Genomic DNA, 285327 nt, shown 5'->3' on the forward strand with positions numbered 1-285327 from the left:
CCAGTTGGCGTGGCTCAGAGGTTGAGCATTGACCTATGAACCAGGAGGTCATGGTTCGATTCCTGATCAGGGCACACGGCCAGGTTGCCAGCTAGATCCCCAGTGTGGGGCATGCAGGAGGCAGCAGATCAATGATTCTCTCTCATCGTTGATGTTTCTGTCTCTCCCTCTTCCTTCCTCTCTGAAATATATATATATATATATATATATATATATATATATATATATATATATATATATATATATACTGGAGCTGATTTATCCTGTCTTGGGCACCTGGAAGAAACAATCATTAGCTCTTACTGCCTAGATTTTCCAGCTGTCCCTGTGGTTCTGTCTTTCCTTTGATTTCGTGAGCTACCTCATAAGCTTCCAGCAAAGTCCTTAAATTAAAGTTGGTTTCAGGGCTTGCATCCACAAAATCCCAACCCATACTCGGGAATACAGTGTGTAGCGATCCTTTATGCAGACTCGACTGCTCACCTAAGTGCACCGGGATCCCTGACAGTTCAGGCTGTGCTCAGAGAGTTGTGCGTGTAGGCTTTCCGTTCAGCGTTTACTGACGCATAGAATGGGCTTCTAGTCTTCTCTCGGGTCCTCTTCACCCCACTCTGTAAGTTTACTCCACAGGCCAGGCTTTGATGTAGACATTCCGGTTTAAGGAGAACTTGTCGGGCACTCTGTACTTCAGGGGATGGAACCAGTGTGCTGAGCTAAAGCACTTGGTATGCAAGGGTGGACTCCCTGTGGGCCCTGCCCTCTAGGAAGCTAGAGCCAGATAAAGCCTGTGTCTCCTTCTAGAGTAGAGGCTCAGCCAGGGCTCGCGGCTCTCACTGGAGGGTGAGGCAGCCGGCGTCCATGAACAAGTTCTACTTCTTTCCCTCACCACCATCTCTGTCTGTCCCTTTGGATCTGTTACCTCACACCTGGTGGATGTGGCTGCCCATGCAGAGGAGTGGAAACATCGGAGACTCACCCTGACCGGTTTGGCTCAGTGGATAGAGCGTTAGCCTGCAGACTGAAGGGCCCCAGGTTCGATTCCGGTCATAGAGCATGTACCTTGGTTGTGGGCACATCCCCAGTAGGAGGTGTGCAGGAGGCAGCTGATCGATGTTTCTCTCTCATTGATGTTTCTAACTCTCTCTCCCTCTCCCTTCCTCTCTGTAGAAAATCGACAAAATATATTTTAAAAAGAAAAGAAAACATCGGAGACTCAAGTCAGGCTTCTGGTAGAAAAACACGAAGTAAGCCTTGGGCCCACTCAGGGTTGAGGCTGTTCAGATGTGACTTGAGGACTTTGCTAGAAGATGGGACCAGCGCGCCAAGCAGTGATCAGGTGCCTTGCTCTATCTTATGAATCTCATGACTAAGTATAGGATTGGGGTATTACTGGCTTTCTAGCCAGATATCATTGTTACTATCACCACCTTCAGCTCCGTCAAAACACACTCTTGTGCCTGTTAAGCTGTCATCTAGGTGGGTGGTGTCTGTGCCATACTGGCTGTACTTTTGATATTTTGAATATCATCTCTTGTGTCCTTAATACCATACCAGTGCCTCTTAAACACAATGTTTATATATGACTAGTGCACATTAAAAGGGAATTAATTAGAGGAAAGATTTTAATATTGCTATTTGCCCTTTCTCTGTAATAGAAGTGCAAGAGATGAAATAAATTTAGTAAAATGTATATGAAAATCTTCTTCCGGTCAGGGGCACGCCATGGGACCCAAAGTCAAGTCCCGGCCCACCCACATGCACCTTGAAATCACATGAGACCCAGACCTAACTGTCCTCACCCCCATTGGGTGAGATCTATACCCAGGTGGCCCACCCCATCAAGCCCTGCCAGGTGGGAGTCAGAGCCTGAGGTTCCCCCATCAAGCCCTGCTGGGTGGGCAGGGGAAGCAGCCTCAGGTCCCCCGATATGGGCTGGCAGCACGCAGCTTCATGTCCCTGCTGATCACTCGTTATGGCTCATTACTGGAGCTCCACCTCTGCTGAGGGCCCAGCATCTTGTGTTGCAGGAACCCAGCCTCCGCTGTGTGTGCAGCCATCTTGTGATGGTGTAAGGGTCAATTTGCATTTTCCCTCTTTATTATATAGGATAGGTGGCAAAACATGGTTACAATTGTTCATATTTCCCAGTTCTGCACTCTTTTTAAAAAAATATATTTTTTAAATTGATTTCAGAAAGGGAAAGAGAGAGACAGAAACATCAATGATGAGAGAGAATCATTGATTGCCTGCCTCCTGCACACCCACACTGGGGACCAAGCCCATAACCAGGATACGTGCCCTGACCAGAAGTTGAATTGTGACTTCTTTTTGGTTCATAGGTCAACGCTCAACCACTGAGCCACACTGGCTGGACTCCACACTCCACAGTGTGTCTTCCTCCCTGCAGAAGTGAAGACCACTTTCCCACTCTCTGAATCTAGGCCTGGCTGCTGATTTTGCTTTGGCAATATGATGCGGCAGAAGTGATGGTGAGACAATTCCAGCCGTAGGCTTTAGGAGGCCTGCTGTGCTTCTACCCTGCTGGGACTCCTGCTGTTGCCATGCGGACGAGTCCAGGCTAGCCTGCGGGAGCACGTGGGGCTCTGTGGCCCAGAGCTGAGCCAGCCCGGTGGTCCCAGCTGAGGCCCTGGGCATGTGAACGCCCAGCCAGGAGGGACCAAGCTGATCGGTAGCCGCAGACTCACGAAGGCCATAGTAGAACTGCAAACAGAGTCTGAACTGCTTGCTCTGGAATCATGAGCTATAGAAATGGTTGTGCTAAACCACATTTTTTAAAAGATAATATGTATTTTTATTTATTTATTATGATCATTATTTTTGTTAATCCTCACTAGATGATTATTCCGATTGATTTTAGAGAGTGGAATGGAGGGAGGAATAGGGGTAAGGAAAGAGAGAGAGAGAGAGAGAGAGAGAGAGAGAGAGAGAGAGAGAGAGAGAGAGACATTGATGGAGAGAGCTACATCAATTACCCCCTAAGGGTGAGGAGCTGCAATCCAAGTACATGCCTTTGGCTGGAATCGAACCCTTGGGCTAACGCTCTAACCACTGAGGTAGTGGGCCAGGGCCATGATTTTGAAGTAGTTTGTTATGAAATAACAGTAATTGCTAACTGGTGCAATATATAACTTATTATTCACAATAAAAGTAGACTTAGCAAGCAATGAAGATGCTGTGAAAAGCATCAACATCCTTAACACTGGGATCTCTAAGCAGAGGCCTGTGGGTCCTGAGCTGTGCCTGTGAAATGATCCTGGGGAGCATTTTCCATTTCACCCTCTGCAGATGCTGCGTTGTGATAGTTGTATTCCTCTGTCGTTCCAAATGCAGAGAAACACAATTAAAGACGTGTGTTCTGTCCTTCCCTCTTGCAGCCACCGTATAAGCACCGGCCGTCAAAATCAAGTTCAATCCCTTTGTGACTTCTGACCGGAGCAAGAACCATAAAGGGCATTTCCGTGCACCTTCCCATATTCAAAGGAAGATTATGTCTTCTCTTTCCAAAGAGCTGAGACAGAAGTACAGTGTTCAGTCCACTCGCATCCGAAAGGATGATGACGCTCAGGTTGTCCAAGGGCATTACAAAGGGCATCAAATGGGCAAGGTAGCCCCTGTGTACAGAAGACATGCCAGGCACACTGAGCGAGCGCAGCAGGAGAAAGCTAACAGAACCACTGTTCATGCGGGCATTCGCCCCAGCATGGCGGTGGTCACTAGGCTAAAGCAGGACAAAGACCACAAAAGATCCTCGGACGTAAAGCCAAGTCTCGCCAAGTAGGAGAGGAAAATACGAGGAAGACACAAGTGAGAAGATGCAGGAATAAAGTAATCTTATACACAACTTCCATTACAAACTTAAATGAAAAAAAAAAAAGACACGTTCTTTCCCCATAAATAAAACTTTTGTGCATTAGCATTACAATATCCCAGTTTAATCAGGTTATCTGTTGAGTATAGACTCAACAAAGCCAACAGGTCATGTGTTGAGAGTAGATTCTGAAACATGAGCATCAACTTCTAAGTCATGGCCATGGCTTTATATGGTCCCACTTTTGCTGCTAGAGTGGGATGATATAAAGAAAATTCCTTAAGCTTTTGACTGGCACAATATTCCTTGTCCATTGGAGACTTGGTATAAGCTAATCACAAATCCCTTCTAAAGAGCTGAGAACACGGGGTAGATTAAAGGTACCCACAAAGGACTGTCCCATAAGGAGAATGGCTTAGTAAACATATCACCTAAGACATAAATATCCCCCAATGAGTATTGTTGAAGAAATAATCAGTTGAAAGCGCAAATGATCACACTGAATCAATGGTAATATATTAACTATGGTGAAAAATGTAAACTTTACACAGAAGCTTGAAGAGAAATATTGAGAGCTACTTCATATATAAGAGAGAGGCACTGACGGGGTACCCAGCCTGGCTAAGCTTTGAGTCAGGCTTCTAGACAGACTTATTTAGTCACCCATTGGATAGCAACTTTTTTCCCCCCTGAAATAAAATAATGATTTGCCCATGCCACCAAACTTCATGATGTCTATTTCATGACATATGTGTACTTCATGTAAATAAATATTTATATTCTGATATTCAAAACACATTTAATTATGAAAACCACAAACTAAGACTTATTCTTAGTTTGAAGTGCGCAGTTCAGAGGTAGTGAGCATATTCCCAGGCCATTCTGGTGATTTTTAAGGATTAAATGACATGAAGTTTTACAAAAGCAGGAGCATTGGGAAAAACACCGTGAAGCCTCTGAGGGGAGGCTCATGGGTTGCTGGGGCAACATGTGGCCAGCCTGTGACTCTTATTTTGCAGGAGGGCTCTCCCTGGGAATGTTTACCCACAGGCGGTGTGACTCCTGAGTTGGATGAGATAATGATTTTTCCAGTTCAGAAGTCCCAGGGCTGCCGCTTTGAATCCTGCTCATGCGTTCCATATTTACTGATTCAGCTCCCAGTCCGGCCAGCACCCTGCAGGGACCACGAGTGTGGTGTCCAACGGGACCAGGAGGCCTCAGAATTTCTTACCGTCAGGGGCTCCCTCTGACAGCCTGGCTCCGTTCTGCCAGACAGAACCCTGAGGCTGGGGAGGGCTCTCTTTGTTCTCTCCCCGTGGACTTTGGTATCCGACAGCCTGGGTCCCATCCCAGCTGTCACTTCCTTTCCCCCTGTTTCCTCCTCGGGGACAATAACGCTGCCTGAGTCACAGGGCTGCTGTGAGGATCAGAGAACGATGCGAGAAAATGTTCAGACTCCCCATCGAGAGTGTGCTTTGATGTTCCCATTCTCACTGCTCTATGGAGTGTCCCAGGCGCAGACCTCTCCTTCATCCTTCTACCTGTCACCGATGGCCAGAAAAAAGTACATGCCTGGCTAAAACCGGTTTGGCTCAGTGGATAGCACGTCGGCCTGCGGACTGCAAGGTCCCAGGTTTGATTCCGGTCAAGGGCAAGTACCTTGGTTGCGGGCATATCCCATTAGGGGGTGGGCAAGAGGCAGCTGATAGATGTCTCTCTCTTGTCGATGTTTCTAAGTCTCTATCCCTCTCCCCTTCTCTGTAGAAAAAAAAAATCAATAATATATATATATATATATATATATATCAATATTTTTTTTAAAAGTACAGGCCTGGCCCTCTCTTCTGCCCGGGCTCCTCCCGGTGAGACAGTTTTCCAGATCTAGAGGATCGTGTGAACAAGTCTAACTCCACCTTCCTTGTCTCAAGGAATGCCCTTCATAGGAGCTTGCTTCCTTGAAAGGACCCTCAGCACCACCACCACCACTGGCAATTGAGACTTATATAACTAATCAATATTTTAATCTCACTTATTATTAGGAGACATTAAGGAGAAAGAAGGCAGTGGAAAGGTGAGGGAGAAAAAAAGGGGACAGAGATGGAAGAAGGCTAGAGGGGAGGAAGGATGCTAACTGGGGGAAGGAAGGCAGGCAGAGGACAAGGAGGAGGAAGAGGAGCAGAAACGGCTCTGGAGAGATGCATTAACAGAGACTGGCGTGAGAGGCTAAGGTGGAGACAGGGAGACAGTGAGAGGAAGTTGGGGAGAGGATTGCCTGTATCCTCTGATGTCACGGAGGCCGGGAGTGCTCGCTATGGAAGCGAAATGAGAGTGTGGAGAGACAGCAGGAGACTCGGCCTGTCCCACCTGGTGTGCCTTGGCCATCTCTTCTAACGACTTTCCTTCCAAAGGCTAAGCTGCTTTTAAACCGTGGCTCATTGTGTGGGGGGCTGTTTCTCTGTTTCCTGAGTGGAGGAGCTGGGGATTAAGAAATTAAAGAGAGAGAGAGAAAAAAAGAGAGATCAAGAAGCAAAAATAGATTCAAGCTGGGATCCGGGTGGGAGGCTGTCACTCTGATGGAGAGACAGTCACACCCACCACAATCAACACAACGCATTTATTGATTTCCAGAGGGGGGTTAAGGTCAAAGGAGTTTTGGGTGTGCCCAGGTCCTATTCATTCCCTCATTCCTGGGATTTAGCATATAAAGACCTGGGTAAGTCAAGGTCCTATTCCTTCCTCATTCCCAGCAGATGGATAAAGATAAGAAATCAGTACTGAAAACAGTCTCAGACATTTTGGGGAAACATGTTCCCAGGGCGTGGCTCTGCCTACGCCTTGAGTTCTGCTGATGATAATTAAGGTCCATGGGCATTCCCAGGGGGCCATCTACAGCTCATAGCACTACAGCTTATTACTTAACCTTCAGGGGTTCCTCTGAATGAGATCCTATGGCAGTCAACGAAGGAAGAAGCATTATCTGCATTTTAACTCCAGGGCTCAGAGCACAAAGTGTCCATGCACCCATGGTGGGGTCTGAAATATGGTAGCACTCATACTTGGGTAAAAACTGCTGTTTGAATTTTAACCTTGCTATCTGACTTCTACCTTCGATTGCTTGCTTAAACAATAGGGTAGTTACAGGAGATTGACTCCCACTGACTCAGTAGCTTCAGGGGTAGAAACTGTAGATAATCTTTAGTTCTGCTTTTGTATTATGGGCAAGATAGGGCCACATCTAATGTCAAGCAGATGTGACTGGGAACCAACCCTGCAGGCCGTCCCCAGTCTTTAGAATTTAGTCCTGAGGGGCCAATCAGGGTTAGCCGAGGCAGTGACATCACCGACCTGAATAAAACTCCTGGACTGGGCGATATTCGCTCTCTTCCGCCATGCTGCCGGCATGAGTGGGATAGCCTATGCTAGCATGGAGATGGCTCTTTTGTTTATTGCATCGGACTCGGCTCCCTGGTGGTCCTTGGGGATCATGACTGGAATCCCCAGCCAGGACCATGAGGGACCCCCGATCCGGAGAGCCTGACTGGCCGCGGTAGGTGTGTGTTTGTCTGTGTTTTTGTGTGAGCGCTCTGGAGGGACTGCCCCTCCATCGGGGCTCTTACCTGGGTGTTTACTGGCTGCTGCGTCAGCCATGGTTTGAGTCCAGATTCGAATCTGTAATAAATTCTAGCATGCTTAATCAAATTGGCTCCGGTGGTCCATCTCTTGGGGACTCGCTTCGTAACAGGGTCCAGCCAAGCTTTAGACTGTATCCAGCCTGTGAAAGACGCCCCCAACTTGACCTTAACCCAAGCAATGATCCTACTGTTGAAGGTGTTAGGCATCCAGGTAGGGCGGCGAGGGAGGCGGCTTAGGCAGTGGCATCAGGCCGTGGCTGTCTTAGTCCTAACCAGATGCCGGCTGCGATGATCCTCAGACTCCTCTCCATAGAGGCCCTGAGCGGGGCCAGCCTGGCTGTGCTTGTACCCTAACAGCTCTGACCACTGGGTACCAAGATCTTGAAACAGGCCCTTGTTTCTACACCCGGGGTCTCGTGGCCCCCAAGAAGCATTTAGCTTCCGGACCCCATGGGGGGCATCTACCTGCCCCCTAATCCACCTGCTCCGCTGAGATGCCAGGCTTCCCATGTCGGTTTGGGTTTCTGTTCCAATTCCCCGCTGACGCCGGAGTTCCTCCTTTGCTGGCTGAGAGCTGGAGCCTTTCACAGGTCCTGCCTATGCATCCTCTTCCCACATCCTCTGGGAACCAGAGCCACCCGAACCTAGAAGGTCCGTCAGCTATACTCCGGGCACCCACCGGGCACCTATCACTGCCTCCTCCCAGCAGTGGCTCCGCCCACCCCGGTCCTCGGGGAATTGGGGAATTCGCCACTTGAGCGTGAGTCGCCTTCTCAGAGTCTCTTAGTCATTTGCTTGGATTTGCTTGTCTGTGACTCTGTCCCTTCCCAGAGGCGCCTGGTGTGTCTGGCCTGGCTGCCTTCTCCCACAGCACTGATGTGATCCTTTTGGCTTCTCCTTGTTTGGAGAAATTCTCTCGGTCTGCTCTGTTCTGTGAGGAATCCCAAGTTTACCAAAAGGTACACCCTGACTCAGCTTTTCGGGGGAATTTCTCTGCTTTGTCTCCTCCTGCCAGCCAGCCTCCCTCTTCCAATTAAAAGGACATTAATATTGGTTTTAATAGCTGGTTTGGCTCAGTAGATAGAGCGTTGGCCTGCAGACTGAAAAGTCTCAGGTTCGATTCCGGTCAAGGGCACATGCCTAGGTTGTGGGTTTGATCCCCATTGCAGGAGGAGGGGCATACAGGAGGCAGCCAATCAATGATTCTCTCATATCATTGATGTTTCTATCTCCCTCTTCCTTCCTCTCTGAAATCAATAAAATATAAAAACAGAACAAAACAAAAACAAAAAACTCACAACTGCTCTGACTGGTTTGGCTCAGTGGCGAGAGCTTCGGCCTGCGGACTGAAGGGTCCCAGGTTTGGTCCGGTCAAGGGCATGTATCTTCGTTGCGGGCACATCCCCAGGGATGTGTGTGCAGGAGGCGGCCGATCGAAGTTTCTCTCTCATCCATGTTTCTGACTCTCTATTCCTCTTCCTTCCCCTCTCTATAAAAAATCAATAAAATATATTTTAAAAACCCACACAAAAAACCCACAACCAATATTGTAATACCATTGCTTACAATTCGTAAATATATCTTTGGGGATTAATACAATGAAAGTCGAACATCATCCACTTACACTTTTTAAGCTGTTTCTGATAAGACTGTGGGCTTGCTTAATGACTATTGAGTGAATGAATGAATGAAAACAAGTTATTGATATCAATAGTAATGGTTTAAAAATTAGGGATGGTTGCTAGTACTTGTGAATGGTCAGCTAATACTTTTGTGAGCTGGTTAACCCTACTTTCAGTACAAAGTATTAGTAAGGACGAAGTGGTAGGTTTATCACAGCCCAGACAATTCATTTTTAAGAGAACGTAGTTTTGCAGTCATCCCTGGTACCTTGCCCTGTAGTTAGTCATTAAATAGTCATGCCCTCGCTGAAACCGGTTTGGCTCAGTGGATAGAGCGTCGGCCGGTGGACTGAAAGGTCCCAGGTTCAATTCCGGTCAAGGGCATGTACCTTGGTTGCGGGCATATCCCAGTGGGGAGTGTGCAGGAGGCAGCTGAATCGATGTTTCTCTCTCATCGATGTTTCTAACTCTCTATCCCTCTCTCTTCCTCTCTATAAAAAATCAATAAAATATATTTTTAAAAAAATTAAAAAATTAAAAAATAAATAGTCATGCCCTTCTCATAAGGCAGGGGGAGCAAAGGACATGGTAGTTCTCAGAATACAGCGCCATTGCTGTGAAAACAGTCACTAGCGGTCAATTGATCATCTAGCCCAGTGGTCAGCAAACTCAGTCAGCAGAGCCAAACACCAACAGTACAACTGAAATTTCTTTTGAGAGCCACATTTTTAAAACTTAAACTTCTTCTAATGCCGCCGCTTCTTCAAAATGCACTCGCCCGGGCTGTGGTATTTTGTGGAAGAACCACACTCAAGGGGCCAAAGAGCCGCATGTGGCTTGCGAGCCGCAATTTGCAGACCACAGATATAGGGTACCATGTTATAATTAGGAGAAACAAGGGTTCAAAGAACACGCGTGTCTAATGTGACAGAAAAGAAAAAGTGCTTAGTTTGTCTCTTCTAACATCATTCCAAAATATCACTCTGGCTTTTTTTTTTTTTTTTTTTTTGAAATATATATTTTATTGATTTTTTAAGAGAGGAAGGGAGAAGGACAAAGAGTTAGAAACATCAATGAGAGAGAAACATCAATCAGCTGCCTCCTGCACACCCCCTACTGGGTATGTGCCCGCAACCAAGGCACATGCCCTTGACTGTAATCAAACCTGGGATCCTTCAGTCCGCAGGCCGATGCTCTATCCACTGAGCCAAACCGGTTTCGGCTACTCTTTGGCTTTTTATCCTGACCTGTGCCATGCTAGCATGTGAAGAGGTGGTTGGAACGAGTCCGGAGTTTTAGTACTTACAGCTTTTATGTGGTTTCCTCTGCATGACTTTTTGCTTGTATTTTATAATGTTGGGGCCTTTCTTATTTGAGGGAAGCCCTTCTGATAGCTCAGATTTAGTTTCCCTGAATTTTCATTTCCCTTATTATCATGAACGCCTGGGGTGCTCCAGGAGCCATCCTACCGGAGGATTTATGTCTTGATACTTTTTATTGCCATTATTATTGTTGTTTTTTTACGGTGAGGAACACTGCTGACAGTGTCTTATTTCATCGGGCCTCTTCGTGCTGATGCTGCTGTCCTCTGGGTCAGCAAGAGGTCACAGTCTGTTCGCAAACATAATCGCTGGCTCTGCCATCTGACCGTGGTTTAATTACCACCCCGCACTGGTGTGGAAGCGCTGCCTCATGCTGCTGAGAGGCATCTGTTCTAGTCCCCTCACCTTCTGGCACGTGGATGCCAAGCTATTCAGGAGAGCTGGCTGTTGAACTTGAATTGAAAGGATCGTTTTTAAGATCCAAAGAGGTTAAAACTACACAACATCGCTTACTGTCTGGTTTACCAACCTGATCGTTAAGACTTCCTCTTCTTGTCTACATGAAACAAATCCCACTTTAATAAAACAGTTCTCTCTGGTTTTGCTCTTTATCTGGGAAACAATTGACTAAAAACTCCTGTCTTCTATGTTTAAAGGTTGTAATGAGTCATTGTAGTTTTCCCTTCTTTTGGTCCAATGGTTGGCAAACTTATTAGTCAACAGAGCCAAATATCAACAGTACGATGATTGAAATTTCTTTGGAGAGCCACATTTTAAAACTTAAACTTCTTCTGCCGAAACCGGTTTAGCTCAGTGGTAGAGCATCAGTCTGTGGACTGAAAGGTCCTAGGGTCGATTCCGGTCAGAGGCATGTTGCGGGCACATCCCCGGTGGGGGGTGTGCAAGAGGCAGCTGGTCGATGTTTCTCTCTCATTGACATTTCTAGCTCTCTATCTCTCTCCCTTCCTCTCTGTAAAAAATCAATCAATAAAATATATGTTAAAAAAAAAACAACTTAAACTTCTTCTAATGCCACTTCTTCAAAATAAACTCGCCCAGGCCATGGTATTTTGTGAAAGAGCCACACTCAAGGGGCCAAAGAGCCGCATGTGGCTCTCGGGCCACAGTTTGCCGACCATGGTGTTGGACAATAGGGCTTAATCTAATTATTAGCCAGTTACATGACCTTGGTTTCTCCTAGTTTGCTATGAGGTAGGTTAGCAAAGGATTTCAGCATGTAGCCTTCAGAAGGCATCTCACCTGGGTTGACATATCAGCTTCATAATCTTGGTGAAGATACTTTATCTCTCTGCTCCTCAGTTTTTCTACATGAAAATGTTACAAACCAAGTGTTTGTGTCCTCCCAAAATTCATATGGTGACTTTCTAAACCCCAATGTGATGGTGTTAGGAGGTGGGACTTGTGAGAGGTGATTGCATTGTGAGGGTGGGGCCCTCACCAATGGGATTAGTGCCCTTGTGAGAAGAGATAAGAGGCTTGCTTCCTCTCCCTCTGCTTTCTGCCTTGTGAAGACACTATGAGAGGAAAGGCCATCAGCAAACCAGGAAGGGAGTCCTGACTGGGAACCAGATCAGCCAGCACCTTAATCTAGACCTCCCCAACCTTCATAACTGTGAGAAGTAAATGTTTGCTGTGTAAGCCACCAAGTACGTCTGTGGTAATTGACTATAGCAGCAGAGCTGAGGAAGACAGAAAATAATTCTAGTCTCCTCTTTGTAGGGTTGTTAAGAAGATTCAGTGACTCCTCTAAGTACTTAGTTTGGTGCTTGACTTAAAAGTTCGCTCAGTTAATGTTAGCTGTTGTCTGCTACTTGATGGCCATTGAGTAACAAAGGACATTGCTATCCTGCCCCATTTTCCCAAACCAAATAATTTATCTAAAGGTTCTTGCCAGGACCGGTTTGGCTCAATGGATAGAGCGTCGACTTGGGGACTGAAGGGCCCCAGGTTCGATTCTGGTCAAGGGCATGTACCTTGGTTGCGGGCACATCCCCAGTAGGGGGTGTGCAAGAGGCAGCTGATCGATGACTCTCTTTCATTGATGTTTTGAACCCTCTATCTCTCTCCCTTCCACTCTGTACAAAAATCAATAAAATATATTTTTAAAAAAATAAAATAAAAAAATAAAGGTTCTCTCATGTTTACCTTTGGCAGACAAACCACCCACCTTTCTTGGAGAAAAAATGTCTGTTACTTTATGCTTTAGGATTGGTGGGGTTGTTCTGTTAGGATAATAGGATTCTGGAGACCACCTTCTTGGGGACACCTGATGTAACTGTCATCAAGGAGCTCCTGGAGAGCGGGTAGCATTACCATCTCCTTAGGAACAAAGATCTTATTAGGCAGCTCAACAGGAAAACGCCCCTGTTCCTCTCTTGGATCGGGGGAGAGGCAGTGCCTGCTCCTAGTTCTCGGAGAAAATGTCCGTGATGGAGACAAATTCCCAGAGCAAATAGAGCCCAGTCTCTTAATAAACGCTGCCATGTGAACGCTACAGCGTCTCTGCTTTCATGGAGCTTCCATTTCAGCGGAGAGATCCAAGCAATAAACAAACACTCAAGGGAACATAAAGCCTAAAGCCATACAGTCCACGCCATGCAAAAGCAGGATAAATGGACAGAGAATGGCAGGATGGAGGGCTGCCGTTTATAACAGCTTGTCCAGGAAATGCCTCTCTGATGAAGTGACTCTCTGATGCGGAGACGTGAATGGGGTGGGGGATGTGCTCTGTGGCTATAGGGTGGCAGAATGTTCCAGACAGAGGGAATGGCAAAGACTGAGCAGGAGTGTGTAGTGTTTGAAAAGGGGCACCGGGGAGAGTGTGGGTAGGGAATGGAATCAAAAGGTAGGTAGTCAAGGGCCAGTTTATGGAAGGCCTTTAGGCTATTGGAGGATTTTTTAAATTATTATTATTATTACAAGAATAATGGGAAGCGATTGGAGGGTTCTGAACCGGGGTGTGAAGGCAGCAGTGGGTGATGAGAAGTGGTCACCACCCACTTTGATTGGTTGGAACCCCTGTCATTATAGTTATTAACTAGTTGGAATGTTACCCCTGCTTTTAAGATAGTGTGGGCAGTGCTTGCTAGTAAAGAAAGGGCAGAGTTTGGGTTAATGCCCAGGAGGTAGAAAAATGAAGGTGCAGGTGTCTGGGGAGGAGAACTCTGGACCAGGCTCGTGGATTCCCTTGTTTTGTCTTGGAGGGTCGGGCCAAAGACTTCTATTTTGAACACATTGCCTTTCACCAAGTAGACAGAAAGATAAGTCTGGAATTTGGGGGAAAGGTTCAGATAACATAAATGTGGAAGTTGTTAACATTTATAGATTATTCTAGCTACTGCTTCTGCACAATCTAGCAGCTTAATGCAATTCCGTTATTAGGTGCACGGATGCCGTGCACCAAGAGTTTGGAGAAGGTGTTGGGACGAGAGCTTGCCTGCTCCGTGTGGCTGGGGCCTCGCTGAGAGGCCTTGTCGGCTGGTGACTTGCCCGCTGGGCTGGAAGCATCTGGGGCATCTTCAGTCACCTGTCTGTGGCGGGTGCTGACTGTCTACATGTGGCTCCTGTGTGCCCGGGCTCCCTCCTCGTAGGGCAGCCTAAGACCATTGGCTTTTTACAACAGCAACTTCCTTCCTGGCAGTACAGGGTTCTAGGGATGGTTTTCCAGTGAACCAGGTGAGGCTGCATGGCCTTCATAGCCTAGCCAGGGAAGCTCAGCAGTCACTTTTGCTGCATTTTATCTGTTAGCAGGGAGTCCCTAAGACTGGCCTGTGTCCCTGGTGAGAGAAGAAAGACCCGCTTCTCAATGAGCGGCGTGGTGTAGGACTCATGACATGTTTTCCAAGTCATCATATATGGCCCATGAATCCTTAAGACTAATGGAAATCAGCGACAAGAGGTCTGGACCCTGGGGGACTCCCATTTGTGGAGATCTGTGGGAAAGGAGGCCTAGCGAAGGAGCCTGCGGAGCGGCCGGTGACAGCGAGGAGTGCGCAGAAGCCACGTGAAGAAGAGTGTTTTGGTGTGCAGAGGCCGATCGGGCCCTCACACCGCTCAAAGGTCACACGAGGTGTGGGCTGAGCATGCCGCTGGCTATGGCCATGCGGAAGTCTCTGGTAACCTTGGCCGCAGAGGTGTCCAGAGTGTGGTAACTGGACACTCTCGCTCTCAGCTTGGCCGCCAGCCCCTCCTCGGTCCTGGCCGTGACACCTCCAGCCCCACACCAGGGCTGAGCGGAACGATTGGCTTACCCAGCTTGGTTTTTGTCACCACACGCGGCCAAGGAGTCTTCTGCCAAATGTTTCCACGCTGATGGAATGAATCAGAGAAGGCCACCTCTCTTTTTATTGTTCAAGTTTACTAACTGGATGGAACAGAGGACAATATCTTTATTATAATATTTGACCCCAAACATGTATGTGAAAATTTCACATGTAGGAGAGCTTGTGTATGTAGAGCTTTTAATGAAAATTTTATTCATTTATTTTAAATATTTTATTGATTTTTTTTTTTTTTTTTTTTTTTTACAGAGAAGAAGGGAGAGGGAGAGAGAGTTAGAAAGATTGATGAGAAAGAAACATCAATCAGCTGCCTCCTGCACACCCCCCATTGGGGATGTGCCCAAAACCAAGGCACTTGCCCTTGACCGGAATTGAACCTGGGACCCTTCAGTCCACAGGCTGACGTTCTATCCACTGAGCCTAACCAACCAGTTAGGGCTTTAATGAGAATTTTAAATGAGAGGTTTAAAGACAGGACAAGTGGGGCAAGATCTACTGATAAGCAAGTGACACACCTGAGTCTGTGAATCTGTTTGTCTAAGTAAACATGCCCTAGGCGAAAAGGGCTTGTTTGGATGGTTTCTTTAACCTTAGCGAGGGGTTAAAGCAAAAAGCAAAATAAAAAATATGAAGAGGGAAGAGTGAAAGTCTCTCCTGTGTTAAAACCCTGCCCCTTCCAAGTCCATGCGTTCAGAGAGAAACCGTGTGTTTTATTGATCTATCTTCTCTGAGTAAAATGGGACCTGGGTGGATCCTATGAATGCCAATCCTTGGCCCATCTGCCTTGGCAGCCACTCCTCCTGCATTGCCTGCTTTGCGGTGGACCTCGGGGGACAGTGCGGGTCTCACAAGCTGGGCGACAGGCACGTGGGGGGAGAGTGGAGGCCAGAGGACTCTCCTCCCCGCTCAGGCCTGAGCCAGCTCCCTCAGAGCCCTCGTGTCTCTGTGGCTCCAGTTCCCACCAGCTGTCAGGGGCTGGAGGTGGCGGCTGCTGCTGACCCCCTCCTCTCCCTTGGTTGATCACCTGTGTAGCCATTTTCCAGAGTTAGGGTTCCTCTGATGGAAATACACAGGTGATTTCTGTTTTTCTGACTGGATCCTGACACTTCAGCTGTGGGTTTTCCTCTCCTACCCCAATAGCAATTTCTAAAGCCCAAATACGTGCATTAACAGGTACATGCTCCCAAGTCACACCAGGAGGGAGAGGTGGGTACCACAGACCTTTCAGACCCCGCACAGTGGCTAAGACTTCCCACCGTGCCTGGGCAGCGTGGTGTGGCCACTTGCTATGTTTGTGGTCATTCCCAAGTCCCTGAGCCTCCTAACTCTCAGTTTCCTCATCTATGACATGGAGACGATAATGTTTCTATTCACATGGCTCTGACAGTTGAATAGAATACAGTGTTTAAAGTACTCTGGACAGCCAAGACCAGTATGGCTCAGTGGATAGAGCATCGGTCTGCAGACTGAAAGGTCCCAGGTTCAATTCCGGTCAAGGGCATGTACCTTGGTTGCGGGCACATCCCGGTGGAGGTGGTGCAAGAGGCAGCTGATCGATGATTCTCTCTCATCGATGTTTCTAACTCTATCCCTCTCTCTTCCTCTCTGTAAAAAAATAAATAAATAAAAATAATAATAAAATATATTTAATAAATAAATAAAGTACTCTGGACAGTCTGCACTCACTGTAAGTGTTCTGCGAGGAAAGCCATTATTAATTACAAAGCCGCCTTTCTCCATAAATAAACCTTCGCTGTTGCTATTACTCATGTCAGAAGCCAGACTTAAAAGTGAGGACATGCCCTAAGGGTGTTTCATCCTCAGAGGGCACTAAACGAAGTCATTCATTCATAGCTTCGGGGGCATTAGACCAAGCCATTCATTCATAGCTTCGGGGGCATTAGACCAAGCCATTCATTCATAGCTTCGGGGGCACTAGACCAAGCCATTCATTCATAGCTTTGGGGGTACTAAACCAAACCATACATTCATAGCTTCGGAGGCACTAGACCAAGTCATTCATTCAGAGCTTTAGGGGTACTAAGCCAAGTCAGGCATTCATAGCTTCGGGTGTGTTAGTGGCTGGAAGGGGCTGTGCTAAACCATCCTCAGCACCACACAGGAAGCCCTGCGTGCGTTCACCCTGCCTTTGGCCTTGCTCCCCATCATCGAACCTATAGCTGTTCTGTACTAAGACACCCCAAGGTGAGAATGGAGCTGGTTATAAATACTAACCGAGGGGCCCATCCTCCTGTTAGGTCAGAGTGGGGGGTGAGATGAAGAGAGCTGCATTGGAATCACCTACAGGAAGCCTGGTCAGTCTGATCCTTTCTATTCTCCATCTCTACGTCCTCTCCTGCCCTTTCTTTCCTGGAAGGTCAGACTCCTTCCCAGCGCCCTCATAGGACTTTCCTCTGATTGTTCAAACTGTGTTTGCAGGGGTACAATCTATGCCCCCGGTCCCCGAGCAGAATGTCCCAAAGAGGCCCTCCTCCCGCTCTCTTCCCGAAGACACCCCGCCACGCAGCCCTGGGGGCGACGGGCTGCGCCTTTCTCTGGCTTCACACCAGTTTCATTAACACGCATGTTCACACTTCAGCCGAACATTAAAAGTGACACCGGCACAATGTGTTTCATGTCTAGTTAATTATTAAGTCTCTGGGCTTGAATTATTCAAGCAAAATTGATTGGGTTCAACCTTATTCTTTCTCTTTGTGTTTTTGTTTTTCAAATATGTTCTCCTCTGTACTCGCTAAACAACGTGGTAAAGGGTATTATGCAAATATAAATACTCTGGCCTGTGGGTGGTACCCAAGTGCTAACAGAATAGGCAGAGAAAGGACTGGCAGCTTGATTCTTTTATGAAGAAATATATTGTTAGCTCATATTCTGTACTTCCATTTATGGAGACTGAACATGTTTTCTCTTTTAAATTCTTTTCTAAAGTTACTTACAAGTTAGATGTGTAGGTAGCAAAAGAAATTGCTTCTTTCTTTGCTACCCTAACTCATGGTCAAATGAAAGTGTTAAAATGTTTTGGCTTCACTATAGAAATCATGTTATTGAAGAATATTTGTTGACTTGAGAAGATGTTTACAATATATTGCTAAGTGAAAACAGGAAGCTATAACACTGTCTTTTATTATGTATCATTTTGTTAAAATGCATAAAAAAGATGAATAATGAACACCAAAATATTAATGATTATCTGTGTTAGGATTTTTGCTTTTTTCCCCCCTTTTACTTTTCACTGATAAAGATGTCATGGCCAGAAACGACTGATCTTTTGTCTGAGCCTATCAATCATGTGTCAGGGGCACTTTGGAAATAGTGCTGTCCAACGTTCACACAAGATTCACACTATTCTGTGAATCACAGCAACCTGAATCATTTGTTAGTCTTCATTTTTAGACTTCCTTTCTAGACCTTCATTGCTCATTTTCCCTCCGCTTTCATATCCTTCGGATGTAAAATGATGCAATTGTGCATATTCACACAGAAAACATAACTGCCCCATGGGTGTTGGAAAGGACTAGAAAATAATTGTATTTTGCAGATAGACTGAAACATACTTTTATTGATTTCAGAGAGGAAGGCAGAGGGAGAGAGAGAAACATCAATGATGAGAAAAAATCATGGATTGGCTGTCTCCTGCACGGCCCCTATTGGGGATCGTGCCCACAACCCTGTATTTTGCAGGAAGGTTTGAAAGGCGATGACTATGTTGAGGGTAAAAGGCAGAAACGCGATGACCCCATTGGGTAGTATATTTAAGTGCGGGGCCTTCCAGGAGAACTGACCCCGCCTGGAACCACCTGGAACCACCTGGAAGGCCACAGCTGCAGTTTCCGCGGTGCCATTGGGTGTGTGTGTGTGTGTGTGTGTGTGTGTGTGTGTGTGTGTGGTCTGGCTCCTGGAGGAGAGCCGAACCCGCAGCGGGACCCGGGGGGGGGGGGGGGGGGGCACCCGGCCGGGACCCGCCGGCGGCTGGCAGCCCCGGGGGAGGAGCACGGCTCCGCCGGGACCCGTGGGCTGGACGCGGGCCTGTCCTCCTCTCTCACACTTGGGAGCCCGCGGACCAGCCGGCCCGGTGTCCGCCAGGGACTGACACAGAGAGGCTGTCACCACCCGGCTGTGGCTGCGGCGAGGCCCGGGACCGAATGTGGGGGCCGGGGCGGCACCCTCTGTGCAGACCGGTCGGGACCTAAGGCCGCGGGCCCTTAGCAAACGTGCGGGCAGGGGGCCTCCGAGGCCCCGGAGGAAGCCCGCTCCGCCGCCCGCACCAGAAGCTCCGGGACAGGGAGGGCGCGAGGCGGCGGCGCAGCTCCCAGCCTGCCCACTCCTCCCGGCGCCCGTTCCTCCCGAATCTCGGTCCTCCCGGCGCCCGTTCCTCCCGAATCCCGGTCCTCCCGGCGCCCGTTCCTCCCGAATCCCGGTCCTCCCGGCGCCCGGTCCTTCCGAATCCCGGTCCTCCTGCCGCCCGGTCCTCTCGCCGTCCGGTCCTCCCGAATCCCGGTCCTCCCAGCCAGTTCCTCCCGAATCCCGGTCCTGCCGCCGCCCGCATCTCGGTCCTCCCGAATTTCGGTCCTCCCGAATCCCGGTCCTCCCGAATCCCGGTCCTCCCAGCCAGTTCCTCCCAAATCTCAGTCCTCCCGCCGCCCGCCTGGTCCTCCCGAATCCCGGTCCTGCCGCCGCCCGCATCTCGGTCCTCCCGAATCCCGGTCCTCCCGCATCTCTGCGTTCCGCGGTGCGGCCGCAGACGGACGCGGCGCGGTCCGCAGGCTCGCGGGGCGGGGGCGGGGCGTGCGGGGCGCAGGGGGCGGGGCGCGCGCGCGCGCGGGAGGGGGGCGCGGCCGCCATATTGGATAATGCGCGCGGCCGCGCCGGGGACGGGCGCCTCGCGGAGCCCAGGGCGCGGGCGCGAGGCCGGGCGGCGGGGGCGGGGGCGGCGGAGGAAGGGAGTGGCCGCGAGCCGGGCTGCGGCAGCCTCCGCTCTCCGCGCCGCCGCCGCTCCAGTCCCTCCCCCGGCGCCTCGCCGCTCCCTCCGCCGCCGCGGGAAGATGCCCTTCACCCGGGGGCGCGAGCCGGGGGAAGAAGCGGCCGCCGGAGCCGCCCGCGCCGCCGCCTCAGCCGCCTCCTCAGCCGCCACCCGCGCCCTCTGAAGCCCGAGCGGCACCCCCTCTGCGGGGCGCGGAGCCCCGGCGCGGCGCGGGGAGATCGGCGCCCTGCCCGGCGCGGCCCAGCGGCGACCCCGCCATGGAGCGGGCGCGGGCGGCCGAGTAGCCTCCGCTCCGGCCCGGCGCCCAGGGCCGTCCGCAGCCCGCGTTCGCGCCCGCCCGCCCGCCCCCCCGCCCGGCCCCGGGGGGACGCCGGGAGAGAATGAAGTTTCCTCCGAATCCGCCGCGAACGGGACCCTCCGCGGAGCCTTGAGCCGGCGGAGCGCGGGCCGGAACGCCGCCCGGGGGGACGCGGCGGCCGCGGGGCCGCAGGGCGCCCCCTCCTCCTCCCGCCCCGAGCGCGCGCCGCGGAGCCCGGCCCAGCGGCGGCGGCGCGGAGCTGCAGCCGGGTTTGCGGTCTCCCTCCTCCCCCTGCACCGTCCCGGCGGCCTCCCGCCCTCCTCCCTCCCGGCCCCGCGCCTCCGGGAGCGGCCGCCGGTGCGCGTCGGGCTAATGAATGATGCAGCGGCGCCCGCACCGGGATTGTGTTGCACGAGCTGAATTTTGAATGAAGGAGAAGAGCTGTTGATTCCCCCCCGCCCTCCAAGAAGTGTGGACTCTCTGGCTCGTTGTACTCTTTAATTATTATTTTATTTAAGTATACGGCTTAATTGTATTATTGAAAGATGTATCAGATATATATTTTATGGTAAAACCCCCCCTCCCACCCCCCGGAATACATGCATGCGCGCGGGACCGAAGACGCTCCAGGCCAGTGAGAGCGCCGCGCGTTGGATGTGGCATTTGGCACCGGCCCTGCACGGCGGTGGTCGGAATAACAAGTGGTTTGCTTTTGGAACCGCACCTTTGGCAGTTCGGGTTCGGAGGGTCCGAGGGGACGCGAACCGTCGGGAGGGGAGCCGGCGGGACCCGAGGCCACCATGTCCGGAGAGGTGCGCCTGCGGCAGCTGGAGCAGTTCATCCTGGACGGGCCGGCGCGCACCCACGGGCAGTGCTTCAGCGTGGAGACCCTGCTGGACATCCTCATCTGCCTCTACGACGAGTGCAATAACTCCCCGCTGAGGAGAGAGAAGAACATTCTGGAATACCTAGAATGGGGTAAGTGTGTATTTAAAACACACACACACACACACAAACCACAACTCTTTAGCTTGTGGTTGTCATTTAATTGTTAACAGTTGCTATGAGTAAACTCTTGAGTATATAAACATACGTGTAATATGCGGTATGAAGTATGTCATATAGCATATGTAACATACATCACCAGAATGCATAGTATGTAGTATATAAATCATATTTAAGGATAGATGCAATAAGAGAATAGGCACAGATCATTCCAGAAGTGTTTCGAGTTTTTGGTGAATATCCTCCCAGGGGTACAACCGGGCTGCTCAGTTGTTGCCCCGAATTAATGTGGAATTTACGAGAAAGAACCCATGTTCTGAGGTCAGCAGTCAGAGCTTTTGAGTAACCCCGTGATGGGCAGACCTGGATGAGCCCCGGTGGTGTAACACATCCAAGGCAAAGGTATTTATTGGTGGAAACATTCCTTCCCAGACTTTGGAAATGGCTCTGGAAAATGGGAGGAGATATTAAAACAGCTGACGTCAACAGGAACTGGAAGGTGGTGATCAGGAGGTCCTGTTTCATCCCCATTTAGGACGAGCAGAGGAACGCCTAAACATGGGCTTTCCATAAATTGCCATGTTTGGAAGATCAGTGACACACATGTTTAGACATTTCGTGGTGGTAGTTGGGAGAGAATGTGGGGAGCAGCTTCTGCCCGGAAGTTTGATGGACTCTGCATGTAATTCATATCTCAAATGGTTCGTGTTTTGTCTTCGTTCTCCGGAGTGTAGATGTGATTTAAGAGACCCACTGTGTGCAGAAGGGCAGCGGCGAGGGCAGGCGCTCCCAGTGACCTTCAGGCTGTGTCCAGTGTCACGTTCAAGGCCGTTCACACGCCCAGCTTTCGCATGGCCCGCACCTGTACTGGGCACTTCAGCCACGGGAGGACCGGTTACCTCTGTAGCTAGTGATTCTCGTTTGTTCGAAAGTTTTGATATAGAATGTCTTTGTTCCCAAGCATGCTTTATTTTCCTGAAGTAAAAGTCAACGAGTGATTATTTCGTTTTGTCCTTTAATTTGAAATTTATGAAACGTTAGCTTGGCAGGTAAATCACTCATTTGAGATTGCTCACAGGAAGTGAATAGGCTGGTTTTTTAAAACAGAATACCAGGCTTTTACTGGGAATGGAAGAGTTCTAAACCGTCTTTCAAGTGACTTCTCTGGGAAGAGGGAGACAGTTTTGACTTTGGTACTGGTTTTGTATGTTCTGGTACTGGTACTGCTTTTTTTTTTTTATGTGCAGAGTAAAATATTTTATTACATGTCGTTTTACATCCCATGTTTTAGAAATTTTAGAACTATTTTAGAGTATTTTTATTTGAGATTTAAAGAAAAGTTTTTGGTACTTTGAGAGTTTTAGTTCTTGAATTTTAGTTTGAGAACTCATCCTAGTTCTTTCTCATCTTCAGAATAGTGGAATAACTCTTTTTATGTACCAATAGTATTTATAATTTTAAAATTATCACAAGAAGAGAAAACCATATGTTCAGTTGCGTTTTGTATTAAGAGTTTATGTAGTAGTTTTATGTTCTGAGACATTTTGCTGTACAGTATTATCAGAATAATTCATGTATGTTTTCCATTAAATATGTTTCCTTGGGTTTTGTTTTATATATATATATATATATATATATATATATATATATATATATATTTTTTTTTTTTTTTTTAATTTTTTTTTTAACTCGTTATACATATTAATTTAAATGAAACAAGCCAAAAGTCAAATAAGCATTTGGCCAAATACACTCTATTTTTATTAATATATTTTAAAAGTATATTAAACCAGGGACTTGTCACAATTTAAAACAAATTCAGTGTTAGTAATACGTTTCATGTTTTGTGGAAATCTGATACGACATAACAAAAATGTACAGTCTTTTAGGTAAACATCTGTTGTGTTTATCAGTGATGGAGAACCAGAGAATTTTTAAGGACTTTTTGCACCTTTGGGCCAGGTAGTGTCTGCTAGGTCTCAATCATTTTTAAGTTGGGAGTATGAGTTCTTGAAAGAGGGAATTATCAACCTCAGAAGTTTGGGTAAGGAGTAAGAAAAGGAACCGAAGAGTGGAGAAGCTGTTGAGATGTGCCTTCAGTATAGGACTTATCATCTTCACGTTATTTGAGAATTTAGGTTATTTGTCTCTTCAAGCAATTTAAGTATTAAAATAGGTCAGTTGTTCTCCATGTATGAATTGATTACTACATCTCGAGAAAATGTCTTTTTTTTTCTTCTCCTTGCCTAACATTATATAAAAACAATTAGATTAAGAAAGTTTCTAGGTAGTGACTGGACCTCAGTTTAATTTTTTAAACTCTTTTTGAGGGTCTATAATGGAAATTTACAGGGAATATTTGTTGGGGTTAAATTTGTCAGTTTAGATTTGCCTTTTTAGTTTGAGTTTTAAAAGATCCAATATTTGCAACAGGAGAGCAGTAATAGTTAAGTTCTTTGTAATATATGCTGTATACTTGTGTTTGGCTATTTATGTTAATCAAAGTGTCATCTAGATATTCTTTATTTTTATGCGTATGACAGGCTACTTTTACAGAAAAGTCAGCCAAGATTCTACCTTGCTTTATTTCCATCATTTTCACTTTATTTCTAATTATGGCCCATGTATATTAGTACAGTTAGTGTTTTATTCATTACAGTATCATGACAATAAGAAAATGATGGTTCAAAGTGAGATGTATGTATTTGGCAGCATTCCTTGCTCTCAGTGCTGATGGCTGGAGGGAGAGAAGAGGTAGCGCTCCAGAGAGGAAGAGGGGATTAAGCCAGAAGCAATAGAGCCAGGGGCTGAGACCTCCTTAAGGCCAGAGGTCACTTCCACGGTTAATAATATACATTTCCCAGTTATTCCATAAGACTTGAAAGACTATGTTTTGTCTCCTCTGTTTTTTAAGTTGTTGAAAAAATTATGATTTCTATGTTCATAAAATTAGAGTTTTGATGTCAGTAGTATAACTTTAGAATAAGTTACAGTAGAGTTGTAGAAGTAAAAATAACTCCCTACTAATGACTAAATTTATTCATTGAATTGGCTACCCTCTACTTTGAAATGGGAAATTGGAGTTTTAGGTAATTCTTTACTGATTTACTTTAAAAAATATATGTTAGATGGTGTTACTCAATACAAAAGAAACATCCTCTCTATTTATATATGGATATCTGGTTTTTGATACTGAATCTTGGACTTTGTAACATTTCACTTAAATTAACCTTAAATAACAGTAATTTTACAGCTTGTTCAGTGATACACAAACACACTAACCTGAACAGTGAATAAACTTGTTACTAGAGTACATCAGCAGGTACTGTAGTTTTAACTTTTCCTTTCACTAGCGTTGTCTTAAAGATTATTCACATTTTTTTCATGCGTGAGGTGATGATGACTTGATTAGAAGGATCTAAATCTTTTTGAGAGTATTTTGTCCTTCACCTGAGCTGTTCCTCATCATTAGCTTTTCCCGAGTAGCTTATTAATCATACCAAATTGTCAACATGTTCATTTAATACAGAGGATTAAAATTATTTTTATTTAAATCATCAGTTAGAATCTTTATAAATGTCTCAGAAATATAGGTTGGGCATTTATTTCCTTTATACTAACTACCTAATAGTCTATTCCAGTGTTTCCCAAACTTTTGACATATGTGTACCCCTTCTATAATTTTCGTAACGCTGAGTACCCCTTGTACTCATGAGAACGTAGAATTAGGCGCAGCTAAGCACGGTGCAGTGCATATCCCCACCAAACTCCAGTGCAACGCGTACCCCGACCAAACTCTTCCCGCACCCCTGGGGGTACGCGTACCACACTTTGGGAAACACTGGTCTATTCTAAGAAGAATAGTGAATAAGTACAGTGATAATGCTGGCACATGGAAGAAGCATGTTCTCTAAGAGGTGGCTATTATATTTCCATTTCTTTCTGTTTTTAAGGATCTATTGCTTTATGAGTGAAAACAGGGATGCTAGAATTAGCACTTTGAGAATTTTAAGAATTTCATGTGGAATTACAAGGCATACATTAACATAGCAGTGTAAAAAACAAAAACAGATAGCATAATGTGTTGTAAATTTTATGAAATTTCCCAGAATCTCTAGGATTTGATTAATATTACATAGTAAGCCCAGGTTATTTTATGATATAATAACTGAACTTGGTATAGATTAATATTTTATTGTACTATTCTGTGGCAGTCTAAAAATTTCTTCCAAAACCTTTTTTCTGTTGGGACACTTACTAACAGTACATTGACTGTGTAGTTCATGGTTTTTCACCCTCTTGGTTTTGATTAGTTTGAAAGTCCAGCCAACATTGAAAACATTAAATAGACTAGAATAGAAAATACCCAGTACATCAGTGTTTTTCAACCTTTTTTGGGCAAAGGCACACTTGTTTCATGAAAAAAATCACGAGGCACACCACCATTAGAAAATGTTAAAAAATTTAATTCTGTGCCTATATTGACTATATATAAAGTAATTCTCTTGAATAGGAATCAAATAAACACAAAGAAAGTATTTTATAATTACTTTATTATGAAATATTAAGTAAACAAAATAGTGAAAAATTATAAAATTCTTGTCTTGTCTGCACCTACGGCACACCAGGCAACATCTCGTGGCACACTAGTGTGCCGCGGAACAGTGGTTGAAAAACGCTGCAGTACATCATGTGTAGAAAAAGTATTTCTGTGCACAAACTCTGTATTTTCTTGTATTTCTTGCTCTAAATTGGGATAAAAAGAGTTTGAAACTCATTAGTGTAGATCAGTGGTTCTCAACCTTTCTAATGCCTCGACCCTTTAATTCAGTTCCTCCTGTGGTGGTGACCCCCAGCCATAACATTATTTTCATTGCTACTTCATAACTGTAATTTTGCTACTATTAATGAATCGTAATGTTAATATCCGTTTTCCGATGGTCTTAGGCAACCCTGCTAACATTTCTTAACCATTGCTATAGAGCCTAAGACCATCGGAAAACACAGATATTGACATTACGATTCATAACAGAAGCAAAATTACAGTTATGAAGAAGCAATGAAAATAATTGTATGGTTGGGGGCCACCACAACATGAGGAACTGTATTAAAGGATGGCGGCATTAGAAAGGTTGAGAACCACTGGTGTAGATGAAGCTAAAATATGTTGACTGTTTAACAGCGAAGAGATGGCAGACATGGGTCCTTTTCTTAATGAATTAATGAAAAGAAGAAGGTCAGGGAGGGACAAGGTCCCTGGAGAGAGAGAGGGAGTATGGGAGAGGGAGAACAGGAACATGAGCGTGCTGCTTCTTTCTTGGCTTGCTTTTTTGGTCTGGCCTGGGAATGGTTGGGTATTTTTAATTAGAACTTAATGGAGAGAGAAATTAACTTCACTCCTTTGTATTTGGTGGTTCATTTCCTGTTCCTTTGTCATTTCCCTTTCCTGCCTTTGGGCTCTCGATGTTGATTTCTATTGATTGTCAGAGTTTTGTAAACTTGAACGTGAGGAATAACCATAGGTCTCCATAGGTTTATACAAGTTGGTCATGTTTTGGTTCAATCTTCTAGTTACTCCACATGAACGCTGGAGAAGATAATAGGTGGGAACTATTTGCTAATTCAATAGGCTTTCTCATCTCTTGTCATTAATGAAACTGCCAGTGAGAGTTTGGTCTCTAGGACCAAGAATTGCGCAGCTGTTTTTACTATCTCTTAATGAGCCGAGAAGTTCTTTCCCTAATGGTTTTTGTTTTGGAATGACTCCACTATTAGGATAGGATCCCCGACTTTCCAATGGCTGTCTTTTGTTGTCACTGTTTTCCAGATCTAGGGGATTTCCTTTTCTTCTTTCCGAGAGCTTAGGATTGCTCTTCCCAGCTGTGTCACTTCTTTTCCCAGTTAACAGCCCTCTGTTGTCTGACGCCCACCCCATTCTGGTGCTGCTTTCTCTGCGGCTAGAAAGGAGCCCCCGTTGTGCTTTCATGTAACAGGAGGCAGAAAGACCTGGCTCCCCCACTTCCTAGTCTCAATACATACCCCTTAATCCTCCCTCCCATGAACTGTTTGCTTCTATTTTGGAATCGAGTCTTCTTCACTCTAGACCCCCTCCTTAGTTTCAAAATGTGTTCTGGAAATCCATGAGATACTAATTCATGAGATATCCTGCTTTAGGGAGGTTGGTGGGGAGGAGAAGGTTTACATAAATAAATTTGGAAAACTTAAAACAAAATTAAGCATTAAAAATATTGCAGGTTATCCTAGAATTATAATTTCATATGATTATGGAATCATTTTTTTTGCAGAGTATCTGGAAGGTGGATGGCAAGTGTTCCATGGAACACCCTTTGAGAAATGTTCTTTCAGTATGAGGTCCTGCTGTTCTTTGTATCAGGGTTCTAAGAGAAAATCTTGAGGGCAACTGGGATACTGTGTGGTTTGTAGAGAGAATCCAAATCTCAGTTAAGTCATATTTTACTTAGTGGTTGTAGACTTTTAGTTTCATTTTTAAAATATATATTTTTATTGATTTCGGAGAGGAGGGGAGAGGGAAAGAGAATCATTTATCAGCTGCCTCCTTCATGCCCGCTACCAGAGATCAAGCCTGCAACCTAGGCATGTGCCTGACCGGGAATCGAATTGCGACCTCCTGCTTCATAGGTCAATGCTCAATCACTGAGCTACACTGGATGGGCGGTTGTAGACTTTTGTCTTCTGTGTGATAGTCATGTGAATTGAAAAATAAACCATCATGGTAGCACAAGAGTGATGCTGGTGAAAATTATATTTAGGAAAAGCATCCTGTAGAACGGAGTGAAATTAGATATAACAATGAACCAGTGCTGTTAACCTGTGAAATCCTTGGAATTACTGAGAAGTTTCTGTTTATGACCTCCTCTTGCTCTAATTAAACTTGCTTTACAAGTGTAGGCATTCCCAATAAGTACAGGAATTCTCACTTTATAGCTTTAGTTACTATAATTGTAACATGTTGCAAAACTGTTATTTATCTGAAACAATTTTATTCATTACTTTGTGATATTTGAGAGGAGAGATCATAGACTTATGCAACTTTAGAATTCATTATAGTGTTCAGTGTTATTTTGTCTAAGAGATTACAACTTTTAGCTACGTAGTCTGTTATTTTCAGATGTTTGGACTAATGTGGAACTTGGCTATTATTGTAACATTGTAGCTGTGAAGATACGGGTTTCAAGTGCCAGCAGTTAATATTTGTTGCATACAGGAACCAGAAGATCCAATCCTTTTATTAAAGAGAAAAACCAGATGTAATTGGTGCTACTTCAGCACTATGGAACAGGTAGGACTGTGTGACACTGCCAACTTCTGGGTATTAGGGTAGCAGACAATAATAATAGAGGGAATTCAGTTTGATTGTTTAAAGACAAATAACTTATAGCGGGGTAAGTTAGTCCTTTTTTCTCTCTTCTGATACACATTTATTTTTCTCATTAATTCTTCCCCATTATCACCATTTCTCTTACCCAGTCTAACTGGGCTAAAAGTACTGCTGCTTATGTGATACATGTGGCCGCCCTGGCTGGTTTGGCTCAGTGGATAGAGCATCAGCCTGAGGACTGAAGGGTCCCAGGTTGATTCCAGTCATGGGCACATGCCCGAGTGAGTTGTGGGCTTGACCCCAGTAGGGGGTGGGCAAGAAACAGCTGGCCAATGATTCTCTCTCATCATTGATATTTCTATCTCTCTCTCCCTCTCTCTTCCTCTCTGAAATCAGTAAAAATATATTAAAAAACAAAACAAACATTTGGCCTGGCTGAGGTAGCTCAGTGGTTGAGTGTCAACCTATGAACCAGGAGGTCACGGTTCGATTCCCAGTCAAGGGCACATGCCCAGGTTGCAGGCTCTATCGCCAGTGCGGCTCCTGCAGGAAGCAGCTGATCGATGATTCTCTCTCAGCATTGATGTTTCTATCTCTCCCTCTCCCTTCCTCTCTGAAAAAAAAAATAAAAAATACATGTGAATTAGTTCAGTCTGTGTAATCATTTAACTTTTTGTTTTCTTTCCAATTGCTTACACAACACTCTAGACTTGTCAATGAAACACACACACACACACACACACACACACACACATATACACACACACACTTCTATTCAGTTTGCTCTATTCATAGTGATAAAATATTCAAATTACAGAATTTTCATAAATAGAATACCTCAACTTGAAATATTCCTGCTTTAAACCAATAATACTGATAAAGAACAGAGTCTTTGGATTCAGACTGATTTTGGTTATTAACTGGGTGACTTAAGCAAGTTATTTAACCTCTCTCTTATTATTTATAAAAAATGGGCATACTAGTAAGTAGCTTATTTTGCCAAAAGGTTGAAAGTTGATTTAGTATTTTTTCTTTCCTGGTGATTTATTGTTGTATTTTGTCAGCCTCTCCCTCCCATTCTGGTTTTTAAGTTCCTGTCTAGTCTTTGATGAAGGAAGAACTAAAATGCTATTTTTTTGGTAAAGTTTAATTGAAATGTACTAATTCAAAGGTATAAGTAACTGCATTTAAGCATTAAACATTCACATCTTACTGATATTTTATTGGCATTGGTGAAGGCTTTCCCTGTGACTATGCAAAACAGTATCTCATTCCTTCTCCTAGGATAAGGTATTTGCATTGGAACATTTTGTTGTTCTTAGCTGAACGATTTTTCAGTAAATATTAAGTCAATACCCATTCTTTCTTTTTTTTTTCTTTTTTTTAAAATATATTTTATTGATATTTCACAGAGAGGAGGAAGGGAGAGAGACAGAGAGCCAGAAACATCGATGAGAGAGAAACATCAACCAGCTAGCTGCCTCTTGCACACCCCCCACCGGGGATGCGCCTGCAATCAATGCACATGCCCTTGACCGGAATTGAACCTGGGACCCTTCAGTCCGCAGACCGACACTCTACCACCGAGCCAAACCGGCTTCAGCAATACCCATTCCTTCTATCCCAACAGCAAATATTATCAAGTGGCTATTTGATTATTTTTAGATTTAAGTGACTCCAATATGCAACTCAGTGGTAGCCTTCTGGCCTCAACTCAGAATAAACTTAAATTAATAATGAAAAATTAGTGATGTGTCTGACTTTGGACTTTATGGACTAAAGATTATACAGCATCCGTAAATGCATGTTGTGTGTTTTGACAATAAGTATGAAGAAAATAATTATTGTATACTGGTGTTTCCAAAACTATATTTCTACAGATAAAAGTGAATATTGTGAAAATTAAGAGTTCACTGGATAAGTAAGATCGAGAAATAGGGTTCATTGCATCCCTCTGGATGTTACAGAGCACGTTACCATGGTAAAAGTTTTTAAGTTCTGCACTATAGAAGCTCTTTAACTTTGTTTTACCTATAATTTGCCTAAGCCATTTGACTTTGGAACCCTTTTAAAGAGGAACAGCTGGTTTGCAAAGATGCTCCTGCTAACCTAGTGATTTCCCACTCCCACCCCTTCCGTAGGGCTTGATCATTTTTTAATCCAGTTACCTCTCTTACAGAATTAGTACAGAATTTGAGAGAGAGGCTGTCATGGCTGTGAAATAGAACACAGCTAATTAGATTTTCTCAGGGTTTTGGAAAAGCTGTGTAGTTGTCCTGCTACAACAAGAGTCCCATCCTTAGTGTAGTGCCCCAATTTGACTCATATTATTAAAAGCCATCAAGCATTTACTTAGATTCCTGTCCTAAGGTTTAAAAAAAAAAATTAAAAAATACTTGCTTGGAAAGAGATTAAAGCCCACATGGCTGAAATCCCATTTTGGGATTGTGTTGCCAGCTATGGCCTTGCCCGGACCAAAAATCATAAATAAGAAACATTTTAAATCAGACTAAAAGCTCAGGTATGTGATAAAGCTACACTATAGATATGATTATCATAAGGCTCTTCCCAATTCCATACTTACAAATATTTTCCTCGCTTTTATGGTTAAAAATGCAGTAATATTTGCAGGGGTAGTGCGCTTCCTGTTTCTGCCGTTTAGCTGCATGCCTTTGTAAGGTGTCATCCCACGTCGGACTGGTTCATGCTAAGCTGACTTCTCTCTCCGGGAGTCCATTGCTGTGTTCCATGGCTGAGGTTGGGATTAAGTGATCATCTTTGCTTTTTTGCTTGCCCTCCTGTGGTAATCCCAATTAAGTATTTCAGCTCCTGGGCGATCCTGCTTTTATTCAGCCTCTTGGTGCATCTGGCTCAATTGATTTGTCTGTATTAAACGTTTCTAAATGGATTACACTCCTGATCTTATTAATCATGTTTTCTCCCCTCAATGCTAAGGAATCTGCAGCCTCATTAGTGCATGTGCCCCTCAACTGAAAATACTGTGATTCCTTCACATCCAGGACCTTTGCTCAGTAGAAGGGCTTTTAAAATATACAACCTGAGCTGGTGTGGCTCAGTGATTGAGTGGTTTGATTCCCGATCAGGGCACATGCTTGGGTTTCTGGCTCAGTCCCCAGTGGCAGCTGAACGGTGTTTCTCACCAATGTTTCAATCTCTCTCTCTCTCTCCATCCCCTCTCCCTTCTACTCTCTAAAAATCATTGGGGGGGAAAATCCTCTGGTGAGGATCAACAACAAAAACACACAGCATGATCCTTGATTATTTCAGCATCCTGCTTGATAATCTACGGCAACTACTGATAGCTTTCAGAATGACATTCAAACTCCATAGCATGGCATATAGAATTTTTAAATACATATATTTTATTGATTTTGTACAGAGAGGAAGAGAGAGGGATAGAGAGTTAGAAACATTGATGAGAGAGAGTCATCGATCAGCTGCCTCTTGCACACACCCTACTGGGGATATGCCCGCAACCAAGTACATGCCCTTGACCGGAATCGAACCCGGGACCTTTCAGTCCCCAAGCCAACGCTTTATCCATTGAGCCAAACCGGTTTCAGCGCATATAGAATTTTTAATGATATGGTCCTTGTCTATTTCCCTACTCTTTTTTTTTTTTTTTTTTACTCTTAAGAAGTAATTTTTAGAAGCTTTGAAGTCATCTAAAACATACAGAAAAATTGCAAATACAGTACATGTCTTCCCCTCTGAACCACTTAACAGTAAAGTGCCAGCTCGATGCTCTATATGTTTGAATGTATTTTCTACATTCTTTTGATCACCACATGCAACTATTAAAATCAAGAAATTAATACTGATGTATTACTATCTTCTAGTCTTTAGAACTCATTCAAGTTTGTCAGCTGTCCTGATAATATCTTTATAGCAAAAGGATTCAAAAGGATTCAGTTCAGAGTCACATGTTGCATTGGATGGCATGCCTTTTTTAGTGTCATTCATTCTGGACTAGTGTTCAGATTTTTCTCAACTTTCATGACTTTGAAACCTTTTAATTTATTGATTGATTTTTTTTTTATTGACTTTAGGGAGAGAGAGACATCGATATTGATGTGAGAAACATGATCCCCTAGTGGGGATCGAACCCACCACCTTTTGGTGTTCTGAACAAAGCTCCCACCAGCTGAGCAACGCCTCCCAGGGCATGGCGCTGACCCTTGGGAAGATTGCAGGCTAGTTATTTTGCAGCATCGGTAGTGACCCTCCTTTCAGGGCTTGTTTCCTTCTGATGATACATCTCTGGCAAGAATCTCCTAGAAGTGATGCTGTGTTCCACTCAGTGCATCCGATCAGTGCTGCATGATTTTTTAAAAATACGTTTTTATTGTTGATTTTAGAGAGAGAGAAAGGGAGAAGGGGTGTGAGAGAGAGACAGAGAGACACAGAGTGAGGGAGAAAGAGAGAAACCTGTATGAGAGGGTGACATTGATTGGCTGCCTCCTGCATGCCCCCAGTTGGGGATTGAGCCCAAAACTAGTCATGTGCCCTGACCAGGAATTGAAGCGACACCCCTGATGCCTGGGACGATGCTCAGCCAGCTGAGCCACACTGAGCAAATGCATGGCTTTATGTTGCTCCAGCTGCTCTCAGTGTTCATCTTACTCACTCCCCCCTTGTCTCACTGAGGTATAATAGGCAAATATCAGTGTTCATTTTATTTATTTTATTTGGGTGGTCTCTATCAGGCTTATCCACTGTAAAGTTACCTTTTTTCCCTTGGTAATTAGTAAGTATTTTGTGAGGAAGTACTTTGAAATTATTTACATATCTGTTTCTCACTAATCTCTTATATCAGTTTGAGTTCACAATTGCTTAGTTTATTTGTAGAGTATAATCCTTTTCTGCCATTACTTATTTTGAGGCTCAGATTGACCCGGATGTGGCCAGTAGGAGCCCTTTCAAGTTGGCTTCTGGGTTTGACATGGTTCCTTGCTTCCTGGCACAAGACAGCGGTTTAAGCTCATCTTGTCGTTTCCCTGCTCCAGCCCCGAACCAGCCATTTCTCTGAGGAGTCCCGGCTCCTCTCAGGAAGGGTGATAGAGAAGCCACGATCCGGGCTCTGTGTGTGCTTCTCGCTGTTTGGTGTTGCTGTTTTTTTTTTTTAACTCCATTAGTGGATAGAACCACCAATCCTATCTAGCTGCCCACTTAAACTCATACACACATATGTTTATTTCCACATATACTATATATATTTTCTGTATATTAAAAAAATTTTTTTTTTATTGATTTAAGAAATGAGGGGAGAGAGAGAGAGAGAAACATCAGTGATGAGAGAGAATCATTGATCGGCTACCCCTGGTACTCCCTACACTGGGTATGGAACCAGCAACCTGGGCATGTGCCCTCACTGGGAATTGAACTGTGATCTCCACATTCATAGCTCAGTGTTCAACCAGTGAGCTATGCCAGTCTGGACCCAAATTATTATTATTTTTTAAATATGTTTTTATTGATTTTAGATAGAGGAAGGGTGAGGGAGAGAGAGACAGAAACATCAATGATGAGAGAGAATCATCAATGGGCTGCCTCATGCATGGTCCTTACTGGGGATCGAGCCCGAAACCCGGGCATATGGCCTGACCAGGAATTGAATGGTGACCGCCTGGTTCAAGTGTGGATGCTCAACCATAGAACCACACCGGCTGGGCCAAATGAAGTTTTAAAAAGAGTTTTGATTTTAGAATTCAGTGGAAAGTAATAAGATTCTGGCCAAATTATCTTACATTAACCTATTGAATTTTACTATTACTTCCAAGTAATAGAAAAAGAGGATTTAAAAATATATATATTTTATTGATTTTTTTTACAGAGAGGAAGGGAGAAAGATAGTTAGAAACATTGATGAGAAACATCTATCAGCTGCCTCCAGCATACCTTCTATTGGGGATGTGCCTGCAACCATGGCTACATGCCCTTGATGGGAATCCAGGACCCTTCAGTCTGCAGGCCGATGCTCTATCCACTGACCCGAACCGGTCAGGGTGAGAAAGAGGATTTTAATTCAAAGAACTTTATTGATGACATTTAGTAATGAATTTATTTTCAAAAATGCTTGTTTTATTTCTATTTTCTTTGGAAATAATTAGAACAGGATCTTTTTCATAATAATTATGACATCTATTATTTCTCTTAGGATAAAAAGTATGGAAATGCTGTGTTTCTAGATATATACAGGGTAGGGCAAAAGTAAGCTTTCAGTTGTGAGTACCTGGGACAGAGTTTATTCTTGTGTTAGTTATTGCATTATTTTCCATATGAACAACTTAAACAAACTTTTGCCCCACGCTAAAGTTAGTGAAGTGTAGTTTTTATCTGAAATGTAAAAAATTATCCTAGACTTTATATTTCTTCTTTTCAGTAATGATACTTTAAAAGTTATTATAATAGGTCTGTTAATAGACTTCAGGCCTTTTTGTTAAGTTTTTTTGAGTTTTTCTTTAAAATGAACTTGAAAGGAATTTTGTGAACATTTATATTTTATTTCTTGAATTTATGATTCTGTGGCAGAAACAGGTCAGATTTCTGATTGTCTAAGTTCTGACTTCAATGGTTGAGGAAAAAGAAACAATTTACATGATAGTGGGTAATAAGAAATGGTTGCTGATTAATAATAAAAATGGAGGGTTGATAGCAGGCTCGTGGCTCTGATTGAAAATCCGATGCAAATTGGTTTAAATAACGAGAGTTTTACTGGCTGACCTGTAAGAGCAAAGGTAGGGTAAACTTATAGGTTTGATGGCTCAACAGTGTTGCCAAACATCCAGATTCTTTCAGTCTCACTGCTGCTGTAGCCCAGGTTTTTCTTAACACCCCCCCCCCCCCGCCCACCCCCCAGGTCATCGGATGGCACTGGAAGAGCAGGGTTCTTTTCCCTGTGGGGAGAGAAGGGTGCTTCCTACAGCCCTCTAAGAGGAGTGAGGAGAGGAAGCACTCAGAATATCTCTTCTCTGGTCTTCATTTCCACAGCTAGGCCTCAGGTCTGTTCCTGAACCAGTCATCGCACCGGTACATGAGCTGTGTAGGAAAGAGTAGATAACTTAATGTTAGGGTTTTAAGAAGAGGGAATGGATTCTGGGTAAACTACAAATGGTCACCACTACAGTTGGCATTGAGTTTTACAATTTATAGCCTTTTTTTTTTTTTTTTTAAGGAATTATTAGTGCTAGAGTAAAGTGTGATGGTGTTCTTTTCTTTTCCCTAACATCTTTAACAGGGGTCCTCAAACTTTTTAAAGTGGGGGCCAGATCACGGTCCCTCAGAGAGCTGGAGGGCCGGACTATATGAACTACTAATTCCTACCCACACTGCACATACCTTATTTCGCAAAAAGGTAACAAATACAATATAAATAAAATGAAGAACATTTATAAATAAACAGATCACTTACCAGTATTTCAATGGGAACTGTGGGCCTGCTTTTGGCTGGGGTGGCATGCTGTCACTCTCAATTCTTCCACAAAGAGACTAGGTCCAAGACCTCCCCCCCTCCCCCCACCTGGCAGAATTTTGATTTCTCATATCAGCACCGAACACCTTCCCCCCAAAACTGGCAGAATTTTCCATATGGGCAATTCAGCACCGAACCCCTAACCTCCCCCCACCTCCCACCTGGCAGAATTTTGATTTCACATATCAGCACCGAACACCTTCCCCCCAAAACTGGCAGAATTTTCCATATGGGCAATTCAGCACCGAAGCCCTGACCTCCCAACCACCCCCCACCGCCCACCCCCCCAACTGGCAGAATTTTGATTTCAGCACCGAACGCCCCCCCACCGCCCCCCAAAGGGGAATTTTCATATGAGTCACCAACCCCCCACCCCCCTATAGGGCAGAAACCCCCCATCTGGCAAAAATTTCTTTCTATGGTACTTTCGACCGACCTTTGGTCTAGGCAGTGGAGGGAGAGGAGGAGAACCTCACTGACAGGCAGGCACAGCACACAGACACCACGTTGCCTGGGGGTGAAGCGGGCGCCTTTTTACATCATTGCCGCGCAGCACAGCACAGACGTGCCTGTGCGGCAGCACGTCGCACGCTCTGAGCCCCAGCAGGCACTGTGCTCTTAAAGAGGCAGAGGGGTCAGAGCCGCCGTGCAGTGACAGTGTATATGCAGGTCCTGGCGGCCGAACTGTAACACCTCGGCTACGCTCACTGCCCAAAAAACCTGGCGGGCCGGATCAGACTCCTCTGCGGGCCGCATGTGGCCCGCGGGCCGTAGTTTGAAGACCCCTGATCTTTAATATCTTCTCGTGGAAATATATATATATATATATATATATATATATATATATATTTTTTTTTTTTTTTTTTTTTTTTTTTTTTAACTAGAGGTCTCGAGCATGAGCAGGCCTAAGCCGGCGGGCGGACATCCCCAGAGCGGTCCTTAGCACCGCTGCAGAGATGGGAGGAGAGGCTCCCGCTGCCAACGCTGCACTTGCCAGCCGTGAGCCTGGTTCCTGGCTGAGCAGCGCTCCCCCTGTGGAAGGGCTCTGACCACCGGGGCAGCTCCTGTGTTGAGCGTCTTCACCCTGATGGTCAGTGCACATCAAAACGACCCGTTGTTCCTCTGTTCTCTCTATTTGCATATTAGAGTTTCATTATATAGGAGGATTGGCTTTAGAGAGGAAGGGAGAGGGAGAGAGAGATAGAAACATTAGTGATGAGAGAGAATCATTGATCGGCTGCCTTCTGCAGACCCCCTACTGGGGATTGAGACTGCAACCTGGGTATATGCCTTTGACTGGAATCGAACCCGGGACCCTTCCATCTGCAGGCCGTTGCTCTAGCCACTGAGCCAAACCCAGCGGAGGGCTCATGTGGTTTTGATTTAAGGATTCTTGAGCCAGCGTTATTGTGTGGAAAAGAGAAAAGGATGCATTATAGATGTCACTAATTAAATTTTAATTTTAAAATTGCACATGGTCATTAAAATAATGCTTTTCTCATCCATGCCATCTTTTGTTGGTTTATCCCTCTCTGAATGCCTATAAAACTTGTTCATGGTGTTCACTTGACAACCAATTGGCTTATTTTGGATTATTAATTGTCTTTTTAAATGTCACATCAAGGATCACCTCTCATGCTATGTCTAATGCAAATCCTAGTGTAACTTTATTGTTAGTGATGTCTGCAGAGGTGTGGTTAGGAGAAGGTCTGTTTAATAAATATTTAGTGTGCATGATAAATCTGTGTATAATGGAGGTGCAGGAATTACTGTGGCACAGTGGAGTGTGGGAACTATAAAGACTAACAACATGTGGTTCCTGCCCTCGAGAAATTAAGCGGATCGTCAGTGTGTGAAAAGAGGCCCAGGAGAGAGATCGCTATTGACAGGGAGGGGGGATGGACGAGTTAATCCTGGAGACATCTGAGCTCATCCTGACACGAGCATTTTTGTGCATTTAGAGGAAGGAAACAGTGGGAGGCAGAGCGTGGAGGCAGCAAGCTCAAAGGCAGCAGGGAAGGGAGGAGCGGGACACGGGGTTGGAATGGAGAGTTGGAACGGTCAGTTGGCTTATTACATAATTTGAAATTGATTCTCTAGGCATTGGGAGCCACTGAGTATGTATTTGTTTTTAAAGCAAGACTTGGAAACTGCTTTCTCTTACATTATAAGTACTCTTAAGATTTGTAGTCTGTTGTTATCATAGAATGTTTGGTTAGTATATTCACTGATTCATTTGAACAGATATTTATTTCATCCTTTCTCTGTGGTAGGTACCAGTTTCTGGAGCTACAGCAGTGAATGAGACAGTCAGGGTGTCTGCTGTCATGGAGCTTACCTCATAATTTGGGAGAGTCAGAAAATAAACAAGCAGATAAATAGGATCATTTCAGATACTGGTAACAGTTATAAGGAAAATAAACATATGACAGTGTTTGGGATGATAATTTAGAATGGTTGGTCACAGGATGAAGTCCATGTTTTTGGCCTAAGAAACCAGATGAATAACAACAGCTCATATTTATTATTATTTTTTCTTCTTTTAAAATATATATATTTTTTTATTTCAGAGAGGAAAGGAGAGGGAGAGAGATAGAAACATCAATGATGAGCGAATCATTGATTGGCTGCTTTCTACACGCCCACTAGTGGGGATTGAGCCTGCAATCTGGGCATGTGCCCTTGACTGGAATCAAACCTGGAACCTTTCAGTCTGCAGGCTGACGCTCTGTCCACTGAGCCAAACCAGCTGGGCTCATATTTATTATTTACTGTGTGTCAGGGACTATTGGAGTAGTTTTCATGGATTGTCTCATTTAATCATCATCTAAAGAAGGGAGCATTATCCCTATTTCACAGATGAGGAAACTGAGGCACAGGTCTGTAGTCTTACCTATCTATCATCTATCTATCTATCTAAAAGTCGAATAGCAAAGTGTCCCCTCTGGAGTTGGACCAGGAGAACAGGAGTTCGATTGCTTGTTATGATGTGCACTGACCAGGGGGTCAGGTGGAACAGGGCGGTGACCAGTGGCAGTGGCGGGGCACTGAGGGACCGAGGGAAGGAGGAGGTGAGGAGGTGATGGTGTGCCTGGTTGGTGAGGGAAGGATGGAGGCGGGGAGACGGAGAACCTGACTGGCCCTGATTGCCAGCCAGGCCTAGGGACTCTTCCCATGCATGAATTTCATGCACCGGGCCTCCAGTAGCTAATAAATGGTGATGGCAAGATTCAAATCATTTGCTTTTCTAACACACACTCTTAGCTGCAATTACTCATTTGTGCTGCCACACTGAGATAGCGTATATGATGGGGAGGGCTATGGATGGGGCGAGAACTCAGAATTCTCTTTGGCCATGTTGGGTTTGGGACAGTAGCCAGTATATTAGTCATTGGGAAGGGTAGGACTGGAGATACAAATTTTAGATTCACCAGCTTATAGGTAAAGCCATGGGCTAGAGATTTCTTAAAGAAAATATGTCAATAGAAAGATATCAGGGCCAAGAATTGACTCTTGAGGCATGCAAAATCTATAGAGCTTGAACAGTGGAGGAGCCAGAAATGGAGAGTGGTCAGTGATGTGGAAGAAAATTAAAGAAGATTGTCGGAGTAAAATCCGTTTCAGAGGAAAGGAATGTCACATGTTGTGAATGCGGCTCACATGCAGGCAGGCGTCCAAGTGGAGTCCGATTAGGAGCCGGTGGCAGTGAAGTGGGAGTCACACAGGTGGCTCTGTAAGGGTGTCAGTGGGGAGGGCCAAGCAGTGGGTGTAGTTAGAGGGGACATAGGGGAAAGGATGGTGATACAATGGTCCCACAGGGGATAGAAACGGAGGGAATGTGAATACAGGGGTTGGGTTCCCATTGGAGCAGGGCGCTTGCTTTCATTGGTTTTGTTGGTTTCATAGTCACAGGACAAGGTTTAGATGCAGGTAAGCTGGTAGATTTTGTGGTGGGAAAATAAAGCAGTTCACTTCTAATTGCTTCTATGATTTCAGTAATGTTTAAGACAAAGTAATCAGCAGAGAGTACTGGGAGGCACTGAGATTATAGAAATTTAATGAGAGGAGCTTAATGAGAAATTTAGTGTCAGCATCCCCAAAACCACCCCCAGTTTAGGTGCTTCACTGGGAGGCCGAGTGGCTTTTACCCAGAACCAGTGAGTTCCCCCTTCCCTTTTTGTGTGTGAGGGTGTCTCACCCAGGGTTATGTTGGCAGGGTGAGAGCCAAGTTCAGGTCTCCTGAGTCTGGACTGTGTTCTGTCCCATTCCTCTTATCTGCCCGGCTTTGTTTCCGAACTCTCAGATGTGGCATTGGAGCACTGGGCAGCCAGAGCTCTGACTCTGGCAGAGGAGGGCGCTCACACAGTGGCTGCCTGGTGCCCAGGGCAGGGCATGGAGGCTCACCAGCTGGAGGTGGACAAGCCCGGGAGCTCGGCTGCTCCTGGGGTCCTGGGCCGGCTGGTTTTGGGGTCCGGACAGGAGCCTTGTCTGAATCACAAGGCTGGAGCGAGGCTGTGGCCTTGGCTGCGGACTGTCTCTGTTCCCAGGGTGCGGAGCTGCCTGGCCTGGCGCGCCTCAGAGCTGTGTCTGAGATGTCCCTGGAGTTCCGGGTGTGTCGGGATGGGAATGTGGACAAAAAGGGGGGCTGAGGTGCTGGGGCTGAACCTACTGACCTCCCCCGGCTTTGGTAAAAACCAAAGCAGCCAGTTTGGAAAAAGAGTTTTGTTTTTGTTTGTTTTTTTTTAATATATATTTTATTGATTTTGTACAGAGAGAAAGGGAGAGAGATAGAGAGTTAGAAACATCGATGAGAGAGAGTCATCAATCAGCTGCCTCTTGCACACCCCCTACTGGGGATATGCCCGCAACCAAGGTACATGCCCTTGACCGGAATCGAACCTGGGACCCTTCAGTCCCCAAGCCGACACTCTATTCATTGAGCCAAACTGGTTTCGGCATGGAAAAAGAGTTTTAACGATTACAAGGATTTCTGAAAATAAATAAATAGTTTTAATGTTTAAAAGGATTTCTGGGGGGGAAAAAAAATATTTTTTTTCTGCAGCATTAAAGGGGTTTTGATAGGGTACCAGATTGGTTTTTCTAGTTTGGCTTGGTCTGGATTCTCCATGCTCACAGGGGTACAAAGTTCTAGAATTTGGGAGGATGTCCTTAGGGGCAGGCAGCAGGCCTGGCGCTGTATCAGGACTATGGCACAGGCATGGACAGCTACTGACCGAACCTTGGCCTCCAGGAGCAGCAAATCTGTCCCGGGGAATGGCAGAGGCAGCCAGCTCTCACCTCCTGAATTGCTGTGCTGACAGTCACCACCAGCAACCTTCGTTCAGAGAGAGGAGCAGTGAGGGAGGGCCAAGGCAGGATCCCCAGCCTGGAGTTGTCCTCACATAATGCACATGATCTCTGTTTTAAAGCAGCTGCCAGGCCCTGGCTGGTTTGGCTCAGTGGATAGAGTGTCGGCCTGCAGACTGAAGGGTCCTGGGTTCGATTCCAGCCAAGGACACATGCTCAGTTACGGGCTTGATCCCCAGTGGGTGTGCAAAAGGCAGCCAATCAATGATTCTCTTTCACCATTGATGTTTCTCTCTCTCTCTCCCTCTCCCTCTCTCTCTGAAATCAATGGAAAAAAAGAAAAAGAAAAAGCTTTCAGAATGGAGTCCATTTAAAAAATAAAATTTATTGATTGTTTTAGAGACAGGGAGAGAGAGAAAGAGAAACATCTATGGCTGCCTCCTGTATACCTGCTACAGGGATGGGGAATGGGGGGTGAGGAGGGTGGGGATGGGGTGGGCAGGACATGTGCCCTGACCAGAATCATACCAGCAACCTTTAGGTTCATGGGTGACCCCCAAGCCAGGGCAAGATGGGATCCATTTTTAAGGTATCATGCCTGAGAGTCAGTTAACTAGAATCAGATGAAACATTTTTTTGTTAAAATATAAATTGTCAATTTCCCTTTTTTAAATGTCTGCTAAAGCTCAGGATTATGATAATCTAGTGTAGCAGTCTTCAGATTTAGTTATCTGTACAGTGCATGGAGACTTCTGTCAGTTTTATGGGAATCGAATTCCAGATTCTCAACTTCACTGAGGATTCTTTTCTGAACCACCTGTTTGAGAACACTCTGAAACTTCTGGCTTCACTTCTCCTCTCCCATTCCACAGGTGCCCACCTCCCACTTTGGAAAGGAAAGACTTACTTCTTCTCTGGTGCATTGCTCTGGGCTGTGAAAATCTCCTGAGCTCAAAACAAAAGGGACTATTTGAGAATGCATCTCCCCAGGGGAGGGAAGAACAAAAAGAGCTTCTATAAAAAGTATTGAAGCAGGTGTTATATTCCACTAGCTTACAAACTGGTGGCAAAGCTCTATCTCCTATCTTTCTGAAAACTGAAGCAAAACAGTTGATACTGGGCTATGTAATAACACATTTATTTGAATTAAAAATTAAAGTCAGACTTTTTCTTTTAAATAATTTTTTATTTTTGAAAGTAGTACATATGTCCTCCTTTTCCCCCATTGTACCCCTCCTCCCCCGTGCCCCTAAAGTCAGACTTTTTCTAACAAAACAAGTCTTACTTTTGCTTAATGGCTTGCCAGTGAGGACTGGCTTTGCCATTAGATTATATGGAGGACATTTTCCATAAATTTTTATAAATTTCAGGTTTTGATGGGAGTTCTATTTAAAGTACATGTGCAAAATGAAACATGTTGGAAATTACATCATTTACAACCATTAAACCTATACTTAAATATTTGAGTTATAATTTAAAACTGTTTAAGGGTGTATGCTGTTTTTCCAAAATCTTTGTAGAGACAGTATGTGAACAGAAATATTTCATGACCACTGCTAGTGTTTGTAGAAAAAGCCTGGGTTATAAACTCAATCTGAGTGGCCCAGCTTTGAATCTTGTCCCTGGCAATATTGACTTTAGAAGTTAACTTGGTTCAATGGTTGCACCAAGAGGTCATGGTTCGATTCCTGGTCAGGACACATGTCTGGATTTCTGGCTCTGTCCCCAGTTGGGGGGTAGGAGAGGCGTGCAGGAGGCAGCCTGTCGACGATGTTTCTCTCACATTGATGTTTCTATATCTCCCTCTCCCTCTCTAAAAATCAATCTATGTATATAAAAGCCTAAGTGACTCCAACCATTTGACCGGAAACTATGACATGCATTGACCACCAGGGGGCAGAGCTGCCAAGCGAGAACAACTTTGCAGAGTGCCCTTTCACACACCGGGACCCCTCGAGGGATGTTGGACTGCCAGTTTTGGTCTGATTCCCGCAGGCCAGGCATAGGGACCCTGTCTGCCGGCGGGATCCTGCTCACTCGGCAGATGCTCTTGGAACCCTGGCACTGCCCAGGTGCGGCCAGCCGGGAAGGCACCTCGGGATGGTGGCTCTAGGCGCAGGCGTCCTCAAACTTTTTAAAGTGGGGGCCAGATCACGGTCCCTCAGAGAGCTGGAGGGCCGGACTATATGAACTACTAATTCCTACTGTGTAACACCTCGGCTGCGCTCACTGCCCAAAAAACCTGGTGGGCCGGATCAGACTCCTCTGCGGGCCGCATGTGGCCCGCGGGCCGTAGTTTGAAGATGCCTGCTCTAGGGTGTGTCCAGCCCAGCTCGCCCAGTCCTGCCCTGGTGGCCACCTTCTACTTAATTAATTTCCTTTCAATGTGCGTGAATCTATAGCACAGACCTCTAGTAAAAATATATTAATCTACAGGAAGTTCTTTAAATACCGTATTTTTCGGACCATAAGACGCACTTTTCCCCCCCCAGAAGTGGGGGGGAAAAGTCCCTGCGTCTTATGGTCCAAATATAGCCTACACATATACTTTAAAAAAAAAAGTTTTTTTACTTGCCCGGCTCTGTGTGGTCTCTGTGTGCTTGCCCAGCTCTAAAATGGTTCTAAATGCTGCTGTTTACTTTACAGGGTTGATTACATGTGTTTATGACTGTGATGTTGGGTTTGAATGCACATAAAATATTTAGGACACTACTTGTTTCAGAATCTTTTTTTCTTCATTTCCCTTCTCTAAAAACTGGTGCGTCTTATGGTCCGGAGCGTCTTATGGTCCGAAAAATACGCTAGTTACTGTAAAAACCACTTAACAGTTTTTACCACTATTTCTCCATTCCTAGTTTTCTAAGAGGTTTTAAGTTTTTTGTTATTTTTAAAAATATATATTTTGTTGATTTTTTACAGAGAAGAAGGGAGAGGGATAGAGGTAGAAACAGCGATGAGAGAGAAACATCGACCAGCTGCCTCCACAGTCCGGTTTTGGCAGTTTTTTGTTATTTTATTATAAGTGAATATTTAATTTTATCATTTATTTGCATTGTTGAGATAAACGTGATTTTGCATCTTTATTCCATTAATCTAGTGATTAACAATGAAATTTGAATGTTGGCCGGGACCGGTTTGGCTCAGTGGATAAAAAGCGTCTGCCTGAGGACTGAAAGGTCCCGGGTTCGATTCCAGGCAGGGGCATGTACCTTGGTTGCGGGCACATCCCCAGTGGGGGGTGTGCAAGAGGCAGCTGATCGATGATTCTCTCTCATCAATGTTTCTAACTCTCCCTCTCTCTTTCTCTCTTCCTCTCTGTGAAAAATCAATAAAATAAAATAAAATAAAGAAATTTGAATGTTGAATGCATCTTGCATTTTTGAATTAAATCCACATTAGTTGTAATGTAACATATTCCTGCATTTGATTTACTAGTTCTTTATGATCTTTTGCTTTGTGTGTACAAGAAAGATTAGCCTATAGTTATATTGTCTGTGGAAGGATTTGGTATCAAGTGTATGCTGGCCTCATAAAACAGGTTGGAAAGTATCCTCTCATATAATGCTGGTATCATTTCTACCTTAGATATTTGAAAGTTTGAAGAATCCAACAACAAATCTATCATTCTGCAGTTTTCTTCCTGGAAAAATTTTAAAGTAGAGATTTAATTTTTTAATTAAATATAGAATTTTTAAGTTTTATATTAATCTTTGTTTCATTTGACAAGTTAGTCTTTATAGGAATTTGCTCACTTAATTTTACAATTTATTGGCATAAATTTGTCAAAATAATCCTGTTTAATCTCTGACCATCAGTAATTGCATACATTTTTTACAATAATACTGCTTATTTATGTCTTTTCTTGATGTTTTTACAGATGTGTCAGTCTTGTGAAAATCAAATTTTTTGTATTGCTTTTTTTCTATTTTTATTTTACCATTTTTAAAAAAATGCTTTCTAATTTCCTATTTCTATTTGATTTTTGAACTGCAAATTGTTACAGGTATGTTTTAATTTTTTTTTGTAGTTTTATTTTTTTACTTTTAAAAAAAATTTAATAAGTCTATTGCTCAGATTATTACAATTATTTCTGCTTTTCCCCCCCATAGCTCCCTTCCACCCAGTTCCCACCCCCACTGCCCTTACCTCCCCTCCCCATTGTCCTCATCCATAGGTGTACGATTTTAGTCCAGTCTCTTCCTGCACCCCTCACACCGCTTTCCCCCTGATAATTATCAATCCACCCCCTTTCTTTGCCCCTGATTCTATTATATTCACCAGTATATTCTGTTCCTCAGATTTTTATTTCACTTAATTTTTAGATTCAGTTGTTAATATATGTGTATTTGTTGATAATTTTAATCTTTTTTCTTCTTCCTCTTCTTAAAGAATACCTTTCAACATTTCATATAATTCTGGTTTGGTGGCTCCTTTAGGTTTTTCTTATCTGTGAAGCTCTTTATCTGCCCTTCAATTCTGAATGATAACATTGCTGGGTAGAGTAGTCTTGGTTGTAGGTTCTTGCTGTTCATAACTTTGAATATTTCTTGCCACTCCCATCTGGCCTGCATAGTTTTTGTTGAAAAATCAGTTGATAATCGTGTGGGTGCTCCCTAACTGTTTTTCTCTTGCTGCTTTTAAGAGTCTCTCTTTGTCTTTTGCCCTTGGCATTTTAATTATGATGTGTCTTGGTGTGGTCCTCTTTGGATTCCTTTTGTTTGGGGTTCTCTGTGTTTCCTGTACTTGTAAGTCTATTTCTTTCACCAGGTGGGGGAAGTTTTCTGTCATTATTTCTTCAAATAGGTTTTCAGTATCTTGCACTCTTTCTTCTTCTGGCACCCCCATAATTCTGATGTTGGTACACTTGAAGTTGTCCCAGAGGCTCCTTTCACTATCTTCAACTTTCTGGATTCTCTTCTCTTCTTGCTTCTCCAGAAGAGTATCCTTTGCCTCTTTGTATTCAAATCTTTGACTTGATTCTTGCGTTCCTCTAGTCTGCTGTTGGGTCTCTGTATAATATTTTTTATTTCAGTCAGTGTATGTTTAATTTCTAGTTGATTCTTTTCATAACCTCGAGGGTCTCGTTAAATTTTTCGGCCTTTTCTAGGAAATTCTTGAAAAACCTTATTACCGTGGTTTTGAACTCTATATCCAGTCTTTTGTTCTCCATTTTTTTTAAATAAAAAAATATATTTTATTGATTTTGTACAGAGAGGAAGGGAGAGAGATAGAAAGCTAGAAACATCGATGAGAGAGAGTCATCGGCCAGCTGCCTCTTGCACACCCCCCACTGGGGATAAGCCCGCAACCAAGGTACATGCCCTTGACCAGAATCAAACCCAGGTCCCTTCAGTCCCCAAGCCGACGCTCTATCCATTGAGCCAAACCGGTCTCGGCCATTTTTTTTGCTGTTTGTTTGTTTGTTTGTTTGAGATCTGTATCCTTGACTCCTCATTTTCACTGCTTCCATGAGTTGGTAGGGTGGCTGTGTGTGTTTGGTGTCCTGAATGTCCCAGTGGGTCAGCCTCCCCAGTTACCTGAGGTGGACACTCTTGGTGCTCCCCTTTGTGGACTGCGTGTATAGCCTTGTTGTAGTTAAGTCTTGATTGTTGTTGGTATCACTGGGAGGAATTGACCTCCAGGCCCATTGGATGTGAGTATCAGCTGTGTCTACTCTGGGATACCTTCTGTATTGGAGACAGTCTTATAGGATCAGACTTGCAAAATTGCAAAAACCTCTGTGCTCAGCTTGGATGGGGCGGAGTTTCAGAGCTGAGCTGACAATCTTGGCTTCCAGTCAGTCCTGCCCTTGTGCACGCGCCTCAGACCTCTGCCTTCCACGCCTCTCCTGAGTTTCCTCCTGACCATCCAGATTCCCCCTGCAAGAGCGTGGGTACCCCAAGAGCTAGCCCAGAATTGGGTTGGGTCTCTGTATAATATTTTTAATCCTAGTGCAGTCAGGAGCTTCCGACTCCTTCCGCTGTGGAGAGGCTGCATGGCAACCTCTGCAGTCAGACCTCCCTGCGCGCACTCACTCCTGCACAGGCGCCTCTAGCCCCCGCCCACTGCGGCTCCCGGCTCCCCGGTCTCCCAGTCTCAAGTCTCTGGGTGCTTTTCTCTACAGTCCAGACTCCTCCCGTACAAGCCTGGGTCCGTGGGTTTCGGCCGGGGTTGGGTTCAGTGCAGTCAGAACCGGGGTTCAGTGCGGTCGAGGGCTTCCTTTCCCCCCACTCCCGCCAGCCAGGCACTCGGCCGCCCTTCCTCTCCACACGCACGTCTCCCTACCTCAGCGCTTTGCTGCTCCCCTGATCCGGGAGCCTCTCTCCTTCTTTCTAGTTGTAGGTTTCCCACTCCGCCAGCGTTCCCATGTGTTTGGATGATGTCCATTCTGATTTTAGTTGTTTTGAAATTGTTGTGCGAGGCGGCAGCTAGGTGCTTACCTAGGCTGCCATCTTGGTTTCTCCTCTGTTTTAATTTCTAATGTTTCTTTTACAGTTGTATCTGTGACTAGACTAAGCTTGTTGTTTATATTGTTCAGATTTTTATCTGCTTCACCTATCAATTACTCAGAATGTGTATTAAAGTTACCTGTCTTGATGGGCTATTTGCCAATTTTTCTATGTAATAGTATCAGTTTTTGCCAATTACATACTTTGAGGCTAGATTAATTAAGTATATAGAGTGTAGAATTACTGTATTTTCCTGATGAATTGCCCCTTATATGTAACCACAATCATTATTTCTAGTGAGGATTTTTACCTTAGAGTTCCCTCCTTTTTCTCTTAACATAAAAAATATAGCTTTATTTTAGTTATTTGTCTGGTATTTTTTTATTTTCATTCTTTCTAAATTTTTGTGTTTGAATGTTGTTTTTTGGTTTGTTGTCTATTTTTTGGTGTTTTTTTTTTTTTGGAAAGCACATAACTGAATTTTTCTCCTCTCATTGTGAAATCTTTATATCTTAACTATAGTGTGCCAGCTGTTTACGTTTATTGTAAGTAGTAATTTATTTGGATTTACTTCTACCATTAAAAAATATTTTTTATTGATTTCAGAGAGGGAGATTTAGAAACATCAATGATGAGAGAGAATCATTGATTGGCTGCCTCCTTCATGCCCCCTACTGGGGATCAAGCCCACAACCCGGACATGTGCCCTTGGCTGAAATCAAATCCAGGACCTTTCAGTCGAAAGCTGATGCTCTATCCAGAGCCAAACCAGCTAGGGCTCTTTTAATTTTACTTACTTACTTATTTATTTATTTATTTATTCTTTCTCTTAAAATATTTATTTTTCCATATGTTTTCACTATCTTTTGGGTTATTTCAATGTATTTTTCTGAACCAGTTTTCCCCCTGTACTTGTTGGGATGACATATACTCTGTTTCTCTTCCTTTGGAGACTATCTGATTGCACCTTCTGCATGTAAGTTACCAAAGTGTAAAGTCGTTTATGCTTCTCCTCAGGATCCTCTCTTGTGGTCCCTAGTGTCTATTTCTTTTAATTGGGAGGAGAGAATCTGTTTGGGAGAGCTTGGATCAGATATCTCCTTTTGAATCATAGCTATTGTAAGGTGAGGGGAGCGGGAGAATTCATTCATTTATTTATTATTATTATTTGGAGGGGAGGAGAATTTTAGTAGATATTTGGCCATTGGGTTCCTCTAACTCTTTATATCCTTTCTGTACTTATATATAAAAAAGTCTATATTATGGACTTTTATCACTATAAATGACTCATCAGAAAAAACAGAATTGTTACAAACTCAAGTATATCTAATTCCATAGACTTTCTATAACACTTTTTGTCACAAATTCACATCTGAAATCTTTTCCTTCTCTTCCTCTGCCTTCACCTCCTTACTCTCTTCCTTCCCCTGGCTTTTGTGTAGGTGTGTATTTGAAACCTGTCTAACAAGTTCCCCATCCAAGCTGGTCATCTCCCAGTGGCCATGTGGTTTCCAAAGGGTTGGGTCATTTGTGCTCCTCTCGTGGCTCTCCATGTGCTCATCTTCTTGAGAACTTGGCAGCGGTGTCTTTTCAGTGATCCGTAGTGAGTGAACTGTGCCCTAAGCATTAATGGAGGTTCAGGACCACGGACAGATGTTTGTGTGCCCCCTGTTTGTCTCACACCCAAACACTTCAGCCGGCCAAGACATTCTTCTGAAACCTCCAGTGCTTATTGTCTTTTCATTTTAAGTTCAACTCCTCCTCATTTTTTTCAGTTGTCTTAATAGCCAGGTCTTGCCTTTAGGAAGTTTTCATCTCATCTTCTTTTTAAGTTCGTATCTTACCAGTACTTTTGAGTTAATTAATAGTTTTGACTCCTTAAAGAAATTGAGAATTAGATAGGCTAAGAAACTTATCCTACACTTAGAGGCCTGGTGCATGCACTGGGCGGGGGTGGGAGGCTCAGCCCGGCCTGCCCCCTCTCACAGTCTGGGAAGCCCTCAGGGGCAGGAGGCAACCCTGCGATCTGGGGAAGGCAGCACCCCCATCACACCTCTGCTGCTGCCACTGCCAGCAGTGCAAGCCTCAGCCAGCCCTGGTTACCTGAGCCTTGGGTGGCCCTGGGCGGCTGGGCAGCTGACATCCTAGACTTGCCTGTGCCTTGGGCTGGCCCTGGGGGGTTAGGGAACTTAGCAGACTGGGGGACTCTGGAGGCTGAGGGGACTGGGCGCCCCCATTTTGTGGCTGTGGTCGCTGCCATCTTTGAGGGCGTGGCAGACAATTAGCATGTTCCTTCCTTCTTAGAACAGGATTACACAGCTATTCAGTTATAGTAAGGTTTGGAACTCGGATTTTTCTGACTATGAAGACAAAGCTCTTAATTCCTTGATATTCTTTATTTAGAACTTCTAAATGTGTATTAAATCAATTTATATTTAAAAAGTGCTCCCTTTTTCTTAATACATTGCAAGAACTCGTTGAATTTTATGGATTGCAACCCTTTGGCCATCATAGTTTACAAATATTTTCCCTGTTTGTAACTTATTTTTATTTTAAACTTTAATACAGTATTTTAAAAATATAACTTTCAAATTTTGTTAAATCGTTCTGTCTTTTTCTTTTGGGCTTTTGCTTTTGGCATCCTGTTAGGAAAGTTTTTCCTCATCCCAAGAACATAAAAATGTTGCATTCTATTACACTTATGGTATACGTAGTTTGTTTTTTAGATAATCTACCTATATTTGAACTGATACTTTAAAAAACTATAGGTATATTTTTATTGATTTTAGAGAGGAAGGGAGAGGGAGAAAGAGAGAGAATCATTGATCGGCTGCCTCCTGCACGCCTCCTACTGGGGATTGAGCCCACAACCCAGGCATGTGCCCTTGGCCTGAATCAAACCTGAGACACTTCAGTCCTCAGGCTGACGCTTTAGCCACTGAGCCAAACTGGCTAGGGCTGAACTGATACTTTTAAAACACATCTACCAACTTGTAAGGCAAGACACTTTATATTTCATCTTAAATAGTTTCTTGCCCATTCTTCTACATTTATTCTTGCAGATGACCTTAGAATCATTTTGTTAAATTTTCTTTTCCTTCCCAAATTGAGGAGAAGTGCTTCCTTTAAAAAACATAAGCTAATATTATATCTAGACTAAGTGGCTGGACTATTTTTTCACTTTTTTATGTTTTAAACATGGAATAGTTTATAAATACCATTTTATAATCGTGTTCTCACCAGCTGCTGAGTGGAAATAAATTTATATAGTGTCTATATATATTTTCTCTTTCTTTGAGGTTTATTTTCCATAAAACTGTTAGGTAAAAATTCCTATGTAGTAGTATTAATAGTGGTGACAACAAAATATTTGAATGAAGGTATGTGATGAGATTAAATTGTTGCTATGGGAATACTGACTAGTTAGCTACCCAGTCTATTTCCCATTTCTTGCACAGTGGCTGGTACTGAATAGGTACTCAATAAATAATTAAATGTAGTGTTAAATAATTAATGAAGACATTATCTTTGTGAATTTATAAGTCTCAGCCTTATAGAATTGATCAAATTGGGAATGCTAATATATTCATTAATTTCATTTATGAGAGACAAGGTAGATAAACTGGAATGTAAATTTAGCAATTTGCAATAAAGAATATATCTATTAAGCATTGGAGTCATTGTGTCAGTCCCACCAGTGCTTTGTTAAATTTCTCCCTGCAGGAAAAACTTTGTTGGAAGTTTGGGATTTGAGAATGACGTTGGAGTAAGGGTAGTCACTCTAATGGACTTGAAGTTCTTATCGTCCCTGACAGGAATGACATGTCACATGGATTGACATTGTGCTCATTTGTCAGCACCCCAGTCTGTTGTGCATGAAGACTAATGCCTGGGTTTCTCACTCACAAACATGCTCAGTGTCTTCCTTCCGGACACATATCTTTAGCTGTATGATGATTTTACCATCAAATCTTCTCTTTGTTAGAATTATTTTTTTAATCAGTTAACTGCCACACGTCCAAAACAGAAACCATCCCCATGGTATTATGAATTTGCAATGAATATTATAAAAATAAATATATTACTCACAGTTGGGGTATTCGTGAATATTTTCAGCTGAAAATTCTGACAGAAAATGATTTTAAAGTTGGTCAGGGCTGCCACTTAGGGAAAACATGTTTTTTTTGTGTGTGTTTTTTTAATAGACATGCATGGCATATGGGGAAGGTCCACCACTTGCATCTACAGATGCTTATGGCGTACAATTTACATGTTGTATGTGAACACGTTTACTTAAAGCATTAAACAATACAGAAATACAGCTAACATTTTGAGCCTTTATGCTAGATTTCATATTATTTTTTTCTTACCTTATATAATAAAGAACTACTCTGTTTTCCCCCAAATAAGACAGTGTCTTATATTAATTTTTACCCCCAAAGATGCGCTAGGTCTTATTTTCAGGGGATGTCTTATTTTTCCATGAAGAAGAATATGGTACACATTTATTGTTTAATGAAAATAAAGGAAATTTATTACCTGTATACGGTATGGTAGTACAGTAGTTGTCAACACAAACAAAACAAACTGTGAATCCTACAGTATCAAGAAGTTACTCATTTATTCAATGACAATCATGTCATCATCTTCTGGAACATCATCATAACAATCCAATTCCTGAATTTCCTGGTGAACTTCTTGTGACTCCATTTCTTTCAGAATCAGTGGACCAAATCTCTCATGTTTAGCAATAGCATTCTGAGACAGAGCCTAGGGGGGCCTTATTTTCGGGGGGATGCCTTATATTTCACTCAGAAGGAAACCTGTAAGTAGGTCTTATTTTCAGAGGATGTCTTATTTTGGGGGAAACACTATGCTAATTATACTGAACAGCAGAACAACCATCTGGAAGCCAGGGCTGCGAGGGCTGAGGCAGCTGGGACTATGAAGGCCGAGCACTTTGCACAAATTTCATGCATCGGGCCTCTGGTTTAACTATAAAACAGCCTATTGAAGGACTCAAACAGATACTTATACACCTCGTTTAAGTAAATGAGGCATGTGGCCTACCAGCCGCAAGTTTGACTTGCTTGTTGTACACCAATGTTCGTAGCAGCTTTATTAACAACTAGAGGCCTGGTGCACGAATTCATGCATGGGTGGGGTCCCTCGGCGTGGCCTGTGGGGATTGGGCCAAAACCAGCAGTCCAGCACCACCAGCCGCTCCTGCCTGATGCTCCTGCCCTTCCTGGCCCCGCTGCTCCTGCTGCAGGCTCACACCCAGTCAGTCCTGATCGGGAGAGGTTCGCACCGTCATAGTGGCGCTTGCCAGTCGTGAGCCCTATGTCTGGCACTCATTCTGAGGGGCATAAAGGGGGTCAGGATGTGATCAGCCCTCCAGGTGGGCGGTGGGAGGCCCTGGCCGGCCCAGGATCTGGATCCGTCCCACTGACGTTCTTGCTGGTTGTTGGGAGCCACCTGGCAGCCACTTTTACATCATTTCTTCCTTGTGGAGCATCTAGAGAGGGGTGGTCAGAAGACACTGGTGGTCAGTGTGCGTCATGCGACTGGTCAACTGGTCATTTGGTTGCTTAGGTTTTCATATATAGAGAGTTAGCTAAAAAGTAGAAACAACCCAAGTGTTCATTAATTAGTGAATGAGTAAAAAGAATGATTTATATATATATATATATAGAGAGAGAGAGAGAGAGAGAGGGAGGGAGAGGGAGGGAGAGGGAGGGAGAGGGAGGGAGAGGGAGGGAGAGTGTAACTTATATATAATATATCTAACATGTTCTGTGTTTGTGGCTGTTACATTTGCTTATGAAGTTACCAAAACCATATATACATATAGACTACTTTGAAACTTTTCTATAATAACTCAGTTATTAAAAATATAAAAATACCTACTCTGTCAAAAGACACAATTTTAGGTGTTTAAAAGTGAATAAGTCCTAGTAGGTTTGGGTCAGTGGACAGCATCAGCCTCGAACTGAAGGGTCCCGGGCACGTTCCTTGGTTGCACCCTGGCCCTGTCCGGGTGCATGCAGGAGGCAACCAATCGATGTGTCTCTCACATCCATGTTTCTGTTTTTCCCTCTCCCTTCCATACTCTCTAGAAATCAATGGGAAAATATCCTCTGGTGAGGTTTAACAACAACAACAACAAAAAAAGTGAATAAGACAGTTTTACACTCCTGCTCAAGTATACGTTGTCACCATAAATCTCAGAAACATACCAATTGTAATTTTATTCTTTGTACATTACAAGTGATTAGTGTATAGTCACAGTATATTTCATAATTCCTTATTACATACTAATTTAAAAGTGCACAGTATATTTTATTTGAAAACATAAACAGAACCTGATCTGACTAATGAAAGCTGTAATGTGATTTTAGCTATTCCTCTTGTCAATGCTCCCTTAAACCCCTATCCCCGCCCCCTCTGCCTTAGCAATGGTCTTATTCTCACGCTGCTCTACTGAAGGTGAGCATCAGCATCTGTAGGAGAAGGACACGCCGTGGAAAGGCTGAGGGGCAGCAAAGCTGGAAGAAGGCACACCTCCTGGAGGCATTTGAGAGACAGGGAGGAGCAGAACCAAGAGGGAAGGAAGGTTACCATCTCTGGCCGCAGTGCTCTCTCTTCTCTGCCGGCCTCGCTGTGCCTTGAGGCTTATTCCCCAGATTCTCACAGTGTCTCCTTCATCCACATTCGTTTCCTGTTGGAATCTCCAACGAGGCCCTTTCTCAAGCCATCAACCAGAAATGGCTTGCAACCAGAAGTCTATATTCCTACTGGACCTGGGCAATAGTTGTGAGAGTCGGAGTAGATTGAAGGAGACTCCATGTTTAGATCTTGGGTTACATACAGCAGGGAAAAGGGTATACTTTGCAAGGTATTCCTGGCCTTTCATATTGGAACTCAGAATTCTTTTCTTTTTAGAACTAGAGACCCGTTGCAGAAAGATTCCTGCAGTAGGGCTTCCTGCTGAGGTCTCCACCACCCTGTCCGCTTCCCTTCCTTTTCCACCGCCCTGCTTGCTTGCTTGCTTGCTTGCTTCTCCACAGCTTCGCTCCCTTATGCAGCGATTGGCTGATTGGCTTCTTTCTACGCTGTCTTCACTCTGTGCCTGAATATGCAAATTAACTGCTATATTGGTTGGGTTATTTTGCATACTCACCCTAATTGGCTTGTGGGCGTGGCTTGTGGGTATAGCGAAGGTGTGGTCAATTTGCATGTTTCTCTTTTATTAGGATCATTCATTCACTTAACCATTCATTTGATAGTGTGTAGTGAACCAGGGGCTCAGATGGAAACTTGCTTTCTTTCAAGTTTCAAAGAGATCGTTTTTTAAAACTTAGAGTTCTTTCATATTTAATTCTGTTAAGTTTAGTATCTGTTTTTTAGTTTATTTCTCCCAAAAAACTTTTGGGGAGAAAGAGGCAGCATATTACTATATTGGAAAGGCTTTGGAGCCTGACAGATTAGAGTTTAACTACATCCTATTTGTGCCACTTGTTGGCAATGTAATCTTCCATTTATTTTACCGTTCTGAACCTGTTTTTTCTTCTTTTGAAATAGGAATAATAATAATAATAATGTAGTTGCTGAAACTGGTTTGGCTCAGTGGATAGAGTGTCAGCCTGTGGACTGAAAGGCCTCGGGTTCGATTCTGGTCAAGGGCATGTTACCTTGGTTGCGGGCACATCCCCAGTAGGGGGTGTGCAAGAGGCAGCTGATCGATGATTCTCTCTCATCGATGTTTCTAACTCTCTATCTCTTCCTCTCTGTAAAAAATCAATAAAAATATATTTTTAAAAGATAATAATAGTGTAGTGAATGTGAGAGTGAGAGAAATTGGGACAGGTTGTCAGAATTTACATAAAATTATGACTTCTTGATTGGCGAGCCAGCTGTGTCATAGTGGTATTGTTACTTATTGCAGAGACTAACTTTTCTGAGTCCAGTATTATATTCTTTTTTCCCATAGCTTTGGTTAGTTTTCCACACTAGTTCACTTTATTCTGGCTAGTGAGGTGAGGCCCCACAATTACACTTCACCTTCAGTTGGAGGGAGGTTTTCAGATAAACTGAGGGAAATGGTGTGGCAGATCCCTCAGAAAGTGCGTGCCCCGTGAACACTGAGCTGTCAGCACTAAAGAAGGCAAGGTGTTGTTCATTAAATAGTATGTACAATACCTTGTGAAAAGTCCCCAGGTATAGCAGTTGCCTGGCAGTACAATAGGCCCAGTTGGTCCCTTACATGATTTTGATTTTTGTCAGGGGCAGTAGTATAGTGATAATTAAGTCTTTTTCAGTTATTGTAACGAGTATGAAGTTTTTCTGCAATTTGTCTCATACATCCAAAATTATTTCAGTCACACCAAGTGACTGACATGGCCTTTTGGTGTATAGAATTTATGACTTTTCTCTTACATATCTTTGTATGAAGCATTTTTGTTAAATATTGCCAATGAACTTGGCGGTAATGCATAATCAGTTTTTCTCTATCCTACCCTTCTGAGATTCTAATTACTCTTTGATGTTGTCGCATAATTGCCTGAGGCTGTCCATCCTTAAGTTCTTTTTACTTTAGGTTGTTCATTTCTTTGGATATATTTTCAAGTTCATGGGCTCTTTCCTCATTATTTTCATTTTATTTTGAAGCACATCCAATTTTATAATTTCCATTTGGTTCTTTTTTAAAAAGACAGATAATTGATTGATTCTTTTTCTTTGAGCTTATCCTATATACGGTAATAAAAGTCTAATATGCTAAGTTCAACCAGTCGCTATAATGTGCACTGTCCACCAGAGGACAAATGCTCTGACTGGTTGGTTAGCTTGCTGCTAGGGTTTGGCCAATCAGGACTGGGTGGGACAGGACTGGGTGGGACAGGCTGGACATGCCCTGGAGCCCTCCTGCAATCCCTCCCTGGCCCCGCCCTGATCATGCACTGGTGGGGTCCCTCAGCCTAGTCTGTGCCCTCTCACAACCCGGGACCCCTCGGGGGATGTTGGACAACTGATTTCGGCCCAATCCCTACAGGGCAGGCCAAGGGCCCCACTGGTGCACAGGCCTCTAGTCTGTAATAGTTGTTTTAAGATTTTTGCCTGCTCACTTCTGCTAATTTCAATATCTCAGTAATCTTTGAGCAGATAATGAGTAACTAATCCAAGGAATCAGACACATTTTGTGGTTGGTTGTCTTGAAGATAAGGGAGGCAAAGATCAAGTTAAGTTGATAGAGACACTTAATGAGATCTGCTTCAGTTACCTCCTTTGGCCCATTTTAGACTCTTCATTAGAGCTGGTGGGTAGCTCTGAGTTTATTGTGATGTTAGATTAGATTAGTTGCAATCAGAAGTAAGACCAAGAGGCACCAGGTATGTCCTGTTGAAGCAGAGGACAAGTAGAGTAGTGAAAAACTCTTGAGCAGTGCTTCTTAAAAATGTGAATGGAAAATGGTTATGAACTATCCTATAAAATAAAAGGATATTATGCAAATAGACTGAAGGCAAAACCACTGGTCACTATGACGCATACTGACCACCAGGGGCCGGATGCTCACTGCAGGAGCTGCCTCCTGGTGATCAGTGCGCTCTCATAGAGGGAGCACTGCTCAGCCAGAAGCCCTGAGCGGGGCTCGCGGCTGGTGAATGTAACAGCGGTGGCGGGAGCATCTCCCACCTCTGCAGCAGTTGGACATCCCTCAAGGGCTCCCGGACTGAGAGAGGATGCAGGCTTGGCTGAGGGACCCGCAGTACATAAATTTCATGCACCAGGCCTCTAATGTAGTTATAAAATTATCATCTTACTTGAAGGATCAAGTTACTTGTTTCATGTAATAGGCTAAAGGAACTATAATCAACCAGTCATTTATTATTTACTAGAGGCCTGGTGCATGAAATTCATGCATGGGTCCCAGCCTGGCCTGCACCCTCTCTTATAATTCGGGATCCCTCAGGGGATGTTCAACTGCCAGTTTAGGCTCGATTCCTGCAGATCCCCACGGGATCAGGCCTCAACTGGCAGTTGGACATCCCTCTTGCAATCCAGGATTACTGGTTCCTAACCACTCACCTGCCTGCCTGCCTCATCAGCCCTAACAAACTCTGCCTGCCTGCATCATTGCCCCTAACTTCCTGCCTGCCTGCCTGATCGCCCCTAACCATTTGCCGGCCTGCCTGATCACCCCTAGCTACTCACCCACCTGCCTGATCACCCCCTAACCACCTCTCGCTGCCTGCCTGTTCACCCCTAACTGCCTCTGCCTTGGTCCCTGCCGCCTTGGCTTAGTCTGGAAGGACGTCTGAAATAACATCCAGAAGGTCGTTCAGCTGTCTGGTCTAATTAGCATATTACACTTTTATTATAGATTTTCTTAGGACCATGCCGTCAAAGAACTTTTGTGTGTGTGAATAATAATATTGGTAATGGTTTCTCATATTCCTGTAGTTGTTCACAGTTCATTTTTTACACAGTCGTTTTTATTTTACTTGATCACTGAAATTAAAGTTATATTGTTAGGCTTAATAAAAACATTAAGAATATCCAGTTTCTCAGACTTGAAAGAATATTAAGTAAACTGTAAAAAGATTCTGGCCAATAAGCAAAAATTTGAACTAACCATTTTCATTAAGTTGAACATAGATTTATTCACATATACACATTTAAAAAATTTCCTTGAGAATTTAAATGTATAAAAGAGTGCATAAAACTTTCGTACAGTTCAAAAGATGATAATAAAATTAACATTCCTGTACCATTGATCCAGCTTAAGAATTTTAACAGGATTTTAGAAAATCCTGTGTGTCTCTTTTCCCTCAAGAATAAATCATCACCATGAAATTTGCTTTTTAGTTTTATAAGTATTCCTATAGAATGTTTAGTTTTGCTTGTTTTTAAACTATGTGTAAATGAAATCACTATATTTCTGTGACTTTTTTCCCAAGTGCTTTTTGAAATTTATTCATGTTGATTAAAAAAGCTGTGGGTGCTCCAGCCCAGTGACAAACTCATTAGTCAACAGAGCGGCAAACTGTGGCTACTCTACTTGTCCACTGCTCTAGCTGGTTTGCTCAGTGGATGGAGTGTTGGCCCACAGGCTAAGGGGTCCCTGGTTCAATTCTGGTCAAGGGCACATACCGGTTGCAGGCTCATAGCCAGTCGATTTGTGTTTCTCACATTGATGTTTCTCTCTCCCTCCCCCTTTCACTCTCTCTAAAAATCAGTGGGAAAAAATATCCTCAGGTGAGGATTAACAACAAAAACAAATGTCAATTTATTTCTTATAATTAATAGAATAATGTCTAAATTCCTCACACAGTATTCAAAGTCTGCCCTGCAAACCAACCAAAGTAGCAAAATTTACTTAGTCTTCAAGTTCCAGTTCTTACATTACTTCTGTGAAGTATTAAGATGCACATAATATAATAAGTGCTTCACTTTCACTGGCCCTGTATTAGAAACTTAATCACATTGGTACTGTGCGTGTAGTATACTGTCTGTCTTTCCCGAAGACAGAACTTCTGAAGGAAGGTACTATGCTTCTTTTAAATTCCGGTGCTTGCCACCATGCTTTATATAGTTTGGATTCTTGCTAAAGGAATGTTAAAGGGATAAATGAATATGAAATAATTATTAATTTATTTGGTAGGAATTGCTGAATTCTCTCTGGTGACATGAAATTTGCTTTTGCTTCTTGGACCTTTGTGTTAAGATATGTATCTAGCATTGAGAGTTAGAGTACATAGAATGTTTATTAACATGAGAATAAACTGGCCTCTTTTGTTATTTTGCATTATTTCATACGTTATTTGGTGTTTAAAGATAATTGTCTTCACCAAAATGTAATTCATAAGAAATAAAGGAAATATATAATTTTCTCATGGAAATTAAATCTATTATCAATATAGTTTGATGAAATTATTAAATATTTTGGCTTAATTCTTAATCATAACTTGAATTCTTATTGTTTAAGAAATACCATTATTTGTATTAATTACATCACATTTCATTAAGAAAGTAATTGATGTTGCTTTTTATTTCAGCTAAACCATTTACTTCTAAAGTGAAACAGATGCGATTACATAGAGAAGACTTTGAAATATTAAAAGTGATCGGTCGAGGAGCTTTTGGAGAGGTAAGAATTTATAGAAGGCCTGCTAATTGTTTCGGAAGCTATTTTATACAGTCTGAAAAACTGTAACTGGAATATTTCTTACTCTGTTGTGATACGATTGAACAGAAAACATATTAAAGTTTTGAGTGAAAATACTTACACATGGAATTTCCCCCTAGATATTTTCTGTTCTTCACGTGTCTTTGTGAGATTGAGTATGTTTCTGGACTCTGTTCTGCTGATCTGTTTGTATCCCCTTGTGCCAATATGACACTGTCTTAAGTTCTACTTTGTCTTGATATCTGGTAGTGTATATACTCTGACTTCTTTCTTCCCTCTACTCCTCTGTTCTTGGCTCTTTATGTTTTTATTAGAGGCCCAGTGCACAAAATTTGTGCAAGGGTAGGGTCCTTAGGCCTGGCTGGCAATCAGGGTGAATCAGGGCCTCTCGGCTGCAGGCCAGGGCCTTCTTTCCAACTTCCAGCGACCTTTCTTCATTCTGCACTGGCTCCTGGTGGTCAGCACATATCATAGCAAGCGATTGGTCTCTTGGTCAAATTCCAGTGGGGGCAATTTACATAATAGGCTTTTATATATAGACTAAAGGCCCGGTGCATGAAATTTCTACACTAAGGGCGGGGGGGGGGGGAGGGGTGTCCTTTAGCCCAGACTGCACCTCTTGCAGACTGGGAGCCCTCAGAGGATGTCTGACTGATGGTTTAGTGCTGCCGTGGAGACAGGAAAGGCTCACCACCACTGCTGCACTAGCCAGCCATAAGCCTGGCTTCTGGCTGAGTGGCGCTCCCCCTGTGGGAGCACACTGACCACCAGTACACTGTGCTCCCACAGGGAGCGCACTGCATTGAGCATCTGCCCCCTGGTGGTCAGTGCGTGTCATAGCAACCAATAGTTCTGCTATTTGGTTCATTTGCATATTAACCTTTTATTATATAGAATAGATCATTTTAGACCCAGTGTTTCAGTTTCTACTTATTCTTTAAAATATATATATATAGGTAGGTAGGTAGATAGATAGATAGATAGATTTTTTAGAGAGAGAAGAAGAGAGGAAGAGGAAAAGAGAGAGGGAGAAGCATTGATTTGTTGCCTCCCGTATGCACCCTGACTTGGGATGAAACCCACAAATTGGGTATGTGCTCTGATCGCAAATTGAAATGGTGACTTTTTGGTGCATGGGATTATACTCAACCAACTGAGCCACACTGGCCAGGGCTCTGCTCTTTAAAATTTTTTGTTAAGATATATTTTTATTGATTTCAGAGAGGAAAGGAGAGGGAGAGAGAGTTAGAAACATCAATGAGAGAGAATCATCGATTGGCTGCCTCCTGCACGCCCCCTTCTGGGGATTAAGCCCCAACTCGGGCAGATGCCCTTGACCAGAATCGAACCTGTGAGCCTTCAGTCCAGAGGCCAGCACTATCCACTGAAACATCTGCGAGGGCTACTGTGAACATTCTTATATGCATTTTATGGAGATAGATTTTCATTTTCCTTGGTTAAATGGTTGGTCATGTTTAAATTTAAAAGAAACTGGCACTCCTACAATGGGGTTATACCATTTTACATTTTTCCCAGTTCCAACAATATATTCTGTTGTTCATCTTTGTAATTTTAGCCATTCTAATGGGTATATAATAGAGTTTCATAGTCTTTAAGTTGCATTATTATTTGAATTTATATTATATATCAACATAATTACTCACCATTCTTATAGCTTCCTTTGTGAAGTATGTATTCAAGTATTTTGCTTATTTAAAAAAAATGGGTTATTTGCTTTTTTATTATTTTGTTGTAGGAGTGTTTTCAGTTTTGATGGTACAATTTTTTCCCTTAGGTTTATTATTTTCTGGGGGTATTTTTTAGGTGGGAGGAGGGGTTCCCCCTAAGAAATTCTTATTTATATTTAGGTCCTAGACATATTGACCTATTTTAAAAATATATTTTATTGATTTCAGAGAGGAAGGGAGAGGGAGAGAGAGATAGAGAAAATCAATGAGAGAGAATATCATTGATCAGCTGCCTCTTGCATCCATGCCCCAGCAGGGATCAAGCTTACAACCCAGGCATGTGCCCTGACTGGGAATCGAACCGTGACTTCCTGGTTCATAGGTCAATGCTCAACCACTGAGCCATGCTGGCCTGGTGACCTAATTTTTTTTTTTTTTTTTTTAAAGCTCTGTAGTTTTAGCTCTTATGTTTAGGTTGGTTGTCTACTTTAAATTAATCCATGTATGGTGTTGGATGTCTAGTTGTCTCAGCAACATTTGTTGAAAAGACTGTATTTCCTCTATTAAATTACTTCAGCATCTTTGTAAAAAACAGTTTACTACATTTTTATCTATTTCCGCTCTTTCTATTCTGTTTCATTGATCTCTTTGTCTCTAATGCCAATACCACATTATCTTGAGTCCTGTAGCTTTCTACTATAAACTTGAAAGTATGTAATGAAGTGTGAGTGTAAATTCTCCTACTTTGTTCTTTTTCAGATTGTTTTAGGTTCTGGGACTTTTGCACTATTGTATACATTTTAGAATCAGGGTGTCAGTTTCTGTCAGTCTACTGGTATTGAAAGTGAGTTTGCATTAAATTTATAGGTCAGTTTTGGGCAATCTGGCATTTTAATGTTGAATCTACTTATCAGTACATGAACAAGGTATTTCTTTGTTTTTTGAGGTCTGTTTTAAATTTTCTTAAGAATATTTTGTTTTAGTGCACAGGTCTTATTCACATTTTGTTAAATTTAGTTCTAAGTATTTTATGCTTTATGCTATGGTAAGTGATATTTAAAACAACTTTATATTCAAATAGTATATTGCTAATATGTAGATACAACACTGATTTATGTATCTGACTTTATTTTCTAAACTTATTTTAAAATAGTTTTGTGTTGTTTTGGTTGCTACTTTCTTGGTTGTTTTTTTTTTTTAAGTAAACAATCACTGAGAATAGGGATAGTTTAGGGTCCTTTTCACTTCCAGATTTTGTACCTTTTATTTTTTAATCTTAACTTATTGCATTGGTTTCCACCTCTGTAGCACAGTGTTGAATGGGTATCACAAGAGTAGACATCCTTACTTTATTCTTGAACTTAAGAAGAAAGGATTCAATGTTTCACTATTGTTCTGTTAATTGTAGGTGTTTGCATCAGTGTCCTTTATTTGATGAGGAAATTTGTCTTCTGTAACCAGTTTGCTGAGAATTAACAAAAGTATTAATGGGTGCTGAATTTTTGTCAAATGCTTTTTTTGCATCTCTTAACATCATATACATTTGTTCTTACATATATGGTGGGTTACTTGGATTGATTTTTTTTTTCAATAAACTATTTTTAAAGCAGTTGTAGGTTCATAGCAAAATGGATTAGAAAGTACAGAGTTCCCTTAGGATCCCTGCCCCTGCACATGGAGGCCTCCCTGGCTCTCAGCGTGCCCCCCAGATGACACATTTGTTGCAATAGGTGAATCTACGTCGACACATCACCATCACCCCAAATCTGTAGTTTACGCTAAGATTCACTCTTTTTGTTGTACATTGTATTGGTTAGGACAAATGTATAATGACACATATATACCGTGTTTCCCCGAAAATAAGACATCCTCCGAAAATAAGACCTAGCGCATAGAAAAATAAGACATCCTCTGAAAATAAGACCTAGCGCATCTTTGGGAGCAAAAATTAATATAAGACACTGTCTTATTTTCGGGGAAACGAGGTACCATTATAGATAGTACTAGAGGCCCGGTGCACAGATTCATGCACATTGAAAGGAAATTAATTAGAAGGTGTCCTATGGGGTGGGACTGGGCAAGATGGGCCGGATACGCCCTGAGCCAACCTTCCGAGGTCCCTTCCTGGCTAGCCACACCTGGGGAGGTGCTGGGGCTTGAAGGGCATCTGCAGAGTGAGCAGGGTCCCTCGGCCTGGCCTGCGGGGATTGGGCCAAACTGGCAGTCCGACATCCCCTGAGGGATCCTGGAGTGTGAGAGGGCATTCTGCAAAGTTGCTATTGCTCGGCAGTTCCTGCGTTGAGAATCTGCCCCCTCGTGGTCATCGCGCATCATATCTACTTTGAATGGTCGGATGGTTTTGCTTAGACTTTTACTAGGTGTAGTGGTTCATGCGGATTTTTTTTCAATAGATGGAAGTTACACATGTTGATATATATGCGATTTGATATGTATGTTATTTTGTTGTATTGACAACAAGCTTAAAAACTTCATATGTCAAATTTTCTGAAGGTGTTAACATCATAGACATTTTTACACTTAAAAATATAGAATTTCATGCCAAAAAAGAAGAGCATTTGTGGGAAGTTTTAATTTATTATTTTGAAGAAAAGTACTGCTGAATACTTCAGGAAGCTTACTGTGAACATGCTCCATCTCAAGATACTTGTGAAGGCTGGCTTAAACGTTTTAAAAGTGATTATTTTGATGTGAAAGACAAAGAATGTCCAAGTCAACCAAAAAGTTTGAAGATCAACAATTATAAGCATTATTGGATGAAGATGCGTGTCAAACTCAAAAACAACTTGCAGGAAGATTAAACATTGCTCAGCAAACAATTTCTGATTGTTTATAAGCAATGGGAAAGATTTTAAAGGAAGGAAAATGAGTACCACATCAACTGAATGAAAGACAAATGGAAAACCGAAAAGTCATCAGTAAAATGTTGCTTCATTGGCACAAAAGAAAGTCTTTTTGCATCTAATTGTGACTGGCGATGAAAAGTGGATTTATTTTGAGAATCCCAAATGTACAAAATCATGGGTTGATCGAAGTTAACCATCAACATCTATTGCAAGGCCAAATTGCTTCGGAAAGAAGACAATGCTTTGCATTTGGTGGATCAGGAAGGTGTGGTGTATTATGGGCTTCTAAAAACAGGTGAAACCATTAATACTGATCTCTACCGACAACAGATAATCAATTGGAACCACGCTTTGATTGTGAAACTACCAGAATCTGTCAGAGGACACAGCAAAGTAATTTTGCTTCATGATAATGTACCATCACACACTTCAAAACCAGTTAAAGACACGTGAAAAGATCTTGTCTGGGAAGCATTATCCTACCCGCTATATTCACCAGATCTTGCTCTTTTAGATGACCACTTGTTCTGATTGATGGCCCATGCACTTTCTGAGCAGCACTTCAAAACATACGAGGAAGTGGAAAATTTGGTCTCTAAATGGTCTGCCTCAAAACAAGAAAAGTTCTATTGGGACAGTATGCACAAATTACTTGAAGATGGGGGAAATGTGGAGTTAGCGATGGACATTACTTTAAATAAAGCACTTTTGATGTTTCTCTTGAAATTATCTTATTTTCTTTGATTACAAAACCCTCATTATTAACCCATACACGTGGTATATATATATATAGATGATGCATAATAGTTGCTGTAAACATTGTCTGTGCTCTTGCCTATTCATTCCTCCCTCCCCCCTCCCTTTCCACAGTTTTGCCTTTCCCAGTATGCCATACAGTTGGACTCAGATAGTATGCAGGCTTCTCAGATTGGCTGCTTTCATGTCTCCTCATGGCTTGATAGGTCATTGCTTTTTGGCATTGAATCATATTCCCTTGTCCAAATGGGCCACCGTTTATCCGTTCACCTACTGAAGGATATCTTGATTGCCTCCAAGTTTTGGCGATTATGAATAAAGCTGTGTATAAACATCCATGTACAGGTTGTGGTGTGGATATAAATTCTCAGTTCACTTGGGTAAATACCAAGGAGTCAGGACTGCTGGGTCATATGCTGAGTGTTGAGTTTTATAAGATTGCCAATATGTCCTCCAAAGGGGCTTACCATTGTGCACTCCCACCAGCAATGAGTGAGAGTGCTGTTGCTCCGTATCCTCATCAGAATTAGCAGTTGTCAGTGTTTTAAAATTTGGCCATTCTAACAGGTGTGTAGTGGTATTTCATGGATGTTTTAACTATCGTTTTCTAATGATAGGTGATATTGAGCGTCTTTTCAGTTGTTTATTTGCCATCTGTATATATTCTATGATATCTGTTGAGATCTTTGGTTCATTTTTTTAAAAGAGGCTTTCTGATTGTTCAGTTTTAAGAGTTCTTGGTTTATTTTGGATAATAATCCTTTATCAGATGTGTCTTTAGTTGATAAGCTTGAATTGATAAAAATTCTAGCTTATTAGACATCATACTCTAATTTTTCAATACTTTTAGGGTTTATTAAAGTTTGTCGTATGCTCATAATATGGCCTGTTACATGAACACTCCATTTTTATATAATTTTGAAAGTAGTTTTTATTGCATATTTGTTATTTGTAGTCTTTTGAGAGGAGTATTAAAGTCTTCAAATATAATGTATGTCTATCCCTTCTATAATTTTGTCTAATATGTATACTAATTATTAGACAAACTGATTTAAAAAGTTTATTTATGAAAGTAATTAAGAATCACCAGAAAAACTCTTAAAAACTGGAACAATAACAAACTCATTATATTTTACTTTTATTTTTTATCTCAGGATACTTTAAAATATGTCATAAAGCCTCAATAGATAGCACATAAATAAGAAATTCAGAAATGGTGGGAAGCACACATAGGAATTTAATATTTGCCAATGGCAGCATCTCTAGTGCAAAAGAAAAATTTTAATGAATGGTCTTGAGACAACTGGATAACAAATTGGAAACATCATTTTGTGGATCCCGTTAAAATGATTGATATTGAGTAAAGCAGTGGCTTTTTAAAATAGTAAAAACTGGTTTCTCCCAAAGTAGTGGGTGCTTTTTTTAAATTACATTTATTGGGGTGACATTGATTAATAGGATCATACAGGTTCCACACTAGTTTCAGATGCTAAACTAGTTTTACCAAGGGATCAGAGGTCACTCAGATCGTTATCTAGTAGGGACCGCCTGGCTTTGTCTTAGATCTCTGCATTAGGATCTATACTCTGCAGCTAGCACGGCAATTCCAGCCCGGGTGAGAATTGCATATGTACATGCTACCCTGTTTCCCCGAAAATAAGACAGTGTCTTATATTAATTTTTGCTCCCAAAGATGCGCTAGGTCTTATTTTCAGGGGATGTCTTCATGTTAAATGAAAATAAAGGAAATTTATTACCTGTATACGGTACGGTAGTACGGTAGTTGTCAACACAAACCAGACAAACTGTGAATCCTATAGTATCAAGAATGTACTCATTTATTCAGTGACAATCATGTCATCATCTTCTGGAACATCATCATAACAATCCAATTCCTGAAATTCCTGGTGAATTTCTTGTGACTCCATTTCTTTCAGAATCAGTGGACCAAAATCTCTCACGTTTAGCCTAGGGGGGCCTTATTTTCGGGGGGATGCCTTATATTTCACTCAGAAGGAAACCTGTAAGTAGGTCTTATTTTCGGAGGATGTCTTATTTTCGGGGAAACACGGTGGGTCCATGCTCATTCAGACAACGTGCCTTAAAAAGAAGATCCATAGGTGCAGCTGAAAGGGTCAGCAGATGGAGGGTCTCGGCAAAGTGGCTCTCTCTTCTTAAAGGATTTTTAACTCTCCTCCTTTCCTAACCTGGAAAACAGCTACTTGGAAAGAGGTGCCAGATATATGTGAGAATTTAAATCCTCTTAGGAATTACTACTCTTTTTCATTCCTTCGGAAACCTGGTCAGCCCTCCAGGGTCCCCCTCAGTTTGCTCTCTGGAGACGCTCCAGTGGGGAGGGCTGGTGGGACAGGATCTGGAGCAGCAGGCACTGGGTGGAACTGGTCTCTGTGAAAGTCCTTATTAGGAGATGGAAAGAGCTCCCTGCCTGTGAGCAGAGGGATCAGCTCCCTGAGGAGGCCCAGTGTAGCCAGGGTTTGGAATTATTTCCTGTGTAAGGAGCGCTGTTTAACCCAGAAAAGATAAACTCAAAGAGTAACACTGGTTGGCCTAGTCTAGTCTTTCAGGTCCTAAAAGCACACTAGCCATTGATTGTCTAAACTCTTCAATCTTTTGAATTTAAAAAGTACAAGGAATTCTCACTCCCATCTCAGGCTTACTCAAACTTGCCACGTTAAAAACACACACACACTTAAGCAGGGATGGCTGGACAGGTTACAGCTAAGGTTCAGTTGTGTCTCCCTTCCAGCCTTCTCAAACAGCTTCATGATGAAGCTCTGACCTCCAGGACCTCAGAGTGTGACCCTGTGTGGAAATAGTTCTTTACAGAGGAATGAAGTCAGAAGGAGGTCGCAGGTGGGCCCTGGTCTAATGTAATTGGTGTCCTTCTGAGAAGGGAGCATTTGGACAAGGGCCTGGACAGTGGGAAGAAGAAACGAAGGCACGGGGGAGGATGGCCGTCTCTTCTGTAGGACTGTAAGCTAAACACGGAGCCTGAGTTTTTATTCATTCTGCTCAGTGCTTAGCAAAGTGCTGGTAAACATAATACATTTCCTAACCAGAGTCTAAAGACAGAAAAACAAAGGTCCTTTTTCTTTCCTGCTTCACTCCTTTTACTAATGCAAATCATATTATTAATCATGCACTATAGTTCAAACATGTCCCGTGCCCTGGCTTAGGGTCACAGTCTAATCAGCAGGAGGGAAAGGGACACAGCATGTGATCTATAAGTTTGAGGGATTTCTCTCCAATAATATTTCTATTCATAGGTAATAAAATTGGGATAATTTAATAAACTTTAAATTATCTAACTAGCTTTTTTAAAAAAAATTAAATATTTTGTCTTCCCCCCACATATTAAAATGTTTCTTTATAAACCTGACTTTTAATGGCTTCATAAAAGCTCACATGTAGATGTTTCTGTAATTTACTTAATAACATTAAGTTAGAATGTATACTTTGAATGTCAGGATTTCCCCCTGTCTGTCCACTGAAATTTCCCAGCACCTGCAGTAGAATCTAGTACGTAGTAGGTTCTCTAACCTATGTTAGAATGAAGGAATGGAATATTTAGGTGGTTCTGTCTCTTCTGTATTATACATGACTAGAGGCCCAGCCCGCCTCCTGCTGTGCGAGGAGGCACCCCGAGGGCTGCCACGGGAGTCGGGCCAGACCACCGCCGTGGTCGGCCCAGAACCCATGCCTGACTGGTGCGGCGGGTGGCTGGCACCTGCACCTGACTCCTGCCCCAGGCCCCCCTGACCCTCTGCCTGTGTCTGCTCCAGGGCTGCCTGAGCTGGCACTGTGGCTCAGCCAGCCTCAGCCCCCCGCCCCCCCGTTCCCGCAGCTTCCCTGCCTGTGTCCACTCTGGGGCTGTGGGGACCTGCTCCTGACTCACAGCTCTCCTGCCTGTGTCTACTCGGGGGCCACCCAAGCCGCCATGCCGGCTCAGGCAGGCCCCCCCTGCCTCTGTCTCCTCTCCAGGCCTTCTGTGTGTGCAACCTCCTCTGTCTGGTCACCATCCGTTACGGAGTCCTGGCCTGATTTGCATATTACCCCTTTGTATATTAAGATACATAAATAATGCTGTACAAAGCATTTTTATACATAATGCTTTCACTACATTTCAGATGATTTTCTAAATCCTTTGTTCTAGAATAAGTTTCTAGAAGACGACCTTGGTGGTTGAAAGGATATAGACAAAGTAATCGGGTTTTTTTTTATTAGTTTTCTTTTCTCTATTAAATAACTATGGTTCTCTATTTTTACACTTTAATGTTACACATTTTATATAATAATTATGTTCTACAACCACCAAAAGGTTGTTTTTTAGATTTTGTTTTTGCAGCACCTTTCTTTTTACTCAGGGAGCAGTCAGTGGTCTTGTGACGGGAATATAGGGTGTTGCTGTTGGTGAAAGATGAGATTGGAAGGTCATTTGGGCAAAGCAGCTGAGTGACTGGGTGTGCAGAGGAACTGAGGACCGGGAGTCCTCTCACATGGGGATGAATAGTGAATAGTGATATAGTCTGAATTCTTTTAGAGACGCAGTGCTGGGGGCAGTGGTGGGGGGCGGGGATGGTGGTAGCATAGAGGAAGAAGGAGACAGGGAAGAGACCCAAGGCAGGGAGTCCTGGATTTCTCACTTTCAGGCCTCCACATCGAGTCAATGAACTTTTATGTCCTAAACATCCTAAGTACCCCTCAGATGTCACCCTCCCTCCCCTCCCCTCACTAGATCCTCGGTCTCTTAGAGCTCAGCTCCTACTGCAGCCTTCTCGTTTCACTCCCTGCCTCAGAACCACTCTCCAGAGACCTGATCTGGCTAAAGCCAACTGAAGATGGTTCTGTTCCCTGCAGTTTAAGGTTCTGGTTGACTAACATGGCATGCGAGCTCCTCCACTGATGGATCTTCAGCTTCATTTCCTGCTCCTCCGTGCTAGGAGGAAGGACTTTCCTAGGGAGGAAAAACACTTCCTGTCCCTCAGCATCGTTACACCTCTCTCCCACACGCATGCCTTGCTCAAGCATCCCCACTCTCCCACCAAACCTGCTTGGTCCCTCTTTCCTGGGGTTCCTTCAAGTGTCAGTCACTTCTTCCAAGAAACTTGAACACATATTCACACATCATACATCTCCCATCCCAACTCTTTCTTTTGGGTGAGGGATCTCTCTTCTTTGCTTTTTATTTTTTTTTAAAATATATTTTATTGATTTTTCGCAGAGAGGAAGGGAGAGAGATAGAGAGCTAGAAACGTCTATGAGAGAACATCGACCAGCTGCCTCTTGCACACCCCCCACTGGGGATGTGCCCGCAACCTACGTACATGCCCTTGACCGGAATCGAACCTGGGACCTTTCAGTCCGCAGACCGACGCTCTACCGCTGAGCCAAACCGGTTTCGGCTCTTATTTGCTTTTTACAGGCCCTTGTTTTTTACCTTTTTGTCCGTGCACTGTAATTGTTGTTAGGTATGTTTCCCATCCTGGACTGAGAGATTTTGGATGTGTAAGGACTCTTGTGTTAATCTTTTATTCTCAGTAGTTAGCATAGCATCTGCCTTATAGTAAGGTGGCAAAAAATAACCTTATTATCATTTTTGCAGATGAAATAGTGATGGCTTGAACTAGGTCAATGGAAGTGAGAAAGAAGGTGAGTGGGAGGGACAGTTTGGGAAGAAGTTGCTTGGGGTGTCAGTGATGAGTTAAAGGTAGCACTCATAGGTGATTGAGGTATGCAGTTAGTAGATGAGTTTCGTATATAGGTTTTTGACTTGTTAAATTTGAGATATTTTCTGAATATTCTAGAGATGACTAATAGGCATTTCGATATATGGGTCTAGATATTAGGAAATAGATTTAGGAGTCATTAGTATTTGACAGACATGAGCAGAGCAAGGACGATTGGCCAGGCATGGATGCCTAGCAAGGGCAAATGGGAGAACAAGAACCTCCCCCCAGGGTAACCACTCCTCCCCTAGCACATCACTAGTCATTCGCTTTGGGCCCCTGATCTTTCATATCGTTGGTCAGGTTTAGACCCCCTGACCTTTGCCTCCCTACAGATGACATCTAGCCTCAGTTGTACTTCAGCTCTAGGCTTAGAAAAGCAGCAAAACTAGACAAATGACCCTATGGCTGCCTCAGGGCATTGACTAATGGCCCCCTGTTCTGGCACTGACCAATCAGTAGAGTCCCCACCCTAAAAGAGTGCACCTGGAAAGCTGATGAATATTCTATTGAGTCACTCCCTTGAGAACTCCCTTAAGATTTTCTCCTGTGAGAGAGAGAGAGAGAAATATGCTCAGGACAAAGGACCCAGTGCGCTCTGCCTCCAAGGAGCATGCCGTTCCCTTCCCCTCTCCTGCCCCCACAGATATGTATCTCCCCACCTCTAAGACCCCATGAGACTTGCAACCAGGGGAGCAATGGGCAGAAGCAGCTCATCCGGGCTCGCTGGCTGAACCTGCCTCCAGTCCCCCTTTTCTCTGACTTGTCAGTGAGCCAGAGGCCAGTCTAGGCTCTCCTGTTGCTTCTTCTATGCCTGTCCTTGTTTCACTGTCCAAGTGCATTTTTGCTGCAATCATGGACCCAGTACCCTTTGGCTCAGTGCTGTATAGCACTTCCCTTTGCATATCCCCATCTCCCAACCCCCTTTTCCTAAAAAAATTCAAATTTTATTTATTCACTGTCTATGATGGCTATTTAGCCTGCCCATGCATCACCGACTTTAACCTTTCACTCAATATATGTGTGTACACACACACACTCACACCCATATGTATATACTAGAGGCCTGGTGCACAAAATTTATGTGGGGAGGGGGGGTGTGTCCCTCAGCCCGGCCTGCACCCTCTCCAATTCAGGACCCTTTGGGGGATGTCGGACTGCCGGTTTAGGCCCCATTCCTAAACCTGCAGTCAGACATCCCTCTTGCAATCGGGGCCTGCTGGCTCCTAACTGCTTGCCTGGCTGCCTGATCACCCCTAACTGCCTCTGCTTGCTGGCCTGATCACCCCCAACTAGTCCCCTTCCAGCCTGGTCACCCCCCATCTGCCCCCCTGCCAGCCTGCTTGCCCCCTAAATGCCCCTCTGCTGGCCTGGTTGCCCCCTAACTGTCCAGAAGGAAGTCAGATGTCTGGAAGATGTCTGGCCAACCTGGTCTAATTAGCATATTACCCTTTCATTAGTGTGTGTGTGTGTGTGTGTGTGTGTGTGTGTGTATATATATATATATATTTTTTTTTTTTTTTTTTTTGAAGCCCGGTGCATGAATTCATGCACAGTGGGGTCCCTCACCCTGACCTGTGGGATCGGGCTGAAATTAGCTCTCCAACACCGCCTGAGAGGTCCCAGATTGCAAGAGGGCACAGGCCAGGCCGAGGGACCCCACCAGTGTGTGATAGGGGCCGGGGAGGGATGTGGGAGGTTGGCCAGCCTGGGAGGATCACAGGAGGGCTCCAGGGTGTGTCTGGCCCATTTCGCTCAGTACCAATTGGCCGGACCCCAGCAGCAAGTTAACCTACCGGTCAGAGTGTCTGCCCCCAGGTGGACAGTGCATGTCATAGCGAGTGGTTGAGCGGCCTTAGTGTATCATTAGCATATTAAGGTTTGGTTGAACCACCAACCAGATGACTGGACGTTTAGCATATTAGGCTTTTATTATATAGGATGTATAAATTGGGGCATTTGGAGTAGTTAATACAAGTCAGGAAGGAGAGGGTATTTAAAAGATGGCATAGCGGGTCTTGGGGAACATGTAACAGGTTACAGAACAAAGAAAAGGGGAATATATTGGTTGTCAACAATGAAGAGAGGTTGAAGCAGATGAGAATTGAGTACAGTATGTGTTATTTGGAAATTGGAGGGTCATTATTGATCTTTGAGAGAATAATTTCAGTCCAGTAGAGTGAAATGAAACTAGATTGAGGTAAGTGATTGAGGTTGGAAGCAGATAAATGTTGAGTATGTACTACTTCAAAATGTGCTTTTTGGAGAAATGATGCCTTACAGAAAAGGGATGGGATGGGATATCAGTTTCTTTAGGAGAAGGTAGGGTTCTTGTATTTTTGGGTGGGAAATAAAGTTCTTGTATTTTTGGGTGGGAAATAAAGTTCTTGTATTTTTGGATGGGAAATAAAGTTCTTGTATTTTTGGGTAGTGATAAAGTTCTTGTATTTTTGGGTGGGAAATGGTCTTAGAAAAGCTTGTCAGTTGATTTTCAGGAGCTAGAAGAGAGGGGTTTTGAAGTCGAGAAACAAATCTTAATGGGACAATGGCAAGAAGGAAAAAGGAAGGTGAGGTCTAGGGTCCAGGTCTCAGATGATGCTTTTCTCCCTGTAAAGTGGTGGGGATATTTCTTTGTTGGTTCTAAAAGAAAAGAAGTAAGGAAACATTTAAAGATGGCACGAGGAAATGTGCAGGGTGTGTTTTTAAGGAAACGGATCATTGATTGCATGTCAGTGGACAGGAGAGGGCTGGGGTAGAGGGTGGTGGAGTGTGACCGGGGTGTTTTAGAAGGCTGGGAAAGGGCAGAGAATCGGCGGTGGGACTGCGGGGAGATTTTAGGTCTCAGTTGAGATTGAATTATGGAAAAAGAAAGGAGCAATAATAAAAATACTTAAAGAATACCTTTCCCCCCATGAAAGGGACTAGAAGAAGAATAGGCACTGGAGAATTACTTGTTAGTCATTGGGATTGTGAGGCAGAAAGCTCAGGACAATGGTGTTTGCTCGACAGTCCTTGTGCCAAGAAATATTGAAAATTGGGGTGCAGCCTTCGGAGTGGGCTGCAGGAAACAGCCGTCTGGCCATCTTTGGACCAGGAATAAGTCCTCCCTGGCCACAGGCTATTGCAACCTCTAGATTCAGCTCAGAGAAAGCATGCCTGATAATATTTGCGATTCAGTGAAAAGGTGTTCTTTTTTCTTTCTTTTCTTTCTTTCTTTCTTTTTGTATTTTCTTGCTCTATTATTTATATTGATTAAGGCATGTAAAACAAATTGCAGATGATTTACTCTGTTATACTAAGACAGTGAATTTTTTTTCTAGAAAAGTGCTATTGATTGTATTATGAGCTCTTGCTGCTTACTGCTTCATTCCTGATTAAAATATCTCCGGTGTTCTTACATATCCTGTAGTATTTACCAACTAATAGACTTTGAAATGTAGAGACAACCCTAAAGAGAGAACTATTTCCTGCAAGGTCCTCTCTCTGTACCAGGAGTTTGTAAATGGCCGCATTGACAGACAGTGGATGGGCTTACCTCGGTGTGGATATCTGATTAGAGCAGCGTTTCTATCAGTTATGCTTTTTCTTAAAACAAAACAAAACTATGAACATAAAAGCATAATTTACGTAATTCCTACAAGAACGCACAATTCATGGGAAACAACAAAGGAGCGAGATATAATTGAAAATCGACCCCTTTTTGGATTAAGAACCTTCTCTCTACGACTCCGTTGTTGTCGGTCACTGCTGAACTTAACGCTGGGTTTTCCTTTTTGCTTTCAGGAAAACCTTTAACTTACGCCCCGGGTGTTGCCTGTCCACAGTTTCCTGGTGGCTCACCGCTTCTGCCTGCTCCAGCCTTGCTCCGGCAGCTTCCAGGCTTCTGGGCTTCAGAGCTTGTTGGGAAAGCTTGCTGCTTTGGCCTGCTCCCCCTGCTTCAGGTGTCGACAGCTTTTCATTAGCTTGCTTCCTCGATGACTATACCTAGGCCCTGTGTGTCTGCATCGTCTAGGCCCCGGTCTGAAAGGAGAATGGCTTTTAGCTAGTCATCCTTCCCTCAAAGCCTTGTACGTGGCTCTCCTGGGCTCACGGGAGAGGAAGGAAAGTTTGAAGTTAATGCTGCAGGGTTCACTTTGGACAGCCTCTGCGTACGTGGGCTGGTCTTTAGTCCATGGGCACCCTGGTGTGAGCGTACATGTAGTTTTATAGCCAGTGTCAATGCCCATGCTGTACCAGTTTTTGTTTGTTTGTTTGTTTTGTTTTTTAATATGTGGGTTTGTTATTTTGTTTTTGTTTTTTGTTTGTTTTTTTGAAGAGGAAGGGAGAGGGATAAAAAAAATAGAAACATCAACGAGAGAGCAACATCATCAATCAGCTGATTCCTGCATGCCCCCTATTGGGGATCGCAGTCCAGGCACATGCCCTGACCGGGAATTGAACCATGGCCTCTTGGTTCCTAGGTAGATGCTCAACCACTGAGCAACACGGCCAGGCTATAGAAATTCTGAAGTGTTTTGACTGTACCTGTTGTAGATATAAATTGTTCTCCATAGAGAGGCTGCCTGTAGCTGGTTAGTAAATTCCTTGTAGTGTTTTTAGTTTGCTTGTTAAAGGGACTTAGTATTTTTACATTAAGTATTTTGAACACAAACTGATCACTAACAGAGCAGTTTATAAAAAAACAAACAAACATACAGTGATTTGCATGCATATTAACAGTGATCACCATTAACTTGCCGTTAGATACCAAGGTTATAGGCATGGTGAGTGGGAGCTCTCGTTAGGACCCAGAGAACTATTCTGCACTGAGAGTAAAGAACACTGGGGCTGCAATCCGCTAGTGAGGCCTGCAGAACCACTTCAGAGTGTGTTAGAGTCAATAAGGCCTGTGAGTGTGCCTGGCACAGAGTAAGATTCCTATCAATGGAGTTATTGGTTATTATCTATTAACTAAAAATTACCCAGGGGAGAGAAAAGGAGACAAAGACACGGAGCAGTGAACAGTGAACAGGCTCAGACAGCCAAAAGACAATCAAGGCTAATTGTAAAGTCAGACTTTAAAAGCTGTACGTGTTGTTTAAAGAGCAACATGAGCGGGAATAATGTTTACACCTAATCTTAAAAAACACACTTGTATCTCTTTTATCATAAGAACTTGTTTGAGTTTCAGTATCATTTTAGTGCTATATTGAAGCAGAGAGTGGTGCCATACAGCTTTGTGTATGTCTGTGTGGATTACAAGTCATCCATCATTTATCCAACAAATATTTGTTGAATGCTAATTGATTGACACCCAGATAAATTATAAATCATTCATCGTTCATTCGGTAAATATTGAGTACCTATTGCTTCTCAAGTACTGGGCATATACTAGGGAGCAAATGAGAATACATTATTTATGTCCTCATAGAACTTATATTCTAGTGAGTGAGGCTAACAGTAAACAAAATACATAAGTAGAATACATGGTTTGTTAAATAATAGGAAGGAGCTAAGGGAAAAAGGAAGCAAAGAAATGCGATAGAAAGTGTGGAAGGGCAGGAGGGAGTGAGAGAGCACACCGTGTGGCTGAGATGGGAGAGACTATTTGAGGGCACAGTGGGCAGCGGGAAGGCCCTGAGGGATTGGACAGGTGGCCAGTGTGTCTGGAGCAGAGCGAGCTGGCAGAAGAGCGGTGTGAGGTCTGAGAGGGTGAAGGCCAGGAGTTAAGTCCTAGTAAGGATTTTTGACTTTGACTTGGAGAGAGATCGGCAGCTGCTGGAAGTTTGAGCAGAGGAGTGCCCTGGTCCGAGCTGTGTGTGTCCAGGATCACCGGCTGCCACAGTGAGAACAGGTTGTGGGCATTGGGCAGAGGAGAGGGGCCAGCAAGGTCAGTCCAGGCCACAGGTGATGGTAGGTTGGAGGCGGAGGGACAGAGGAGGGATGGTGAATTCTGGGCACATTAAACAGAGAATTGCAGAACTGCATGGCAACTATTTCTTGAATGTTAAAATTCTATGTAATATAGTGTAAGAATTCCTAAATTACTTATTATAGCTATGTGATGATACATTTTGTTTAAGAACTCATTCCTTTACATATACTGATTTTTTTCAATTTTTCTAACATCATAGTGCTTTTAATATGAATTCTTTAAAGACACCTTTATATTTGTTTCAAAAAGATACCTTTGTTTTTTGTTAAATTTATAATCTTTCAGTCCATAATACTAAATGTGCTTTTCATTTTAGTCAAAATAAATAAGAAAGGACATTTTTACATACTACCCTCATATCTCAGCAATGGTTCTTAAAATCTAGAACCTGAAGTTATAGTTCTAGGGAAATCCTTTTTTAATTTTTCTTCTACTGAAATGAACGTTAAAATGATCTGTAGGTTTAAAGGAGAAAAGCAAGATCAATTTTTATTTTGTTATTTTATGAGCTTCATATTCTTGTCTGATCATGTCATCAATTTGATAATTCAAGAATATTTCCTGAACTGACATTTTAATTTCATCACATCACATCTCTTTAAAGTTTTTAGGCAACTCGTGAAACTGTACAAGATAGCACTGAGAATGTTTTCATCCTCACAGCAGCCTGACATTCCTGATTACTTCATAAATGTAGAGAATGGGTCTCATTTGGCCCTTATTGGCCACACTACAATACCTCTATAATTAGTGCTGATTTCACTCCAAGATGAGGTGTGGTATTCCAAACTATTGCATCCCATGTTTCAAATTTTGCATGTTCCCTACAGAAAATGTAGAAATGTGAATAGAAATCCTATCACCTAGAAATACCTATACATACATGTGGCATAGAACTTTATTGGTATATATACAAAAAATCTAGTGTAAAAACTTTGCTAACCTCATTTTAAGTAGACATTATGAACGTTTCCCTATTAAATAGTATTTTAACAGTATTTTCAAGAATATGATTACTTTTATATAATTTTGTGATATATTTAGTAAATTTCATCTTTCAGGATATTTAAATTATTTCCATTTTTTACTGTTGAAACCTACACGATGGTAAATATTGTAGCTTACATTTTATTTGTATATATTTTCCATTGAGAATATTTCAAGCTATCTTTCTATGTATGTGGATCTGTCATGGCTATAAAATTATGGACAATTAGAAGTTGAAATCAGAGTTTCTTATTTCATAGTTAAGAGGTTGAAGTAATGGGGATGTAAATGTCTGCCACCCGTTAGTGATAGAGCAAGCGACAGTTAAGAGACTGGGCAAAATGTGCTTAGTGCAAGGCCTGACCATAATAACAGCTAATACTTACTGAGCGCTTACTGAACGCCAGACCCTGTGTGAGCACTTCACACTTGTCTTATTTCACCCTTCACCACAACTATGTCAGTAATACTGTTACTAACTCTGTTATGTGGTTGAGCGCGCTGAAGTTCTGGAGTGTTATTTGCCCAGAGTTACATAGCTCATCACAGAGCCAGGACGCAGACCCCCGTGTCTGACTGCAGAGTCCGAGCGATCGCCACTCCCGACGGCTACGATCCGTGCTCGCTCAGTGTCTGAGTGTTCAGTAAGGCTGCACAGCTCTGTAATCCAGAGGGGGTGGTTCCAGTACCTTCTGGGCTTTAGAAAGACAATGGAGTCCATATGCTCTGTTTTATATACCACTCCTATGAGGCTGGACAGCACCCCGTAAGCAAAAGCATCAGTTTCTGCGTGAAGCGTGCTTCTCCTCCAGTAAGCGAGACAAAAGCAGAACACGATACCGTGGTAGCCCAGTGGCAGTGCGTGCTGCCACACGGACTGTGGGAACCTCTGACTGTTAGGATAGCAGGTAAGGGATTGCAGACCTGCATGAAACGTCAGAAGATCCTGGCACTTCACACACATGCACGTGCGGGTGAAGGCTCCGCCTCTCGCCGTAGTTGCCATCAGGTGCAGGCATGCTCACAGGCATGGGGAGTTGGGAGTCACATAGTTCTGGGCGTGCTCTTCTCACAGCCGAGGTCAGGGTTCCCTCGTCACCATGAGGGATGGCACTGGTCTCTTCCCTGTCGGAGCGCAGGCTGGTCTCGCTCAGGGCTCCGTCCTTCTGACCATTTGCACTCCCTGCTGTGCCACATTGGACTCCAGAATAGCCAAACTGGTGTTGTCAGCCTCTCGGAGACCTTGGGAAATGGTGTTTCTCAAATTTTCCTTGCTCTTTATTCCAACCCCCTTTATTTTTTCCATTTTTATTGAGAAATGATTGACATGTAATGTTGTGCAGTACTAAGGTGTACAAAGTGATGATTTGATACTTGTATACACTGTGAAATGCTGATCATAACAAAGTTAACACTTCCATCCCCTCACGTAATTATCTTTGTGTGTGTGTGTGTGTGTGTGTGGTGAGGGCATTTAAGATTTTCTCTCTTAGCAACTTTCAAATGTATAATAACAACTAGAGGCTCGGTGCACAGATTTCTGCACTGATGGGGTCTCTCGGCCTGGCAGCCTTACCCCCCTAACTGCGCCCTCTCGTAATCTGGGACCCCTCCAGGGATGTTGGAGGCCCGGTGCACGGATCCAGCCCGATCCCCGCAGGCCAGGCCGAGGGACCCCACTGTGTGCACTGGCCGGTTTCAGCCAGATCCCCACAGGCCGACATTTACTTCCTCGTTGCCCCAGCACTCAGCCCCTGGGAGCCACTAGTCTTTCTCTTTCTGGGAGTCCAGCTTTTGTAGATGCCACAAGTAAGTGAGATCTTACTGTATTTGTCTTTCTGTGTCTGGCTTATTTCAATTAGCATAATATTCTTTCGGTTCATCCACGCTGTCACAAAAGCAAGATTTCCTGCCTTTTTTACGGCTGAATAATCTTTCATTGTATATATGTATACTATGTTTTCTTTACCCAGCCACCCATTGATGGACATTCAGGTTGCTTCTATGTCTTGTACAGCCCCATTTAAAAAAGCATGAACCCACTAGGAGACTAATTTATCTAAAACCCTTATGTCTGTAGCTATGACCAGATATGCCTAAATCTGAAGTTATTTTATTTGAAATTGCGATATTTCCTCTTTCTTCCCATCATTTTAATTGATGAAAAGCTATCATCACAGTATTATAACCATTTATGACAATTACCAAGAAATGTTCTAGTGTATATCATATAATATACTACTCTGACTTTAATTATATGGTCATAGTACTTTTGCCATCTGATATAGATATAAATGTATTAAATGCCCCTGATATTTACCTTTGCTATTAAGATTTTTACAAATTTGGCACCTGGAGTTTAAACCCATTCTCTAACCTTAGAAATGACCCTTTGAAGATACGCAGTATAACATTTGTTCTCTCCTTCAGCATATCACGTCCTACGTGCCTCCCCCTTCCTCGGCCCCGCTCACTGGAAGCAGCCTTTGTGTCTCTGCAGTTCATTCTCAGCCCGTTCGGTTAGCTCCTCTGGAAGGGCTCTGGAGTGTCTAGTCAAATGAAGCAGAGGAGCAGCGACAGAAATGTAATCAGTCTGTTGAGGGTGAAAATGTGGATTGATTTATTTGTATTTGACAGTTTTTTGTTGTTTTGTGTGTGGTTGTTTGTTTTTGTTTTGTAAGAGAACATTTTCTAGGTAGATTACAGAGGTAGACAAAGTAACTCCTAGAAGAAATGGGCTTTGGAAACAAGGGACAGAAGTGAAGGAAGGGCCCGTGTTGCTTGGGAGTGAGGAAGCTGATGGTCACATGCCTGGGCAGGGAGGGGTAAGGCATGGGCTTCTCCCTGGAGGTAGAGCACCAATGTGACAGTTGTTGTTTTTTTAATCATCACTAAAATACAAAATAGTTAAATAGCTGTTCTATTGTTTGTTGAAAAGGAATGTATAGAGTCTACAGTTTGTAGAGATGTTAGGCTTAATTGATCTTTGGTGTGTGTGTGTGTGTGTGTGTGTGTGTGTGTGTGAGAGAGAGAGAGAGAGAGAGAGAGAGAGAGAGAGAGAGAGAGAGAGAGAGAGAGAGAGAGAGAGAGAGAGAGAGTTGGAGGTTGTGATATCTATACTAATAAAAGGGTAATATGCTAATTAGACCCGATGTCTTTCAGATGTCCTTCTGGACAAAGCCATGGTGGTGGGGCCAAGGCAGAGGAGGTTGGGGCAATTAGGCCAACAGGGAAGAGCAGTTAGGGGGATGAGGCTGGCAGGGGAGAGCAGTTAGGGGGATCAGGTCAGCAGGGGAGAGCAGTTAGGAATCAGGGCGGCAGGGGAGAGCAGTTAGGAGTATCAGGCCGGCAGGCAGATGAGCGGTTAGGAGCCAGTGGTCCCAGATTGTGAGAAGGATGTCCAACTGCTCGTTTAGGCCCGATCACACATCCCCCAAGGGGTCCCGAATTGGAGAGGGTGCAGGCCAGGCTGTGCCCTTTCCTTCCCTCACCCCTTGCATGAAATTTTTGCACTGGGCCTCTAGTAGGGTATAAAAATATGTCGTGTGAAAATTAATGTCATTTGCAATTTATTTCATGTTGCTTGATTCCCCACAAAATAGATTTGTTTTGACAGTAGGCATTTGAGAATTGTGTTGGAATGTGGCATATAATATTTAATAAGCTTTAGTATTTCATCTTGTATAGTTTGGTCAATTTCTTAGTGATAGTACAGTTAAATTTAAATTCCAGGACAGAAAACTCAAAAAGGAGGATGTAATGTAAAATCACCAACTGACACAGTGTTCACAATACAGTTATTTGTTTGGCACTTTTCATTAATGTAACTTTTTCAACTGACAATGTTATTTGATTTAGGATCTTAAAATTTGAACTGCATGGAAATCATTGATAATTTTGGTATTTATTTTTTTTACAGAGAGGAAAAAGGAAAATGGATGACTAAAAAAGTATTACTTGTTGTATTTTAAAAGTTGTATTTTCTTTTCTAGGTTGCTGTAGTGAAACTAAAAAATGCAGATAAAGTATTTGCCATGAAAATACTGAATAAATGGGAAATGCTGAAAAGAGCAGAGGTAAGGTTCTAATTATTGGAATATTTAAATAAAATCTTAGAAATATTTAAGAGGAGATATATAATTATAGAGATCCTTAAGTATCACTTAATAACATTTTATCTATGATGTATCACAATTCAATAGTTCACAATTGTGATACAGTTATGATAAAAGTTATAATTTGTGCTAATTTAATATTGTCTAAAAACCAGTGGAAACCCTTGATGTGGTGCTTACACATTTATGTTCCAAGGAAACGTGTAAAAGAATGTCTGTGTAGGAAGAAATGATGTGGAGTTTCTCTTATAGGAAATTCGGTAATGATGGATTTGAAGCTTGTCAGACCTTGTTTCTACATTCTGTATTATCTGTATTCTGCGCCAAGAAAAGTCAGCAGAAGCTTTGAACACGCCCTCTAAGAATTCTGTTTATTGCTGGTTATGCAATTGAATTCTTTTTCTTTAAAATCTGCTCTTGCAAGAATTGTTACTGTTCTTACGTTGGTGCAGGATTGCAGGGAAAGACTGATGAGAGCGATGTTAAACTGTCCAGTAGTTGGCATGAATGGTCAGAGCTGACATCACACATGATTTTGGAGTCAGGTTCTGGATGGGGCAGGGGCAGAGCTTACTGGTATGGGAGTGTCTCAGTATTTAACTTGTGGAAGGGTCATATACTGAGCAGGCAAAGTACAGCTTATAAGAGGATAATGAGAAATTAGCCCTTAGAAGTCTTTATCTACGAGTACATGAAGCAATCTGAAAAAGAACAGACTTAGGAAAAAGCAAAAAACATTCCGATGTTAGACATGGTGGTAGTGAAAGAAAATACTTCATTATTTCTTATGGAAAATTTGAAAAACATGACAAACACAAAGAAAATAATCACTAGCATCCCATCACCTAGAATTAAGTTTTTTGGCAAGTTTCTGCTTTCAGTTTTTTGTCCTGTGCATCTACTTCAAAAAACTGCACAAGTGAAATACAGTGCAGGTGAGGCAAACTGCAGGAGCTGACAGCATGGCCAGCAAGTGGAGCAACAAGTCTTATTATTAAGAAACTTTAATGCGTGTGTGTTTGTGTGTGTGTGTGTGTGTGTGTACACGTACCTCAGCCCAGCCTGCGTTCTCTCCAATCTGGGACCCCTCGAGGGTAGTCGGACAGCCCTCACCCCTCACCCAGGCTAGCCAGGCACCCCAGTAGGGACCCCCACCCTGAAGGGGCTGTGACCAGCCTGCAAACAGCCATCAGCCCCTCACCCAGGCTGGCCAAACCCCCATGCCCCGATCTCTATAAACGGGCAGTGGAACATCCCTTGAGGGGACTCAGATTAGAGAGGGTGCAGGCTGGGCTAAGGGACAATCCCCTCCCTCTCCCCCCCCCCCCCCCCGCGCACGAATTTCATGCACCAGGCCTCTAGTAGTAAATAATTATGTTGAAATCATTTCACAGAAATCATCATTGTAGTCAATTTAGTGTTTCAGAGTTAGAACTAAAAAATTGAGTTATAGTTTGTACTTTATTTTTTAATCCTTATCCGAAGATATGTTTAATATGCTTAATGATTTTTTAGAGAGAAAGGAGAAGGAGAGAGAGAAAGAGGTTGATGTGAGAGAAATGTCTGTCAGCCGCCTTCTGGACACTCCAGCTGGGGATCGAACCTGAACCTTTCCGTGTGCAGGACGGCATTCAGCCAGCTGAGCCCGCCGGCCCGGGCAGTGCTTATTTTGATGAAGTTGGATGTGCTGGGGAAGAACTGTGAAAGGGGAGGGTGACTGTTAGCTTCCATTGCTGACTGGGAGAAGTGGCAAAGTTGTAGATAAAACAAGGGATAGTTGAAAATTAAATGTTATTTTCTTGAATTGTAAAGCACTAATATATCCTGTGTCTGAGGCAAGATGGAATGGAAATTCTTCTCCCTGTCCTTTCCATTAAGTAGCTAAAGACTCTGCGCATTAATTATAAAACGAACATGACAAGGCTCTGAGAGGCAGAGAGAAGAAGGTGGACCAGCTGGGGACCTGTGGAGCAGCCCTCACTGTGACGTGAGGAGTGCACCGTGCCCTCTCAGAGCATGCGCAGTGTGAAATGAAAGTCAAGGGAAGGATGTCCATCAGAGATGTTGCTGTGGACTGTCCTGGGGCACTCCAGTTTGTGTAGGCTGAGGTTGAAGCAATTTAAAAATAGTTTTACACTAAAGGATTTTCATGTTGTGCTGACCCACCCTGGAATTTATCCACTCCCTGGATCAAACTCCTCAGTAGTGAAGCCTCTCTGGTTTGGGGTCAGGTACACATAATCTCGAGTAGCTATTGCTAAATTGTCTTCTAGAAACATACCCTGTTTCCCCGAAAATAAGACAGTGTCTTATATTAATTTTTTCTCCCAAAGTTGTGCTAGGTCTTATTTTCAGGGGATGTCTTATCTTTCCATGCGCTAGGTCTTATTTTCGGAGGATGTCTTATTTTCGGGGAAACACGGTAGTATCAGCATATCTTTGCACTCAGCATGAAAACGTGTCTGTTGTCTCCCTCATTTGCCAATTTTAGATGTTATCAAATGATTTCTTTCTTTTAAAAAAAAATATATGTTATTGATATTTTACATAGAGGAAGGGGGAGGGTTTGAAACATCAATCAGCTGCCTCCTGCACACCTCCTACTGAGGATGTGCCTGCAATCAAGATACATGCCCTTAACCAAAATCGAACCTGGGACCCTTCAGTCTGCAGGCTAACGCTCTATCCACTGAGCCAAACCGGTTTCGGCTGATTTGTCTTTCTTGAAAAAACATTTTTTTTCTGACAAATAACTTAAAAAGTGACATCTCATGTTTGATTCAACCATCAAATATATATTGGAGATTTAAAAGTAAATTGCTGACTTGGTGTAAAAGACCTGATATTGGATGCCTGGCTGGTGTGGCTCAGTGGATGAGCGCTGACCCAAGAACCAGGAGGTCACCAATTTAATTCCTAGTCAGGGCACATGCTTGGGTTGCCAGCTCAATTCCCATTGGGGAAGGGGGGAGTTGTGTAGGAGACAGTCAATCAGTTTCTCTCTCACTCTCTAAAAAATCAATAAAAACATTAAAAAAGGACCTGATACTGGAATTCTTGCATTTTGCAATTTAAAATTCCCCTTGTGTATCTTCTTTAAGAAAATGAAAATTTTGGCTTTTCTCCTCTCGAATATTAGAATAATTCAATTATTATTTTAAAGAATTTCTCCGTATTAATATTGTATAGGAGATACAAGTCTTTATTAATAAATGAGAAGCCAAAGTACATATAATCACAAGTGGATTTTCTTGTTTTAACACATGATTTCCAAGTATTCAGGTAATTGGATGTACTATATAGGAATGTAGAAGAATGTTGCTCGATGAATGTGTACCTATGGATGTGGGGAAGAGAATCATGTGACAATTTTGCCAAATTATTATTCTTTTTATCTTGTCAACATTAACTTCTGTTTTATCATAGGTATTCCTATTGCTCTTTCTCTTTAACCAATAGCCCATTAAGGATAAAATTTGGACAGTATATAACTGAATTTTAAAAATATAAAACTGCAAATCTGTCAAACCCATCAGTGTTCCCAGCAGAATGTTTGGTTAAATAGAAACTGAGTGATAGGATCTGAAGAAGTCATGTGATCTCCAGTAACCCCTTCTACTGCTCATGGCATGTTCTGTTTTTAAAGGGGGATATATATTTTTTAATCCAGATATTTTATTATTATTATTATTATTGTATTATTGATTTTACCCAGAGAGGAACTGAGAGGGATAGAGAGTTAGAAACGTCGATGAGAGAGAAACATCGACCAACTGCCTCTTGCACACCCCGTACTGGGGATGTGCCCGCAACCAAGGTATGTGCTCTTGACCGGAATCGAACCCGGGACCTTTCAGTCCACAGGCCGACGCTCTATCCACTGAGCCAAACCAGTTTTAGCTGTTTTGTTTTGTTTTTAAGGGTGATTGAAGTAGAGATTTTTACAGCCTTTAACCATGTTGAATCCTTGGGACACTTTATGAACTCATGGCATGCATCATGGTTTGGTTAATATTTCTCAACAAGGGTACTTGTGATATTTGGTGCCAGATAATTCCTTGAGGGACTGCCTGTGCATTGTAGGATGTGTGGCAGCATCCTGGCCCCATCCCACTGGATGCCAGTAGCATTAACACCCTTCGCCCCAGTGGTGACAACGAAGGACAATGTGGCCTATCAAAGCAAAAAAAGACTGCATTTCACATCTAAACTCAGTGTCTGAGGCACTAATAGGATTAGTTTCATCCTGAATGTTTATGGATAAAGTCAACTGATGTCTGGGATTTGCTTAAAAATTTGTACACATGGTTGTGCATATATGTGCATGGAGGGAAGTTGGTAGTAAGATGAAACAAGATTGAGGAATAAAATAATTGTTTGTTTGTTTTTAAATATATATTTTATTGATTTTTTTACAGAGAGGGAGGGAGAGGAGGATAAAGAGCTAGAAACATCGATGAGAGAGAAACATCCACAGCTGCCTCCTGCATACCCCCTACTGGGGATGTTCCCACAACCAATGTACATGCCCTTGATCAGAATCGAACCTGGGACCTTTCAGTCCACAGACCGATGCTTTATCCACTAAACCAAACTGGTTTCGGCTATTTTTTTTTTTCCTTGAAACAGTTTAGAATAGATTAGAATCTACTGAAGTTTAATTTGTTTTGTAAAGTCTTTGGAGCTTTATTTAGTTTGGAGTCATCAATCAAACGTTTCTTAGATTCTAGCTGGAATGTCTCAAAATTCCAGATAGCAGTCATAATAAAATAAAGTCAGGAGAAAGGTGTCTCCTAGCTCCTGGCAACCTTTACCATCTCTAAAAGGTTAGCAGCAAACCACAACTTCATCGCAGTTAAATTCTGAACCAGAACTTAGTGGTGAGCATGCCAAGTGATTCCATTTTCTCCCTAAAATGAATCAAAGTATAATGTAGATTTTAATAATCCAATGAAAGGGTAAAACTCCCATGTATTGGGTTCAATCTTTAACTGGAGGCCCGGTGCATGAAATTTGTGCACAGGTAGGGTCCTTAGGCCTGGTTGGCGATCAGGGCCGATCAGGGCCTCCCTTCCAGCTGCCAGTTGGAATCTCCCTCCCCAGCTGCTTTCATTCCACGCCTCCCTCTAGTGGTCAGTCTATATCATAGCGAGCAATTGAACTCTTGGCCAAACTCCCAAGTGCGACACTGCTTATTAGGCTTTTATATATACAGATTGCTTTAATATTTTCTCTGGTGATATTAATTAATACATGCCTTTGGAAATTCTACTTGATCAAATAAAATTTATATAAATATTAAAAGTCAGGGTGCCTAATTAGGGTAAAATAGGTAATGTTAATTGTTTTGTATGTCATTGCTGTTGAATTTACCTTGTGCTAAATAAATTATGAAGCACCTATATGTAGAGTACTACATGATGATTTTTCAATGTGTATGGAATATGGTACAACCATTAAGAAATATTAGGTCTCTAATGAAAGGTATTTAAATATATTGTTACTTAACAAAACAGCTTACAGAGTAATGTAATCTCATTTGTAAAGAAAAGATAGGGAATATGGGATTCCATATGAATTGTGTATGGTATGTGTGTAAGCTTATGTATACCCAGAAATTTTCTGAGAAGATATTCAACAGAAATGTAACCTCTGGACACAAGTGGATATTGAAAGTAAGGGGGCTTGACTCATGGAGATTTTCAGTTTCCACTTTACCTTTATAATATGGGGATATTCTCAGAAAAATTAAAACTTGTATAAATCAATAAGAAAAAGACAGTTCATTAGAGAAAATGGGCAAAGGGAGTAAACAGTTCAGAGAAAGCTCAGGTGTTCAGTAAGCATATGTAAAGTTATTTATCTATACTTATAAGTGGGAATAAATTCATTAAAAGAACAATGAGATATTATTTCACACCTATTATTTTGACATACACTTAAAAGTCTAATAATGCCAAGTATAGTTGGGGATGTGGGGAAAAGGGTAGATTTCATATAGTGGGGTGAGGGTGGTAATTGGTACACCACTTAGAAAAGAAAATTGGTTTTATGTGGTTACAGTTGAAAATGCTTCTATTTTTAAATGTATAACCGAGATAAACTTGTACACTTGTACAAATATATTCATTGCAACATTGTAATAATATAAAATAGGAAATAACCTATGTTTTAATGATGAGGAGGGTTGCATAAATTTTGGAGTATTCAAACAGGAATATCATAGCAATTAAAAAAATTAGTCATGATTGAATAAAAAGTGATCAAGTTGCAAAAGAGTAGATAAAAATTATATCATTCATGGAAATTTTCAAAATACAAAACACTTCTATTATTTTTAGTCACAGACGTGTCAAAGCATATGATGGGAATGCTAGTAGTATATGCTAGCTTCAGATTATTTATTATGTCAGGGGAGGAAACGGGGAGAATCCGATAGAAGTAAGAAGGCTACAACTTGTGTCTTATCTCCTTAAAAATAAAAAGGTCAGAAGTAAATGTTGCAAAATGTTTTGTATGTTATCTAGATGGTAGGTTGGACAGTGAGTGTTAAATGATTCTGTGTGCTTCCTGATTCTCTGAACTCTTAACGGTATTTGTAGTGTACTCCTCCAGGTGCCTATTTCTGGTTGACTTGTTGAAAGTCATGTAATACTGGATGTACTCTTTTCCCAAAATAGCAAGTATAATAAATACGTTGAATGAATGTTTGCGTAGTCTAACATTCCTAGATTTACATAACGTGTTCTCTATCTAATACCTTTTCTCCTTTCCAGACGGCATGTTTCCGCGAAGAGAGGGACGTGTTAGTGAATGGAGACAATAAATGGATTACAACTTTGCATTATGCCTTCCAGGATGACAACAACCTAGTAAGAATCATTTTTCAGTTTTATTGGGACACAATTGACACATATCACCGACTCGGTCTACAGCCCACCGCATGCTGATTTGACTTACATACATTGTGAACTGATTACCACCTTAGGTTCAGCTAGTGCCTGTCTTCTCATGTAGATACAATAAACAGAAAAGAAAAAGGGGGAACATTCTCCTGTGTTGACAGTTCTCAGGACTTCCTCTCCTAACAACTTCCTTATGTATCCTAGAGCAGAGTTAGCATTATATCCTAGGAGTTATTTATCTTATAACGAGTTTGTACCTTCCTGCAGTCCCCTCTCTCCGGCTTCCTACCTCTGCTAGCTGTGAGTCTGATTTCTGTTTCTGTGTGATTGGTGTCTGAAAGGACGAGGGTTTGAAAGATGAGAGGAAGGCTAGTGTGATCAGAGGACAGCAGTGAAGAGGAAAGATATGAAATGAGGCTTCCAGAGTATGGGTCATGCTGAGGAATTCAGATTTTATTCTCATTTCAAATTGGGCTTTAAGGGGAGTGTGATACAGTTTTATATTTTACACAGACCATCCTGGCAGCGGTGTGGGAGATGGATTTTCAGGAGCAAAACTAGAGAAGGAGCTCTGGCCAGGCGGCTCCGTTGGCTGGGCACCATCACATACACCAAAAGGTTGTGGGTTCGGTTCCAGTCAGGGCACATACTCGGGTTGCAGTTTCCATCCCCAGCCTGGGTGTGCACAGGAGACAGCTTTCGATGTTTCCTCTCTCATCCGTATGTTGGAGTGGAAGTCAGTGGAGGAGAGGAGTCAGAATGACTCCCGGTTTGCCATGTCTGGTTTGTGGGATTCAGTCAGTACTTGATGAATTAAGTTGGAGAAGCAGGGGGATGAGAACGTGTTCTTTGAATTGTCATGTGATTCATTTAGTGAGTCTGGTGCTTCTGAGGGCGAATGGCACTACACATCTGGGAGTTCTTATAAATCAGATTTCGGCAAACTGTGGCATGAGCTCAAATCTGGCCCACCATCCATTTTTGTATAGCCTGCAAGCTAACAATTGTTTTTATATTTTTAAATAGTTGGAAAAAAATCAAGAGAGGAGTAATTTATGGCTTGTGACTATTCTATAAAATTTGAATTTTAGTGGCCATGAAGTTTTGTTGGAAAACAGCCATGCTGTTGGTTTATGTGTTATCTACGGCTGCTTTTGGACTACAATGGCCAAGTTGAGTAGTGTGACAGAGACTGACGCTACGACAGGGAAACATACTGTGTGTGTTACTGCCATTGCTTTGCACTGCTGCTCAGCAGATTACAAATTGCAGTGACAGTAATAACGTGATAGCTTTGGAAGTGCTATATATATGTGTCATTGTTTTTGTTACTAGTGCATATGGGTTATGGAAAATTAAGGAGAAGAAAATATAGACTTCAAATACCATTCATTTAAAGCACAGTAGAGTGTGGATCGTTTTGTTAACAAGTTAAATGACAGCATGTTGTTCATTATGCAACTACACTGCAACTATACTAATAGAAGCAAATAAAAATGTTTGCACATTGAGCACTCATTCCATCATTCCTAACACAGAACAGCAGTCAGTAAAGTTAGAAAATTTAAAACAGAACATCTTATCACAGCAGAATTACTTTCCAAAACTAAAAAATGAAATGAGGCTGCAACTGTAGGAAGTTCCTTGAGTGGCTCATTTGTTAGCCAAACAGGAAAGCCATCCACCAATGCTGAGATAATTAAATCATGTCTGACTGCAGCAGCCAAAGAAATGTGTCCACAGAAAATTAACTTGTCTACGACTCTTAGCCTTTGGTGAGAACAGTTGCTCAAGAATTGAGGAAATTGGGAACAACATCAATGGCTGATTATAAAACCAGGGAAAGGATTTTTTAGTGGTTTTCTTTGGCTCTTGGAGTTGAAAGATGTTACTGATTCTGCTCAGTTCTTATTATTTGAAGAGTCAATGCTGAATTAGAAGTAACTGAGAAATTAGCCTGTATGAATAGTTTGTGGTACCATTATAGTCAATAGCATTTTCAAAGACGTTTAGAAAACACTCACCCGGCACAAACTGACTTGGAATCTGCTAAGATGTGTTACAATGGAGAGTGATGACGTGTGTGAAGCAGAAAGAGGCTTAGTTGGACATATACACAAATCATTGTTAATCAACAGGTTGTTTGCAGCAAATATTTTAACCTGCTATTTGTTATTGAACCAGTAGTATCAACATTGAACTTCATTAAGTCTCTTGGACACAAGTGTTATCATTTTCACAAATTTTTGTCAGAAATCAAAGCTGAATGTCCTGACCTGCTATACAGTACAGCTATTCAGTGGTTTTGTAGTGGTAACATATTGTTGCAATATTTTGAACAAAGGACCAAGGTTGAAATATTTTTGAACCAAAAAACCCATCCTCAACCATTATTGTGAAATACCAAATCACTTTAGAAAATAGCTTTTTCTGTAGAGTTCATATGTTTTAAAAATATTTTTAACCTAAATTACAAGGCAAAGCAGCACTTAGGGGAAAACAACAGTAATTCTATGGTGCTCCCTACCCCAGTTTTTAAAAATGTATTTTTCTGCTTTATGACATTTACAAGTTTTGTAATGACTGCTGATGATAATCTTATGTAGCTTTTTGTTAGTTGACAACAAAAGTCTTTTACTTATTGATGTTTGATCTTGGGTTACATTAAATATACTCTTTTTCACCCTTTTAAACATTTATTGAGAACATTTTATTGTTTCTTTCCAGTATCTAGTTATGGATTATTATGTTGGTGGGGACTTGCTTACTCTGCTCAGCAAATTTGAAGATAGATTGCCTGAAGACATGGCTCGATTTTACTTGGCTGAGATGGTGATAGCAATCGACTCAGTTCATCAGCTGCACTATGTACACAGGTGAGTAAGATGTTCTCTCACTGCCTCGTGATGTCTGGAGGCAGACGTCTGTTTATGCCAGTTTATTGAGGACTAAGATACGTTTCTCATCAGTCAGAGTTTTTATTCTGCGATGGTTTTAATTGTTTGCCTCTCCAAGGCACATCACATCCCTGAAAATGGCACACAATAATGAGATGAGCTAAGGTGAACAATTAGTGTAAGATCACTGGTAATTTATGCTGTGTTCAATATAGGGTAACATTCCTTATCACCTTTTTATTTTTATATTTGCCTTATTTTCTCCATTAGATTTTAAGCTTCTGGAGTTACAGACCGGTATTTTTCTGTTGTGCTCAGTGGATGTATTTTATTATTCCCCTCTGGTGGTTTTCTTTACTAGACCTTGAGCGTTGTGGTTGTTGCAAGGTTTCCTTACTGGGTGTGGATTTAGAGGTTGCTGCAGTGTAGTACTCTCATCATTTTATTTAATAAAGATGTAATATGCAAATGCTTATTGCGCTGTGAAGCATAACGACTGACCTTGTATCGACTGACTGACTGCATAACGACCGGATCACGTATCAGCAGGAGGGTGGGGCAGTGAGCTACAAGCTGGCAGCGGAGAGCTACAGGGGGAAGCAGGGCAGCAAGCTATGTGTCGGGGAGGGGGGGGATAAGGGGCGGGGAGAGCTACTGGAGGCGGGCAGTGAGCTACTGGCGCATGGATTCATGTACAGGGCTACTAGTCAAATCATATTTTAGGAACAGTTGTTGTTACCTGGTGTTTAGGCTAAATTATACTTAAATTTCAAAATTGGTTGCATCAGTTACTGTTGGATAGTGTCCAGTGGCTTTTAATTTCTCATAGTCAAGTTCTTTACCTAGTCATTTCTTTCCTTCTCACTTCATTCCATAATGGATTTAAATAACTTAAAGTAAGAATGTGTGCGATAAAGTGGAGGACTAAAATATGTGGGGTACTAAAGAGTTGTGAGATTGGAATTATATTTAAAAGTAAATAATATAGAATAGGATAAAATAACTAAAGAACAGACATTGTCAAGTGACGCTTTCGTATTTCTCATGCATACTCTTACTTCTTTCTGACGTCATAGTCAATTCATGCGAGAACGTCCACGTTTCAGATTAGGCTGGGGCCGCGAGGGCGCAGGCTCGCCGGCTTTTTGCGGAGCGGTCTCTCTCGGAAGGCTGGTTTCGTGGGACTTCCTGGTGTGTGTGTGCTCTCCTGTGTTTGTTTTAAAGTGAAGCACTGACTTGAACAGATTCTTAGGGTGGAATGTGCTTTTTGAAGTAATCTCTCCTTACCCTAGTTCAAAAATAAAACAAACACAAAACTAAAAACAATTCACTTATTCATGGATTTCTTCATAACTCCCGTTTTCCCCCAGTGGAATTTGTTCCGTATTCAAGGTTTGTGATGGCAGTTTTTATGAACCTCATCTACTTAATGTTAACATTTTATATATTATGTTTACCTCTAGTGTAAAATGTACTGATACGTTATAGGAAATGGATCCAACCTATTCTAATAGAATTTGCTGGGGAAACGCACAGAATTCAGTTCTGAAGCGTTTCCCTGATCCCCTAAGAATGTTATGAAGGACAGGCATGTGCTGGGCCTCCCTCCACCAGGCTTTGGGCTGATTTCATCTTTCAGGTTGGATTTGTGGCGTGATTTGGCAGTTATCCTCTTGGTACATGTAAAATCATTACCCTTTACCGTGAGAGAGAAATGCTTTGTGGCAGGAAGCTAATATAAAACCGCCCTCAGTCTCTCCCAGGCTGGAGTCCCATTTCAAAATTGTAATTTTTCATACTGCTAGTGGAGGAGGTAATTTTATTATACTCTGAAATTACTAAAGAATAGATAACATTATAGTTAAAATTTGTTAGCTATAGGTGAACTCAGGCTTTGCACCATAGTGAAATTATGTTACGTAGAGACAGTCACTGATTACAGTGCATTTGATATTTCAGTGACTGAGGATTTGGGGCCAACTTCAGAAATAGCAGGAACAATTTCAAAAGACCACCTTACATCTGACATCAACTGCAGATGTGGGTGGTTCCCAAAACCACCTCGGTTTCCATAACTTGCAGGGTCTCAGAGAACGCACTGAAAGCTGTTCTTAGTGAGTCTGTTGGTGGGAAGGGTGCAGCTGGAACCAGGCAGGAGGAGCAGCATGCAGGGCGGAGTCCGGGAGAAGCAACAAACGCACGGGAGAAGCACCGAGCGCATCATGTGTGATGGTGGCGTGGAGTGCTGCCAACTGGAAGCACACTTGGGCTTTGTTTTCAGAGTTCTGGGGAGTCTCAGCATGCTGCCTGCATGACTGACCATTAGTCTCCAGCCCTCCCCAGAGGTGGGGATGGTACCTCTAGTTTCAGAAATAAAACATACCGCATGTCCCATGTTAATTACATCGCTCATAAATCACAATGTTAGGCTGCTTGGTGGCCAAGTCCCAGCCAAACAAAGATACCTCTGGTGGCGTGACATCCCAGGAGCCTCCGGGACACCTCCCGTTGTCTGAGGGCAAAGGCCAGGCTGCTCTGTGGTGAGATCAGTTTTTCAATATACAGGACACCCATTGGCCTCCACTGAGGCTTTCTGTTGTTGTTCATCCTCACCCGAGGACATTTTCCCATTGATTTTTAGGGAGAGGGGAAGAGAGAGGGGGAGACAGAGAAACATCGATGAGAGAGAAAAACATCAATTGGTTGCCTGCTGAATGCCCTGACCAGAGCTTGGGCCAGGGAGGAGCCTGCCACCGAGGTACATGCCCTTGACTGGAATTGAACGTGGGTCCCTTCGGTCTGCAAGCTGACGCTCTATCCACTGAGCCACACCAGCTAGAGCTAGTGAGGGCTTTCTTTAAAAAAAAAAAAATCATATTTGTCTGGCTAATCTACATTTCGTATAGCATTTATATGATGGACATATTCAGTGTGAATATGCCTGCATGTGGAGGAGGCAGCTTGAACTGTTTGTTTTCAAGAGTTGTGTTAACTTTGAATATGAAATTGGATTTACCAAAGAAAAATCAGGTAAATAAGTATACATTTTTTAAACACATTGAAGTGAGAGACACATCAGTTGGTTGCCTCCCACAGGCACCCTGGGGATGACCCTGCAGTGGAGGTAAATGCCTTCCCCGGAAGCGAACCTGAGACCCTTCCATCCGCAGGCTAGCACTCTGCCCACAGCCAGACAAGCTTGGGGCTTTCCACTCCTTTCATTGATGACACTTGGTATCTGGTTGGCTGGCTGCCACTTTCCTGGCAAGTTGTCACAGATGTGAGTGGTTCTGAATTCCAGAAGTGATTTTGCTGGCCTGTTGTTCTGTTTATCCGTGGCTGTATAATATGTTTTTTAGAAGCTGAGAGAGATAGAATGTGTAATGCAAGGTGCATTAACACCTGTGGAAGGGTGTTGGCAGAAGCAGGATTCGAAAGTGGGACAAGCCATCCCTGACCGGTTTGGCTCAGTGGATAGAGTGTCGGCCTGTGGACTCAAGGGTCCTAGGTTCGATTACAGTTAAGGGCATGTACCATGGTTGTGGGCACATGCCCAGTGGGGGGTGTGCAGGAGGCAGCTGGTCAATGTTTCTCTCTCATGGATGTTTCTAACTCTCTACTGCTCTCCCTCCCTCCCTCCCTGTAAAAAAAAAAAATCAATAAAATTATTTAAATATATATATAAAAGAAAGAAAGAGGGACAAGCCAGACTGCATTGCAGGCCAGCCTCACCCAGCCCACTAGGCATTCTGGAGAGTCTGTGGCCCATCAGCATGGTGCTCCTTTAGCCAGATGGCTGCGTCGTACATTTCTGTGTCAGTCACGAGTGGCCGTGGCCGCAGCCCTCTCAGAAGACAGGTTCCTGTGGAGAGGCCTCTGGGAGCGTCTGCTGACGCTGAGGTCCAAGCCCTCATCGAAGGAGAAGCAGCACTCTGTGTCCAGCGCAGACCCTGAGTGGTGACTAATAGAAGACAGCACTCCCTCTGCTCACGGGTCTGCGGGGACTGCTCTCTGCTCTGCAGCATGAGTTGCAGTGACTCATCTGAGATCAGAAGCTCAGCTCTCAAGATGGCTTTCTCACAGGTGGTGTGGCTCCGCAGCTCCCCTTCAGCCAGGGAGCCAGCCTGGGCCTTTGTTCTTTCCACATGGGCCTTGCCAGGGCTGCTTGACAGTTTTTTGGTTTTGGTTTTGGTTAATTCTCATCCAAGGCTATTTTTTCCCATTGATTTTTCAGAGAGAGTGGAAGTGAAGGGGAGAGAGAGAAACATTGATGTGAGAGAGACACACTGATTGGTTGCCTCCTGCAGGTGTCCTGACTAGGGCTGAGGATAGAACCTGCTACCCAGGAGCCTGCAATCCAGTTCCTTAACTAGGAATCGAACCAGAGAATCTTGGGTGGGGAGAAGGGTGGGTACTCTAACCACTGAACACACCAGCCAGGACTGCTTGAGTTTCTTAACAAAATCCTGTCTCGGTTCTAAGAGCAAGTGTGTGGTTAATATGTAAGTGTGACCGTCTTTCTACCTATTTTTATTTGGGATCTCTTTCCATCCTGTATGCCAGTGAGCACAATCTTATGAGATAATGAAGAGCATTCTCTACTCAGTAGCTGTACCTACATCTGCCTGACATCTGTGGGGACTAGAACCCGCGGGCTGTTTCCCTTTGCCCACTTTTTCAGAAGCCTGGCGTGCAGAGAACCAAAGCGATCTCTGCATAGGTTGGCCCAGGTCAAGCCCTACCTGTGGCCTTTCTCCCGGGCGCTTTTCCTGTGGCCACTGTGAAATATATTAGATGGAAACAATAACCTGGAAGGAAAAGGAAGCCACAAAAGATCAAGCTGCAGCCGAAACAGGTTTGGCTCAGTGGTAGAGCATCGGTCTGCGGACTGAAAGGTCCCAGGTTCGATTCCAGTCAAGGGCATGTACATTGGTTGCGGGTACATCCCCAGTAGGGGGTGTGCAAGAGGCAGCTGGTCGATGTTTCTCTCTCATCGACATTTCTAGCTCTCTATCCCTCTCTCCTCCTCTCTGTGAAAAATCAATAAAATATATATTTTTTTTAAAAAGGTCAAGCTGCAGTATGGTTGGAAAAGAAGGAAGGGATGTGTCTTCTTTGTTTGAGGTGATCAAGTACATGGACTTCACATAAGTTTTAGGCCTTCCTCGTGCCCAGTAATTTAGGTCATATTTAGCATCTGCTAGATGGAAAATCATTTCCTGCTCCCGTGAGTACTCTTAAGTTATACTTCATATCGGTATTAGACTTTGTTCTCAAAATAAAAATAGAACATAAATATTTCTAAACCCAGCTGATGGCTGGAGGGCTAACGCACACCCTCCTGAGCCTTACTGATCAGACGAGCAGGAGGGCGTTCCCCCTGTGGGCCTTTAGGGACAGACGGACTTGTTGTTCAGCCACGCATAGACTGGGGCTGGGGAGTGCGTCAGACGGCAAGATAATCCGATATGAAAGGTATAATTTTATTTCCTGCAGGACAGGGACCAATTAGGGTTGTCATTATAAAATTATTGTGTTCATCTATGATCTTGCTATCCATTAATTAACTGTCTTGACTGGAAAACACTGCTCACTGCAGATGATTATAGTGGCTTAGTCAGAATATTTTCATATTCTTGGATTAAGTGATTCATATACAATACTTACATACATGTCTTTTTATTTTTTATTAACTGTAGTCAAACAATACTGCATGTAGTTAAAATAAAACTCAGCTAGTATAGAAAAGATTATATTGAAAAACAGTTCCCCTCCATACCTCTCATGTTTGCTTTCCAGTGGCCAGCACCTGGAACTGCTTTAAGCTAATTTTTCCTGGTGTTTAACCTCATATCTCTAATATCCGATAGCTAAAGCTGATATCTCTCGGTATAAAATTTAGACATATATTTGCATTTTAGAATTGATTATATTTTTTGTTAGGAAGAGTTGCTGAATTTAGTAAATACTTTTTCAGTGAAATAGGAACTGATGGATGTTTCCTTAACTCGCTGTGTGTGTGTCACCCCTTACAAGTCGAGCAATGTCTTTCCTCTCAGTAGTTTCACGTCTGCATGCACAACCTAAAGAAATGCTCACACATGAAGCACTAGGAGACATTTATACAAAATCACCTCAGCTTTTTGTGTAAGAGCAGCATAATAGTCTAAAACAATCAAATTGTTGGAGACAAATCTAAATTTTATAAGCAGGGGGAATTGAGAAATACATCTGGTATATGAAAGTATTCCATATAGAAATGAAAATTAATGAACTAGAGCAAAATTTGTCAACATGAAAAAAATTTTTAAACATATTAGAATAAAACCAAGTTGCAAAACACTACACACAGGTTTGTATTAGTTATAAAGTTTAAAGACATTCAGAAAAATTTGGAGTCCTATGGTTTCATTGGTATTTACTAATCCTCCAATAACATGAATGCATGGACAGTGGTCTGGATTAGACCTGTGGGTCATAATTTGCCAACCTGTGATGTATGACACACTCAAAGGAATTACCGTATTTTTCGGACCATAAGACACACTTTTTCCCCCCCAGAAGTGGGGGGGAAAAGTCCCTGCGTCTTATGGTCCAAATATAGCCTACACATATACTTTTAAAAAAAAGTTTTTTTACTTGCCCGGCTCTGTGTGGTCTCTGTGTGCTTGCCCGGCTCTAAAATGGTTCTAAATGCTGCTGTTTACTTTACAGGGTTGATTACATGTGTTTATGACTGTGATGTTGGGTTTTAATGCACATAAAATATTTTAGGACACTATTCGTTTCAGAATCTTTTTTTCTTCATTTCCCTTCTCTAAAAACTGGTGCGTCTTATGGTCCAGAGCGTCTTATGGTCCGAAAAATACGGACCTTAGGTAGTTAAGGTATTACTAATATTATCCCCTCTTACAGGTGAGAAAATTGAGGTTTAGAGGCCTCAATTGGTGTCATTTAGGTTAAATTGCAATATCCCCATTAACCACATGGCAAGATAATTTTTTGTGTATGTAATGCTTATAGAACATCCTTTTTCTTTCTCTAAAGGTAGAGTGAATTGTGAAGGTCTAATCTTATAGTTCTTCACAATTATAATCTTTAAGAGTATGTTTAGAAACTGCATTGCTGGGTTGTCTTTACAAAATTATTTTATGTATGATTTTTCTATGTTGCAACATGTTTTATTGTTCAAATGGAGAAACATATAAAAACTGATTTGATTTTATTATTAGATGTTGATATCTTACAAGCCAGTTACTTAATAATAATAGGTACCTTTATATAATATACACTAGAGGCCCGGTGCACGAAATTTGTGCATGGGGTGGGGGAGTGTCCCTCAACCCAGCCTGCACCCTCTCCAATCTGGGACCCCTTGAGGGATGTTAAACTGCCTGTTTATTTATTTATTTTTTAATATATTTTATTGATTTTTTTACAGAAAGGAGGAGAGAGGGATAGAGAGCTAGAAATGTCAATGAGAGAGAAACATCGACCAGCTGCCTCTTGCACACCCCCTACCAGGGATGTGCCCGCAACCAATGTACATGCCCTTGACCGGAATCGAACCTGGGACCCTTCAGTCCGCAGACCGATGCTCTACCACTGAGCCAAACCAGTTTCGGCTAAACTGCCTGTTTAGACCTGATCCTGGTGGGTGGGATCGGGTCTAAATGGGCAGTTGGACATCCCTCTCACAATCCAGGACTGCTGGCTCCCAACTGCTCACCTGTCCGCCTTCCTGATTGCCCTAACCACTTCTGCCTGCCAGCCTGATCACCCCCCAACCACTCCCATGCCAGCCTCATTGATGTCTAACTGCTCCCCTGCCAGCCTGTTTGCCCCCAACTTTCCTCCTCTGCCAGCCTAGTCACCCCTAACTGTCCTCCCTTGCAGACCTGGTCCCTCTCAACTGCCCTCCCTTGCAGCCTGGTTCCTCCCCAACTGCCCTCCCCTGCTGGCCATCTTGTGGTGGCCATCTTGTGTCCACATAGGGGCAGGATTTTTTACCACATGGGGGCAGCTATTGTGTGTTGGAGTGATAGTCAATCTGCATTTTACTCTTTTATTAGATAGGATAGAGGCCTGGTGCATGGATGGGGGGCCAGCTGGTTTGCCCTGAAGGGTGTCCCGGATCAGGGTGGGTGTTCCCTTGGGGCGTGGGGCGGCCTGGGTGAGGGCCTGTGGTGGTTTGCAGGCTGGCCACGCCCCTTGGCGACCCAAGCAGAGGCTCTGGTATCTAGAACTTATTTATCTTCTACAATTGAAACTTTGTATCCTGGAGCGGAGTCAAGCCTCCTGCTCTATCTGTGGCTGCCCCCATTTCTGTTTGGTTTTATGTATCTTCTATAATTGAAACTTTGTATCCTGGAGTGGAGGCTAGGCCAGCCAGGGTGTGTGGCAAGCTGGGCTTCCTGTATTGCTGCGGAAACCCAAGCCTCTCCACTGCTCTCTGTGGCTGCAGCCATCTTGTTTGGTGTTTATTTGCATACTCACTCTGATGGGTGTGGCTTGTGAGTGTGGCTTGAAAGGAGTGATGGTTAATTTGCATGTTACTCTTTTATTAGGTAGTATTATTATTAAGCAATTGACTCTGTTGTTTTCTAAAGTCCTCTTCATGAAGCAATTTCTTTGTTTTGTCATGATATACAGTAATTGAGAATTATCTACATTTACATTCAAGGTCTAGGCAGTACATTTTTCCCTGTTTAATTTTATGGGTCAGAAATTAGTATGGCTGGTGGGTATTAAGTGATTATGGCTCTTCTTTTTATGCCAGGGGTGGGGAACATCATTTGGTCTTGGCCTGCCAAGCATTAAGGCTGAGTTAATTAAATGTTTGACCAAATTAGGAGGCTAATTTTTAAGTTGATAATTTTGTATGGCTCCTGAATGATGTTATCAATATCCAAGTGGCCCTTGGCAGGAAAAAGGTTCCCCACCCCTGTTTATCAGAAAGGACTACTACAGGCATGTTAGAATATGTGCAAATTTAAAGGTGGGTGGTAAGATCATTTATTTAATCTGAATGAAAATTATCACAGTACTTTTTATCTCCAGGAGAATACTGGAATGACTTGTGTTTAAGAAAGTTTTAATATGAACCAGAGCCAGGATTTGAACCCATAAAGTACTCAAGTAGATGTTCTTAGAGTACTAATTATAAAAGAAGTTAGGATTTTTAGACAAAAAGTGATCTTACCAAGTATCTAATTATGCTTATTCTTCCAAAGTAAAAATGGGATGTATTTTTTCAGAGACATCAAACCTGATAATATATTGATGGATATGAATGGACATATTCGGTTAGCAGATTTTGGCTCTTGTCTGAAACTGATGGAAGATGGAACGGTAAGGAAAGATAATCTTTAAATTATTTTACCCACAGACATTTCCCTTGCTACATGTCTTCTTTATCTGCTTAGAAACCATTTATATCAATACAAGCACAGTATGCAGATCGACTGAACAGCCTAACGGTAAAACAACTGTCCAGACGACCACGCTATGACACGCACTGGCGCCAGACCAGCCAAGGCGGGTGCAATGTGATTGGTCGGGGGCCCTACAATTGCTCTGCAGAGGGAGGCCCAGGTCACCAGTGGGCAGGGCAGTCAATCATGGGGGCTTCACGATGGCCCCACAGAAGGAGGCCCAGGCCACCCTCTGAAGGGGGATCGATAGGCCGGTTCCATGATCAATTAATTGCCCTGCAGAGGGAAGTGCAAGCCACTGGCTAGCGGGGCGGTCAATTATGTGTATGTGTGAGGGAGGGTGGGGCGGGAGACTCCATGATAGCCCCAAAGAGTGAGGCCCAGGCCACTCTGTGCAAGGTGATTGATTGGGCTCCATGATCGATTGCCCCAAAGTGGGAGGCCCAGGTTACTGGCCAGCGGCACCAAGGTGAGTGGGTGGGGCCTAATGGATCACCCGCCTCTGAAACTGCGAGAGGGCGCAGGCCGGGCTGAGGGCCCCTCCTCACCAGAGTGCACGAATTTCATGCACCGGGGCCTCTAGTCTATTTATATTATCACTTATCTATCCATCCACCCACCCATCCATCCTTCTATGCTTCACCTTCTTCCCCAAAGGTATTTAGGTTATACTTATTCATTTTACAAGTAGGGCTTGTCTATAAAATCATATGCTATTTAAACTGTTTATATTAATGATCTGAAGATGGTTCCAGTATGCCTCTATGAGACCCTGTTTTTCCTTCTCTAGCTGACCTGGTTATTATTGTACTTGAGATATTTTTACATTTCCAGATAGGCAAAGAAAATAAATCCTACATGGAGAAAGGAAATGCAGCTTCTTTGCTTTCATTATATTTTTTTAATCTTTATTTTTCTGGTCGATTTTTCTGAGGGACAATGTTCAGAAATGAAAGCTTTCACCAGGAAGTCCTCGATGTTGATTTAGTTTCGTGTTACCGTTTGCCTTAGTTCTGCTAACTCGGGCCTCCGTTGTTTTCTTTCCTCTTTTAAAATTTATATGCTCCAAGTTTATTCTCTTGTTTGATTTGGTTTTTGTTTTTACTTCAGTTTCCTGGATATACAGCAGAAGTCCAAATATATATTCTTTTAATTGACGGAAATGTTTTTAGAGAGCAGTTTAGTAAAATACACTTTAAAGACCATGAAAATGTCATATTATTCTGGATTAGTCATTTGACTTCTAAAAATTTATCCTAAGGAGGTAACTTAAAAAAAAAAAAAAAAATCCTCACCCAAGGATGTGTTTATTGATTTTAGAGAGAGAGGAATGGAGAGGTAGGAAGGGAGGGAAGTAGAGAGGGACATCCGTTAGTTGCCTCCCGTATGCGTCCCACCCTGGCATTGAACCTGAAACCTAGGTATGTGCTCAGACCAAGATGAGCCTGCAGCCTCTTGGTGCACCATTTGCTTTTCCATGTGATTGTCAGATTATATTATCGGTTCATATCCATAGTATCCATACATACAAATACTCTTTCACAAACACAAGCTTGTAGACTTGCATTGAGTTTAGATATTTAAATATCCAGAGATTTTTCTGGAAATTTATGTCTATTACATGGAATTTTACTATCCATGAATATTGCTTCTCCATTGCTTTAGGTTTTCTTTTATGTCTGTTAATTAAGTTTTAAAATAACGTCCACTGTGAATCCATTACCTTTAAGTAATGTTAGGTTTGTTCTTAAGGCATCTTGTGGATTTTTTGAGGGGAGGGGCATTAATATAATAACCCTTCAAGATTTGTTGTTGGATAGCTTGTTGCTGTTCTGTAGGACCACAATTGATTTTTGTAGGTGTATCTTGAAGCTATCAATCTTGCTAGATATTTTTATTAGTTAAAAATAATTTGTAGATTTTTTCTATATTTTCTACGTAGACATTCCCTAATCCACAAATTAGGGTGAGCTTTGGTTCTTTCTAATCTTTATTATGCTGTTTTCTTCCCTTACCATGCAGTCAGTGACCGTCAGCACAGTATTAAATAGGTGTGGTAACAGGGAGCTTCTTTGCCTTGTCCCTGACTTTAATGGTGTTTTTCCTGTAGTTTCAAATTCATTGTGATGTTTGCTGTAAGCTTTTTATTGGGTTAAGGAAATTTATTTCTGATTACTGTAAGTTTGTTGCTAAGGTTGTTAATTGTTATAATCAAATGATTTTTCTTCATCCACCGAGATGATGTAAGGATATTTTTTCTTCAACCTATTATAACTCAGTTTTTATAAGTATTACAAGTTTATATTTTTATTTTTTAAATAAACCTTTATTGTTCAGATTATTACAGTTCCTTTTTTTTTCTCCCCATAGCTCCCCTCCACCCGGTTGTCACCCCACCCTCTGCCCTTACCACCCCCACTGTCCTCATCCATAGGTGTACGATTTTTGTCTGGTCTCTTTCTCCACCCCACACCCTTTTCCCCTCAAGAATTGTCAATCCACTCCCTTTCTATGCTCCTGATTATATTATATTCACCAGTTTATTCTGTTCATCAGATTTTTTTATTCATTTGATTTTTAGATTCACTTGTTGATAGATAAGTATTGGTTGTTCATAATTTTTATCTTTACCTTTTTCTTCTTCTTCCTCTTCTTAAAGAATACCTTTCAGCATTTCAAATATACTGGTTTGGTGGTGATGAACTCCTTTAGCTTTTTCTTATCTGTGAAGCTCTATCTGACCTTTAATTCTGAATGATAGCTTTGCTGGGTAGAGTAATCTTGGTTGTAGGTTCTTGCTATTCATCACTTAATATTTCTTGCCACTCCCGTCTGGCCTACATAGTTTCTGTTGAGAAATCAGCTGACAGTCATATGGGTACTCCCTTGTAGATAACTAACTGCTTTTCTCTTACTGCTTGTAAGATTCTCTCTTTGCCCAAACCGGTTTAGCTCAGTGGATAGAGCATTGGCCTGTGGACTGAAAAGGTCCCAGGTTCAATTCCGGTCAAGGGCATGTACCTTGGTTGCAGGCACATCCCCAGTAGGGGGTGTGCAAGAGGCAACTGATCGATGATTCTCTCTCATCGATGTTTCTAACTGTCTATCCCTCTCTCTTCCTCTCCATAAAAAAATCAATAAAATATATTTTTTTTAAAAAGAGAGAGAGAGAGAGAGAGAGAGAGAGAGAGAGAGAAAGATTCTCTCTTTGTCTTTTGCCCTTGGCATTTTAATTATGATGTGTCTTGGTGTGGTCCTCTTTGGATTCCTTTTGTTTGGGGTTCTCTGTGCTTTCTGAACTTGTAAGTCTATTTCTTTCACCAGGTGGGGGAAGTTTTCTGGAACTGATACTTGTCAGGAGTTTAGGCTGTATTGTTCAGATTTCTGACTTTTGCCTGTAAGGGGATATTGACTCATTGAGTTTACGTGATTGGGTTGGCAGCTCCCTTTGGGGGGCTTTCACGAGTGAGAATTCTGTGTGACCCCTTGTGAGCATGTGCCTCCAGAGGAGCTTTAAGGTGGTTCTGCCAGGCCTCCCGGGGCACCTGATACGGTGCCAGTAGTTTTGCCTGTTTGTTGGCTGAGAATTTGTGGACTACAGAAGCTCCGGGAACCAGAATGCCAGGCGGTGGGACATGGGACATGGGACATGGGACATAAGGTGTAGATTTCTTTTTTCTGCTGAGGGGCAGGGTTTTGAAATTCAGCTTTTTATTTACAGCATACACTCTAGGGCACATGTGTCAAACACAAGGCCCGCGGGCCAAATCCGTCCCACCAGGCCTTGCAATGTGGCCTGCACCGCGCTGTCATCACTGCACTCCGCTGCGTTTCCATCACAATGACAGTTTATGACTGTTCAGTAAACCATTCGGCCCGCGATTTAGGCTGGATTTTAGATTTTGGCCCCTTCTCTGATTGAGTTCGACACCCCTACTCTAGGGTAAAGATGACATGGGAACTCTCACTGAAATCTCATGCGTGCTCAAGGCCTTCCCTTTGTCCTCACGCTAAAATCAGTAACTATGGAAACCAACAGTCCCAACCCCACTCCCGCTTCAATGCTTACCCCCCCAGGTCTCTGCCGTTTCCTCATTACTGGCCCCAAAGAGTTCTTTTGTAAAACGCTCATGTATATGTTTACTTTAAAAGGCTGTTACATTTTATCTAGTATTTTTAAGAGTTTGGAACAGACGAGTTTTCAAATTGCTTAATCTCAGTATTGCCAAAGATAGTCTATTCTAATGATTACTAAGGCTGGTGATTTAGTCCAGGAAATTCAGAATATTAACCAGAATTCTGCCTTGAGGATGTTCATTTTTTGGTTTGTTCTTTTAAATCATATAAGGAACCTATTTTCTTTTAATTGAAAGCTTCTTACAAAATCGTTCCCAGGATCATTTTTAGCTATCACTTTCTAATTTACATCAAACTTTCCTTAATTATATGTCCAACTATTTTTCTCTATCGGAACTTTATATTTTGAAGGGTATATTTTTTCTTTTATATAATTTTTTAAATTATTAAGTAGTTTACAGGACATCATTTTAATTTATTTCCTTAGTTTTCCATTAAGTTATTTAAAAATGATCTCCAGGTTACACATAAGTATCAGTCAAGTTTTTTTTGAGCAGTTTTTTCCCGTAACTAATTGTAAATATTTTTTTATATATACATGTTAGGCAAATTTTCAATAATAAAAATATTCTAACAATATCTGATGGAACAAAGGCAGGTAGACATAAGTATATATGAATCAATTATGAACTTCTTCCAATGCAAAAAAAAAAAAAATACCACTTTTTTTTTTTAAAAAAAAGAATGTTTGAAACTAAATATTGAATTTTCTGGCTGTGGTGTTTATCCTGTATTGTTACCCTAAATGTGTCAATTCAGTAACAGCTGTAATAAAGGCTCAATAGTATTATGAAATCTGAAGAACTATTAGTATGAAGATTATGTAAAATTTAAATTATATGTATAAGGAAACTAAATTCAGGTAATGACAAAATTAAAGTTTTGAGATACTGTAAGCACATGTGTAGTACTTTTTAATGATTTGTTCCCAGTATAGCAGATTGCTAACAGTGTGGATTTCCTCAGGTGCAGTCCTCCGTGGCTGTGGGCACTCCAGACTACATCTCTCCCGAAATCCTCCAAGCCATGGAAGATGGGAAAGGCAGATACGGCCCCGAGTGTGACTGGTGGTCGCTGGGAGTCTGTATGTACGAGATGCTTTATGGAGAAACACCGTTTTACGCAGAATCTCTGGTGGAGACATACGGAAAAATCATGAATCACAAAGTTAGTATACTTCGCTATTTTTCAAATTGATGTAAATAGTGTATATATATATATATATATATATATATATATATATATATAATAAATTTAATGTAGATATTAAGAAGGTAATTAGTAGGAAATTAAATAGTTTCTAGTAGAATAACAAAAATCTTAAGATATTTTTTAATCATTACTACTACAGTGATAAATGAAATGCAAATTAAAATAAGAATGAGATACTTTCCCCCCTGTCAAAATGATAAAGATTAAAAGAAAAATTGTACTTCGTACTATAAATAACCCCGTGAGATGGACATTATTTTGTCAGTTATATTTTTATTGATGCCAGAGAGGAAGGGTCAGGGAGAGAGAGATAGAAACATCCATGATGAGAAAGAATCCTTGATAGGCTGCCTCCTGCATGCCCCCTACTGGGGATCAAGTCCACAACCCTGCATGTCACCTGACCAGGAATTGAACTGTGACTTCCTGGTTCATATGTCGGAGCTCAACCACTGAGCGGTGCTGGCTGGGCTAGATGGACATTATTGATAGGAATATAAATTGATGTAACCTTTCCGTCAAGAAGTTTATAAGTATGCATCTAGAGTCTTTAAAAATAGTTGGGACTTTTTTTAAAAAAAAATCTTTATCGTTGAAAGTATTGCATATGTCCCTTCTCCCCCCCCATTGACCCACTACAGCCTGTCTCCCTCCCCCATCCCCGACCCTGGCTTTCACCACCCTATTGTCTGTGTTCATGGGTTATGATAAAAGGTCTTTGGTTGATTAAATGTTGGGAACTTTTGAGCAACTTCAGCTGCAGTAACCTGCCCTCAGGAAATCTTCAGTAGAATAAAGGTGTATGTACCAGAATGCCTATTCTAGTATTATTTATGATCACAAAATATTGAAAATAATCCAGATGCACAGCAGGAGTGAATTAATAAAACTTTAATTCCTTTAATACCAAGTTAAATGGAAATAGATTGTTCATAATAAAAAAAAAAAAAAAGGAAGGTTTTGATTGATCGGTCTCAGAAAATTGTGAGCAATTGCAAAAACTTGGATTGTGATTAGGAGTATTCCATAAGGAGCATGATAATCTATTCTTTTTTTTTTTTTTTTTAATAAATATTTATTGTTCATTTTATTACAAATGTTCCTCTTTACCCCCCCCCTCCATTGTTCCCCTCCACCAGATTCCCACCCCACCCTTCGCCCCTTCCCCACCCCTCATTGTCCTCATCCATAGGTGCACAGTTTATGTTCAGTCTCTTCCCACAACTCCTTCTCCCCACCTCCCCGAGAATCATCAGGTCACTCCCCTTCCATACCTCTGATTCTATTATATTCAAGAGTTAATGTTGTTCATCAGATTTTTAAAAAAGATTTTTTGGTTTTTAGATTCACTTGTTGATAGTTACGTATTTATTGTTCATAGTTTTTATCTTTATTTACTTTCTCTTCTGAAAGAACCCCCTTCAGCAATTCATATACTTCTGGGTTGGTGGTGATGAACTTCTTTAGCTTTTTTTGTTGGTGAAGCTCTTTATTTGGCCTTCGATTCTGAGTGATAGCTTTGCTGGGTAGATTATCTTTGGCTGTAGGTTCTTACTATTTATCACCTTTAATATTTTTTGCCATTCCCGTCTGGCCTGCATGGTTTCTGTTGAGAAATCAGCTGACAATCGTATAGGTGCTGCATTATAGGTAACTACCTGCTTTGCTCTTGCTGCTTTTAATATTCTCTCTTAGTCTTTTGCTCTTGGAATTTTAATTATGATTTGTCTTGGTGTGATCTTCTTTGGATTCCTTTTGTTTGGAGTTCTGTGTGCTTCCTGGACTTGTAAGTCTAATTCTTTCACCAGATGGGGGAAATTTTCTGTCACTATTTCTTTCAGTATGTTTTCGATATCTTGCTCTCTCTCATCTTCTGGGACCCCCATAATTCTGATGTTGGTTCACTTGAAGTTGTCCCAGAGGTTTCTTACATTATCTTCAACTTTCTGGATTCTCTCTCTCTCTCTCTTTGCTTTTGCGGAGGAGTGTCTTCTGGCTCTTTATGTTCCAAATCTTTGACTTGATTCTTGCGATCTTCCATTCTTGTTTTTAGGACTCTATAATATTTTTTATTTCAGACAATGTATTCTTTATTTCTTGTTGATCCCTTATTATTTCTTGTTGATCCCTTATTATTTCTAGTTGATCCTTTTTCATATCCTCATAGATCTTATCGATCTTTTCTAGGAAATTCTTGAAAAACCTTATAAGCGTAGTTTTGAACTCTATATCCAGTTGCTTTTTGTCCTCCATTTCTTTCGCTTGTGATCTATTTCCTTGTCTTGGCATTTTCGCAGCTTCCCTGAGTAGGTAGCCTTAAAAGTCTCGTGTGTTCTGCTTGGATGGGGCAGAGTTTCGGGGTGGAGCCTACAGCCTGGTCAGTCACACCCTATGCGGCTCCTGAGTCTCAGTGTTTCTCAGGGTCCTTCAGTACTTGCTGCAAGCACCTCTGAGAGTGAGGTGCCCTCAAGTTTCGGCTGCTACCAAACAGTCTAGTCTCTCCCCCAATGAGCCCGGAACTGGGATTCAGTTCAGTTGGCAGGGGGGTTGGAAGTGGGGTTCAGAATAGTCTGGAGCTTTTGTCTCCTTCCCGCCAGGGCATTCCCTCGGCACAGCCAAGCGACCCTTCTCTGTGCGCAATGTGCCTGCCTCCGGGGGCTCTGCCTTTCGCCGTTCCCCCGGGGTTTCTGCCTTACAGCCCAGTCTCCCTCTGTATGAGCCTGGGTCCCCAGGGTCTGGCCTAGAACTGGGGTTCAGAGCAGTTGGAACTGGGATCAGCACAGTTCGGAGCTTTTGTCTCCTTCCCGCTAGGGCAATCTGGCAGCAGCATCAACAGTCTGTCCTCTGCGTGCAGTGTGTGCGCCTCCGGGGGCTCTGCCTTTCGCCGCTCCCCTGGGATTCCGCTTCACAGTCCAGGCTCCCTCTGTACGAGCCTGGGTCCCCACGGTCTGGCCTAGAACTGGGGTTCAGCGCTGTCGGGTCTGGGGTTTGGCACAGTCCGGAGCTTTTATCTCCTTCCCTCTAGGGAACGCCAGCCAGGCACTCAGCCGCCCCCTCCTCTCCGGCTCTGTCCTCTCCGCGCACCATGTCTCTGTACCTTAGGCTTTTACAGCTCCTCTGATTTTCCTTCTGGTCTTCTCTTTCCTTCTTGTTGTAGAATTTCCAGTCAGTTGACTTTCCTGTAGCTCTGGGCAATGTCCATTTTATATTTTAGTTGTATTTTATTGAAATTGTTGTGTGCGGCTGCGGTTAGGTGTTTACCTGTGCAGCCATCTTGGATCCTCAAAATCGATAATCTATTCTTTTTACTTGGTTCTACGGACACATTTGTGGTTCGTTGCTTCACATGCATATAAATCAGTTTTATAGAATTCATGCTCTTCTACCTGGTTGCAGAGATACTCTGGTAAGTAGTGATGAGTTGAAAGATAGTGAATAACTACAGAGTTGCAGAAAGCAGTAAAGCATTTCAGAGAGAGTCATTGTGCTGTAACATGTCTGTTAGGAACACAGATGCTGGAGTCCGGGCGGTTTCAGTTCCAATCCCAGCTCTTCCATTTACTAGCGTTTGGCCTCGCGCGAATTGCTTGAGTCCTGTGCCCTTGTCTCCTCTTCGGTAAAAATCGGGAGAATAGTGGCACTTACCTTAGAGGGTTGCTGTGAGGGTTAAATGAATAAAGCACTTTGAATAGTGTCAAGTACATATTTCATTTTCAAAAATGTTTATTATTAATCATTAGTATGTGACTTTTGTGAACCATTTGTACTCTTGAAATATCCAGGCAGATTCTATTTTTAATGAGTTCTCTTGATTCTGACAGCAGTTTAAGGTATTTTGGCATTTAATTTATTCTTACTACAGTGCATGTATGACTTAGTCACATATGAAATTAAAATTGTTTAGGAAGACATTCTTGTCTCACTTATTTCTGTATTTTCTTCAGTATCTGTACTTTGTGTCAGTGTACCCTTTCAGATATTTTGTAAAGAAAATATATTTTCAAGAACATAAATGTTAACCTACTTACAGTTAGCTAGATGGTGATTCAGAATGTGTTTCTATCACTCTATTTAGGAGCGGTTTCAGTTTCCGCCTCAGCTGACAGATGTGTCTGAGAACGCCAAGGATCTCATTCGAAGGCTCATTTGTAGCAGAGAACATCGACTCGGTCAAAATGGAATAGAAGACTTTAAGAAACACCCATTTTTCAGCGGCATCGATTGGGACAATATTCAGAACTGCGAAGCACCTTATATTCCAGAAGTCAGCAGCCCAACAGACACGTCGAACTTCGACGTGGACGATGACTGTTTAAAGAATTCTGTGAGTAGGACGCTGTGAAGATCTGTCCCCGTGGCTTTTTAACGTGGTTATGAAGCAGTTCACGGACCACCTTATCAGTGACCAGTGTGGCTTCTAGCATTTATTCACAAATTCAAAGAGTGTACGGAGGCCAACTAGTTATTCATGACTAGGAGCAAAATTAAAATGCAAAGTTTACTTCTTAGATTAGTTATGTCTTTACATTTCCTAAGAAAAGGACAAATTAGATGCTTAAAAAAGTGGACTTTGTGATGGCAACTCTCTCCTTAAAACCACTATTAAATTAGATAAAATTGTTAAAGATACCCATGTCAAGGCTTGACAAATTACCGTATTTTTCGGACCATAAGACGCTCCGGACCATAAGATGCACCAGTTTTTAGAGAAGGGAAATGAAGAAAAAAAGATTCTGAAACAAATAGTGTCCTAAAATATTTTATGTGCATTAAAACCCAACATCACAGTCATAAACACATGTAATCAACCCTGTAAAGTAAACAGCAGCATTTAGAACCATTTTAGAGCCAGGCAAGCACACAGAGACCACACAGAGCCGGGCAAGTAAAAAAAACTTTTTTTTAAAGTATATGTGTAGACTATATTTGGACCATAAGACGCAGGGACTTTCCCCCCCCCCCACTTCTGGGGGGAAAAAAGTGCGTCTTATGGTCTGAAAAATACGGTAATCCAAGGTAAATACATTGAGAAGCACCTGTTCATGAAAACCGCTGAACTTGGTTAAAAACAGCTGCTCCCTTCCCCCAGCTCGGGTGGGGCAGGCGAGCTGCTAGCTTGCAGCTCCTTGTAAACCAGCAGCTTTGCTGCCGAAGGGGCACCTGGATTGGGAACCTCAATACCCAGGCCCAGTGGTATTGCCACTCGAAACGGCAGACTTGGTAGGAAGTGAATGGGTAAGGGAAATCTTCAGCCTTCCCATCCTGAGGTGGTAGCCCTGTTTGAGGCTCCTGGCAGCCCGGCAGGTTAGCCGAATATCCCACCCTCTTTAGCTGTGGGAAGTACTGAAACAGGCCAGCACAGCTTCTCAGCCTCTGCCCTAAACCCCACTGTTTTATCAAAGTAGAATTTTGTAAAACTAAGAACATAAAATTTTTATTTTTTTGCCTTTTTAGCCTTTTTAATTTGACTTTTTAAATTCAATTATTTTTTATGATTTTAATTCTGCACTGAGTTTTTTTTAATATATATTTTATTGATTTCTTACAGAGAGGAAGAGAGAGAGATAGAGAGCTAGAAACGTCGATGAGAGAGAAACATTGACCAGCTGCCTCTTGCACACCCCCTACCGGGGATGTGCCTGCAACCAACGTATATGCCCTTGACTGGAATCGAACCTGGGACCTTTCAGTCCGCAGACCGACGCTCTACCACTGAGCCAAACTGGTTTCGGCTACACTAAGAATTTTTATATTAATTTTCTATCACTTTTCACTGTTCAGTAAGTACCATATTCAGGGCAGATAAGAGGAAGACAAGTACTGTGTGACTTCACTTATACGTGGAATCTAGTGAACAAAATAAACAAACAAACAAAATAGAAACAGACTCATTGATACAGAGAACAGACTGACAGCTGTTGGGGGTGGGGGAATATTGGGGAGCAGGGTGAAAAGGTGAAGGGAATCCTATCTAATAAAAGAGTAATGTGCAGATTGACCATCCCTCCAACACACAAGATGGCTGCCTCCATGTGGACACAAGATGGCCAGCAGGGGAGGGGAGTTGAGAGGGACCAGGTCTGCAAGGGAGGGCAGTTGGAGGATTAACCCTGCAGGGGAGGGCAGTTAAGGGTGACCAGGTCGGCAGAGGAGGGAAGTTGGGGGCAAACAGGCTGGCAGGGGAGCAGTTAAACATCTATCAGGCTGGCATGGGAGTGGTTAGGGGGTAATCAGGCTGGCAGGCAGAAGTGGTTAGGGGCAGTCAGGAAGGCAGGCAGGTGAGAAGTTGGGAGCCAGAAGACCTGGATTGGACAATCGGACATCCCTCAAGGGGTCCCAGATTGGAGAGGGTGCACACTGGGCTGCGGGACATCCCCCACCACCACCATGCATGAATTTCGTGCACTGGGCCTCTAATAATAATAATAATAATAATAATAATAATAATAAATGAACTCAGACAACAATATGGTCATTATCAGAGGTGGAAAGGGGGGTAAAGGGAGAGAGGAGGTAATGGGAGCATCAGTGATGATAGGAGACTCAACTTGGGGTAGTGAGCACACAACGCCATATACAGATGATGTATTATAGATCTGTACACCTGAAGCCTATATAACTTCATTAACCAATGTCACCTCAATAAATTCAGTAAAAAAAAAGAATCTCTCTTATACTTTCCTCTCTGGACCTCACAAAAAAAGAATTAGACTTTTCCACATCAGTGCTTTTTTATATTTACTGCTAACAGAAATTGTGAATCATTCCTAATTAAATCAGTTCTGATTACGTAGAGTAGTTACATTCAGTAACACTCTAATAATGAATGTTGAACCATTGCCCCTAAGGAAAATAGGGTTAGGATCCTGTGAGCCTGTGGTCAAGACATGTTTGTCAACCGATAAATACATAACCTTGTTTTATCTGTGTTTCTACTTCAAGATCCCTTATTTAGTAGAAATTGTTGGTTGATTAACACTGGACTCACTGCCAACAGCTCTGTGACTCAGGCTGAAGGAAGCTTATCTCACACAGCATTTGGTGAGACATCACCCAGCCTTTTTGCTTAGGAACAAACGATGGCACTTGAGTACTATGGGGGCCAGTTTAACAGCAAAAGCATCCACAAAAGGCACAAAAATGAAAAGCGCGGTGCACTTAGACCCTGCAGAGAACACTTTACAGTCTGAGAGACGAAGGAAGAAGACAAGCATCTGGTGTTCATTCCCAGCTGGGAATGTGTGTGTGGGAAACCTGGGCTCCTGTGCTATGGACACGTCCACTAAAGCAGCTGGCCAACCGGAGGCCCTCGGACTGACCGCTGGTGGTCTGTGAGGTCCGGAAGGTTGGCGACCACTGTGCTAAATTTAGTTCTGCGACTATTAATTCAGTTATAGATAAATCTAGTGATCAGGCAAGTTTGCAAATATGGACTACATGAAAAACTACTGTACTCAATATCAGACTTTTCATCTTAATTTTCATTTTATTAGAATTTTACAAAAGCAGTGTTTATGGTCTAAATATTATATCACCTAAATATTTGTTCCAAACTTTTCAGTGGTTCTAAATTGGACATTCCCATATCGCCGATTGACAGTTAATATGTATAGTCCAGCCCACAGGCCGTAGTTGTTTATTTCTTACCAGATGTTTTTATCCCCTGTAGGAGACGATGCCCCCACCAACACACACTGCGTTTTCTGGCCACCACCTGCCATTTGTTGGTTTTACCTATACTAGTAGCTGGTAAGTTCGAAAAGTTAACACAATTTGGACAAATTAACATGAATTGTTTAAAAATGTATAATGTATAAAACAACTTTGTATCAATAAATCAAAAATTTTTTAAATGGTGAAGCTACTACTGGAATAAGTTAGATATTTCAAAAGGAATAGAACATAGAAGAATCATAACTCATTTTGGAGGAGAAAGGATAGAACAGTTAGCCCAGAATCTAACTATTAACAATGGGGCAGGAATTAGAGGAGTCCCCTTGCTATTGAATCATTTTCTCTACGTGTCAAGAATCAGCACTTTCAACTCATTAATCCTGGCCATCTTTTCACTGACCCTCCTTCCACTCATACCTTCTTTTTATTCCTTACTCAGTTTAAATTTCAAGGACAATAACTATCATCAACCCTTATAAGTGCTCCCTCAATTCTTTAACTATCTCATTTTGTTAGGCTAGTTTTGCTAAGTTGACATTCATTATCACAATTCAACTTTCAGCCTGCACCTGTGCAGTCAGTGTCTAGAAAAAAATCTGTGACCGTTCTCACTGGTCTCACTTTACGATCATGATTACCAACCTCCAGTTGCATGGCAACCTTCCTTCTTACTGCACGCCACATATGCCATCTTTCCCCCGCATAGCCCTCTTCCACCCTCTTGCTGTCTGTTTCATGTTGCAGATGTTCCTCTAAAACCTCTGTCACCCGCACTCTCCACTGGCTATCTCTCTGCTCTTTGTCTAAGAGGTTGAAGCAGACGGTCGATGACTTCCATAGTTCCCATCATGTTTGCCACCTGCATATCTCTGCACCCATGTATCCTTCTTTCTGGGCATGAACTGAGTCAGTCCGTCCCATCTTGTCTACGCTAGTGCTTTGCTTGCTGTTACAGGTTTTTCCCTTTCTGGGTCATTGGTATAGCAGATCATTCACATGAGCCCACAGACTGCCGGTTTTCTCTCCCACCTCAAAGCACAGTGTAAAGTCTTTCTTCTTACCATTTTCTTTGCCCTGCGACCAACCTTTCTCAACTCCACATTATAGCAAAGTTACGTCCAGCTGCTGTCCGTATCTTGTGATTTTTTCCTCATTCTATTCTTTCTGACACCACCCCAGTCAACTCTGTACTCATCACTTTATGCGAGCTGCTTTTATCCATGTCACCACTGACCTCCATGTTGCTAAATTGAATGATCATTTCTTTTTTTAAAAATATGTTTTTATTGACTTTTAGAGAGAGAGGAAGGGAGAGGGATAGAGAGAGACACATCAACATTGATGAGAGAGAAACATCATCGATCAGCTGCCTCCTCCATGCCCTCCACTAGGGGATTGAGCCTGCAACCCGGGCATGTGCCCTCACCGGGAATCGAACCAGGGCCTCTTGGTCAGGGTTTGAAGCTCAGCCACGGAGCCACACCAGCCGGACTAAGGATAATTTCTTGGTCTTAGTTGCCCAGGCTCCTCTTATTTGTCATGTTTCCTTGCCATTAAAACAGGCTCTTCTCTTAGCTTCCAGGGCATCTGCCTGATTTCTCTTACCTTCTGGCCACGCCCTCTCAGCCCCACACCTGCGGCCTCCTTGTCCATAGCTTCATCTTTGGGTCTTTCCCTTACATACTCGAGGACTCCCGACGCTCCTACTGTGTACCTCCAGCCTGAGGCCACGTTCCTCTCTTCTTCTTAAAGTCTCTTACCCGCCTACTTCAAATGCTCGCCACTTTGATTCTTACTGTCTCTAACCCTGCCTGAGTGGTCCCTCTAAAAGTTAAGTCAGAACATGTCATTCCCCTTCAGGACTGTCCCCACCTCTGGCTACTTTATACCTTACCTCCGAGTGTCATCTGGCTGCTTGTGTCTGCTACTGCTACGCCCTGCCTCACTCCACGCCCGCCACTCAGGCCTCCTTCCTGGCCTGGGGACATGCAGTCCTCCTCTGTGTCAGGGCTTTTGTGCGTCTAGACCACATGCCCAGGATGCTGCTCCCCATATCCTGGGGTCCTCTCTCTCGGGACTTTATTCAGAGCTACTGTCTGGCGATGACTTTCCTGACCACATGACCTACATTTTTATCTTCTCCCTCTCAGACCTCCATTTTCTCCCTTCCTGCTCTTGTTTTCTCCATAGCATTTAACACTATCTACTGTACTGAATATTTTACTTATTTATCCTGTTTATTTTTGTCACTGGAATATAAACTCCACATTGGGCAAGCTTGGTTTTGCTCACTGCTGCGTGTCCAGTATTTAATAGGTTTTTTAAATTGCATTGCATTAAAGAGAGCATTTCGCTTTTGAATTCCAACTTCCGGTGAAGGGTCCATGGTTGGTGCTTTTGACTAGTGATTCACATGGATGGTTACATCGTTTCAAGCTACCAATAACCCTTCAGCAAACGTCATTTTATAATTTTTGTTTACTAACAAATGCAGGGTAATTTGGGCAATTTAAGTTTTCATTTTTAAAAATGCTTCTAGAAAGTCGTTGATGCTGATTTTGGTGGGGGGAAAAAGGTGACAGTCATTCTAGATGGCTAACGTAACGGCTGTTCAGATCCGTGTTTCCAGAGGTTACGGAGTCGTTCTCAGTGTGAGCCACTTTGTCTTCCCTCCAGCGTTCTCTCCGATCGGAGCTGTCTGAGGGTCACAGCTGCTCCCGCCTCCCTGGACGTGGACGCTAACGTCCAGAGGACGCTGGACAACAACTTGGCCACCGAGGCTTACGAGAGGAGGATCAAACGCCTCGAACAGGAAAAGCTGGAACTGAGTAGGAAGCTTCAAGGTAAATATTTTAATGAAAACATTTTTCCTTTTTTGAGCCGGACTCACAGTGTTAGGAACTGCTCATTATACAGTAAGTGGTGGTTTTCTCTTGAAAAAAGTTTTTTTGTCAAGTAGAAAAAAATTAAGTTGTAGAAATTTATGCAAAATACAGTATAATATTTATGGAAAGGCACAAAATTAGTAAACAAAATGGCATTTGTTTCCACAGGTGTATGCATGTACGTGTTTACACACGCACACGCACACACACACACTATAAAGATGTGTGGAGTAAATGTCTCTGGGGAGCGGAAAGTGGGACTACTAGGAAAAAGGAGCCCTTTTCCTCCCAGCAAAACGTTTTCTGTTACTTTTCCTGTTACATTTCCTCGACCTTTAAAACTTCTAGCTCTTAGCAAACTGTCATTCTCTAGTCTACAGCATGAGTAGTGTGTAATGTCTGATGGTTTTAAATGCACCTCGGTGCTCTGGCTGGTGTGATCAGGGACTGAAGGGTTCTGTTCCTGGTCAAGGACTCATACCTAAGTGGCAGGTTTGCTCCCTGCCCCGGCCAGTGATGTGACTCTCACATGGATCTATCTCTCTCTCTCTCTCTCTCTCTCTCTCTCTCTCTCTCTTCCTCTCTCTCTTTCTCTTCCTCTCTTTCTTTCTCTTCCCCCCCCCTCTCTCTCTCTCTCTTTCTCTTCCTCTCTCTCCTTCTCTCCCTCTCTCTCTCTCTCTCTCTCTCTCTCTCTCTCTCTCTCTCTCTTTTTCCCTCCCTCCTTCCCTCCCTCCCTCTTTCTCTTTCTCTTTCTCTCTCTCCCTTTCTCTCCCTCTGAGAAGCAATGGAAAAAATATCCTCAGGTGAGGGTTAGCAAAGAAAAATAGATGCACATTTTATAAGATGGTGAAGCTTTTGATATTCTTACTTCTTGGTCTCAATTCTTACCTTTGATGATTTTGTCTTCCAACTGTACCTCATCCACTCCTCATGATAGTAGGGTATCTTGAGATTACAGTATCTAAACTTCTTTATTAATTTCTACTTCAAGCAAATCTCACATAATCTCTTGCTTGTAATTTTCCAGTTTACTCCCTCTGGTGACTCACCTCCAATTCCTTTCCTTCCACCATCACCCGTGTTATCTGGAAAACCCTGATTGGGCCCCGGCTTCCCATAGCTGTGTCCAGGAGCGAAGGCCGGGTTGAGTCACATGAGGTGTTTATTGAGAAGGCCAGTCAGCCAAGAAGACAGGGTGCTTACAAGCATTCAAATCCTGTTTCACAGCAGGTGCAGGGACAGGACAGAAAGGGGATGGGCTTAGGGAGAGGAGAGGCAGGGACAGAATGCAGTTACACGCAGCCTTGGAGTCCACAGACATCAGCTGTTGTCCTTCACTGAGTTGTGTTGATGGGATGATGTTTTGACTCCTGGTGGGTCGGTCTGACCCTGCTTATTGGTTCTGCTTGCTGGATCCACAGCTGAGTCACCCCCTTAATCACTGCGCACAGGCCTTGAAAAGGAAATTTAAAAACTTAACCCCCTATTCAGATAAATATACCTGTTCTAAGATTTAAAATAATATGATTATTTTTCAGGTTAATTCAGGTGCTTTATCTATCAGACTAGAGGCCTGGTGCATGAAATTTGTGCATGGGGGGGTGGGGGGGTGGGGGAACCAGGGTCCCCTCCCTCTCAGCCCAGTCTGCACCCTTTCCAATCTAGGACCCCTTGGGAGATGTCTGACTGCCGGTTTAGGCCCAACCCTGGGGATCGGGCCTAAACTGGCCATCATACATCCCTCTCACAACCATGGACTACTGGCTCCTAATCACTCACCTGCCTGCCTGCCTGGTTGCCTCACACAGCCTGCTTGTTCAGTCATTTGGTCATCCCATAGGCAGCCATCTTGTGAGGGTGTGAGGGTCAATTTGCATACTACCTTTTTATTATATAGGATTATAAGTCCTATCACCTACAATTTTATCCCTCTGCCATGGCTCCTCTTCTGCCCTCAGTTCTCATGCTGTGCCATCTGTCATCACACCCTTCCACACACTCTCAGGTCTGTTGTCCTCTTCTTGTTTGTCAGATGCCTTTGGAAGAACCCCAGTCCTGTTACATTCAACATCACATCTCTAACTGCGGCTGAAGGGAGCTTACTTAAAACACACATTATGCTGACTACTTCACATTCATGAACACTAATCTCAAACTGAGTCTTAATCCCGCCCAGAAGTCCTACTTTTTCCTTAGACCATTTTCCTACCCTGTGTTGCAAAACCCAGCAATCATTTCCCAGTGTTCATCTTGTCACCACCCGCGTTTCCCCCTCGTGACCACTCCCCCTCCGGATAGCTCTTTCTGCTTTAATCTCCTGGTTGTCTTTTTCCTTAGAAGCCACTTATTCTCATTCTCATGTGCTGATGTCTCTCCTTCACTCTTTGATGACTAAATGTTAGAATACTCCAGAATATTCCATGATTTGAGTTGTTCAGAACTAAAACCTTAGCGTTGTCTTTAACCCTCTCACCCTCACACCTCACATCAGACCAGTCAGCGGATCTGGGCAGCTCTGCCACTACCGTCGGCCTGGAATCTGCTGGCCAAGCCGGTGGTGCTGCCACCTGTTCCAGATCGTCGTCAGTTCTCACTGCAATCGCTTCCTAACTGGCTCCCTGCCTGACTCTCTCTCAAACTCGTTTCACGTACTATCCAGCTGGTGCTCCCTTTCTGGCTGTAGCCCTTACTCCTCTCTCCTTTGTTCTTTCCATTCTGGCCACCCTAGGCTCCTGGCTGTTCTTTCCTCGAACTGGTCACATCCTCACCTTGGGGCCTTGGCTGTAGCTCTTGTCCTGCCCTCAGTGTTCTTCCTGTGGTGTTCACATGAACACACATGATTCATTCCCTCCTGCAGTCTCTACTCGAACGCTACCTTTCAGTGAGTTCCTTCCTGACCATTCTAATGCAAATGGAATCCTCCTTTATTCCCAGCACTCACCCCCTTTCCTGCTTTATTTGCTCCAAACTACAGAATGTAACTTGCAATGTATTTTACTTAATTCATTTTTAAAAATATATATATATTATTGATTTTTTACAGAGAGGAAAGGAGAAGGATAGAGAGTTAGAAACATCGATGAGAGAGGTTCATCGATCAGCTGCCTCTTGCACAACCCACACTGGGGATGTTCCCGCAACCAAGGTACATGCCCTTGACTGGAATCGAACCCAGGACCTTTTGGTCCACAGGCTAATGCTCTATCCACTGAGCCAAACCGGTTTTGGCACTTAATTCATTTTGTGACATTAAATGAAACAGTGTGTATATAGTCAAGAAACTTGTAGTTCTTAAAAGAGAGAGTTTTACAATAATAAAATGTTGCAGTTATGCATTAGGGGCCCAGTAGAGAGAAAGACTCTGTAGACACCAATAAAACAGACAATATTCTGTTTTTTCAATATGTTGCTAAGATAGCTGCATGGAAAATTACTCCCCCTTTCTCATGCAAGGTAGTTTATTAAATATATTTGACCTATAACATTGAATAATTTAAGGTGCATAGTGTCAACTTGGTACTTTTCATTACTGTAATGTGATTTCTGTTGTGATATCAGCACCTCTATCATATTACATCCTTCTTCATATATATAGAGAGCTCGGTGGCATCACAACTGAACGGGTGACTGGTCACCATGAAGTGCATGGAGCACTCTCAGTGCCCCCTCCCCCAGCCCCGAGCCGCTCACCATGAGGGGCGGCTGGCAGCGAGGCGGGACTGGGGACTATTGAAGGGTGGTGGCGGACTGCTTCGTGGGGTGGCCATGAGCTTAGCAAAGCAGTCACCCGGGCGGCAGCGAGTTTCGCAGAGCAGTCGGGGGGCCGGCGAGTTTCTCAGAGTGTCCAGCGGCGAGTTTCTGAGTGTCCAGCGGCGAGTTTCTCAGAGTGTCCAGCGGCGAGTAATGCAGGGCAGCAGCAAGCTGCACGGAGCAGTCGAGGGGCCGAGAGCATCGCGGAGCATTCCGGGGCAGGGGGCTTCACATCGTGTCGCAGGGTCATGTGACAGAGGCCATGTGACAGAGGCCAGGCCAGGCTAGGCCTACGGACCCTAACCATGCACAATTTCATGCGCGCTGGGCCTCTAGTATAGCATAAAATATAGTACTACATGTATTAGTACCCTGTATTAGCTCTCTGTGGCTTATTTACTACTTGTTGCAAGTTTGTATATTTAAACATCATCAATCTTATCCCTCTATCCCCACACCCTAGTAACTGCTATTTTACCCTATTCTTTTTTTCTTTTTTTTAAATATATTTTATTGATTTTTTACAGAGAGGAAGGGAGAGAGACAGAGAGCCAGAAACGTCGATGAGAGAGAAATACCGACCAGCCGCCTCCTGCACACCTCCCACTGGGGATGTGTCCACAACCAACATACATGCCCCTGACTGGAATCGAACCCGGGACCTTTCAGTCCGCAGACCGACGCTCCACCACTGAGCCAAACCAGCTTCGGCAATTTTACCCTATTTATGAGTGTGACTTTTTTAAATTTCACGTAAAAGTGATATCATACAGTCCTTTATTTTTTCAGTCTGACTTATCTCAACTTAGCATAATGCCCTTATGGTCTAGTCATGTTGTTGCAGATGACAGGATATCTTCCTTTCTCATGGCTGAATAATACTCCATCCAGTGTATACCACATCTTATCCATTTATTCATTGACAAGAGGCCCAGTGCACAAAGATTTGTGCAAGAACGAGCCTTCCTTCTCCTGGCTGCCAGCACCACCTTTGCTCCAGCCGGTGCTGCCTTTTCACTCTGGCCCAGAGCCACCTTTCCGCCTTTCTATGCTGCCCAGAGGCTCGGAGTGATGACTCAAGTGTCCAGTCCTGCCCCTGGCTACTTGGTGTCTGTATATGCAAATTAACCCACCATCTTTGTTGGGTTAATTTGCATACTCACTCCTGATTGGTTGGTGAGTGTTGCAAAGGTATGATAAATTTGCATCCTACTCTTTTATTAGTGTAGATATGCATGTAAGTGATCTCCATACAATGCTTCATCCTTTATCCTTGCCCTTCACACCTCTCTGTGCCTATAAGATTGAAATGAGTCTCCGCAGGCAGCAGCTAGTTGGGTCTTGTTTTCTAATCCAGCCAGCCACTCTGTGCCTTTTGATTGGTGAGTTCAGTCCATTCACATTCATGGTGGTTATTGATATGTAAGGACTTACTGCTATTATTTTATCCTTTTTCCTTCTGGTGATTTTGAATCTCCATTTCCCCCTCTTCTGTTTCTGTTCACCTTTGTAAGTTGATGGGTTTCCACGGTGATATGCTCATTCTCCTCTCACTCCCTTTTTTGTTTTGTATCTATGTGCTATAGTTTTGCTTTGTAATTACCATGAAGTTTACATAAAACATCTTACAGATAAAATAATCCTTTTATCTTCATTCACCTATAAAGCTTCTGTTCTTTTACTCCTCCTTTTTTATATTTTTGATGTCATAAATTATCTCTCTTTGGTGCGAATTTGTTACCAAATAGTAGTAGCTATAGTTAATTTTCAATGCTTTTTACCTTTAACATTTGCTATAATTAGAAATTAATACTAAAATAGAGTTACAGTTTTCTACTTCTTATTGTCTATCACCGTAACCTTCTCATTTTAGCTGGAAGAGACCATTTCAGCATTTCTTATAAGGCAGATCTAGTAGTGAACTCACTCAGCTTTTGTTTATTTGGGAAAGCCTTTGTTTCTCCTTAATGTAGATAGAGTATTCTTGGCTGGCAGTTTTTACCTTTCAGGTTTTTGAGTATGTGATTCTACCCTCTCCTGAACTGGAGAATTTCCTCTGAGAAATCTGCTGATAGCCTCATGGGTTCCTTTGTAGTTTACTTCTTCCCCCAACCCCAGTTGTCCTTGAAATTAGGTCTTTGTCATTGATTTTTGATAATTCATTTAATGTGGGTTAAAGGTCTTTTTTTAAAAAAATTTTATACTTTTATTGATTTCAGAGAGGATCGGAGAGGGAGAGAGAGAGATAGAAACATCAATGTGAGAGAGAATCCTTGATTAGCTGCCTCCTGGCTGCCCCCATTGGGGAACGAGCCAGCAACCCAGGCATGTGCCCTGACCAGGAATCAAACTGTGACCTGGTTCATAGGTTGATGCTAAACCACTGAGCTATGCCAGCCAGTCCGGCTCGAAGATCTTTTTGTATTGAGATAGTACAGTGTTCTATCAGCGTTGTGGACTGCGTGTCTAGTTCTTTTCCCCATGTTTGGGAAGTTCTCATCTACTATTTCTTTAATTAAATTCTCTGTTCCGTCATCCCCCCAGACTTCTAGTATGCCCAATCATATGTTGACTTCTCTGGTGGAGTCAGATAACTATTACAGTTTTTCTTCTCTTTTTAGAATATTAATTCTCTCTTTTCCACCTGAGTCATTTCTAATACCTGTCATACAGATTGCTATTCTCTCTTCCATGTGGTCTACTCTGTTTCCATGTCACCCACTTTCTAATGCATTCTTCATCTCATTAAGTTCTTCAGCTCCAGAATTTTTCCTTGGTTTTTTAATTTAAACCTCTTTGAGAAATTATTTATTCTGTTCATTATTGCTATTCCAGAGTTCACTGAATTGCCTTTCTGAGTTTTCTTTTAGTTTGTTGAATTTCTTTATAACAGCAATTTTGAATTCTTCATCAGATTTCAGCATTCCGTGTCTTTGAGTTTGGTTGTTGGAGAATTGTCAGTTTCTTTCTGTGTTACTGTGCTCTTTCAGTGTTCCTGAAATGTGCCTCTGTCGTCACATTTGAAGAAGCAAATCTCTTTCTTATTTAGGTAAGACTTGGTTCTCTTTGGTTCTAGCAGTTCAATAGCTTGGCAACCAAAAGCCCTTCTTTTGTTTTCCAAAAAGTGGCGATAGCACACATTTTTTATTTCTCTTAAAGTTACTGACTTACAACTTGGAATATGCTTAATATGCTGGTGGCCGGGTAGGGCGAGGTGTGTGCTTAACACATGGGGCTGGTGAGGGAATCCTCAAGTTGGGGGGTCCCAGAGGTCTGTGGGCCGACAGCAGGACATTTAGCTCTCTGTCTGCCTCTTCCCTCTCCTCTGCCTCCTGTCACCGAGGTCTCTCCTCTGGCGGCCGGGCGCTCAAGAGCCCAGGCTCCTCCAGCTGTAGCCTCCTGGCTTGGCCAGTCCCACTGTACTGTCTGCCTCCTCTACTGCCTCCTGGAGTCACCACCGCGGCGACTCCCGTGGCTCCATAGCCTCCTGTAGGTCAAACCCGCCATCTGGTTACGCAGGAGGATGGGTCCGTGGAGATGCCCGAGTGCCATGCGAGGCACTTCGTTAACGTGTGGATGTCCAATTAGTTGTAAATCTGAGGAGAGAGAAAAGAAGGGGGTGCCCATGTCACCGTGATGTGATGTCACCCTGACCGATGTTTAAATGGTGTTGGCATGTAGCAAGGTGAGCAGGTACTCCTTTAAGTGGAAGCCCCATAAAGGTTTATATGTGTACATTCATGTCACCCACTGCCCAGGCCATGTATGAAATACTTGTAGTGAGCACCAAGTCCCTCATGCCTCTCACCAGTCTGTTTTCCACCACTCTGAAGTAAACACTGTTTTAATTCTTTTCACTCGTAATTAATTTTACCTGTTCTTGAATTTCATATAACTGGTATCACATAGCATGATCTCATTTGTCTCTGGCTTCAACATGTCCATTAGGCATTTTTATATCTCCCCATTTTCTAAACCCAACTTAGATGTCTTTAAAATAAACAAAGGATGTTCTTTTAAAAGCAATAAATACAAAAAGCACCAGTTTTTAGCATGTTTAAACCCAAAGGTGGAGAAATGGTTATTGGATGTAGATCATGAATAGATGAGCAGTATGGTATATCTTACACCTTTAAGTCAAATTAACAAATATTTATGACAGCTGTGCATGATGATGATGATTTCTCCATACAGATGGCAAAGATTGATTCGAAAATCTCTCTCCTCTGTAGGTGACAATTTTTTGGTGATAAATGTATAGTGATATATTTAAGTAATATGTTATATAAGTAATAAGTTATATAAAGCAGTATATTAGTAAATGCAGGCATGCACAGAAATGTCATTTCAGTGAACAATGGGCCACATGGTGACACCATAAGGTTATAATGGAATGAAAAACTCCTATGGCTTAGTGACATCATAACTGTCAAAAAGTTACAGAGCAACACATTACTGTTTATGGTGATGCTGGGATAAACACATCTACTGTGCCGCCCGTCATACAGAAACAGAGCATGTACAGTTACTTCCGTCTGCTGTCAGGGTTTGTGTACATGCACTCTATGGCATTCAATGCTGATATTGCTACTGCATTTCTCCGAACATAGTGTGTGAAGCGGTGCATGACAATGCAGAGCAATTAGTAATGACGTGTACTAACAAAGATTGTGGTAAGGCCAGGTCTTACTATCTGGGAACCCTCCATAAGGTAGCAGAATGACTACTTTATGACGGGGGTAATTTCATTTCTGACATAAGTGGTTTTAAATTTCCCCCCATATATTTTGATACTACCTGGGAATAAGCCTTAATAGAATGAAGGCTTCCTTAATACCGTGCATCTTCTCATTAGAACCACAAGATAAATAATCTCTATTTGAACTAACGTGATGAGCCAAAGTCACTTGTCAGTGGGCCTCTCAACTTTCATGCATACAAATTGGAAGGCCAGCAGTTCTACATCTTGTATATTAACACCCCCAGACCTTCCTTCACACACCAGTCTCAGTTTTTCATGTCATCCGACAGAACATTTACCAAATGATGCCACTGTCCTACATACAGCTGGGGCAAAAGTAGGCTTACTGTTGTGAGTACGCGAAACACAGTTTATTCTTATGTTATTATTTCTTAATGTATAATTTTCCATATGGACAAATGTAAACCTACTTTTGCCCCACCCTGTCTCCTGTATAATCCTATATAATAAAAGCCTAATATGCTAAATGTCCAGTTGTCCCATTGCCATTCAACCAATCTAATGATATGTTAAGGCTGCTCAACCGCTTGCTGTGGCATGCACTGACCACCAGGGGGCAGACACTCCAACCGGTAGGTTATCTTGCTGCTGGGATCTGGCCGATCTGGACTGAGCAGAACAGGCAGGACCTGCCCTGGAGCCCTCCCTGGCTGGCTAACCTTCCACATTTCTCCCTGGCCTCAGTCATGCACTGATGGGGTCCCTTGGCCTGGCCTGCGCCCTCTAGCAATCTGGGACCCCTCAAGGGATGTCGGGAAGCCGGTTTCTGCCCAACTGCGGAACAACCTGTTGCAGTGACGTGCACAGAACACCAAGGGGCAGGTGCTCAACACAAGAGCTGCCCCCTGGTGGTCCATACGCTCCCACAGGAAAAGCAACGCTCAGCCAGAAGCCAGGCTCATGGCTGGTGAGCGCAGTGGTGGTGGGAGGAGCGGGCCTAAGCCGTCAATCTAGAAGCCTCTAGTGTTGTATAAAGACAGATACATGGAGTTTTGTGATTTAATTTTAATGTGTTTACTTGCTTGTTTTCAACGGGTAGATGTTTTGACTAGTAGAATTATATAAGGGTTTCTCTAGAAAGAAGTACATATCGCCATTAGTTTTGAAAGTGTAGTGTATGGCCAGCTTTCTTATTTATTATTTTATTCTCTCTTTTTTTAAGAGTCAACACAGACTGTTCAAGCTCTGCAGTATTCAACTGTTGATGGTCCACTAACAGCCAGCAAAGATTTAGAAATAAAAAGTTTAAAAGAAGAAATTGAAAAACTAAGGAAACAAGTAAGAGGTAAATTTCTGTGATTCACTATTAATTAAGTTTAGCAGACTTTTAAAAATATTCTACTTAAACACACAGAACATTTATTGAACATGCATGTATCATGTGTGATATGGTATGGGCTATGTGCCAGTGACGTAGAGGCAAATCAGCACGGTTTCTGCTTCCAGGAGCTCACGTTTTGGTCTGGGAGAAAGATAAACAAATAGTTTCTGCAATAAACACGTAAAGACCATCAGAAAAGCATGCATAAGAGGAGCGCCTCACCCAGATTTAAGTTCACAAAGATGACTTTGGGAAGACCTATTAGTTTGGCATATTTAATTGGAATTTGTCTGGTAAAGTATACATATGAGTAGGCGAAAGAGTGTTAGACATGAGGAAGGACGAACAAGGGAACTGCATGTATGCACGCATTAAGGCATGTGAATTTTTTTTTTGTAACTTATGTTTCAGTGTATTGCTGAGATAGATGAAACTTAATATGGACAATTCTTAATATACCTGTTATATCCATTCATTTATTTATTTTATTCATTTAATAAATACTTATTGAGCACCTACTGTGTAGCAGATGTTGTTTAGGCTCTCGGGATTCTAGAAGGGACAAGAGCTGGATAAGGGTTGCAAGTGCAGGATGAGTTCTAAATTTTAGTAGGCCCAGCTGTAAGCCTCATTGGGAAGGTGACATGTGAACAAAAACTGGAAGATGGGTAGGGCTCAGCCAGCAGTTGTATTGGGAACTTACGTTCCAAGAAGGACCAGCCAGTGCAAGGGCCCTAGCGGCAAAATGAGCCCCTTGAGATGAGTCAAAACACCAAGGACAGCATGGCTGGCGTAGAATGAGCAAGCAGGGAGAAGGCAGGAGCCGAGGCTGGGGAAGTAGAGGGTACAGAGGGCTTTTGCCTGGTCAGCAGCTTCTTACTGAGTGTTTTAAGAGCTTTAGATTTTTTCTGAGGGAGACAACCTTTTCAGGGTTTAGAGTCGTCACATAATCTCATTAAGTGTAGAGACAAAGCAGTGTTTTGTGTTGATAACTATTTCTTCTCCCTGTTCATTATATAATTGTTTTAAATATTTCCTCTTCACATGTATTGGAAGTACATCAGACAACTTTATAATGTTTCCTTCCATCATGAGATATAATTTAGAAAACTCTAGAGAAGAAAAAAACTCAATTGTATTTACCCATATTTTTATATGCCATGTTCTTCCTTCCTTCTTGAAATTGCTGAGTTCCTTGTTTGCTTTCTGTTTAGAGAACTTCGTTCAGCCATTTTTAAAAAAGGTTGGCCTGCTAACAAATTCTTCGTTTTTTCTTCATCTGAGAATGTCTTAAATTCCCCCTCATTCCTAAGATATGTTTTTGCTGAGCATATGATCTAATGTTTCTCTGGATACTTCTTAGGCAAAACCTTTGTGTAAACAAATTGCCCGCTATTAAGGTTTTTATGTCTTTTCTTTCCCTATGGCAACATTTTCTTTTTAATATGTTTATTTTAAAGAAGAAGGGCAAGGGAGAGAGATAGAAAATCATGGATGAGAGAGGTTCATTGATCAGCAGCCTCCTGCATGGCCCTTACTGGGGATCAAGCCTGCAACTTGGGCATGTGCCGGGACTGGGAATAGAAACATGACCGCCTGGTTCATGGGTACTCACTCACTATTGAGCCACTCTGGCCAGGTGGCAACATTCTCCAATATTTTAAAACTCCTAGAAAATTTTAATTTATGATAGTAAAAGTATAATATGCTAATTAGACTGGACGTCCTTCCAGATGCGGCCGCAGTGGGCGGGGGCTGAGCCCCTTGCACGAATTGTGTGCTTTGGGCCTCTAGTATATTTATAATTATTCACAGTTCCACTTTAGTGACTGTTCTCTTCATCATACTCTGACTTTAAGAAGGTAGGACAGAGTTTCCTGGTGCCATATAACGGACACTTAATACATCTTCTTCGAATATCTACAGACAAAAAAGAAATTCATACTCATTTAATATTTTTATATGAGAAAATGAAGAATGGATTTTTTTTTTAATAAAAGCATTTGTGTAACCTGTAATGTGCTTTTAACACCATTCAGTTATTGCCTTGATGGTGGTGGTTTCTGACTCCTTGTACTGTCTCTCCAACCCTAAACTAACTCCCTCTCTCTCTCTCTCTCTTCCCTCCTCTCCCTCTCTCTCTCCTCCTCTCCCCATCTCTCTCCTCTAACTTACATAGGTAAAGGAGAAATACAGTGAATGGATAGGGCCATAATAGATGTCCTATCCACCCTGATTAGAAGGAAATCTCATCTGGGAGGACTTAGGAATTATTTTAGGAGGAAGAACATAACGGAGAAGCTGTGACATTATGCTCTTGCGGACGGAGAGAGGTGCTTTGATTGTCGCACTAATTTCCCTCTGGCTCTCCAGTCTTAGCACCTTTGCAAGTTACAAAATGCAACTTTGCATACATTTTCAAAAATTCTAAAAATAACTACACTATCCATAAAAGTATTTAGACTTTCAAAATACCTCAGATGAATAAGCTTTTAGTAAATCTATAACTTTAGGACGCTAAGCAGTAGTAAGTTACTGGACTTAAGAAATCTTGAACCAGTTAGTGTGTGATACATTTAAGTGACTTTTTTGCTATAGGACTTGTCTATACAAGTGAAATATTTACTCTTTAATTGGACTAAGGTAGTATAAATGCTACTTTATTTACTGAGGGTATAAAACTCAACAATGTACATTATTTGTGTGTTGGTTCTCATACTTTAATTTGCAAACAGGTCACCCAGGAATCCTGGTGAAGTGCAGGTTCTGGCTCAGTAGTTTGTAGTGGGGCCTGAGACTCTGCGTCTCTAACACTCTGTCTGGGCATGACTCTCCGAGTAGCAAGGTTGTAAAGGACAGAAACTATCCTGAGCAGAATTAGCAATGAGTATGTTTTGTTTTTCTGTTTAAATGGCTTCAGTTCTTTAAATAGAAACATTTTATACCAATTCATTAGATATTACTTAAACATTTACTAAATATAATTTTACTTTTTCATAATGAATCTTTCTAACTGGTAATGTTAAACATTATTTAATAATGTTGCTTTCTGACTTGGAGAGGTTGATGCCAGAATTCCAGGGCTCTGGTCTCAGATCTGATGCTCCTTTAGCGATAGGACCCTCAGCGTGTTCTTAACTCCCTGAGCCTCAGTGATTTCATCTGTAAAATGGAGAAATTTAATTTAATTTAAACCTGTTAGAGGTTTAAAATACTGACTTTTAGAAATCAGAGTTTAGTCTTCATTCATCACTAGGGAAACCAGGCTGCATGATCTGGAACCTCAGTATTAGAAGCAGAATCATTCTATAATGATTGACTGACATCAGCACACAAATGCCAACCAACAGTAGAGGACAACGTGTCTGTTTCGTTTGTGTGGCTGGTCTTGTTCAGTCTTGTTCCTCGTCAGCTTTAACTGGCCCTGCAGGCGCTGTTTTATTAGGAGCACGGTCTTGTATCCCTATGACTGTGTGCAGCGTTTGCACATCTTCCCATGGTACCAGCTCCTCGCCATCTTTACGGTGAGAAGCACTTAGCTGTCAGGAGTCACGGTGGATGTGGCGTCAGGAAGCCTAATACCAATTCAAAATATATTATTTTAATTTAGTTGTTTTAAACTTTGGTCTTAGGCATTTGCTTTTATACAAAAAGTAAAACAACAACAACACTGTTTTCTCTTTAGAATCGAGTCACTTGGAACAACAACTTGAAGAAGCTAATTCGGTGAGGCGAGAACTAGACGAAGCTTTTAGACAAATCAAGGCTTATGAGAAACAAGTCAAAACATTACAGCAAGAAAGAGAAGACTTAAATAAGGTAAGAAGTACAGATAGGTTGTTAAAGGCTTTTCTGAATTCTCAGTCTTCTTTAATTTGTATACTGAAAGCACTCATATTGAATTGTACTAATACATAGTAGATGTTATCTGTAAAAAGTTGGTTCAAAATTCAGCAATTATTTTGGTATGTCACTTGATTAATGGCTAGTAATGAAAAACATATTCTTGAGGCTTTAACATTCTTAATCTTTTCTTTTAGAAAGTAACTAATCAACGGATTTGATTAAAGTGAATGTTACTAAAAAATAAATATGAAGAAATAAGAGAATAGTAAAATCAGTATAATGTCTGTGGAAAAATAAAAATATAGGTGCATTTTCATTATGACTTGCTAATACCAACGTTCCTGAAAGATTATAATAGAAAATTTCTTTAATCCTTTAAAAATTTTTAAATGTCAGTTTATCTTTCAAAGTGTAGATAAAACAAATAAAGTTATTTTCATTAGGACTTTGTGTAACACTTAAACAGTATTATAAACATCAACAAAATGTGTTAATAGCCAGCACACTGTAGCAGTCTAATAGGGTAAGCAATATTAAGCTCTCGAGAAAAATACTTTACTTAAACCATGTTCCCTGGGAACTTTGCCTTTCGTTCACTTATTTTTTTAAATATTGGAATTAATACTAGCCAATGCAAAAAAGAAATAAGTGGCTTATGATGTAGTAAAAATCGAATTCAATGATGTAGTATATAATAATTGATTAATAGCTAGTAATGAAAGACTACTCAATTATTGTACATAGTTATCCTATATAATAAAACGGTAATATGCAAATCGACTGAACGGCAGAACAACCAGTCGCTATGACGAGCACTGACCACTAGGGGGGCAGACGCTCAACGCAGGAGCTGCCCCTGGTGGTCAGTGCACTCCCACAGGGGGAGTGCTGCTCAGCTTCTGGCTGATGGCTGCGAGCACAGCAGCGGTGGTGGGAGCCTCTCCCACCTCCATGGCAGCACTAAGGATGTCCGACTGCTGGCTTAGGCCCATTCACTGCGGGAAATGGGCCTACGCTGTCAGTCGGACATCCCCCGAGAGTTCCTGGACTGCAAAAGGGTGCAGGCCAGGCTGAGGAATCTCCCCCCACTTCTCCGTGTCCCTCTTCCCCTGTAATGAATGTCGTGCACCGGCCTCTAGTTATATTAGTTGTCCATATAGGAGGCAACAAATCAGTGTGCCTCACTCTTTCTCTCTCTCCCACCTCCCTCCATCCCTTCGACTCTCTCTTTAAAAAATCAGTAGAAAAAATATCCTAGGGTGAGGATATTTATAATATAAATATAATAATATAAATATATTATATTATATTAACAAATATAGTAATAACTACATGGCTCCCTGTGTGCAGTGTGTTCCTCAGTGCAGTGATTGCTGGGAGGTTAACTCCCTGCACACGTGCAGTCTGTGCTGTAGTTGAAGGTCCCTGGAGGTGAGTCAGAGTTTGTGTGCAGAGGAGAGAAGCACATGCTTCCTGCTTTCCGTCTCCACCACCGCTGAGCCTCTCCTGGAAGCCTCAGGAGAAGGACCCGGGACACTTGGGAATAGAAATCATCGTTCCAGTGGGAGCCATGCCCGAGTCCCCGCTCTGTAAAGAGGGTGGCTCCCTGCTTCAGGCTCTTAACTGGAGTGGAAACGCCTCTGTCGAGCCGTTAAATCCCTCTGGATTTCTCACTATCCAAACTACTCATACATTACTCGGAAAGGCTTGCTTAGGTCCCAAGTTTAAGTCAAATGTTCTTAGAAAGGCTTAACTGTTCAAAAACATAAAAATATTTTCTCTATAGCCCCACAATCTTTTTATCCACAAACATGCTATTATATCTCTCCAGATAATTAAACATTTTTAAAAATGTTTTTCTGTAGATTTTTATAGAGGTCCTGTTTGCTTTTCCTTAAATTTACTATTCTCTGTTTTTTTCACATTTTAGAAATTACATTTCTTACTGATAATGTTCTAGCAATATTGCTTAACTATTATTAATTATAATAACATATTTGAGATTCTTTAAAGTTTTCTGCAAATAATGGCAGTTTGTTTATTCCTTTTTAAAAATTTTATGACCTTTCTTTCCTTGTCTTCCTGTATTAGCTTGGACCTCTAGTACTATGTCAAATAGAAGTGGTGCTAGCAGTCATTCCTGTCTTACTCCTGATTTCAGAGAAAACGATTTAAATATTTCACCACTAATAATAATGTTTTTGTATGTCTTTGTTAAATACGTCTTATCAGGAAAGAAGTTATTTTTTGTTCCTATCTTGCTAACCATTTTCATCAAAAATAAGTATTGATATGCTTGTTCTCCTTTAATAAGTTGGTGTGCTGAATTATACTTATAGACTTTTTCAGTATAAAACCACTTCTTTATATGTGGGTTAAACAGAAATTGCCCATGTATTAGCTCCTAAATAATAATGTGATAATATAGGTGACACATAGCATGTCTTCTAATAGCACTATTTTAAGCGCTTTATATATATTAGATCATTTAGTCTTTGTAAGTACCCTGTGCTTTGGGTGATGATATTATTGTCCTCATTTTATAGATGGTAAGACTGAGCACAGAGAAGTGGATACATTTGTTTAAGATGATAGTAGAGCTAGGAAGTGGTAGAGCTGGAATTTCAACACAACTCTAGTTCTAGAACTTACGTTTTTCACTTTATACATCATTAGAACTGATTTGCTAATGTATTTTTTTCTGATTTTTTAAAATTTGTTTTCATCAGTAAGATTATCTTGTAATTTCTTTCCTTATTTTTCTAGTCTTTCATATATATATATATTTCTGAGAGGAAGGGAGTGGGAAAGATAGAAACATCAATGATGAGAGGGAATCATTTATGAACTTCCTCCTGCACACCCCCTACTAGGGATTGAGCCCACAACCCAGGCATGTGCCCTGACCAGGCATCGTTATGTCCTCCTAGTGTATGGGTCATCTCTCAACCATTGAGCCATATTAGCTGGGCTTTCTCGACTTTTCTTTTTAAATATGTTTTTATTGATTTCAGAGAGGAAGGGAGAGAGAGAGAAACATCAATGGTGAGAGAATCATTGATTGGTTGCCTCCTGCATGCCCCCTACTGGGGATCCAGCCCACATCCCAGGCATTTGCCCTTGACTGGAATTGAACCTGAGATCCTTCAGTCTGCAGGCTAATGCTATCAACTGAGCCAGACCAGCTAGGGCTGGTCTTTTCTTGAAATCAAGATTATACTGGTCTCTTCGAATGAATGAGGTAGCATTGCCTCTTTTTCTCTCTGAAAACATTTGTATAAGAGGAACATTTTGTACCTTTGAAACATTAAAGGAATCAGTTGTAAAACCATGTGAGCTTGGGGATTCTCTTCTGCTGGATGGATGGGAGAAAGTTTATTGATTCAGTTACTTTAATTGTTATAGGACTATTCAGGATTTTATTTCTTTTTGAAACCACTAATGATAAATTATAATTTAGGTAGGCATTTGTCCAGTTAATAAGGTAATAAAGTTTTTCATTGTGTTCTTTTATTATCTTTTTTATATCTCCTAGATTTGTAGTTATAACCTCTCTTAATTTTTTTTTGGGGGGGGGGTGAATTTAATCTTATTCCCTTATTTGATCTCATGAGATATTTTTCTGTTCATTTGTTTTTTAAAGAACCAACTTTTGGTTTTGTTGATCTTCATTATTCTTACATTTGTTTTTTCTTTAATTTATGCCCCTTCTCATATTTGGAGAAAATGTGTTATTTTTTCTTTAATGTGGAATTTCATTGCATTTCAAGCATCTTTTTAGTTTCAATATAAGTGTTTCAGGCTTATAACTTTTCTATTTTTACTGCCTCTTCAAGTTTTAGTATGTACTAAATATTTTTTTACTCTAGATAATTTAGTGCTTTTATGGTTTTTCTTTTTGACCAATTAATTGTTTTGAAATTCGGCCTTTAAACTTTTTTTTATCCTCACCCAAGGATATGTTTATTGATTTGAGAGAGAAAGAGAGGGAGAGACCAGAAAGATCAATTTGAGAGAGAAACATTGATTGGTTGCCTCCCAGGTGCACCCTGACAAAGGATTGAATCTGCAACCTTCCGGTGTAAGGGACGATGCTCCGACCAATTGAGCCACCCAGCCAGGCTAGGCTTTTTAATTTTTTATTTCTATTGTAATGGTAATGTTATTAAAAGAACTTAATCTGTATGATATCTGTTCTTTTGAATCTGCTGAGACTTGCTGTATGGTCTAGGGCCACATGTGTCAAACACAAGGCCCGCGGGCCAAATCCGTCCCGCCAGGCCTTGCAATGTGGCCCGCACCGCGCTGTCATCACTGCACTCCGCTGCGTTTCCATCACAATGACAGTTTATGACTGTTCAGTAAACCATTCGGCCCGCGATTTAGGCTGGATTTTAGATTTTGGCCCCTTCTCTGATTGAGTTCGACACCCCTAGTCTAGGCTGTTCCATTTCTAAATACTCAGTATTAGCTGAAGGTGAATGTGTGTTCCCCAGTAGTGGGTGCAAGCTTCTGTATATGAAGATTGTTAATTGAGCTTTCAAGTCTTTTTTATGTGCACAGATATCCATTAAATATCTCAACATTTTTATTTTGACCATTGCATCTTAAATTCCTACGCTCTTTATTTATTTGTAGAAACCAGGGTATTAGAAGGTTAAATCTGCTGTTCCTTTGCAGTTAGCATTTTAGCATAAAGAACTGAAAATATGAACAGAGTGCTATGCTCTGAATATCTAATCAGAAGTAGTTCGTTTCATTTTATCCTAAGGTGAATAATTTTGGCTCCTCTTGATTTCATTATAGCATGACATGATGGCCAAATTTGGTTCATAGGTTGCAGAATTGGTAACTTATATTCTTTTTACAAAACTGTAGGAACTAGTCCAGGCTAGTGAGCGATTAAAAAACCAGTCCAAAGAGCTGAAAGACGCACACTGCCAGCGGAAACTGGCCATGCAGGAGTTCATGGAGATCAATGAGCGGCTCACAGAATTGCACACCCAAAAGCAGAAACTTGCTCGCCACGTCCGAGATAAGGAAGAAGAGGTGGACCTGGTGATGCAAAAAGTTGAAAGCTTAAGGCAAGAACTGCGCAGAACAGAGAGAGCCAAGAAAGAGGTCAGTAGTCAGGCAAGGTCTGTAGTGTCCACGCGGTAGTGCTTAAAGCTGCTTTTTCAGACGAGTGACATGATATCTACTTCATTCTTGAACTGTTCAAAGAGGTTAATTTTGTAGTTTGGTAATATTATTTAATATGAATTTCAGCATTTGACTTATCTTCCTGTTGCAAGGTAAATTACCAGGGGGAAAACCATTTCCTTGGGCATACAGTTAAAACCATGACTCTGCTTTTCTCATTGTGTGTTAAAGCTGGAAGTTCACACAGAAGCTGTAGCTGCCGAAGCATCTAAGGACAGGAAGCTGCGTGAACAGAGCGAGCACTACTCCAAGCAGCTGGAAAACGAGCTGGAGGGCCTGAAGGTAGCGTTTGCGTTTTCATGGGTGGAGCTGTCTGCTCCTCCGCAGGCTTCAGAGGCAGGTTCCTTACCTGCTCTCTTCGGAGTGCAGCAAACATAGCTCTCCTTCCGACCTCGTGGTCTTAATTCCCGCTTTGCCATAGGAAGCTGGTAACGACTTCCTAACCACGGAGGAAGGAAGTGCGGACTGTGTATAGTGGGGAGGAACATCTGCCAGGAGAGAGTTAGATATTTATGCAGGGCTGCTCCCCCGACAGGGCCCATTGGTCATTGGCATGGGGGCGTGGCTAGTGAGGTACCTGGTGTGGCTCCAGGAAGCCTTGCAGACACTCTGTCAGCTGAGATGGACCATCCTGGGCTGGGCTAGCACATCTCCTTTCACAGAGGACATTTCAACCGCATTTCTAAAACGGTGGCTTTCAGGCAAATGTCTCCTTAATACACAACCTGCAGCAGAGACCTTCATTTTTCCTAGAGAGACTATGAAAACATTAGGTTAGACTTTGTCACTTCTCCCCGGAGACTAAAAGTCCCCTCTTTTTGTACACTAACTCTACCATCCCCTCTCCTGATTTAATCTTTTAAAAACACAAACGTATTTATTACCTTTCATTGGATCCACTTCAGAAACCAGATGCAGGTAGATTTTTTTTCTTATTCCATAACCAACAATATTGTGTATAAAACTAAAACTTTAAGTGTAAAACAAATAATTATGTAAGTACCAGCAGAAAATACAGATTTGCAATCTTGTTGTGACGAAGACTGTAAGATACACAATAATAAAGGAATGTACAAAAAAAATATTGTAACATGTGGCAGACAAGAGAGATTAATAGCCTTTAATAAAGAATTATTTTTATGTGATAATATAAAAATACTATTAAAGCTATATGAATAGTCTTTTTTAGAATAGAAAGAAGTTATTTAATACTTTATTCTTACATATGAACTAATCTTTTTTTTTTTTTTATAGCAAAAACAGATTAGTTACTCACCAGGAGTGTATAGCATAGAACATCAGCAAGAGATAACTAAACTAAAGACAGATTTGGAAAAGAAAAGTATCTTTTATGAAGAAGAATTATCCAAAAGAGAAGGAATACATGCAAATGAAATTAAAAATCTAAAGAAAGAACTGCATGACTCAGAAGGCCAGCAACTTGCTCTGAACAAAGAAATTATGATTTTGAAAGACAAATTGGAAAAAAACAGGAGAGAAAGGTAAGAATCAAGTTACTCACTCCTCTAATAAATATTTATTGAATGCCTGGCATGTGCCAGGCCCTGGAGCTCTGCAGGCAGTAAGCATGTTCCATGCTTGAGAATGATAGAGGACCACAGCCAAGACTAGTGAATAGAAAACACAGTACAACCCAATAGGGAAGCAAGTGGGGTGTGTGAGAGCACCCCCATAGAAGAACCCAGAGATGGCTTCAGTGCATCTAAGTTTTTTGGACAAAATGATTTCTAGGTTAAGACCAAAGAAATCTATGGCTGTAGAAGTGTCCAAACAGAGGCAGCAGACTGCTGCCATCTAGAGGAGAAGGGGAGCATGGCACATTCAGAAAGGAAAGGTGTTCATGACAAGACAGGGGAAGTGAGGGGAGGGGTGAGAAATGCTGCTGGGAAGGAAAACAGGCAAGCTCATGAAGGCGTGTAAGGTGCTTGGACTTTAGTCAAAGGCCAGGCCAGTTACGTGATTGTTAGTATATTTTTAAGAGATCGCTCTCGCACCGTGTGGAGAATGGGTTGGAGGAGCAGATGACAGATAGGAGCCTCGCTGTGAGACACGAGGCTGCTGGACCTTAGGCAGGTACGTGGAGATGGAGAGAAGTAGACAGAACTTAGAGGACATCATGACCAGAGGTGAGAAATGAAGAACAGGAGGCTTAATCAGTGGAATTCTGGTGTCTGTCTAGATTTTAGGCAACAAAGTGTAGTTATTATCATTCTCAATTTATATCAGAAGCCTACGTTTATTCAGTTTGGTGCATTCATTCAATAGGAGTGTTTTAGAACCTGCTATGTGCAGAGGCACTGGGAACACAGCAGTGAACAGGCAGAAAATTCTCTGTCCTTATGGAGCGTTCCTTTCGTTACGGGGAAAGACCCTAGCATTAAGTAGCATACCAAACAGAATCAATGAGAAATACCAGGAACAAAAAATAAAGCAGAGGATGCTATGAACCATTAAGGGGAAGAATTTAATTATATAAATACATGAGAGGCCCGGTACACAAAATCGTGCACGGGTGGGGTCACTAGGCCCCGCCTCCCCACCCATCCCCCTCCTTCTTCCCTTGCCAATGGTGTCTGCCCCCACCCACCCCTGGTTCCCTGTCCCAGCCTCGGGCCCGGCCCCATTCAGGTGATTGGGACCTGCCGGCCAGGGGGGAAGAGGAAGAGGGACCCAGGAACCCAAGAGATTGGCACTGGCCCTGAGGAGGGAGCCAGCCCTCGGCTCCCTGGGAAAAGGATTGTGTCTGGAGCTGCCCCTCCCTACCCCCCACCTCTGGTTCCCCGTCCCAGCCCAATTGGGCTGATCGGGACCTGTCTGTCTGCTGGGAGGAGGACCAGGAAGTTGGCCACCAGGCCCCATCAGCGATCCAGTTTGGGGTGTATTGTCAGGAGCTTATTCTATTTTATTTATTTATTTTTAAATATATTTTATTGATTTTGTACAGAGAGGAAGGGAGAGATAGAGAGTTAGAAACATCGATGAGAGAGAGTCATCGATCAGCTGCCTCTTGCACACCCCCTACTGGGGATATGCCCACAACCAAGGCACATGCCCTTGACCGGAATCGAATCCAGGACCCTTCAGTCCCCAAGCCGACGCTCTATCCATTGAGCCAAGCCGGTCCCGGCGTCAGGAGCTCATTTTAAACAAGTTATATTTGAGATGCATATTAGACATCCGGGCAGAGATGTGCAGTCGGCCGTTGTGTAGAGCATCCTGACTTTCTACACATTACAAATTTCCAGGCAAATCTGGTGTCCTGGAAGCCATGTGATGAAAACCTATCAAATCTGTTTGCATGTCACATGAGGTGAAGTTTATATCAAATAAAATGAGGTCCACGTAATGGCAATGTTCCTATCAGTCACCAATGACAATATGAAGGTCATTGGTGACTGATAGGAACATTGTCAGTGGAACAGTGAGGGCCAGAACCCTACAGTGGGAGCCAAAGACTAGAAGGAGAGCATTTGGAGACAGAGAGTGTGGACACCACTGTTATCACTCGGAGTCTTTTATGTTGAAAGCAAGCAGTGCAGTGAGGTAGCCGCTGGAGGAGAAATTTCTCTCAAAAGAAGTTACTTTGATTTTTGTTTTTAGGTGGGAGAAATCACACCATATTTATAATCTGAAATAAATTAGTAGAGGACAGAGGAAGAGTATTTGAGCAGGGAGATAGTGAGTGGGGTCGGCCTCAGCCATGCTCTCAGCTGTGGGAAGAGGAGAGAAAGGCGTGTGCTGGGCACAGAGGAAGGCAGGCGGTAGGAACGGGTCACGTGCCGAGCTCTCGAGTTGGGCATATTGAACATGAGCGCCTGGGAGGCATCTTTGTGGAGGTGGCAAGTCAGAGGCTTTGAAGCCCAGAAGGGCTTCCGATGTGAGGTCAGAGTTTGCCAGCAGATCAGAGAAGGGAAGCCGGGCAGTGGTGGATGAGCGTGCAGAGAGGAGGGAGCACCTGACAGGATACCGGGAGCACTGCAGCTGAGGCAGGTGCCAGGCATTTCGGACAGGCAGCTGGAAACCAGAGCGAGGCGTCACTGAAGCCACGGAAGCCAGCGCTTCAAGAAAATTAGACAGCACTGAGGTGGCCAGGAGGCTGGATAGGGTGGACTAGGTGGCGTGTTGAGGAGCACTTCTTTGGAGGGGTGCAGCAGGAGCCAGGTCTGGTGTGGTGAGGGGCAGATAGGCGAGAGAAAGTGGATGCAGCCAACTCTCTCAGGGCGGTTAGCAGGGCGGGGAGACCAGGAGAGTGGAAAGTGAAGTGGATCGTGGAGCTTCGGGGAGCTTGTTTGTTGTCTTTTCATGTGGAGGAGACTTAAGTTTGCTTCATGCTAGTAGAAAAACGATCAGAACTGTGATTGCTTCTAAGGAAATCATTTCTACCCACAGAACTATAATTTAAAGTAAACTTTATAATATTAAATTTGAGTATGTGTATATGTATATATGTGTATGTAGGTAGGCACTTAGATTAAGCAGGAGAGAAGAAAGGAAGTGAACACAATCCAGGAGTCTACTAATCACAGATCTCTTCCTCAATTTTCAATTGAAAAACAAAGTAAATGCTATTAAGCAGACAAATCTATTTATTATTTAAAAGGAAGTGATTGTGATTTTTAACTTTAAGGGGAAAGATTGGGATTTGGAATAGTCAAGATCTAAGTGACCTTCCAGGATGAAACATATGGTACAATAGCTCATCTGGGGCACCATAATTTGACCTTTAATTCTATTTCTTTTTTTTCTTTTATGTTTTGAATTGTGTTAGTCAAAGTGAAAGGGAAGAATTTGAAAATGAGTTCAAACAACAGTATGAACGAGAAAAGGTGTTATTAACTGAAGAAAATAAAAAACTGACAAGTGAACTTGATAAGGTGAGTGATTCGATCTCATTTACATTCATTGAGCACATTTACATTGTCAGCGCCATCATAGAAACTGTGGGTAAATTATGTATTTGGTGTACTTTTTTTTTTTTCCTATTCCTCCTCATACACAAGGGTTGCTTATTTTCTCATTGTACCAATCTGTACAAGATTCTTCTAGAGCACATGTGTCAAACACAAGGCCCGCGGGCCAAATCCGTCCCGCCAGGCCTTGCAATGTGGCCCGCACCGCGCTGTCATCACTGCACTCCGCTGCATTTCCATCACAATGACAGTTTATGACTGTTCAGTAAACCATTCGGCCCGCGATTTAGGCTGGATTTTAGATTTTGGCCCCTTCTCTGATTGAGTTCGACACCCCTATTCTAGAGAGAGGACATCTCATGCTTTGTCTCATTTATGTTTTTGTTTGTTTTAATATTTTTATTGATTTCAGAGAGGAAGGGAAAGGGAGAGAGAGAGAAACATCAATGATGAGAGTCATTGATTAGCTGCTTCCCGCATGCCCCACACTGGGGATCAAGCCCACAACCCGGGCATGTGCTCTGACAGGGAATCGAATTGTGACCGCCTGGTCCAATCACTGAAACATGCCAATCAGCCCCATTTATGTTTTTGAGCCTCTATTCCTTACTGCACTTCCCATCTATCTCTTTTCTTATTCTTTACCTAATATTCATCACTGACGTCTGTCATGGTTAAGTTAAGGCTGGCCTGTCATAAGAGCAGGAACAATTGGGTCAAACTAGAGAAGTTTTGACAACTATAATATACTAGAGGCCCAGTGCACGAATTTGTGCATGAGTGGGGTCTCTCAGCCTGGCCTGCGATCGGGTCCAATCGAGGCTGCCTCGCTCAGTCCTGTTCGGGCTAATCGGGGCCCAGCCAGCCAGAGGGAGGGAACATGGAAAGTTGGCCAGCTGCAGGAAGTTGGCTGTGGGAGTGCACTGACCATCAGGGGGCAGCTCCTGCGTTAAGTGTCTGCCTCCTGATGGTCAGTGCATGTCATAGCGACTGGTCGTTCGGTCACCAGTTGTAGCAGTCACTTAGGCTTTTATATATATAGATTTATGATGGAGGATTGACAATAGCTAGAAATAATAGTTGGCCTGTAAAAATCTAAAGAAACCCAACTCTGCCTAAACTCTGTACCTTGAACAAAGAACCAGAACCATAGGTTAAGCTTATAAGTAGCCAGGTCAATGAACAGAATTTCAAATGTTTGAAGGAATGTTTCCCCATTTAGTGTATCTGATATTTGAAATGGCCATCATTTTGCATTTCTGTGACAGCAGCTCTTAACAGTCATAAAAATCCTAATATTGATCTTTAATGCCTTTACTTACATTTAAATAGGGTTTGGATAATTGTGCTTTATGGTGATTTTCCTCCAATAAAAGTATCATGTTCAATTATTAGTGATTCCAATAAAAGACTGAACGACTCTCCATTCTTTCTGTTTTCCACTGTGTCCGATATATATATATATATATTTTTTTTTTTTTTCTCAATACTTTCCCCAGAATTACTTCGTTTTCTAAGCACTTAAATTTGACTTTGCTCGCCCTGGCTAATGTGGCTTAGTTGGTAGGGTGTCATCCTGTGCACCAAAAGGTTGCAAATTTGATTCCAAGTCAAGGCATATGCCCAGATTTCAGGCTCAGTGCATGGTGGGGACGTCAGCAAGCAGCTGATCGATTTTTCACTTTACATCGATGTTTCTCTCCCTTCCTCTCTCTCTAAAAATAAGTGAAGATAAAGTTTTTAAAAAAATTTGCTTTGCTTGTTTGGTTGAAAGCTACTTAAGAAAGAACTAGTAGTTCATTTTGTCAAGTTTTATAGAGCTGATATGCATAAGCATTGGAAAGTGGCCCAAGTAGTACAAATGAATTTTAAACTGAATATGTATATGTATATGTATATGTACAATATATGTATATGTATATATGTACATATGTAACGTAACTCTTAGTTATTTCCGCTATAATAAAACTAACAGTACTTGAACTTTATTCAAATAAGTCACATAATTGTTATTTCATATATTTGACTAATATGACTACAAAATTAAAACATAATTTCTTTATATAAGGCAAAATTTTAATATTCTTTTAAGAGTTATCATGAGGTAAGAAACATAATTAAGCTCTTTTTGTCCAATTCATGTAGAGTCTTAAGCAGATTACCTAGCAAAGAATGATATTATAGTTGAAGAAAATTTGTGTTGAAAAATAATCTTATTGAATATAGGTCAAATCTTATATTCATTCTTTGGTTTTATTTCATTATTAACTATAAAGTTATGCTGATTTTACACAAAATACATATTTAGAGATAGTTTTAAAACAATACTCTTGATTCTGGTGAGACCTGAAAGGTAAAAATAAAAACCTATCTCCTAAATTTATAAAAATACAACATTCCCTTTCTTGCTAAATTGAAAGTTGTGAGGAAGGATGAGTAGCACATTGAGATCAAATTCATATAGTAGGTGAGCATTTAATGACTATTGAGAGCAAGGATATATTTGCTCCTGCAGAAATAAGGAAAGTTTGGGTTTTTGCTTCTTTTTTAACTTGTCCACTTTTGCTCCTTTTATTCAGCTTTAGCTTTTTCTGTTTAACTCTCAGTCACCTAGCTGTACATCTTCACTGTTTCTTTCCATTTCTTCATTTTCTGGTTCCGTGTGAATTGAGTATTTTCTCCATGAGGGTAACTAAAGAATAAAAAGTTAAGTTAAGGCTGGCCTTTAGTAAGAGCAGGAACAATTAGGTCAAACTAGAGAAGTTTTGACAACTGTAATATTCTAGAGGCCTAGTGCACGAATTTGTGCATGAGTGGGGTCCCTCAGCCTGGCTGCTGCCCCAGCTGTTCCCTGGGAAGCCAGCCTGGGGGGAGCTGAACTTTCTCTTAGCAGTACTTTAGGCCCCAGGTCTAAACTTTCTCTTAGCAGTACATGGCGGCGCCCAGGTCTTAATCCGGAAAATGTGACCGATGCTCACTCGGTTCTCAGTTCTGGGAGAGCAGGCCTGGCGGGCACAGGCTACGGTGGATGTCCCATACGAGGACCCCTCTGGCTGAGCCTGATCTCCGGTGCGGTGGGCTGTGTGCTCGGCTTATGGAGGGCAGCGCCAAGGGCCGGCACTTCCACCACAATGGAGACGGGCACGGTGCCCTGCGACACAGGGCGCCCGCCTGAACCCCAGGTGACAACTGTCTCCGAGGGGTCCGCCCAGATCGCCTTCCCCAGCGCCAACGAAGCCGCCCACCCCCAGCGGGGGAGTTCAGCCGGGTCTGACGTGTGCTGTGATCACCGAGTTGGCTCGCGTTCATCTGGGGCCAGAGGAGTCCAGGTCAAGGTGCCGGTGAAAAGGAGGTGCAAGAGGTGCTGGTGGGCTTGTCGGAGCTAGAGGAGGACAAGGCTCTGTGGAAAGGGGGCAGACCCGGCCCGGAAACTGGCCTGGAGCAGCCGCTGCGGAGACAGAGAGGAAGGCCTGCGGGCACTGGGGAGCCTCGCAGCCTCAGGTCTTCGTCCCACTCTGCCCGAGGTGCCTGGGCTCCAGTCCATGGTTGCCAACGACGCCTCTGCCCGAGCTGTGGATCTCACCGCCATGACGTGCAGCTCACCGAGGTGGCCCACCTGGCACAGCCTGGCCAAGCAAATGCCCAGATGCTGATGCACCAGCACCAGTGGGAGGCGGATCGGTGCGATGCAGCTGTGCAGGCTGTGGGTGAAGGCGGGCTGCTGTGCTTGACCTGCAGGACATGGCAGTGCTGGCAGGGAACAGGGGGACATGCTACAGCAAGCACGGGGCATGGCCCGCAGGAGCTGGGCCTGCCACCAGATGGCCCTGAGGGTCACCCCGCACGCCTGGACCTCCATGCTCACTGCTCTCAGCCTTCATGGTGCTGCTGCTCAGCATCAGTGCTGACTTCCAGATACGTGTGATTCTAGAAACGTGTTTTTGTTCTTGCCTTCACCGGCCAGGCCAAGGTCTAAGCTTCAGCAAGCAGGCGCTTCTGTTGCATGTGTGGGCTGCGGAGCCTTCCACCTTCAGCACTGAAGCTGCCTCCTCTGACTGTCCACAGACTCCCAATCAGAAGTCCCCTGGGTCTAGAGCCATCTCTGGTCCAGGTGTAGATGGAACCAATAAAGAAATTTTACCTTGCAAACACACACACACACACACACAGTATTTTAGATATAAAAGCCAAAAAGCAATTATTATGTTAATTTTGAAACTGAAATAACTTTTATAACTAATACATTCTCACATTCACATTTTTAAACTCCAAAGAAAGTAGGAAAAAAAAGTTGATATTTCCAGAAGTCTGCAAGTTTCACTTTTTATTAACTTATTGCAAATAAAATTAGTCATGAATTCCATGGAGTAAAAGTAAATGGTTTCTAGCAAGAAAACATATCATTTGCATCTTGTTTTTATTTTACATAAAAGCAAAATTACAAAATATGTGGAAAATGTTCAACATGAAAGGTACTCATGATGTCATCATCACAACACAACTGTTCTTTTCAAGTTTTGTTTGTATACATATCCTAATATATAAAAACCCAAGGTCCGTAACATCCACAACAACGAGGCTCGACCAACCGGAAGTCAGTTCTGGGTTGCTGTGGTGACCCAGCACTGACTGCCTCGCCTGTGGGAGCCTGGACCCAGCACTGACTGCTGAGGAGCCTGTGGATCAGGCCTGGAGAGAGGCCTTGGGAGGGAAAAGCAGGGTCTGATCTGTAGCCTCTTTGGCAGCTGTTGATCAGCCCTTGCCTCTCTCTTTCACTCTGGGCCTGGCCAGCAGCTGCACCTCTCTTTCTCTCAGGCCTCCGGTTGGGCTGCTGGTCAGCCCCACCTCTCTGATCAGGCCCATTGATAGGCCCAGAGACGCTGACTGGCATAGAAACCAACCAATCAGAACCTAATCTGGGTGAACTTCGAAGGCAGAACCTAAGGTGGGAGCTAAGGAGGGGTTTTAAGGGCAACAGCTGTTTGGTGTAAGAAAGTGGTTCAAATTTTTAATGACAGGTTTGGCAGTATAGTGCATTTGGCTGGCTGTCATTCCAGATATTAGGTCTAGTAATAATTAATGCCGTTTTCTAATACTTTTTTAAATCGAATTTATTTAAACAATACAACAAAATTTAATCAACAATATAGTTGCCGTTGTTTTCTACTACTTGTGCCCAACGCTCAGGAAGCATTTTAATCTCTCTGTTGTAAAATTCTTGTGATTTTGATGCAAAAAATTCGGTCAATGCATTTTTGAGGCATTCTTCATTATTAAATTTTTTTCCAAGAAGAAAGTTTTGCAAAGAACGAAACAAATGGTAATCGGAAGGGGCAATATCAGGAGAATATGCAGGTTGAGGGAGAACTTCCTATTCCAACTGGCGCAGTTTTTCAGCAGTGATTCTTGCAGTATGCGGTCGTGTGTTATCGTGGTGAAGAATTACGCCCTTCCGATTAATCAGCGCGGGTTCTTTTTCTCTTAAAGCTTGGGCTAACCTTTCCAATTGGGCACTATACACTGCACTTGTAATGGTTTGGTTAGATGGTAAAAGTTCATAATGAAAAATTCCTTTAAAATTCCACCAAACACAAAACATCACTTTTTTCGCATGCAAGTCAGGTTTTGGCGTGGGCTGCGGAGCCTCATTTTTGTCCAACCATAGAGGCCACCTTTTCAAATTAACAAACAGCAGCCATTCTTCATCTCCGGTAACAATTTGCTCTAAAAACGGCAAACGGTTTTGACGAGAGAGGAGCGAACTGCAAATTGTGACTCTTTGATTACGGTTGTTTTCGGTCAACTCATGAGGAACCCATTTTCCAAACTTTTGGACTTTGCCAAGTGCACACAATTGATTGGAAATTGTTTTTTGTGAACAATTTAAAGTTGTCGCAAGCTCTTGTTGGGTAATTTGAGGATTTTGCACCAAAAGAGCTTGAAGAGCTTCTTGATCAAACTTGGACACACGGCCTCGACCACTCTTGTCATCTAACGAAAAATTTCCCTCGTGCAATTTCTCAAACCAACGCTGGCATTTTCTGGCACTAACTGCATCTTGACCAAGAGCACTACAGATGTTTTTTGCAGCCTCACTTGCTTTTCTTCCTAATTGGAACTCGTAAAGCATGCAGTGCCGAATATGCTCTTCATCCGCCATCTTCTTAGCCCTAGTTTTGCAACAAAAACCAAACCAAACACAAACTTTTTCAAGCAAAACTTAATTGCACTTCACACGTTCTGTAGATACCACGTGTTTGAAGGTTATGTCAATACAAGTCAACGCCAAGCAAGATTTTAAACGAATGTTTAAAAACGACATTAATTATTACTAGACCCGATATAAGGATTATGGATTTTTGTCTGCCAAGAGTATCTCCTCCTGCTGAAAAAAGGCTCCCTCCCTCTCCCATTTAAGCAATCCTATCCTATATAATCTTATCTATACTACTTAAAGGGTAATATGATAATTAGACCAGGTTGACTGGCCATCTTCCAGACATCTGACTTCCTTCCGGACAAAGCCATATTGGTGGGGGCAGAGGCAGAGGCCATTTGGGACGATCAGGCCGGCAGGAGAGGGCAGTTAGGGGCGATCAGGCAGGCAGAGGCAGTTGAAGGCAGGATCAGGTTGGCAGGGGTGAATAGTTGGGCTCAATATCAGGCTGGCAGGGGAGGGCATTTAGGGGTGATCAGGCATGCAGGCAGGTGAGCGGTTAGGAGCCAGTGGTCCCAAATTGCGAGAGGGATGTCCCACAGGGACTGGGCCTAAACCAGAGGTCGGACATCCCCCAAGGGATCCCCAATTGGAGAGGGTGCGTGCTGGGCTGAGGGGAACACCCCCCTCCCCCCCGCCATGCACGAATTTCATGCACTGGGCCACTAGTCTATAATAATAAAAGCATAATATGCTAATTAGACCAGACAGCTGAACGACCTTCTGGACGAAGCTGGGTCTTTGAGGGCCCAGGCAGCCACTGCGCCTGCGAGGGCTAAGCCCCTTGCACAAATTTCATGCATCAGGCCTCTAGTTACTACATAAATGCAGTCATATGTACATTGTATTTTTAATCTGCCTTTTCACTTAAAATGTTATGAGCATTTTCCATGTTTCTGTGTAGTCTTATAATTATTATGAGCCAGATACATTAAAGTACAAATAGTAAATTCCCATACAAAATGAACTAATACTTAGATAAAATGACTATGTGCCAGTCCTCTTCTGAGTTACTTTATTTGAATAATTTAATTCTCCCAATGCCTCTCTAAGGTATCACATTTTATACATGAGGATACTGAGGCAAAGGGAGATTACTTTTCTGAAGTCCATAGTCTGGTTTCAAAGTTTGTGCTTTTATTAGTAACAAGGAATAGATACTTTTTTTTTCTGAGTAAATCTATTTAAAATACCTTGTAACTATTGTAACTGGGCAGTGCAAAATCTGAATTTTCTTCTCTTGCAAATCTCCCACCGAAACCCCAACCACAAATTAGTTGGAAGGGCTGTCAAAAGCAATGGTAATAATAATAAAATAAAATAAAATAAACGTGTTGTAAGAATTAGTGAAGACACTGCATCTGCAGAAAACATTCTCAGAAGCAGCTGGTGGGCTTCTGGCTCTGCTAACATGAAGAGGTAAAGAAATGAGTGGGAACGACCAGGGCAAGGTCAGTGGGGGAAGAAGGAGACATCTGTAATATTTAGACAAAGAATTTTAAAAACAAAGTGCACACTTACCAAAACAATCGTTTCACAGCTCTTGGAATTAACCAGAGGAAGACAGCTACCAAGTGTTTCTGAGATCGATTAAGGAATGTCCAACCCAGTGGAGGGATACCACGATAATGGGTTGGCTCAGTAAAGTACTGGCTGCCTTGTTACTCCCCAGTGCCTTTCTGCAGACGACTATTGTAGGAAGTATTCCTATAGTCTGAAAAAAGTTTAATCCAGTCTATGATATTCTGTTTTAGCAGCCTGAGTAGACTAAGCTAGGAAACTATAAATAAAATACTTGAAAGATCCCAAAACCTCATTAAGCTATGTTTACTGTTTTTAACAAACTGTTAAGTTTTTTTGATATTTTGGGATAACTTTTTGAACAGTTACCTACCTATGTGATGATATCAAGAAACTTGTTAAATTCGTTAAATATGATAATATTGTGGTTCTATTTAATGAGAACCTGTTTTCTAGAGCTGTCTATTCATAGAAATTATACAGATAAAATATGATGTCTGGTACTTGCTTCAAAAGAATACAGGAGGATGGGTAAGAAAACGAGTACAAATGAATTAGCATTGACATTGTTGAGTGTGGTTAATTGTTGAGCATGGGTGATGGGCTCATAGGAAGTCACTTAGGCCTTCGCCTCAGTCCATCCATTCTTATATATGCTTGTAATTCTTACACTTTTTTAAAAAAGAGGATGAATAGAAGCATCAAACAGATCAACTTCAGAGGGAAGGTGGAGAGGGGGGTGAGATGTTAACCAAAGGACTCGCATGCATGTGTAGAAGCATAAATGATGGACACAGGCAGCAGGGGGTTGAGGGCATGTACTGGGAGAGGGGTGGGAATGACCAGGGCAAGGTCAGTGGGAGAAGAAGGAGACATATGTAATGCTTTAAACTAGGGGTGTCGAACTCAATCAGAGAAGGGGCCAAAATCTAAAATCCAGCCTAAATCGCGGGCCGAATGGTTTACTGAACAGTCATAAACTGTCATTGTGATGGAAACGCAGCAGAGTGCAGTGATGACAGCGCGGTGCGGGCCACATTGCAAGGCCTGGTGGGACGGATTGGCCCGCGGGCCTTGTGTTTGACATATGTGCTTTAAACAAAGAATTTTAAAAACAAAAGGATGACAGAGACATTTTCAGACCAAAAATAAGAAAAAAGAGAGAGAGACATTATTTCTGGCAGAATTGAGGAGTTCTTCAGGCAAATGAATGTTCACAAGTGGCATCAATTCAGTGCAGGGAGAAAAGGGGAAAAGCTAAGGCAGATGGAATAGATGTTTCCAAACCTGTGACCAGAGGGTTAACAATGCGGGATCAACAAGACATGCATTTTCGAGTGGAATATGGTGAATTTAAGATTTAGCAAGAGGCATCTGAGTACCTTGAGTTCCTGTTTCTAAAAGACACATGTGTCTTGACGCCTTTCAGCTTACAGCTCTGTATGAGAACCTCAGTGTACGCAACCGGCAGCTGGAAGAAGAAGTGAAAGACCTAGCAGACAAGAAAGAATCCGTTGCACATTGGGAAGCCCAGATCACAGAAATCATTCAGTGGTGAGTACCCTTGCATGTGGCTTTGGGGGCGGATTTGGACATAGCTCACGCTGGATGAATTCCAGGAGTGACTTCACAAGTTACCTTATTTTTTTTTGCTGTGAAAAATGTTACTCTAGAAGCATAGTTCTATTACTAACTAGTAGCCCTGCGCACGAATCCATATGCCAGTAGCTCTCTGTGGGGCCTGCCCACTCTGCACCCGCTGCCCAGAGGCTCTCCACAGCTCAGAGGCCCATCCACGGCCGGGCGTGGAACGCTTGCCTCGTTGCCACGCTGCCTGCTCTCAGCGGCTGACCCCCTGGGACTGGGGAACTCCACTGGGGCTGAGAGGACTGGGCTTTATAATGGAGTGATGGTTAATTTGCATATTACCCTTTTATTAGCTAGGATGTTATTACTGATTTGTGTTCTGCTATGCCCACAACCCAGGCATGTGCCCTGATCAGGAATCGAACCGACCTGTTTGTTCATAGGTCGATGAACAGCTTAACCACTGAGCCAGACTGGCCGGGCTGGGATTTGTTTTATTAAATACAAGAGGCACATTGCAGGAAGATTCCTGCAATAGGGCCTTCTGCTGCAGTCTCCACCACCCCACCTGCTTCCCTCCCTTCTCTTATGCCTCCTTCCCTCCCTTCTCAACAGCCCTGCCTGCTTCCCTTCCTTCTCCCCCGGCCCCGCCTGTTTTCCTCCCTTCTCCCCTGCTTGTTTCCCTCCCTTCTCCCCAATCCCACTTGCATGCTTCTCTGCAGCTTTGCTTCCTTCTGCAATGCTTGGCTTCTTTCTACACTGTCTTCAGTCTTTGCTCATTGCCTGGATATGCAAATTAACCACCATCTTGGTTAGGTTAATTTGCATACTTGCCCTGATTGGCTGGTTGGTGTGGCTTGTGGTTGTAGCAAAGGTACAATCAATTTGCATGTTTCTCTTTTATTAGATAGGATAATTTGAAATTTTTTCTACCTAAAATTATAATACTTGCATCAGCAAGAAAATCAACACAGTATATACAAACTGAGTTTTAGTAACCTTTCATGTTTTTTCTTTATTTTACTTACCATTTTAGAAAACAGAAGAACTTTATTACAATACAACTTTGATTTTTACAGAATATATTATTTTAATAAGTTTCTAAATACACATATTTCAATTATAAGAACAGTGTGTGATTTTTTTTTTTATAGCATGAAATGGCAGAATCTAGCTAGTAAGAAATCTGAATATTCTTTGGAAATCATGAGGGGGGTAATGTTAGATTATGAGTATGACTTCTGTGGTTGGTGGTGAAGTTTCACTGCTTTATCAGGGATGAGTGGTTTGGACTTACCCCAACATGGCCTTTAATTTGTTCAGTGGGTATTTCCCCCCAGTTGGCATGTAGTGGTACTAGGGTAGAACTTTTGAAAGAAGGTATTTGAGGGCATGTATAGATTTCTCTCTCTTTTCACTTATTTTTTTGTGATGCTATAAAGTAATATATATCTCTCTCGGGTTTCTCTTTTTGTTTAATATTAATGTTTAATGCTGTGCTTTCTCTCTGTCGTTCTCTGTGTGTATTTCAGGGTCAGCGATGAAAAGGACGCACGAGGATACCTTCAGGCCTTGGCTTCCAAAATGACGGAAGAGCTGGAAGCATTGAGGAATTCCAGCTTGGGGGCACGAGCAACAGTAAGCTGCCGATCTGCACAGAGACGTGCTGCAGTGGAGGCGGGGGTAGCTCAGAAACACCGTAATGAACCTGAGTGCTTCTGTCAGTTTGTCTTGGCTTCAGCCGACTGTAACGGTTTTCATGAGAAATCAGTCCAAGTCTTTTCCAGTTTAGGAAATCTTAACACATAGCTGCTTAACTATAATTTGCATAGCTAGTTAGTATTGACAATAACTGTAAAAAAAAACACATTTATTTTTGAGTCTACAGTTATTTCTGAATTTAATGAAAAATATGTCTTCACAAGCAATGTGCTTATTCTATTTCATTGTTAGAGAAAGATAATACTTTTAAGTAGTTTCCAACTTGACTTGGATTACTAAATTTGACTGTAAAAAATAGAATAGAACTAAAAACAGTCATATTATCTCCTAGGATATGCCCTGGAAAATGCGGCGTTTTGCGAAACTGGATATGTCAGCTAGACTGGAGCTGCAGTCAGCTCTGGATGCAGAAATAAGAGCCAAACAGGCCATCCAAGAAGAGCTGAATAAGGTTAAAGCATCGAACATCGTAACAGAATGGTAAGGCGAATAACACAGTCCTGCTGCAGTAGCTTCCTCGTCGGTCCAGAAGTATTTGGAGAGAAGTTACATGTTCTTTTAAAGTGATGATGACCCGGAAGTGGTTAGGAAGGCTTGAACATGACTAGATGCTCTCAAACCTTGTATGTGGTGGTGGAATTTTAATACAGCCTTGTTTCCTTGGGCTTGCCCATAAAGTGGAATGAATAGTTCCAATTAATATTCTATTATTTACCCTTCCCCTTATTTGTAAACTTTAATTTCATTCTTTGTTCCATTAATTCCCCACTTCTGTCATGTTCAAGAACATCATATTAACATAAGGATGCAACATGTAGTCAGAACAAAATACAGTCATCTGAAAACTCTGGCCATAAGTCTTTTACAGATGAAGATTCTGCTGATGGTAAATTTCATAATGATATAATATTTTAATTATTGTTCATTTTCTTTTATGGGCATAAAAACAAGTATATCTCCACAATCTCTGGGAAAGTTAGCTAATGAATACATTCCCTCAGTTTTTATGACAACAGTAGAGAAATTTGTACTCTGGATATATAAATGGTCAAATGAAAATCATAATTGATTGGATATAAACATGGTTCAAGAGCAAGTTAGCATAGGTGACATAGAGGAACAATAAAAAAGTTCTTACAAATCAACATTTTTAAAAATTCCTTTTGGAGGCTCCGAAGGGTTCAGTCCTGAAAAGAAATATGGCCCCATAAGTTCAGTGTGGGATGGTGTGAAGCCTTAGTCTCTAAACTGTGGTCATTAATGTTTTGAATAAACTCAGAGGCCAGATAAATGGCAGCCCCGTTGAATGATAAAGTCTTGTTATAAATCATTAGATATAAATTAAGAGTGCTTTGCTTAAACGTGCTAGTGTGACTTGAAAATGGAAAAAAGAAAACGCTTTTTCTGGAGAAGATGAATAGATCCCAGCACAAAGAGCTGTTAAGTCAGAAGAGAACAGGGCGGGGGGACGAGGAGGGGCTTTTCACAGGGTGAGGGAGAGGCTGGTCCTCCCCACCCCCTGGCCACCTCCAGCTGAGGAACGTGCCTCTGCCTGGCCAGGGAGCCGGGCAGGCCGCCCACTGGTGCTGGAGGACGGGGGCTCCATCAAGATGGGTTTGAAGTAAAGAACTGACGGAGCCTTCCTCAGGACTCTGGAAGTGAAGAATAGAACTTCTTTTATCCCATATGATTTTATCCCATTAGTGTGGAGAGTGGGGCTGCAAAGAGAACCGTGTGCAGAGGTCCAGCTGGCTACCAGGAGGGTTGACTGCACAGATCACTGTAAACCCCCCCCCCCCACGCCAAACACACGCGCACACACACACACACACACACACATCAAGAGGAAGAGTTCGGCACCTGGATTGCATGTTAAATGCGGAGAGTGGGGTGGTACATAGTAGGAGCTTAAAGTTAGCTCTCTTTGCTGTCAAAGAGAGAACATTAAAATCCATGAAAAGATCATAATATATGTAAATAGCCTTGTGCCAAGTCCTGCTTAAAGTTAAAGAACAACAACAACAACAACAACACACACACACACACACACACACACACACACACAGGTCCAAACGTGGCCCAGGTCACTGGCTGCTTCGGAGGCAGGAAGTCCAGAGGCCTGGCCCAGGGCAGGAATGAGACACTGTGCAGGTCTTCCGTCCCTTCCTTAGTGCCAGCTGTGGGAGGGAGGACCGCCAGCCAGTGTGATGCACCCAGCTTCCCCTCCCAGGCTCACGGCCATTTCCTCGACAGACACTCTCTTTAATGCCCTGGAGTAAACTGCAAAAGAAACCACTTTTAAAGTGAAGAGAATCCAAAACTATCCTTGGAAACCTTCACTATTTGGTCAGGAATTCTGACAGAGAAAATATACAGTGAGCTCAGCCATCGCCTTTGGGTGGGAGCACCTCCAGCTCCAGTGTGTGCTGCCTCCAACTGCACCCACAGGACAGGCGCCCCCGCCCCTAGGAAGGCGGAGAGAGGGTGGGGGAAGCCGAGCTGAACCTCAGGCTGTGCCTCCAGAACGTCGCCGAGGAGGACAAACCCCTGAAAACGTGGGTTAGGACCAAAGAAACAGCTCCCGCTCCCAGAACTCAGAGAAAGCCAAGCAGAGAGAGGAAGACAGCAGCAGCCATAGCGATGGGAGTCAGTGTGGGAAGCTCCTGCTTCTTTCTTGGAAGTAACAGGCCAGGCCCGCCTCTGAGACTGAGCAGTGAGGAGAGGGCTGAGGCAGGAGACGGGCACCCACCCTCAGCTGGAATCCATACGGGGCCTCAAAGATGTGGACAGTTAAAGGAAACAGCCAGGAGTGTTCCTCTCCTGCTGTAATGTGGAACAACTGAGTGTCTTCTTATGCCTTGGACATAGTTTGTTCATAAACCAGTAATATGAGTCAGGCAGAAAATTACAAACATATACATGCTCTTTTCATGGTTCTCTACGAAAAAAGTCTAACAATCCAAAATTTAACTTTTTATTTTATGACATTTCAAAGGTTAATATTTAACTCGGGTCAGCAACTTTTTCTAGAAAAGGCCAGATGGTAAATATTTTGGGACCAGCTAGTCTCTGTCTACTCAACTCTGCGGCGGTGCCAGGAACGCCATAAACAGCGTGTAACCAGGGAGTCTAGCTGTGTGCCAGGAAAACGTTACTCACTCGAGAGTAGATGACACTAAACTTGCTCCTGGCTGTTTGCCTTTCCCTGTTATAGCATGACTGACAGCATTCAAACCAAATGATGGCTCACTAACCAACAGCAAAAATAATGACATTTCCCCTTTTTCCTCTTTTTTAAGTAAACTAAAAGATGCGGAGAAGAAGAACTTGGAACTGCTATCAGAAATCGAACAGCTGATCAAGGACACCGAAGAGCTTAGATCCGAAAAGGGTATGGGCATGTTTTTGCATCAATCAGGACTTAGAGTTCTGCTATGAATGTATGTTTGTTACACAAGGACAGCTTATGGGATAGGTGTTCACCTAGCAGTCTGGCATCCCCGTATCCATTTATAGATAAGTGTGTGTGTGTGTAGATACTACACATATTTGGTAGATACTCTGAGTCTTTTTGTTTTATTTAATATACATTGTTTAGAGATTTGATTTTAATAGAACTCACCCTGTCGTAAGTTTAACTATTTTTTCAGTGCCTACTTCACGAATAATATTTTTGTGATTGGAAAAAGTTATCTTATACTTTCTATTCTTCTCCCAGAGTAGTTAAAGAAAGAATGTCTGAAATAACTAACGTTTAATCTAATCCAGTATTAAGAGAGCAAATCAGAGTTAAAATTATTTTGGCATTTTGGTGTCGTCTTCCATGTTTGGCTCTTAAATGGCTTGCCCTGAGGAATTTCCCAGGATTCCTTTCCATTTTCTTAGAACACTAATTATTTGAGCATTTTTTTCTGTTAATGTGAAAAGTAGCACAGTGTTTGGTAGCTGTCTTACACGAACTTCTTAAACTTTCTTTCCATAATGTGGGCATTCAGAAGTAAAAAATTAATAAAAAGAAATTCAGAATGTTTTAATGACAAGGGTCTCTTCTACGCAATAACAAGAGATCTGTTTTCCTGACAAAGTCAGTGTTCCTGACCGAACCCCAGCCAGCTAGTGGGCTCTGTGTTATGTCGCATGCTTCCCTGCACTTCCCAGCTCCTGGCACTCACTGATGTGAAATAGTGGGGTGTCTGCATCTGCTTGGAGTTGTGGGAGAAGAAGGGGATCACATTAAAGGGGTTAGCGTGAAAGGCCACTAAAAGCCGTACATGTGCAGTAAAGTGGGCTGATTGGATTTCCTAGCGGACAGGAGAGCAGGAACTCAGAAAAGTGAATTAGGAGCTCGGCTGTGGAAGGCATCACGCTGACATGAGAGTCAAGCAGAGCTGCTTCAGACAGGGAGAACAGAAGAGAACTGTATTCTCAGAGAGGGAAGGGAAAGGAGGGCAGGGCGTGGCCCTGAGACAGTTACATAGACAAAGACCAGTGAGAGGACGACTTACTGTGACACACAGAGGGTGTGGACTCATTGTTTTTAGAATTGACCAAACTTGCGAAAGAAAAAGCTCCGTTTTTCACATTGCTCTGTTTTGGAAATGTGAGCCTATAACTTTTTTATTTAGATTTTGGACATTGTAGAATAATAAAATTTTACTGTATATTGTAACTAATGTACTATACTACTTAAGCAGTATTATGTAATATTTACATAATGAGGGCAATGTTCTTTTTTTCTGCTTAATTTACTATTAAATCCCCAGTGTCTAAATGGACAGCACATAATAGCTCTCAGTAAATATTTGACAGTGAATTTCTGAACGTGCTGCCTTATCTGGGAACTATAATATATTATCAGAGAGTAATCTGAAAAGCACACAAATTAGTTGATGTCAGTTCTTGAGAATATGAAAATAAAAATATGTACTTATTCTTTTTTTAATATTTATAAATTTATGTATATTTTAAAGGTTATTTTGGAAATTTTGCATTTAAAGTTAATGGCATAGCCAAGAGATATTCATTCTTTCTGTCAACAAAACAATACCTGCAATCAGATTGACAAAAGTTTATTCCATAACTAAATACATTTGTTTTATCACTGCATTGTTTTCTTATAAGAGATTATTTGTTAATGCATACTATATGTTTGCTAAGAATATTTCAAAACAGAAACCTTGTTTGGTGATAAATTATCTTAGAAAAATCAGACATAATCAGGTCTCTCTATTGAAAAATCTCTCAAATCTACCAAAAAATTTAATGTGTTTTTAATAATGTACTATATGGGAAAAGAAAGAAATTTAAGAACTCAAGTCAAGAAACAAGTGCTTCATGGAGAATGATATAATTTAACTATTAAGTGATATTCCAAAAAACGGTTGTGTAATTCGGTTTTTAGATGTGCAGGGTTAACATTGACTGCTTAAGCACAGTGGTTTGCGAACAGCTTCTAACAGACTCGGGCAGGAGCGGCTGTCCGTGAAAACCAGTTTGTTCTAGCTTAAGGAGAGTCGCTGCTGTCTTCTAGGTGTAGAGCACCGAGACTCACAGCACTCTTTCTTGGCATTTTTGAATACGCCTACCGATGCTCTGGATCACTTTGAAGTAAGTACTCATCTTTTCATATTTTCTCTGGGTCAGTTTGAAAGTCACTTTGTCATTTAAATTTTGCTTGTAATAAACTGTTATTGCATCCCACATCAGAGGACCTAGACTCGTAACTATTGTAAAGCATTCTTATGGAGACTGCAGTCACTTTTATATTTAAGAAAACATCAAAGGTTTAAAAGCAGTTCCATCTCTTCCCCTGAGAAACAGTAAGTGCAGAACACATCTTGACTTTTGAAGTAATGTTGACTCTTCTCTTTCTCCCAAGTGTAGGGCTAGAAAAGCAGTTGAAAATGTCCAAGTTCACTATAGGACAGTGCTGGTTCCAGTTCCAAATGAATGCAGTTTTTTAGGAGTATGCAATTGGAATGCTTTTTTAAAAACTATTACATAGTGTCTATCAGGCAGATTCCATATTAATGAAATAGTGATTATATGGCTCTTTATCATTCTTCGGTACTTAAATTTTTGCTGAAAAATCTTTATAAAGTATATTTTAGCCTCAGAAAATTCAAGATGGTGATGGTGTCTTTATTTAACGTCTCTGTGAAAGTACGGATCTAGTGCAGGAGACGGAGCAGCTGAGTCCCGCCTCCTCCGTTACACTCCGTGGGAACTGTTAGGACAGAGATTTTCTCTCGTTTATCGTCACCTTGAGCACGCTCACACCGAGTCCGATGGTCAATTTGCCCAGAGCTTCATTTTGTTACATTTTGGGCACAGTATATGAACAGTATTTCATTTCTTTGGGAAAGGGATAAAGAATCACTCTTTAAAGAGTAATTAATGAATTTCTAAGTTTCTTGGGAAACTGACAGTGACTGCTTTTTTCATTTATTTATTTGAATTAATGTCATTTGCCTTTCAATTGTTTTACAAATTTTTTGATTTATTATTTGTTCTTACTAAATTGCTTCATCCATATTTTCTATTTTTTTTATTGCTGTATTCGTTAAATAGGATTCCTTTTCTTCTTCCTCATCTTCACTGATTGATTTTTTGGATGACGTAAGTCTGATTTTCAAACCAATGAATCCTTCAGTAAAAGAGATCAGTGAATTGATTTGAAGAATTTGTTTAATGTAGTCAGTTTTAGAAATATTTCACTTGATACTTTATTTGTGGGTCATAATTTGTTTCTTATCTTAAATATAATGAAGAGTTTATCATTATTAAACATAATTAAAATGTACTTTGAAAAATTCTTTGGCCATCAAAGAATCTGTATATTTTCATTCTTTGCAATAGTTCTAAAAACTGGAATGCTTATTTAATTATTGTCACAATATGTACAGAACTACATATATATAAATAACTGCTCATTTTTATTTTTCATGGTGATTTCTATGTCACATTCTCCATCCCTTTTCAGTACTCTATTTAATTTCCCTGTTATTTAAAAGTAAACCTCTGGTGGTATAATCAGAAAGAGTGACAAGTTTTATTTTAAATCTTTCTGTAGGTTTTCTAGTAGCATTGTAATTGAGTACAAATGAATTTTTAAAGCTGACAGAATTTCTCTTCTAATGTGCAAAGTGATTTTAGTTTAGTGGGTTCTATTGCACTATAAATTGACTGCATTATCATTTTCTCTCCTAAATTGTATACATTTAATAATTTAGAAGTTCCCTAATGTTTATTCTTCGTTCCCTTTACAGAAATACCTGACATATATATTCTCCTTATTCAACATTAAAAGGCATAGTAATCCCTGTCATGAAGTATTTTTATTATTCTGTTAAACATTCAGTCTTTCCAGAAACTAGGAAATAAAACTGGTTGAAATTTAAATGTTGTACATAGCTGTTTTATAAACCAGAGGAAATTCTTTAAATGTTTTATTTTTGCATTTTGTTAAATATAATTACTATATTCAAAAGAATATTTCTACTAAAGGAAATTCTTGATCTAGATTTTTTAACTTATCTTTAAAGTGATTTTTTTTATATCTTTGAAATATTTATATCAAAGTATGCACCTTTGCACTCTAAATGGAAACTACCTGTTATTTCAGCGTTTTTCAACCGCTGTTCCGCGGCACACATGTTGCCTGGTGTGCCGTAGGTGCAGACAAGACAAGAATTTTATAATTTTTCACTATTTTGTTTACTTAATATTTCATAATAAAGTAATTATAAAATACGTTCTTTGTGTTTATTTGATTCCTATTCAAGAGAATTACTTTATATATAGTCAATATAGGCACAGAGTTAAATTTTTTAACATTTTCTAATGGTGGTGTGCCTCGTGATTTTTTTCATGAAACAAGTGTGCCTTTGCCCAAAAAAGGTTGAAAAACACTGAAAAAGGTTGAAAATAAATAACAGTTATTTTATTATTCTTAAGTCAGGTAATTATTCTAATTAATTCTACAGTGTCATAAAAAAAACTCTTTTGATGTACAATAGTATTTCATGTTATAATCTGGTGTACATTTTACTATCTGAAAATACTCAATATTTCCACACACATCATCCATATCTAGATAGATAGATAGGTAGATAGAGATATATAAAAGGCCAAGTGGCCAACTGTACATCCGTCTGTCCATCCGATGGACCAGCCAGTACATATGATGCGCATTAGCAACTTAAAAATAAATGTTGACTCGTGCACACGCGATACAAATAAAGCTCTCGCTGGTGCCAATCACACGCATGTTTCAATTTTATAATGCTGTATTATATATACTATTTTATATACAGTGACGTAATTACTCACGAATCTTTCTTCTAGTTAATTTCCTTTCAATGTGCATGAATCCATGCACCAGGCCACTAGTTCATCTTTAAAAGATTTGGAGGTTTGAATAAATTATTTAAATTGTTCTTTCCACTAGGAAAGCATTTTCGTTTTTCTTCCTGACACACTTCTCTCCATCCCCTGGGCCACAAAAATCTTTGCGTGTAAACCATAGGAGTCACGTCTGGCACACAGGGCAGCCCTCTCACAGGGGAGCCGCAGTGCACACCTCCGGCCCCCTCTTGTCTCTGCTCTCGATGCCCCTCCTCCGCCACCACGTGCTGTAGTCCCTTTCCTGCTCCCCGTTCCTCCGGAGGGCCCTGCTGTTGCTCAGCATAAATGCCGTTCAAACGTGCAACTAGCTTTTAAAGCAGTGCCGAGGGACTCCTACAAAGAAAGAGGAGTGACGTTATGGTTCAGGCTCCGGCCCTGAGATCTGAGAGGCAGGGGTTTCCCCTCATTTGCTTCCTGAGCGCTCTCCTCCCAGCTCCTGGTTAAGCACCACGTGGTCTCAGTCTGCTCTGCTGCTGCTGCTGGGTGTCTGTTTGGAGCAGGGTGTCTAGCCTTCCTTTGCTCATGGGTTGTTGGAGAACGTTTTTAAAGATGTATGTCATGCCGAGGCCGGTTTGGCTCAGTGGATAGAGCGTTGGCCTGCGGACTGAAAGGTCCTGGGTTCGATTCCGGTCAGGGGCATGTGCCTTGGTTGTGGGCACATCCCCAGTGGGGGGTGTGCAGGAGGCAGCTGATCGATGATTCTCTTCATCGATGTTTCTCTGTGTCCCTCTCTCTTCCTCTGTAAAAAATCAATAATATATATATGTGTGTGTGTGTGTATATATATGTATATATATGTGTGTGTATATATATGTGTATATATATATGTATATATATATATAAAGATGTATGTCATGCCCTCAGTACTATCGGTTATTATGTCCTGATTCTTAATAGACTCCCTTCCCAGTTTTCCTGTGTTCTCTTTAGCTTCTTACTTGTCCATCAGTTTTCTTCACCCTCAGCCTTCCAGTCTCAGCCAGTATGAGCCACTAACCCTTCCTTCGGGATTGTGGAATCACATGACAGGGGAAAGGGATTTTCACCTGTCAGGGCAACGGCCGTCAGGAAGCTCCTGTTAAAAAATACCGTGTGTTTTTAATTTGTATTTTATGGCATGAACCTCGTGTTTCTCTTTATAATTTATAACTGTGACCAGCCTTCCCAGAATTATCATTCAGTTTGTCCTCAGAGCCGTAGGAGAGGGTGTTTGAATAATGGTATTCAGTCTTTGGCATGCTTGAGTTCAGCATCCAGTATATTTAGTTTAACATTCAATTCTACAGATTCCTTCCTCTTAGGCATTTGAATTTTTAAGGAATAAAACAGATCTGGATTGTTCTTTATGCCCAGACCGATGAAGTTGTTGTGTCTGATGCTAATCATATGCGCCTGCCTCTGGAGAAGTTTCTTATTCTTGTTTTCTCTGAAATCTTCTCACTCCCGCCGACGCAGTTTGTAAAGTCCCTGCTCTGGTCCCATGGAGCCTGGCACAGCCCTCCTCCAGGTCCATGCAGACTTCCCTGTCTCTGTCATCGCGTTTGTCACATTGTGATGGTTGGCTCTCTTATGCCAGCCTGGGACCTGCCATGCCTCCTTTATCTGCCAAGTACCTGGACACACTTAAACCCTCAAAGTGTGAGGTGGAAGTGAAGATAGCAAATGGCCTGAGCAGAGGTGGTTCATATTTAAGAAGCTCAGTATTTCATTTTTCAAAACTTGGTAAGTGACTTGCGAGGCTGGAAGCATGGCCGGTGGTTGTGACCGTTCTGAGGAGTGGGATGCGAAAGCTTGAATCCCAGCTCCGCCACATACAGTTTTGTGGCCTGTGGCAAGCTAATCCCTCTTCTTTGTACTGAAAACGGGGGTCATCTTACCTACATTAAATTCTGGGAGAGTTAAGAGTTCATATATGTAAGGTACTTGGTAAAATACCTCTATCTGTGACACACATGGTGAATATTAGCTGTTGCCATTAAGGAACAGAGGGGAGAGACTAGATCTTAGTCGTCCATGTTTGATGTGGGGAGGGAGGGCGAGACGGTTCGTCCAGGAAGAATAACGGAGGGACAGGGCCAGGTTTGAATGTGGCACTCAGACTTCAGACCGGCTGGGCTGGTAGACAAACCCTGTCTGGAGCTGCCGGCTCTGACTCTGCCACCGGCTCTTCGGGTTGCAGTGGAGCGGCCTCCATCCGGTGCCGCAGGGAGGAACAGCAGCTCCCGGGCACCCACCAGCCCGCGCCCCGGGCAGATGCCGCCAACAGCCTTGCAGATGCGTTCTCCCTGCTGCTCCCGGAGGAGATGGCCGTCGTGGGTGAAGGGTCCCTTGTGGGTCGCTGTCCGTGCAGGTCCAGTGAAAACGGTGTCACTCTCTGACCTCGTCCGAGTGGCGATTTCTCTCCTGTCCTGCCCTCCAGTTTTCCCTGGAGAGCCCATTCCTTTCCGTTTATCTGAAGTGTCTGTATATGTATGTTTATATACTCTGTGTGCTAAGACAGCGTAGTCATTGGGAGTCACGTGTGTACTGTGTGTAACGTGCAGTCTTCTCCTCTCTTTGTTGAAGCGCTCTCCGTCCTGTACTCCAGCTAGCAGAGGCCGACGTGTAAGAGACCCCGTGCGCAGTGTGCACCCCCCTCCCACCCCCCGCCTGTGGCTGCACCCGTGCTCACGCTTTGTGATGTCGTCACCTCGCGTGCATGCTCTGTGCTGCTGCTCCGCTGCTCCCTGCTCCTCCGTGTCTTCTTTCTTCCTTTGGCTTTGGCCGCAAAGCTTTAGGAATGCTCATATAAATTTCTGTAACACACTGCTAGAATTATAAGGTGTCTTCTTTGTTATGTGAAAAAGTGGTTATAAATAGCCAACACTTTCTGTTACATTTTTTTTTACAACATCTTACCTGATAAAAGAGAAGCATGCAAATTAACCATCATTCTGCTACACCCACAGCCGATCAGAGTGAGTATGCAAATTAACCCAACAAAGATAGAGGTTAATTTGCATAAGCAGGCTTGCAGTGGTGTGAAGCCTGCTCTGAGGGGAAGTGGGCAGCAGAGGGAGCTATGGAGTGGTGCTCCAGACAGAAGCGGGCTATGCTGGCTCCCGGGTGGCCGGGGTGCAGGGACATGCTGGATCCTGGTAGGAGCAGGGATATGCCGGCTCCCGGGTCGCGCTGGGCGGCTGGGAGTGAAGCTGGGGGAAGGAAGGCCTATTCTTGCACGGATATCATGCAACAGGCTTCTAGTAGTTTATAAATTCTCCAGAATAGATATTCAAATCAATATATTGAAGATAACTTGGGAAGTTTTCATAAAGAGAAACAAGTACATTATTTGTAACTAGTAAGATTATACTTACTAGTTGTAACTTTCAGTAATTATTTTAGAATGATAAAATACTATATTTACTGTTGTGCAAATGATTTAGTGAGTGTTTCTATAATACTGTTAATCATAAGCTTAATAGAAATAATTATATCAATAAAAGTTTGAGATTATAAACTGTTTCTGAATAATAAATAAAAATAGATTACCTGCCATTTGTTTCCAAAACATTTCTAGCTACTAAAAGATAAAAAAATGGGTAAAAATTAAATTTTTTTTCTAACTTAGAATTTTATATTTACTGATATGAAACCACGTTAGATCTATGTCAGATCCATATCAGACTTTTACTTTAAAATCAGTTTTCTTATAAGAATGGTTTGCTCTTTGTATTTGCTCAAATCTGTAATTAATTTTGGAGTAGAAAAGGCCATTGGTACGTAGTCAAGATGCGTAGTTTTAGTTGTTCTCATTCTTTAGAAGATAAGAGAACCATACTGCATAATTTGAGGAATTCTTGCTTAGCGGGTCATCTAAAAATCAGATCCGGTCTGGGGGTGGGGGACGACATTTTATTGAACTACTCTAAATAAGTGTATTGTTGGTTATGTATTAGAGAAATCCTTACAGATTCAGGAAACATTATGGGCTTTTTACATGACATTGTTATGCATTGTGGACAATATTGCTGATACTCAGTTTTTCTGAATTTTTTTTTTCTCCCAAACATAAAGCAGTAAGTAAAAACACATTGGAGTATAGAAAATGTTTCTAATGCTAAGTAATCAGAATAACTACTGAAAGTATTTTTATGTAGAAAAAAAAGAATTCATTGACCAAAAAATAGAAAAAAACACATTTATAAAAGATACTTCTTATTTATTTTTATCAATAGATTACAATTTAGAAATATTGAATGAATTGCTTATACTATTCAGTTAAACTTTGTTTTCAAGATCTTTCTTTGGATAATATAAAAATGCACTGTTCAATTAACATTAGGTTTTTATTGCTTTCTAGTATCTCCTTTTAAAATCATCCTTTATATAGTTATAAACCTAATTATTGAATTACAAGATCTCTGCTGCTGATTGTATCATATTTATTAGCTTTTCCTGCATTATTCAAGTTATTGCTTATATTTAATGCTCACATTAATTTAATTGCTTACATTAATATTTTTAATAACAATTTTTAACTTCCATGGCTTAACTATATTAATGATTATATTTGTTTTGAAGTCAAAATAACTAATGTGCTTTAATTGCTTTGCTGCCATATTATATCTGAATCATTGCCAATTAATTATTAAAATTAAATTTAGGCTCTCTGTAAATCCTGACACATAGTCGTTTAGTATATTATGAAAGTTTAGTAAAATTTCTTACTTTTTGGTGGGTAGAATCAATCATTAATTAGAAATGTACTAGTAAACATTTAATTATAGATAAAATCAATAACTTGAAAATCAGTTTGTTGGTGATAATGAACACTTTGATAAAGAAAACATGTAAGTAGTATTGTATTCTTAATCTTACTGTTAAACCTCTTGTGAGATATTATTATAGTGATAGCTATCTAGAAAGGAAATGAAATACTTTTTTAATTTCTTTATTGATTACAGTGTTACATATGTGTCCTATTCCCCCATTACAACTGCTACCCGTCCCTGGAAATGAAATATTATAATTTCTTAATCTGATTAAATATTAGTTTCTAATAGAATCTCTTTTAAAAAAATTATTTTAAACTTTGATATTCAAAACATTTTTGTCATGAGTATATTCATATTTACCAAACTTTGGTCCTTGTCTTTATAAGAAACATGCTTTTGGAAAATAAAGTGGTAGTTTTTCAACTTCACCTATATATATTCTTTTTTTTTTTTAAATCAGGCTATTATTGTACATGGCATAGTTTAATTTTTTAGTATGCTTAATTGGTGCCATCTCAAAATATTATTGCAATGTTTTTATTTGTTTTGAATTTTTTATATACAAAAGTAACTTGATTTTGTTTGATCTCTGGAATTTATTTTTACTTTAAGAGCATACAGTTCAATAAAGCTAGTATGGTAATTATTATTCTGTTTTAGCGCTTTTCAACCTTTTTTTCATCACATGGCACAAGTAAACTAATCCTATCTAATAAAAGAGTAATATGCAAAGTGACCATCACTCCAGAACACAAGATAGCTGCCCCCATGTGGACACAAGATGGCCTGCAGGGGAGGGAAGTTGTGGGCAGTTAGGGGTGACCAGGCCAGCAGAGGAGGGCAGTTTGGGGAGACCAGGCCTGCAGGGGAGAGCAGTTAGGGGTGACCAGGCTGGCAGGGGAGGGTAGTTAGATGTGACCAGGCAGACAGGGGAGGGCAGTTAGGGGCAATAGGGCCAAAATGTGAGCAGTTAGGTATTAATCAGGCTGGCAGGGGAGTGGTTAGGAGGTGATCAGGCTGGCAGGCAAAAGTGGTTAGGGGCAATCAGACAGGCAGGCAGGCGAGCACAGGGAGCCAGCAGTCCTGAATTGTGAGAGGGATGTCCCAGATGGAGAGGGTGTTGGCTGGGCTGAGGGACACATACATATACCCCATGCACGAATTTTGTGCACCGGGCCTCTAGTTACTAATATAAATGTATTATATTTTTTGCCGATCTGACCAAAAAAATAGGTGTAATTTTGGTTTATTCACATTGGTCAGTTGTTATTATTTGGCTGTTGTCAATTCTTTTTAATCTGGCAATCTAAGAGAAAAGAAATCTGTGCGCGTGACTAAAGAGTCAGGGATCACTTGTTCTGAAAGTTCTCACGGCACACCAGTTGAAACTCGCTGGCCTGTTTTATTACAGTGTGGTATTGGCTTATTTTTAAAATCTAAGTGTGTTTTCACTTCTGAGTAACCAGTTTTTACCTCATACAGCTAAGAAATTTTATAAATATAGCCTCATTTTTATTTTATTTTCAATGATGAGTAAAAACTTGTTAGGAGAAAAAGACCCTCATAAATGACAATAATCCTTCGGCGGGGCCAAGAGGATATGTGTTAAAAGCCTCACGAGGAGGTTAAGAGTCGCTCGTTTGTGTAATTACAGATCTTCCCTTTGCCCGGTGTCACAGTCATAACGTCACGCTTTCACGGGGTCATGCTGACTTTAACAGCCAGCGCCGGGCAGGGGACACAGGTCCTGGGAGATGACGTAGTGAAGGGAGCCTCCTGTTCGGGCACCTGCCATGCATGTCTGCGGCCTGTGCTCTGGTCTCACACGAGAGGGGGTGGGAAGCGTGCGCTCACTTCTCTCCTGTGCCAGCGGCTCCGCAGGCTCTGTCACCTGCCAGCCAGGACTCTTGGAAGCAGCAAGCTCTTGCCGTTCCCGTTCTTGAAGTTTTTTAAGTGATTGGACCCAGAGGCACAAAGACACTTTCACCTGTTCCCTCACACGGGAACATTCTGATTTTCATGTCTTTTACGGTTAAAGTCTTTTGTGGGGCTGGTCAGAAACTTGAATTTCCTCAAGATGGTTCAAGGTTTTGCACATAACAGATTTCCTACTTGCAAACTTCTTTAAAACTGAGCTAGTTGAGTACGTTTAAGTTCTTACTAGTATAATACTACTTTTCTTACCAATTCCATTTTAATTTAATCTCCTTCCCCATAGACTCTTACTTAGCTTACAGTTTATAAAATCGTACAGAAACTAGAAGGAAGAGATTTTTTAGGAAGTAAGACATTTATTTTTGCCTTATTCCCAAATTAGGATCATATTTCAGGTGAATAATTTAAACTGATGACCTTCTCTATGACTATTCCTGAGTAAAATCGGGAAAGGGTTAAATTTTGTCTTGAGTCACATTTCGTTCTTTTATTCTCTCATTCCTGGTCGAGTTCATTCAGGAAGGAGATAAGATCACTCAGCCTCGGGTCACTGTCACTATACTGCCATGGTGAGGCCTCTGGGCCAGCTGGGAGACGCTGCATTTGGAGTGTCCCACTGCGGGGCCAGTGCGTGGTGTGGCATTAGCCACGCGGCACATACCAGCTGGCGGGCTGCGGCTCAGGACCTCCCGTTTTGAAAGACCGAGACCCCCCCCACCCCAGCTGTGTGACTAGCTGCTGCTCCATGCCCCGAGCTGCCCTCACGGGACCTTTCTCCCTCCCCTTCTCCCAGCTCTAATGATGCCGTAAGGCCTGGGGGTGGCCACGTTCACCGCCCACCCACGTCTTGCCGGTGGCCTGCCCATGCCCACACCATGGGAGGGCTGCCGCCGTGTTTACCAGCTCCTACTCAGCCCCTAAAATAGTAACCATGATGATAAGGAAGAAAAAGAGAACATTGTAAGTGCATGTTAAAATGATATGCTGATGCTCTTTTCATTGGTTGTAGCTTCTGAGGGTCCTTTAATGTACAACCGATTAAAAAAAAAAAAATCCTAACCTTCTTTCCAAAGTACCTCCATTCCTTTCATTTAAAAAACTCAGTCTTAGTAATTTTGAAAATGGCCAAACCGAATATATCATTAATCATTGTGCTTATAGTAAGGCTAAATTTTAACCCAAAGCATTTTCAGTGTAAGACTACTTGGTTGAAAGTGTGCGACTGAAAGCAAGTGCTGGCGTTTCTGCTGCTGCAAATACAAAGCAGTAAGCACAGCGCTAATAGGTCATTTGTTTTTGCTTTCAACTAATGCCTGGGAGGGGACCAGACCAGATTACTCTCTACCTAAGACACATGTGTGTTCCCTCTCTGCAGTGCGTCTCCCTGCTGAGTATCTCATTTATTTCACATCCTTGGTTTCTTTTGTAACATACAACAGTGTCACGTGGAATGCAGGTCGCGAGATCAGTGCTCTGAGTAAGAGCTCAACAGTGGAAAGTAGAGCATTTTGTTAACATTGTTCTCTTAGCCTTGGTTTTCTTTAAAGCTCGTGGTTACGCTTTCGTATAAGGACTCATCCCTATTGCACATATCCACACTGAAGTTTATCCTCCCTTCTCAAGGCTAGGATCCTGCCTTCAGAAATGCTACAAGCTGCACGTTGTTGAACGTGATTTCTTGGGGTTTTGTTTTCCCCGACTTACTTTCCTGGGCTGATCCCGTTGAGAGCTCACGTGTACGGAACCTGAACGTCGGGATTTACCCCAGTCACAGCCCACCTCTCCTAGCGGAACAGTGAAGCTGAGCCCTCGCAGGTGCTCCCGGAGTCAGGAGAACGGGGTTTCAGAAACAGGGAAATCAGACTCTCCTTTCAATAAGGCAGAGTGTACTGGAGACTATGACATCGGGCTGGAAATCAGATAGGAATATAAAGCTAAAGTAGAAAATTGCCCCCCAGAAGTCAACTCGAAATAGCCAGAAAATGTGTTTCCCCACGAAGATGCCTTTGTTTTACGTGGAGGAGGATGTAGAACAGAGTTACGTACGCTTGGAATCGTCGTCTGCACGCTGCAGGCCGGGCAGCATCAGGTGCCATTGTCACTCTCCATCCGCCTAACGGACGGGACTCGTGAGCAGACCGGAATGGAGATGGCCGCGCTGGCAGCTGAGCAGTCTGCTCCAGCTGCTGAGTGGTGGTGGCCTGCGAGTAGCCCTGCCTTTGACAGCGCAGACACACTTGTATCTGCACTTCACGTCAGTCGGTGCTTTTAAACAGCCGAGGGACCAATTTTCTCAAGATTGTTTTTTCAGCCAGTCCCAGGGGTGTGCCTCCGTTAGCCTTCCTGCCCCCCTCCTCCACCTCCTCCCATCCCCCTGTTCCTGGCTCAGCACCTGGTGCCTCAGCGCCTCTGCTCCCCGCTGGCTCCAGAGCTGCGTGAGGACAGGAGGGCTGGCTGAGGTCAGTGTGGGCTGTGCTCAGGTTCCCACTTGGTGTTTGTCCAGCCTTGTGATTGCCTGTCCAGGCTGGAGGTGAGACCCTCTGCTCATTATTTTTAAAATACTTTATATATTTTTTAAAAATATATATTTTATTGATTTTTTACAGAGAAGAAGGGAGAGAGATAGAGAGCCAGAAACATTGATGAGATAGAATCATCGACCAGCTGCCTCTTGCACACCCCCTACTGGGGATGTGCCCGCAACCAAGGTACATGCCCTTGACCGGAATCGAACCCGGGACCTTTCAGTCCGCAGACCGACGCTCTACCACTGAACCAAACTGGTTTTGGCACTTTATATATTTTTAATGTTGAAATATTTCCATCACATAAAGAATAATAAGCACCCAGGTGACCACCATCTACGGATTTAACGGGTGTTGATCATTTTTTCTTTTTCTTTTTTTTCTAATTTGTATCCAAAGAAAGAAGATAGATAACTGAATTGAAACACCCTTCCCTGCTCCATCCCCCCATCTCTTTCCCAGACATATCTGAACACCGACATCAAATTGCATCCTCTCGCCCTTGGTTTTACGTGTGACTTTTTAATTCAGCGTGCTTTTGAGGTTTACTCATACATGTGCATTTAGTTCAGACATTATAATTACCGCATAACATTTTATCGTGAGAAAACACCACAACTGGCCTCCTGTTGTTGGTATGAAAGTTGTTTCCAGTTTCTGCTGTTACCCGCAGTGCTGAACGAACATCCTAACAGCGGCATGTGCGGTGTGTAGGGTATGTGCCTGCAATGGGATTGCTGGGTTGGGCATTGCATCTCCCACCTGAACGAGGTCTTGCCGGGTTATTTGCACAGTGGTTGGACCTGTTCTCACTCACACCAGCAGGGTGTGTCCCTATTTTCCCACATCCTCTACAACCCTTGGCACCATGAGCCGTTAACCCCTGGTACGCCATCAGTGTCTATGGACACTGGAGATAGTTTCCATTGTGGGCGTGTGGCAGTTAACTGGTTAACTTTTGCCAATTGGTTGGGTATGGAGTGGCATTTTTGTTTTAATTTGCATTTTCTGATTTCAAGTATTATTGAGCATCTTTTTACATAGTTTATCGGTCATTGGTGATTTGCCTGTTCAAGTCTTTTGTCCATTGTTCTGCTTAATTATTTTTTCTATTATTTTGTAAGTATTCTGTATATATTCTGGATAATAATCTTTAGCTGGCTATATGCATTGCAGATATTTTCTTCTAGTCTGTGGCTCATTTTTAAATGTTATTTGTGGTATCTTTTTGTCTTGGAACTATTTTTATTTTAAAATAGTCATATTTATCGATCTTTTTCTTTATGAATTCTGCTTGTTGTCTTTTTAAAACATGTCTTCTTTTCACGGCAATTATAAAAAGTTTCCTCCATATTTTCTTCTAAAAGCTAAAAAGTATTCTTACAATGTTTAGGACTTTAATGAAACTGAAATTTATTGTGTATTATAGGAAATGAGGTTCTAGTATATTTTTCTCATATGAACAGCCAGCTTGACTTGTGAAACTGTCTCTGCTTTCTATAAACCGGTCTGTGTGAGGGTTCTTTATTCTCTGCCGTTGTTCTTTTTGTCTTTTTCTGCACCAACAGGACATTGTCTTAATCACGATAGCCCTAAAGTAGTTCCTGATACCTGGCATGGTATCCCTCTCTTGCTCCCACCCATCTTAGTCTTCCTTTTCTTTTTGACTCTTCAGTTAGTTTTACATATGACATTTAAGATCAGTTTGTCAGAGGCCAGGTGGGGCTTTTAATTTGAATTATGGGTTTATCTAGGAGAATTGCCGTTTTCGTGATATTGGGTCATTCCATCCATGACCATGGTATACACATTTAGATATTCTTGCATTTTCTTCAGGAAGTTTTATTTCATGGGGATACTCCATATTGCCTGCTGGGTTTGTCCTAGGTCCCTGCAAGCCTTTGTTGCTCTGGTGAAGGGATCTTTTCTGAAGTATGTTTTATTAATTAGGCATTGCTGGTCTTTATGAATTCTGTTGTTCTTGTATCCAGTACCCTTGCTTCACTCCTTTTCATTCTAAAAACTTCTCTTGGACTTATTATGTAAATTCTAATGATAATTTTATTTCGTATGAATTATTTTTATTAACTTTTATAAAGGTTTTCAGTGTTCTTTTTCATATTTGTCTTTTTAAATGTTAAATTATAAATTGGATTAAAAACATCTTCAAGTTATTTAAATGTAATTTAGAATAAAATTCACAATTAAATAGAAAACTCTGAGAAACTTAACTGATTTTCATTTGAAGGCTATAATATATATAGAATATTCTCATTTTGGAGGTTGTACACTAACAAAAGCAAAGAGAGCCCATCCATTTTTCTCTTAATATTTTAGAATGTTCTATACTTTTATATAAAGCTAGCTTTTTCCTCTCATTTGCTTGCTTAGCATCCTAATAGGAAGTCATTTGTCATGTTGTTTTTACACTTTGTTAATCAAGTGTTCTCTGTTTTTTCCACAGTAAAATCACTGTTTCCTTTTATTCAAGGAAATGTCTTACAACAGGTCCCATAAAATAAAGATATGGCTTGTAACTAAATTTATGTGTAAATTCTGGATCCTAATAGTAATCACCTAACTTCCTTCTTTGGAAAGCAATTTCTGCATAGAAATTCCACAGAATTATATTTCATATATGTAATATGCATTCCGTATATAGAAATCAAGGAGTTAAAAGAATTTCTAAATATTTTTATCATAAATTTTGCTAAAAACTCAGATGCTTTTTAGAATTAATGTGGCATTTTTAGATGAGCGTGAAAATGCATTATCCTCGTTTTTATATAGGCTACATGCTATGACTTTTGTGTTCTTTGGTGGATTCTCTTTTCCAAATTTCTTACATTTCCAAACTGAAATAATTTTTATTAACATTTCACTTGTAGATATTGCAGACAGAAATTTAAAATATCAACATTATGAGAATTTTAGCTTCATTGAGATCTATTTTGGCTTATTGATGTTTTCCTTGCCTTTATTTACTTTTATTTGTTTCTAGTAATGCTAAAAGTAGATGGAGTTTCTTATAACATTTATTTCTTTTTTGCCCCTGGATTCAGACTGTAGACAGTTCTCCACTTCCAGTTCACACACCAACCTTAAAGAAAAAGGCATGCACTGGTTCAACTGGCTTTCCAGCTAAGGTACAGTCTACTTATAGCCTGTTGTGTTCTGAAAAGGAAAGAATACTCAAAATGAAAACAGGTTTCTTCTGCTTTTTTTATTTTCTGTGATTTTTTTTTTCTTTTTTGCTATTGGTTTCCTTAAAATTACAGACATGAAAGTTTGGGGAAAAATAAATTCTGTATGAATGGAAATAATCATCCTTGAGAAAGGTAAAAAGAGTGTCCAAAGTTTGTTTTGTTGTTCTTCCATCTTCTTTTTCTTTTTTAATATATTTTTATTCATTTCAGAGAGGAAGGGAGATGGAGAGAGCGATAGAAACATCAGTGATGAGAGAGAATCATTGATTGGCTGCCTCCTGCATGCCCCTACTGGGGATCGAGCCCACAGCCTGGGCATGTGCCCTTGACCAGAATCGAACATGCAACCCTTCAGTGTGTAGGCCAACACTCAATCCACTGAGCCAAACTGGCTAAGGCTTCCATTTTCTTAAATTCACTGTTATGAAGTTTTTTAGAGTGAGGAGGAGTGCTTGGAGGATGTATTGTAAGAATGGTATTAACTTGAGGTCACTTTTGGAAGAATCTAAGGTTGAGGTTAATAAAGCACCCAAAAAAAGAGAAATATTTAGTGAAAAATTCAGGCGAATTTTCATCTTTTCATTCTATTTGATTTGACTGAAGTGTTGTATATGGTAGAACATGCAGATTTAATTGCTTATCTCAAGCTCCTACAAAGAAATTCTAGAAATTGGAAAACTGAAAGGATTAAAAAAATGTCAGCACTAGCAGATTTACTCTTGATAGTCCCTTAAAGAGCAAAAAATTAAGAGTAAAAATTAGTATTCACGAGAAAGGTTGAGCAAAATTTTTTCTGATGCTGACAAATTGGGCACTTGTATTTTATTCCCCTAGTCTTGGCCTAACCATGTCTTCTGTAGTCTTAGGTCTTTGTAGGGTCATATTCTACCTGCTTTTATATTATGAGACTTTGAGAGCTGGCAGCGTCAGACAAAAGTTTGTTTATTCTCTCTGAGTTTGGGTCTCTTCACCTGTCTACGGAAATAATACCTATTTTTCTCGGCGTTGTGTCCATCACCTCGGATGATGCAGGTGAAGTACTGGCCTCATGTCCACACCTGGGTCGGTGCTTGGTCCATAAGAGCGGCCAGAGGAGGTACATACAGATAACCTGTCCTGCTCAGGACAGTCACATCCCAGGGCCTCTTTGAACTGACCAGGGTCCTGAGCAACGTCTGGAAGAGAATAGTTTGAAGTTGACCCAGAGCCCATGATTGCTCTAAATTTGGGAGTCTCGCCTCATTCCAAGTCCCCAATGCTCTGATAGTTCATTCTTCTATATAAAATGATGTCTTGGTTTTTATTTTTTAAATAAGTTTCTGTTGACTTTAGAGATAGGAAGAGAGAAGGAAAGAGAGATAGAAACATCATTGATGAAAGAGAATCATTGATCAGCTGCCTCCTGCACGCCCCCTACTGGGAATTGAGCCCACAACCCGGGCATGTGCCCTGACCAGGAATTGAACCAGTGACTTTTCAGTTCCTTAATGACGCTCAACCAACTGAGCCACTACAGTCAGGTGATGAGTTCTTGTTTTTCTTTAAAGAATTTCTTCTGTGGTATGTAAATCCCATATCATAGTTGAGAAAAGTAAAATATATTTTTAACTTAAATTTTAAAGCTTTGAATATTCTCTTTAGTTTTTTTTTTTTTAATGAGAAGTTAGTCTCAAATGGAGTGAATACTTCATAATCACTTTTCATCAGTATTCACATATTATTGGAATATAGAATAAAGTTTTTATTAGCTTAACTGAATCACACTTATAAAAGAGAAGTAATGAGAAAAGTGAGATGCAAAGGAATTAAGTAATTTGCTTTTGAGTTCACGTAATGAGTGAAGGAAAGGCAGTTATGCATTCATTACTAAGATGTGCTAAGACTGAATTAGGAGAGGGAAGGAGGATTCTGGAGAACTAAATTCTTACATTGATGTACCATCACATGGCTCAAGACAAGGCTTGGAGAATTTTAACTTCTGGGTTTTCAGAAAGAGATTTCAGCTGCCATCTGTCTCTAGAATAATCCGTAGTATGTATTTCCATGTGGTCAACTGTAATACTGCCCACTCCCACAAGAGGAAACAGATTTTTTAAGCTTATGATTTGTTCTTGGTCCCAGAAAAACCAAATACATGATGTATAATAAGGCAAGAATTTTTAATTACTCTTTGTTCTTCCTAAGGAGGTCTGAATGCATGTTAAATTTCTTTATTTCAGGTATAAACATGCAAGATTTCACTTAACTCTGCTAAAGAGTAATTTGAAGAATTGATGAGAATCCTGAAATCAAAAATTTTATTAGAAAGTTATAGTTATAAAAGCTAGTTTATAACTTTTCAAGTGTCAATTCAAGAGCAATTGATTATCATAACTTATTTCATTTTATCATAACCCAGCTCAATATTGCCTAACCAAAATATTTAAAGAGCATAGATTATAGAACTATACAGTGAGAAAGGAAAATTATCCATTTTACTCCTATATAGAAATTTTCCAGTAGCTGGTGCAGGACCCAGAGACTCATCATATGAAAAATATTTAAATAACCAATGTGTATGTTTTTCTTTTTTCTTATGATAGTGACATATTTATTTCCTATCATTTTTAAATATCTTTTTCATTTATTACTAATAAAAACTATCCACATACACACCGTGTTATTTTTATAGAAAAATGTTTGCAAAGGTCAGCCTTCAAACATCTATTTTCAATATAAGAAAACAACACACAATTTATATACAAATTCAATAGATGTTTTAAACTAGGGGTGTCGAACTCAATCAGAGAAGGGGCCAAAATCTAAAATCCAGCCTAAATCGTGGGCCGAATGGTTTACTGAACAGTCATAAACTGTCATTGTGATGGAAATGCAGCGGAGTGCAGTGATGACAGCGCGGTGCGGGCCACATTGCAAGGCCTGGCAGGACGGATTTGGCCCGCGGGCCTTGTGTTTGACACATGTGTTTTAAACCATAATACAGAAGATTTTATATTGTCATAAAATATTTTCTGTGTTTGATGCAGTAAAACTCAGTTAAACTTAAACCTATATTTAAAAACCGCATTCAGTCATCTAATTAGATATTATGTAATGCGTCGCTTGATGTTACGTCTTTGGAAGGAAACACTGTGTGTGTTTTATCCATTTGCTTTGCAGCGCAAGACTCACCAGTTTTTTGTCAAATCGTTTACGACTCCCACCAAGTGTCACCAGTGCACCTCGATGATGGTGGGGCTGATCCGACAGGGCTGCTCCTGTGAAGGTAAGAATGAAATGGTAAGAAATGTGGCCAAGTCCTAGCAGCTACCACCAAAACTGTAATCACGCAGCTTTATTCTTTTCACAAGGCATGGAAAGGTTTGTTTTACTTAACCATTTGCTTTTCTTTGCATAACAGGAATAGAGACAATAAAATGAGCAATTTGCGAAAGTCCGTTGAATATTAGAGAAACTAGACGGATGGTCCCAGAAGCATTTTTTTCAGGGGAGATACATTTAAATGTCTTATTCATCTTTATTTTATTATTCAGATGATTTTTGTGGTTTCAAAAAACCATTAATATATGTGGCAAAAGACATAAAAGTTATCGTTGATTCTGTTCATTTAATTTTAACCTTGTTTGATCAGATAAATTGTTGGAAAGTAGACAATGCAGTATCTTTTTAGAAATATCAAATGTCTGCCACTATGCCTCTAAGGTATTTTATTTCTAGTATCACTAGCAGAGGTTTTCCCTACCATTCACTGATTCATCGTCACTGTTTATGGAATGGCCGCTCTATGCTTCTGGGCACTGGGCATGCAGTGGTGGATGGGAGGGGATGGGGGTGTCACAACACAGATCCTGCCCTCAAGGAGCCCACATTCTGAGAGATGAGAGAGCAGAGATTGTTTGAAAAGAAAAAGCAGTGTATTTATTTGGGCATCACTTCATTTTTTCTATGAATTCGGAAATGAAAATTATCTAAATTATAACGGAATATAGTATTTGTGTATATTTTAGAAATATGCTTTTTTACAATCACGTGAGACTTACAAATATACTAATACCTCATATAATTTACTGTTTGCTATGAAAAAGATAAGGAAATTTTACTGATTCAAATTCTGATATAGTTTTCATTTCTTGTCATTAGGATTGGGAGGGACCTTGAAGGGAGGTTGTCAGTCTCCAGCAGATGCGTGTAGAGGACCCCGTGGAGAACTCTGGTAGAGGGCCCCGTAGAGGACTCTGGTAGAGGGCCCTGTAGAGGACCTGAAGTGCATACTTTGGATGGGGGATTAGTAGCATCCACACAATGTATTCTGTTTGGTTAGTTCTCCCAACCCAAGTGGCAAATCTCAGTTGCATTATCTTCATTAGTTTGTTGGATGCCTGAGTTTAGAGCCAAAGAAAATGCTCAGTTTGGAAAGGGGAGATTAGAGAGTTTTGAATGAATGAAATGATGGATAATGACTGGCATTATTGAAATTCTTTTGTTGAGCAAATAAATCAGCTCTCCAAATGACAAAGTCGTTTTTAAAAATAAGTCCACAGAGAAGCATTCATTTACCTTGCTTGTAATGAATTCTTGGTGGGTTTTCTTTTTTGTAAGATGAATTTTTATTGAACTTTTGTTTCTTTTTTGTCCTTCCAAAAGCGTGTGGATTCTCGTGTCATATAACGTGTGTAAACAAAGCTCCCACCGCGTGTCCAGTTCCTCCTGAGCAGACCAAAGGGCCCCTGGGCATAGACCCTCAGAAAGGAATAGGAACAGCCTATGAAGGTCACGTCAGGGTAAGTGTAATTCGCCTGGGGTTAGATTGATTTTTTAAGCTTCGTTAATGGATTAAAATGCAGTCCAGTCACCTTGCAAATACAGTCTTTAACAGAAAATTAAATGAATAAATTCACCTATTAATTTTATTTCACCAAAAGTAATGATTTGAAAGCAAAAAATAAACAAACTTGTCTTTGCTTGGAAAGCAATTCTAAAATGTTCTGCTCAGTCTTTATCTTGTAATGAACAAATGATGAAATCTCCATAAAGAGCCTTCAGCTCTTGGCCTTGGAGGAGAGTGGCATATGCTTATGAAGTATCAGGTAGTATCAAAGCATAATCTCCCTTGTAATCTTGAATGACATCTTAAGTGTAAGCTGCATTTCATCTCACTACCAAATTGGACTTTTATGCTATTTAGAAAGAAATCTGTGACTGTTATTGTAATGAATTACTAGTCAATGTTAAAATGGTACCATTTGAAAATGTTCGGAATATAAAGTCATGCAGTGATTGAAGAATGTATTCCCATACTTCATTAATTATGTCTGTGCCCCACCTGCTACTGTGCCAGCCAGAGTGTGGGCTGCTCAGACGTGTTATCCCCAGTTCCCACCGCGCAGGTGCCCGTGCGGTGACGGTCTCTGGGTGGCGTGTTTGAGTTGTTTTCTTGGGTGTTTGCCTAAGATCCCTAAGCCGGCTGGAGTGAAGAAAGGATGGCAAAGAGCGTTAGCTGTGGTTTGTGACTTCAAGCTCTTCCTGTACGACATTGCCGAAGGGAAGGCATCGCAGCCCAGCGTGGTAGTCAGTCAAGTGATTGACATGAGGTAAGCTTTCAAAGGGAAATACTGGTATCTTTGCAACATGGGGATCAAAATTGTGTGATTTTTCTTCTAATTATGTTGCCATGTTTTTATTTAAATCTCATTTCATGTTAATGTTCTAATTTACTAATATTGCTATTCTATATAATAAAAGCCTAATACGCAAATTGTCTCCTCGACTGGGAGTTCGACCAGAGGGCAGGGCCAGCTGGGCAACTGCCTGGGGCTCCTCCCCCCTTGCCAGCCTGGCCCGATCGGCCCCATTAGGGTGGGCCAGCCAGACCCCACCATGCACGAATTTGTGCACCAGGCCTCTAGTAGTAACATAATTAAAAATAGGAAGTAAGGTGTAGTTATAGGACAGGTTGGAGGAGGCACTGGGGGTCAGAGAAAAGAAGCTAATGTTTGCATCCAAAGGACCAGTTCAAAGGTTGCTGGGATATTGGAAGCCTACAGCGTAGTGTTTACATCATCACCTAAAGGCTTAGAATATAACTTCCATGGGAGGAAAGGAAATAAAAGTCTCAGTCAGAGAGGCTCTGGAATATGTAGTAATGATTGGTGAGCATGTAAGTAAACACACCATGACTGTTTCTGGCTTCGGTTTTCAGGTCTTACTGCCCCTTCAGTGCCCTCCTTCCCTCTCCTCAGAGCTCCAGCCCTTCTCCTGGGTCCCGTACTGACTCCCTGCTCCCGCCACACACAGCACTGCTGACCCACACTCCTCTCTCCGCCCAGTCTTCCTCCAGCTCTGACCACGCTGGCATCTCCAACAGCATCGCTAACATCCTCTTCCCCATAAATATGGAATAGGAAGGAATAGGTCCAAGACATATTAGCAAGGAAAATCCGACAGTGTCTGCTAAGGGCCCAACTACAGAAAAAGGGAGAAAGACCAGAGGTAACACTAAGGTGTCAAGCCTCCAAAACCAAGAGGATGATGGTACCAGGAACCAAATTCAGGAATAAATTATTGTGGATCCATCTGTCTAGGTGCTGAAGGAACAGTGAAAGGACAGATGAGCTGAGCTGAGGGCACTTGAGGTGTCTCGTCGGAGGCAAGAGGGCTCGGGGTCATTTGTGAATCCCAGTACACTTGAGCCCACTGGCCTTGGCACTCTGGGTGAGCCGGGAATTCTCTCCAGCTCTTGTGTAACGTGCCTCTGTAGAGCTACCGATAAGTGGTTATGGCACTCTCAGTTGAAATGGAGGGGACGTCAGATTTTTTAAAGAATTCAATTTGGATGTTTTGTGCAATTCAGTTTTGAGTGTTGTTTCATATGTATTGTTTAGATGTACGCCCAGGACCACCCACACACACACACACACACACACACACACACACACACACGCTTATTTTTAACGTCTCACTTTTCTTCAGGGACGAAGAGTTTTCTGTGAGTTCCGTCTTGGCTTCTGATGTCATTCATGCAAGTCGGAAAGATATCCCCTGTATATTTAGAGTAAGTATGTGTGTTACAATTCGATGACTAAATTATTTGTTTTTAATGAGTATGTGTTTTGGCTCTCCAATACTTGAGTAGATAGATAGTGCTAAGTAGATACTTGAATTTGAGAGACCTGAGGAAAGCATCCTGTATAGCTTCTAAGTTAGGTTTCCTCTTGGATAATATTTTTGCATCACAATTGAAATTTCAAATAAATACTGTCACACAGAAAATGGATTGTGAGTTACCCAATTTTTTTTAGTAGAAGTTTTTTCTTTTTAATCTCATTTTTAAAATTAGCATGTTTTCCAGTTTCACTGCTTTGCAACAACCACTCCAAAACTTAGTGGCTTCCTGTAACAGTGACTTACTTTCAGCATTCGGTGGGTCAGCTGTCCAGGGTTTTGGTGTTGCCTGGGGCCGCTCAGGGGCTGCATTCTGCTCACTGGGGCTAGAAGCTCCAGAATGGCCTCCTCTTCACATCCGGGGAGCTGGTGCGGCTGCTGGCGGGGCAGGCAATTCCCTCCGGGAACTCCGTGGTCTCCAGTCTCAGCAGCTGGCCGCGTTCTCCCGGGCTGGCTTCCAGGAGAGCAAAGGGCCTTTTCAGGCCTTCTGAAGAGCAGACCCCAAAAACATAGTAACGCTCTTGCAGTCTGTTAGACAAAGCAAGTCATGATGTCAGCCTGGACTTAAGGGGAGGGAATAGATCCCACTTTTTAAAATATATATATTTTTATTGATGTCAGAGAGGGAGAGGGAGAGAGAGAAACATCAATGATGAGAGAGAATCATTGATTGACTGCCTCCTGCACGCCCTTCACTGGGAACAAGCCTGCAACCCCAGGCATATGCCCTTGACTGGAATCGAACCTAAGACCCTTCAGTCCGCAGGCTGACACTCTATCCACTGAGCCAAACCAGCTAGGGCTAGATTCCACTTTTTGACAAGAAGAATGGAATTCCATGGGAAGATAGTTGATACTCATCTTTGGAAGCTGTCCTCAGTGCCATCTAGAATTGGTGAGTTAAGATAATAGAGGTTAAAAAAGGGGATACTGGCCCAGCCTTATGCCTGGATGCTGAGTATTTGTCGATGAGCCTTGTATCTAAGGAAGGTCAGACAAAGACTACTTTGTCTCAGTTCCTAAAACAACTACTGCGCTATCTCCAGCCTCCCATGGAGCCTGTAGAAGCCCACTTTTCTGTAACTGATACACAGTGGGATTTTATTGTCATGCTGTGTAAATTACTTTTTATAAAGGGTCCGTATACAGTATATGTAATTTAAATCTGCCCAGGTATAGATGCTGTTTGCATAATGATAAGCTTCATTTAAATAGTAACTAAAGTGAGCTGATCTTCTTTAAGATAATGTGAGTTATTGTTATGAAATAACAGAATGTAAGTATTTACGAACATTTCTGACTTTTAAAAGAAGTTGAAAGTCAGTATAACAGTGCTTACGAGCGTGGACAGGGACCCCACTCTTGTTGTGTGTCCTTGGGGAAATTAATTTCTCTGCATCACAGTGTTTTTATGTAAAAGGTCAGGATATACTAACTTTATAACTACCTTATGAAGATGGTGAGAGGGTGATGTGAGTTAATACTTGTAAAGTGCTTTGATCAGTGCCCATGAGTCAGTATTTACTTAAAAATATCAGTTGCGTTTTTTAGTGACAGTGTTCTGGTGCTTTATACAAAGAAAATAAAAATGATACCGACATTTAGAATGGCATCTGCTACGTTTGCTTTGCCACGAATTCTAATGCTGGAACTAATCCTCCTTCTGACGAGGAATGGCTGTCGGCTGCTGACGGGGTCATCAGTGGACGCCCATTTTGTTGGCTATGGACCACTCGTGGTCCGTGAGGTCAGAAGGTTGGCGACCGCTGGGCTAGTGCGAAGCAAACTAATCCAAGCATAAACTGCCCTGAGGGAGTCTGCTTTCTGATTTCATGAATCGGTTTCCATTTTCCTAGGTCACAACATCCCAGCTCTCGGCTCCCAATAACAAATGTTCCATCCTGATGCTGGCCGACAGCGAGAACGAGAAGAGCAAGTGGGTGGGCGTGCTGAGTGAGTTGCAGAAGATCCTGAAGAAAAACAAGTTCAGAGACCGCTCTGTCTATGTCCCCAAAGAGGCTTATGACAGCACTCTGCCCCTCATCAAGACCACGCAGGCCGCTGCGATCATAGGTACGCATTGACAACACCGGTCATGTGATCACAACTGTTTCCTGATTTATCTGGTCCGTGGGGACTGGCTTTCATCTGGGAATTCCAGTGTCCAGCCTGGTCGATGTTCGATCACAGGTGCAACATGTTTGTTGAATGAATGAGACCATTTTAGCGTTGTTTCTCAGTAAACAAGAGTAAGTACACTTTCAAATATGTTTTCTTCTGACAAAAGCTCCACATTGAACATTTCTATCCTCTGCATGTGCACCTGAGAACAGTTGTTTGGTTTTTTAAAGCGTAACCTTCCGTGTCCAATGTGGGTGCCAGTTGCCTTGCAGAAGTTATTGGCAAGTCTCACTGAGGTGCGGGGCCGAACAGAATGCCGTTGTAATCAGAAGCCCTAAACAGTGGCAGCCTGTGTGTCTGGAGCTTTAAATTACCACCATATTCCTGTGTACACATTTAACTCTTTCGTCACTTTCTAGTAAATAATGAAAAGCTGAATGAGTAAGTTCAGTGCCTTGCACAAATTGGTCCAAAACAAGAAATAGAACTGGACCAAGGACACTCATAGACTAGGTGTTAATTTTTTTCACCTGTTATTGAATAAACATTTACTTTTGTAAATGTTGATATAATTTTCTAATGATTATTTTATTTAAAAAGAAATGAATGGAAATTTAATAGTAAAAATTGTTATTGGTATTTTTATATTATTTATTTCAGGTTTTTTGTATCAAATTTCTTTATTATCTATTTTATTCTGTTAGCTTGCAGTTTTTGCCTAATAAAAACGTTTCATATTTGTTTATATCTTGCATAGATCATGAAAGGATAGCTTTGGGAAATGAAGAAGGTTTATTTGTTGTGCATGTCACCAAAGATGGTAAGAAAAACATTATTGTGGGGTAACTTGCACGTGTATGTTGCTAGAAAATTCTAAACTCTATAGTTTCTAAATTCTATAAATAGCAGGATTTGCTTATGTTTTCTATAATTGAAATTACCCTCACCTAATTTGACATGTTTATAAGTCAAAGGTAATTTTTTAACTCCCATAGTCATCCTGAGTTCTACAACATCACGTGTGGTAGATCCTCTTTCTTGTGGAACTGATTTCTGCTGTGGAGCTCAGGTCTCACCGCTGAAGAAGGTGCGGAAAGAAAACGCACTGGCTTTTCCATTGTTCCAATAATCCTCAAAGAGGTGGCTCACTGAAATGTTCTTTTTGTTGGGGTGTTTCCCATAGTTTATCGCAAAAGATCTTTTCCTAAAGATAAATTAAATACTGGGTGAAATAAAAAGAAACCAATTTAACTTAGCATTCTTGAATGCAGAGCTCTAGGTTCTGTATTTATATCAAGTTAGTTCATGGGAAAACAATGCATTAAACTTCACTATCCATACAAATACTCCTAGTGAAATATGAGTTACTTAAAAACTAAAAATAAAACACAACGAACCCCATAGTAAAAAGTTCCCTAGAACTTAGTGCCAGTAAAAAGGCTTGTTGTGGTGTTTTTTGAAGATCTGGCATGCCTGGTCACAGAGCAGCTTATTGCCGTGGCACCAGGGGTCTCGGTGCCAAATGTAATACTTCACTGTAGTGAGTTAGATGGTCTTGTAAGGGATGTGACATCTTCCTCGTCCTCTGTGACTTCTGAGCTGTTCCTCTTTTCTACGTGTGCATCCTTCTTTATTGTAAGTTTTGAAAATATCCTTTTGAGTATGATTGGGATATGATTAATAAATAAACAACATTATTATGCATCTGATTTATTGTGATTTCTTTGCATAGAAATTGTTCGGGTTGGTGACAACAAGAAGGTCCATCAGGTTGAACTCATTCCAAACGATCAGCTTGTTGCTGTGATCTCAGGACGGAATCGTCACGTACGCCTTTTCCCCATGTCAGCTTTGGACGGACGGGAGACAGAGTTCTATAAGCTGGCGGAAACCAAAGGCTGTCAGACCATAACGTCTGGGAGATTGCGTCACGGCACCCTCACATGCCTGTGTGTGGCCATGAAAAGGCAGGTCCTCTGCTATGAACTGTTTCAGAGCAAGACCCGTCACAGGAAATTTAAGGAAATTCAAGTCCCGTCGAATGTCCAGTGGATGGCAGTCTTCAGTGAGCACCTCTGTGTGGGATTCCAGTCGGGATTTCAGAGGTACCCCTTGAGTGGAGACGGAAGCCCGTGCAGCCTGCTCCACTCGAGTGACCACACCCTGTCCTTCATCACGCACCAGCCCCTGGACGCCCTCTGCGCCGTGGAGATCTCCAGCAAGGAGCACCTGCTGTGTTTTAGCAGCATCGGCGTCTACACCGACTGCCAGGGCCGCCGCTCTCGGCAGCAGGAGCTGACGTGGCCCGCTCACCCCTCCGCTTGTTGTAAGAGTCTCTTCTCTTCCTGTCTCCTTCTCTTCCTTCTACTCCATCTCCCAGATGTATTTATTGTTAAGAACTGGTCATTTTAAGCCATCCGTAAGGTTTTTCCTAAGTATTAATTATGTCATTTATGTAAAGTAGTAGTAACCTTGTGTAGTTAAGCCCATTTAATTAAGGAATATTGTACTTAGTTATTGTATTTTGAAAAAAACCTAAATAGTATCTTCATGGTCCTCAAAAATACAGTGGGATTATTAATAGCTGAAGAAGCAGTTACTAAGGCATTAGTTAATCAGTTCTGTGAAAGGATAGTGTAGTATCTATAAGAAGTGTTATTCAGCTTCATGTTTTTATTTAGATAGGTATATATTAAAAATTGTTTCTTTCACTCAGGAAATAATTATGACATAAATAAGTTTTGGAATACTCAGTATATGCTATTTCACTGCCTATCCTATCTAATAAAGCAGGAATATGCTAATTGACCATCATGCCCTCACAAAGATGGTGGGGCCCATAGCCAATAAGGAAGGGAATATGCTAATTGCCACACTATCGAAGATGGCGGCGCCCAGTCCCCTCACTCCGCCAGGGCAGCAGGTGCTCGGCCCGCCTCCAGACGGGTGTGGGTGCTCCACGTGCCTGCCTCCAGAGTCCCCCAGGTCCCTTACCCCCCAGCCACCCAGGGCCATCCCAAGGCACAGGCAAGCCTCGGGTGTTGGCCACCCAGCGGCCCAGGGCCTCCTGGGGCTTGGGTAACCAGAGCTGGCCGAGGCCTGCACTGCTGGCAGCGGCAGCAGCAGAAGTGTGATGGGTCATTGCCTTCTCCTGATCGCCGGGTCACCTTCCAACCTTGAGGGCTCCTGGACTGTGAGAGGAGGCAGGCCAGGCTGAATTTTCATGCACCGGGCCTCTGGTGATATAATAAGTAGGAGTATCCAGCCCAAAACGTTTTGTTTGTAGTGGAAGGTACTTAAACGTGTTTAAATGCTGAAGAGAAGTAGCCGCTAGGGAACTAGGAAAGTGACTCCATAGTAAATGCAGGAACTGGAGTAAGACCCCCAAGGAGGCCAGAGGCCAGGATGTAGCCCCGGGGAGGATGCAGGCAGCAGGAGGAAGGCACCTCCCACCACAACCAGGAGGAGGGCTGGGAGCACGGCACCTTTACGGCTCAGCAGGAGGGCGTTTGGAGAGCATGCATGCTTATTGCAGGCACATCAGGAAATCTAGATAAGAAGAGAAAAGTTTTCCTAACCCACAATCGGAGACACCACTGTACTTATCGTTTTGTTTCTTGTGAAACATATACTCACATCTATGGCATCTTATTCAGAATGGATGCTGTTTTGTAGCCTAGTCAGATGAGTCATCGTTTGACTTACCATGTGGAGTAAGAAATGGAATATCTGGCTTTTATGAATAGTTAAAAGTAACTGGCAGGCCGCTCTCTCCTCCTCCTCCCAGGCTACAATGCCCCCTACCTGTCCGTGTACAGTGAAAACGCGGTTGACATCTTCGATGTGAACTCCATGGAGTGGATTCAGACTCTCCCACTCAGAAAGGTAACTTAATACTAGCATATGGGCTGAGCAAACTAATGTGTATAAGTGAACACTAACATGACTAGTTAGCTAATTTTCACTAATTTAGCAATTTCTGGCATATGTAATGGTAACGTGGGATTTAGCTAAGAATGAAAAAAATCAATCTGGTTAATCTTATAAGTAGCTCAATTCCACACTATTCTTATTACTTTAGTTTTGCTGTTTGGAGTGTGATTATTATAATGAACAGCTAGACTGTGTCCTACGACCTAAAATGTCAGCATTAACTTCCTGACTGGTTTGAGGAGCTTTGGGGGGTTTATATTATTGTTAATTGCGATGTTTTTCACATAACGGTGTTCAGTTTGAAATCCTGTGAGAACAGATTTACAGACCAGAGAATAATTAGAATTAGAACCAAAACTGTGTTTAATCATTCCATAATCCTATGTAATAAAAGGCTAATATTTAATTTGACCAAACTGCAGAATTACCAGTCTCTATGACATGCACTGACCACCAGGGGGCAGGTGCTCAACACAGGAGCTGCCCCCAGGTGGTCAGTGTGCTTCCACATAGGGAGCACTGCTCAGCCAGAAGCTGGGCTCATGGCTTGCGGGGGGTGGACCGAAGCCAGCAGTCGAACATTCTCCAAGGGCTCCTGGACTTCGAAAGGACACAGGCCGGGCTGAGGGACCCTCCCCCCCACACACACACACCCAAGCACACATATTTTGTGCATCGGGCCTCTAGTTAAAACATAAAGCTTTCACATGTTCCCAGTAAAACAATATTTTTCTTTAACATTTCCCTGTGATAACGTAAAGAGATATTTTTGTAAGTAGTATAGAATGGCTATTTTGCAAGAGTAGTATTTCACATCGAAAATGTAGCAGGTGTCGTTAGTTAGGGGCTAGGGTTGGAAGAATAGGTAGCAGAAAGTAGCCAAGGCCGTATTTAAAATCGCCCTCATCATCAGTGAAGAAGCTCCTGCAGATGCCACCACACTATATAGAGCTGCTGAACACAGTCCTTTAGCCTGTACGTTTGGGTTGGTTACAGTTAGTTGTCCCTTTTATCTTTATCACGTAAACTTTACGATATATATGTAGGAAGACATGACCTTGAAGAACCTGACTAAACTGACCTAACTTAAGAGCCAGGAGATTCCCTCTGTCACTGCATTTGCCTGGTGTGATCTCTCTCACCACATACTCCCTCCGGGAAATCACTCCCCAAGTGCTGTTTATCATTTCCTTGCTTATCACAAAATCCGGAGTTTTTTGTATATTTAAATATTTCTGAACAACAGATTGTTCAGTTTCGCTTGCAATTGTGTGTCCCCTTCCGCCTTGCTTTCTCCATGCATTTACTGTGTATCTGAGATGCACCAGCCACCATGTTGTTACACACTGTTCTCTGCCTTCGCTGTCTACAATGTTGTGGGTGAAGCGGTCATCACTGATGAGCACACCTGACTGACTGCCCAGCTTTCTGCTGTTGTGAACATCATTGCGTACACCTGGTGCATGGTGTGTGCAGGGTTTCCCTTAAGTTCTGTGCCTGGGCATGGGTTGGTGGTGCCCAGGAAATGCAAGGACTTGGCTTTACAAGCTGGTGTCAGGTTATTTTACAAAGTAATTATGCCCGTTGGCACTCCCGCCAACAGTGTGTAAGGGTTTTTTCTGACACACATCTTCTCTAACACTGCCATTGTCACATAGTGTTATGGCCCTTATAAGTGGTTATAAAGTGGTATCTCATTAAAGTGTTAATTTGCATGTCCCCCGTTAACTATGTTGTTTGTCCATTTAGTTCAAACAAGGTCATAAAGTATCTGTGTTGATATCTTAGTATAATCATTTGGTCACTAATGGCTTTGAAGAAATCAAATTTAAGGTTTAAATGTATTTCTACATTTTTGTGTGTGTGTGTGTCCAGAATAGTCTTCCTTTATAATGTTATCATTATAACTTTATTCAAATTAGATAATTTTATACCTTCCCAGTCAGAAGTAATGTTAATTTTCTTCCTGATTTTCTGAGAGGGTTCTATTTTGAAGAGGAAGGATATAAATGTGTGTGGTTTATAAATAGGCCAAACGTTTTATGGTTTAATTTTTGAAGGTTTTGTTGAAATACTAATTTTATTTTTTATTATTTTAGGTTCGACCCTTAAACAGTGAAGGATCATTAAATCTTTTAGGCTTGGAGACGATTAGATTAATTTATTTCAAAAATAAGATGGCAGGTAAGAAGATGCACATCAGTGGGACACCTTCCATAGTGTTCTCCCTGAGCTGACTGCCCGCAGATAAGAAGTGGTAGAGCCCAGATTCAAACCCGTTGTGTCTGCTCCGAAGGCTGCCATCTTGGCCGCTGTCATACTCTCTCTATAGATGGAGATAAACTATTCGACAAAAGCCGTTCTGGTTAGCTGGCATAGCTGGAGAGTCGGAATATTTGTTTCCGGCTCGCCTGGTTGTTTCTCTGTGAAACACCCGGATACGTAGAGGAAGTGTGACTAAGTGTGTTCCCTGTACATGTGTACGGGGAACCGAACCAGGGTGTGTGGCACCAGCACTGTGACCGCTCGCCGGAGCTCTGCCTGGGCTATGGGAGTACCTCTCCTGCCATTTGATGCCTCAGGCTTAGAGGCTTTCCTCTCTTCCCTGATGTTGCTCAGAGACGGCATCTACCATGTTGGGTGCAATTGTCTACTTGGCAGTATGTTCACATACGCCAACATATGCTGTTGACTTCTGCGCATTTGGATGGGAATGGAATGAGGTGGGCACGGGCTCACTAGGTGATGTGGACAGGTGTCCTCGCCCCAGAGGAGAGCAGGGAGGTGGCAGAGTCTTGTCTGTAGTAAAGGCAGCTGGTAGGAACACGATTCCTTTCCTGACCCCACACCTCGCAGATGGCATCATGCAAAGGAAATGCTTTAATATGTAAAAATAATTGTAATGATAATGTACATGAGTAATTTACCTTTCATGCCTGATTACTGTGCAGGTTAGCAATAGCTTACCACCCTGAGCCAGTGAGACCAACACCTAGAAGGAGAGAGAGGTGTGTGGTCATTGTGGGAGGGTGGCCAGGGTGACCGGGCACCGAGGCAGCGACATTTTTCTTTCTTCCTAGTAAAATGGTGCTATTTTATGTTTATCCTTTATAATAAAAGGCTAATATGCAAATCGGCCGAATGGCAGAACAACCGGTCGCTAAGACGTGCACTGACGACCCAGGAGAAGTGCTGCTCAGCCAGAAGCTGTGCTCACAGCTGGCGAGCGAGGGGCAGTCAGACATGCCCCAGGGGTTCCCGGACTTTGAGAGGGTGCAGGTTGGGCTGAGGGACCCCCCCCCCACCCCCGAGTGCACGAATTTCGTGCATCAGGCCTCTAGTAATCAAATAAAAGCGAAATTCCCCTTTATAAGTTGTGTTTAATTTCAGCACCTATCTGTTTATGTACTGTTGAAGATTATTGCTTATTTCACTATGATCCTTGACACAACTTTTAAAAATTAGCATTGCATGTACTGTGCGCAATTGATTAAGTTCATACTGTCTTAGAGACAAATGGGTAAAAAGCATTCTAGCACTCTACCGAACATCGTTGCTCTCTGTTTTTTTAAACAGAAGGGGATGAGCTGGTGGTTCCTGAAACCACAGATAACAGCCGAAAGCAGATGGTCAGGAATATCAACAACAAGCGGCGGTTCTCGTTCCGAGTGCCGGAGGAGGAGCGGGTGCAGCAGAGGAGGTGGGCGTCCGTTCTGCGCCCGCACAGGCTGGGGCTGCAGGGCTGTCAGGGACGACATACTTGTTTTGGAAGGAACATTCGATCTCTGAAAATCTGTGGTGGGAAAAACTGCAGTAATGACTGTCCATCCCAGTCACTTTAATTAACACTGTCCACGTTGTGTGAATTAGACTAAAGTACCAGATTTTGATTCATTTCTCTATGTGTGTGGAGTAGTTAGAAGTTTTTAGACTGTGTACCTTGTTTTAATGGAAACGTAGAACCAATCATTGCATAGTAGTAAACCTTATATATTTAAGAACTTAGGTTCACTCTTCTCTTTATGAGTAAACAAAAACAGGTTTATAGTATATCCAATTACATGTAAAAACATTTCTAAGTGTTATCAATTATTTTGAGACGTACATAAATGATCGGAATTATCTGTGAAATAGAATAGAGCTTCTTCTATGTCTCTACTAAAATGCCCTTTTCTCACCAAATATTGTAAGATCTTTTATTTAAAATGTAAAACAAACCTAAGTAAATTTGTATCGATTTTATTATTTTAATCCTATCCATAGTAACACGATTTCACATTTATTTTCATGAAAAAATAATGTATACTTAATTTGTTAGAGTTATCTAGATTGATCATAGAAGTGTCTAAACGGGTGTTTTCTCTTACAGAGAGATGCTACGAGATCCTGAAATGAGAAATAAATTAATTTCTAACCCAACTAATTTTAACCACATAGCACACATGGGTCCAGGGGATGGAATACAGATCCTGAAAGACCTGCCCGTGGTAAGAAAATGAGGAGTGAATGGGAATATGACTGGAGTTAGAGTAAGGGAGGGGCATACGTGTATGTGTGTATGTATGTGTGTGTGACTTAAAAGCAATATTAGGACAATGAGGAAATGTTTATCACAGTGCGTGACGGCACACCTGAGAGAAAAATATAAAGTTTAGATTCTGTCAATCACCAAAGCACAAGTTTATGGCCAGTTGCATAACCTGTAAACGTGTCCTATGCCTCCAGCTTCCAAGAGGGTTCCTACCAACATTCAGAGCTTGTTGACCAGATCACTCAGACTTCGTTGTGTCTTAGTGATTCCGTGCAGATGGGGTGCTCTTCTCCCCCTCCTCGCCTCCCCCACCACTCCCCCCAGGACTGCACTGGTTGTCACAAGGGCTGCATGGGAAAACTATTGTTTTGTTTGACAACATTAAGATGGATTCTTGGACCTGTTATGCAGAACTCAGGCTGTTAGTGGGCTCCACTTACACTTAGCATTCCAGCCTCTGTCTGATGCTCTCTGCTCGCTATGGGAACTTGAGCGTGACCCTGCTGTCAGTGGGGAGCATCTAGACCTGGCACAGAATTCTAAGCGTGATTTATGGACTGGCGATTTGGGAGATGATGGTGAACTGTGACCGCAGCTCCTGCTAAGGAAGTCTGTTATTATCCACATTACTAACGCTGTGGTCATCGCAGATGTGAACTCACTGCCGGGAAATGATAGGTAATATAATTAATGTGTGGTCAGGTTTTTAAAAAATTACCGTATTTTTCGGACCATAAGACGCTCCGGACCATAAGACACACCAGTTTTTAGAGAAGGGAAATGAAGAAAAAAAGATTCTGAAACAAATAGTGTCCTAAAATATTTTATGTGCATTAAAACCCAACATCACAGTCATAAACACATGTAATCAACCCTGTAAAGTAAACAGCAGCATTTAGAACCATTTTAGAGCCGGGCAAGCACACAGAGACCACACAGAGCCGGGCAAGTAAAAAAACTTTTTTTTTTTAAAGTATATGTGTAGGCTATATTTGGACCATAAGACACAGGGACTTTTCCCCCCCACTTCTGGGGGGGAAAAGTGCATCTTATGGTCCGAGAAATACGGTAAGCCTTTATAGGTAGCTTTGCACTTACTTCATGGGAAGAACAAAAAATGTGCACTCATTTGAGTCCAAGTCCCTCGTTGTAAATATCCCAATTAACTAGGTGGCCTGCTTATGAAGGAAAGTGGCATTCTCATTAAGACATTATGTGGTTATATTAACACTAGTAGTTCTGCGCACGAATCTATGCACCATAGCTCTCTGCGGGGCCTGGCCACTCTGCACCCGCTGCCTCAGGCCCTCCACAGTCGGGGGCAGGATGCTTGCCTGAACTCTGACGGGCCTTTGACTGAAAGCCCAGTGTTCACATGACGATAGCAATAGGAGAGAACGGTTTGGTTCATAGGTGGAGGATTCTTTTGCAAATCAGCTGTTTAAGTACCTGGTGCACGATGATTACAAAATGTCACTCCACGGCCTAGAAATATTTCATTAAAGGTTCATTTCTGATGTGAGGTGCTTCTTTCATTTTCCCTACATGCATGTTGTGGGAAATGTCGCATGTAACCAGTGGCTCCATTTCATCACCTCATCACCGTTTTCTCCTCTGTTTTGATAGCCAGGCTTCCCCTCTCCATCCCCTCATCACCACCCCGGTCTGATCTCCTCTCCGGTCAACTTTGAGCACATCTATCACATGACCGTTAATTCTGCTGAAAAGTTTCTCTCTCCTGGTTTCGTAAACCCTGTGTGTTCCTCGTCTCTGCGCTCTGTCCCCGGTGCACCCAGCTTTATGGCTCTGAGGGTATGAACGGCTGAGTCGGTGTTAACTTCCTCACCTGTGGGGCGCTCCTCTGCCTGCTCCTGAGCAACTGCCCAGGCGGCCCTTTTTCCCCTTCTCCTCCCCCTCCTCCTCCTCCTCCTCCTCCTCCTCCTCCTCCTCCTCCAAGTTCCGCTTCGTTTCTTCTTTTGAAGAGAAAGATGAGGACAGAGAGGATGTAATTTTATTTTTGAAACTGTGTTAGAGGTTTTTGTATCCTTCATAACACATTTGCCATTGAGGTATTTCCATTACAGATACCATGATAAGAAATAGCCCCCAAGTGGGTCCTTGTTCTGTTAAAAACAAAAGAGGGGTCCCAGGACTTCAGAGTTTTTCGTAGCTTGTTCGGAGAATGTTCTGTATTTGGTGACATTAAAGGCTGTGGTAGGGCTATCCTCAGGCCTCTCCTCTGGCTTACAAGTCTCCACACAGTGTTGGTGGACAACAGGGAGGTCACAGGAGAAGGTGGGCTTGCTAAGCCTCAGGCTGCTGTGTGCCTTTACTTCCAACCGGGGTCCCGGGTAAGCGCCAAGTCAGAGGAGAAGCACCAGCTGTACAGCCTCAGACCGTCCCTGCTGTCCGGCCGGCCGGCCACTGGGCCTCATGCTTAAAGTGTTTCGTGTTTTCTGTGGGGTTTTTATTGTTAATTCTCACCCAGGATATTTTGCCATTGAATTTTGGAGAATGGGAGGGAGAGAGACAGAAACATCGATGTGAAAGAGACACATTGATTGGTTGCCTCCTGCATGCGCCCCAACCATGGCCAGGGAACCTGTAAGCAGGGTGTGCGCCCTTGAGCAGAATCGAACCCGGGACCCTTCAGTCCACAGGCCAGTGCTCTATCCACTGAGCCAAGGCTCTCACGTTAATTTTACAGATAACAAGATGTTTGGATCATATCATGCAAAACCATTTTCTGTAGTGCCCTTTGGCTTAGGTAAATCACAGCATTAACTGGTTATTTGTGTGTACAGGAAATTAGTTTTCCATAAGAAAACTAGCTGCAGGGTGAGACGTTCATTTTCCTACTTTTGTCTGTATTATAAATGAACTAGAGGCCTGGTGCATGTAATTCTTGCACGGGGTGGGGGGATTTATGTCCCTTAGCCCAACCTGCACCCTCTCCAATCAGGCACTCCTCAACTGCCCGTTTAGGTCCGATCCCATTGGGCAGCCGAACATCCCTCTCACAATCCAGGACTGCTGGCTCCCAACCACTCACCTGTCTGCCTGCCTGACTGTCCCTAACCGCTTCTGCCTGCCAGCCTGATCACCCATAACCACTCCCCTGCCAGTCTAATCGATGCCTAACTGTTCCCCTGCCAGCACGATTGCCCCTAACTGCCCTCCCCTGCAGATCTGATTGCTCCCAATTGCCCTCCCTTGCAGGCCTGGTCCCTCCCAACTGCCTTCCCCTGCTGGCCTGATTGCCCACAACTGCCCAAGATGGCAATCATCTTGTATGTTGGGGTGATGGTCAATTTGCATATTACTCTTTTATTAGATGTGATGTCATTGTCCTTGACCTTAAATTATAATGTCATTTAAGTATCTTATTTAAAATAAGGTGACTTGTGATAAAGTAAACCTTAGTGTGGAAACAGAAGCAGGAAACGGGTTCTAGGAGAAGGTTGTGTAAGTCAGTCAGTTTCTCATAACAGGGTGGTGGGAATGTTGCTAAGTGAGCCGTTGATGTTACACACAGAACACTCACCGAAGCCGTAAGCAGTTTGTCCGTGAAGGCGTCGGGGCACTGCAGGGGAGAGCAGTTAGGGGTGACCAGGCTGCAGGGGAGGACAGTTAGGGGGGATGAAGCCGACTGTTAGCTGAAGGGATGACACATCTGGGGCTGCTGCTGCCTTTTTGACAAAACACGCCTTCTGTGTGTCACCCTCGTGTCACATCCCATGTTGCTGCGGCCCCAGCCGTGCTGTGGGCTTCCCTCCGCAGGGATGGCGGCGGGGGGTTTGGGAAAGGTGCCCCCAGGCTGGGAGCAGAGGCGGGAAGGTGAGGGCGGAGGCCATGGGCTTCCCTCCGCAGGGATGGGGGGTTGTTACAGGAAAGGGTCTCCCAGGCTGAGAGCAGAGGCGGGAAGGTGAGGGCGGAGGCTGCTCCCACCTCTTCCCTTTGTGCACCCGGTGCCTTTGCTGGTGCCGCCAGGTCGCCCCCGGGTGGTGAAGGTGAGACATTACACTGACTGTGAACGTTCAGTCCTCTACTTCTTAGAGAAAGAAGGTAAAGCATTCGCTTCAGACAAATAACACACCAAGAATTACATGCACTTTGCAAATTTGACATGTGGGCCAAAACGGAGGGGGCGGGTTTGGGGCCGGCTGCCCGCCACCGCCCAGTGAGGGCTCCGCAGGGTTCCGGCTCCCCAGGCCGCCAGTGCGGGCCTGGCTGGACACACACACACACACACACACACACACACACGTTCTTCCCACCGCCCGTCCCTGGGGGTGTCAGCCCGACCCCCTTCCGAGCGGAAAAGGTTGGTCCCCAAGGAGGCCACACCCCTCCCGCGTGTGAGACTCCCTCGGGCCCTTCCCCACCCCGGACACAGCATCGCTCAGCAGCGCGATGGGAGCCTCCGTGCCGGGCTCCGAGGGCTCGGGCCCCAGGCCCTGCTGCTTGGACAGAGGCTGGATGCCGGGCGGACGGCACAGGCAGAGGGCAGTTGGGTGTCGCGCCAGCGAAACGTGCTCGAAGCACCTGCTCCTCCTCCCCGATTCCCCCCCAAACGGGCTTTGGCTGCTGTTCCCAGGGTTTTGGCCTCTGACCTGGAGCCGCCTCTCCGCCAGGAGTGCCCCCCACGCAGCGCCCCCGCTGGGCTGGGCTGGGGGTGTGGGCCTCTGGTCGGGATCGTTTGGTTTCTGAAGATTGCAGGGACGGACGGACGGACGGACGTTTCTGCAGGAAGCCGGCTTCTCTCCCTCTCTCTCCCCTCTAGAACCCGCGGCCTCAGGAGAGCCGGACGGTGTTCAGCGGCTCCGTCAGCATCCCCTCCATGAGCAAGGCCCGCCCCGAGCCCGGCCGCTCCATGAGCGCCAGCAGCGGCCTGTCCGCACGTAAGTGGACCCTGCCCCTGCCGCCCCGAGTGCCCCGTGCGTGCGCCCCTCCTGCCCCCTCCCCTCCTGCCCCTCACCCTGCGGCCCCGAGTGCCCCGTGCGTGCGCCCCTCCTGCCCCCTCCCCTCCTGCCCCCACACCCTGCGCCCCGAGTGCCCCGTGCGTGCGCCCCTCCTGCCCCCTCCCCTCCAGCTCCCACACCCTGCGGGCCCGTGTGCCCCGTGCGTGCGCCCCTCCTGCCCCCTCCCCTCCAGCTCCCACACCCTGCGGCCCCATGTGCCCCGTGCGTGCGCCCCCTCCTGTCCCCTCCCCTCCAGCTCCCACACCCTGCGGCCCCGGGTGCCCCGTGCGTGCGCCCCCTCCTGTCCCCTCCCCTCCAGCTCCCACACCCTGCGGCCCCGGGTGCCCCGTGCGTGCGCCCCCTCCTGTCCCCTCCCCTCCTGCCCCCACACCCTGCGGCCCCGTGTGCCTCGTGCGTGTGCGCACACACACACACACACACACACCCGCCCAGCACACCCTGCTGCCCTGTACGCCCTGTGCAGTCCAGAGGCCCTGGGCCCAGCTGCTGCCCGGGGTGGGGTGGGGGGGGGCGCGGAAAGCGCAGGTGGGCAGAGAGCCCGGAGCCCCGGAGCTGCGCTCCCCTGGGACCGGCCGGGCCTCTGAGGCCCTGACAGCCCCGCAGCTGGGCCGGGCTCACGGCGCGCCCCCCGCAGGGTCCTCCGCCCAGAACGGCAGCGCGCTCCGGAGGGAGTTCTCCGGGGGAAGCTACGGCGCCCAGCGGCACCCCCTGCCGTCCCCGTCCGAGGGCTCCCTGTCCTCGGGGGGCATGGACCAAGGCAGCGACGCCCCGGCCCGCGACTATGACGGGGAGGTGAGTGCGGCCCGGGGCGGGCGGGCGGGGCGGCCCCGGGGCGGGCGGGGGCCGGGCCCCGCCCCTGCCGGCGCCGCTGACGCCTCCTTCGCCCCAGGACTCGGACTCCCCGCGGCACTCCACGGCCTCCAACAGCTCCAACCTGAGCAGCCCGCCCAGCCCCGCGTCCCCACGCAAGACCCAGAGCCTCTCCCTGGAGAGCGCCGAGCGCGGCGCCTGGGACCCGTGACGGCCGAGGGGCGGCTCCGCGCAGCCCCGCCCGCCCGCCGCCGAGGACACCGCCCGCCACGGAGCCAGCGCCCCCGCCGCCTCCAGCCCCTGCTCCGGCCGCGCCCTCGCCGCCGTGCCCCTCGGACTCAGCGACGGGTTCCCGGCCCCGTGAGTGCGCACGTGGGGGGTGTACGCGGGAGAGCAGCGTCCTGTACCGACGGCCGAGGATGCATATACACATACGAGCGATCATTGAATGGAGGCCTGTCGTTTCTGTCTGTTCTCGGCCGCCCGCCCGCCCGCCCGCCCTGCAGGGAGAGCACAGCCGCCCCTCTCCCTGCCCCCCTGCCCCCGCCCCCACCCTCCTCCCCGGCCGGTCCTCCACCTGCAGCCGCCTCCGGAAGCCCTTCTGCAGCCTCAGGGGCAAACCTTTTTCTGGGGGAGCCTGAGCCACACCCCCTCTGATCCCTCCCAGCCCACAGGCACGGGGCTGCTGGAGCCTCTGGGTGCGGGAGGAGGTGCTGGAGGAGGTGCGGGCCGGCCTCAGGGGCCGCTGAGTGCTGTCCCTTCCCCGGGAGCATGGGAAGGGGGTTCATCACCGAACACTGACCCCCACGGCAGGACACGGCAGCCTTAACCTTGGCCCCTCCCAGGCCCGCGGGAGGGAGGCGCTGGGCCCCGAGCTGGGCGCCTGGGTGCTCCTTTCCCTGGGGCCGGGCGCCTCCGGGGCTGCTGCTCTGGGAGGGGAGGCTGAGGCCGGGGAGGAGGGGCTGGTGCGGGCTCGGCTGGGCTCGGCTGCACAAGGTGCCGGGAGAGGGAGAGGAGTTCAGTGACGCTGAGCGCGGGCAGGAGGTCTGGGCTGGGTTGGCCCCGTACAGCCAGCTCGACTCTCGCCGGCTGGCCATGGCCGCGGCCAGCTCCCTCTCCAGAATCCGCCCCTTTGGGAAGAGAAGGTCATCACCATAAACATGTCCTGGGCCTCCGGCACCCGGGGCAGGGCCTGGGTCATTGCACAGCCTGGTGGCTCCTAACCCGCCAGCCAGGCAGCCCCCCGCCCCTCCCCCCCGCCCTCTCCCCCCGCGTCCTGGGTCTCAGCCATTCGTTATCCCTTCGACAGCCAAGCGAATCTTGAAAACTGGTCGCCTGTAGGTGCTTGCTTTTAAAGGATGTTTTTAGGATCAAACTCACCCTCCCGGGTCCTTCGCCTCCGGGGGCAGCGAGGGCGGAGGGGAGGGCCTGCCTGGCGGCTCCCGGCACCTCCGTTCCCACGGCACTCAGAGTCCTACCTTTCCCACACCCCCCGCTCCCCCGCCCCCGAGCGGCCCGATGCTGGGCCCCCGGCGGGCCCCTGGGAGGACTCCAGGGGAGACGCCTCCAGGGGCTCCCAGACCGTGGTCATCCGGCCGCTCCTGCCCCCGAACAGCGGCCCCTCCGGAGGCTTCGCGAAGAGGGGCTTGGAGGACGGGGCCTGGAGGGGCGGCGCAGCGAGGGCCGCGAGGGGGCGGCAGGGGAGCTTGCCCTCCGGGGACAGCTGCTCTGGGGTGGCCTCGGTGCTCTGTCCAGCCACGGGGCGCGCTCCCTCGGATCCCGCCTTTCGGGGGTGGGGGTGCGAGACGATGTGCACACGGGGGCTCGGAGCACGGAATCCGAGTGGAGTGGCCTCCCTCCGGCTGCTAGCCGCCGGCTCAGCCCCGCTCCGGCCGCCGCCCGGACCTGGCCGTCAGGGAGGACGCCCGGTCTGATCAGCCCGTCACCTGTATTACCACAGCACGGGTTTCTTTCCGCCGACAAAGCTCCCGGCAGACGGCCCCGGGCGCAGTGCGGCCGCGCACCCCATGGTCTGCTTTCCGAGAAGCCGGCCCAGGGAGAGCCCGCCCTTCAGCGGACACCGAGCCTCCCTCCCGAGGCCAGAGCTCCGTCAGGCGGCCACAGCCTGGGAGGCAGCCCCGTGTGCGGGGCCTCCGTGCTGTAGAGCAAAGCCGGGCGGACAGGCGGACGGACAGCCCCCCACCCCCCGGTGGACGGCCTCACGGGGCACACCGCCCGGCCAGCGGGGCCCGGGCCTCCCGCCCACCTCGCCCATCAGGCCGACAAGTGGCACTCGCAGCGACGTGGCCAGGCCGCTGGCTCTTCACGCCCCCCTCCCGCCCGTGTCACCCCTCCCTTCTGGGCCGCTCCCCCGGCCCGGCCTCTCCCAGCCCCCGGCCCGCTGCTCATGCCCAAGGGCGGGAACCCTGGTCATTTCGGGGGGGACTTGGCAAATCGAGCCTGAAACGTCACGGAAACACGGTGGCCTGCCTTGTATCGGACAGTGTGGTGTCATTTGTCTTGCACGTTTTTAGGGTTTTCCTCGTAGCCTTACAGCGCTGCATGGCCTCCTGTGGTCACTTCCTGTCGGGGTGTGATGCCGACGGGTCCGTGTGCACGGAGGGGGACGTTCTGGCCTTGAGTTACTCGTTTCATTGCGTTCGGTTTGATGTCCTCAGCTCCTGGGGAGCTTTAGAGATTCCTGCGCCGACAGGGGCGTGGTCGCGTCTGCACAGACGTGTCTAAGTGGAACATGTATGTGAGAGACCTCCAGGTGCTGTCCCTCAGGGCTGCCCAGACGCGATGAACCGCAGTAGAACGACTGTTAGCGTGGAGGGCAGCCTTTCTTTCCCTGATGCGAAGTCTGAGACTGTGGTCTCCACGGCCCTGCTCCCTGCCGCCCTGCCGCCCAGGCCCCTCCTCACCCTGTGGAGGCCATGGGGGCGCTCACCCAGGACTCCTAGTTCCCTCATAGCCTGGTGAGAGCCGGTTCCCTCTCTGGAAGCTTCGTGTGCCCGCCTCCGTCTGCTCGGCCAGCGTGTACGGTCCATCGGCTGTTGCTGGCAGTGCTGTGTGAGCAGGGGGGTGTGTCTGAATTTGTGTTCGCATTTCTTTGAATGAGTCCCCAGAGTGGAACTGCTGGATAGCATGGCAGCTGGTTTTAGCTTTCTGAACAATGTTCGTCCCGTTTTCCACCGTTTACAGTCTCACCCGCAGTTTGGGAGGGTCCTTCACGTCCTCACCAGCGTGTGTTGATTTGTTGGTGATAGCCACTCTGACAAGGACGCGTCGGCCTCTCACGGTGGTTTAATCTGTGCTTTCCCGGTTAGCGACATCGCGGTCTTCTCAGACACCTGCTGGCAGAAGTGTCTCTTCGGGCCCTCTGTCCTTTTCACCAGATTGTTTGGTTAAGTCGTGAGTTCCTTGTGTATTTTGTATACTAACCCCCCATCAGATGTATCATTGGCGAATACCTTCTCCCGTTCAGTAGGTTATGTTCCTTTTAATGGTTTCCTTCACTGTCAGATCTTTTGTTTGATGTCCCATTTGCTTATTTTTCATTTTGTTTCCGTTGTCTGAGGAGACATATTCAAAAAGATATTGCTGCCCTGACTGGTTTGACTCAGTGGATAGAGTATAGGCCTTCAGACTGAGGGGTCCTGGGTTCGATTCCAGTCAGGGGCATGTACCTTGGTTGCAGGCGCCTCCCCAGTAGGGGGTGTGCAGGAGGCAGCTGGTCAATGTTTCTTTCTCATTGATGTTTTGCTAAGTGATGTCAGAGTTTAACTGCTTGTTTTCTTCTACCGTGTTTCCCCGAAAATAAGACCTAGCGCATGGAAGGATAAGACATCCCCTGAAAATAAGACCTAGGACAACTTTGGGAGAAAAAATTAATATAAGACACTGTCTTATTTTAGGGGAAACAGGGTAGCAGCTTATGGCTCCAGGTCCTATATTGAAGTCTCCAGTCCATTTCCAGTTTAGTTTTGTACGTGATGTAAGCGGTCCAATTTCACTGTTTTACATGCATCTGTCCTGTTTTCCTAGCACCGCTTGTTGGAAAGACTATCCCTTTCTTTCTTTCTTTTTTAATATATTTTATTGATTTTTTTACAGAGAGGAAGGGAGAGAGAGGTAGAAACATTGATGAGAGAGAAACATCGATCAGCTGCCTCCTGCACACCCCCCGCTGGGGATGTGCCCGCAACCAAGGTACATGCCTTTGACTGGAATCGAACCCGGGACCTTTCAGTTCGCAGGCTGACGCTCTACCCACTGAGCCACACCGGTTTCGGCCCTGCCTCCTTTCTTAAAGGTCAACCGTGTAAGCAAGGCTTCACTCCCCATCCTATCCCATTGATCTGTATATCTGTTGTTTTTGTTTGTTTGTTTGTTTGGTTTGGTTTTGTTTTTCCCTCCCCTCTGTATATCTGTTTTTATGCCAGTACCATACCATGTTAATAACACACGTTTACAGTATAGTTTGATATCACTAAGCGTGGCACTCCTACCTTTTTCTCAAAAAATTTTTTGGCTGTCCAGGGTCCTTTGTGGTTCCATATAGACCTGGTTTCTGGAGGAGGCCTACAGAACTGAAACTCCCTTAGGGCTGTGTTTGCTGGGTCCTACGAACTTCGAAAGTTGTGTTTCATTTGTCTCAAGACATTCTATTTCCTCGCGACCCTCATTGGTGGTTTAGGAGCGTGGTGTTGGTCTCCCCATCTCCGTGTTTCTTCTCCCTCTTCTTCCTGGTGGTTCCTGGTTCCATGCCTCCCTGGCTGCAATAGGCGCCGATGTGGTTTCAGTCCTGAATTCACGGAACCTTGTTTGGTGGCCTCGTGTGTGTGCTTTCCGGAGGGTGTTCCATGTGCACACGAGAGGGCGTGTGAAATGCTGACGGGGGGGCCGGCAGTGGTGCTGGGACCGGGGCCGACCGCGGGGCAGCTGCTGTCGGGCTCATACATCTCAAGGTGCGAGGATTTCCCGACAGCACCTTCGGACCGACCGCGCGAGGACCCGTTTCAGCCCCGAGAAGACTCTGCAGGGGCTGGACGTCCCTGTTCCCTGGGAGTTCGTTCCGCCAGGAAAAGCCCGTTTCTGGAGTTCCCGCCGCTCAGGAGCGCCGACCCTGCGCAGCCGTGGCCCTTTCCCCCTGGGCCGAGTTCTCGCTCCGGAGCAGCTGTGGCTTTTCTGTGTGGGAGGGCCTGGGGGGGGGGGGGGGCGCGCAGGGGAGTTGCTGGGGTGATCAGAGCTGTCCCGTCCCCCGTTCCTTTCTCCCGAACCCCTTTCTCTGATGAGGAGTGTGGGCTAAGCCCTCCAGAACGCTCGCACTGGGAACCTGCGCGAACCGCAGGGACACCTGCAGACAGGGCTGGTGTGTGCTGACCTCAGGCTCCCCTCTCGTCAGGAGGGAAGTTCATGCCGGTGGTAGGATGGTTTGCCCTTTTTTTTTTTTTTTTTTTAAGGGAAGTGTATTTTTCTCTTTTTTTATATATTTTATTGATATTTTTACAGAGAGGAAGGAGAGGGATAGAGTGTTACAAACATCGATGAGAGAGAATCATTGACCAGCTGCCTCTTGCACACCTCCCACTGGGGATGAGCCTGCAACCCAGGTACATGCCCTTGACCGGAATCGAACCCGGGACCTTTCAGTCCGCAGGCCGACGCTCTATCCACTGAGCCAAACCGGTTTCAGCTGGTTTGCCTTTTTTTGAAAATACATTTTGATTGATTTCAGAGAGGGAGAGTCATTGATCTGCTGCCTCCTGCATGCCCCACACTGGGGATCGAGCCTGCAGCCCGGGTATGTGCCCTGACCAGGAATCAAGCCATTACCTCCTTTGTAGGTCGACACTCAACCACTGAGCCACGCTGGTTGGGCTGTTTTGCTTTTTATTGAAACAAGTAAATCAGACAATTACAAGAATTTTACAAAAATTAGAGCCTGCGAGGACCCCGGTCTAACCATGTGACATTCAATCACTCCACAAGGGCCCTGGGCCCGGGGGAAGGAGGCCCCCGCACACACCGTCTACACGTGCCACACGACAGAGCTGTCACGTTCTCCCGGCTGCCCCGGCCGCCCTGGGAGGCAGCGCTTCTCCAGACGCTTCCAGCTCCCGCAGCCGGCAGAGCGCAGGCCTCACTCGGCACCGAGGACCTGTGGGCACTGCTCCCGGCCGACTCTGGGTGCTGGAGGCAAAGGGCAGAAAACGCGCACACACCTTTAATTCATGTTCACTAACAGTCAAAAAGCGTTCTCTATTTCCTGGGTGGCAGGGATTCTCGCCTTCTGGGTTAACATTAGGTAAAACCCCCGTTTTCCTAGAAGGAAATAAAACGGCCTTCATCTAGAGGATTTCAGAGGATGAATAAACAGCAGGGGGGTTCCATTCTCATTCGTGCACACCTCACTCCGGACCCTCTTAGCAGTAAAAACCATGTAAGCGCTGGCCGTGGGCCCCGGCAGCACCGGGCAGAGCCCGCACCTCCCTCGGCAGAGGAGTCTGAAGGGGCGCCGCCCGCCCGCCGGCCGGCTCCGTGCCCAGCTACTGCGCGTCCCGCTGCTTGCAGTAGTTGCTGTAGGCCTCCTCGAACATGTCCTTGCAGGGGATCTTGGCCTTGAGCTTGGAGCAGATGAGGAAGGAGCCGCCCATCTTCCTGTGCAGCGAGTAGGTCTCCTCGGGGGGCGGGATGAGCCGGTGCTTGAGCATGACGGGGATCAGGTTGTGGATCTCCTCCGTGGTCTTCTGGGTGCCGAAGTCGAAGGGCTCGTGGGAGGCGAAGGCCTTCCCCAGCGTGAGGATGGCGTTCACGTGCGCGTCCTCCATGGCCTGCGGGCGGAGAGGGGGTCAGCCTCACGCCCCGAGGCCCGGCCGCAAGCTGGGCTGAACTCTAACGGGAGCTGAGAGCAGCGTTAACGTGTGGCCGGGCTCCGTGGGAGACCACGGGGGTGGCAGGGCCTCAGCCCACGCAGGAGGGCGCCACCCAAAGGCACTCGGGCTCAGCGTGTGCGCACAGACCCTGAGAGTCCTCAGGCCAAAAGGGACAGTCCTCCCGGCCCCGCTCCCACCCCTCAGCTCCAGGCGGAGTCTCGGGCTTGCCAGAGGAGCAGCGCTTCTGACCATCTGGCTGCCCAGGCCCTGCCACTCGGAGCCTCCGGGCAGAGGCGGGCGCTGTCCCCTCTGGTGTCACATTTACTAAGGGAAGTTCTTCCGCTGCCCCCTCCTCCCCGCCCAGGCCCGGGAGGAGCCCGGAGCGGCAGGTGGAGCCGCCAGGCCATGGCGCGCACCTTGACCTCGTAGCCGGTGAGGAACTTCATCTCGATGGACTTCTTCAGCACGGCCTCCCGGTCCTGGTCCGCAGCGGCCCTGATGACCTGGGCACACAGAGGGGCTGCTGGGCCGGAGCGACCCCCGCCCGCCCCCAGACGCTGCCAACCGGCTCCCTGTTCCTCCCGGACCCTGGCCGGAGGTCCCAGCCGGGCTGGGAGCCTGACGGGGCCATGACCGCACCAGCCGCCCTCCCCCTCCCGTCCCCCAGCCCCGCCTCAGGGCAGCACGGCCAGGCCCGCCCCCCACCTGGATGTAGAGGTCGGTGAAGGACTTGTCGTACTCCCGAGTTGCCCCGAAGTCCAGGAGAGCCACCTGGGCAGGGTGACAGCAGGGCAGGTTTGCAGCTGGTGCTGAGCCCCTGACCACAGACCCCGCTCCCGCAGCGGCCTCCGCCCCTGCCCGCCCCCCCATCCCGGGCTCACCTTGTGCTGCTCGGGGTCGTAGAAGAAGTTGGACCAGTTGGGGTCGGTCTGCATGAAGTGGAACTCAAACAGCTCCCTCAGGCACAGGACCAGGATGTTGTGGCAGATCTGGGGATGGGGGGGGGGGGGGGGGTAGTCTGGTGACCCGAGAGTCGAGGGCTGGGGAACTTCTGCCCAGGTGGCACTTGGTTCCAAGGGCGCTGCCTGGGGCTGCCGGCCGCTGCAGACGCACCTCGTTCCGGATCTCCTGGCTCAGCCCCTCGGCCTGGTCCAGGGGGAAGCCAGACACGAGCTCGGTGGTCAGCACGTGGGGGCTGCACAGCTCGTCCACCACCTCGGGCACGTAGAAGAAGGGGTGGTCCTTCAGCAGCTCCCTGCGGGGGGCGGAGTCACACGGGGCCCGGTACCCACACCCGCCGGGGGAGACGGGACACCGGGGACTGGCCACCCAGTGGAGGGCCCTGCTCAGCAGGCCAGACCCCTTCCCTCCCCCGGGGGCTCCCCTGGGAGAGCCCCGAGCGGCACCTGAACTTCTTGGCGCAGGCGGCCTCTCGCTTGTAGTCGCACTCGAGGGCCAGCTCCCGCCTCAGCACGTCGATCAGGTGCTCGGGGAACAGGCCTGGCGGGCGGGAGGGTGTCGGGTGAGCGGAGGGCTCCCCTAGGGCGGGTGCCCAGAGCCCACCCGAGTCCCACCGCCGGCGGCCGGGCGAGCACACCTTCAGGGAGCACGTTGCTCATGTTCAGCACGGCCATGAGGTTGTTGACGTCGCTGTTGATGCTCTGGGCCACGCCGGGGTACTGCGGGGGCAGAGGTCCCGTGAGCAGAGCGGGCCCCACACCTTGGGAGTCACCGCTGTCTGCCTCCCTTCCCACCCGTCTCCGAGCACAGCACCACTCGGCGCCGGCCGCTGCGCAGGCCCAAAGCAGACAATCGCGTCCCGTCCTCGCCCAGGCCAAGCTCCCTGGGACTGTCCCGCCCCCACAGCCACTCCCTGGGCCAGAAACGGCGACACAGACCCACCCGAGGGCCCCCTCGGCCTGGCCCCCCACAGCCCCCCAGGTCTACCCCAGCGCCCACCTGGATCTTCATGGCCACCTCCCGCCCGTCCTTCATCCGGGCCAGGTGCACCTGCCCGATGGAGGCGGCCGCGAAGGGCCGCTCCTCGAAGTACTCCAGCTTGTCCCGCCAGTTGGGGCCCAGGTCGCTGTTGAGAGTTTTCTGGAGGGAGAGGCCGGGAGGCCCCGTCAGCCCAGCCCCCCCAGGAGGCCCTGGGACTCCCCTGCGGCTCCTCCGGGCGGGGAGGCGGCACCGGAGCCGCCCGCGCCCCCGCCCTCCGCCAGGGGCCCGCCTCACCGTCATCTGCTTCAGGGGCATGAAGTCCGCGCTCTGCCTCACGCGCTCGAAGATCTTGGCCAGGTGGGGGTTGATGAAGGCGTCGTCTGGAAGGCACCAGGGAAGCAGGTGGCAGAGGGCTGAGGCCGGGGACAGAGCGGCCACCCACACCTGCCCGGGGGGCTCCTGGGAGATGCTGCTCTGCCCGCCCACACAGCCCGGGTGCAGACACAACAAGGCCCAGGCTCCGAAGGCCTGCCCTGCGTGTGCCTGCCCCCTGGCCAGCCCATGAGCCCCACTAACTGCCCCTGAGGACTCCCTGTCACTGCTCCCACCCAGAGCCAGCCTCGGCGCCCCAGCCTCTGCTCGCGAGGCCCCGGAGCCAGGCTCCCTCCAGCCGCCTTCCCTCCGGGGCCACAAGCTCCTTCCCGCCCACACCAGCTGGCAGGACTGTGAGCCCTCCTCTCCCTCCAACCGAGACAGTCTCAGCATCCCTGCTGGCAGCAGCCAGGCCCCAGCAAGAGGAGCCGGAAGGCCCCCCTCCGGTGGGACTGAAGGCGGCTGCCCGGTCCGCGCACCCGCAGGCACTCACCCTGGATGCTCAGCATCTGGCCCAGCTTGAGCGCGGCCCCGCGCACCTTGCACAGCGTGCTCACGATGCGCTCCGCGTTGGCCTCGGACAGGAAGGGGCTGGAATCCAGCACGGCCTTCTTCCCCCCTGTGGGCGGAAGCCAGGTCACCGCGGCACCAGCACCCGCTCCGAGTGCCGAGGGGCACAAGGAAGAGGCTGGCAGGGCTCGCAAGGGGGCCGTCGGCAGGCGCAGGGCCTGAGGCCCCCCCCCCCCCCCCCAGCACCTGAGGAGACTCGTTCCTCTCTCGTGGGCCTCGGAGCCTGAGTGCACCCAGCCCACGGCTGCCAAGGCCCGCTGGTCACCCCTCCCCTTGGAAACGGCAGAGGCAGTGACATCAGAGTGTGGCATTTCTAAGTGCGACCTGAAGAAGCCCGCACGGAGCCTGGCCAGCCTTCCTCCTGGGTCCCCCAAGAACCAAAGAGCAGTCGCTGTCCCACCCCCACCTCCCTGACACTGCTGAGGCCTCGGGAGCACGCAGCACCCCACCCCAGTGCCCGCGCGCACACACGCGCGCGCACACAGACGCGCACACAAGCCTGGGGCCTGGAGAGGGCATGCTGAAGGGCAGTCAGCTGGCACGAGGGACGGGCACGGAGTGAGGGACCTAGCGCAGTGCCAGGCGAGGACAGAGTTCGCCCAGCACACCCACCACGGGGCCAGCTGGCTGCAGCGAGTGCCTTCCTCTGGGAGGGGAGCTCAGGGTCAAGGACAGCCCTGGCCGCTGCACCTGCCGCTCCCCTCGCTCCCCTCGCTCCCCTCTGCCAGGGGCCTCGCAGCTCCCTGCAGCCAGCCGGCCCCGGGGCCAGTGCAGTGACCTCGGGGGCCGATGACCTGTGACCGGGACACGGGGCGGGAGGGTGCGCGGTGATGACTCCAGAGGTCAGGACCCTCTGCCCAGCACCCCACCTCCACCTCCACGGCCCTGCTAAGTACTGGTTCTGCCCGGTCCTAGGTGGGAGAGGCATGCCCGGCGCCCCCTGCCCTCCCCCAGCTCCTCAGCACCCTCTTCCCTTCCTGCAGCTGGTGGCACTTGCTTTCCTGCCTGCTGGCCTGGGAGCCCAGTGAGGTGCCCGGCCTGGCACGCAGGAGGACGGAGCTAGGTCCCAAGAGGAATCCTGTCCCAGGAACCTGTCCAGCGCAGCCTCTGACAGAGTGGGGTGCACAGGGTGGGGTGCAGTTTGCAGAAGAGAAGCCCCGAAGAGAGCATGTGCATCCGCCAGCTTCTCAGGGCAGCTGTCAGCTCACTCAGGAGTCAGGCTGGGTCCTACACATCAGGGGGTCGGTCCCAGGAGAGTGAGCGATGTCAGCTCCCAGGGAGAGACCGAGCTGTTGGGGGTCAGGGGGCAGCCTGTGGGCCGGGCTCCAGAATGGCTGGACCAGGAAGGGTCCCCGATCACACCCCGGTACATCGCCAGCGGGGACATGGCTAGTTCTGTGGATGAGGAGCCAGCGGTAAAACGGGGTGGGCCTGTCCCTCAGGAGAGAGCCCTCCAGGGCAGGCGGAGCTGGGCCTGGCTGGTCACGGCAGCGCAGAGCCTGTCCTGAGAGCTGGGGCAGAGCTTGGGGCCCGACCTGCCTGGCCTGAGCCCCAGGTCCTCTGGCTCCTGGGCCATCAAGGTCCACTCCAGCTAAGGTCACTGCTCCCTGACCAAGGACACCGACTTACGCCTGAAGCCAGTCCTCGCCTCCCCGGCCCGGACCTGTGGGAGCGGCCGGCCACAGGGGAGGGCGGCTCTCGGGACGGCTGGCTTCTCCCCAGAAAGCCAGGCTCGCTCCCAAAGTGTGTCGCACCAGCACTAAAAATACCCCCGCTAAGCCGTCCCCCGGCCCTGCCAGGACACGTGTGTCCCGGCACCCGGGGCCTGTGGGGACAGCAGTGCTTTCTCTCCGGAGGTTCCCTGACCACGGAGGCCCTGGAGTGAAGAGGGGCCGCCGCTGCGACTGGCAGCCAGGGCAGCGGGCATGGGCAGTGTCACGGGGGTCCTCGTGAAGGGACAGGAGGCGCCAGAAACGGAGAGACCTGACCTGACCCCTGGCTGACCCCAGGAGACGGGACAGAGGCTCGTGACCTCTGCCTCAGAGATGGAAGACCCTATGGGACCTGTCCCAGCAGCACCCACATCCTCAGCCGCATGGAGCCCTGGGCCTGACAGCCAGGCCACAGGCCCAGCCGCTCCGGGGGAGGGGGGGGGGGGCGGGGGCGGGGCCAAACCCCAGCGCCACCGAGGGAGCCGGAAGTGGGGGTGAGCAGGGCAGGCAGCACTGGATAGAGCCGCCCGCAGGCCACAGTGACTGTGCCCTACAGGGGGACGTGGGGTGACCCCAGAACACAGGCGGGACTGGGCTGACAGGCCCACCCCCAGGGCCAAGGGCAGCTCACCTGAGGAGTCCTCCGAGCGGAGGGTCTTCTTGGCGACTTCAGCCAGAGCTCCGAAGCCCAGACCCACAGCCAGACCTGGAGGGAGGAGGGAGGCTGCTGGGCATTTGCCTGGGAGCGGCCTGTGCCTGCTGGCCTCCACCCACAAGGCCCCCCCACACACACACACACACACACACCCCTCATCTTCCCAAGGCCCCTCAGACACTCCAGAACATTTTCTTTAACCCTCACTGGAGGACATGCTGGGAGGGAGGGAGAGAAACAGAAACAGAAAGGGAGAGGGGAGGAGAGAGGGAAAAAGAAAGAGAAGATGGGGGGGAGGAGGGCATCGAAATGAGAGCAACATCCATCGGTTGCTTTCCATACGCACCCCAACGGGGGCTCAGACCCACAGCCCAGTCTGTGCCCTGACCGGGAACTGACCAGCAGCTGTTCAGCGACAGGACGACGCTCAGAGACAGACACGTAGGGACACACTCTCTGCTGTTCTAAGAGAAGATCTGGCAGGTGCATTTGGTGAAACGCTTCATCTGTACCACCCCCATCACCTTTGCTCATGTGCAGGCTCATGGGACACACCCCCCCCCAAGACAACACACCACCGAGAACACAGGCTGGAGGACCCCGCACCCGGGAAGAGGGACCGGGCACCCCCCTTCGGAACGCAGCCACCCGCTGCGCAGCCTGGGAGAGGAGCCTCGTCTTCAGGGCCCTAACTTCCTCCCCGGAGGGAGGGACCGCACGACAGGGACAAAAGCAAAGGCTGGGGTCCCCAGTCCAAACAGACTCCAGGAATTCTGGCTGCAGCCCTCACGCAGGCACTGACAGCGGTGGCAGCCCTCCCTCTCCCTTTTGCAATCCAAATCTAAGTTCAGCTTAACAATAACCCACAACCTTCGGACCAACTAAGTTCCTCAGGGCCTTGGCCCGGAGGCAGGGAAGTGGCCGAGCCCCTCTCCTCCTCTCTAACAGGTCTAGCTGTGGGGTGGGGCGGGGCAGGAGGCACACATTAGCAGGGAGGGGATGAAGAGCAGGTGGCTGCAGGGAAGACACTACAGAAGCCCTCAGGCCTCGAAGAGCACAGCCGGGGGCCGGAGGGCCAGGGCCCAGAGGGGACAGACTCACACTGGGTGCTCCGATTAACATCTCCCCAATTTTACAAAACACAGAGGTTGGTGCCTCCTAGTCTCTGTGGAGCTCAAACAACTGAACAGGCAGAGCCCTCCAGCAGGGCTGGCGCAGTCTGCACCCAAGTGCTTCGGTGGTTCTCCTTCCTCCTGTTCACAGTGGCCAGGCCGGTCCTGTCCAAAGACAGACCATGCCAGCCACACGTGCGGTATTCCCAACAGCAAAAAGCATGCAAAATGAATGCCGACATGGATTTAGGCCAGCTTATCCAGACTGTTACCATTTCAACAAGGACTCAATATAAAAATTACTAGCCCCCTCGCCGGTGTGACTCTGTGGATAGAGTGTTGACCTGCAGACTGAAGGGTCCAGGATAGATTCCGTCAAGGGCGCATGCCGAGGTTGTGGGCTCGATACTCAGCAGGGGACCTGCAGGAGGCGGCCGATCCATGACTCCCCTCACCACTGGTTTCTCTCTCCCCCTCTCCCGTCCTCTCTCCCATCAATAATAAAAATATCTGTTTAATTATTAGACATAGTGTACATTTTGTACTAACTCTTCCACATCCAGTGTGTATTCTGCCTGAGCATGTCTCGGCTGGAGCAGCCACGTTTCCAGTGCGGGCGCCGTGTGGCTGGGCTGCAGCACCGGGCAACCACGGAAAGAGGCCACAGGCAGCTGGTGACCCGGTCCACCAAGGACGTCTTGGTGTGCTGGCATGCGGGTGCCAGGGCCTGTATCCCTCTGCGGTCACTGGCACAGCGCTGGGAGCCTCGTCTCCAATTAATCATTAACTCTCCTGCCCACCCATCACACTATCTGACTTAGGAAAACAAAGATGTTAACCTTCAAACTTGAGCAAGTGTCACCAATGCCTGCATCTAGATTTCTCTCTGCTGATCAAGTCCAAAGACAAAAGAGGCAGATGGCGTCAGAGGCTGTCCAGCCTGGCCCTTGGAACAGACACTACAGGGTGTGTGTGTGTGTGTGTGTGTGAGTGTGTGTATGTGTGTGTCTTTGTGTCTGTGTCTGTGTGTGTGTGTATATAGGTGTGTGTGTCTCTGTGTGTGTGTGTCTCTGTGAATGTCTCTGTGTCTCTCTGTGTCTATATGTCTGTGTGTCTCTGTGCACGTGTGTCTGTGAATCTCTCTTTGTGTGTGTCTGTGTCTATGTCTGTATGTGTCTGTGTGTGTCTGTGTGCCTATATGTTCGTGTGTGTGTGTGTGTGTGTGTGTGTGTATAGGTGCGTGTGTCTCTGTGTGTCTATTTGTGTGTGTGTATAGGTGTGTGTGTCTGTGAATGTCTGTCTCTCTCTGTGTCTATGTCTGTGTATGTCTCTGTGTGTCTGTGCACGTGTATCTGTGAATCTCTTTGTGTGTGTGTGTCTCTGTGTCTGTATGTCTGTGTGTGTCTGTGTGCCTGTGTGTGTGTGTGTGTGTGTGTGTGTGTCTCTCTCTCTCCAGCATGGGGAGGTGGGTGATGAGCCCCCCTTCCTGCAGGCAGAGGCACCCCAGCTCCTGCTGAGCCCCCTAAGATGCTTGGTCACAGTTTTCTGGCGTCCCAAGCTGCAGATCAGAGCCCAGACTGCAAGGCCAAGGGCCTGTCCTTCAATCACTGAACAAAGACAGTGGACACAGTGCCTCAGCTCCTCCTGTGGCCCCACAAGCTCCTCATGACCAGCCAGTGCCAGGCTTCAAGGCAGCCCTGACCTTGGCCTCAAGTGCTCCTTTGAGAAACGCCTGCTCCCACCAAGCTCAGAGGTTCCCAGAACTCTGCTGAGGGAAGGCCAGAACCCAGCCGGCCTCCTCTGACGGGCGTGCCTCCGCCCCGATTCTCCAGGTCCTGGTGCAGACCCAGAGCTCATGCTCGCTGTCACCTGCGCCCCTCGGCCGCTCAGCACCCCAAGCCCTCACGGCACGCCTCTCCACTTCCTCACTCACCGGCCCAGCCTGCTGCAGAGTCCTGAGAACCGCGTGGAGCCTGCTCTGAGGCCCGGCCTGGCCTCCGTCCTGGCCTGTCAGAAGGCGCCAGCACCTTCTAAGAATGTTCCTGACGTTCCCCATCTCCCTCACAAACGAAGTTTACAAACAGGAGAGATGGGGCGGGGGGCTTGGGGGGCGCCCATGGGCCAGCTCCCCCGCTGGGACCCGCTCCTGCGATCCGGGAGCCCAGGCCCCAGCCCGGCCCTCCGCCCGGCGGTCCCTCTGGAGGTCCTCAGAGCCCACGTGGCCTTCCTGGAGCAGCCATCGGGCTTGTGCCCAGACAGGCTCCGGACCAAGAAGGAGACAATAACGCCTTCTAAGAGCAGCGCGTCGGTGAGGCGGCCTGGGAAGGTGCCGCAGGCGGGAGGAAGTGAGGGAATGTTCTCTTGGGCAGCACGGTCCGGTAGCCGACAGGTGCGGGCGGTTCCATGTGGCAGCAGGGGCACATGACAGCTACGTCACACGGCGCTCACACGGGGCCTGACAGCGAAGGCCTGTCTGTGTGAGCTCATCTATCAATCCTGAGCTGACAAGAAGGTCCACAAAGAACAGGCTGGGCGAGGACATGGTCCTCTGCTTCCGGGTTCCCAAGGCTCAGGAATGCAGTCCCCTCTGCATCCCTGTGTCCTCCCGCCCTGCCGGCCCTGGGAGCAGAGAGCCTGTGGGGGCGCAGCCACAGGGCAGGGGACAGGGAGCAGCGGAGGAAGGGGAGCAGTGGAGGAAGGAGAGAGGGAGCAGCGGAGGAAGGGGAGGGGGAGCAGCGGGGGAAGGGGAGGGGGAGCAGCGGAGGAAGGGGAAGGGAAGCAGAGGGGGAAGGGGAGGGGGAGCAGCGGGGGAAGGGGAGAGGTAGCAGCAGGGGAAGGGGAGAGGGAGCAGCAGAGGAAGGGGAGGGGGAGCAGCGGGGTAAGGGGAGAGGGAGCAGCGGGGTAAGGGGAGAGGGAGCAGTGGAGGAAGGGGAGGGGGAGCAGTGGAGGAAGGGGAGGGGAGCAGAGGGGGAAGGGGAGGGGGAGCAGCGGGGGAAGGGGAGAGGTAGCAGCAGGGGAAGGGGAGAGGGAGCAGCAGAGGAAGGGGAGGGGGAGCAGCGGGGTAAGGGGAGAGGGAGCAGCGGGGTAAGGGGAGAGGGAGCAGTGGAGGAAGGGGAGGGGGAGCAGTGGAGGAAGGGGAGGGGAGCAGCGGAGGAAGGGGAGAGGGAGCCTCGGAGGAAGGGGAACAGCAGAGGAAGGGGAGGGGGAGCAGCGGAGGAAGGGGACCGGGAGCAGCGGAGGAAGGGGAGGGGGAGCAGCGGAGGAAGGGGAGGGGGAGCAGCGGAGGAAGGGGACCGGGAGCAGCGGAGGAAGGGGAGGGGGAGCAGCGGAGGAAGGGGAGGGGGAGCAGCGGAGGAAGGGGAGGGGGAGCAGCGGAGGAAGGGGAGGGGGGGCAGCAGAGGAAGGGGAGGGGGAGCAGCGGAGGAAGGGGAGAGGGAGCAGCAGAGGAAGGGGAGGGGGAGCAGCGGAGGAAGGGGACGGGGAGCCGCGGAGGAAGGGGAGGGGGGGCCGCGGAGGAAGCTCCCGGAGGGTGTCCGCAGGTTCTCAGGGGCTGGCCCTCTGTGCCCATAACAGCCACTGGGTAGGGGAGTACCTAGCACACCCTCTGCGGGCTGCAGGGCACTGGGCACTGATACAGGCAGCCGGTCAGACTGCGCCTGTGAGAGGGGTCCTGGGCGAGGGGGTGTGGCTCAGCATGTCACTGTGACTGGTGACAAGAACTGCCTGACCTCCCTCCGTCCTAAGAGGGAAAGGACACTGGAACCCCTAAGCCAGGCCTGCCCAGGGCATAGGACGTCTCGTCCCACAGCAGCCCTCCTGGCTGCTCAGCGGGCGGGAGAGCCCGGGGGCGGGGGGACAGGCTGCACGGCAATCGGGAAGGAAACTGGCATCAGGAAGTGCCACCCACGAGGGGTCAGTCAGGTGGGCCTTGGACACCATCCTGTCAACCCAGGGCCCGGCCTCCACAGCCACCGAGATCAGGTGCCCCATCGGTCAGTACTGGGCAGGGAAGCCTGACCTTAGCCCAGTCAACAAAGGGCAGCGGGCCAGGAGGTCAGACCAGAGTGCTGCTGAGGAGGCATCAACACCCCCTCCCGCCCTGCCCCCGCCCACTGCAGGCTGACCTGCAAGGCCTGGGCTCCCTCAGTGTCTACACGAGAATGGGGGTGAATTCAGCACAAAACCCAGTGACTCCATTTACTATCCTCTATCTTGGAATCATGGCCTTTGACTTAAAAAGATCAATAAGCTGGGCGGGATGGGGGCGGGGAGGGCCGGGCCAGCCACCAGGGCTGCCCGGCAGCACTGTTCCCTCCCCCCTCGGTCGTCTTCATAAGCTTACGGGGGTGGAGGGGGGTGGCATCATACACCGGCTTCACGCCCTCGGCCCCAGCATACTCGGCCCAGTCACCTGTGCCAGGACAGACCCTAACCCAGGGCCCTGCGCCCGATCGGAACATCAGCCTCCGCTGACCACAGCCAGTCCACGCCTCCCACCCACGTGGACTGCATCTCCGGGCTCCAGGGAGAGCAGGGCTTGGAGCGATCAGGATTCACCATTCCTGGTGCCGGCCACTGACACCCGCCTCACCACCTCCTCAGGGCCAGAGAAAGACCCCAAGTGCTGGAGAGACCAAGCTCAGCAAACCCTGAAAAATGCCCTGAGCCTTCAGAATCTCAACACCAACGTGGCTAAGACCATCACGTTCCTGGGAGATGGGATGGGCGACCACCCACATCCTCCAGGGCCAGCTGCCCTAAAACCCTGAGGAGGCCAGGCTGGACGGGGGGACAAGTCCCCGCACATGGCTCTCTCCAAGACACACAACACCAACGCTCAGGTCGCTGACAGCACGGGCACTGCCACTGCCCTCCAGTGTGGGTGAAGCCAATGAAGGCCAATGGGTGAAGGCCATCAGGGTGGTGCAACCCAGAGCTCCCTCTGCACCACCACCCAGGGGGACGAGGTCACCTCTATCCCTGTGGAGCAGGCCTGAGCTGTCAGTCAGACATCCCCTGAGGGCTCCCGGGCTGCAAGAGGGTGCAGGCTGGACTGAGTACATGGACTTCATGCACTCGGCCTCTAGTTCTTTAATACGAAATAAAAAGCCCTGGCTAAGTAGTTCAGTTAGCTAGAGCGCCACCCTGATACACCAAATTTGTGGGTTGGATCTCAGTCAGGACACACTAAGAATCAACCAATCTATATGTATAAAAGGCTAATATGCTAAGTGTCCATCTGGGTAATGATGCCACGTAGCAATGCCCAGCTTCCTCTTCCTAGTGACAACTAGCCTCCTTGAAGTTTCTTCAGCCCAGGAACCAGACTTGCTTTATAGCCAGTTGGAAACACTTTACACTATAGCCAAATGTCTGTGAAGCATTTTCCCTGCCCCATCTCATTTGATCCTCACAGAAGTCCTGGAGTAGGTAGATAGGATACTCAGTGGAATCCCATTTTTGTTTCATTAGCAGAAAACAGAGATTTGAAAGCTTAGAAATTTGACCTGACTGAAAAAAAGTAAGAAATGGTGGGCCTTGAAAATGACTTCAGGTTTTCTCCCTGCGCGGAATATAGTCAAACACTGCCACAGTTACATATTTTACCCTTTGTTCTGCCTTCGAGATCTACAATGATAATCTGCTTCATGTTGATATTTACTGCTGTGTTGCTGACAATTACCTGGAAGGGAAGTTGGGGTGCTTCACTGGGCTGGAACACACTCAGCTACATCAGAAAGCAGGTCTAATTAAGCAAGTTTGTTCTATATCTATAAAAGGCTAAGTAGACTCGCACATGCATGATACATATAACGCTCGCCCTGGCACCAATGGCATGTGCGAGTCTCCATCTGTCATTGTCAATCGTGAATTTGGTTGACACTTCTATTACAGAGAAAGGGCGAAAAGCGATATTAAAATATTTCTTCTAATTAATTTCCTTTCACTGGAAAAAACAAATCCATGTTTCTCCCTCTCTCTCTCTCTGATATAAATTTAAAAAGAAAGTCTTGTTACACAGGTAATAGCCACTGTGCAAAGCAGGGGATGAACTATGCCAAGTCTTCTAGGGAGCAGGGACCACTGGAGGCCACCAAAGCAGTGATTCTCAAACTCATTCTGGTGGTGGAACCCCAGGAACTTACGATGTTCAGTATAACCCACTCTTCTCTTCTGTTGATACTGTTCAATATTAAAATTGTTTTTGCAGAAGAGGAATTGTTAACTAATACGTAACCGATGGAAAAGCAGCATATTTGTGTAAGAGTTCAGAGACTAGCTCCAGAAATCACACATTCCGGCTCCAGGACACTTGCTGACTCTCAACCATAAAAATCGAACCTTGCCCTGGCCAGTTTGGCTCAGTAAGTAGAGTGTCAGCTTGCAGACCAAAGGGTCCTGGGTTCAAATCCAGTCAAGGGCACGTATCTCGGTTGTAGGCTCCTCCCCAGCCCGGGCCTTGATCGGGGCTTGCATAGGAGACAACCCATCTATGTGCTTCTCTCACATCAATAGTTCTCTCTGTTTTTCCCTCACTTCCACTTTTCTTAAAAATCAATGGAAAAATATCCTCGAGTGAAGATTAAGAATAAATAAGTAAGTCCTATATAATAAAAGCCTAATATGCAAATTGTCCCCTTGGGTAGTTGCTCGACCAGGAGTTCCACCGCTCGCTATGACATGCGCTGACCACCAGGGAGGCAGCATAGCACATGGCAGGTGTCGGCGACATGGTGCTGGCAGTGGGCAGCAGTGAAGGCGCTGCCAGCTTCAATGGGCTCCTACAACAGTGGTACAGCGGCAGGAGGCAGAGCAGGTGAGCGGGCAGCGGTAGGCCAACGCAGGTGAGAGCGGGGGTCCGATTGCCCTGCATACAGTGACCAGCGGTGGCAGCAGTGGGAGGGACTGCCACCGGGCTCCGAGACACTGAGGAGCCAGGCAGGGGGGCCAGTCCCGACTGATCACCCCACAGGCAGGATGGTGGAACAGGTGAGGGAGCGGAGCCAAGCCACATTGGGATGCCAGGTGGGGCTGTGGGGCTGCAAGCCTGGGGGAGCAAGCCAGGGCCCAATCCCAACAGGCCACCCTGAGGGACCCCACCCGCATGAATTCATGCACTGGGCCTCTAGAAAATGAATGAATAAGTAAATAAATACATAAATAAATACCTGGCCTCTGCTCAACCAGTTTCAAGATAATCACTAGACTGGACTGCGCTGACTTACCTGAGGAGAACTTTCAATGCCCCATCCTTTCTTTTCCCCCCTCCCTCCCAATAAGAACCACGCCTACACTGAGACATTAAGATGGCTTTGGGATGGGAGTCACTGTCTTCTCAGGCTGCTGGCACTTGAACAGACCCTCTCTCCTTACGCCAGCCCCCGTCTCGAGTACTGGCTTTCAAAGTGGCAGGCAGCCAAACCTGACTTTGGTATCACTATGAAGAACTGACTGAAATGCTAACTCATTAAAGTAAAACAAGGCAATAGCTTTGTGCTGAAATTCAGATGACACTTTATACTACACTGTAGCAACAGATGTGAAATTTTAAGTTAGCAATGTACAAGAACCTAAAGGTTAAGAAAATTCTATCTGATTAACTCAGTCTCCTCTGCACATTAAGACAGTCGCCCCTCTGGATTGGTGCCCAGACACCTCCTGGAAATAATTAAATATATATGAAGCCCCATGCACAAATTCATGCACCAGTGGCATCCCTTGGCCTGGTCTGTAGGATCACGCCAAAACAGGTTCTCCAACATCCCCTGAGGGGTGTCCTGGATTGCGAGAGGGTGCAGGCCAGGCCAAGGGGCCCCACCAGTGCACAATCGGGGCCAGGGAGGGACTGTGGGAGGGCTTTCAGGGCATGTCCGGCTCATCTCATTCAGTCCCGATCAGCCGGACCTCAGCAGCAAGCTAATCTACCGTCAGTGTGTGGTCAGTACACATCATACTGTCAGTGTGTGGTCAGTGCACATCATAGCAAGCGGTTGAGCAGCCTTAGTATATCATTAGCATATTACACTTTGGTTAAATGGCCAACCAGACCACCAGACACTTAGCATATTAGGCTTTTATTATATAGGATTTTTTTTTTAAGATGGCCAGCCATCAAAATTAGGTCTCACTCCTGGGTCTAGCTCATAGAGCACAGAGCCAATCCTAGCAATGAGTAGGATGTGGCTTCCGAAAGAGAAGAGGCAACAGAGAACAGTAGTATGTACATGGGAGGGGAGACATAGAATCCAGCAAAGCAAAGTAAAAGGCAGGGAGCCACCCCCTGGTGAGCATCCATGGCCACTCAGACTGCAGCATCGTGGACAAGCAGACCTGTCACACACCGCCTTGCAAACGACTCGCCCACAGCTTGTGTGTGAATTGAGTTCATTAATTTCACTTTCGGAGAACCTTCGAGAACAGCCACGCTTCAGAGGAAGGTGCCCCCACCACTGTGTCTAAAAGTCACCATTACAAAGGAGATGGTGTTTTCAACAGGGACGTCTTAGTCAGGAATTAAGCAACAGATGTGACAAGACAAAGTCAGAAAGGCAGATACAACTGCCGTAAACCTTCACTATAAAATGATCCTTCAATGCTAATAAAAGGGCACAGGTGTGCTGGGCACGAAGGCTAGGACAGATAGAGCCCACAGCCCTACAGCACCTTAAAATGGACTTTAAACGATAGCAGCTCAGGCCTCGGCACCTCATTGTCATTCCTGATGCCCACAAGCCTGTGGGAATCCGGCAAACGGGTCTCCCAATGGCTGGTTCCCGGAGCAAACACCACTCTGTCTAGTTAGCCAAACAGGCCCAGCGAGGAACTCCCACTCACTGTCGCCTCCTTCCTGCAGAGGCGTCCACAGGGGCTGAAAGCTGGGGAGGCTGAGGTAGTAGAAAAGGCTGATGCTGCAGACATGGACCCCCAAGCATGGCCTGAGAAGCAAAGTTGCAGCTCCCCGTGTGCCATCAGCCACACCAACCCCTCTGGTGAGCTTAGTGGATTCCAGTAACTGCATCGTCCACCGTGGGAAACATCCTGTTCTCCATTCCCAGGATACCTGTGGGCCCGCCCTCTTCCACCTCCATGCTGGGCCCAGGGCAGCCACAGCCCCACTCAGCCAGGACTGGCACTCGGGGGCAGGTGAGGGGCACAGAGACACACAGCCACCTTACCTCCAAAGTTGGCCAGCCGCCCAATCCTTGTAACTGGCACCTTTCGCTCCCGAGCCCGCTCACTGAGCTGGAGGGACGACAGAGAGAGGCCTCAGGGAAGAGCGAATGGGGACAGGGCCAGCCTTCGGGGGCTCCTGCTGCCTCCCACCCCCTCCTCACCACCAAAGGCAGCAGTTCTGCCTGGCAGCCCCCCCACCACCAGAGACCTCCATGCTCCCAAACCCTCCAGACCACAGCCTCCTGAGAACCACCCAGAGCCCCACTCCAGGGCCCTCCCAGACGCACCATCTGCTTGTGGGGCTTGTTCTCGGGGCGCGCCTTGGCCTGCCGGGCCTTCTCGATGTCCTCGGCTGTGAGGCCGCCCACAGGGGACTGGTCCTGGTGGAAGAACCTTCGCTGCAGGCCAGCGGGGGAGAAGGGAGCTCTGCTCTCCACGAAAAGCCTCCCGCTGCCCCTGCCCAGAGGAGAGGCAGTCTGCCCTGGGAGCCCAGCTTCCCTGAAGGGTCCACTGTCAGCATAGGCAGGAGCGGGGCCCCTGCTGCTGGCGTGATCCTGGGGCGCAGACGAAGACTCCTGAGAGGCGGCTGCAGAGAAGTCTGTTGGCCCTGAGAAGTGGAACTCTGATTCTGGGTCGTCAAAGTTCTCCGACATGTAAGATTCTTCGTGTTTGTCCTGCTCCTGCGGGGACAAAAGCCAGCGTGAGAGGAGCAAGAGGCAGCCCACCCCGTGTCCATCCCGCTCTGCACAAGACAGCTCATCCCTGCGAGCCGCCCCCGGGCCTCCAGGGGTAACACGTTCCTCCCGGGCCTGTCCGTTCTGGAGGTGAGCGCCTTCCTGGCCCAGGAGCAGGGCCCAGATTCCAGTCCCGCTTCTGCCAGGGCACTGCCGTGTGGTCGCCGAGAACCGCTGGGAGTCCAGCCAGGCCCAGGCCCGTTACCACCACTCCCAGCGAGTCCCTCATCTAGTCATCAGGGCTAAGACGGGCCTCCAGGGTGCCGGGGTGGGTGAACCAGGGAAAGAGACAGGAGACCTTTGAGAAGTCAAAGCACAACCACAGGCCAGCGAGGGCAAGGGCAGTGCACAGACGGGGACACGCCACCACTGCAGCCAGACCTCGCCGCAGACACGGCTCCGCTCACCAGCCCTGGCTGCCTGAAGAGGCTCTCACTAGACGACCTGGCACCCCAGGTTTGGCCTGGCTGTCCTTGGGAGTTGGGGACACATATTTTCCTTGTAACAAGTGAAAAGACCTGATCTGCAGGCCCAGACTCCTTCTACGTTAGAACTCAGAGTGACCTTGAGTAAGTTCTCTGCTACTTCCTCATCTGAAAATAGGACTACCAGTCACAGGTTTGGGGGGGCCACAGACCGGCCAGGGGAACAGGGCCGAGGAGGCTGGAACTGGAACAGCACTGACTGCTGAAGGGAGGTCAGGAGCCCGATTCCCTGTCCCACTGAAATGGACTCGGTGCACACAGCGCTGCCTGCGGCTCTGCAGACACGGGAGCAGGGCCACAGCCTCCGCACGCTCAGCTCTACAAGCTACGCCTCCAGGAAGGAAGGAGGTGGCTGTGGCTCTCACGGCCAAATGGGAACCTCAGGCTGAGGGAGCTGAGGTGATCCGGTAAAGGCCCACCAGCCGGCCAGTGGCAGATCAGGGTCCAGGCCAAGGTCTGTCCTGCTGGCAACCACTAGCACTTTCCTCAGAGCAGAAGTAAACTGTATTGGATTCTCCCGGCACCTCTCAAGATGGCCAGGAAGCCCTGGGTGAGGGGCCTGGGCAGGTCCCTGAGAGCCCCTGTGACGGACTCCCATGGGCCGCCTGGCCCTGCATTGCCATGGCCCGTTGGTGGCTCTGGGCCTCTGGGCAGTGAAGGGGCCTCCGTGTCTCGATGGGACCAGCCTTGGCGTCTGCGGAATGAGGACGTGAACGAGGGAGGCTCCTGGAGTATCTGGCCCTCCATCACCTCAGAGAGGGGAGGCCTCCCACTTTTACCCCAGTGGCCGAACCAGGGGCTCTGGGGAGGCTTCCGTTTACTGAGACTTGAGCCACCCAGCAGCCTCTCCCAGGGGCCCTATCCACCCGGAAGGGTAGTGGGTTACACTAACCAGTGGGCTGTCTGGCCCTGGCTACCGGCCTCCCTTGCTGTGTCCTCATCTCACCAAGAGCTCCAAGTCCACCTTCCCTCCCACCGGCACCCTCCCGGACCAGCCTCCTTACCTTCACCGTCCCCAAGAACATGCTGATCTGCTCTGCAGCCGTGGACTGCAGGGCCCGGGCCGCCATGATGAACTCCGCTCCCAGGCCGAAGTGCTGCAGGTGGGTCTCCACAGCCGCCTCCGTCAGCTTGGCCAGTCCCTTGAGCACCATGATCGCATCCCCCATGACGGAAGCCATCCTTCAGGGCTGGAAGAGAGCAGGCCTCATCAGGCGGGGGCACCACACTTCCTACAGGCCACACGCACAGTGATCGACTCCCCAGGATCCTGGGCCGACGGGAACTGGTTTGCACTGACCTCCCTTTCGATCCGGGCTGAGAGAGAAAGGAGCAAGGAAGGGACGGGACTCAAGGTCGGCTCTGGGCCACTCCCTGCACTGCAGGCACGGGGCACGGAGCAGAACGCACGGCTCTGAGGGGCCAGGCTGTGCCCCAGGCAATTCCTCAGGAGGCCTCACAGCCACCTAAAGTCTCCCTGATACCAAGTGGCCGGACCAGGACTTGAACCGGGTATACAGACTTAGTCCAAGGCTCTTTCCTCTGCACCAAACTGTAGGCTGGGGAGGGAGCGCCTGTCCCTGCCCAGCTGTGCTCACTCTGCCAGGGGACCTCTGACAGACACCACAGACCACAGGGCAGCCAGAGCCCAGCCTCCTGCCTCAGACTCTGATCTAACTACTGACCAGCCAATGCTTTCAGACCACAGTCCAGACCACAGTGCAACCCATTTGGGAAACCCAAACCAGCATGAAAATGCAAGGACATGACATGAGCAGAAAAGAAAGCGTCAGAGGTCCCGTGGGAAGGGCTCTTATGAAACCTGTTTCCCTTGCGTGTACACGGAGCTGCTCTGTCCCTTTTTTCTCTCCAAGTCCGTCTAAAACGTGTTTCTTCTCGTAGGTCAGGGCCAAAGGGGCTGAAAGTCACTGGACACAGCGGTGCCTCTCAGGGTGCGGAGGGTGCCATCAATCATCCAAGTATTTCTTAAGGTCTGCTGGGGGCTGTGCGCGGGGAGGGGTCAGGTAAGGGCCCTGTTAACAAACGGGCTGAAGAAAAACCACAAAAAGGAAAGCACAGCAGGACACCCAGAGAAGGTACACTCTGCACGGGGCAGGGCAGAGCTGGGATCTGCTGAGTCTCAGAGATAAAGACAGAGCCAGAGAGGAGAGGGCGTGGGAGGCGGGCACTGCAGAACTGCAGGAGGGGACCTGCGTGAACAAACACGTGGAGGCTGAGGAGGGAAGGATACACCCTGGATGCGGGGCGTGGGCCAGAGGAGGGAGAGGACGGTCACAGAGACGCCTCGGGGAGTCCCTCTTCTCTTCACACCAGTTAGCAGCGGCGCATGCTGGCGGTCTGGTAAGTGCACACTAGGACCGCCACCAGGACCCGGGGCTTCTGAAGATGGCAGCAGGCTGTCCCACTGCCCTTTGCAGGGAGCAGCCCAGTGGGCCCAGGATTCCTGTGGGGATCAGCGTTGCTCCTCATTTCTCCTTATTTAAAAGAAAAAATTGTCGTGACAGCCACAGAAACCCACTGATGCCCAGGAGCCTCAGAGAGCTGAGCTGACCCACCGTAACCTGCCCCAGGCACATAAGAACAGTACCAGGCAGGGCGGGTGCTTTCCCTCTTCACCTCCTTTTAACCTTTATAAACAACTGCCCCGTCTCAAAAGGAGAAAGCCACAGCAGAGAGCTTGGTAACTGCCAGTCATTCAGCTTCTGGAGGGTGGCTTGGGCCTGACCCTGGCCCTTGTCTGCCCACCACTCCATACGCCTCCCCAAGTTCTCGGCCTCTCCCTCTGAGAGCACTGCTCACACACAAAAGGGCCGCCTACACCGTGGTCAGCAAACTGCGGCTCACGAGCCGCATGCAGCTCTTTGGCCCCTTGAGTGCGGCTCTTCCACAAAATACCACGGCCTGGGCAAGTCTATTTTGAAGAAGTGGCGTTAGAAAAAGTTTAAGTTTAAAAAACGTGGCTCTCCAAAGAAATTTTAATCGTGGCACTGTTGATATTTGGCTCTGTGGACTAATGAGTTTGCCAACGGCTGGCCTACACCCCAGCTAAAACCAAGGAGGTTTTTAGGTGACCACACCCTTGAAGAGGCAGGGAGAGAGGGAGGACTAGTCCCGCCCTCACCTGGTGCCATTCACACGCTCACTTGATGACTCTAATAAACAAGGAGGAGCCCCCAGGCATTCTCCACTGTTGGAGCTGGGAAGAGATCATGCAACCAGAGATCAAATGCAGCCGGTCCCAGCTCTCCACAACTCAGCAGCCCCTGGCCCACCCCCAACACACACAGGCACACTGTCAAGTCCAGAGAGGAGCATCCACCAAGGCCCACAGACCCGTAAGGGAGGAGACATCGGGGACATGCAATGGCGGGGGCAGGGCCCCTAGCCACATCTTACCAGAAGGGCCCTTGCTGGTGGCCCAGACCATGCACCGTATCCCACTGCCCAGGGTTCCCAGAAACAGGCCTCCCCTCTGTCACCTCTGAATCCAATCCATGTAAGTATTGGCCACGAACCTCAACAATTCCAAAACTTCGTACTCCTGCCAAATCCTCCCTAAAACTTACAAGAATTAATTCAGACTTTGTTTTCAGGCCTTAATTCCTCCTGAATTTCTCACCCTTGTTATCGAAACCACACACCAAAATTTCATTTCATTAGAGCACATGTGTCAAACACAAGGCCCGCGGGCCAAATCCGTCCCGCCAGGCCTTGCAATGTGGCCCGCACCGCGCTGTCATCACTGCACTCCGCTGCGTTTCCATCACAATGACAGTTTATGACTGTTCAGTAAACCATTCGGCCCGAGATTTAGGCTGGATTTTAGATTTTGGCCCCTTCTCTGATTGAGTTCGACACCCCTACATTAGAGCAAAGCTGCTAAGTGTTGGGGGGAGGGGGTTCCCCCTACTCTAGCTTGAAGGCCCACTGCACGGATGGCAGTTCGAGCTGAAAGTCCCATTTCCGGTCCTGCACAGGGCAGGGCAGGGCTGGGACCACCAGAGCCCAGGCCTCCCTCCTCTGGTTTCTGAGCGTGTCAGCCCTGAGCACGGCTCTGACAGGCTGGAACTGCGCCTGCTCCACACTGACACTTTTCTTAAAGTCAGAAAAGGGAAAATGTTACGTTAACCAAACATTTTTACGTTTCCCTGCATTGGGGAAATATGAGCAATAATGGTCTCATTCAGTATCTTCCTTATTTTTTTATTTCTTTATTAAGGTAATAAATATGTGTTCTTATTCCCCCATTACCCTCCACCTCCTATTCATGCTCCCTCCTCCCTGCTGTCTGTGTCCATAAGTCTTTTGGTTGATCTCTCCCTCTCCCTTATTTTTTAGTTTACATATCCTACTTTCAAAATGGCAAATAAGTAAGTCGCTAAAAAAGTACACATTAAAAAGTAATGTACAGCCGACACCAGTTTGGCTCAGTGGTAGAGTGTCGGTCTGTGGACTGAAAGGTCCCAGGTTCGATTCCGGTCAAGGGCATGTACATTGGTTGCGGGCACATCCCCGGTGGGGGGTGTGCAAGAGGCAGCTGGTCTCAATGTTTCTCTCTCATCGACGTTTCTAGCTCTCTATCCCTCTCCCTTCCTCTCTGTAAAAAATCAATAAAATATATTTTTAAAAAAAAAAGTACAGCCTTGACAGAGCAGCTCACTTTGATGTCCCAACACATCAAAGTTGCAGGTTGCATCTCCAGTTAGGCACATACAAGAAGCAATCAGTGAGTGCATAAATAAGAACAACAAAATGATGTTTCTCTCCCCTTTCTTCTCTCTCTTTAAAATCAATTTTAAAACTTTAGAAAACAATGTTATGTGTTTCTTCCTGCCTAAACAGTTGTGTTCTCACACCAGTGAACTCCCAAAGGGCACGGGTCTCACCTGAGACAGTGGGCACTGTTGGGAGGAAAATAACTAGACCATCTCCTCTGGAAGGAAGACCCACCCAGGGGGGAATACCATCACAGAAACACACCTTCCAGCCTCCTGTAGCGCAAACACACGGATGTTGCTAGCAAACAGCCTGTCACTCGTGAGCAGATTCACATGTGAATGTATATTTCAAAACCACAGCCTGTGTTCAAACTCCTCTGACAAAATTACTTACTTAATGTGCCAGGGCTGTAACAGACCTCCCACACATTGCTCGGCTCAAAGTAGTGTCCACCTTCAAAGAGCAGGGAGGGAAGAGGAACAATCGCCAGGAGAAAAGATCTTTCCAGAAAGTTTCTCACCTTCTGGTTTTCAAAGACTGTCCTACTTCTCCTACCAGGATCCCAACGTGACTCAGAACGCAGCCATCCAGCTGTGGGTGGAAACCCACCCGAGAATGCACCCGAGCTTCCCTCAGGATCGTAAACAAACACGTGTAACACACAAATTAGAGACCTACCCTCACCACATCTCACCTGTCAGTCTCAGAGCCCTCACCCGCCCGCTTGTCCTGCTGATGTTTAATGGGTTTTCAGGACCTGGTCTGGGAGCAACACAGGCGTGGAGCGTAGGTGCTCTGGGCCAGTCTGTGCAGGTCCAGATGAACCTGCCCTTGGCCCTGGGGTGCTCACAGCTGTGATGGCATGCAGGCACATCTATAACGGGCACAGACACCAGGGAGACAGCCAGAGGCGAGCTGAGGCTCTCATGCCAAAATGAGGGGTGGCTGAGCAGTGGAAAGACTGTACTAGCAGCTGGGACATGGGGCCCAGCTCCGCCCCTGCTGCTGTCTCACCATCTCTTTCAGGCAGGGAGCACTTTGGGTGACTAGCCAGGCCACTTCTGGTCCTAACATGCTAACGTGCTGTAAGGGAAGTAAATAAAGATGCTGTCTAGAGAGAGAACAAACTGAAACACATGCAGCTCACCACTCCCCGGGATAGGGACTGAGACAGACGCACAAGCAGTGCCTGCCTGGCAGGGGAGTTCTCGAGCTCAGAGGAAGTTTTCCTTTGACATTCACTCTCCAACCTTCCAGCTTCTTACCATCTCATTCATGCTGGAGAACAGACTCACAGTGCTGCCGCCCTGGCAAGATACCATAACATGCAGAAAATCGAGTCGTGTTCTTTTTGCAAAATAAATATAACAGGAATCCTGACAGGCATAAAGCAGAGGAAGGCATCATATATTTGTCCACTCAGTACCCACATGGGGAAACTTACTTGGGAGGAGGGTTCCATGCACAGCCCAATCCCCCTTTCACAGCCAGAACTCACATCTGTCACTTGTCTCTTCTTACTGGGGTGGGAATGGCTAAGCCATGTTCAGTCCCCGCCGTGACCACAGGCACAGCTGGCAGACCAGCTCCCGCCGAGCAAAGCCACGGCATCTGCACCTCTAAAGCCAGCACACCCTCCTCTGGTCTCTTTCCACCCTGAGCTGCTCCCGCACCCTTGGGGTGCCGTATAGAACCCAAAAGCAAGCTGCACAGGAAGCCCTTTGTCTTGGGAAGTCTGTGAAGTTCTTTGAAAAGCTTTCTCCTGGGAGGGCTCTGGCCAGGCGACAGCAGCATGCAAGTCGCCACGATGTTGGATAGGCATCAAGCTCAGCCCATTCAAAATCCACCTCACCACCCCCACCCCTCCCTTTCCAGGACTCACTACCCTGAGCAATGAGTCCACCACCCACTTCTCTCCAACCCTCCTCACATCCCCGTCTGCCTGAATGTTCTCACCTGGGCAACTGCAGCATCCCCTAAGTCTGCGGTTGGCAAACAGTAGCTCAAGAACCACACACGGCTCTTTGGCCCCTTGAGTGTGGCTCTTCCACAAAATACCACGTGCGGGCGCGCACGTACAGTGCGATTGAAACTTCGAGGCCCATGTGCAGAAGTCGGTTTTCGGCCTGGGCGAGTCTACTTTGAAGAAGTGGTTCTAATGCCAGGCCACCCTCAAGGGGCCAAAGAGCCCCATGAGGTTGGTGAGCCGCGGTTTGCCGACCCCTGCCCTAAGCGGTCTCTCTGCCCCAGCTCTGCCCCCTTCTGTGCACTCCCCACTTTAAAGGGAAAATACTATCAAACCACCCCCAGGCTTCTTGACCTCCCCCCCAGCTTCCAAAGAGGCTGAAATAACCTTCATGCCCAGCCCAACCCTGCCTCCCAGCCTTATCTCACGCTTGCTCCACCGACTGTACTCTAGTTGGGCCTACCCAGACTTCCTGCAGGCCTCTGCCCGGAACACACCGGCTCTCCTCCTCACTGAGTCTCGGCTCAAAAGCCCTCCCCCACATGCCCCATTCCTAACCCTTCCCACGTGCCCCCAGCACCGTGCGTACTCCCCATCCCCACAGTGCCCATGCTCCAAATCTGCCTGCGTAACTCTCTCCGCCCCTGGGCTGTCAGCAGAGAAGGGCAAGGTCCATGCCAGTCTTTCTGACTCTGTATCAGCGCCTCGTACTATGCCAGCCTCAGAGCAGCAGAGGTAGCAAACACTGTTACATGAGCTCAACTGGTCTCTCTAAGGTTTGAGAGCCTTGCCAATTCTGGGGCTGGCTCCACCTGCCTGCAGCTTTTAATCTGCATAGGAAATCAAAGCCTCAGAGGAGCCTGTCTGAGGCAGGGTTCTCACACTTTAGTGAGCACCAGAATCACCCAGAGGACTTGTTAAAGCACAGGTCGCTGCCTCCAACTCCTCACCCCCCACCACACACACACACACACACACACACACACACACACACACACGGTCTAGGGCAGGCCTGGAAATCTGCATTGCTAATTAAGTTCCACACGCAGCTGCAGCTGATGGTCCTGGGAACTTAGCCTGAGCGCCCTGTTCTGGAGGAAGAGGGGAGGAGCACAGGTGGCCCACACTCAAGCCAGGCAGCACATCCAAACAGATCCTTACTGAGAGATCTCCCAGGTAACCCCTCCCTGAAGTGCAAACCCCCCACCTACTCCTTCCTTTCCCACTGCCCTTCCCCAAACTGAAAACAAACATAAAAACTGAAGGAGCTTAAAGACAATGATGACCCACAGAGCCAGCCATCCAGGGACTTCCAGCATTCTTCAGAAAGGGCTGTTTAGAGATCTTCAGGAGGCCCTGAGGTAGGGGTTCCCAAGTGACGTGACCGTCTGCCCCAACCCAGCCAAGAACAACCTTTTTTTGCTTTTTAATAAATTTTTATTGACTTCAGAAAGGGAGAGATAGAAACATCAATGATGAGAGAGAATCATTGATTGGCTGCCTCCTGCAAGGCTACTTTTGGGGATCGAGAATGCAACCCTGGGCATGTGCCCTTGTCCGAAATCGAACCCAGGATCCTCTGCAGGCCAACACTCTATCCACTGAGCCACACCGGCTAGGGCAAGAACAATCTTTTTTACTTTGGGCATGAACCTTCTCAATTTCTAGCTTCCACGGGCACTGAAAAGTTCCTTTACATGCTTGAAATTTTTCTTTTACTCTAAGGGAAAAGGAAACACCAGTTGACAGTTTCCTCCAGGATTCAAGAATGTGTGTGTTAGGAAAAGACCTAACCTCCTGAACCAACCCCCAAGCCTCTGTGGACGTGCCCTTCACCTGGGCCTTTAAAACCACACACCAGCCGAGACCGGTTTGGCTCAATGGATAGAGCGTCGGCTTGGGGACTGAGGGACCTGGGTTCGATTCCGGTCAAGGGCATGTACCTTGGCTGCGGGCATATCCCCAGTAGGGGGTGTGCAAGAGGCAGCTGATCGATGACTCTCTCTCATCGATGTTTCTAGCTCTCAATCTCTCTCCCTTCCTCTCTGTACAAAATCAATAAAATATATTAAAAAAAAAAAAAAAAAAAAAAAAAAACACACAACACACACCAGGGGCCACCACTCAAATACCTCAGGCAACTCCAGGCTTCAGTCTAGTAAGGCCTGGCCTCAGGGTCTCTGTCAGCAAGTATTCAGAAATACCCTAATATGCTATCCATTTTCAAAGGCAACTGGGGACATGAAAAAGAACCCAGGAGAGAGAGAAAAATATCCTCTGTCCTTCCCATCGCTGGCCCAGCCCAGGCCGGGTGAGTCAAGCCTTCACTGGGAAATAGGCCTCAGAGTCATTCATTCCCCACAGCCGCAAGTCCCCTCCGGAATGTCCCAAACCTTCCTGCCTACAGAAAATCCTCCCCTTCTCCTCCAGCCAACCTGCCTAATAATTATCCAAGAATCCTGAGAAAATCTGTCAAACTGCATTTCCTTAAAAAATAGAATGTATGATAATTCAGCTATAGAAATGTAAATCACAGCTTTGTGTAAGATTATGTAAATAGTGATATATCCTCAGGATAGAATGCTATGCAGCCTTTAAGTTGACACTATGAAAGGTGTTCACTGACAAATAAGTTTATTATATATTCCCATGTGAAAAAGAAAAAGCAGATTACAAAATAGTATTATCCTTCCCTTTGGAGAGAAGGAGGGGGGGGAAGGGAGTGGATGATGGAGATAGCATGTGCAAAGAGTCAGTGGTTTTCTCTGAGTGTGTCATGATAGATCCTCTTTCTTCATATTTTCTATAATATTCTACAAAGAGGACGTACTACTTTTATAATAGGAAATATATAAAATAACCTTAAATATTTATTAAAATAAAAAAGCAAACACACAAATGTGTAGTTGTAAGAACTGTCCAGGTCCTAAGTATCTGTCCCAGGAGCAATGGGCGAGGGCCAGACAGCAGGTCAGATGCTATAAATAATGCCTCCGCACACCCTGTTTAGCCACCAAACTTCATCAGGAGACAACTGCCCCAGAGGCCACCAGGAAGGTGGAGCATGGCCATCCCACTTCAGGGAAAGAGGCTCAACTGCCCTTCTCGGAAGCTGGTGAGAAACTCACTTGGCACAGGCAGGCAGCAGGTCCAGTGCTGGCCCCTGTGTTAATGGGTACTCCCTCCACCACTACCACCACCACCACCAAAAAAAGTAAATAAATAAAAACAGGGTTCTAGTTTGGAATAATGTAGTTAGTTCAGTGACCACATTTTTTTGCACCAAAGTTTAGACATGTAATATGCCTAGGGTTCTTCCAGGTCAGGGTCAGCAAACCATGACCCTCAGTCAAGTCCAGCCCTGCTGCCTGTTTTTGTAAACCTATATTTATTGGGACACAAACCTGCTTACTCATTTATGTATTATCTACATCTCACTCATCTACATATGTATTATCTATTGCTGTGTGGGGTTTTTGTTGGTTTGTTTTTAGCTATAACAGCAGGGTTGAATAGATGCAAGAGAGACCTACAAAATCCACACAGCCTTAAATATTTACTATGTGGCCCTTTATAGGGAGTTGGCTGACCTCTACTGTAGGGCAACAGAGAAAAACATAACCAGAGCTGTACCAGGAAATCAGGAAAGGTCACTAGAGCTGTACCAGAACAGCCCAACAAGGCTGAAATCCCCAACTACAGCTCTGCTCCTGCTCCCCCACCCCCAGCTGGGCTCACCTCACCAGACACAGAGCTGCCTACCCCAGAGCCTCCAGGCTGCAGCCTGACAAGGGGAGCAGGCTCCCTGGTGACTCTTTACTGGGTCACCCAGCTCAGGGCAGCCCCTAAATGCTCCTTAGAAAGGGGTCAGATCTGGGGGAGTGAGGGGTGTCAGATGCCAACTTCCTTTACATCTCTACTCCCTCCTTCTTCCATTCAGGAGACTCACAGCCATATTCTTGCCTTTCCCTAAACTAACAAATGCCACTGTCGGTCCATAGGTTCAGTCTGAGTAGATATAAATCCATCCACCATCTAACCCACTTTTCATTGGTGCACTTCCTCTGTGTCCCTAACAAGAGCCCCCTGCGAGGCAAGCACAGGTGTGTGCGTGGGGAGCTGAGGTTAGGGTCAGAGGGAGAGGCCCCAGCACACAGCGCTGTGGCTTCTGCCCTCAGTCCCACAGAGGGCCCGACTGCAGGGCATGAAGACTGCCTGGTGAGCCACAGAGCCAGCCTGTCTTCCCTGTCCACACACAGACACCCCCCCCAACACACACACACACACACACACACACACACACACGTCTGAAATCATAGTCCTTGGATGACCCAGATGGGATAAAGTTAAAGATCTTCAAATAAGGCGAGTATCCATGTGGGCCCAATGTAATCACAGGGTCCGTATGAGAGGTTAGAAGATCAGAATCAGAAGACGTGAGAGCCCTAACCGGTTTGGCTCAGTGGATAGAGCATTAGCCTGCGAACTGAAAAGTCCCACGTTTGATTCCGGTCAAGGGCATATGCCTGGTTTGCAGGCTCCATCCCCAGTGGGGGGAGTGCAGGAGGCAGCCAATCAATAATTCTCCCTCATCATTGATGTTTCTATCTCTCTCCCTCTCCCTTCCTCTCTGAAATCAATAAAAATATACTTTAAAAAAAAATGAAGACATGAGAGAAGCAGGTTAGAAGAAGGGGTACAGGTTACCCCCAGAAAAAAAAACTAGCCTTGCTGACACCTGGATTTTAGCCCAGGGAGACCCAGGCAGACTTCTGATCTACAAACTGTAAAATAGCAAACCTGTGGCTGTTTAAACCACCAGGCTAAGGATAATTTGTTATAGCAGCAACTGGAAACAAATACAGTGGCTATTTTTTAAAAGGCAAATCATTGGGTTGGAAGAGGGGCTACTTCCTGAAATAATTTCCAGATCATTCTTCTAAAATAACTTGGTTTGGTCACCACCACCATCCCCAAACAGTACTGACTGCCAACCCAGTGCCAGGCACTGTGAGGTGCTAGAATGCCCATGGTCAGCTCACAACACATTCTTGTTCTTGACGACAGAGCCGGCTGGCTTTCAGTATAAATATGCCTCCTGCTTCTGCAGCCTCTTTCTCAAGTTCAGTTCAACATTCACACCACTGCTGAGCACTTATGGCTGAGCACTGCTGAGCACTGCCAGGCTGTGCCACAATGTCCAGGTAAGAGCTGCTACCCTGAAAAGACCAGCTCATTCGTTTTTTACATTCTTAACTTTTCAAAACACGCTCACTTCAGATCTAATAGCTGAATGCAATAGTGTTAATGACATGAACAACTACCATGTATTATTAGTGTGTGTGCCTATCACTTTATATCACTCCTAATCCTACAACAACCCTATGAGGTATTATTGTCCCCAGCTGCTGAGGAGATAAAGCAGCCAGGGGAAGAAATGCCCTCTAAGCCCCAAAGTCAGGTGCTGGCCTATCCCTGCCTGTCTGATTCCAGGCTCAAGTCCTTACCTCTTATCGCCCAGGCAGCTAAGAGATAAGAAACCTGCCCCAGGTCAATAACATTTTTTAAAATAAATAGTCACTCTCCCGGAGATTGCAGAGAATTATGAGTCATAAAAACCCTGGCGCTGGCCGGGCTCTCACAGGCCATCTGCCTCACTCCCCCTGTGGAGAGCTCCTCGGCTACAGGCTCCTAGAGAGAGCGGAAGCCTCTGCCCAACTCTACATGCCCCAGGGCCTGGCACTGTGCTCGTCCACACCAGGAGCTTAGACCCATTTGCACCCAGGTGCTCCCTAGCTTTCCAAGCTCCTCCACCTAGCGCCCAGAACCAGAGACCCGGGGAGCCGAGCGTCAGGGAACTGTTCTCTCTATGAAGAGCCACGGACAGCAGCAGCAGCAGCCTCCTGGTTTACGAGGTGGGGGCAGGAGAGAAGGAATGGACGAAGAGTGACCGTCACAGGAGCAGGGCCAGGTCAGTTCCCAGTCTGCTGGCCGTGCTCACTCAGGCATTAGGATTTGGGGGGGGGGGGGGGGCACAGGTTGAGGAACCTCTACTGTTTCCTCTACTTCTCTCCACTCCTTGCTTGTAAGAGGACTGAGAGGGGGGGAAGATAGCAGGCCTGCCCCTTTAACAGTGACCTGCATGCAGGCTTGAACAGCAAACAGCAGACCTGACGGTGGTAAAAGCCCAGCCTTTTCGCTTTACCGAATGTTGGCTGTAAACACGTTAGAAAGCAAGAGCCACACACCCTTTTTAATCTTAGAAAGATATAAAATATTTGCTCCGGCACCTGTCAAACAGTAACCACCTGCCATCACCGACAATCTCTCTTACCTTCACCCTCCTGTGAGCCAGGACTGGCGCCGGAGAGAAAGGTGCCCGGCAGAGAGCAAACACTTGGACGTAAAGACCCTGTGTGAGCAGTCCCAGGCCCTCTCATCCAGCCCAGCAGATGGCAGGAATGCGGCCACCAGGCCCTGAGTTCCCAGACAGTGTGAGGAGTGTGATGAGGCTGCTGGACGGACAGCAAGGCGGGGTGCCCAGCCCACTCCCAGCCCCCGCTGGGCAACAGGCACAAGGGCCCTCAGGCACACCAGTTCTCCCCTCTGGGCCTGCACTTCCTCATTTCCTCATGTGAAATGAGGCCACTGACCAGGTGACCACCAGTTCCCAGAGGTTAGGATCCATCCCTCATCCCTCAGTGCAGGCTGACAAAGAAAGCACAGCACGGAGATTTAACGGGGTCTAGAAATAATGGTGCTCAAAAGAACCAAGTACTGACCCTTCTAGACACTCCATGAAAATAGCAAATCGGGGGGCAGACGCTGCTTCCCTGGGGGGAAGGTGGAGCTCACAGGGCAGCTCCCAGGAACAGGCCTCTGGGGCCTCCAGTGCGATGGTGCAGAGCAGTGAGCAAGGAGGGGGCTGGCCCTTCTCACACAGCCAGGAATACATCCCTCCTCTCCACACTCACTCTCTCACTCACCCAACTCCCTCCCCGCTAGGGACAACCAGCTAGGGACAACCAGCTCCTCGGAGGCTGGCAGGAGCGGGACCTCTCAGGCACCAAACGCTGGATACCAACCAATCTGCTTTCTCTTCAAGCTCCACCCAGCCCCCTCACACCAATCAGAGAGCCTCACTCCCTCCAGAGCCCCAGAGCCGTCCTGTTTCCCTCCAAAACAGAGGCAGCCAGATGTGAGCACCTCAAACCTTGGCCTACATCTCAGACCGCCCTCAGCCCTGCCTCCCCTTTCCTACCTCCTCCCCACCCTGCCGGCACCTCCTCCCTCCTCCATAGGACCCTGCCCTCCCCCGGTTTTTCTTTTCCTCCATCTCTCCTTCCACAACATCCTCCACCTCCAGCCCACAACCTTCTCCTAGTGTTCCCACACCAAACATGTTTCTCCTCAGCCTTATCCTGGCCCACATCTCCCAGGGAGAGAGTGCACTCCCATCTTTCCTTCTCCCCAGCACACGCTGTCTGGCCCCACCCCATGCCCTCCTCATGACACAACTGCCGCCTGAGAGCTCACTGCACCTGAGCCACCCCAACACTACCCTAAAACCCTCCACCTGGGCCCCACGATTCTCTCTCACCCCCTCCTCTGGGACTCCTTCTTCAGTCCCTCTTCTTGAGCCTCCTGCAGAGTCCCCAGGCCTGGTCTGACCCCATCCTCCCTGCTCAGCTACACTGTCCCCGGGCTGCTCCATGGGTGGGTAGCGAGACTCCCCCAAGGCTATGCACCCCTGCTCTCAGGCCAAGCAGGCCATCTCAAACACTGAGCCAATTAATTCTGGGACAAACCCTGTTTATGCACACATCACATCACCCCTCAAAATCCCACAGGCACCCATAAGGGGCCCAGGAGAATGTGGGGGTTGAGGAAATGTTCTATGCCTTGATGTGGTGATGGTTATGTGATACATGCACTTGTCAAACTGCAGAACCTTACAATAGATAGGGTGACTTTATCGTACGCAATGATATCTTAGTAAAATAAGATGGAGGAAAACCCCACAGCCACCTCAACCCCTACATTTCTAAAACCAACATCACCATTTCCCCCAGACCAGCTCTTCCTCCTCCTGCACCTCTGTCTTCAGCAGCGACACCACCCATACACACCCGAAGGCTCCTCCTCCCAACTAGACATCTCAGGGGTGGCCAGCCAGTCAGTGTGGAAAGTCTACCTGCACAGACTTATATGCTCTGGAATCTGTGCTGGCATTCCACCTCCCCCACCCGCCCCTGGGCCTCAGGCCACCCTCCCTTCTCACCAAGCACCACCCGGCTCCTTCCCTGCCCATCCTTCAGCCCTCTGCACACACCTGCAGGCCCCAGTGCCTTCCCCACAGCAATGCCTACCAAGTAGGCCAGGCCTCTGCCCCTGCTTCTCTCCCATGGAAGCCTCACTCTGCCGTCCGCTCCAGCTCCCAGCCTCCCAGTGGGAAGCTGCTTTCCCAGCCCTTGCCCATCAATCAGCACCCACTCCACCTGGGTTCCCACAGCTGAGAGGCTAAGGGTCCTTGCAGTCTGCCCTACACCCGCCATCGCCCCGGCCCACAGTGCACCAAAGCCCTCCAGGCTGAGCCGGACGGGCAGTGAGTTGTAGGAGCTGGCCTGCACTGAACTGCCAGCTAACAGTGACCAGGAGCACCATGCCAAGCCCTCCTGACCCCACTGCCCAGATAAAGGTAGCAGGAGCACAGCTGGCAGCAATGCTGCTCAGACTGGCCTAAACTCCTAAGGGCACACCCCACAGGCTGCTTCACCCCAGTGCTCCCCTAGCCCAGCCCCCTACTGCTCCCCTCACACTCCCTACCCTTCAGCCAGCATGCGCTCACCCCCATCCCGGCTCTCACCTACCCCACTGCCTCTGTTCATAGATCCTGCTGCCTAGACCAGTGCTACTCAGCACTGTCATCCTCGGTCACAGGAATAAGCACTTAGAAACTTTAGTACTGCCATGCAGTTCTTCCTGCGTCTTGCAAAAGCATTGATCTGCAACCAATGGGGTGGGGGAGGATGGGGGGGAATAAAACCTGTTCCTTTACCACGGAGTCTGGGAAGCACTGGCCCCTTACTCCCATCCCCACCTTCCGCCTCTTCCTACTGCTCACCCTCAGGGGCCAGCTACCATGCCTTCTCCTTCAAGAAGCCTTTGCCGCCCCAGCCAGTTTGGCTCAGTGAACAGAGTGTCGGCCTGCGGACCAAAGAGCCCTGGGTTCGACTCCGCTCAAGGGCATATACCTCGATTGTAGGCTCTTCCCCGGCCTGACCAGAGGCAACCAATTGGTGTGTTTCTCCCACATCGATATTTCTCTGTCTTTCCCTCTCTCTTCCACTCTCTCTAAAAATCAATGGAAAAATATCCTCAGGTGAGGATTAGAATAAATAATGTTTTAAAAGAAGCCTTTGCAGTGTCCATCAGAAGTGTCTGACCCAGAGTCCCTCGTCCAAACCACACGGAGGGTAGTGAGGTGGTAGCTGCACACCCCTTACTACAACTGCCTGGGGTCAGGGACCGAGTCTTACTCACTTTTCTACCCACTGCCGTGCTTAGGCAGCTAATCAGCTGATATTTGTCCAGCGAGGAGAAAACAGCCAGATCCGCCCACCATCTCAGAGTGGAGGGGCACTGACCCGCAGGGCACACGGGGTTTTTCAGGTTTCTGGCCTCTTCCCCCGCCCGATGGGAATGGGAGGATTGTTGTTTTTAATGCAAGTCGATGGCTCCTGAGATAAGAACTTGGCCACTATTCAATTTCAACAGATTCTCCAGTGCCCTGAAATGGCAATTTGAATGATAACATCACATGCACACGCTAAAAATAAATCACACCCAAGTATGAAGAGCAAAGAGAGGTATTCAGAGTTATTTCCAACTTTCAATATTCTGGGGGACCCTGACCTCAAAACCAAGGGACCAGGGCTCGGGAGCCTGAACTCACACAACAAACCAGATGCTGGTGGACAGGCCAATGGACACCACTCGAGTTTGCAGCCTGTGGAGAGATGCCCCCCTCAGATCGCTCAGCACTAGCAGCCCCCACCCTCCCCCAGGTGCCACTGAATGCAGGATCCAGACCTCACATTCCCCCTACATGGACTCTCCTTCCCAGACTCCCCAGCTCCCGCTGCTGTTCAGCAGGAATGCCGGAACTATTTCCAGACAACACTGTCAGATCAGGACGACTCTCTACCTAAATACCCGTCTAATTCTGCACACAGCTCTTGTTTCAACCAACGAAGATAATGACTCAGTGTCCGTGGCTCCTGACGGAAAATTAACCCGCTAAGTTTGGAGCTTCCCAATATTAGACTTCTTTAAACTTATTTTTGAGAAAGGAGAAGACGTGAACTCCCTGTCTAGATTCTTCTCCGTAAGCAATGAAGGGTAAGAGAGACCCCCTAACTAACTAAGGAGTGTTATGGGAAAATCCTAATACAGCCCCACAGGTTGATTAACAAGAAAGGGAATTCCGAGTTATACACTTGGGACGTTTTTCTCCTCTCTGTACAAGTGAAAAACAATAATCACTTGTTTTTCAGCCTTTTCTACATACCATCCATTTAGGACTCAGAAATTTGGGGCATAAATTCTGGCTTATACTGAAGGCAAAATCTAGACTCCGAATTAAAGTGTCTTTCTCTGCATGAAAAGAAATGGCTCAGTCTTTGTCACGGACGCTTCAATCAAACTATACCAGAACCGCACAAATTACACAGGTGTCCATGCCGCACGGCTGCACGCCAGGTGGCCGGTCCCAGGAAGGTGGCTGGTCCCAGGGAGGGGCGCACGGCACATTTACAGAGACCCACACAAGGGTATGTCTGAATGCAGCCAGACCCTTCCTCCCTGCAGAGGCAGCCTGACCCCCGCCCTCATTACAAGACACAAGGGACGTCTTCCTAAAGAGTGAGGGTGAGCAAAGCATCGCAGGGGAGAAGCCACCGGAGGATCCGTGACCGTTCGGTATTTAAAAGGGCCCCTCGGTTATTTCACACGCACATCTCCAGGCTTGCAAAATCCCGAGACTGAAACCACCGTCTTCCCCTGTGTGTGCACACCGACCGGCCAGCCACTGCCACGCATGCAGCAGGCACAGCAGAAGCCCAGGGTTTCTACCTCCCAGGAGCCCAGCCGGGTCCCCTTTTAGCCCGCCTCCTGCCTCCGATGTTTAGGGAGAGGGCACACCAGCCTGGTCCTGCACCTCTCAGCCACTCCGGCAGGTCCCAGGCGGCCTCTGGAACGCTGGGATACTCTTTTAGCCTCTTACCTCACTGGTTCTGCACGGAGGGCGATGCTGTCCTCTCGGGCTATTCTGGGCTGTCACAGCCAGTATGTGGGTGACAGGGGACGCCCAGTACCTAACAGGCACGGGCCGGGGCCGCCGCTGCGCGTCCTACAATGCTCACGGGTCACCTCCCCTCTCAGAGACATCCGGCCCGAAATGTCAACAGTCTGGGGGAGGAGAAGCCCTGCCTGGCCTCAGGTGGCGCACAGGGATGGCTCATCAACTTCTTCTGCTTGCCTGAGGCCATGCCAAACACTACCACCACCCTGCACCGCCAGCACCGCCCGCCAGGCTGGACACAATGCCTGCGGCTCCCCCGAACCACCAGCCTGCCCCCACCCCCGCGGGACAACTGGCCCCTGGCACGGTGCCCGCTCCCAGCCTCTGGCACCAGGTGCGCCTGGCATGCCCAGCTCCTTGGTCTGCGGCCACGCACGGCCCTGGCCCACCCTCAGGAGCCTGACCTCTCTCACCCGGACGGACGGACGGACGGACGGACAGGCCCGGCCCCGCTCCTGCCCCGAGGCACCTGGGAGCACCGGCCTGGGCCGGGCGGAGCGGCGGGAGGCGGGGGGAAGGCCACTAAGCCCACACCACGCGCAAGGCCCCGGATGGCGCGAGCAGCCGGAGGAAGGACCCACAAAGGGGCGCGGGAGGAAGGGCCCCCCTTTCCCCGAGTCACCCCCAAACCCCGCCTGGGAGCCCTCAGCGGGCCGGGGCCAGGAGAGGAGCGGCTCCGGCACCGACCTGCGGCCGGGGCCGGTCACAGCCGCCGAACCGGGGCCCGGGGTCCGGGAGGGAGGAGAGAGCTCGTCGCGAGGAACGGGGGGGGCGGGAGAGCTGCTCGGAGACAAAGAGCCGCGCGGGCAGCTGCTCGGCGAGCGGCTCGGCGCGTCCCCGGCGCCGGCTCCCGCCGCTCCGCCCGCCCCTCCCGGAGCGGCCCGCGGGCTGAGGGGCGCGGGGGGCGCTGACCACAGGGGCCCCCGCACCCTGAGGGCGAGCCCGGCCGCGCGGCCAGTGAGGCTCGCACAAGGGAAAGCGCGCGACCCCCTGAGGAGGAGCCAGGACGGCCCCGGCGGCCACAGCCCGGCGCGGCCGCGGGCTCCCGGCGCGGCGTGCAGCTCGCGGCGGCGGCGGCGGCATCCTTACCCCGGAGGACGCGGGCCGCGGTCACCTTCGCGCCGCCTCCGCGCAGCAGCTCGGCCGGCACCTGGCGCCCGGATCTGTTTACGGCTCCCCGCGCGCCGGAGACCAGCGCCGACCGCCCCGGGAAGCCCCGCCCCCGGGCCGCTCCCATTGGCTGCGCCGCCGCCGCCGCCGCACGCCGCGCACAGCGGAGGAGCGTGCTCGAGCCGTGCACTGGGCTTGCGGCCAATCACAATCGAGGGCGGAACGAGGGCAGCCAATGGGAGGCCTCTCGGCGCGCGGGGGCCCTCTCTTCTCTCAGCTGCCCTTTCCCCCAGTTGGAAGCCGGGCGCCGGGCCGAGCGGTGGGGCCGGCGAGCAGCCCTTCCCGGCGGCGAGGTCCCGGCCGAGGCCGCGGTGGGAGCCTGCTGCCGCCGCCTGCTCGCCGGGAGGCGGTGGGCAGAGGAGACGGACCGTAGAGAACGCGATTCAGGACGGCGAGGCCTGCGCTGCGCCCGCCCGAGGCGACACCACGCCCTCCCGGCTGTCCGGGCGCCCGGCCCCGCCTCTGTCCTTCCTCTCCGGCTAACCGTGTGGGCTGTTTGCGGGCGCGACCCCCAAAACTGACAGCCTGCGGCCCCAGGACGGGACCCCGAGGAGATGGCCGCACAGCAGGCAGCTCCCCCTGGGCTCGGAGGCCAGCTGCCCTGGCCGCTCCCGGGGGACCCGCCCCACGTGCGGGAGCAGGACCGCGCGGCCCATGCAACCCGGGGCGGGCCCCTCTGCAGTGAGATGGGCCCCAACCTCCTCCCTAACCAGAGATTTGAGGCCAGGGCCCAGGTCTGCCTGGCAACTTCCTCCCAGGCCATTCCCAAAGCCTGGTCTGCAGCTCCGTCCAAGGTTGGTAATGGAGCTGGTGGGGAAAAAAGAAAAATAAGGACAATGTAATGAGTTTTTCGTAAAACTTCAAGCCACAGGATTGCTCTTGCTTCTGAGACTTTTTATTGGGATTTACATTTAACGTTTTTGAAACTTGTTTATTTTAATCCTACCTAATAAAAGAGTAGTATGCAAATTAATCATTACTCTCCTACACCCACAAGCCATGCCCACCAGCCTATCAGAGCCAGTATGCAAATAAACCCCAACCAAGATGGCTACGGTCACAGAGCAAGAGAGAGGCTTGTGTTTCCCAGGCATTGGAGGAGGCCAGACTTTCCACCTGCCCTTGCCGGCCTAAGCCTCCACTCAAGGCTACAAAGTTTCAATTATAGAAGGTAATTACAAACAGAAATGGCGGCAGCCACAGAGCTGGAAAAAGCAGGAGGCTAGGGTTGCCCCTGGCAATGGAAGAAGCGAAGCTTTCGGTACACCCTGGCTGGCCCAGGCCTTCACTCCAGGCTACAAAGTTTCGATTATAGAAGATAAATAAATTCCAGATACCAGGGCCTCCGCTTGGGTCGCCAGGGGCATGGCCAGACTGCAAAACACAGGCCATCCCATGGCCCAAGGGAACCCCCAACCTGATCTAGGACACCCTTCAGAGCAAAACAGCTGACCCCCACCCATGCACCAGGCCTCTATCCTATCTAATAAAAGTGTAATATGCAGATTGACCATCTCTCCAACACACAAGATGGCTGTCCCCATGTGGTCAAAGATCCAGCCCCTATGTGGACACAAGATGGCCACCACAAGATGGCCAGCAGGGGAGGGCAGTTGAGAGGGACCAGGCCTGCAATGGAGGGCAATTGGAGGCAATCAACCCTGCAGGGGAGGGCAGTTAGGTCGGCAGAGGAGGGAAGTTGGGGCAAACAGGCTGGCAGGGGAGCAGTTAGACATCAATCCTGCATGGGAGTGGTTAGGGGGTGATCAGGCTGGCAGGCAGAAGCGATTAGGGGCAATCAGGAAGGCAGATAGGCTAGCATTTGGGAGCCGGCAGTCCTGAACTATGAGAGGAATGTCCAACTGCCCATTTAGGCCAGATCCAGGTGGGATAGTTGACCTAAATGGGCAGTCGGACATCCCTCGAGGGGTCCCAGACTGGAGAGGGTGCAGGCTGGGCTGAGGGACACCCCCTGCCCCTATGCACGAATTTCGTGCACCGAGCCTCTACTATTATTAGAAAAATGAAAAGCCCTTTTATGTTGATGCTTGAAATGGAGGAGGCAGGAGTTTATTATATAGGCACACCTCCCAGGTGTCTGCTTCCAGATCACTGCAATAGAGCAAATACCACAATAAAGCGAGTCATGTGACTATTTTTTGTTTCCTCGTGCAGATAAGTTATACTTACCCTAAGCATGTAACATTATATTTTAAGTTGTTTTTTCTGAAACATTAATGTTTATTGCATGTACATGGCTAATTATTTTGTATCTATGACCTGGTAATAGATTTATTTTTTATATCGTAAAAAAATAAAGGAGAAAAAAAGAACACTTTATTGCCAAAAATGCTACCCATCATCTGAACCTCCAGCGCTCATATTTGCTGGCGCAGGGTCTCGCCTCCATGTTGACGGCTGCTGAAGGTTGGGGTGGCCATGAGCATTTCTTAAAATAAGGCAACAGTGGGGTTTGCTGCATCGGTTGACTTTCACAAACGATTTCTCTGTAGCTTGTGATGCTGCTTGCTGGCACTTACCCACAGGAGAGCTTTTTTCAGAATGGAAGTCAGTCCCCTCACACGGCCACTGCTTTGTCAACTAAGTTTGTGTAACATTCTAAGCTAGGGGTGTCGAACTCAATCAGAGAAGGGGCCAAAATCTAAAATCCAGCCTATATCGCGGGCCAAATGGTTTACTGAACAGTCATAAACTGTCATTGTGATGGAAACACAGTGGAGTGCAGTGATGACAGCGCGGTGCGGGCCACATTGCAAGGCCTGGCGGGACGGATTTGGCCCGCGGGCCGTGTGTTTGACACATGTGCTCTAAGCCCTTGGTTGTCATTGCACCTGTCTCCACAGCCCCTTCACCGGAGTAGGCACCACCTCAAGAAACGCTTCCTTTGCTCGTCCGTAAGAAGCAGCTCTCCAGCCATTACAATGCTGTATGAGAGTGAAGCAGTTCAGTCCCCAGGCTCTGCTTCTGGCCTCACTGTCTTGCTGTTTCCACTTCCTCCACCGAAGCTTGAGCCCCTCGGAGGCGTCAACATGGGTTGGAGCCAACCTCTTCCAAACTCCTGTTAATACTGACATTTTGCAAAGCGGGGGTGGGAGAAATGGACATTTGTAATACTGTCAACAATGAAGTTTTAAAAATGATAGCTGTGCCGAAACCGGTTTGGCTTAGTGGATAGAGCGTCGTCCTGCAGATTGAAAGGTCCTGGGTTCGATTCCAGTCAAGGGCATGCTCCTTGGTTGCAGGCACATCCCCAGTAGGGAGTGTGCAAGAGGCAGCTGATCGATGATTCTCTTTCATCGATGTTTCTAACTCTCTATCCCTCTCTCTTCCTCTCTGTAATAAATCAATAAAACATATATTTTTTAAAATGACAGCTGCAAGAGCGGATATATCAGATTTTCAGTTAAAATGTAAGTAAAAGATAGTAAAACTAAATGACATGTACTTAACCAGCACCATTCATAAGCTTCGTATGACTTTAATGTAACTTCTACCATTTTATGCTTGTTTGGGGGGCAAAGGTAATATACAATCATTAAAATAAAGAAGATTCGGAAAGGAGAAAAAAGTTGACATTTTGACCTCTTCCCATGAATCATGAATGTTTTTAATGGCATCTGGAATGGGGAATCCTTTCCAGAAGATTTTCAATTTGCTCGATGCAAGGTCACCCCAAACATTGTTTTTGAAAACGCAGTTACTGCAAAGCGCAGCGCTGTGAGGCGCATGAGCCCTGGCCGGGCGGCTCCTTCGGCGGGAGCATCGATCCCAAAGATGGCAGATTCCATTGCTGGTCGGGGCACTTACCCAGGCTTCAGTCAGTGTCCAGGCCGGAGGCATCGAATGGACGTTTCTCTCCCTCTTTCTAAAAATCAATTATAGCCAAAACCGGCTTGGCTCAGTGGATAGAGCGTCGGCCTGCAGACCGAAAGGTCCCAGGTTCGATTCCGGTCAAGGGCATGTACCTTGATTATGGGCACATCCCCAGTGGAAAGTGTGCAGGAGGCAGCTGGTCGATGTTTCTAACTCTCTATCCCTCTCTCTTCCTCTCTGTAAAAAAATAAATAAAATATATTTTAAAAAATAAAATAAAAAATAAAAATCAATTATATATCCATATATCTATATATCCATATATATATCTATCCTCGGGTGAGGAGTTAAGAAAAAAGCAGGATGAGCTGAGACTGGTTTGGCTCAGTGGATAGAGCGTCAGCCTGCGCACTTAAAGGTCCCAGGTTCAATTCCAGTCAAGGGCATGTACCGTGGTTGTGGGCACATCCCCAGTAGGGGGTGTGCAGGAGGCAGCTGATTGATGTCTCTCTCTCATTGATGTTTCTAACTCTCTATCCCTCTTCTTTCTTCTCTGTAAAAAAAAAAAATCAATAAAATATATTTTTTAAAAAAAAGAAAGAAAGAAAGAAAAAAGGATGGAACGAGTATGCCTGTGCTGCTTTAAGTACGTGAGTTTCCCTGCCGCCTTCACGGGCCACTGTGTGGGGAATTCTGGATTAGGTAATCGCTAGCGTTCCCCTTCTGCTAAAACATTTTCCTAATTTTAAAAACGTTTGAACATTTTAACTAGTTGATCTTCACCTCTCTCTAGGTAATACATTCACATCACTTTTTAAAAACCAATTTTTAAAAGGTTTGCAGTGGCCCTAACTTGTTTGTTTCAGTGGATGGAGCCTCGGCCTGCGGACTGAAAGGTCCCAGGTTCAATTCCGGTCAAGGGCATGTGCCTTGGATGTGCAGGAGGTGGCTGATCGATGTTTCTCTCTCATCAGTGTTTCTGATTCTCTGTTTCTCTCTCTTTTTCTCTATATAAATCAAAATATATTTTTTAAATAAAAATAAATGAAATAAAAGGTTTGCAGTGAAGTCTTTCCCTATTTCATATCTCTCCTACCCACTTCCCAACCCCAAGGCCCCACTCCCTCCCCCACAATGTAACAGTTGGCCAGCTTCTTGTCTCTTTTCAAAGTCCCTTCAGATAAGCAAACGCACACACACACTCATATTTTACAGAAACAGTCACTCCGTACACTTTGTCCTGGTTTTTTTTTTTTTCATTTAGTGACATAGCTTGGAACTCCTTTCCAAATTTGTACATAGAGAGTCCTCATTCTTTTTTCTGTTCTTTTTTTTCTTCAGGATTATATCATGTGAATAAATCATAAGTTATTCAGCCAGTCTTCCCTCGATGGTCATGAGGACTGTTTTGATTCTTTTGCTGTTCAAACAGAGCTGCGGTGAACAATCCTGTTTGTTTTCCACACGTGACTGATTGATTGGACGAAGGCGAGGCTGGGCCGGTGCCCAGAGAGAACAGCACAGCGTGGAGCTCATACTGTCTGCCCTGCTCAGTGGCCTGATTCGTCACACACCCCCAAAACCCCAGTGGGGAGAACTAGGTCACTTTCAGAGCTCCTCACAGGCCAGACTCTGAGGAGGTCTCCAGACTCAGGAAATCAGACCCAGTTCTACTGAGAGAATGACTTCAAGGAATTCCGCAGCCAGTTCAGCCAAGGCCAGACTAATGACTGCAATTATTATAGCCCGCTTCACAATTAGGAGTGACTAAGGGCAGTAAAAGGAGCCAGCTCCCCCGGCTGCCACCCGGCTTAGCCCGTCAACAATGTCTGCTCCTCGCTCTCCACTCCCTCCCCATGCTTACAGCTCGTCTGCCTGCGCATTGGGGTGTTATTTATTGTTTTCAGATTAATTTCTTTTCAACATGCTGCAGCCTATTGAAATTGGCCACGTTTACCAAATCATTGGCTTAACTCTCCTATTTTTCAATTGAGATATAGTTTATTTGCAGTTAAGTGCACAGATCTTAAGTCTATCGTTCAGTTCATAGGCTTGACAAATGAATAGATCATATAACCAACACCTCAATTAAAATATAGAACATTTTTAAAAAAATAAATTTTATTGATTTTTTTTTACAGAGAGGAAGGGAGAGGAATAGAGTTAGAAACATCAATCAGCTGCCTCCTGCACACCCCCTACTGGGGATGTGCCCCCAACCAAGGTACATGCCCTTGACTGGAATCAAACCTGGAACCGTTCAGTCCGCAGGCCGAATGGTGGGCGCTCTATCCGCTGAGCCAAACCGGTCAGGGTTAGAACAGTTTTTTCCCTCTAAAAAGTTACATTACGCCAAAACCGGTTTGGCTCAGTGGATAGAGCATTAGCCTGCGGACTGAAAGGTCCCGGGTTCGATTCTGGTCAAGGGCATGTACCTTGGTTGCGGGCACATTTCCAGTAGGGGGTGTGTAAGAGGCAGCTGATCGATGATGATTCTCATCAATGTTTCTAACTGTCTCTCTTCCTCTCTGTAAAAAAAAATCAATAAAATATATTTTAAAAATAAAATAAAAAGTTCCATTATGTCCCTCTTTCTAATCACCCCCCACCTTGCCCTAGGCAACTGATCGAAGTTGATTTTGTCCAGGAGAGAGAACTGATTACATGACACAAAGTGGGAAGCAGCACGCTCTACGTGGAAAATGAGTACATAATTCATGGTCTTGTCCTTAAATTCTCAAGTGGAAAGACATCAGTAACTGAATACATATCTTACTTCGCTCTCTCTCATAGAGCCGCTGTACACGTTTATAGAACATCTTTTTTATTCACTTAAATTTACGAGCACTTTCCAAGTTTGGGCCCCAAACCTGTAAACAAGAGAAGCAGCACACACACTGAGGCTGGGAACCCTGGCTGAGCCTGTTTGCACGTCAGTCTCTTGCTCCCTTTCCTTCTGAGATGTCCAGAAACAGGGCTGCGGGGGTGCGGCTGCAAAGGGGACTTTGGAAAAGAGGGGAGCCCTGTGCCCCCCAAAGAAAGAGCCCTCTGCAGCAGGATAGGGTCCAGGCAGGCAGGGAGCTGCGAGGAAAAGGAGCTCACTTGCAGGGAAGGACAGACCGAAGGCACACACAGACTCCGCTTGCCCTTGACCAAGCAAGTTCAAAGTCACTGTGAACTTTCAGTAAGAGTTCACGGAGGGCCTGCTCCCCGGGGAAAATGGGCCGTTTCTATTGTAGAAGAGACTGAGAAGCTGGAAGGCAGGATGGCCCAATGGTGACTGGACTTCGGGCTTTCTGTTCCTTGTGCCAAGACATTTCCCATCATTCCCACCCAAGGACCCCAGGGCTGTGTGTGGAGGGGCGAGGGTGCGAGGGGGGCCAGTCCCAGGTCGCTGTGTTGTCATGGGGAGGGTGCCTCCTGGTGCCGTGGACCCCAGGGGAGGACCGAGGACAGGAGTCCTGCTTCCCCAAGGAGCCCCGGCTACCTCTCACCCAGAGCGCCGGCAGAGCTGGGAGCTGACCTGCCCAGCGCTGAGATCACGGCCAGTCACCAGGGATGAACTGTGCTCCGAGCTCCAAGCGGCCATTGTGGGATCGTCCTTTCTGAGGAGCCACAGAGTCCTGGGCTTGCATGGCCACCAGACTGACCAGAGGCAGTGGTCCTGCTTGCATGGGAGAGTCAGACAAGCCCACCTTCACTTTGAACTGTGCACGCCTCTGGGTTTGGGGACAATGAGTGAGAAAGATACTGAACTTCCTGTTAACCAGACCAAAGGGGAGTGAAACCAGTTTCCTCTAGGGGAGAAAATCCCAAAAGACAGGATCACCTTTGTATCCTAACGGGGTGGGACCACTCATCCTACGGACTCAGGTATTCCCGAACTCCGAGATACCTGTGCACGGGGGTAGCATTTCCTGCCTTGGCAACGACTTCTAGAACTTGTGCTCCAGCTAACCTGGCTGCCACCTTCCTCCGAGTCCTCTGGGCGTCCGGCCTCTAGGGGCCCCCTTACCATCTGCAATCATTCAAGCCCCACTCATTCCTTAAGACTGAATTCCAGCCGAAACCCGTTTGGCTCAGTGGATAGAGCATCAGCCTGTAGACTGAGAGGTCCCGGGTTCGATTCGGTCAAGGGCATGTACCTGGGTTGCGAGCACATCCCCAAGTAGGAGGTGTGCATTGTGGGTTCACACACCTGCACGTGTGCATGCAACACACAGACACACGACCTGAATCTTACTAGGGAGAGGGGCAAACACACACACACACACCTCCAGTTCCTGAGGGGTTGTAACATCTATTTTACAAAATTACACATTTTAAAGCTTTTTATAACTATTACCAAGACGTGGAACTGAGGTTTTTGGGTAACTTTTCATTGATTTCCATATTAAAGAGTGACTTTGCAATTTTAACCTGAATTCTTAAGAATATCCCAGACACTAGCAACTACAATAAACTAGAGGCCCAGTGCATGAAATTCACTGCACTTGGGGATGGGTGTGGTCCCTCAGGCCTCTTGTAGTCTGGGAGTCCTCAGGGGATGTCTGACTGCCAGTGGGGACCGGGCCTAAGCTGGCAGTTGGACATCCTTAGAGCTGCCACAGAAGCAAGAGAGGCTCCTGCCACTGCCTTTGTGCTCCCCAGCCATGAGCCCAGCTTCTGGCTGAGCGCTCCCCCTGTGGGAGCTCACTGACCACCAGGGTATAGCTCAAGCATTGAACATCTGCCCCCTGGTGGTCAGTGCACGTCATAGCAACCAGTCATTCCCCCGTTCCATCAATTTGCATATTAGCCTTTTATTATATAGGATCATTTGTTTTCCTTTTAAGAAAATAAGACTAGACTTCAGGTGGGGAGCATACAATAGAGTACACAGATATTGCATTATAAAGTTAGTTATATCCCTGAAGTGTTTTTTGTTATTAGCCAATGTTATCCCCATAAATTTAATTTAAAAATTAACCTAGCCGAAACCGGTTTGGCTCAGTGGATAGAGCATCAGCCTGCGGACTGAATGGTCCCAGGTTTGATTCGATTCTGGCCAAGGGCATGTACCTTGGTTGCGGGCACATCCTCAGTGGGGGGCTTGCAGGAGACAGCTGATCAATGTTTCTCTCTCATCGATGTTTCTGACTCTCTATCCCTTTCCCTTCCTCTCTGTAAAAAAATAAATAAAATAGCCAAGACCGGTTTGGCTCAATGGATAGAGCATCGGCTAGGGACTGAAGGGTCCCGGGTTCGATTCCGGTCAAGGGCATGAACCTTGGTTGCAGGCACATCTCCAGTGGGAGGTGCGCAAGAGGCAGCTGATCGATGTTTCTCTCTCGTCGATGTTTCTGACTCTCCCTTTCCCTTCCTCTCTGTACAAAATCAATAAAATATATTTTTTTAAAAAAATTCAATAAAATATATTTAAAAAAATAAAATAAAAATTACCATAGTGTGGTAATAAAAATTACCGTATGGTAATAAAAATTACCATACTCCTTTCACAGTGCCTAAAGTAGCAGAGCCAAATGGCTTTAGCGTGAGGTCTGTGTCCCAGCATTCTCCCCGGAAGGTGAGCTGGGTCCCGATGACGGGCAGGTGGCAGGGCCTTTCTCCCCGCCGGCCCCACGCCGTGACCTTTACACTCTGCTCCATCTTTTCCAACCTGCCTGTTTACTGGCGTTCTTGGCGAGCAGCCCTGCGCCTGTCCTCCAGGGGCCTCGCTCCTTGGGAGCCGGGACCACGTCCTGTGCCACTTTCGTAACCGGTGCCCTCCTGTGTGGCGCCCCGCGCGTCTCCGGAGCCGGGGGACAGACAGCCCGTGGAAATTTCCACGGCAGCTGCTCGGCCCCGCCCCCGCCCGCGGCCCGGCCTCCGAGGCCACCAGCCCAAGGACACAGGCCTGGCTCGGGGTCAGCTCCCGGGCTATTTATGACTTTTTATCTCAGGGTTTGCGCCTTGGCACTTTGCTCTCGGGAAACCTCCTTCCCTCCTCCCCGGTCAACACACACGTCCTTCTCCGGAGGAGGACAGGGGTCCGGTGAGCGCTCCTGTTCGCGCCCGCCTGAGGGCCCAGTCTCCCGCCTTCTTCTTCGTTTGGGGCCTACATCCTTAGAACTGAGGGAGAGGGAGAAGTTTCCAGACATGCCAAAGCTGAAGGAGTTAAATAAAATACAATTTAACATTACAACTACCGCCCTAACCCGTTTGGCTCAGAGGATAGAGCGTCGGCCTGTGGACTGAAAGGTCCCGGGTTCGATTCCGGTCAAGGGCATGTACCTGGGTTGCGGGCACATCCCCAGTAGGAGGTGTGCAGGAGGCAGCTGATCGATGTTTCTCTCTCATCGGTGTTTCTAACTCTCTATCCCTCTCCCTTTCTCTCTGTAAAAAAAAAAAAAAAAAAAAAAAAAAAAAAAAAAAAAAATCAATAAAATATATTTTAAAAAATTAAAATTACAACCACCATTTGACAATGCAGTTTTCAGTAATTCAGCTGCGGTGGCACTAGCCTCGTTTTAGGTGCTCCATAGCCGCCTGTGGCCAGTCGCCCCCACGATACACAGAACAGAGCACGTCTGTCGTCACAGAATGATCCACCGGAAAACCCTGGTTTAGGGGTCATGCTTGTCAGTTCACAGAGGCCAAAGGGGAGTCAGCCGCCCAGATGGCCACAGGGGCTGACATGATGGGCCAGCTCTGACCAGATGAACCTGAACAGATGGAAGCGCAATACCCGCCGAGGGCTCCACAATACAACGGCAGACGTAGAGCCCTAACTGGTTTGGCTCAGTGGATAGAGCGAAGGCCTGCGGACTGAAAGGTCCCGGGTTCGATTCCGGTCAAGGGCATGTACCTTGGTTGTGGGCACATCCCCAGTTGGAGGTGTGCTGGAGGCAGCTGATGTCTCTCTGTCACCGATGTTTCTAACTCTCTCTCCCTCCCCCTTCCTCTCTGTAAAAAATCAATAAAATATGTTTTCAAAAAAGAAGCAGAGCAGAATTGTGGGGGAAGTGATTCTGCTGGAAGACAAGCTCCCTGGGCAAGGCAGCTGCCCACAGCGATGAGATTTGGAGCTGAATTCACGAAGCTCGAGTTCAGAACAAAAGAGGGCTCGTTCCAAGCTATATTTGGTCAAAACACAAGGAGAGTTCAAGGGATCTTGATGCTGTGGTGTTTTCAGAGCTGGAATTCACTGTGATAAAAGTGATTAACTAGGCCCTAACTTTTCCCAAACTTTTGGCATATGTGTACCCCTTCTATAATTTTCGTAACGCTGAGTACCCCTTGTACTCATGAGAACGTAGAATTAGGCACCGCTAAGCATGGTGCAGTGCATATCCCCACCAAACTCCGGTGCCACGCGTACCCCCACCAGACTCTCCCCATACCCCTGGGGGGACGCGTACCACACTTTGGGAAACACTGAACTAGGGAACAATTTCCATCACTGGGGACTGCTATTGGTTATAAGGTGATCACAACCGGGAACTAGCACAGAGGTACAGGAGGAGGACACCGTTATGCATAGCCCAGGACTAGGTTTTACCAAACAATTAGTCACACAGGTAACAGAAGTGGTGAGGCTGGTGAGAAACTGTGTCAACATGGTGCTGCTGTGGGGAGAGAGGGCAGAGAAAGAGGGGGAGAGGGAGAGAGAGAGAGAGGAAGGAAGGGAGGGAGAGAGGGAGGGAGGGAAAATGACTATCACACTTGAGCAAAAGCCGGCGGTAATCACAGGATGTTGAAGGTGTCACAGCAATGCCACAAGAGCTTTGAAAAACAGCTTTGTGGTCAAAGTTCCTGCAGGAGAAAATCATTGTGTTATTGTACATCTAAAATTTTCTATTCCCTAACCCCATCTAAAGAAATCTTATATTAGACTAGAGGCCCGGTGCACGAATCCATGCACCGGTGGGCTCCCTTGGCCTGGCTGGTGATTGGGGCCGATCAGGGCCATCTCCCACCTTGAACAGGGCCCAGGGCCAATTGGGGAGGGGCTGCAGGAGGTTGGTTGTGGGACCGCACTAATCACTAAGGGGCAGCTCCTGCATTGAGCGTCTGCTCCCTGTGGTCAGTGCACGTCATAGCAACTGGTTGACTGCTTGTTCAGTTGCTCGGTTGCTTAAGCTTTTATATATATAGATTTTAAAAAAAGGTATATTTTAGAGAAGGTATGATTTCCTAAAAACTCAATTACCACCGAAACCAGTTTGGCTCAGTGGACAGAGCATCGGCCTGCGGACTGAAAGGTCCCAGGTTCGATTCTGGTCAAGGGCATGTACCTTGGTTGCGGGCACATCCCCAGTAGGCGGTGTGCAGGAGGCAGCTGGTTGATGTTTCTCTCTCATCGATGTTTCTAACTCTCTAGGCCTCTCCTTCCTCTCTGTAAAAAATAAAAATAAATAAAAAGGCAGAGGTCGTTCTGAGTCACCTGGCCGCGAGGCCTCCTTTCCCGTTGCTGGATGTCCATGACCTGTTCTGGCACCAAGGAGGCCCGAGTTTGGAGCAAATGTCGCACGTGCCCTTCACCTCCATCTTCATGTGAGATGAGCTGGGCGGGAAGTGGTGACCTCTGCCCCTCTCGCGCCTGACCACTTGCTTGCATGAGAACTACAGGCCACTGGCAGCTGCGGACAGAGATAGGCTGGGCAGGTGGTTACGGTGGTGGTCACACCCCAGGCACAGAGCTTACCTTTGCCTTCAGCTAGTCCTGCCCGCTGTTCCTGTGCATCTGTCTTCACACTCCTTGGACAGAAGTTAAGAGAACACGTGATGCCGAAACGGGTGTGGCTCAGTGGACAGAGCCTCGGCCTGCGGACTGAAAGGTCCTGGGTTCGATTCCGGCCAAGGGCATGGACCTTGGTTGCGGGCACATCCCCAGTGGGGAGTGCGCAGGAGGCAGCTGGTCGATGTTTCTCTCTCATCGATGTTTCTAGCTCTCTATCCTTTTCCCTTCCTCTCTGTAAAAAAAAAATCAATAAAAATATATTTTTTTTTAAAAAAAAGAGAGAGAACACGTGAACTATCCTGCCATTCCATCTCTGCCTTGCTTTCTCCCACTTGCATGTAATCGTCCTGAAATCCCTCCTCAAGTCCCAGTGCGTTAGTGGAACTGCTCACCGTCATTCTCCAGAGCAGTGGAGACCTGGCTGCCGGCCGCTGCCCAGCTGGGCTGACAAGCTCTGATAAAAAGTATCTGGCCATTTCTTATGTCAGCACAGCGGAGAGCACAGGTACCGTCCCCCGACCACCATCAAACAGGAACAGACACGTCCAGGGTAGAGCAGCTGGCTTCCTGGGCACACAGTACTCCGTCCGCTGCTGGCGGATCCCTGAACCTGGGCGAGGCCCGCAGGGTGGCCCCGGAGGAATCTGCCGCCCTCGTGTGGCCATCCTGGCTCACACAGGCAGACGGAGTCCCTAGGACAGGCCAAAGCTGGTAAGGACAGCTGAACTGCAAGCCTCCGGGCGAAAGCAGCAGCCTTCCTGGGGGCTGCCTCCCACCCTTTGGTCTCAGGACCCCTTTCCACGCAGAAAATTTGAGGCCCCAGGAGGTTGGGCTCCGTGGAGAGAGCGACGGTCGCGGACTGAAGGGTCCCAGGTTCGACTCTGGTCAAGGGCACGTACCTGCGTTGCAGGCAACCCATCAATGTGTCTCTCTCACATCGATGTTTCTGTGTCTCTCCCCTACCCTTCCACTCTCTCTTTAAAAATTAATGGAAAAATACCCTAAGGCGAGGATAAACAAACAAAATAAAATTATTGAGGGCCCCAAAGACTTTTGTTATGTGGACTGTCGTATATTTAAAAATATATATACAATATTTTATTGATTTTTTTTACAGAGAGGAAGGCAGAGAGAGGAATAGAGAGTTAGAAACATCGATGAGAGAAAAACATCAACCAGCTGCCTTTTGCACACCCCTTACTGGGGATGTGCCCAAAACCAATGTACATGTCCTTGACCGGAATCGAACCTGGGACCTTTCAGTCTGCAGACCGATGCTCTATCCACTGAGCCAAACCGGTACCGGCCGTCGTACAGTTTTTCATACCTGGGTACCTGGTGTGAATGAAGGCCCCCTCCATTTGCAGCGTGGCCCCCAGGGTCTGGAAGGTCAGCGTCCCCTCGGGTGCCCAGGCCTCAGGCACAGGCTCCCTGACCAGCCCCCTGCTGCTGTGGGGTTTCCCAGCGCAGTGCCCGTGGGTCTGACCTGTGCTTCTGGAAATGAAACATTCTTTCAGGGAGCCAGACCCCAAGACCTGGAGACAGTCTTCTCACTTCCGTATCTCCTCGCGGCCTGGAATACACGCTGATCTGTAAGTTCCCTGTCCAAATCCGTCCACTTCCTCCCAAGTTCGAAGCAGACTGCGCCCCGGAGTCTGTGGTGACAACGGAGTCCGCTCTGCACTGCCAGCCCCTCCACACGCTCAGAGCACAGGCCCCGGACCCCACGTGGGAAACAAAACTGGGTCCCTACTAGAAATAATACATAAAGTAAGTTTCAGGTGGATTAAAATCTTAACAAGAAAATTAAAGTTTTTAATAAATCTTTTTTTTAATATATATTTTATTGAGTTTTTTTACAGAGAGGAAGGGAGAGAGATAGAGAGCTAGAATCATCGATGACAGAGAAACATCAACCAGTTGCCTCTTGCACACCCTCCTCTTGCACACCCTCTACCGGGGATGTGCCCGCAACCAAGGTACATGCCCTCGACCGGAATCGAACCTGGGACCTTTCAGTCCGCAGGCCGACGCTCTATCCACTGAGCCAAACCGGTTTCGGCAGAAAATTAAAGTTTTAGCTTTTAGAAAGCATCGAGGGTTGTGAGATCTCTTAAAGGAGACTCGAAGGCACAGCGTACAGGTGAGGGGCTGACACACGGAACAACGCTAACGTTTAGAAATCACCGTGGCACCGTAAGACCCCTACGGGAGGGGAGACAAGCCACAGCCGGGAGAATATCCGAAACGGACCTAATTGGCCAGAGATTAGCATTGCTCCAGAGTATGTATCTTAAGAGGCCTAAATATCTATACTAGTGACAGGATAATATGCTAATTTGCTGGACATCCTTCTGGACAAAGCCATGGTGGCAGGGCTGAGGCAGAAGCAGTTAGGGGCAATCAGGCCAGGAGGGGAGGGCAGGTGGGGGTGATCACACGGCGGAGGGAGAGGGGGGTAGCTGGGGGTGAGTAGACCGGCAGGAGGGGGGCAACTGGGGGCAAATAGGCTGGCAGGCACAGTGCTTAGGGTATTCGGTCTTCTCACATTTACTTATTGTTTCCCATCTCAACACGTACCATAACCCTTCATTATGGGACCACCATCTCCCTCCCTCACGGCCCAGCTGCTTCGGACGGGCCCTGCCTTCTGCTCCACCCCCGAGGGCACCTGTCGGCCTCTCAGAGGACCTCTGGGAGCCTAACAACCCAAACTCGGTCAGGTCTCCTTCGAGCCCGCGCTGCAGCCTCTCCCCGATACACGTGGCCCATCGAGTGAGCGTCTGTGCTTCTTCCCCTCACCTCCTGGGAGCTTCACGCCAGGGACCAGCCCCACCTCCTGAGAGCGCCCTGCGCTGGATGCCGCCCCCTGGGTCACAGCCCCTCACAGCCCAGCTTCCTGCTGCAGGCCCGGGAATGCCACCTCCGGCCCAGGGCAGAGAAGGCTCCCATCAGACGTCAGAACACATAGTTCCTATCCCTCTCGCGGCCAGCAGCCAGCTCTCAGCGCGCATTGTTTCTGGGACAAGGACACAGAGTCTGACCGGAGCACACACAGCGCCTGCGTTTCCGCAGGGCCTAACCGCCGTGGGGGGCCTGACCGCCGTGGGCGCCCTGGGGCCTGACCGCCGTGGGCGCCCTGGGGCCTGATCGCCGTGGGGGGCCTGACCGCCGCGGGCGCCCGGGGGCCTGACCGCCGTGGGCACAGGGCTGCCCTGTGCAGCTCCGAGGTCCTCGCAACCGTGAACCCTTTAGAGAAAGGAGAGCAACCTCTACCCCACCCGGTCCCAGGCGCACGCTGGCCCTCACCCCACTGCGCGCTGGTACCGAGGACACTGCCTTGCAGGTTTCCGGCGACAGGCACGGTGGAAGCCAGCGCAAGGCCCGGGCTCGGCGCTGGCAGCTGGCACAGCTCTGAGCTGCTGGCCCCCGGCCTCAGGCACTCTGCACACCTTTGCTCAGGGAACTTTCTAGTTAAAGAAACGACTGCAGAGATGGAGGTGGAGGTGGGGGGTAAGTCTCTCTCTCTTTTTAATGTTTTTATTGATTTCAGAGAGAGGGGGAGGGAGAGAGAGAAACGTCAACAATAGAAACGTCGGCGGCCTCCTGCGGAATGAGCCACACACCCAGGCGTGGGCCCCGAGGGACAGAACGAGGCTGGTTCACAGGGACGCTCAGCCAGAGCCCCCGGCCGGCCCGTCTCTCCTCCATAACACGGGTCTCCTTCCTGTGCCAGACGGGGCCCCAGGAGCGGCCGCGAGGGGCGGGGACGGGGCCCACGCTGACGAACAGACCACAGACACTCCACCAGGATTATTTTATTGAGGTTAACATTAAGCCACTTCCCAGCGGAACTGCTGCACCACGATTAGGTCTTGGTTTCTAAGGTAACAAAACGACGACGTCCCGGACGAGCAGAGAAGCGGGCCTTTCCTTCGCCGCAGGGCAGGTGCCGGTCCGCCCTGCGGGGGCCGGGCCTGCTGCGTATGCGCCTTCCTTCCAGCCGCCTCCTTTCCCGTCGCCGCCCGGCCGTCTTGAGCTCGGGAAGGCTGATCTCGGCCTGGTGGCTGAACGAGCACGGAGAGGGGTTCTCCATGGAGGGAACACGGTGCTCCATTCTCGTCTACGTTCCCTCGGGAACGAAGCCCTGCGGAGACGGCACTGGGTGTGGGCTGCACGGCGGCGGCCGTGGCCTCAGATGTGGAGCTGGTGCGAGGCCAGCGTGTCCATGAAGGGCCGCACCAGGTTGTCGGTGGAGAAATAGAAGATGAGGCCGAAGGCGATGGAGATGGGCAGGGCGGGCAGCGCCTTCTTGAACACGGCGAGCAGCAGGAGGGTCAGGCACAGGCCCTGCGGACACGGGGGAGGAAGGGGGTCAGTTAGACGGCCCGGCCTGGGCGCAGGGCTTGTCAAGGACACGCACAGCCTCCCGGGTCCTCCTGACAGCTGAGGCGGAGGGCAGTTCCCCGAAACTCCCTGCTCAGTGGGCGATCCCCAAAGTGGCTCCTGACTATGGCGCTGCCGCCAGACCACCTGCCGCCTGCTCACAGCAGGGACACAACAGGAGGACAGCAGGCGCCACTCGGGACACAAGTTTCTAGAATCCGATGGGCTCGACTGAGTGCTGGCACCGCGGGAATCAGAGATGGCGTGTGCCTCCCCCTCGGTGCTGCCCTGCCTGTCCCGCCTGGCAGATGCAGGCACGGTCGGGGTGGGGGTGGGGGGGGAGGCAGAGCCAGCGTCGGGGTGTCAGGTCCCCTGGGCAGGGGGCAGAGGTCCAGCACCCTCCCTGATACTCTGTGGACACAAACCCCCAGAGAACTGGACCTGAGCCGTAATAAGCCGCGTGGTTTTGGGGTTCGCCCCTCAGAGCCTCCGCCCTGAGATGCAGCCATCATAGCCCGTCTGGCCACCCTAAGTGACTACAGGAACCTGATGGCGTGGTGTCGGGGTGGCACAGAGGGAACGCACCCGCCCTGGAGTCAGAGACCAGAGCTCATGGCGTGGACGCCCAGGCTGGGCCGTGTCCTCTGCCAGGACACTCAGGTCCTGACCCCTGACCCAGCGCCCAGCTCCTGTGCCCCCTGCGCGCCTGCTCAGCAGCATCCGTGCCCCGCCCCCCCCCGCTGCCCCCCTGCCCCGCCCCCCGCACTGCCCTGCGTCTCATGGACGCCCAGAGCCTGTGCCCCTCGGTCTGTGCTGAGGGTCTCGGGAACCCTGCGGGCCTCCAGGGCCCACGGCCCGAGCCCCGGGAAGACACTCACGATGAGGATGGCCACGAAGCAGGCCAGCGTGGTGTTCCAGTCGCCGCTGCCTGTGGCTGCCGCCTTGCCCACCAGCACGCTGTAGAAGATGAAGTCTCCGAGGCCCAGCTTCACGCCCCCTGTGCGGGCAAGACAGAGGCCGTCGTCCCCGAGGCCGCAGCCAGACGCCGGGACCCGGAGAGGCCGGGGGCTCAGGCCGGCTGCGCGGAAGAGACGCAGCCAGCGGGAAAAGGGGGACCCGGGCCGGGCGGCCTGCAGGCTGGGCTGCGAAAAGCTGGCGTGTCTGAGAACTCAGGCAAAACAAAAAGCCCTGGTGCTTGGCACTTTCTTAGAAAAGTATCAAATACAACGCACTGTCCAGGTGGGAGGGAGGCCGCGTGCCTATCTCAGTGCTGCGTCCGAATTACAAGGCCCTTCGGGAGCTCACTTCACTGCGTGTGAGAGCACGCACACGCCTAGCGGTCCTCGGCAGACCGTCCCTAAACACGGGGAACGTGCTGCAGGCAGCCCACCCCTCACGGAAAAGCGAAGGAGAGCTTCTGGGCTGCTTTCGCGTTGGCTCTTACACCACTGCCCCTGGACACACAGGACAATGTCTTCACACAGACGGTGAGAATCTGTATCTACATGTAAAAGCCTAATAAGCCCCTCAGGAGTTCAACCGACCGGAGTTCAATCGCTTGCTATAACGTGTGCTGACCACCAGGGGGCGGCACAGAATGAAGGAAGGCCCTGGCCCTGGCCAGCAGCCAATAGCTGGGGAAGGGAGGCCCCAGGCAGCAGCCGACCACCACTAGGGACCATAAGCATGCATGAATTTCGTGCACAGGGCCTCTAGTGCTTCTGTAATAAACTCGAGTCGAACTGCATCGAAGGGAACTGCTGGCCTCCTCTGCCCAACACCCTCCCATGCCCTCTCCCGAACCACGCCCTCCTTCCCCCCTCCCCCCTCCCCCACCCTCCCCGCCCTCCTCCCCCACCACGCCCTCCTCCCCCACCACGCCCTCTTCCCCCCACCACCCCCTCCTCCCCCAACCACGCCCTCCTCCCCCACCCTCCCCGCCCTCCTCCCACCACCACGCCTTCCTCCCCCACCCTCCCCGCCCTCCTCCCCCCCCATGCCCTCCTCCCCCACCCTCCCCGCCCTCCTCCCCCACCACGCCTTCCTCCCCCCCCCTCCCCCCCCCCACGCCCTCCTCCCCTCCAGGCTCCAAACAGGTGGCTCTCCACCTGGTCAGGGCAGGGTCTGTCCTCACTGAGCTGAACCTGGGAGCTCAGCAGTCACTCTCAGTCTCCCTCTCTGACCCCCAACCCCTGGTGCCCATCCCGTGTTCTCCTGCACAGCTCCCCGCCCCCTCTGAGCCGGGCCCTGCACGGAGCAGGCAGGCACAGGCCGGGGCTCGGTGACCGGGGTCCAACACCTGCTTCAGCCGGAGGGAAAGCCGCAGCCTGCCAACAGGACCCATTCTCGCGGTTTCTCCTGGACGCCTGCCAGGCCACCCCTCACAGCCTCCTCCCGGACTCCCCAGCTCCCCCGCCCGGGGCCCCCAGACCGTCTGGACACGGGTGCCTTACTTTCCTCCTCTTCCTCCAGCTCCTCCCCGGGGGAGCCAGGCAGGGGGGGCGCGAGGACTTCCGGGTACGAGGGCTCCCCCAAACTGTCACAGGAGTCTTCTTCTGGGTCCAGAGACCGGCACCCCGCGGGCGGGAGGGAGAGACGGACACTGGTCAGAGGCTTCTCCGGAGCTCGGTCCCTGCCCGCCCCCAGCCGGCGCCCCCATCCCCGGGCTACGTCAGAGGGAGGGGCTGGGCAGAGGACCGGAGGCCGCCCTCCCTCCATCCCCAAGGTGCCAGGGGGCTGGTCTTCCCTTCTGCCCCCCGAGCGGGGAGCAGGGAGGGGCCGCCCCAGGGCCCTGGGCACCAGCCCCCAGCACTCACCCATCTCCGGGTCGTACGGGAGCTGAAGGGCCCCCTGAGAGGAGGGGTCCAGCTTGGCCATGCCCACCGTCCACACCATGGCGGCTGGGGAAGGAGAGGGGTTCACGCCTCAGGCGGGGCTGACGGGCTTCCGGGGCCTAGCGGCAGGGGCCCATCTGTGTCCCCAGAACCTCGCCATGGCCCCGGGCAGGAGGCCGCTGGGTGGGGAGGGGGTCGGTCCAGACTCCATGACCAGGTTCAGACAGACGACGTCTTTTCCTGTCTTTTCCCTCCTCACAGGAACAGTGGTAACAATACCAGCGACAGTTGGATGAACTAATGGTGTTTTTGTTTATTGTGTAGAGAACATGTAACACACTAAGCCAAAGCATCTTAGCCATCGTAAGTGTGCTGTGTGCCATGTGCCCCGTTAAGTCTATGCACATTGTTGTGGAGATCTCCCCGCTCCCAACTCGCAGCGCTGACTTCACCCCCGTGACCAAGCCCTGCCCCCCTTACCCCTGATCCCCCCCACCCTCGGTCCTTCCACCTCCTGTCTGCGAGTCTGACACCTCACACGCGTGGAATCTGCAGTATCGGTCTCGTGGTGACTGGCTTAATCTGCTTAGCATGTCCTCAGGTTCATGCGTGTAGCACACGTCAGAATGGCGTTCCTTTCTAAGGCTGAACAGTATCCTACTGTGTCACTGCCACGTTTGGTCTATCGGTCACCCATCAGCGACACCCGGCTGCTGCCAGCCCTTGGCTGCTGTGAACAATGCTGCTATGAACATGGCTGCGCGCGCGCGCGCACACACGCACACGCCCAAGACCTGCTTTCAGTCCTCTCGGGGCCCTGTCCAGAGGGGGCCGCCGCATCACACGGTACTAACCGTGTTCTCTGGCCGGAAACTCCCTCCTGGACTCCCGCCCAGCTCTCCAGCTGCATGTGCTGGGGCATCTCACACTCAGTATGCCCCCGCTGCTCCCCACAACTGCCAGTGCCACCTTCTTGTTGCTCAGGCCCCAAACACCGCCGTCACCCGTGACTGCCTCCTGTCACATCCCAGCCACCCGCAATCTTGCCAATTCTGCCTCTAAAAGGCTCCGGAGTCCAACCATGACCTAACGGCACTGCAGCTGGCCGGAGCCAAACCCCTCCTCCTCTCCTGGGCCTCTCTTCAGCCCCTAATCCAGACCCGCGTCAGGCGGGGGAGGGCGCACTCACAGGAGTAAATCAGCGCAGGAAATATGGGCTCGTTTCGCTCCTGGGCGGTCTCCACCAGCATCCGCAGCGGCCCCTTGGGGCAGAGCACAGCCATGAGATCTGCAAAAACAAAGTTAAAGGAGAGCTTTATCCCCAAGCACCCCAAAGAGAGGAGCCAGCCCCTAACACCAGCATGGGGGGGCCCCCACAGCCCGAGTGTGAGGCTCCAGGATGGGCCTGCGTCCTGTTACCCAACCCCCAACCCCAGCCCTGCCGCCCCCTGCCCGGGGGGAGTCCCCTGCCCTGGAGGAGCCTGCGGCCTGGGAGGCCGATCAGGAAGAGGCTGAGCCTGGAGCCCACTCCTCTGGGCCCTGAAACGGAAGGAGAACTGGGCACGGCCCCCACCCTGATGATAATAAGACCGTGGCTAAGGCTTCGGGTGCCCATTACAGATGCCGTGCACAATCCGTGCCCAGCGACTGGCAGCGCGTCGGTGTGCAGGCTCAGCAAACGTTTGCTATTAACAAACCGCGTCCACAGTCTGAGCCCACGCAGGAGAGTCTCGGGAGGGAGGCCCCGGCCGCGGGGAGGGACGTGTGCGGCAGCGAGGCTGGGCCCGCTGCTGACCCCTGCCGCCGCCAGGCTCTCCCGGGGGTGCCCACGCACCGTACACGGAGATGGCGCCCAGGATGACCCAGGCGGACCACTCGGGCAGGTACTTGATGAAGACCAGGGCCATGAGCGCGCTGATCATGATGAGGTAGGCCTGCTGCAGCACCAGCGGGCCCTTCCAGTGCACGCACACCATGCCCACCGCCCCGAAGTTCCACACCACCAGCAGCAGCGTGGGGTAGTCCATGGCCACGTTGTAGGTCTTGAGCACCTCCCTGCGGGGCCAAGGCAAGCCGGGCGGGCACTCAGCGGAGGCAGCCCCGACGGTGCCACCTCTCAGCCTCCGCCCCCGCCTGGGCTCCAGCTCTGGTCACTGACCAGCACCCCCGCCCACCCCCGAGAATGACTTCCGGAATGAGGGGGGACCGGGAATGACTTCCGGGATGAGGGGGGACCGCTGGCTCATGCTGGGCATGGCTCGCGTGGGCACAACCGGAGCCCCGACCCCAGACATTCCAGGAGGAGTGCACTCCCCGCTCCCTCCTGTCTGTGCCCCTCCCCGCTCCCTCCCGTCTCTGTGCCCCTCCCCGCTCCCTCCTGTCTGTGCCCCTCCCCGCTCCCTCCTGTCTGTGCCCCTCCCCGCTCCCTCCTGTCTCTGTGCCCCTCCCCGCTCCCTCCTGTCTGTGCCCCTCCCCGCTCCCTCCTGTCTGTGCCCCTCCCCGCTCCCTCCTGTCTCTGTGCCCCTCCCCGCTCCCTCCTGTCTGTGTCCCTCCCCGCTCCCTCCTGTCTCTGTGTCCCTCCCCGCTCCCTCCTGTCTCTGTGCCCCTCCCCGCTCCCTCCTGTCTCTGTGCCCCTCCCCGCTCCCTCCTGACTGTGCCCCTCCCCGCTCCCTCCTGTCTCTGTGCCCCGGGCCAGCCGGACATCCCAAACCAGGGGCAATGGAGACCCTTTGCCATGAACTAGGAGAACCAGGTCCCGCCCAAAGCTGAGAATGTAAACTCCAAGCGGGCTACCCTCCGTGGGCTCAGAGAGCCTCGTCCCTGATGGGTCTGATCGTTTGTTTTACCCTGTTTCCCCGAAAATAAGACAGTGTCTTATATTAATTTTTTTTCTCCCAAAGTTGTGCTAGGTCTTATTTTCAGGGGATGTCTTATCTTTCCATGCACTAGATCTTATTTTCGGGGAAACACAGTATTTATTTATTTTAATATATTTTATTGATTTTTTACAGAGAGGAAGAGAGAGGGATAGAGAGTTAGAAACATCAATGAGAGAGAACCATCGATCAGCTGCCTCTTGCACACTCCCTATTAGGGATGTGCCCGCAACCAAGGTACATGCCCTTGACCGGAATCGAACCCGGGACCTTTCAGTCCACACACTGACGCTCTATCCACTGAGCCAAACCGGTTTTGGCATCTGCTCATTTGTTTTAAATCAGGAACCACAACGAGACGACGTGTGGCCACCATGGAGACCACTCCTGCGTCAAAACAAGGCCTGCAGGCCGGCCAGTGCGGCTCGTGGCTGAGCACCGACCTATGACCAGGAGGCCACGGTTCGATTCCCGGTCAGGGCCCGGGCCCGGGTTTCAGGCTGGATCCCCAGAAGGGGCGTGCAGGAGGCCGCCGATCAATCATTCTCACCACCGATATTTCTATTTCTCGTTTCTGCTCCCTTCCTCTCTGAAATCAATAAAAATGTTTTTAAAAAGGTCTGTGGGAAGAGGGGCCGGCCTCGGAGCAGAGGCCCGAGGAGGGAGCGGAGCCCCAGGGCGCCTCCCCACCCAGTCCTCAGGCCGCTCGTGCCCGGGGACGGCTGCTCCCGCTGCCACTCACCCGAGGTAGATGTAGGTGAAGAGGAACAGCAGCATCAGCGAGGACATGATCAGCCAGCCGTGGATGAACTGGCAGAGAAGGGCAGCGTGAGCACAGGGCCCACCCCCGCAGCCTCGGCCCCGCTCTGACAGCCACCCCGAACCTCCGAACCTCTCCCTCAGGCTCCTCTGGAGGCCGGGGCAGGGGGGGGGGCATTTCCTGGGCAAACAGGGCACCACATTCAAGGTCTCTCTAGGTTGCTCCACAGGTGTATGGAGACCAAGTGCTTTCGGTCTGACCCTGGACCTGGATCCCCCCAAAGTGCACGCCGGGCACTGTCCGCGCCAGCAAAGCCTGCCCACGTGTGCTGCCTGCCAGGTGAGGCCACGAGGGACACGCCGATATGGTGACCGGTGGCGGCACGGGCTCCGAGGACACCAGCGCAGGCTGGTCCCCGGACGCCATGGGTGCCATGCAGAGGAGAGGGTGGACCGGCCCTTGAAGAGGCGTCTTCTGGACGGAGTGGACCAGGGAGCCCCTTCCCACCGGAGGGCTGCAAACACTCCTCTCCTTGCCGAGCTGGGGCGGGGGAGGAGGGGGCTGTTCCTAAGCCAGTCTTGGGCCCCGCACAGGGCACGGGCACAGGAACAGGGCTCAGGCACAGGGCACAGGGCTCAGGCACAGGGCATAGGGCACAGGACACAGGCATGGACATGGGCACAGGCACAGGGCACAGGGCTCAGAGCACAGGGCTCAGGCACAGGGCACAGGGCTCAGGCACAGGGCATAGGGCTCAGGCACAGGGGCACGGGCACAGGCCACGAGCACAGGGCACAGGGGCACGGGCACAGGCACAGGGCACAGGGGCACGAGCACAGGGCACAGGCACAGGCACAGGGCTCAGGGCACAGGCACAGGCACAGGGGCACGGGCACAGGCACAGGGCACAGGGTTCAGAGCACAGGGCTCAGGCAAAGGGCACAGGCATGGGCACAGGCCACGAGCACAGGGCACAGGGGCACGGGCACAGGCACAGGGCACAGGGGCACGAGCACAGGGCACAGGGCACAGGCACAGGCACAGGGCTCAGGGCACAGGCACAGGGGCACGGGCACAGGCACAGGGCACAGGGTTCAGAGCACAGGGCACAGGGCTCAGGGCACAGGGCTCAGGCACAGGGCACAGGCACAGGGCACAGGAACAGGGCACAGGGCACAGGGCTCAGGGCACAGGGCTCAGGCACAGGCACAGGCACGGGCACAGGTCACGGGCACAGGTCATGGGCACAGGGCACAGGCACAGGGCACAGGCACAGGGCACAGGGCACAGGGCACAGGCACACGGTTATGCTCCTTCCAGCCTCCACACCTGCAGACAGACCCAGCTCAGACCCGGCACCTCGGGCAAGACCTGGTTCCCAGGAGGGAGGTGTGCCTTGCTCAGGGCCTGGCTGCCTCTGGAAATGCCGACACTTTACCCTAGCCAAGCCCACTTGGTAAACCCCAGTGCACCGCCCAGGACTGCCCACCTGATGCCTCCGGACCACAGCCGCGCTGGCTTCCCAGCTGGGTCTCTGTGCGGGATCCTCTGCTCCGGACAAGCTGCCTCTCCCCTCTCCCACCGTCCGCCGCCTCCCCACCCAACCTACAGCTCGGCTCCCGTGCACAGGTCATTACTCATTGCTAAGCCTCAGCTCCGTGCACTTCCTGTCCGCTGCCCTTCACGCACGGGGAGGGGCATCTCTTCAGGCTGCGCTCCTCACCCCTCCGCCCGGCCCTCCTCACCCCTCCACGCCCAGCGGACAGTGCAGCCTGAGGGAGCGGTTTAGGTAGGTGCCTAGTTTAACTTCCTCCTGGTCCTCAGGGCGTCAGAGCTCTGAGAAGCCTGGCACCGAGTCTACAGACGAGGGCCTCTGGGGGCACCCGGGGGCAATGCCCAGGATGTGGGCCAGGGACTCTACCAGCCCGGGGCCACTCACAGCTGGGGGAGGGGGAGGGGCCTCCCACCCAGGCCTGGAGCCCCAGCACAGCATCTGCAGTCCCTGCCTAAAGGGGAACAGAGAGTAGAAGCAAGCCTGGAGGGGAAGCATGGGGCAACGGGAGCCTAACATAGAACACGCATGCCTTCGGAAGGAGAAGCAAACTAAATTACCCTTGAGTGGGAGAAGTGACATTCGAATGTTGCAAGGAGGGACTGATTCAGTGACATTGCGAGGAGGGGCTGATTCAGTGACATTGCGGGGAGGGGCTGATTCAGTGACATTGCGAGGAGGGGCTGATTCAGTGACATTGCGGGGAGGGGCTGATTCAGTGACATTGCGAGGAGGGGCTGATTCAGTGACATTGCGGGGAGGGGCTGATTCAGTGACATTGCGGGGAGGGGCTGATTCAGTGACATTGCGGGGAGGGGCTGATTCAGTGACATTGCGGGGAGGGGCTGATTCAGTGACATTGCGGGGAGGGGCTGATTCAGTGACATTGCGGGGAGGGGCTGATTCAGTGACATTGCGGGGAGGGGCTGATTCAGTGACACTGCGGGGAGGGGCTGATTCAGTGACATTGCGGGGAGGGGCTGATTCAGTGACATTGCGGGGAGGGGCTGATTCAGTGACACTGCGAGGAGGGGCTGATTCAGTGGGCAGAGCAGAGGATAACCCACGGCGGGGGCAGGAGAGCTGGTAAGAGCACCAACAATCAGTCTGTTGTGCAGGAAAAAGGAACTCTGGTTGTTTTTAGCCAACGGTTGCAGCCCAAGAGGTCCCGCGAGGGGGTGGTGGTGGTAGTGGGAGGGCGGTGAGCGGGCGGCTCACCTTGTAGCAGCGGTACTTGTAGAGCACGACCAGGAAGATGGTCATGACCACGATGACACTGAGCATGATGAGGGTGTTGAGCACGGAGTTGAGCAGGCGCTGGCCCACCGAGGGCGTGTCTTCGGTGAAGGGCGTGTAGATGCTGAGGAGAAGGCAGGGCTCAGGGCTCGGTGCCGTCCTGTGGGCCCCCAAGCCCTCCATCTCCCCCGAGGGAGCCTGGACGCCTGCCTGGGGGAGTGCTGTGGGCCATCCCACCTGCTGCCCTGCCTTCCAACCCATCGCCGGCCCCGCCCTCAGCCTGAGGACCAGGCCCAGACCAGGGGGCCCAGACCAGGGTGCCCAGACCAGGGGGCCCAGACCAGGGGCCCAGACCAGGGTGCGGACCCTGCGTCCCAGCTCCTTTCTGCCGCGGGCACGCAGCTGCGGTGCCATGGCCGGGTGGTCACCACCCGCCCCAGCCCGCCCCGGCCACTCACAGCTGCCCGCTCTTCTCCGTGTAGAAGCGCACGGACTTGATGGTGGCCACCACCACGACCATGCACAGCGTGACGGGCACGAAGAGCATGATCACGTGCTTCGCCCCGTACTTGAGGGTCAGCTCCTCCTCCAGGCCCGGCAGCCGCCCGGGCACCCCGCTGCAGACGTAGCGGTCAGGGTCCTCCTCCGGGTCCTCCCCGGGGTCCTGGCTTCCCTGTGGGAACACACGGTCAGGGCCACGGAGGCCCAGGTGGCCGACCACGCGGTGCCGGGCGTGGAGGAGGGAAGGAGGCGTGACGGCTGCTTCCCGAGGTGAGGGCAGCCACGGCCGCAGCACAGGTGCGGGGCTGGGAACGCCAGCACACCGAGTGTGTGTGACAGTGAGAGCTCAGAGTGTGAGCACAGCTGGAGCCGGCGTTCTCCACCACAAATGCAGAAGGGAGGCCATGGCAGCCAGAGGAGGGGTCCCAGACCCGGGCCTAATGGCCACTGGGTGGGGCACATCCACAGAGCTCTCTTGCTCAGCACAAGGCACATGGGCCGAAGCTCTATCCACTGAGCCAAACTGGCTAGGTTGAGCAAACATTTTTGGTTCACAAATCACAATCTAGAATGGTCAGCACACATAGGGATGGACTTTCTTGGATTATAAATAAGACACTGGGAATGTGCAGAGGGATAAATTACTTTGAATGTTTGCACCGCAAAATCAAGCATGCAAATTTGCAGCTCTGAACCAGAGCGGCTAACCGAGAGCCAGCGTCCGTCTGGGAGGTCCTGGGAGAGCAAAGGAGTGAGCAGCGGTGAAGGAGTGGGCAGCACGCCTGCCAGACGCAGGCACAAATGAATCCACAGAACTTCCGTTTTGGAATTGTGGCAACTCAGGGCCATGGGCTGCTCCGGTAATTACATAACAGCCAAAGCATGAGGCAAATGAAGCAAAAATAAAAAGCGACCACTGCTTCGGTAGGTGCTTCGCAGAGATTCCCATCTATTATATCGATAGATCCTCAGCTGAGAACAGAAGAAACTGTTCATGAACAAGAAGCGAAGTAACTAAAATGCACAAAAACTCCAGGAGCCGAGATGAAGCAACTCGCAAGGACAGGCTGAGGGGTGGCTGCGCGTGGCCTTGGGCTGTGAGATCTGGCAGGGGCACAGAGGACAGAGGACAGAAGAAATGAGCAGGGAGCGGGGCTGGCTGGAGAAAGAATCCTTTTCGCTCCCTGAAGCTGCCTAAGTACAGAATGGGGAAACAAAGGAGACTGTTTTCCCTGAGGGGGAGGGTAGCTTGGCTGGAGCCTCTCCTAGAACACTCCCACTTTGTGACCTTGTAACCTCCTGCCCCGTGGCTGCAGAGACCCCCCTTCCTGCACGAACTGGCTGTCCCCCTACATTTCCTGTGCTGAAATCGCCCCCCAGTGATGTGTCAGGAGGTGGGGGGGGGGGTCTCAGGGAGGGGACTGTCATGGGTGGGGCCTCCTGAGCAGCATCAGGGCCTCATAAAGGGCCCTCCACCCCGAGGACAGGCTGCCGAGGAGCTGGGAGGGGCCCTCCAGACACGGGGATGCTGGGCTTAGCCTCGGGGCAGGGAGGGTTAATTGGGCATCTGGGCCATTTCTGTGACCACAGCGGGAATGGAGTAAGACAGCCCCCGCAAAAGCCGAACACGACTCAGGACCGGCCCGCTGGCTCACACGCTGCCATCTGCCATCCTGGAGCCGGTCACCGCTCCCGCATCAAACTCACGCCCGCTCTCACCGGGAAGGAGGGTGAGGGCAGGGGCGGGCGGTCGCTCTAAAGCCCTCACAGCACCCGCCCAGCCACCGCCTGCCAGTCCTCACGTGCACCCCCCCCCCCCCCCCCCCCCCCCCCGGCACTGGGCACGCCGGCTCCCACCGGTCGGTACCGGGACCCGGCCATTCCAGGCCTCCCGCTGGCGGGAACCTACCCGCCGGGCGGCATCCTCTGCGTCCGCGGGGCCCTGCCTGCCGTCCGGGCAGGAGCGCGGCACCGGGCTCTCGGCCGACATCAGGGACGTCCGCTCGTTGCACGCGTCGTCCTCGCTGTCAGAGGCCATGAACGTGAGCATGGCCCGGCCGCTGGACGCCTGGGGAAGCAGACGCAGGAGACTCGCTGCCCGCCCTGGAGGACCGAGGGGAGGCGGCTCTGAGGCCTGGACACAGGCCCTGCCTCGCAGCAGCCCCCCGGACGGCGTGTCCAGTGACCGCTGTACAGCGCAGCCCCGCAGCCGCCACGGATGCTGTCACGCCGAGGGCACTGCCCAGGCCACGGGGAAGCACCCGCCGGGAGGCAGCCACGCCACCGGCAGCAGCGCACCCGCTCAAGCAACAAGCAGCTGCTGAGCACCTCTGGGTGCCAGCACTGTGCTGGGCTCGGGGTACAGAGATGGGTAAGACACACTCCATCCTTAAGAAAACAAACAAAACCACCCAACGTGACAGCTTCATGATGCAGCTGCTCCCCACGTGGTGCAGAAGCACCGAGGAGGGACTGCCCCTTCCAGAGAAGGCGACAGGGACTGATGGACGCAGCCTTTCCGGGGGGGGAGGGAGGCACAGGGAAGCCCAGGGCCTGCACTGCCCGCGGGGCGTGGTGGGAAGGGTCTCCCGCTCTCTCCGCCTCCAGGCAGCAGCACAGACAGACCAGCTCGGTGTTTGGGGATGTCAGTCTGGCCTCCGCCTGGAAAAGGAGGAGGAAGGGGCTCCCCAGAAGGCGTCAGCAGAGGATACAGTGAGGGGACAGGCCCAGGAGGGTCAGGACGGAAGCAGATCGGACCGGCTGTGGGCAGAACAGAGGAGAGTCTGGGGGGCCAGGCTGGAGGAAGACAGGGAAGGGAGATGGTCTCAGGGGAAGACGGAATTCAGTCCAGGTGCCCGAGTGTCTGTGGGTTAAAGGGAGAGCACCCAGGAGGGGCTGAGTGCGCGGAGGGAGATGCCAGTCATGAGTGAGAAGTGAGACCACGTGGGGTGAGCATGGGTGCGTGTGTGTGTGTGTGTGTGTGTGTGTTGGCGGGGGAGGTGTACAGCTGAGGCAGGGCCTATGGGAAGGCCCAGGCTGCTCACTGGCGAGGCAAACTGGGCTCATCCTGGCCAGGGGCCCAGGCCCTGCGCTCCGAGGAACGAGAAAGCCCCAGGTGGCTCTGCAGCGAGTGTCAGACCTCTCTGGGCTGCCTGCCTGGGAACCAGAGGCCCCATCCTGGGCCCAGCTCAGAACTGCAAGTGTCCAGGCACAGTATGCCTCCCCTCCATCGGCCTCCCCTCTCTCCCCTTTACCTCTCCTTCCCCCTCTCCACCTCTCTTCCCTGGGCCTTGCCTGTCCCTCCACCCCCTGGTGACACCCCCACTGCTCCGTGCTCTGTGCTTGGTGAACGGGGGCGGGGCAGAAGGAACGGGCCTTTCTCTGGAGTCCTGAGTCTGCTCGGAGCAGGGCGGGCAGAGGAGCAGCTTTCAGGCCCAGAAAGCTGCGGGGCCAGCAGAGTTCTCAGGCTGGGAAGGTCCCCAGGCCATGCCCACCGCGAAGGGGGGTGTGAAAAACCGGGACTCCGACACCCCTCAACACCCCTTGTACAAACCGGACCCACCTTTCTTTCTTTTTAAAAAATATGTTTGTGTTGCTTTTAGAGGGAGAGGAAGGAAGAGGGAGAGAAACATGGATAGGCCACTTCCTGCACGCCCCTTACTGGGGACAGGGCGGCTGGGAGGACTCTGCTCCCGGTCTCTGAAGCCCTTGGGGGGAGTCACCCCAAGCCTGCAGATAAACCGCCTCCTCTCGCACGCCTGTCCACCTCAGCAGCATGCGCATCCCCACGGAGGCTGGCTCACGGGCGGGGGGGGGGGGGGTGTGTGTGTGTGCCAAGCCTGCACCCACACAGCAGCCAGCGCTCCTTTCACGGTGGGCGGCAGGCGGCAGGACGGTGCAGGGGGCCATGGGTTGGGGAAGGGGTGTGCCCTGCAAGAGACTGACTGTTGTTCTGGAAACCGAAAGCTGCCTGGGATTAGGATGTAAAACCGACCATCCGACGTGGCCACTGCTCACCCGTCCGTCCATCAGCGGAATGGGACAGGAACGCGGAGCAGCAAACCGGGGCTCTGGCCCAGAGAATCCCCCAGCGCGCCCGTCAGCAGTTCCCGGTCGTCACCGAAACCCGGTGACCCGTTTCTCCAGCCTCCTTTCCGGTTCGCAGAAAGGGAAATGTTCGACCTTACAATTGAAGGCCAGTGCCTCGGCAGGAGACGGATTTAAAAATGCCACAGTGAGCCCCGGTGCCTCCTGGGAAAAGGAGGAGCTGCAGCCCAGGAGCCACTGGGCGTTCCTGCACGTCCCACAAGCGCGGGCTGCGGAGGTCTGGGTCCCGGACTCGGCATCGGTCCGTTTGCTCGTCTGCAGCCCGGCAGACGGGCCCCTCTCCGGGGTCACACTCACAGGGGTTCCCAGTCTCCCTGATACTGGGGAAGGGTTTGCTAAGGTAGGAAATTCCCTTGGAAATCTCTGCAGCTTCCCTGCCATCTGTGTCCCGGCCTCTGGGCTGGGTCCCAGGCCACGTGAACCTTTTGTCAGACAAAGGGCACGTCCATGGCACCTCTGTCAGAGCCAGCAAGCATCTAACGGCCACGAGTCGCACCCTATTTTACGGAAGCCCAGCGGGACATAGAAGTCCCAAGGCCAAGAGCCCGTTACAATTCAGGTCCCCTCCTGCCAGGGAGGAGCTCTCCCTGCCCTGACCTGTGAGGGGCACACGGGGGGGGGGGGGCGCGGAGGGGGGCAGGGCCACGTTCACACCGTGTGGCTCTCCGCGCACACACCCACCTTTACCCGGCAGGGCCTTTTCCACGGGCACCTATGTGTCCTGTCTTTAACACACAGCTTCTCCGACACCGACAAGAGGCCAGTGAACTGTAAATACTCACAGATCACCTGCTACCTTGCAAACCCGGGTCTCTCTCCTGGCCCCACCTCCCAAGCCCTGCCTAGGAGCTCCTACCCCCCACCCCCCCTTCTCCCTCTGGTCTTAGTGCTCCACGTGGGGCGTCAACATGGGCGTGGCACAGGGACGGGGAGTGAGGGCGGGCACTGCTTCTCTGGGGCCATCAGAAGGGGGGTTGGAAAGGGGCTGTGGCGCTGGTGAGATAATGGATGGTCTACACACCATCAAATCCGGTTTTCTAAGAACGCTCACGCAGGGAGAATCCTGAAGGCATCACGTTCGCAGGAAAAACAGGTCCCATGGCTTCATCTCGTTTCCTACCGCTAATACCTTAACGGTGACTGGACACGGCTGTGCGCGGAATGCTACAGGGAAATGCCTGTGACTGGCTGTCAGCCCTGGATTGAGGGCTAAGGGGCTTTTACAACGTATTGCCTGAATTTTCTGGAATGCACACATATTACTTTTATTTTTAAAAAGTCAGCGGGAAGGGGAGCACCCTTTCCATTTTTCTCCCGTGTTCCAGAAGACGACAGCAATCCATGCTCCCAGGCAACGAGGAGGCGGGGGGAAACTGACTCCTGCCCTGACATCTGTCTTGACTAAGGTCTGACGTGAAATTCCTCCTTTTTTCAGATTTTAACAAGGCACCCTGACCGCTTCCGGGATCTGCAGCCCAACACTGGTGACACCAGGCCTGGAGCCCAGGCCAGCCCCACAGCCCGAGGTGAGGAGAGCCTCCGGCCTGGGGGTGGCAGCGAGCCAGCCTGGAGCCCTAACTCTCCTCCCCAGCCCCTCCCCCAGCTGCTGGAGCCTGAGAACAGGTGGAAATAGTCGCAAAAATGTGTGTCCTAAGTCAGAACAACAGCTGAGCACCAGCCAAAGATGTCTTCAGTAGAAACACACATGTGACTTTGGTTTCTTTTTTAAAAGTTTATACATATATATATGTGTGTGTGTGTGTGTGTGTATATATATATATAATATATCTTTATTGATTTCAGAGAGGAGGGGAGAGAGAGAGAGAAACATCAGTGAGGAGAATCATTGATTGGCTGCCTCCTGCATGCCCCACACTGTGGATGGAGCCTGCAACCTGGGTGTCTGCCCTTCACTAGATTCGAACCCGGGACCCTTCTGTCCATAGGCCGACACTCTATCCACTGAGCCAGGACACACACACACACACACACTCTATCCACTGAGCCAGGACACACACACACACACACACACACACACACTCTCCCTCTCTCTCTCTCTCTCTATATATATATATATATTCCCCCCCCCCCAATATACTTTGATTTTTTACAGAAAAGAAGAGAGAGGGATAGAGAGTTAGAAACATTGATGAGAGAGAATCATCAATCAGCTGCCTCCACATACCCTACTGGGGGTGTGCCCGCAACCAAGGTACATGCCCCTGACCAGAATCAAACCTGGGACCTTTCAGTCCACAGGCCGACGCTCTATCCACTGAGCCAAACCGGTTTCGGCTATATATATATATTTTTTTAATTTATTTTTTGCTGTGTCAGGTAGTCAGGAGACCACACAGATTTTCCAGGCAGGAGGGCACGGACACGGGAGGGGAAGGATGTGGGAAACCTCTTTCCCAAACGCTCCAAAGATTAAGAAGCCACATCATAGGGAGAGTCGCTCAGCTCCCTGAGTCTCGGTTTCCCCTGGAGAAGGGTAAAAATCATGGCTACTATGGAATAGTTGAAGTTCTTAAGATAATTGTGAACTCCTGTACAAAACGGCTTTTCATTGAATAGGACCGACTCATAAAGTAAGGTATGTTATGTCATGGTCGTCATCAGTAACTCGGAGAGACAGATGTCAAGATGCGTAGGGAGCGCGCATTGGGCAAACCCTGCTGGCACCGGGGCCTGGGGAGCAGCCAGAGGCGCCGAGGGCTTGGTGACAGGTGTGGCACCTGCATTGGGCCTCCGGGCACCTGCGAGTGGCAGCCTGCTCGGCCCTGTCCTCCACCTTCTCGGTCAGGAACACTCATCCCCAAACATACCCTCCAGGCCTGCGCTGGCACCCCAACACCGAAAGATCCAGAACGCTGCCTAAAAGCCGGAAACAGCCTCCATTCCACTCTGCGGGTCCTGGGAGCCCCCTTGGCCAGCCTGCCCGCCTGAGGGGTGGCGGAGGCTGCAGCCAGGATCCCCGCCCGGTCACCAGCTGGGCCCCAGACACAGCTGCTGACAGGTTTCCCACGCCCACACAGCCCGGTTCTCGCCGAGGGAACCCGGGGCTCACACACCTGCAGAGACTTATCCAGAGCCCGTGATTCCTGCCCAAGGCCTTGGCTGCCAGCCTGGGAGGCTCAGGTGTCTGCAGAGGGAGCGGACCGCAGGGCCTCCGAGCGGCAGCAGGTCCGCCGGGCCAGGTCACCCGCACGCACGCGGGCCTCGGCAGCCCAGGATGCCCATCGGAGTGCAGCTGGCTCCGCAGGGTTCGGTGGGTGCTCCCCGCTGCCCACGTGCACACGGCTGCAGCGAGCACCACACCAGCGCATCGCTCTCACAGGGGCCACCGTTAGGTCAGCAGGCAGGAGCCTGCCACCAGCTGCCCACGGCTGAGCGATGGCTCCAGGCTGGGCCGCAGGACGAGAGGCCAGGACGGGGCCTGGCTCTGCGGTTCCTGTCTGGGCGCCTGGACAGTCGGTTCAGCTCTGCGGGTTGAGTTTCTGCATTAACAATTCGGGCTGGAGACTGGCTACTGTGTCCGGTTCCTCCGGCGTCAAATGCTGGATCCCGGGCGCCTCCCACCGCTGTGAGCGCCGATAACAGCCCCACACCGTCGGGCACAGTCGCTGGCTCCGGGCCCCGACCTCACACACACCCGGGAAGGCTCATCTCCCTCCTGTCTCCCCCCCATCTCCCTCCGGTCTCCCCCCGCCCCTGCCACGCAGCGCCGGCGCCGGTGCCGGGGCCACAGGCCTGAACGCAGGAGACCCGCCGGAGGTTCAAGAACAAACGCCCCGACCACAAGCCTCCGAGCCCACGTGCACGGCCCCTTTAAATGCTCCGGCCCTTTAACCTCAGCAGGGGCCGGCGGCGGAGACCCCGCCCGGCGGAAGGCCCAGCCTGGGGGCCCCGCCCGCGCCCCTTCAGCCGCCAGTTCCCGGCCAGCCCCCGCGGAGGCTGCCCCGGCGCCCTGCCCTCTGCCGCCCCCGCGCCGGCCGCGGAGGCCCGGACCGCGGCGCGCGCAGCGTCCGCCGCCCCGGAACTGGGGAAGGGACCGCGAGCGGCCGCGGCGAGGGGCGCGCGGAGGGCAGGGCTCGGCCCGCGGGTCGCGGCTCCACTAGGGGCCTCTGGGCCGCGGAGGACTGGGCCTCGTCCGCTAGCCCCGGCCCCGCCCGCCGGCCGGCTCACCTGCTCCGCCGCGACGCTCCGGCGGTGTTGACGCGGCTGGCTCTGCGCCCGGCCAGGCCCGGCGGCCGCAGGACGTCGCCCCGCCCCGCACAGACCACGCCTCCTGGCCCAGGCCCTTCCTCCGCTCAGGCCACGCCCCTCCCGCTCAGACCACGCCTCCCGGCCCAGGCCCTACCCCGCTCCGCTCAGATCACGCCCCCCTGCTCAGACCACGCCTCCCGGCCCAGGCTCTACCCCGTTCCGCTCAGACCACGCCCCCCTGCTCAGACCACGCCTCCCGGCCCAGGCTCTATCCCGCTCCGCTCAGACCACGCCCCTCCTACGGCCAGGCCCCGCCCCCGGCGCAGCCCGGTCCCTGCCCCGCCCGGCAGGACTCCGCCCCTCGCCCAGCGCAGACTCCGCCCGGTGGGTGACGCCACGTTCCGGAGCCCCAGCCCGGCCCAGCCCGAAGCCTGTGCGCACTGGGTCGGCCTGCCCGCCGCCCTCGCGGGAAGGTCGGGTTGGACCTGACATGACACTACCGGGCACAGACCTGACGGCGCGTGGAGGCCGGCACCGTGGCGGCACCGTGGCGGGCGGCGGTGCGTTTTCGGTTTCAGGTCCTGCGTTTTCTGGATTCTCTCTCTTTTTAAAAAATATATTTTATTGACTTTTTACGGAGAGGAAGGGAAAGAGAGAGAGTTAGAAACATCGATGAGAGAGAGAAACATCGATCAGCTGCCTCTTGCACACCCCCTACTGGGGATGTGCCCGCAACGAAGGTACGTGCCCTTGACCGGAATCGAACCTGGGACCTTTCAGTCCGCAGGCCGATGCTCTATCCACTGAGCCACGCCGGTTTTGGCTGGATTCTCTTTTAAAGCCAGAATGGAAGGGATAGTGAACGGGCGTGTGTTAGGGCTCAGTTATATGTGCTTTATGGGTCTTACTCAGGGATGGTGCACACACACACACAGTGTTTCCCAGTGGGCTGGGTCACGGTGGCAGTGAGTGAGGATCAGTGTGACCCGAGGCAGCAGCCGCCTCTCCTGAGGGGGGCCGGGTCTGAGCTGGGCTGTGGCTGATGAATTCCTTCCCTCCGCGGTTCTCCTTTGAGGTCACCGCTCAGCTGCTTCTCACATGCTGGTCTGAGGGATGGGGAAGGCCCTGCTGACCTGACCTCAGTCTGGGAAGCGTGGCCTCTGACTCAGGCTTTGGGGTGTGTGTGTGTGTGTGTGTGTGTGTGTATGGAGGGGGGAATTGTGTTTTAACACATGTTAGAGATCAAACACTGCGGGGTAGCCAGTGTGGGGTCGTGGGAACGCTCTGAGTGTGAGAGCCAGATGCCCTGGGTTTGCCATCCATCTCTCCCCCTTGTTGGCTGCATGCTCCAGGCAATGACCTCACCCGCGGCCTGGCTTTGCTCACCTCTGAAGAGATGGTGACAGCCCTCCGAGGGTCCTGGAGAGGATTCAGAGAAGGAAGGGGAGAAGTGATGGAAGCTAGCAAGGTGAGCTGTCTTCCTGCCTCAGTCTCTCCAGCATCTGAGGAGCCTCTGGTTGGCTTGGCGCTGAGAGGAGATGCTGTTACTGCTCACGGACACCCCCCACCTCTCCCTCCTGGGGTGTCACACACGTCTCTGTCCAGGAGCACAGGCCTGGGGGTCACACAGGTCTCTGTCCGGGAGCACAGGCCTGGGGGTCACACACGTCTCCACGGGAGCACAGGCCTGGGGGTCACACAGGTCTCTGTCCGGGAGCACAGGCCTGGGGGTCACACACGTCTCCACGGGAGCACAGGCCTGGGGGTCACACACGTGTCTGTCCGGGAGCACAGGCCTGGGGGTCACACACGTGTCTGTCCGGGAGCACAGGCCTGGGGGTCACACACGTGTCTGTCCGGGAGCACAGGCCTGGGGGTCACACACGTGTCTGTCCGGGAGCACAGGCCTGGGGGTCACACACGTGTCTGTCCGGGAGCACAGGCCTGGGGGTCACACACGTGTCTGTCCGGGAGCACAGGCCTGGGGGTCACACACGTGTCTGTCCGGGAGCACAGGCCTGGGGGTCACACACGTGTCTGTCCGGGAGCACAGGCCTGGGGGTCACACACGTGTCTGTCCGGGAGCACAGGCCTGGGGGTCACACAGGTCTCTGTCCGGGAGCACAGGCCTGGGGGTCACACACGTCTCCACGGGAGCACAGGCCTGGGGGTCACACACGTGTCTGTCCGGGAGCACAGGCCTGGGTGTCACACACGTGTCTGTCCGGGAGCACAGGCCTGGGGGTCACACACGTGTCTGTCCGGGAGCACAGGCCTGGGTGTCACACACGTGTCTGTCCGGGAGCACAGGCCTGGGGGTCACACACGTGTCTGTCCGGGAGCACAGGCCTGGGGGTCACACACGTCTCCACGGGAGCACAGGCCTGGGGGTCACACACGTGTCTGTCCGGGGAGCACAGGCCTGGCCCGGTGCCTGACCCGTGTGCAGAGAGCAGCTTCATGGCTGCTGCGCCCAGAGAGGCTGCTCCGAGCTGGGTCCCGCCCCCCTTGGAAGGACAGGTCCAAGGAACAACCAATGAACCTTCCTGGTTCCCAGCCCCGGAGCCCCAGAACCACTGTTACTGCAGCATCAGCCCGCTCGATCTGATCCATACATTTGTCCTTCAGCATACCACAATTTTCTTAAAAAAAAAAAAAAAAAAAAAAATATATATATATTATTGATATTTCACAGAGAGGAAGGGAGAGGGATAGAGAGTTAGAAACATCGATGAGAGAGAAACATCGATCAGCTGCCTCCTGCACACCCTTTACTGGGGATGTGCCCGCAACCAAGGTACATGCCCTTGACCGGAATCGAACCCGGGACCTTTCAGTCCACAGGCTGATGCTCTATCCACTGAGCCAAACCAGTTTTGGCAGCATCCCACAATTTTAATGCAACATTTTTCTTTTTAAACTTTCCTAAAAAGGTGTATTTACTGCATTTATGTGTTTGGTGGTGGGTACTTCACAAAAAAACTAGTTATTTTTCTTATGCAATTTGTATGCTGTGTAGAAAATACAGACATACAGAAAAATGAAATGTTAGTATGTAATTTTTCTTTATTTGAAGAAAAGAAAAAATTACCCACTAACCTTTTCATTTTAGTCTCTCTTTTCCTAGTATTTTTTTGAGTGATTTTCTTAAATGAGAATTTGGTGGGCATTTTTGAAGTTGGAAACGCTGCTTGTTGTGCACAGGAATGAATAGAAGCTTAGATGAACATTAATAATGTCAGCCTTGCCGAGACCGGCTTGGCTCAGTGGATAAATCGTCGGCCTGCAGTCCCGGGTTTGATTCCGGTCAAGGTCATGTACATTGGTTGCGGGCACATCCCCAGTGGGGGGTGTGCAGGAGGCAGCTGGTCGATGTTTCTCTCTCATCAACGTTTCTAGCTCTCTATCCTTCTTCCTTCCTCTCTGTGGAAAATCAATAAAATATATTTAAAAAATAATAATAATATCAGCCTTTTCCCCGGCACACCATGGGGTGTGTCTGGCGTGGCTCCTTTGTCTCCCCCCTGAACCACGCAGAGCCACATCCTGTGACGTTCCATGTCTGAAGTGTCTCACCAGTCGGGTTTCAGGACAGCCAATCTGCCAGGCACGAAACCCAGCCCTGGGCACTGGTGACAGATCCCCGGGTGCTCCCGGTCAGGGGTGACACTATGGGCAAAGGGTGCTTGACGGATGCCCTGAAACAGCCCTTCTGTTGCCTGGACGTTGCCATAGGTCAAGGCATGGCCAGCAATTGCCTTAAAGGTTCCAGTCAATTCAACTGATGGCATCCCCGCTACAGCCTTGTCTCTCTGTGACAGCTAAGATGGCCGAGACCCTCCTTGGAGGGTGTCTTGAGGCCAGGAATTCTCAAGCTTTTTGGTTTCACTACTCCTTTACACTCTTAAAACTGATGACTTAAAACTGAAGGAGCTTTGTTTATGTGGATTATATCTATAAACATTTACCGTATTAGAAATTAAACTACGAAATTTAAAATATTAATTTATTCAAAAGTATTAACAACCAATTAAATGCTCACATAACATTTTATGAAGAAGCACTACATTTTGTTGTTTTTGTTGTTTTTCTCTGCCCTTGGCCAGAATCCAACCTGGGACCGTTCAGTCCACAGGCTGACACTCTATCCACTGAGCCAAACCAGCTAGGGCAAGAACTACATTTTACAAAAAAAATAATTTAGTGAGACAAATAGAACCATTTTGTATTTGTGGTAGGCAGAATAATGGCTCCCCAAAATGTCCATATCCTAGTCCCTGGAACCTGTGAGTATGTTCCTTTAAATGGCAAATGGGACTTTGAAGGACTCTTTTATGATTTTGTAACATCAGGTATGGACCATTTAGGAAAACATTGGTTCATTGACTTAAGATCATCCCAAGGTTGACACATTTTCATCATCCAATAGAAAGACTACACCAGCATTTGTAAAAGTCACCGCCAATCACGTCTGAAAAGTCTGTAAACATTGGAAGTTATTAAACTCACCAGATACAAATATTCTAGAATTCTCGTTGTCACTCAAAAGCCCAAATTATTGACATGAGCAACAAATACCGTCCGTTGTTTCCCTTTGAAAGGACAAGCTCTCTCTGTGCAGACAAGTGGATAAAAAGCTGTGGTGCATTCACACCAGGGAGCACTGTGCAGCAGTAAGAAAGAAGGACCTCTTACCCTCTGAGACAGCTTGGAGGGACTGAGAGTATCATGCTGAGTGAAAGAAGCCAGTCAGAGAAAGACAAGTACCGCATGAATTCACTCCTATGTGGAATCTAATGGACAAAATAGATCCAGGGCCCTGGCTGGTTTGGCTCAGGGGATAGAGTGTCTGCCTGTGGACTGAAGGGTCCCAGGTTCGATTCTGGTCAAGGGCACATGCCTGGGTTGTGGGCTTGATCCCCACATGGAAGCATACAGGATGCAGTCTATCGGTGACTCTCATCATTGATGTTTCTTTTCTCTCTTTCCTCCCTTCCTCTCTGAAATCAATAAAAAAAGTATATATATATTTAAGATCCAGAGACATAGAAGTGTGGAACATACTGTGGAAATCTCAGAGGGAAGGTGGGAAGAGAATAATCAAAGACCTTGTAAGCATATATGCATAACCCATGGACACAGACAATGCTGTGGTGAAGGCCTGGGGCAGGGGCAGGGGCAGGGTGGCTAGAAGCGGGCAGTGGAGGGACAATAGAGACATGTAAGACTTTCAACAACAGAGATTAAAAAAAGGAAAAGCCTACTTCTTCAAAATAGACTTGCCCAGGCCATGATATTTTGTGGAAGAGCCACACTCAAGGGGCCAAAGAGCCGCATGTGGCTCATGAGTCGCAGTTTGCAGACCACTGCCTTAACCACTCCCTGCCAGCCTAATCAATGCCTAACAGCTCCCCTGCAGGTCTGATTGCCCCTAACTGCCCTCCCCTGCCAGCCTGGTCGCCCCTAACTATCCTCCCCTGCTGGCCTCGTCATCCCCAACTGCCCTCCCCTGAGGCCCAGTCACTTGTAACTGCCCTCCCTTGTCAGCCTTGTTGCTCCTAACTGCCCTCCCATGCAGGCCTGGTCACCTCCAACTGCCCTCACCTGCATGACTGGTCCCTCCCAACTCCCCTCTCCTGCAGGCCTGGTTTCCCCCAACTGCCCTCCCCTGCAGGCCTTGTTCCCCCTCCTAATACCCTCCCTTGCAGGCTTGGTCCCCCCCCCCCTCCAACTGCCCTCCCTTGCAGGCCTGGTCTCCCCCAATTGTCTTCCCTTGCAGGCTTGGTCCCTTCCAACTGTCCTCCCCTGCCACCATCTTGTGGTGACCATCTTGTGTGTTGGAGTGATGTCAATTTGCATATTACCTTTTTATTATATATTGATAGATGGTTTGCATGCACATACCCTGGGACCTGCAGGTCACATTTGGAGAGCCTCCGATGGGGGCTGTTTTTTCTCAGGTTCACGCTGCCTTCATTCCATAGTTCTGTGGCATGCTGGATGGCTTAGCATGTCAGTGTTTGTTTCTTTACCATTTCAAGGATGTGCATGTGACCTTGTCATGTTTCTGACAAGACTGATGAAACTCGCACGCAGCACATACTGTTCAGACAATTCAGCACGTGTTTTTCTTTTAAAATATGTTTTATTGTTTTTTCTTTTTTTTTCTTTTTAGAGAAACAGGGAGAGAGAGAGAGATGAAACATCAGTGATGAGAGAGAATCATTGATCGGCTGCCTCCTGCACGTCCCCCACTGGGCATCGAGCCTACAACCCAGGCATGTGCCCTTGACTGGAATTGAACCTGGGACCCTTCAGTCCACAGGCCACGCTCCATCCCCTGAGCCACACCAGCTAGGGCATGCTTCCTTTTAACTAGCCTGGCTTCCTCTTTCCATTTCCTTTGGTTCTGTGTGCCACTCTGGCCATGCTGGTTTATGAAGGCGAGTGGTAGCTATCAGACCGTCAGTCCCAGTTGGTGCAGGATTCCTGAGCTGGGCATGGAGGGAGGACAGAATACTGGTTAAAGTGATAAATAGAAGGCCAGTACACGGAACTGGCTCTAACGCCTGGGTAGTCTGTGCCAGCAAACCAAAACCTAGGCCAGAGTCAATGCCTTTGAAACTGAGAAAATGAAAGTGAAGAACAACCAATCAGAGACAGCCAACTTGGCTTTGCCAAATAAGGCAACTGCCTAAAGTATGGCCCCTGAAATAGCTTCCTTGCTTCGCTCTGCCTGTTCTCTACAAAAGCCCCTCCCCAGCTCCTGCCACTGGTGTGATCTGACCTTGGGCTCGGTACTACCCAGTGGGGATCATGTGTGCTCAGTAAACTCCTGGAGACACGTTCATAACACGCCTCTGTCACCTTTGTCATGCGTGTGCCTGGCCAATATTCACTTCACTACACTTTGTTTTCCTCCGCCTCTGCATCAAAAGGTGATGCTGGCTTATGATCTGCTTATTAAGGCTTGTTCTCTCTGGCCTTGCAAAGCTATGAGAGTAGTAAACTTCTATGGTGAAAGTAGTAAATATCCATTAAAGGAGAAGACAGCAACTAGTTGACCCACCTCCCAAGCTGACCAATGAGAGCATTTTGGTGCATTTCCTTGCTATTATTTTTAAAATACAGGATGAGAACCAGTTGGTGGCCTCCATTTCCCCCACCTTAACATTGCACTACCTTCGTGTATTATTAACTAGTCTTTACAAGCATTATGTGAAATCGGGGGAGAATATTCCAGTGAAAGGATAGGCCGCAGTACAGTTAACCACCCACTTACTGTTATACTTTTTAGATTACTTTCGATTTTAAACAATTTAGGTCATAGAGGTTTTATTTCTGTTTTTAGAATTATTTCCTCAGGCTAAGTCGGCAGAAATTAAATTATTGGATGCTTTTAAGGCATGTTATCTATTTGCTTCTTAAAAGACTTGCATTAAGGCTTACTCCCCCACAGTGAGGCATGAGAATGTTTCTTGCCTGTACCCTGGCCATTTTTAGATATTAGCATTTTTTAAAAAATACCTCTCCATTGAAAAATAAAGAGAAAAAACACACAAAACACCAAAACCAAAAACAGAAGCCCCACACCCTCTGCATTGGCATAATTTACGTCAGGTAGCAGGAAGTAGGACTTTTTCTACGTTTGCTTACCATTTATATTTTCTCTTTGTGAATTGCCTGTTGAGCCGAAGCCAGTTTGGCTCAGTGGTAGAGCGTTGGTCTGCGGACGGAAAGGTCCCAGGTTCGATTCCGGTCAAGGGCATGTACATTGGTTGCGGGCACATCCCCGATAGGAGGTGTGCAAGAGGCAGCTGGTCAATGTTTCTATCATCGACGTTTCTAGCCCTCTATCTCTCTCCCTTCCTCTCTGTAAAAAATTAATAAAATATATATTAGAAAAGAAAAGAATTGCCTGTTGAGTCCTCAGCCTGGTATCTTTTTTTTTTTTTTTTGATGCTTTTCTTAATATTTTATGTGAACTTTTAAAAAAATATATTTTATTGATTTTTTACAGAGAGGAAGGGAGAGGGATAGAGAGTTAGAAACATCAATGAGAGAGAAACATCTATCAGCCACCTCCTGCTGGGGATGTGCCCGCAACCAATGTACATGCCCTTGACCAGAATTAAACCTGGGACCTTTCAGTCCGCAGGTCGACACTCTATCCACTGAGCCAAACCGGTTTTGGCATATGTAAACTTGGGTAACAAACGTAATGGCCCCATTTAGACACTCGCTATAAATGCTATTTGAGCGGAGAAGAAGGATCAGGTGTAACCGTGCTCACGTGAAGCGGAGGTCTCGCAGGCATGGAGGTCTGTGAACACACACGTGGGAAGACACACGTGGGAGGCGACACACGTGGGAGGCGGGCAGGGCTGTCCTTCCGGTGCTCAGAGCACAGGTTCCCATTCTCATTTGGCCACTTCGCTTTTTTATTTATTTTTATTTTATTTTATTGATTTTTCACATAGAGGAAGCGAGGGGGTCGGGGAGAGTGCTGAGGTTACGGAAATCGCCATCTCCCATCCCGGTTGAACGTGACCTTCTCCGGTTACAAGTCCCTGGAGTCTGGGGTTGTTTACCATGAGCGACTCTAAACCAGAGACCTCGGGCTGGAAGGATGTCACTAATAAGCATCTCCTCCCAGCAGATACCACCCAAAGATCAGACTAGGCGCTGGCCTTACTCGCCCTCGGCGTGTCCCCTTAGTGATCGGAAAAGGAACAGGTTACACTGGCCAGCGGCCATCCCCTCTCTTCGCCATTTCCAAGGCCGCTGTTTGCATTTCAGCTTTCTCTCTTTTTCCTTCCTTCCTTCCTTCCTCCCTCCCTCCCTCCCTCCCTCCCTCCCTCCTTCCCTCCCTCTCTCCCTCCCTTCTCCCTCTCTCCCTCTCTCCCTCTCTCTCTCTCTCCCTCTCTCCCTCTCTCTCTCTCTCTCTCTCTCTCTCCCTGTTTCACGGTAGCCTTCCTAATGGGTATGAGGTGGGGTGCATGTTTATTTGTAAAGCTCTTATTAAGAGCTAAAACCGGTTTGGCTCAGTGGATAGAGCGTCGGTCTGCGGACTGAAGGGTCACAGGTTCGATTCCGGTCAAGCTTAGCTGCAGGGGCACCTGCTCCCACGGAGGGGCCTGGGTGCAGCCGGGCTCCGGCCTGGGAGGCGCCTTCCTCTCCCGGACCCTGATGGCCTGGGCTGAGCCCTCTGTGTGCCTCCCCGCTGGACAGCCTGGTCCCTGGATACACGTACACAACATCCGTCCCGGGTGCGAACGTACAGCAGCCTTCATCTCACTGAGGAATAATGAAACGATTGTAAAACCCCGGGTAATGGAAGGTGCTCACTGTTAAAACAGTATACCTTTAGAAATCGCGTGGAAGTTATAAATGCAAAGTAGCACAGTGTTTCCTCTTCCTCTGTCCAATCAGGGATCTTAAGAAGGTGTGTTTCGCCGAAACCAGTTTGGCTCAGTGAATAGAGAGAGAGTCGGCCTATGGATTCAAGGGTCCCGGGTTCGATTCCAGTCAAGGGCATGTACATTGGTTGCAGGCACATCCCCAGTAGGGGGTGTGCAAGAGGCAGCTGGTGGGTGATTCTCTCTCTTCAGTGTTTATAACTCTCTATCCCTCTTTCTCTTCCTCTCTGTAAAAAAATCAATAAAAAATATATATTTTTTAAAAAGGTGTGTTTCCAAGGCCTCACTCCAGGCTTTGGTTACTCCCTTTCCCTGACCCCTCCCGCCGGCTCAGCACCAGCCCCGGCAGCTGGGCCTTGGCGAGGCCTGCAGAGCAGCGTCTCTCCACTAGGGGGCGGAAGGCTCCTTTGTTCAGATGGGCCTTTGACAGTCCCTGGCGGCCTCTTGCTCTCTGGCTGGGCTCTGTGTCTCCGCCCTCTGTCTTGGGCTTGGGTTTTCAGGCCCAGAGACCCAGCGGAGTCAGGGACCTTGGCCGTGACCCCCTCTGGATGGAGGAAGACAGACAGATCACCTTTTTCAGAGCATTCAGGGCCCATTGGGGGAGGTGGGTGGGGGGGGGGCGGGGGGCAGAGAATTGTCCTCCTCACATTTTGGATTCTCAGAACTAAAGTAAAATGTTAACATAAAATAAAAATTGCAAAGCCCCACGGAAACATTCCTTCCTGCGGGGCACTTCCTAAAAAGCTGAGGAGTGTGTGGGCGGCAAGGGAGCCAGTTCCCCTCTGCACGGGTCGCCTGACCTCCTGGGGGCACGTGGACCGTGTCAGCGCGGAGCCGCCAGCCAAACCGCGAGGTCCCGAGTGGGGCCCAGAACCCGGCCTTTTGGCCACCACCCCATCTGATTCCCAGGCGGACAGATGACCCCCGACCACACTCTGAGAGCTTACATCCCCTGCTGTTCACGTCCTCTTAGAGTTCTCACGTAAATTTATATTCCGGGTGGGAAACACCCACACATTTATGGATCCACAAAGTTATCGATTCAATGAGAGATCCATAGTGTTCTGCTGAGAGTCCATCATTTTAATAATATATATATATATATATATTATTGATTTTTTACAGAGAGGAAGGGAGAGGGAGAGAGAGTTAGAAACATCGATGAGAGAGAAACATCGACCAGTTGCCTCCTGCATACCTCCCACTGGGGATGTGCCCACAACCAAGGTACATGCCCTTGACCGGAATCGAACCTGGGACCCTTCAGTCGGAGGCCGACGCTCTATCCACTGAGCCACACCGGTTAGGGTGGATTCCATGAATTTTAACATTTCAGTTAGAGACCCCCCCCCCCCCTTTTTTTTTTTTAAATAACTCTGAGCCTCCTGCGCAGGCACTACCCTCCGTTCGGACATGGGGTGTCTCCCAGCAGCACCCCCAGTGCAGACCTCAGCCTCCTGCCAGGGAAGCTCTGTGACCTCCCTGCCCGCAGCCTGCGGATTGCCTTTGTGGACGGCCTGAGCCTGGAGGAACCTCCCTCCCAGAGAGAAGCCCCCAGAGGGTCTGGTCGCGCCCCTCCCGGCCCTCCGGCCTCCCTCAGCCCCAGCCTCACACTCAGCACTCTGCGCGCGCTGACAGAGCTGCTCTCAGAGCCCAGCCAGGGCTGAGGCGGCTCAGCTACAGGCCCCGCAGGGCCTCCCGCCCGATGGCCTCGGTAAGTGACTGTCAGCGAGTTTGGGCACCGGCCATCGCCCTCCACGTGGGGGGTGGCCGGGT

General features: G+C 47.2%; 3 protein-coding genes across 21 annotated transcripts; 1 reads left to right on the top strand and 2 right to left on the bottom strand.

The window, feature by feature from the left end:
• Positions 1-20280: 20280 nt before the first annotated feature.
• CDC42BPA (CDC42 binding protein kinase alpha) lies at positions 20281-201782 on the top strand. Of its 15 annotated transcripts, XM_045587151.1 has the most exons (40): positions 32356-32361; positions 47077-47087; positions 59673-59764; positions 81752-81835; positions 88651-88746; positions 91507-91655; positions 100934-101027; positions 106214-106414; positions 110535-110783; positions 114129-114208; positions 116810-116976; positions 126693-126815; positions 130537-130670; positions 135576-135818; positions 136071-136181; positions 137154-137401; positions 140689-140794; positions 149998-150122; positions 151688-151793; positions 152209-152357; positions 155177-155268; positions 157408-157484; positions 158448-158495; positions 162849-162887; positions 172563-172646; positions 175866-175971; positions 177351-177487; positions 178158-178297; positions 179676-179757; positions 181724-181940; positions 182746-182808; positions 183721-184314; positions 185776-185873; positions 188021-188105; positions 189498-189621; positions 190291-190408; positions 192079-192264; positions 195236-195353; positions 196069-196226; positions 196324-196595. In XM_045587151.1, the coding sequence occupies exons 3-40, from the start codon at positions 59702-59704 to the stop codon at positions 196453-196455; spliced, it is 5226 nt and encodes a 1741-aa protein (XP_045443107.1). In that variant the 5' UTR covers positions 32356-32361; positions 47077-47087; positions 59673-59701; the 3' UTR covers positions 196456-196595. The 15 variants fall into 15 exon arrangements, with proteins under 15 accessions (XP_036309564.1, XP_045443101.1, XP_045443104.1 ...); XM_045587145.1 differs by lacking the exons at positions 32356-32361; positions 47077-47087 and adding an exon at positions 20283-20981; XM_045587148.1 differs by lacking the exons at positions 32356-32361; positions 47077-47087; positions 81752-81835 and adding an exon at positions 20283-20981 and having other exon boundaries at positions 196324-196596.
• Positions 201783-202122: 340 nt separating this feature from the next.
• On the bottom strand, positions 202123-239162 carry COQ8A (coenzyme Q8A). Of its 3 annotated transcripts, none has more exons than XM_036453672.2 (16): positions 239041-239154; positions 238405-238413; positions 220882-221067; positions 218946-219338; positions 218661-218727; positions 208349-208423; positions 205929-206054; positions 205358-205443; positions 205082-205222; positions 204720-204801; positions 204529-204622; positions 204236-204377; positions 204004-204111; positions 203828-203893; positions 203539-203625; positions 202123-203080 (listed from the first exon to the last, which is right to left on the bottom strand). In XM_036453672.2, exons 3-16 carry the CDS (start codon positions 221056-221058, stop codon positions 202796-202798), a joined length of 1929 nt encoding a protein of 642 aa, XP_036309565.1. In that variant the 5' UTR covers positions 221059-221067; positions 238405-238413; positions 239041-239154; the 3' UTR covers positions 202123-202795. The 3 variants fall into 3 exon arrangements, with proteins under 3 accessions (XP_036309565.1, XP_036309566.1, XP_045443109.1); XM_036453673.2 differs by lacking the exons at positions 238405-238413; positions 239041-239154 and adding exons at positions 226922-226928; positions 229634-229646; XM_045587153.1 differs by lacking the exon at positions 238405-238413 and having other exon boundaries at positions 239035-239162.
• Positions 239163-255471: 16309 nt separating this feature from the next.
• On the bottom strand, positions 255472-274194 carry PSEN2 (presenilin 2). 3 transcript variants are annotated; one of them, XM_045587155.1, is made up of 12 exons: positions 274112-274194; positions 270015-270019; positions 267726-267881; positions 265774-265988; positions 265298-265439; positions 262510-262577; positions 260726-260946; positions 260081-260179; positions 258874-258957; positions 258511-258609; positions 256936-257054; positions 255472-256021 (listed from the first exon to the last, which is right to left on the bottom strand). In XM_045587155.1, exons 3-12 carry the CDS (start codon positions 267864-267866, stop codon positions 255866-255868), a joined length of 1344 nt encoding a protein of 447 aa, XP_045443111.1. In that variant the 5' UTR covers positions 267867-267881; positions 270015-270019; positions 274112-274194; the 3' UTR covers positions 255472-255865. The 3 variants fall into 3 exon arrangements, with proteins under 3 accessions (XP_045443111.1, XP_045443110.1, XP_036309568.1); XM_045587154.1 differs by having other exon boundaries at positions 258511-258612; XM_036453675.2 differs by lacking the exon at positions 270015-270019 and having other exon boundaries at positions 258511-258612; positions 267726-267884.
• Between the last annotated feature and the right edge of the window lie 11133 nt (positions 274195-285327).

Source organism: Pipistrellus kuhlii, unplaced genomic scaffold (assembly GCF_014108245.1).
Source record: "Pipistrellus kuhlii isolate mPipKuh1 unplaced genomic scaffold, mPipKuh1.p scaffold_m20_p_25, whole genome shotgun sequence".
Taxonomy (NCBI): domain Eukaryota; kingdom Metazoa; phylum Chordata; class Mammalia; order Chiroptera; family Vespertilionidae; genus Pipistrellus; species Pipistrellus kuhlii.

What these genes read in the sequence shown, in the direction of transcription:
- CDC42BPA (XM_045587145.1), top strand. Translation starts at nt 20,804, where the DNA reads ATGTCCGGAGAGGTGCGCCTGCGGCAGCTGGAGCAGTTCATCCTGGAC. An exon ending in AAATGCTGAAAAGAGCAGAG is followed by an intron (nt 81,836 to 88,650) that starts GTAAGGTTCTAA and finishes TCTCCTTTCCAG; the next exon opens with ACGGCATGTTTCCGCGAAGA. An exon ending in GAAAAATCATGAATCACAAA is followed by an intron (nt 106,415 to 110,534) that starts GTTAGTATACTT and finishes CACTCTATTTAG; the next exon opens with GAGCGGTTTCAGTTTCCGCC.
- COQ8A (XM_045587153.1), bottom strand. Translation starts at nt 221,058, where the DNA reads ATGGCTTCCGTCATGGGGGATGCGATCATGGTGCTCAAGGGACTGGCC. An exon ending in GAGCAACGTGCTCCCTGAAG is followed by an intron (nt 204,623 to 204,719) that starts GTGTGCTCGCCC and finishes CCCGCCCGCCAG; the next exon opens with GCCTGTTCCCCGAGCACCTG. An exon ending in ACGACCCCGAGCAGCACAAG is followed by an intron (nt 203,894 to 204,003) that starts GTGAGCCCGGGA and finishes CACCCTGCCCAG; the next exon opens with GTGGCTCTCCTGGACTTCGG.
- PSEN2 (XM_036453675.2), bottom strand. Translation starts at nt 267,866, where the DNA reads ATGCTCACGTTCATGGCCTCTGACAGCGAGGACGACGCGTGCAACGAG. An exon ending in GGGCGCCATCTCCGTGTACG is followed by an intron (nt 260,180 to 260,725) that starts GTGCGTGGGCAC and finishes TTGTTTTTGCAG; the next exon opens with ATCTCATGGCTGTGCTCTGC. An exon ending in GCTTCGTGGCCATCCTCATC is followed by an intron (nt 256,022 to 256,935) that starts GTGAGTGTCTTC and finishes CCGTGTCCGCAG; the next exon opens with GGCCTGTGCCTGACCCTCCT.